At 37.6% G+C, this 288,358-nt stretch overlaps 3 long non-coding RNA genes across 3 annotated transcripts; all 3 read right to left on the bottom strand.

Annotated features, from left to right (window-relative positions):
- Positions 1-101,199: 101,199 nt before the first annotated feature.
- On the bottom strand, positions 101,200-269,484 carry LOC116584689. Its single transcript, XR_004283284.1, has 6 exons — positions 269,448-269,484; positions 266,535-266,673; positions 231,588-231,705; positions 112,005-112,097; positions 111,177-111,339; positions 101,200-102,458 (listed from the first exon to the last, which is right to left on the bottom strand). It is a non-coding gene; the product is annotated as an uncharacterized LOC116584689 (long non-coding RNA).
- On the bottom strand, positions 132,806-133,456 carry LOC116584691. Its single transcript, XR_004283286.1, has 3 exons — positions 133,446-133,456; positions 133,336-133,339; positions 132,806-132,933 (listed from the first exon to the last, which is right to left on the bottom strand). It is a non-coding gene; the product is annotated as an uncharacterized LOC116584691 (long non-coding RNA).
- LOC116584690 lies at positions 188,385-222,011 on the bottom strand. Its single transcript, XR_004283285.1, has 4 exons — positions 216,667-222,011; positions 213,641-214,351; positions 208,127-208,275; positions 188,385-188,421 (listed from the first exon to the last, which is right to left on the bottom strand). It is a non-coding gene; the product is annotated as an uncharacterized LOC116584690 (long non-coding RNA).
- Positions 269,485-288,358: the final 18,874 nt, after the last annotated feature.

Genomic DNA, 288,358 nt, shown 5'->3' with positions numbered 1-288,358 from the left:
TTCAAATTGAAAAGAGGTGTCTGGGTCCCTAACTTTTCTGTAGGCAAGGTTTAGACTCAGAAAACTACTCTGTGGGAAACAAGAGACTTTCTTGTGGGAAAAGAAAGCTCAGTTGGAGAAGTCAAGAACCCAGGAGACATATAGATCCAGGAAATATAACTAAGCTTTGATAAGACACATTCTTCATATCCAAAGTACAAAGCCTGGACAACATATTCTCAGCCAGACTTCAGAGGTGCTCTGGCATTGTGACTGGTAGATGCCTCCCATTTCTCCCTCTCTTGGACGAGAGTGTCTATTGTGATTGTCCTGTTCCTGTTTCACCCACCACTTCATATTGGGTGGACAAGGTAAGAGGATAGCTATCTTTAATTTACAGAACTCAAGATCAAGAGGAGCTACATCCAAGATTTGTCTGGCTCTGAACCTGATGCAATTCATAAAATCATGAACTTCAGGTCTGATGAGATTTGGGAGACTTGAAAGGGGGTAAGTGTATTTTGCACATGGGAGGTATGAGAACCACTGGTACCAGAAGGTAGATTGTGGTAGATCACTACAGGAATGGTCCCCAAAGAATCACACTTCCCAGCATCCACATTCTTATGTGTTTCCCTCCTATATTGACTCTGTGCTGAGCTACATGAGTTTTTTTGGTCAATCAGATGTCACTAAATACAACACACATAGAAGCTTCATAAGCAATTGCATATTAGGATTTTCACTCCAAAAAGCTGCTACCATCATGTGAGAAGGACTTCCCAGCCTCCTTAGGGATGAAAAATCACATCAAGGGGTTCGGCTGAACCCCAGTCATCCCTCAGCTAAGTACAATCAAATATGTAAGATTAGGGCACCTGGGTGGCTCAGTGGGTTAAAGCCTCTGCCTTCGGCTCAGGTCATGATCCCAGGGTCCTGGGATCGAGCCCCACATCGGGCTCTCTGTTCCATGGGGAGCCTGCTTCCTCCTCTCTCTCTGCCTGCCTCTCTGCCTACTTGTGATCTCTGTCTGTCAAATAAATAAATAAAATCTTTAAAAAATATATGTAAGATTAATCAATAGTCAGACAATTATAGAATTATGAGGGATCATACAGAGCATTTGTGACAATGTGGAGTTTGGATTCTATTCTTTTCATAATGGAAAACTATCAGAAAGATTTCCCATTAAACAGAGAACTGATGAGATCTAATTGAAGTTTTGAAAAGAGACAATACAGAAGGCCTGCCATATAAATAATAAGTTAGGGACACCTGAGTGTCTCAGTTTGTTAAACATCTGACTCATGATTTTAGATCAGGTCATTACTTCATGGATGGTGAGATCCAGCCCCACCCACATTAGGCTCCATGCTGAGTGGGGCATCTGCTTGGGATTCTCACCCTCTCCTCCTATCCCCACTCTCTTTCTCAAATAAACAAATAAAGCTTAAAAAAATTAATGAGTCATAAGAATAGTAGAAAAGGAGACTAAGTAGAAGGCAGTTTTATATAATTCAGGTATAAGATGATGGAGTCTTAGACTAGTGTGTTGATAGACAAGGAGATATAAAATGGTAACTATATTTTAGGAAAGTTAAAGACATAATTTCCTGCATTCTTTGTGTTTTTCCTCTATTACACAGTATTCTTTTTATCTGTGTCCACACAAGTCAACTCTTTAAGACCTCAATCACCGACAACCATGTCCTCACTTTTTCTCCTAAAAGAAAGCTCATGGCCAAATTTCTGATCAGCCTTGGAGGTTATAGCATATATAACCTCCATGTATAATCACTCTCAGTCATTTCTCATTTCTATTCTTGTTTTCTCTGGCCTAATTTCTTATTTTGCATTAAATTTCCCATATTGCTAAAGTGGTCTCAAAATCAGTATGGGATCAGGAGATGTATAAATCTATGTATTAAGTAACTCCACGTAAGTCTGGATACCAAGGTTGTTTTAATCTTTGGCTGTGAATTATGGGAGAGAGACTGGACTGAGATTGCCATGAACTAGGCTGGACCCAATTGTTTTCCACCTGTTTGCTTGAAATGGCTCCAAGCACAGGAAGTGAGCAGCCCCTCTCACATGGAGACAGTTTTGTAGCAAGACATGGATTGAGGACAGGCAGTGGCCAGAAGTTACTGTCTTCATGTAGCTTCTCTTCATTATTCTTTAACCTTCTATAAACTGCATTAAAAATTAGATCTGGTCTCAATGTGTGGGAAATTCAAGAAAAAGAGACTATCCCAAGGGAATTAGTGTGGGTTTTTTTGTTTTTGTTTTCATTTTTACTTCCAAGACCAAGGTGATGGTCACTCTGGTGACTAATGACGGAAGACAGTTTTCCAGAAAATACCAGACTCACAAGAGAAACTAGTTGATTACCTGGAAGAAAATAAGACAAGGTGACAGGAACACAGCAGGTTAGAAGTCTGTTTTTAAACACAGATAAACCCACAGCCTGAGGAATTCCAGCTGGAAGACATTTTGTGGATGTTAACCTCTGAAAATAAAACTGGTAGAAGTTCATATAATTGTAATTTAAGTTAGATGCAAAGAAGAAAGACTAGAGAAGGAAGAGGGAGCAAGAACAAAAAGGAGGAAGAGGAAGAAGAGGAGGAGAAAGAAAGAAGGGAAGGAGGAGAGACAGGAGTTGCTAATCCATTTAATCTATCTATTCCATGCCTCTGTATAAACACTGTTCTCATTTGTCAATGTTTCTATGTGGGTTTTTTTTTCCCCTTATGTTTTTTCGCAAATGAATGCCAGCCTAGATATTTCAGAATGAATTATGACTTTTTGTGCATTTAAGTCCACAACCCTGCCCTTTTGATTTATAAGTGAGAAACACAGACCTATTTAGAATAGAATGACATGATCAGTACACCCCAAGGTCATTGTTCTTTTTTGAAGAGGCAGCTTTTGATATAAACAAATTTGTAAAGCAAAGCAGAGATACTTTTATCTGCCAGATCCAATGTAGTAATTTAATAGCTATGAGATTATTTAAATAAATAAAGTCTGCAAAAATAGTATTATAAAGCCATTAGTTTCAGCATTTAGTTAGAAAGTAACATCGAATCTGACAGAAACAATGATCTGGGATTTGTTTGAAAATTATGTTCTCCTGCATGGGAAAAAGTTTAGCCTAGTGTCTGCTATAAGCAAAGAGAAAGACATGAGAATCAATGAGGATTTACCCATTACTATTACAAATATTCCACAAATATATACCACATTATTTCTGTGTATATATTCATGCCTATATTTTTCCTTCTTTGCCAGACAGTCCCTTTTCTTCAAAAGAAAACTCATCTTCCAGCACTACCATGACAAGATCTTTTTTTTTTTAGATATTTTTTATTTATTTGACAGAGAGGTCACAAGTAGGCAGAGAGGAAGGCAGAGAGAGAGGAGGAAGCAGGCTCCCCACTGAGCAGAGAGCCCGATGTGGGGCTTGATCCCAGGACCCTGGGATCATGACCTTAGCAGAAGGCAGAGGCTTAACCCACTGAGCCACCCAGGTGCCCCTATGACAAGATCTTATAAATTTTTTTTTAAGTTTTATTTATTTATTTTAGAAAGAAAGTGCAAGAGAGCAAGGGAGAGGGGGCAGAGGGAGGGAGAGAAACAGACCCTCTGCTGAGACGGAGCCCTAAATGGAGCTCTATCTCATGATCCTGAGATCATGACCTTGAGTCAAAACCAAGAGTCAGACACTCAACCGATTGAGTCACCCATCTTCATAAATTTTTCAGCTCCAATTGAATTGCTTTTACTCTCTTGAACACCACACAATCCTTATACCACACGTAATGATGTACATTTTTATGGTGTTCACTGTTCATATGAGCTTGTTATTTCCCCCCCAATGTTACTGAAAGATCCGTGATGATAATACCCAGGTCTTAATAGGTCTTATTGACCTATATTGAACATAAACCTATACTCTACTATAAGAATTAAATATTAATTTTTAGTGTTTTTTTAAGCCGGAATACCAATATATATATTTCATTTATTTAAAAAATAAATAAATAAAAGCTGTCACAGGTACCAATATACTCAGTCACTTGACCAATCCCTCTCCCCAGAACAACAATGATAATAGTGACAGGTACTATTTGGTGAGTGCTCACTACACTGAACGCTGTTTAGCGCTTCATATAGATTAGCTCATTCAGTCCTCAGAACAACCCATGAGTTGGTCACTATTATAATTTTTGTTATCAGTAACACTTGGAAATTTACCTAATAATCAAGTAATTTTAAAATTAACTTGTAAGGCTAAGTAACTTTGACATACCCTGATGTCAGTATGACATCTTCTTTCTCTAGGTGGAGAGCAAGATGACCTAACCCGACTCTTCCAAACAGAAAGCCAAAAACTAACCACTGACACATATAAAACAGAACAAAGATCTAAAACTAATGGCTAATGGCAACAGGAAAAGATTCCCTGATACCTCTAACACTAGAGAAAGGTTTACCAAAGAGAGTAGAATATTCAGTCTATTTCCACCTCCCTCTGTTGATTCCTATAGTGGAATGTCTTTGCCATTCAATACTTACTATCAGCTAATAATTTGTGCGAAGTGAGTGAGTAAGAGAAAAAGGATAAAGGAATCTGTTTAATATTTAAAATTGTTTAAATGGCAAAAAATATATATTTTTAAAGTAATTGGAGTCATATATTGGAAAAAAACAATATCAAGATACTGATGCCCGATGAAACATGTTTAGAAAAAATAAAATGAATTACTACTAAGCATTCCTGTCATGGCAGAGCAGAGGACAGAAGAGAAAAAAGACACAGGTGTGGCACAGTAGTGAAAAGCTGAAATCTAAAACGAGACTGCCAGGTTCAAATTACCACTTTACCACTCGCTGTCAACAGGATTTTGCACAAGTGATTTAACCTCTGTGGGCCTCTGTTTCCACATTTATAAAATGGGAATAATTATAACACCTACCTACTAGGGTTTCTGTGAAAAATAAATATATGTAAATTTCTAGAACAATATCTAGAAAAAGTAAGCACTATGAGTTATCTGTTATTTACATTGTTCTCCATCTTTAAAATTTAACCATGTTTTCATTTTTAAAAAGTTTTTTTTAAAGATTTTATTCATTTATTCGACAGAGAGAGATCACAAGTCGTTAGAGAGGCAGGCAGAGAGAGAGAGGAGGATAAAAATGTTTAAAGATATATCAAACCATCTTAGAACACTAAAAAATATGGGAATTTAAGTTGGTTTTTGTCTAAAATTTCCTAAAGCTTCCTTTTAGCCATGAAATTATACCTCTCTCCAAAATAATAAATTTAAATAAATAAAATAAAGCTTTATCACCATTTATGAAATTCCCTTTAAACAAATATTATCCTTTCCTTTCTTAATGAATGATTTTAAAAGGTGAAAATACATGTTTTAATCAGGTTTACTGACGAACTGCCCAACTTGGACTACATAAGTGTCTTTCCTGGTAGCACTGCCTGAAATAGACTGCTAACACTCCAGTTCTTCATCGCCACGGGTGTTTGAAGATGCCCTGATGCTTTCTTAAGACCTTTCCTTGATGTTTAATTTTTTTTTATTACCAGATTTAGGCTAGATTAAGATTAATGAACATTCAAACGCTAGAAGGAGGAACCAGATTTTAGCAGTTGTCTTAGCTCGGGCTTCATAACAAATACCACAGACAAGGTGGCTTCACACAGACTTATTTTCTCACAGTTTTGGGAAATGGTTGTTGGAGATCAAGGTGCCAGCATGGTCCCATTCTGTTGAGTGCTCTCTCCCGGCTTACATGGCTTACATGCGTCCTCAAAAGCAATCCCGTGTCTCTTTCTAAAGACACTAATCCCTTGACTTCGTCTAACCTCAATTGTCTTCCTAGAGCCCCATCTCCAAATATACTTCAAGATTTGGGGTGAAACATTTTGAATTTGTGTGATGAGCACAACCATTCAGTCCCCATAGGGGTAAACAGAGCAGAAATTAGGAGTATTTAAATCATGTATGATATTGGTCCTAAACTAGTAGACAGAGCTTAGTTCTTTTATGTCACTATTCTAAGAAAGAGAAAGACCAGCTAATTAGCTGACTCCATGTAGTAACATCTGATAGTAAAAGAGAACATAGAAACCCTATATTGAAAATCTAGGAACAGATAAGAAAAGCAAAATCTTAAAAATGGACTAGGCTCTATATACAGAGACTATTTTGGAAAACACTTCTTTTATGTATACAATCATGTATGCTTACACGTTCAGTTTCAAAGTTAAAAAATTCAAGTGCTGTCTACATATGCTCTTTGAAAAATCACAAAGGAATTTAAGGAGCTTAGCTAAATACTGTTATTCCAGGTTATTTGCAATTTCAAGTTATATAAAGTCAAACAAAACCTTTTAAAAAATGAAAATATTTAAACATTAAAAATGTTAACATTTAAAATACTTTACTAAAGAAAGAACATGAGAAATCATACTGACTGATTATTTATTTAACATGTCTTAGTGATTAAAAACAAATGCATATCAACCTCACATTATGAAAATCATAATGATTCTAGGATCTTTAAGTGTCATGTGTATTATGAGTTAGAGTCACATCACTTTTTATAGGAACACATTTCTCAATCATAATGGCATAATGGAAATAAATGAAAGAATATAGTCCAATATAGACAGAGTAATTTTACATACAACTTTTCCAATAATTCCTCTAATATAAAACATGGAGTTAACATACAACCAGAAGCAATCAAGTCACTGTGGTGTCATACAGTGCTTCCTAGATTTTAAATCATTAGGCCAGTGTCAATCCAGAAAAGAGTCCTCATCACTATGTGTATAAATAAGAAACGTGAACAATGAATTGAGTTTTCATCATAAGGCTAAATATATTCAGTTATAGAAACATATCAATACAAACTAAAAACTCAATATATTTTTTATTCTGAGGTTATAATTGATAATTTTAAAAAATATCCTTAGTTATATGAAGGACCCCAAATTACTATGACATTTTTAAGACCTGTGAAATACAAAATTATGGGAATCTTTGGTATAATAGAAAGTGTAAATGGTTTGGTGGTCATATAGATTGGATTCAAGCACCAACTCTACGATTTATGATTTGGATGATTTGGGATTAATAATTTAAGGGCTCTGATCCTTAATTTTACACCCCAAAATGGATTTGTGAGTTACTACCTCTGAAAGTCCTTTTAAGGATTATATGAAATTATATTTAGAATGCACTTAACATGGCTTGTCAGCAGTCCCTTAAACAACCAAGGCTATTATTGTTGAAGTGTTGGTTGGGTGGAAGTAATAGTAGCGAAGATGGTAGTATTAATAGTCATGGCTTTTTTATTATTGTTGTGGGGGGAAAAAAGCAAAACCTTTTTGTTGTTAGCCACATGGAGAATTCCAGAAACAAAAACTGAATATAACATTCTTTCTCAATCATGTAGTTCTCTTTGTCAGTTAATGTTATGGCCAGTCACTGTTGCACACATGAATGCATTGTGACTTCTGATTAACTCTTTCCAAATAAGTTCAACTCATATCAGGAGATTAAGCTAACTCATATGTGATTAAGCTAAAACATATGTGATGTTGGTTTCTGCTCTCAGTGCAGTTTCAACTGTTAAACCCACACCAGCTGCTTTCATAAACCAGCAATTCTAATCATCCAGTATCACTCCTCGAGGCACATTAGATTATAGAAAGAATGCGATAAACCAACACGAATTTTAGATTTTCAGCAGATTTATTTCAATGTCTAATCAAACTCATTCCCAGAGTTTCCCCTGACTGCTCTTGGGCAAAGAGACTTAAAGTAAAAAAAATTGCGTTCAGAGAATGAACAGATGAAGATTTTGTGCTGACAATCCCAAACCATTTCCTTTTGTTTCAGAACTCCTCAAAATGATTACCTCTTCATCTCCATAATTTAAATGATTTTTAAAAACCACCTGTCTCTCAGTCCAAAATATAAACATGACAAAAGATCAAGGAAATACCCTACAACTTGCAAAATTATTGAGATTGCTTATGAAGAGAAAAATAATTTGATTCTGAAGACAGTGACAATACTGTACACTATTATAAGATTTTATCCAAAAATAATAACAATAAGACTTAGATAATAATTACTATGTCGTAAGCACTATTTTCCAAGAGTTTAACATGTTTTGATTCATTTAAGGTACACAGAAAATCTGAGAAATGAATGTTTTTATACCCCATTTTTCAGATAAGAAAACTAAGGCATAGGAGGTTGGGTGTCTTGAGATGGTCAATGGTAAAGCCAAGGTTTAAATGCAACAGATTGTCTCCTTGACAGCTCACACTTGATGCTTATTTTTATAATACTCTAAAAACTATAAAAATAAGAATGACCTTCAGAGATTATCTTAATCTAAAAGATACTGCAGTTATTATAACTCTCATTTTCTTTTTTGTATATTGACAAGAGAGTTTTAAAAAAAAAATCAGTGTTCTCGGTCCCACTAACAGACATTAGGAACAAAACCACTCCTTAATAAAGTAACTTGAACTTACTTAAAATTTCAACTTTCTAATTTCATTCTCTCTCCTGTCTTCACTCTTGTCTTCCCTATCTGTTCAAAAGAGTCTATGAGTGTCTGTTTCCAATTTCTTCTATGTTCCTACTCTGAATTGTCTTCTTGTGTTTGCTGGTTTGCAATTGCTATTGATGTATTTTTTTTCTGAAATAATAGAAAATAGTAGTTTGTTCCAATTATCCGCCTCTCAGTGAGTGTGTTTGTTTATTTAGCTTAGATTTACTGGTGAATCTTAGAACGTCTAAATGAAAACCCAGATTATCCTGAAAAAGTATGAGATACTGAAAGAAGAAAATACCATCTCTTTGCTACTTTCCGTGTTCACTCCAACCTCTACTCTTAACCCAATCCCAACCCTATCTCAGGGAATACACAAGCTAGAGCTTCATATATCTTTTAAAACACAAATACAGAAAAAAAAAGAAATAATTTCTGTGTTGCATTGCCGTTTTATCCAGAATATTTGAAGATGTCTGGCTAATACATGCACTTGATTCAAGTAAAAACACTCTGGGTAAATATATATCCTATTCAAAGGAAAATTAATCAAGGGAAGCTATCAATTCAAAAGAAGGGCCATATCTCTAATATGTAGATCACATGAGGATGGACATGTTTAGGTGAGAAAATGCCTAGTCTTCCCTTATGATATAAAGTGACAGTGTGCAAAAGCATTTACTGATTTTCATCTGTTAAATTCATTATCTTACATAATAGTCTTTCCAGGTAAATCAGTAGAGGGACATAAAATTGCATAAATTTGTTCACCAGGTTGTAAATGTGCCAGAGTAGCTGTTTTTCAGGTATCTGAGTTGACCCAAAAGCTGAATGCTCACTTGTGTTAGTAAGTAATAAAATACTCGTGTCTGGACCTTACTCTGGTCAGGTGCCAAACTAATTATCTATTACCCGATATTATCCAGAAGTGCTCTTTACATTCTTCTGCTGCAAGCAGGTAAAATACTTAATCCTTCCTCCAAATACACTAATCCACAATCAGCCCAGATAAAAATAAAACCAATAACGGTCATAATTTTAAAGCCAATTGCCACATAAGGTCACTGACAAAAGTCTTCAGGCATTGCCAGTGACCAAGTGGAACATTGGTATTGTCATTTCTTATACTTGGAAGCAGTATATGAAAAGAGAGCAGGGAACAAAACAATAAGATTAATTGATCCAGCGATATGACAACTGACAAAAGAAGAAAAGGTCTCCTTATGTTGTGTTCTTTCTTTGTTATTAAAAAAATAGTTTAGAAAAATAGTTCAAACTTACATAATTAGGAGTGAGGGAACCAGGAAGAGATTTGAATCATGTGACTTATTATACTGCTTTTTTCAACCTTCATTCCACTAAACAGCTGTTTCTTTTTATGCTGCACTGAATACAGCTATGTTTAAGCCATTATAAAATTATAAATAGTAGTTATACAAAAAGAATAAATTCTGAAGAGACCCAAATAGGCCTGCTATTTATTTGCTTACTTATTAATAAAGAAATACATGTTATCTCTCTCTTTCTTAAGTTTAATAAACTTGGAGCAAATGTGAATACTGGAAATATACTGTAAGTTACACTTAGTAGATTTCAAGGCAGTATCTAGGAGAGTCTTTGTGGTGCTTGGATTATACTGAACAAGCCTTGAAAAAAGCATTGATCAAGTCCCTTATGGATGTGTCATTTAGTCATTGTTCCTTATGGACCATATGAGGTGCTTGTTAGTGCATGAATTTTATATCTTCCTAAATTAAACATCCTATTTTATTTTAAATACAAAGTATTTACTGTTGTTTCTCTTGTACAAGTACTACTTGATTTCTCAGTATTTATTTTTTAATCTCTTACACATGTATTGATTTAATCCTAAATACCAAGTAATATTACATAATACTGTAGAACTCTAGGCTTGCAAGTAATCCCTCTAACAATTCTGTTGAACTGGAGACTTGAATAATAAAAACAGACTTAAAGGCATTAAGGGATGGAATGAATGGTAACTTAAATTTATCAGCAATTTAACCAATTTACTTTGCTAGGCAATGTCTAGGGATGGAAAATAATATTTAAGATGGATTTTACTTTTCTTTTGTGAGTTTGTGTCATTTTTCAATCACTAATATTCATGCTCCAGACAAACCTCATTGGCTACCACACCACCACTGCACAAAACTATGTATCATTTTTAATGTAGTTTTTATCAATACAAATTTTCTTTTAGAGTGGCATTAAGAAAGGAGTACATACCATCCAAGTAAATAAGTAAATCCTAGTTAATCATTTTAAAAATAAACTTAAAATGTGGATCATATTTAAATTTAATTTTTTAAATATGGAGGCACTACTAAAGATGCATGGTAGGGACTGACTGCAGATGGCTTATGAAGAAAAAGACTCGATAGAGAACCCCAGAGATGGACCCTCATCTCTATGGTCAACTAATCTTTGACAAAGAAGGAAAGAATATCCAATGAGAAAAAGACAGTCTCTTAAACAATGGTGTGGGAAAATTGGATAGCCACAGGCAGAAGAATGAAACTAGATCGTTTCCTTACACCATACACAAAATTAGACTCAAAACGGAAGACCTAAATGTGAAAAAGGAATCCATCAAAATCCTAGAGGAGAATACAGGCAGCAACTTCTTACTAGACACATCTCTGAAGACAAGAGAAAGAAAGGCAAAAATGAATTAATTGGGACGTTATCAAGATGAAAAGCTTTTGCAAAGCAAAGGAAACAGTCAACAAAACCAAAAGACAGTTAACAGAATGGGAGAAGATATTTGTAAATGACATATCAGTTAAAGGGCTAGTATCCAAAATCTGTAAAGAGGTTATCAAACTCGACACCCAGAGAACAATAATCCAACCAGAAAATGGGCAGAAACATGAACAAGCATTTCTTGAAAGAAGACATCCAAATGGCCAACAGACCCATGAAAAAATGCTCAACATTTTTCAGCATCAGGGAGACAAATCAAAACCACAATGAGAGACCACCTCACACCAGTCAGAATAGCTAAAATTAACAAGTCAGGAATGACAGATGTTGTCAAGGATGCGGAGAAAGGGGAACCCTCTTACACTGTTGGTGGGAATGCAAGCTGGTGCAGCCACTCTGGAAAACAGCATGGAGGTTCCTCAAATAGTTGAAAATAGGGCGTTAGGGTGTCTGGGTGGCCCAGTGGGTTAAATCCTCTGCCTTCGGCTCAGGTCATGATCCCAGGGTCCTGGGATCGAGCCCCACATTGGGCTCTCTGCTCAGTGGGAAGCCTGCTTCCTCCTCTCTCTCTCTTTCTCTCTCTCTGCCTACTTGTGATCTCTGTCTGTCAAATAAATAAATAAAATCTTAAAAAATAAAATTGAAAATAGAGCTACTTTATGACCCAGCAGTTACACTACTGGGTATTTACACTAAAGACACAAATGTAGTGATCTGAAGGGGCACCTGCACCCCAACATTGTTTATAGCAGCAATGTCCGCAATAGCCAAACTATGAGAAAGAGCCCAGACGTCTATCGAGAGATGAATGGATAAAGATGTGGTATATTTTTACAATAGGATACTACTCAGGCATCAAGAAAAAGAAAAAGAAATCTTGCCATTTGAAATGATGAGGATGGAACTGGAAGGTACTATGCTTAGCAAAATAAGTAAGAGAAAGAGAATTATCATAAGATCTCACTCACATGTGGAATTTAAGAAACAAAACAGATGAGCACAGGGGAAGAGAGGAAAAAATAAAACAAGATGAAATCAGAGAGGGAAACAAACCAAAACAGACTCTTAATCATAGGAAACAAACTGAGATTGCTGGAGGGCAAGTGGGTAGGAAGATGGGGTAACTGGGTAATGGGCAATAAGGAGGGCACATGATGGAATGAGCAGTGGGTAATATATAAGACTGATGAATCACTGACCTTTACCACTGAAACTAATAAAACATTATATGTAAATTATTTGAATTTAATTTAAAAAGGAAATATGGGATAGGAAAAGAAAAGAAAAGAAAAAAGGAATCATAATAACCCACTCTTCTAAAGAAATAGGAAATCTTATACTTTTGTGATAATGTTTTAGGATGTAAATTTCAGTTGTAACTTAATTGGTTCATTCAGTATTTCCTGAATATCACTTCTCCTTCAGACACTGTATGGCTAGGCCTTGAGTCTGCAACAGTGAATCAAACCTAGAACAGTGCACTACAAAAGTAAATAAATGTATGTCAGAAGTCAATAGAAAAACAACATAAGAAATACAAATGGTGACTGTACTTACTGTATACTTACTGTGGTGAGCACTGACTAATGTGTAGAATTGTCAAATCACTATGCTGTACACATGAAACTAATATAACATTATATGTCAACTATACTTTGATGATAATTTTTTTAAAAAGTAAGTGCAAGAAAGTTGGAGTCAGGAAAGAGGAAATATTTGAGTAGGGACATCAGCCTTTCCTGAAGGAGGAAGCATTCAAATTGAAACTTGAAAGGTGGTTAAGATTTCAACAGATAATTAGAGAGAGGAGGGCTTTCTCTGGGAGTTATAATTAACAGTGTGTGCAGAGGCAGGAGGTAAGAATTCAGGAAGTCTGCAAGTAAACTGGGAATTCTCTTGTGGTATCGTGTATAGATTCATACAGTCCTTTGTGCCTCTCAGATGAGATTGTGGGTTCAGTGATGTCTATGCAGTGTGGAAATTTAGGAAGGCCCTCCATTTCTTCTTTATAAATTATTTCTCGATTAATTTTTCTTTTTATCCTCACAAACATATCAGCAGGGACCAATCCATTCTTGCGCTGCTCCAATATATTTTCCTCATAGCATCAGCCAGAGAAAAAGATGTGAGCACCTCCTCTGTTTAAAACTTACCAGTGTTTTTAGGACACCTGGGTGGCTTTCAGTTGGTTAATTGTCAGACTCCTGATTTTGGCCTCAGGTCATGATCTCAGGGTTGTGAGATCAAGCTCAGCACTGGGCTCCGCACTGGGTATGGAGCAGAGCCTGCTTAAGATTTTCTCTCTCGAGGCAGCCTGGGTGGCTCAGTCGTTGAGAGCCTGCCTTCGGCTCTTCAGGTCATGGTCCCAGAGTCCTGGGATCCAGCCCCACATCAGGTTCCTTGCTGAGCAGGAAACCTGCTTCTCCCTCTGCCACTCTCCCTGCTTATGTTCCCTCTCTCTGTCAAATAAATAAATGAAATCTTAAAAATAAATAAATAAATAAAAGATTCTCTCTCCCTCTCTATAAACAACAAAGATCAATGTTTTGTTTTTTCACAGTTCCTGAAATAAATAAAATCTAACAGAGTTTTATCTGACTCAGATCCTCTGAAAATGTTCTTCCTTCTTCCTAAAAACTTCTAAATTTGCCACACTAGTTAGCATCACTCAGGTACCAGCTGAATGTCAGTTTCTCAATGATTTCTTTCCTGCTCATCTAATCTAAATAGGCTTTCCTCTATATTCTCTCTTGTGGTGCCTGCTACTTTTTCTTCCTTTGTTTATCATGACCTGCAGTTAGGAGAGAGGAACCCTCTGAACTAACCAAGTCTGAGCAGTTCTGAACAGTGAACCAGCCCCTGGGAAGAAGGTCTGACAAAGGAGAGGTCTGGTATCCAGGTGTGCTTCCATTCCATAACACCAGTATGAGCAGTGTTACCATGCAGTTCTAGAGATGCTAAGCCAGGAGCAGAATCTCAGGTTTTATTATCTCTGTCTCTGTCTTAAATTTCATTTCTTTCTAAATAGCCTGGCTGGATTTTTATAAATTTTTGAAAAAACAGCTTTTGATTTATTTTATCTCTTTAGTTTTTTACCTTTTTTCCCTATTTACTTGATTTCTATTTCATATTTCTTTCTTTCTTCTAATTTACTCTGTTTAATGTTCTCTTTTTTTCCAGATTTTTTTAGAAGCTTAGATCACTGAGAAATACTTCTACTTCAATTAGAAATACTTGACTTGCTCCTTTCCCTTGTAATTTTTTTCAAAAAAAATTTGTTTTAAAGATTTTATTTATTTATTTGACAGAAAGACAAAGTGAGAGGGAGAGAATAAGCATGGGGAGTGGGAGAGGGAGAAACAGACTCCCCGCTGAGCAGGGAGCCCAATGCAGGGCTCTATCCCAGGACCCTGGGTTCATGACCCAAACCCTTCAAAGACAAATGCCTAACCGACTGAACCACCCAGGCTCCCCCAAAATGTTTAAGAAAGAAAAAAAAAATCTGTCAAATAAGATACTAAAAGGAAAACTAAATTCAATAACATTATATAATTATGAGCCCATCGATACTGTATTCATGAAAAGTTTTTGATCATCAGTTGGACTTCTTTAAATATATGATTCTATATATAAGTGAGATAAAACATGTTTTTCTAAGTTACAACTTCAAAACTAAGGCATTGGTTAATAGCAACAGGAAAGAAAAATAAATAAATAATCCTGACATATTCAACAAGAACGCTTGTACTTTTATTTTCAAAATGCACCACAACTGCAACCTGTGCCAAGTGGCACAAGTTCCTACAGCTTGGTGTCTGACTTCCAGCAAAATGTATTATTTTCTCAAAGCTGCCATCAGTTTGTAAGGTGTTGATATGCTGGGATAACTACTGAGGCAAAAAGAAAATCTGGGTTAGTGTTTTATTTATCCCTTTATTAAACATTGGTTATATACACGGCACTACACGAGGCATTGTATAAATTACAAAATTAAAAATGTATTTCCTTATGAGGTTAAAACAGTGACTACTATAATAGAAAGGGACGTTACAAGGGGCTGAGTATTATCCACAAAAGAAAATGGTTTTAAACAGAGCATTCATTCATTTGTTGATGATGACTGAAGAGACACTTGCTAAAACCCTGTGCTGAGGTAAGTTTGAAGTACACACTGTTTGGATTTGCTATCGAAGGAATAGAGGGCAAGCTGGTCCTGGGGAAGCGTGTTCCCTCTCTATGAGGTTTTTTGCTGCTTTGTTGTGTACCCAATGTAGAGAAAAAAATTTAAACTTATTGTTTTCAACCCTTCTACTTTTAACCCTCCTTGCTTATCACTCTACTTACTCCTGCCTGGAGAGATTTATCTTTTCCTCTGTTCTTAAAAAATAACTATATTCTAGTTTCCCAGAACTCTAGAGCTTCAAGATTCTTCTTTCTAAAGACTCTCCACAGGCATACCTTGTTTTATTTAGGCTTTGCTTTATTGTTCTTTGCAGGTTCTTTTTTTTTTTCCCTCCCCAGACTGAAGTTTGTGGCAACCCTATTTGGAGTAGGTCTATTGACTCCATTTTCCTAATAATGTGCTCAATTTCCTAATAATCTGCTCCATGTCACATTTTAGCAATTCTCACAATATTTCAAACTTTTTCATTGTTGCTATATTTGTTACTGTGATCTGTGATCCATGATTTTTGATGTTACAATTGTCATTTTTGGGGGGGACCACAATCCAGGCGAATATAAGACAGCAAACTTAATCGACAATGTTGCATATGTTCTGATTCCTCCACCAACCAGCTTTTTCCCCATTTGTCTCTCTCCTTGGGCCTCCCTATTCCCTGAGATACAACAATATTGAAATTAGGCCCATTAATAACCCTACAATGGCCTCTAGGTGCTCAAGCAAAAGGAAGACATATGTGTTTTCACTTTAAATCAAAAGCTAGAAATTATTAACCTGAATGAACAGCACATGTTGAAAGCTGAGATTGGTCTAAAGCTAGGCCTCTTGTGCCAGTTAGCCAAGTGGTGAATGCAAAAGCAAAGTTCAAGAAGGAAATTGAAAGTGTTATTCTAGGGAATGACAAGAAAGAAAAATGTAGCCTTATTGCTGAAATAAGTGGTCTGGGTAGAAGAGCAAGTCAGCCATATTGTTTCCTCAAACTAAAGCCTAACCCAGAGCTAGGCCCCAATTTCTTCAATTCTGTGAAAGCTGAGAGAGGTGAAGAAGCTGCAGAAGAAAAGCTTAAAGCTAGCTCAGATTGGGTCATGAGCTTGAATGAAAGAAACCTTCTCCATAACATAAAAGTGCAAGATAAAACAGCAAATGTTGATGTAGGAGCTGCCCCAGGTTTTTCAGAAGATCTGGTTAAGATTATTAATGCAACATGGGGGGTTAAGGGGGTAGGAGAAGAATGAATGAAACAAGATGGGATTGGGAGGGAGACAAACCATAAGTGACTCTTAATCTCACAAAACAAACTGAGTTAATGGGATCAAATTCCACTCTGTCATGGTAACATCAGACTCATTTTGGGTTTCTTCCTTGACTTGATTATCTAAACAGTTAGTCAAGTTCTGAATATTCCACCTCATCTGATTGTTCGACTGTTGCTGTCTTAGTTCAGACAGCTGCCATCTTGCTATTGCACTAACTTTTTCTTCATTTAATGCAAATCTATTATCGTTCATTTCAGTCCATCCCCCAGGGCAGTGGTCAGCAAACTTTTCCATAAATGGCTAGAATATGTTGGGCTTTGCAGACCATAGGTCTTTGTCTCAACTACATAATTCTGCTGATAGAGTACAAACACTGAGAAACAGAAGTTATAAATTAATGGGCATGACTATGTTCCACTAGGACTTTATTTACAAAGATAGATGGCATGCTAGATTTGGCCCATTTGGTGTAGTTTGCAGGTTCCTGGGGTAGGATTTTGTTCTAAAAACTGAGTCTGATCATAACTCTCAATTTTTTCTGTTAAATTACCTTATCCTATAGGAATATTTCCCAACAATAAGTTCCCTAGAGCTATACGGGATAATAAACATGCAAAACACAAAATTATCTGTACTATATTAAACATGCAGCCAGCATCATATTCAATTTACAGGCAACTATTTTGCATGAGTTCTATCTTTGTGCGTATTAACTTGCACTTCAGTAACAAAAATAAAGACATAAATAAGCAATGAATAATTTGTCATTGGTTGTTGTTTTATTTAATTTTTCAAGACTATTTCTTTTTTTGAGAGAGAGAACATGAGCAGGGGGAGGGGCAGAGGTAAAGGAGAGAGAGAATCCTCAAGCAGACTCCTGATTGAGTACAGAGCCCAACATGGGGCTCAGTCTTATCACCCTGAGATCATGACCCAAACCAAAATCAAGAGTCAGAAGCTTAACAGACTAAGCCACTCAGGTACCCCATAGCTGTTATTTTAATAATGGTTTAAAATTACTTTATTGTGGAATGATGTTTTTAAAATTATGCATTGTATTTTTTATTAATAATTACTCTGAAAGTTCTTCACCCACTCAGGTTGAAACATGGTTCACAGAAAGGGCAAAACTCAGCCAAGACAAGATCAAGTATTTGTTCAGTTTAAACTCCCAAAATAACCTTTTGAAGTTCATTTTAAGTACAAAAATTGTGAAATATATGCCTTTCATCTGTAAGAGTCAGATTGTGTTGAGAGGAAAAAATGAAATACAGATTTATAGTGCTTTGAAATGTGGGTCCTTGCTGATCCCAATGAGATTGCATCTCCCAGGGTTAGCTAATTCCTAGAGATAGCAAGTGACAACCCTGAGATGTGTCTTTTATGTCCAAACTGACCAACCCAGAGTTTTGATCCAGCTACACCTTCTTTATCAAACTCTCACAGGTTGAGTCACTTTCCCTCTGCCCTAACATCACCTCCGGGCCAGGTACCAGGGAACTGTGGCAATCTCTATACCTCAGAGCCTGTTTAATTTCTTGAAATTATTCAAGAAAGCCAATCCTAAACCTGTTTATCCTGCTTACCCTACCCTGCCAGTCACCTCCCATGAAAACCACAATTAGCCTGTGCTTTCCCCTTGCTCCTCTGTCTCCTAACTGACATTCCCCATGTGGCATGCCACATACCTCCGGTTTCTAAGGACCTATGGGTATAAAATTTTCCTTCATATCAATCATTTTCATGTCTCTGTGTCTCACCATTCCTGATTGAAATAAATCCTGGGTATATTTGAGAACAAGATTCCAGAGGTCAAACTTTGGGGACCTGAGCTTAGAGTTTTTATTCTGTCTCACAAGGTAACAGGTTCCTTCCTGTTCCTTCCTGCCTTTCCGGGTAGTTCTAACATCTCTCAAAACTACTTCCCAAGCAAAAGGGAAGGAATAATAAGTACAGTTAATTGGGGAACCCTGCCTGCTTGGATGCTGCTTTGAGTGATTTGGAGCAATCAACTTTAACAAAAACAACAACATCAACAACAACAACACTTGTTCTGTGGTTTTTCAAGGCAAAGTAGATTTTCTCTTTCCCATACATATACATGTGGATTGCAGTGCCTTATTTTTCTCGGGGGCTTGTTCTGGCTCAGGAATCCCTCTCATAATTCTCTTTTGCTCGTTTGATTAGTCTGCTTTCACACACACACACAGACACACACACATACTCACATGATTTATGGACATCAAGACAAAAACAAAACAAAATACCCTTGTGTTTGAGTTGTGGGTCCTCTGAAGCGTAGAACTTGGAGCTGAGTCCCTTTTATCTGGGACTCAGGCAGGTATTGAATCTATTGGATATTGAATCTTAAGACAAATCTATACCATTTAAGACAATACAGTATTGCTAAAATAATCGACTGAGAAATAATAAAAAATGGGTAAAAAAAAAAAAAGTTTCAATAAATGGTCCTGGGACAATTGCTTTTTCTCACAGAAGAAACCACACAGTCCTAGACCTAACTTTTACAACTTGGCCAATGTTGAATTTGAATTTCAGAAAGAATGATTTCTATTTAGTACAAGAAGGTCCCAAATATTGTATAAGATATACATACACACACACAAAAAAAATTCTTTGCTAATATGTTCTGAATTTAACTGAGTGTCCTGTATTGTATCTTGTATCACTAATTATTGTCATTATTAAAATGTTTACCACAAACATGAGTTTTAATTCATATAAAACAGCTATAGCTTAATTTAGGAAATCTCAGTCAGTAAATGTTGCTAAAAATATATGCACAAGGAAACATTTTAAAGTGTAGGAGTTTCAAGCTCTTTATAAATACTAACAGCTCACCAGTAAAGAAAGTGGCAAGGCCAGAAAGAGATTTCTATTAAGCTGTTTCATTATCTTTAGATGCATGATTCCTCCATTCATCAGTTGACTTCCTGTACAAGTCAGATTTTCCAACTTATTCACCTTCATTTTCCTTCTCACATCTGTTCCCTGTGCACTGAGAGAATGAGCTATCCATCCAGTCATAAAGGTGATAATCCAGTGTTGCAATGGTGAGTTGATAGTTCCCAGCACTCTCCCTGTTTATATCCAAAGACACCGTCCCTCAGCTCTCCCCAACCAGGACCTGTTCTGATCTCCTGGGCCCCTGGAAGACTGCAGCGGTCTGACCAGAAGAGAGCTCCTCCGTGATTCATGCAGGAGAGGTTCAGAGGAGCACAACAGCTGTCCAGGAATACATGATAGGTTTTATATTTTTTTAAAAACCTTCATCTGGCAAGAACAGTGCTACCTAATGTTTATTTTTATCTCTAATTTCTGTGCCTCTGACCTCTAGTCATGGTTTAATTGAATTCCTTCAGGGTGCATAACTACACTGGGCTTGGGATACATGAGACCCTCATTCTTAAGGAATAGTACTTAGTAGATGAGAAAGACATCATGAACAGGAATATAAATATATAAAAACAAAAGCTTAGAGGTCATTTTTCTAACAGCTGAAGAAAAGGGATGGCTAATACCCAAAAAGCTTTAGTGAAGTAGGAGTTTAATGGAGGGAGGGGATCTGTGACAGACTGAGCAGGAAGAAGAAAGCGGTGGCAGGTTGTTTGGCAGGATCCAGTGCCCCTTTTTTGCCCTTGGTTTGGAACCCTCAGAGTTGGACTGGGTTATGTGGGTGCCTGGAATAAAGACTACATTTCCCAGAGTCCAGTGCAGCCAGGTGTGGGCCTGTGATTAAGTTTTTAGGCAACAGAACGCAAATGAATACCTGTGTGTCATTTCCTGAAAACGTCCTGGGGGCGAGGGCCGGAGTGGGCCTGGGCGTGGGGTTGCTTTTCTACAACCTCTTCTTGCTGGTTGAAAAACTGACAAGGGCTGCCCCAAGACTAGCCCTCTGGAAACAATACCGAAGGTGGTGGAGCAGGAAGACCCGCTGAAGAAGCCTCAGCCTCCAACTCCACATGGTGCCGTACTACTCAAAGAGCTTACCTGCAGATTTCATTTCCGTAATTGAGAAATGAACATTTCTCCTGTTGAAGTAAGTCCCACGTTGGTGATCTTCTACGAAATAAAAGAGTAACTACTCATAACAGATACCTAACTTAATGGCAAAATCAACTGCTTCATAAGAAATCAAAACTATGGATTCCAGATCATATTTCTAAAGAGTGATCTTGTAACACTTTTAGATGCTTGCTATCCCCTAGGGCCATTCAGGCAAGTTTCCAATTGAAGACCAAGGCAATGGGGAAAATATTTGAGACCAACTCAAAATGGGCCTGTCATTGAATAGATTTATTTTCAAGAAGAGATCACAGGGTCAAAAAAGAAAAATAAGGATCATTTGCATTGAAATAGCTCTAGCCAATTCCTACCAAATCGGGCTGAAAATAAGTGCAAGTTGACTTCCAGTGAAATTGAATATAACTTCTGGCCAATCTCTCTTAACCCTTAAAGATGGCTGAAGTTGATTTGTAGAGGAGCCAGCAAAACATCTCACATCAGTACACTATTTTCTGGAAAATCAGTCTGTACAATGAAATGATAACTACTGAAGGTACTTCTAAAAAAAAAAAAAAAAAAAAAAAAAACCCAAATTTCCTAGAAATTTACTTGGCTTCCCACCCCAATTAACAAAGCACAAAATAAACACAGAAGATTGAGCATTACTTAACAATTTGAAAAAAAAATCGGTATTTATTTCAAGCACAATTAATTTAAAGAAATTTCTATTGCCATTATCAAGCCATTAATAGAATTGTCCAAGTAATTCAATAAGGCACAGACTAAATATTCTTTACTTAATCTTTGTATTCTTTTTGATTTCTTGCTTTTGAAGTTGCATAATTTTACTAGACGGGTATTTAAAATTTCTTAGATGGTATCATTTTTTTTTTTCAGTTCTACCTATATCTTTTCACAAAGAATTTTACAGGCAGTTAGAAACTTTATGTTATAATTTCTATATTCAGGAAAAGTAGGTATTTCTATGGCTCACCTGTTGGAGACCTTCGAGGGGAGAGGCCAGTGAGGGCTGTTGGCACCGCTGGAGTTGTGGGCAGACTGGGGTTGATACAGCCTTCCCATTTTCCATGCTCAGTGAGCAACGTGGGCCATACCGACTCCGTTTCGATCAGGACAGTGACCACTCACACTTAGTTCCACAGAAGCAATGAAAGAAGAAGTTGAAAACAGATCCACAAAATAAACTCTGTTGTAGGTATATGATTCAAATATCCCCATCTTCATATGAAGTCTTGTATTAAAATCTGTTGAGCCTAACATTTGTTTCAAAAGGCAATGAGACAGAGTAATAGACTAGATAGACAAACAGAGGACCCTGAAGAAGTTTAAATATTTATATATTGCTTATATATCCACTTATATAACAGCCAATACACATCCCTTCTGTTTTATATTTCAACTCACTCAGATCACTCTTGAATAAAGGTCATCAGTGATGGCTTAATCATGAAATCCACCAGAAGTTTATCGACCTTTGTTTAACGTGACCTTTCTGTAACCTCTGTCAATGATGAATACTTCCCACTTCCAGAAAAATCTCTGCTGTTTTGCCTTCTATAGTACTACGTGCTCTTGGTTTCCTCTAACCTCTCTGTTCAAAGTCTATTTTGCTGGCAATACCTGAAGTGTTAACATTCCCTAGGATCTTGATCCTGGGTTTCCTTGCAGAGCAGGTTCCCATGGTTCATGTACTAGTCATCTGTTCAAGGATCCTGATCCTATAAAATTATCAATGTCAGAACACTCCCAAGATTCATTGCTATAATATAGGTTATATTCTGGATTTGTTTTCACTTGAATACCCCCAAAGAAACCAAATATGTACCAAGGTAGACTTATTTTCTAAATATTTTTCCTCTCTCACCCCATCTTCATCCAGCCACAAAATCTTATTTATTCTACAGTCTAAATATCCTTCATATTCATAGTTTTCTCTTAATCTCCATTCCCACCAACTCTTACTCAGCAGTCAGCTGGACCACTGCAAAAGTCAAAAGAGAAACAAGCAGAAACTACCTAAATAGCTGTCTTGCTTTTAATATCATCCCATTTTAATTATATAATAATTCATGTGATTCTACTAAAATAGCCACTTTCCTATTCAAACTCCTACAGTGGCCTTTCTTCACTTATTAGGTCAACTCTCATATCTTTAGCAGAGTAGAGAAGTTATTCATACTGCGTACACCTTCACTTCTGGGTTCATGGATCATTCTCCACACATTCACCCATGCCTGTGTCTCTTTGAACACTTATGTTCACTACATGTGCTATGATTTTTCTTACCTCTGCGACTTTGCTCATGTTGATGTTGTTAACTGAAAAATTCTCCCCTTCTTTTCATACTTGGAAAATTATCTTTTAAGTTTCACACAAAAATCCTTTCTCCTGTGGCCTTCTCCTGTGCAGTCGCCTGTTCCTCTTTCTTGAGTTTCTCTGTATTTTGTACATGTTTTCATCACATAAGTTTACACAATGGCCTGTAAGCATTTCTTTACATGTACACTTTTCCTTCACAGGGGAAAGGAACCATATCTTATTTGTCCATGTCCAACACCAGGCACACTGCCTGGTGCTCAAAAAATGTTTGTTTTATTAATATTAAGCAGAAAAGGAAGTATATGGATAAAAGACATATGGTCTTTGATTTCAGGGAAATACATTAAAAATCTAAAGATCTATCATTAAAAACAAATATGGATTTGCTTTTATTCCACCAGAGAGTAGAACTAATAAAATTTACTAAGAAGAAAATTTTTGTTTAATAAAATAATGTACTCTCTAATTCTTGGAATTATTCAACAAACAAAAAGGAACTCCCAAAAGTTGATGAGCTTCCCATTACTAGATTCAGGCTGAAACAGTATGGCCTACTCAAACAGAATGTGGGCTATATTCAGTACTTATACTGGATGAGGGTTTAGACCTCCACAAGTTTGATGTTCCTCTGTGAGAAAAAGACAGGTTTTGAGTGATTTTAAAAAAATCTTTTGAGGAAATAAGATGATTTGCTATCTCTGCCTTAATTTTGTATTTAAAATGCTAATTTTAAAATACAGTCAGTGATGATAAAGGAGTTCACAGAAATATTATAATTCCACAATATTCTGGGAATGCATAACTAGAGACACTGTAGTGGAGTTATTTGGGAGAAAAGCGATAAATATTTAACTGACGTGGGTACTTAGGAAAGATGGACATATGAGTCAGATAAATGGAAGGTCAAATAGCGCCTTTGTTACCAATAAAGATAAACTCTGCCACGTTCTTCTACAGGCATAATAAATAACCCCTGCATTAAAAATACCCTCACCCGCCAACAAGGATGCAAGCTTCCCGCATGCCAGAGAGTAGACAGCAGAGCAGCAGAAATTTTGGGAGGACCCAGACAACAAGGAGCCGAATTTGCTTTATTTCTTCTCTATTTGCAATAATCAATGGAAGGCAGTGAGCAAGCAGGTAGAAAGAAGCTAGAAGTACTTCTTTTGCCAATTCTTCTGGAAAGCTAAGAGGAAGTTTCCTCTTCTTTATGAAAAGGAAATGAAGAATAGAACAGTTTTTTTTAAAATATTTTATTTATTTATTTTGACAGAGAAATCACAAGTAGGAAGTGGCAGGCTGGGGGGGTGGGGGAAGCAGGTTCCCTGCTGAGCAAAGAGCTCATGTGGGGCTCCATCCCAGGACCCTGAGATCATGACCTGAGCTGAAGGCAGAGGCTTAACCCACTGAGCCACCCAGGTGCCCCAGAACAGAACAGTTCTAATATACTTGCAAGAGCAACATCTTTCAGTTGCCTCTTAATCTACAACTGACTTTACCTATTAAAAAACACAATCTTGTTCAATCCTAAAGACTAACCTCTTTCTTTAGAATGACTTGTTTTCCTTTTTATTCATGTGCCCATGGATTCAACGAACGTTTATCAAATGCCTAAATGCCTACCATGCTCCTAGTTATTTTGTGCTAGTGATCAAAGACGGATAAGCTTCTAGGTCACTAAAGAGCTCTAGCTGGAGAAATGGCCTTTTAACTGATGATGATGATGATGATGATGATGTTGATGATAAGTGATACACCAGAAAATAGAGGCAGGAATATTACACCGTGAACTCAAAAGTGAAAGAGAAATTAATTACTGGAAGAAAGGAAAAGGGCCATGGTGATGAAAATGTCAAGAATGAAGTGGAGTCCTGATGCAGGCTTTGAAAGATGAAGAGATGCTCACTAACAGAAGGTAGGTAAGAACATAGGAACAAAGATATCCCTGGAGGAACAATGTCCATGGGCAAAGGTACAGATATTTGCATATGCAGAGCTCTGTAAAGCATTAAACTAAAAGGAAAGTACGGCACAACATTCGATATATAAAATAAATATATTTGATATATATAAAAATATATAAATAATATATAAATTAATAATATAATAATATAATGTATAGTAATATAATATAAATTATGATATATAATAATAAATATATAAATAAATATATATTATATATATAATACATAAAAATACATATTTCCTCAGTAAACTTAAGTTTATTGAAGCAAGGAACTTTTGTATAGTTTAATATGGTTACAAGGACCTAGAGGTGAGACATTCTGAACTAGTTAATAATAGCCAAATGATTTAGGAATTTATTCATTAACCATTATTAAATAAGCTCTGGAGCCCTCATCTTTGGTTGATTTCCAACAGTCATATCTCAGAGGTCTTGGCACTTGATGTCTGAATTTAAGAATTTATGTCTATAATATAAAGATTAAAAATATTTTGCTTCTGGGTCATTAAAAGTTTTAGAATAATAAGCCATTCCCTTGCAGTCCGTCTACTTGGTAGAATGCCATTCGGGAATGTGTTCCCTATCTGAATTCATAGGGGAAATAAAGCAGTGCTCTTATTAAGGAAATCCATTTCCTCCAAAAGGATAAAGTATGACAAGGACTGTTTTTCCAACTTAACGTAAATTTCATAACATCAGCAGTGTGCCACGCAAACTACTCGATGGTGGGGCTCTCACATGCCACAGAATATATGGGCTCAGAAGAGACAGAGATTCTATTCCCCTCAGCACAGGCATGTCCTCCACACAGCTCTTCAAGATCTACCATGATGACTCTACTTCTAACTATAAGTCTTATTTAGTTGATAGCTTCTTTCAGAACAGCTAAAATGATGAGTTTTCTTCTCTTTCCTTCTCTCTCTCTCTCTCTCTTTCTCTTTCTCCCTTTCTATTTCTCTTCTCTTCTCTTCTCTTTTCTGACTCTTTCTCTTCACAGATACAGCACCAGTGATTGAAAAGCCTGACCTGCAAATCTGACAATTCGACTTATCTAGGACTATCTCTAAGTACAAGGTCGACATTATCTCAGCCTGCATCCTGTGTAATTATAGTATTTGGCTGGCATTGCTGAACAGGGGCTGAAATCCATCAGGTTCTAGTTAATCTGCCTTGATTAACCGCAGCTGGTTGGCCGGAAGAAAATGATTATGAAATAAAGTTGTTGTGTCTTAATAATAAAGATAACTGATATGCAGGGCAGGATGGCTTTAAGGTTAACCTTTTCCTATATATGAAGACTGTATAATGTGAGGGAAGAGGAGTTATTTCTGTCTTTTTTATTTTGTAGTTTGTGTCTCCTTTCTTTTTACCTTATCTAATTTCCCACCAGTCCTGAATTTTCATTACTCTTCAGTGAACCACATATATTAACCCTTTGGATGTTTTCCAAACAGACCAAACTAGAAATTTAATGGGCATGAGATCAGCTTCCTTCTTTTTAATTAGTCTTCAAACTTAATCTTGTCTTGTTTTATTAAGAATCAGTTTATCTTGCTAATGCTAAGGTTATGAGTTATTCACACTGCAGACAGGATGACGATGAATTTACATGGTGATATTAGATTAGATTAGTATGTCTAATGATATGTGACATGGTACAAGCTGTATATTCAACACTTAAAACAGGCTTCTGGAGTTGGGGAAAACACACCATCACCATTTATACAACACAAACAATTCAACACACTTCCAATTCGAAATTCTGACTCCTTCCAACAAGAAAAGATTGTCATAAAATTATTTACCCAGTAATTGTGGCAAGGCACAGATGATGGGACAGTACTTAAGAGCACAGATTCCACAGTCATACCCAGCTCTGCCATCATTAGCTGTGTGACCCCGGGGCAAATTACTTAACCTCTCTGTGCCTAAGTTTTCTCAAATTTAAAATGGATATGATAATAAATAAGTAGCTGCCTCATGTGATTATCATGAAGATTAAATGTGTTAACGTATCTAAAGCACTTAGAACCGTGCCTGGCATTTAATAAGCATGGTAAGTGTTCATGGTCGATAATATTCAAACAGCTGAAGAAACAGGTCTGGCTGGATGGAGATCCTGTTGTATAGTCAGTAACTACAACTTGCAACTATAGCAACTACAGCTCTTCAGCTCTAAATTCTTGTGTTTGATACTTGACTTCAGGCTATTAACATTTAACCAGAGGCTCATAAATAAGATGAACTATGGTTAAACCCATCATGTTAATGCGTCTACTTATAAGAAAATAAAATTGCACATAAAAATGGTATGCCATGGATTTCTTTTGGCAGGGTAGGATGAGAACAAGAGAGGACAAGGGAAGATAATTTGCTAGAGGCCAGTGCGTCTGGACATGGTTCTCGTCTCTTCCTTATCCCACCGCTGTCATGCCCTTACAGCACAGGACCAACATGACTGTGGACATTCCCCCTGCAAAGGAACTCATTTCAGTTTCTGGGTTTCCAAGTTCACTTTGGCATTCCTGCCTTGGCTACCGCACTGACTCTTCTTTCTTCATAATTACATCTCTAATGTAAACGCATCCAGCAATGATCCTTAATTACATCCTCTTAATTATATGCCTACTACAGATGCATGCCAACTTCTCTTTGTCAGTGTTTAGTCAACTGGTTAATACTCAACTAAACAAATACACAGACACATAAGAAAATCGTCAGTGGGGGCTTTGGGATCAAAAGATAGGCTGAGGACTATGTATTTTAAATAACTTCTGATGATTTTTCTGTGGTCTTATAAATTTGGGGAATTGCTTTGAATCATGTTAAAACACCTCTTCCATTTTTACAAATCTTATCTGAATTTCTAAACAATAACAAAGGAAAAAGCTTGAGGACAGACTTGGGATATTCGTTATGTGTATGTTTGTAAGATTTCAAGACACCATACATACATTTATGTATTTTCGTCGATCTTGCAAATCCCCTTTTATTTTAGCTGAATAGAACATATAAAAGTCAAAACATGTCAAAACACATAGGTCCTCTTTAAATTTTTTTTATTTTTTTTAAGATTTTATTTAGTTATTTGACAGAGAAAGATCACAAGTAGACAGAGAGGCAGGCAGAGAGAGAGGAGGAAGCAGGCTCCCTGCTGAGCAGAGAGGCCAATGCGGGACTCGATCCCAGGACCCTGAGATCATGACCTGAGCCGAAGGCAGAGGCTTTAACCCACTGAGACACCCAGGCGCCCACATAGGTCCTCTTTAAATTAAAAAAAAATGTAAACTATGCATTCGAGAGTCATTTTGGTGTATTTTATGAACTAAACTAAATTTCTGCCCAGGTACTTACTTCTTACCATATTAAATCTGCACAACTCTTATTAACACCAAGGAAACTTATTCAAGTTTCTTAATGGAAAGATAATTTAAGAACAAATGTATTTCGAAAAAGAACTACCATGGTTAATTAGAAGAAAAGAAAAACTTTCTTTGTTAAAGTCTGATGTTGGACGGTGGGGAATGCCTGTATTTTGGGTTGTAAAGAAGAAACTGTTCCCCAGGCATCATCTTTTTAGATGCGGTTTATAATAGAGAATTTTAAGATCTTCTTTTGCTCCCAAATGTCTGCATATAGGGGAGACTATACAGAATTAAATCACTTCAGTAAAGTATTAAGAAGTCTATCTCTTTTAAACATATTATTATGAAAATAGAATTTTCCTAAGATCTCACTTTCTGGGGTTTTTATTTTTTTTAAGCAGTGGTCTTTTTTTTTTTTTTCTTTAATAATATTCAGTGCTGCTTGTGTTTCCATTCCTATAGTGAGCTTCCTAACATCTGTTTTCCATTTTTCTTTAATTTCCACTCATGACCTTTGGCCTATTCTCTGTGTTTAGAGAAAAACAGGAATTAAAGTTGACATTATCTCTATGCCTTCTCCAAACTGCATAAATTCACATTCTCAGCCTGCCTTCTATTTACATACAGGCTTTCTGACCACAAAAGCAATTTGTCTACCTATTGTTTCAGAGGACGTTTCATAATGTTCAAAATAGAAATCAGCAACCCCAGAATCATGTTCTGTGGTGCTGCCAAAGGCTTCAGAGCACAGAATATTTGTTCTAGATCTGTGGCCACTGGGGAAAATTGGTCTGGCCCAGTCCACTGTTCTAGAAAATCCCCAAAGCATGACACAATGTGAACTTTATTTATAATTCTAACACTTAGTCTCTTGCATGAAACTAAAGAATGTAATACTAATACAGCTTGAAAATTATGTTTACACATTGAAAAACATTACGCAGATGAGCAGGTACTGAATGGTAAGCTATTCACCAAACTATTCACCAAAAGCAATAATGAATTAAGCAAAGAATATTATACTAATGCAGACTATACATTGGAGCGTAAAAAGTATGAGTGATATAGAACCCACAGATAACAAATATTCTGAATAGGTGGCTGAGAGGGTACGAGATTACCCAGGGAATCCTACATGTTTTAATGATGCTGAATGTAGTGCAATACACATTTTTGTGCTTCTTTCTTTTAATTGCATTAAAATTTACATATAAGAAAGTATATAGATCTTTCATATGCAATTTGGTGGAGTTTTCCATATGTGTATATCTGTGTTCCATGCCCTCCTAAGCAGAATATGCCTAAAGAAGATCAAGTTTTCTTGCTGTCCCAGGCTCAGAAATGATTGTACTAAAATATTGTAGTGCCCTCAAGATCTAATGATGTGACTAGAACTCTTTGCCCTTACATTAAAAGATGGTTGTGCCATGGGCACCTGGGTGGCTCAGTAAGTTAAGCTTCTGACTCTTGATTTCAGCTCAGGTCATGATCTCAGGGTCATGAAATAGAGCCCTGCGTTGGGCTCCACATTTGGTGGGGAGTCTGCTTGAGATTCTCTCCCTCTACCTCTGCCCCTTCCTCTGCTTGCACTGTGTGTGTGTGTGTGTGTGTGTGTGTGTGTGTGTGTCTCAAATAAATAAACAAAACTTTAAAATTAAAAAAAAAAAAGATGTCTGTGCTTTATCTTATTTTGGTCCTTTTTGTTTCCTCTGTATTTTCTGTCTTCTTTTTTGTTTTAACTTAGTTATCTTTAAATGTCTGGGTCTAACACAAGGTCAAATAAAGAAGTTCAACAAATGTTTATAGTAATGAATTGGATATCTGATGTCCATGCTTGTGGACACTACATTTGTAGTGAAAGTGAATAATATTGTTTTTGTCCTGACAAACAAATATTAGTAATGCTAATGAGTTTTTTGAAATTGCAAAGTACCTTACTTGTCCAAATTAGGCCAAAGCTTGCCATGTTAATACTTTATGAGTTCTATTGACTGTAGAAATACTTGGGCTACTGACTGAGAACTTGAGCTACAACCGTGCTAGAGGAACCTCACAGAGGCAGCAAGATTATCAGTTGAGAATACCTACAGTCACATTACAAAATGAGGCAAATTCTATGAGAGACTATTCAACAAGGCATCTGCCTCCGCAGTCCAGCAGTTACACACAGACTTCACTTTAGGTGTTTGAAAGTTTCAAAGTTATTTAACTTTACTATGTTCAGAACTAGCAAAGATTATGCCACTCAATCTTGAAGAGTTTCTTCGATTTTTACAACCCATATGCTCCATTAGAAAGGGTTGGAAGGAATGTACCACAATTGTAAGGAAGGTTTGTTGCATAGGGCATGAAGTCCCAAGACTCTTAAGTTGCCCACATCACCCTCCCCTTCCTCCAGTGTGTGTGGCTCACATGATTGTTATGGAGACAGAAAAGTGGTGAAGAACCCCTGACTTCTGGTTTTCAGTTTGATAAAGGTAATCCTACAGAGGATTTATAAGAAGTCCAAGAAAAGCAACATTCCCTAAGAAGCAGAAAACACAAATAATTAGATCAATAATTGTTACCCAAATCTCACTACAGAAGCAGTCATGCCATAAACCAAGACAGAGGACTTCAGGCTGCCACACATGCTCCACACTCACCCCAACCCTTCCCCAACCTGCAAATCCATTTCACTAGAAACAGAACTAGCAAATATCTTAGCTTCTCTACTCCTTTTGGCATTAGCAACTAGTTTTACAAGTTTTCTTTACAAGTGAATTTTCTATTTATCAATATAAAATGCTTTTTATACAGATTGTACTGCCATATTTTATCATCAAGCAGCACACTGCCCTTAGAGAAGCACTGTCTCTTAGACAGTAAAATACAAAATTTCTGAGAAGAAAAAAGTGAGCTTAAAACAAAGACAAACCTTATGGTTTCTCTTACTTTTATTATTTAGGATCATTTCTTTATTAATTACCTACTTATACTGTTGCCTGCGTCTCTGGATCTTTTTCTCCAGATGCACTCTTATGCAATTCTTTGAACTCACAATTAAAAAAAGAAAAAATCTATTAATGCTTTTCTATCCTTTTAGAACAATAAGAAAGTAACCAAAATGTTTTCCATAGGGTAGAGAAGTATATAAATAAATCAGAAATCTTAACAAAGGCTGGCTATTTCTGTCCACCATCATGCTTGAAAACTAGGAATTTATTTTTGGTTGATTTTATATTTTTTTCTCTGGTGTGTCATAAGAGTGATCATCAAAGTAATAAAAGAGAATTTTTTTCTTGATACCAGAACCATGAAATATAAGACATAAATCTGGTTAATCATTCCTACAAGTTTTTATTTAAATGTGATTGAATCCATTTCAGTATTCTGAATATATGACACTTCGCTCTTCCAAGTTTCTTAGTTTTTTTTTTAATATTTCTTATTCTCCACTACAAAGTTTGTATATCCAGTGTTTATTCCCACTTTCTTTAAAAAAAAAAAAATGGTCTTGGCATAGTACAGGCATACTTTTGATATTTGCTTCCTCCTCTTTCTTAAAATAAAAGTCCAAAAACAATTCCAAAAAGAGCCAGTGATCTCTTGATTCTTCAGCGGATCATCCAATCATAACTACTGTTTGATTCTGGCCCAGTTTGTGCTCCTCCCCAGTTGGACCATTCTCATCAGCACTCCTCTTGCCTCCAACACTTGCTCTGCTTCCCCATAGTAGAAATCCCAGACCCATGTCTCACCATCACCCCGTCTTCCAGCAGCATGGTCTTCTGTGCATCTGGGCAGTTGAGGTCACACAATCTCCAGCATCTAAGTCTTACCCAGAGGGGCTCATGGAGACTCCAGCTGCTCTGGGAGCTACACAGACAGACACAAGAAGAGAACCTAGAAATGCAAGGAATTCAAGAGAAAGAATGGGATGGAGGGGAGGAGAGGAAAGAAGAAGAGCTGGCAAATAAATTCTTTCAGTTTTACCTTCCTTCACAACAATTCTAGTGCACAACGCCCCATATTGCTTCTCGAAGGTCACCCCGTCTATGCAGTCTTTTCTTGTGAAGTTCTGACCAGCACAGTAATGTAACATTTGTATTTACTTTCCTTCCTTCTCTGACTCACATCCGCTTTTCTCTCTTTCTTGCTTCCCTCAGAATTCTGTTCCTCCAAGAAAACATTAGCATGTTAGCTTCACCACAGGCCTTGTCTTATGGGAAACTAGGGTTTAGATACATTTTTACTCAATCTGATTATCCTTCATAGAAACTGGCATCATACAAAATACCCAACAGATGCTGAATAAATACTTACATTTCTTCTGGAAGATCAACTAGTTTAAAAAAAAATTAGACAGTAATATATCTAAATACCTAATGGATACACCAAAACAGAGGCTTGTCCTTTATCATTTATTTTTATGAAAGTCTAAATATTCACATTAAAGCATTATTTAACAGGAATCCCCATAAGAAAGATTATATTTAAAAGCTATATTTGGCCTATTTTCGAGTGAAAGAAATAATATTTGTAGTTTCAAAGCAAAAATATCTATTTTTATCTTCTCCATTCTTAACCCTTGGCTGTTTCTAAATTTTTCATAGCACTTCCCCCCAACTAGGAAAATGTTGAATTAAAATTAAATGATTACAAGACATTTGTGAATCTACATAAGTATCTTTTTATAGAGGTTTTTTTTTTTTTTTCCAGTGGAGGCTGAATTGTCAACATCTGTCCTCATAGATGCCAAAATACAAATTCCTTCACCACATGTTAACTTCTCATTCCACCCATGTGACTTATGCTAGTTCTCAAAAAAATAGATATTGACAAAGTTCTTTTTTTATCCAAATATTTTTCACTTAAACATCGCTTTAACTGTGGTTTTTATTTTACTCTTTCAAAGATGGAAACCAAGATTCAGAGATTGCTCAAGATCACACAGCATAGGGTGGCAATATTAAAACATAAAGATTTTAAATTCTGAAAGTTGCCTTTTTATCAGGCCAGATTAGAACCCACTTAGATAATTGGTAGCTCTTTCAGAAGTAACTGTTGCAGGTGTAGTTCTGCCCAACCACCTCCTCTCTCAGCAGATAGTAGATTCCAGCTGTCTCTACAGAGTCAAGACACTGTCAGACCCTTGGATATCAAAGATACCCTAGGACCACTCAACACATGAGAAAGAAGCAGGAGTCCAAGAGTTATCTGCTCTGCAATTAAACTGAATCTCCCAGGAGCTTTCGCATAATGCTAACCAATCACAGCGGACTGTTAAAATAGAGGATCCTGCACTGTATGTGTAATGCCAACACAACTGGTAAATGGAGATAGCACATGATAGAATCAATACTAATAATGCCATGCACGACTTCACTAAAACCTTGGATGGAAATTCATTTTCACATAACCCCAGTGGTAATTCCAATCACTACATTAGTTAAGAATTTATCAAAAAAAAAAAAGAATTTCTCTATCAACTCACTCTCTCCATATGCCTAAAACACTGGAGAGCACACAGCAAGGGCATGATAACTGGAGGTAGGGGGAAAATATCTTATTACAGAAGCCTTAGATGTCAGATGTCAATTTAATCATTTAAATTAATTCCGTAAAACATCAAGAGTCACTGAAGATCATTTTTGAACAGGAGAAAAATAATCTTGGAACTTCTCTCAGGAAGAGTTTGGTGTTGTGTATATTGGGAAGAGTAGGAGTCAGGAGATGATCCGAGATACTACTGAACTGGTTCGTACAACATAGACTAAATGCATGAGACAGAGGCAAGGGACAGCAGAGTAAAGAAGCTCTGGGATTTGGTTCTTCCCTTTTTCCTCTCTCTACCTAAAGCTCAAGAGCTCCAACTGGCTCCCACCTGGCCCCACATCGTTCTAAATTAAAGTGAGAGGAGGGAACCATATGCAAACTGCTAGCCATGGTCCTCAGTCTTCCCAAGGTAAGAACCACATCCGCAGCCCCTTACGTGGAGTTGTCCTCAATCCGGTTTAAGCAACAGTTGCTCTAGGCGAGATTAAACATTCTGATTTTTTTTTTTTAAATGAAAGAGCTAGCTGTAAATTCTAGATTTCAGAATTCTAAATTTGAGCCTTAATGCTAAGGTTTTCTGTAACATAATAGTCATGTAGAGATGCTTGCACTGAATTAGTTAGGGGTGTTATTTCCTTGGAATGGGGGTGTGCACATATGCACACTGCATCTGAATGTACATGGGCTAAAATTCAATCAGTTCCTTCTTCTTTCCCATACTATTTCTTAATCAAAAGTGCTTCAATGGCATTTTTAAATAATTTTCAGATTTATATTATTACCCTTATTAAATAAGCTTACTACGATTTTCATGATCTTTTGTAATTCTCAGTAGCAATGAAGTCTCCCATTACAATAATCTTTCCCCTCTGCTGCTTAAATCTTTATGTATTTAACAGATGCTGGCAACATCAAAGTGTAACTAATGGGCCATAAGACAATTTTAACACCTTCATGGGTTAATTACTAAAATGGCCTTTATTTAATTCTCTTAGAACTGATCTCTGAGAAAATAACAACCTGGTGACAGCATGAACTGAAAATTCAGTGTTAAGTCTCATTGTAACAGACTAGCAAGTAGTGGTCGCTTGGCCAATCCTAGCAAATCTGAATCAAATTAATACTTATCCAGTTCAATTATTATAACATTTGTTTAAAAACTCCTTTCTTTCTATTAAATTGAATAGTTTAACTGAATTTTTCCAAACCAAAGAAAAAAATTTTATTATATTGGCCACTGATCAATTCCTTAAGGAAACCAGTTGGTACAGACTGACTTTTAGGGGAAAAAAAGACAAACCAAAACTGATATGTTTAATAGTTCCTGTATCATTGAAGAGAGCATAATATGCCACTGACTTTTGTATCAAGATATAAAACGTCATCGAGATAACTAAGTAGGAATAATGCCTTCTCATCCTTCACATACAAATTGGGAAGAAAAAGAACTTCTAAGTGAAAATATGAACTTAAACTAAACTCAGCTAACACAATGTGATTACTACCTTTCAGAATTGAGTTGTATTTCTACTAATCAACTATTACTGAAACAAGAAACCTAGTTTCACCTATATTACCACAAATATATTGATTCAAAAGAACATTAATTTTCTTTTTTTAATTGAAGTCTAGCTGACATACAATGTTATATCAGTTTCAAGTGTACAACATAGTGATTCAACATGTTATATCAGTTTCAAGTGTACAACATAGTGATTCAACAAGTCTATATGTTATACTATGCCTACCACAAGTATAACTACCCTTTGTCCCCATAGGTGCTGTTGTAATACCATTGACTATATTTCCTATGCTGTACCTTTCATTCCCATGACTGATTCATTTAGCAACCGCAACCTTGTGTCTCCCACTCCCTTTTCACCCATTTTGCCCAGTCCACTCCCCCAACCCCTGTGGCAGTCACCACTTTGTTCTCTGCATTCAGGGATCTGTTTCTGCTTTTTTGTTTGTTCACTTGTTTTGTTTTCTTAGAGTCCACATATAAGTAAATCCTATGGTATTTGCTTTTCTTTGCCTGAGTTATTTCACTTAGCATAATATCCTTTGGATCCACCCATATTGTTGCAAATGGCAAGATCTCATTCTTGCTGAGTAATATTTATATATATATGTGTGTGTATGTATATATTTTTTTTTCTTTATCCACCATCCACTTATCAATGAACACTTAGGTTCCTTCCATAATTGATTTTCCATATCAGGAAAAACTTCATCTTTCAGATCATCTGCAACCACCATAAATAACTTTAAAATGAAGAAAAGTTGAGGCACTTGGGTGGCTCAGTTTGTTGGGCAACTGCCTTTGGCTGAGGTCGTGATCCTGGAGTACTGGGGTCAAGTCTTGCATAGGGTTCCCTGCTCGACAAAGAGTCTGCTTCTCCCTCTGACCCTCTGCCTTCTCATGCTGTCTCTCTCTCTCATTCTTTCTCTCAAGTAAATAAATATAAATCTTCAAAAATTTTTTAAAAATTCATAAAATAAAGAAAAGTTAAGACAAACCAAGTCACTTATTAGCGATGTTTGTGAAAACACAGTCAAAGTAGACTGGTCTCTAATTTTGTATCCAAAATGTTATCAAAAGCCACATTTTTCTAAACTAGTTAAGTAGACAATGACCTCCTTGCTCTGCAATTACTTTGAAAACATAACAATCTGTTGTTTATTTTTTAATATTTAAAACTTGAAACAAAACCAAATATAGTTTTTAAATTGCTTTGACTTCTCTTACAATTACCATAGTATGCAATCCCTCAAGTGTACTTTAGATATATAACAAATATTTTTAGATATAATTTTTCTTTGTACACAAAGCCCTCACCAGTGTATTGGCATAACTAAATAGTTTACTTCACTTTCAGACTATAAACCAAGAATTTACAGATTCTCAACTGGAAAAACCTGCACATTTATTTGTAGTCTGTTAGGTCCACTGGAAATATGAGGTCCACTGGAAACATGGGGCAAAGGTGAGGTTCATCAAGATAGCAAGTCATTCTTGACTATATTCAACAGCAGGGACACAAGTAAAGACATTTAACTCCTTCACACCTGTGGAGGACTGCATTTTGTGGGATTCTTAATATGGGTTTGCTGCATCATTTGGGAGTATTCAATTCAGCTATAGAAGTCAGGAAAAAATGGAATGGACGAAACTTAGAATAAATGACAAAGAATAAGTCAGTAAAACATATTAAAGGTAAATTGAATAAAAAGAATACATGGTGTTTGATATAGGTAAAAACAATGAGACAAGTAAGTTTTATGTTTAGATAGGAAGGGATGGACAAACTAAGAGACCCTTAAATGTTCATATGCTATGGCTCACCCCACCTTAAACAGACAACTGTGGTATCTTGGGTGCAGCTACTGATTCGTTCCCCAGTTGTGCTCTGTTTGCAGAGCACAAACAAAAGCTAGAGCTGCACCGTGAGGCCAGATGCTGGCCAGCATCCTTGGTCTTGCATGCCTCTGGGAGAAAAGTGTGCACTGGCTTAAGGCAACTTTCACCTGTCCGGCCCCTTTGTTTTACGTCCTGTATTAGTTTCCAGTGACATAACAAATTGCCACAAGCGTAGAGGCTCAAAACAACACACATTTATTATCTTACAGTACTGTAGGCTAGAAGTCTGGCGTGAATCTCACTGGGGAAAAATCAAGATGTCAGCTGGGCTGCATTCCTTCCCAAGACTCCAGAGGAAAATCCATCTCCATGCCTGTTCTGGCTTCTCAAGACCACTTGCTTTCCCTAGCTAGTGGTTCCTTTCTTCATCTCTTCAAAGTCAGCCACAAATATCACATCTTTCTGACCCTAAATTCATCCTCACATGTGTCTCTGACTGTTGCCAGGAAATGTCCTCCAGTATTTAAGTGTACTTAAGATTGGGTTCGTTTCATCTAGATAATCTAGAATGATCTCCCCACCTCAATCAAGGCCCTTAACACAATCACATCTGCAAAATCTCTTTGGCCAAGTAAGGCATACTGGCAGGTTCCAGGGATCAGAGCATGAATATCTTTGGTGGGGGAGGGGTTCTTCTGGCTGCCACAGCGGGTTCTTGTAACCCCACTATTAGCAGGGAAGACTAGAGTACATCAACATGGCATCACCCAGGACTTGGGTAGGATAGGTCTTCCATCTGCTTGCTCCCTATCATAAGCATGCCAATCTCTCCCGTCCCCTTTCCTTTACTATTGCTATATATTTGAAATTTATTTAATGAAATTTGTGATTCCAACATCTTCATTTAGTCTTTGTTTCATGAGCTCTGCAATGATCTGTCTGAGAGTCTACCTAGAGCCTACCCCTGAATCAAGGTAATTCCCCAAACAATAGGATGTTAGTCTCAGCTGGTCCCCAGAGGAAGCTTCCTAAACCCCACAACCTCATATATGTAGTATAACAAGGATTAATTGCAAATGAGAAAATGAATTATTGGTCATTTATCTCTCCTGGAATAAAACAAGTCTATTTCTGAAAGAATAAAAGACCAAATCAGTCAAAAATAAACTTAGAGAGCTGAGGAAGAAGCAGTTATAAAAAGGGAAATGCTTTAATTCAGTAGAAACTGGAAACCAGAAGCAGAATGCTTCTTGGATTGCCAGGAATGATAACTTTAATTTACGCCCGGAGAAGAAACTGAAGTTCAAAGAGGGAGGCAGTTTGTGGTAGACAAGAAAGGCCAGGCTCAAAGCAAGAATAGTTTAGAACTAGAAAAATAATTCTGACTTTTTAGTAGTGCAGGCCAAAAAAACCTGATTTAAGGCATATTCTGGGCCTGAATGATGAGATAAAGTTCTTTGTATTCCAGGTTTTTCGTCTTATTTTTTTTTTAGGTTGGACCCTGTCTCTGTTTTTGGCACCCATTCTTTGTCTATCTACGTTAGTTCAACAAACACTTCCTTGGCACCTGTTACATGTAAGACATTGTGTGCTAGGTTGCTTCAGCCAGGCTTTAAACCAACAATGGCAGCATTTAAAGTCTCACATGATATGGCCCTGCCAACCCTTCCACTTCTCACAGCAGCCTCCCCCTTCCTCAACCATGGTGTCTCCTTCCTTCTGTTCAAACACCCCAAGTTATTTCCACTCAAAAAGTCTTTACTGTTGCTTCTTCCAGAATGTTCTTTTCAGATTATTTTCTAGTTAGCTATTCCCCAGGTTAGGTATCTTCTCGTATATCACCTCAGAGACGTCCTTTCTGGTCACCTCATCTGGAGAACCATCCCCTCTCTCAGCGAAGCAATGCTCTGCGACACTACTTCTTCCTTAGTGCCTATCATTATTTGCAATTACCCTGATTGTTTACTTGGAATTTTTTAAACTGTTTCTTTGTTTCTATTTATTACAGTGCAAACTCCACAAGACAGGGATTGTGCCTGTGTAGCCCTCCGTATTTAGGACATCTTAGGACATTTTTGGATAGATGAATGAGCATAAAGGTGAATTATATATATATTCTGATACCATGGTAGAATTTATAATTTGACTTATTTATGATATATGTACAAAACAAAAACTTGTCATTTCTAATAGTCTACATTCGTGGTTCCCAAACGGTGTGCCAAAGCATACCAGGGAAGCTCACTTAACACATAGAAGTACTACTGGATATTTTAAATGTTTGAGGAAATTTTAGCACTACTCGACATGTAATAAACACCATGAGAACTGTTAGATCAAGGTGTTTTGCAGTTTCAATGTTAGATCACACTATATTTTAAGATGATAGCCTATCTTCTTGCAACTGAATTATCTACGGTTGCTATGATGAAAAGCAAGTAGCATGCAAAAATTAGCATGGAATAGGAAATGAAATTGGCAGTATCCAATCCAATTCCAAGATCTGAGAAGTGGTGCAGTGCTCCCTAGGAAAGTAATTTAGATTACTAAAATTTAATTCTCTAGTAGCTGCAGGTAAAAAGAAGCAGGTAAAATTCACTTTAATGATATATTTTATTTAACCCAGTATGTCTAAATTATTAACTATTTTCACATGCAATCAATATAAAAATATTAAGGTAATATCTTAAATTCTTTGTGACATCCCAAGTCTTTGATTTAGACCAGCCACAGTTCAGGAGCCCCCCGGCCATCTCTGGCCAGCACTAGTCCACAGCCATAAAATATTCAAGCATGAGACTGTTCCATCACAAAATTCATATCGGTTATTTTTTTAATCTAAGGAAGAAGAAATTTAACCAGCTCCTATGTCAAGTAACCAGTCACTGGACACAACTTATAAGGGAAGTTAAGAAGATAAAATATTGTTTGCATTTGTAACAAAATTACAGTCTGTCAGGGTTTTATATTTATTCATCTGATGTAATGGCATTCTTTTAATGAGATAATTTGTTTAGAACATTTGCACAGTACCTGGCATGAAGTAAATTCTAGAAAAGTATTCTGGATAAATAATGAGTAACATTATTAATATCGAAGAGGACATACGAGCTTATCAATATGCGTGACTGTGATGAAGAAGAAAGAAAGCAGAAGAATACCAAGTACCCATCAATTGCTTTTTAGACTCTTTCTGGTAGACACTGGCCAAACAATTACATCAGAATCAATTTGTAAATTCAATATAGAAGGTGAGTGGTAAATTAAGCATTTCTTAAGCATTTAAAAACCTTTCAAATTTCTTAGCCTTATTACATTATTCAGTTCTGAGCTTCTCAAATACAAGTCTAAAATATATCTTTACTGTTATGATCAAGGCTAATTAGCATTTCAACCAGGCGTTTTTAGGAGTTTGCAGTTATCCATACGTCTCTCATTTCTGTTCACTTTAGGAGGAAAAAAAAAAATATCTGTGCTAACCTTGTATTTCTACATTCTCTCTTAGGAAATCCTTCTGCTCCCCTGTTCGTGTTCCTTCCCACTTAAGGCAGGAATGTGGCAAATGTGACCATCCTTAGCCTGGTTTAAAGCAGAGTTAAGCATTCCCTTCAAGCATGAATTAATGCTAACCTTTGTAAGGATGTATTTAACCTCTTAAAAATCCTGCTAGTTTCTGAAATATTCATTGTACTGAAATCAATAAATCACTGAAATCCCCACTGGGAGGGAAACTTCCTGAGGTCTCAAAGGCCAAGCCAGAGTGGAACCAGTAAACATCAGTTTCTCACAGACATGCAATTAGAACATCTGTTTGTGTCTTCTATGCCTATTAAGATGTTTACTCTGTTAATTGTAGGCATAACATGGGTATCCATCCCTATTTTTGTTTTCACTCCCACTGTAGGAATTCAATAACAGAGTTTCAACCAGGGCCAGCTACCTTACTGGTCAATTAGCAACTTGTCTTTTTAAAGAGAATAAAGAAATGAGCACTGTCAGAAGCAAATAATGAGTGATGAAAGACAATCGTGAGAAAAAATTGTGAAAGTTGTAGTACAGACAAATGTATTTCACCAGTGAATATTTAAATGGTTCTGAAGTTTCACGTTCGGGTTGATTATATCAAAAAGAGCCACCTCTGAGACCCAGAGATAGACTTTGAACCTCTACAGGCATTTTTAAATGTTTAATTCGTTAGCCTTTCCAGCTGTGCTATTAACTTTCCAGCTCAGTTTTTCTGCATGAATGGTTAGAACCTTCTGCTTTTCTTCAATCTCAGAGTATTGGGAGAAATAGAAAAAATACATACCAAAAGAAGTTATTAAAATTATTAATTATTAGTAGATATCAAGATTTTTAAATTATACTAAATATAGCTATCGTGAACTTATAAAATAAAACAACTGAAAATTTTGAAGTATTGGTGAAATTTAGTTATATAGTTCACAGACTATGTTCTAATGATGTTGTAACCCTTAAGGTATATTTAGCACACCAAAATTTGGGTTTCAGTTGTCCATAATATTGCCTTAGACCCAGATGGATAAAATAGTTTAGCAGCATTTAATAGAATTTTTATTTTGTATTTACCCGGTAATCTTAACTTGTTCCTATTCACAAAAATGCTTATATGATAGTAAATAAACATCTTTATAAAATCTTAAAAACATATTTGACATTTAATTTACACAATGTCTCTCAGTCAAATAATCATTCTAATACTCTAACAAGGAATAAAAATGTAACATCAATTTCATCACCTCCATTAATTATCTGATGATTCTGTCATTCTTCATTCTGAAGAATGACAATTGCCACGGATAATAACAATAAAGTAGCAAGCAAGTTGGGGATATTTAGCAACTAATTTGCTCACCGTGTTCAACACTGTCCCTGACATGTATCAGGTGGTTAAGGAGTGTATTTCTATACCACTCACAAAAGAGGAAATTAAAAAGAACCTAATACTCACCTGAAATTGAATTCAAGATGGACTTCATACTTCAACTTAAATAGTTGAAATCTCTGAACTTCCTCAAAGGTAAGCACGGCCAAAGTAAAATCTCATTTGCTGAGTATTCTGCCTACAAAGATATTTTTCAAACATCTGGAAACACTCTATTGCCTCTCCTCTAAAGCCTTAAGAACTCCACATTGCTGAAGCTCGAGGAAGAAATTTTACTTCAGTGACTGTGGAACAGATATTCTCCACATTGGAACTATATCTAGGCAGGGCTTTTCCACTCATAGAACGCCCTAGGATGTTCATGGCTAGGAGGTATATTTTCAGCAAGGTTTGTGGAAACCCCCCTTAGCACACCTACCTTAGCTCTCACCATCCGTTGTCAGCAGCTTCCACACAGCTTCATAGTCCCTTTATCTACCCATTGTCACTGAACTCAGGGGGCCTCGGTACCTTCAAGACTCAACGTTAATCTTTTGTCCTTATTGATAGACATGTATTCTGGGTCTAAATTAAACCAGGACGGTAACTCCAGTGGGGATTGAACCTATACTAGAGTGATTTCTACACTCCCTTGTTGTCCTCATCTCAAACACAGATGGGGATGAAAGAAAACCATTTGTATATATGGGTTTTGTTCATGTTATGGCATTTAACAATTATGAAAACAGAAAAGGAGTACACACAGCCTACGATTCCAATACTCATAGTCTCAGCCACGATGCCAGCCAGCCTCTTCACCATAAAAAACTCAACACCTGATCTAAATACCCACGAAGGAGTGCTTTTTTGGAACTCTGAGTAGAAAAAAAGTGAGGTTTTTCTAAACAAAGGATTCATCCCAAGAATGTTGTGAAAAAACTTCCACAACAATTCCTGTGGTTTTTCAAAACCTGGCATGTGGACTTTAGGAAAAATATATGCAGTGTTTTAGTGAAGTCTATAATTTGGTTTTATGTTGAAAACGAATATGCACACATTTATATGCTTCTGAGATATGAATCAGACTTAGTGGAGCAGATTTTTCTTGATGCGAATCTACGAGTAAAGCGGCATGCCTCAGAGAACACAGCACACTATACAGCTGTGCGACTGAGTTGTACGTTATATAACCAAGTCAATTTATCATGAAAATTGACCAGATTTCCTGCAGGCTAATCCAGTATGGTCTTCATAACTTAAATAAAGATAAAACGTGTCATAATTCACATTACTGTAACCTAGATTTAACCAAAACTCAGCAACCTTGAAAGCATTCATTTCTGTAATGATCATTATATCAGAGTTGAGTACCAAGGTAATCATTTATTAAATGAGTCACAAAATCTCTCTAACTGTCTCTGACATGTGTGGGGCTAAGGTCTAAGAAATTCTAAGAAATTCACCAAAGTCAACAACAACAATAAAGAATGGGAGTGGGGAGAAAGACAGTGTTATTTTCTAAATTTTGTGCTTCTTATAAAACAAACAGCTAGACAGAATTTCTTTCATCACAGAATAACAAAATGTCAGGATTGAAAAAAAAATTGCATCTAGTCAGGGACATAACTTAAAACAACAACAATGTGGGCTTTGAAGGATTTTGTGTAAATCTGATGATCATCCACAAGAAGAAGCTCAAGTCAGAATGCAAAGTTGTAGGTTGGGATTTCTCTCAAGTATTCTCTGCACATTTTTACGCCCTCGAGAACATTGTGTACACCTGTAGTGCACAGTGGCCTGGACAGAGCTTTTCTGCAGAGAGTGATCAGGGGGGAAGGGGCAGAGGGAGAGGGAGAAGCAGGCTCTCTGCTGAGCAGGGAGCCCGCCATGGAGCTCAATTCTGGGACTCCAGGATCATGACCTGAGCCAAAGGCAGACCTAAACCAACCAAGTCACCCAGATGTCCCTAAACTGTTTTTGAATTATATGAAATCCAACAAGGTATCTTTAAGCACATGGGAAATCTGTTTCATTTTGTTTCTTGTATTATACATTTATATACACATGCATGTGTGTGTGTGTGTATGTGTGTAAATTATACCTATACATTTTGGTATACTGTATTCATTATATATAATAATATATAACTATATATATATATCATTATTTATATATATATATTGTATGTGTGTTTTATTAAACTACTCTGTCATTAAACTCTCAAGTTTTCATTCTTAAATAGTGTGGTTTGGAGTGAAGACACTGTTCCAAATTATTGACAAACATTTTAATATTGAATATGGTCAGACATAAAAGCTCATGATTTACATTCCAGAGCCAAAATCAAAAATTATTTCCCAGGACTCCTCTGCCTTCTCAGCTACCCTCCTGCCGTATATGGGGAGACCACCAAGGCACTCCAGAACTGCCTGGGAAGGAGCTCTCGCTATATTTTTGCAGTGATGGAAGGTCAAGGAACAATTAAAAAAAAAAAAAGTAAACAGAATAGAAAGGCAAGCATGTAAGTTCTTCTTAAAAATAAAAACTGAATTATAGGGCCAAATGAGCCATAGTTTGAATAGAATGTGAGATGGACAGTCAGCTCCTGTATTAACCCTCATTCAATTTTGAAGGACATGGAATAGTATCATTTAAGATTACAAACTGGCTAAAGGGAAATCACTGCCTCCTTGTCCTGACTGAGCTGTATTTGCTAGAATCCGGGAGAGCAATCTGTGTTCTCACAACTTGATGACGCGATGTAAAATGCAGTTTTATGTAACTGATAAGGAGTGTCTGCACTCAAAGTCTTCCAGAGTCACTTCCCTCTTGCAGTCTAAACAGAACTCAGTCATAAATATTTAACTAAAAATAATTAATTACATAGGTGATCTCATATTTTTTTCTCAGTGATGTCTTTATCTTTATCCTGTTTCATTTCTTGATACACTGTACTAGCACATACTAGTACTAGCACATGAGGCATACTACTTTACAACAAAAGGCCTTCCCCTCAGGGCTTCAAAGTACAGCACACCGTCCACTGCCCATAACAATTAGCTCTCCAAAGTCGTCGAACATAAAGGAAGGCCAGGGCCATTCCTTTAGTCAAAAGTACCAGTTCCCCTTCTATATGTAATAGTGTCCTGTGGGAAAATAGAAAACAAGAACAAACACTGGCCATTTCAATAAATATGTTAGAAAGAATGTAAGAGATAGGGTTTTTGTGCTATGGTAATTTATAGTAGGAATAAAATTTAGTTGAAAATTACTCTTTTCCCCTCTGAAATACATATCTTCTTTGGTAGCATATATAACCACTTACCACCGTCCCCAAACATTTTTAATGGATTCAAGTCTTCTGATGGAATACTTTATGACAAGGCCACACGCGAGCATGCGCGCACACACACACACACACACACGACATGATTTCATGCATACAAAAACTTGTTTTTTAACAATTTTAAACAATGATTTTTTTTAAAAAAAAACTTAAATTCAAGTTAGGTAACATAGTGTAGCATTGTTTTCAGGAGCAGAATTTAGCAATTCATCACTTAATTTTACTCAAATAAAAATAGCCACGAGAGGTTTGGTTTTACAGTTAAAGAGGTATGCTTATGTAAAAGATAAAACCAATAAAGAAAACCTCCAAGTCTTTAATTACAGCCTTTTCATAACGTTGCTGATCATTCTCAAGTTTAGTTTCTGCACTAGAAAGCCACTCTAGGTGGCTAACTTTCTGGCAGGATGAAGAAAGTAGCAGTTTTATTGCTCTTTCTCTGTCTAAATTCTCCCCTGACTACTGAGAGATTTCCTTGATTGATTCAAGTAGAAACATTTTTATTGATTCATTTTTATCTTATTTTGTTAGGAAAAGATTAAAACAAAGTATGACTAGAGGCATCAAAATATTAATTATTTAAGCTATTGCTGTATCAATCACTTGTTCCAATTTTCTGGAGCATTCTTGATTTTAAACAGTCTGTTCTGTAGTTCCCACAAAGATAGTCCTGATGTCTTACAATGCATATCCCAATTTTGGATTCAGAACAAATGGTCACACAATCGGTCGCCTCCTGATAGTGTTAAAAGTTTCTCTATCCCATTTCCAAAACGATAAAGGTAACTTTTTCAATGGCTAAGTACTTTGTGTACCTAGGTCCTAAAATCTCTAAAAAGAGATTTTAAATAGTTTTTAAAAGATCACTGTCAGGAGAAAAAAAATTCCCCACAGTAGTTTCGCAACCTATCAGAATTTCATTCTGAGAAGATTCGTGTTATCAAGTAGTATTTGAGTGGCATCCCATCCAAGGAAATGCAGTTGTTGCAGAAAGCAGTATGGGTAATTCACTTGGCCACCCTCAACTTCACAGGAAGGACTGAATCCTCTGAGCACCAAACACACAACAATACCTAAGCAAAAGGAAAAGCCAGTGGATGTCAGGAAAGTTCTGTCCCTGTTATCCCATAGTTATCCAACAGAGACTGGATGTCTGGTTAAGGTAGCCACGTGCTTCATTTCCTTAAGGGCCTCCAAGTTCCCTGTGTTAGAGGAACTAGTGTATCACTGAGGTAACCTCTGATTAGGAACAGTCAACGATGCAGACCCTGAGAACTGCAGGGAAAACAAATGCTTATGATGTAAATGCTTATGATGTAAGGATTACCACAAATACCATCTCAACACCTACTCTGGTAGTCCTTCTTGTGACTTCCAGCAGGCAGAGAGGACCCACCTGGAAAATCTCTAGGTAACTAACACCTCAATCCTCAGGTTTAATCCATGCTAAACTAATCACACTTTTTTCCTTTAAAAAAAAAAAAAAGTGTGTATATGTGTATGCACGTGTGCACATGAACTTACGTCTGTTTCACTCAATGTCTTTCCCCCAGGTTTTATTTCATCATAAAATGGCCAAGTCATTCTATGGGTACTATTTTAATACCTTATTCTATAACTGGACAATAATTCTGACTATTCAATAGAATCAGATACTATATATAACTAAATAATGATGCACAGGAAATCATGGGAAATGCCCCTATCTGGTTACACACTTTAAAATGGCTTATTTAATTTTATTTTGCTTATTTTATTTCTATTCATCTTCATGAACCAATGGAATTGTTGTCCACTACCCTTCAACACAAAAGCAGGAAGAGTGAAAAGAGAGTCTCTCGGCTCGCCGTCACATAGATTAGTACATGAAAACCGGATAGAATAAAACAAGGGTATGGGAAAAGCCAGTTAACTCAGAGGTTCATATCTGATCAAACCTTTAACCTCACTGTTTCCTTTCCTCCACTGAGTATTTATTTTAACTCTGAATTTTAGTCTTTGGCCTTCAGTGCCAGAAATATTCTTACATGTTCCGATAAGGCACTTTCATCCAGTTCCAAAAATGCTGAGGGTGAGGGTCAGATCAGAATTCCTGCTTATCCTGAGGCAAACATCTCCAACTGGACAAGCAGGGAATGGATGTCTTGACTGACATCCCTGCCGCTGACAGGGGGCTGTTAGCTGTCTTGTTTTTTATCTTCACCATCCCCCTTTTTGGAATTTACATAGCAACAGAGATAATAAATGGCTTCTTGATTCTTCCCATTCCCTCCAAAACTAAGCTGAGGACAGAAGGCTCCCAGTGAATTTTTTCAGCTTGACCCTACCTGTGTTTGGTTTTTGCCACCGGACCATGTCAGCATTCCAGGACCATGAGAGAATGCCATGTTTGCAACCCAACAGGAAGAGGAGGAAGCCAGGCGTTGACATCACCTGACAGATGTGTTTCTCAAGTGGGAAATTTTATTCAAGCTTTTTTCATGGAAATCATTGACACAGAAAAGGAATAAAGAAAAGAGAGGGAGAAAGAAAGCCGGTGCCATGATGGGCATGTTTTGCACCCCATAAAAAAGGAATTAAAATGACGCAAGCTCACCTCCCTCTCTCTACAACCTCCTCCCCTTCCTCACTCATCCTTTATGTCTGGAAGTAAATGTTTCTGAAATACTATAGCTACCGGCAGAGCAGCAACACATAATAACATGGTAGCAACACATAAAACTGTCAGTCTTCGGGGAAAATAGATGGTTAGGCTGAGGGGGTAAATGGACTAAATCAATTTGAACACGCATGTTAAGGACTGTGAAAGGGCAGAGTTTAGTGCTGCTAGGCTGGAAAACATTTGTCTCTGTCTTCTTGTATTTCCACAGCACTGGGCAGAATCCACCCACAGGCTTCTCACTTGGCTCCAGTCTGACTCTGTGGCTGATTAATGGCAGCTGGAGGTGTCCAGTAATTTCCTCACCTAATAATAAGCTACAAACCAAAATGGAGGTTCCCCTCGGGCCCACAGTTAACATACCTATCCTTACGACCAGGAGGTAGCCAATTACCCTGCCTCTGTGCCCACTACTTAGGAAATACATGCTTGAGCAAGGCGAGGGCCATTCTGTTTACCAGGGACCCAGCTTCTGCCGATAACCAGACGGACTGCTCTTGTTACATTATAAATACAAACTCCTTTCATTTAGAGAGGGATACGCTTAGGAAAATCTTCTAGCATTTCCGCAAGATACATTTTTAAATAATTTTTCCTTCAAAAAATGTGGCATAAAAAATTCAGATGGTGCACTTGGACTAGAGCCTTTTGGGACCTTAAATATCAAATGGCCGTTACCAAAATGCCGGGTTGCAATTGCAAAGCCTGAAGCCTAAGCAATCAGTCTAATTCCCTGCTTCCTGAGGCAACCAATAAAGCTGTTTGTGCTCAGATAGCTCTTCCCCTCAGAGGCAATCAGAATCAGTCCATGCCACATACTATACAGTGATTATGTGGATTAACTTTGTGATGTTAATTGAGTGGTTAGCCTCAACATTTATACTTATAGTAACACAATTAATTTAAGCTAAGGAATAATACATATTATATACCAAGATGAAAACATACAAGTGCGTGTGTGCATGTGTATGTATCTGTGTGTGTATCTACAGAAGCACGTTAGTTCCATGTTGCAGTGAGCAAAAGTATGGTATAATGGAGACATTACACGGACCTGGATTCAGATTTCATTTCTGCTGCTTAATTGCATAACCTTATGAAATTATTTTAACTCTTGTGAGCTTCTGTTTTCCCCACTTATAAAATGAGAATAATAATATTTATCAGGAATAACGTATGTGAAGTCCCTAGTTCAACATAAGGCACATAGTAGCAATCTATAATTACTTTCACATGTTAGAGGTGAAATCTAATTTTTTAAAATAGTGGTGAATACACATAAGGTAAAACTCACCACTTTAACCACATCTATGTGTGCAGTTAGGTGGCATTAAGCACATTTGCATCATTGAGCTTTCATCTGCACCATGGATCCCAGAACTCTTTTCATCTTCCAAAACTGAAATTCTGTACCCATTAAACAGTAACATCTCATTCCCCAGCTCTGCCCCTACTGGAAACCAGAATTCTACTTTGTACTGCAAGGTTTTCTGACTACGTTAAGTACCTCATGTAAGTGGACTCATAGTATTTTCCCTCTTGTGACTGGCTTATTTCAATCAGCGTAATGCCCTCAAGGTTCATCCTTATGTTAGCATGTGTCAGGCTTTTCTTCCTTTACAATGCTGAGTGATATTCCATTGACTGTATATACCAGATTTAGGTTATCTATCTATCTGTCAGGAAACTGACAGAGAAGATAGGTAGATTGTATGTGGACGGACAAAGAGACTGAAGGAGAAAAGTGTAAAGGAATCATAAAAAGACCAGACAAGCAGAAACAGTAGCAGAATGAACTAAAGATACCAGAACAAAAATTTAAAGTTTTAAAAGATATGTGTCAGACCTTCATCAGGAGGCCCTAGGATTGCATAGCCAGGTGCAGGAAGGGCAGATGAGGACATTTCCAAGTTGGCGACAGAATGTGTCAGAGAGTCTCATATTGTTCATTTCTGGGTTCAAACTTAGAACAAGAATTTCCATAATGAGGGATGCCTGGGTGGCTCAGTAGGTTAAGGCTCTGCCTTCAGCTCAGATCATGATACCAGGGTCCTGGGATCGAGCCCCACATGGGGTTCTCTGCTCCGCGGGGAGCCTACTTCCTCCTCTCTCCCTTTGCCTGCCTCTCTGCCTACTTGTGATCTCTGTCTGTCAAGTAAATAAATAAAATCTTTAAAAAAAAAAAAAAAAAGAATTTCCATAATGAACCAATGGTGTGTGATAGCAAACACTAGCTAATCTTACTGTTTCATATGACTTAATATGTGTCATCACCCACTGTGACAGTGGCAGGATTGTTTCTAAACCATATTCAGTTAACTAGATGTAATCCTTTGTAGATGTCATGGAAGAGGAGAACATATGTGTATTAGTTTTCATAGAAAACTCCTGGGGGGCTCAGTTGGTTAAACATCTGACTTTGGCCCAGGACCCCAGGGTCCTGGGATCCTTGATTGCATTGCGTTCCCTGATCAATAGGGAGTCTTCTCTTCCCTCTCCCTGTGCCCCTCCCCTGGCTTGTGTTCTCTCTCACTCACTCTCTTTCTCTCAAATCAATCAATAAATGAAATCTTTTTAAAAAGAAGAAGAATGAGAAGGAAGAGGAGGAGGGAGAGGTGAAGAAGAGGAAGAGGAAAAATCCTAAGTCTTCTCAAGCGGTCCCTAAGCTCCCAAGAGTAGAAGAGACATTGGGGTAATTGAGGACCTTCCTCTGAGCTGAGCCATGCACTGGGGACAGCTTGAATGTACTCTCGAGTGAAACACAAGAACTGGGTTGGGAGATTTAAACATGTATACTGGGATTCAAGAGCCTGCCAATGCAGCTTTGTAATGAGGTCTTAGCTTTCCCCTAGCTTTGTTTTCTAAAACAAAAATTTAAAGTTTTAGAATATATGTGTCAGACCTTCATCAGGAGGCCCTAGGATTGCACAGCCAAGCGCAATCTGGGAATCTCCCATTCCCTGACTAGCCTCATCTGATGATCTCGCCCATGGTCAGTTGCTCTCTACCCACGCCAATACTCATGCTTCCCTCACCCTTGTCAAACTGATTTCTTTTACCTAAACTGAGTCTTTGGGCAAACTATTGCTCCTTTTTTCTATTCACATCCCACCTCTCCCGTTTTATCATTATAAACCAACATATTATTCTTAAAGGTATAAGTCTGATACCACCCTATACGCACACCTATCTTTATCAGAAAACCTGAAAGAAGTTTTTGGATTTTTTTTCTTTTAATTTGGCTGTTTTTAGTGTTAAGTGGAAATTTTATATAGAAATAAGATTAGGAAGTAGCTCCAGTAAAAGAGAGTGAAAACCCTTACTAGACCTGTGTTAAAAATAAAAAGATATGGGGCTCCTGGGTGGCTCAGTGGGTTAAAGCCTCTGCCTTCGGCTCAGATCATGATCCCAGGGTCCTGAGATTGAGCCCGAATTAGGCTCTCTGCTCAGCAGGGAGCCTGATTCCCCCTCTCCCTCTGCCTGCTTCTCTGCCTACTTGTGATCTCTGACTGTCAAATAAATAAATAAAATCTTTAAAAAAAATAAAAAATAAAAAGACAGAAAAGGAAAATGTACATGAATATATGTGCATGACTAAGCTAGCTTGCCCTCCTGAGTAACAATGATACCAGAAGGGCGTGTGTGCTGTAAAATGAGGCCTGCTTTTATGCCATTCATGGATTGACAGGATATACTTTGTCCTCTGTTCTATTTTGCTTAAAAAAGTGCTGTTTATTCAAGCAAAGGAAAAATAGAATGAAACCTACAAAGAAAGATAGCCTCGGGATATAAAGGCCTACTAAAATGATAGGGTTTGTAAAACACATGCAAACCCCGAAGCTTCACTGACAGTCAAGTCTGGAAACACCTTTGTGAAAACTGGAAAGAAAGTCTGACGAATTGAGGCACTAAAGAGGAGTAAGTTAGGTCTTGGTATACACAACCTCAAGGCAGAGAACCTCGTGTAGACACATCCAGTGGGAATGTTTTCTGTTATCTCTCTGATTATTACCTGGTGATGTTACCATAGCCACAAATGGCCTGCTAGTTTCTTCCTCCCCAATTTTCCTCTCATCACTATCTTCAAGCCCATGCAACAGAGCCCTGCCTTTAAAAGGACTAAGACACTTCTATCCCATTTCTGTCAGCTCATTTACATCGGCTGCTGCCAGGTTCAGGTTTAGGGTTGTACCTGCATAGTCAGTGACTTAAGGACTGCTTGCTGATTCTGTAGTGCGTACCAGATAATGTGCTAAGTGCTGTGGTGAGTAACATAAATAAACACTTCTAAAATAATAATAAATGTAAAAGAATAGAACTTAGTGACGTTATACAAATTGAGCCACATTGATCACAACCGGAAGCAGAGGTAAATGTCCTTTCAGGGTGTGCAAGTCAAAGAAAGTCCGAGAGGTTTTCCTTGCCACTGATTACAGAACACAGACCTAAAGAAAGAATAGGAGTGATCCAGATTGTGAAGGGAAAGGAGATGAGTACATGCTGGGATTTTAGGGGGAGGAGGTGGCATTTTCCCAGAAAAGAATAACACGCACAGTACTGCACGGTTGAAGGAAGCACACCTTCTCTCTGGACGTGGAAATAAAACCAGTATGGCCGAAAGCCAGAGAGCAATCAACGAAGTGACTAAATAAGAATTTGAGGTGAGAAAGATGTGCAGCATGAAGGCCACTCCAAATTGTGTGGAAAATGTTAAGGATTTTGATCTTTCCCCTGAGCGGGGAGGGAAGCCTCTAAAACATCAGGTAAAGTATTAGTATATTAAAGTACCTGTGCAGATCGGGTCACCATGAACCAGAGTGATGGACTATTGGGATGGTGTGCAACCCTCAAGAAGTTTGCAAAGTAGGTTTGAGATTAAACTAAGGTCCAGAAAAATGACAGCTTTAAATAAGAATACTTGAGTTCATTCCCACCAACAGTGTAGGAGGTTTCCCCTTTCTCTGCATCCTCGCCAGCATCTGTCATTTCCTGACTTGTTTATTTTAGCCATTCTGACTGGTGTGAGGTGATATCTCATTGTGGTTTTGATTTGTATTTCCCTGATGCCGAGTGATATGGAGCACTTTTTCATGTGTCTGTTGGCCATCTGGATGTCTTCTTTGCAGAAATGTCTGTTCATGTCCTCTGCCCATTTCTTGATTGGATTATTTGTTCTTTGGGTGTTGAGTTTGCTAAGTTCTTTATAGATTCTGAAAATAGAACTGCCCTATGACCCAGCAATTGCACTATTGAGCATTTACCCTAAAGATACAAACGTAGTGATCCAAAAGGGCACGTGCACCCGAATGTTTATAGCAGCAATGTCCACAATAGCCAAACTATGGAAAGAACCTAGATGTCCATCAACAGATGAATGGATCAAGAAGATGTGGTATATATACACAATGGAATACTATGCAGCCATCAAAAGAAATTAAATCTTGCCATTTGCGACAACATGGATGGAACTAGAGCGTATCATGCTTAGCGAAATAAGTCAAGCAGAGAAAGACAACTATCATATGATCTCCCTGATATGAGGAAGTGGTGATGCAACATGGGGGCTTAAGTGGGTAGGAGAAGAATAAATGAAACAAGATGGGATTGGGAGGGAGACAAACCATAAGTGACTCTTAATCTCACAAAACAAACTGAGGGTTGCTGGGGGGAGGGGGTTTGGGAGAAGGGGGTGGGATTATGGACATTGGGGAGGGTATGTGCTTTGGTGAGTGCTGTGAAGTGTGTAAACCTGGTGATTCACAGACCTGTACCCCTGGGGATAAAAATATATGTTTATAAAAAATAAAAAATTTAAAAAAAAAAGAATACTTGAGTTCAAATCCTATCCTCCCACTTATTATTACTTTTTTTTTTAAATTGTTTTTATTTTAGAGACAGAGAGTGCAAGTGGGGGTGAGGAGGAGAGAGAGAGAAGGGGGAGGGACAGACTCTGTGCTGAATGTGGAGCCTGATTCAGGACTCAATCTTAGGACACTCAGATCACAACCGGAGCTGAAATCAAGAGTTGGTCAGTTAAACGACTGAGCCACTCAGGTGCCCCTTAGCACTTTGACCTTGGGAGAATTCATGCACATTTCTTAGTTTCAACTTACTTACTTACTCTTAATGAAGTTGTGAGTCACAAAGGAGGTTGTCTCTTTGATAGCAGTTTATAAACTCCACTGTTGTAAAAGTGTAGGTAACAATGACTGCTGTGAACGTTGGAAAAATAGTTATGGCAATAATATTAAAAACATGTATTAGACAGCTTTTGCTGTGATAACAACTACCCCCCCCCAAAATCACAGAGCTAACAATGACAAGCAGCAATTTCTTACTCACCTCGAAGGAGGAATATTGGCTGGCTGTGGCTCCCCAGCAGGCTGTGGATCAGTGGGGTCTCTGCTTCTTTTGTCTTCTCAATCTGGAAGCCAGACTGAGGGAGCAGAGCCCAACTTTCCATTTCTCAAAGAAAGGACTAAAGTGAAAGAATCTCTCAGAGTTGGCCTCTTAAGCAAGTCACATGGCCAAGCCTCAAATCAATGGCACAAAAATGCATTATCCTCTTAGGGGTAAGAAGTAAATGAATACGGGCATCTGGGTTGCTCAATCATTAGGTGTCAATCTTCAGCTCAGGTTGTGATCCCAGGGTCCTGGGATGGAGCCCCACATCGGGCTCCCTGCTTGGTGGAAAGCCTGCTTCTCCCTCACACTCTCTCCCTACTTGTGTTCCCTCTCTCCCTGTCAAATAAAGAAAATCTTTAAAAAAAAAAAATGTAGTAAATGTGTAATTGGGAGCAATAGAAAAATTTTCCATAAATATTTGTGTGTATGTGTGTCCAAAGCTGTCTAAATATAAGGGGAGAAAAAACAGTAGACATTGCATATTGCAGCCATCCTGGGAAGGGGAGATAGTGATGTGGCAAAGACAGATCATCTACACTGCCTTTTGTGGGACTTAGCACCAAAGCTTTTTTTAAAGTAAAATATATTTTAACTATTACATGCCTTCTTAAACTGTTTTGTAAACTAAATAATGGGGTGATTATTTAAATAAGTAATTTTAGCCCTATATAAAGCAGATAAACTTCAAAAATGAAAATAACTAATCCCTTATTTATTGTTTTAGTAAGTTGAATGCAAATCCAAAAGACACATACAATGTGCCTTGAAAAAAAAATGTGAGCAAAACCAGGTAGAATGTCACCAGACCTGCCAACTGCTAGGAAACTTGGTGCCATCAGGGCTTCTGGTGTGGTTGCACCAGCTGTTCACTGAGCAAGGGCACCAATCAAGGGGAAAGTAGGAAACAAGACTGGATCCATACTATGCTCACCAAGCCATCTTCCCTCATGCAAGGCCATGTCTAGTCAGAGAAAAGGGCAATATTTGTCCCCTGGCACAATGTGTCATTTAGTCCTAGAAGAGGCTTCAGAGGGTAATCATCACAATCCTGGGTCTAGCTCATCCTGTCACATCTAGTGATCATTCCACGGTCAAAGGTTATCTGACCAATGGATTAAACCCCAGAACAATATAATTCAAGAAACTGTATAATCTGTACTCCTTAGTGTCATAACATACAGTAAAAAAATAAACCTACAAAAAGACTATCTACTCATGTCTTCTGCAGTGTTTCTTTTTTAATTAACAAGTGCATGGATGTCAAATTACAATCTGAAGATGATTGGAGAACCCAAATAAGTAAAGTTAGTTATATGATTTTAATGTTAGTGGGAACAAGTATCTCTTTCCATAAGTATGGTATTCCCTGAGTGGATGAACCCCCTCATGCTCTGCCCTCTCTCTGGTAGAGACTGCCAACCTATAACTCCCTCTAGCCCACCAATCCCACATGAGGGGCATACCCTCTCTTCAGATAGATTAACATCTCAGAGCCTTTCCCTAAGTCATAAAGCAACTAAATCTTTAACTAGCAAATAAGAATCACTGCATTCTGAAGTTCTTGACACAATCCATCCCAGATGTAGAGTTTCTTCCCTGGGTCAACTGAGATGATTTCTAGTATCTGAATTCTCCTGTAGGCTTTTACTCTTCACATTTGTAAGATTTCTCTCATATATGAATTCTCTGGTGTCTGTGGATCCCTAATATCTAGGAATTTTATACATTGAATATTTACAGCAGTGGTAAGCATGGGATATTTCTAATGACATCCTGTGCTTTACAATTACAGAATCTCTACAACTGAGAGTTTTCTGTTTCTTAGTATCTCTCACATAGCTATTTCAAAGGCAATTCTCAGACACCAGAGCTTCTTTGTACCTGTGTTTCCCTTGGAAAATTCTGTGTACATATTCTTCCCTCAAGATTGAGATTCATTTGAGAATTTTTTTTGGTTTGGTTTTTTTTTTTTTTTTTAAAGGTTCTGATTACTTGCTAACACTATGATGGACTTTTTCCTTAGAGAACTGGCTGAATGCCTATCACTCCTAGTGACTTTACACTGGTAAATCTTGATGTTTTAAGTCTTACCCTTCAAAGTCATATGGGATCTCGAAGTATACATGAAGTTTTCCTGTCCTTGATAGTATTTCAAGTCCTGGTGGTCTAGAGCTCTGAGATAGTCTTCATATATGGTCCTAAACACCTGTGACACATGAGAGTTCTTCATCTTCTAGAGATGAAATCACCTTCTTACAGTGTCTCCCATAAATTTTTTAGTGCTTCTTATTAGAATTAGAAGTATTTCATTTTCTCTGCACTTCTCCATTCCCCAAAACTGTGGTGTGCTAAAATCTGAGAATTCAAATGCCATTAAGATAGAGAACATCCTAAAAACAGAGAAAATCTAAGAGACAAGATGATTAAAGCAAAAGAAATCTTCTTAGATTATTCTTCTAAAACTATGGGGTCCAATACAGCAGCCAGTTTTAGGATTCCTTCTATGTTTTTTGTAGGAGATTTGATTCTTTAACATAACCTGTCTTAATACATGGATATTCTATAGTCCTGATAATTAATATCTTCCTCTCTCTCTTCCTTGGGAAGATACCACTTAAGATATCGTGAATTACTGACACTTCTATATAATAGACTTCTTAGGAATAAATTTCCCTTCATGGATGAACAATTTAAAGAGGTAATAAGCTATCCCATTAAATAAAGTTAGTTATACATATATATGACTCCTACTAAGCTTTAAAATAAGCAGTACATACACACACACACACACACACACACACACATACACATACACATATATTTAAAATATTTTATTTATTTGCCAGAGAGAGAAAGAGAGCACACAGGCAGGGGGAGCTATAGGCAGAGGGAAAAGCAGTCTTCCCATTCAGCAGGGAGCCCCATGTGGGGCTTGATTCCAGGACCCTGGGATCATGACCTGGCCAAAAGACAGACACTTAACCAACTGAGCCACCCAGGCATCCCAGCAATAAATATATTTTTAAAGCAAGAGAGAACAAAGAAAGAAGAAAGCAAAACTGGTGAATAAGAAAGGAAATGGAGAAGAAGCAAATGAAATATACAACTGTATGCACAAAATATTTTTCCCCTCTCCTTAATTGCATGGTATCAAGCCACACCTTCCCCACCCCTCCTCCTGTTTTTCTTATACGCTTACTTGTTATTAAAAGTAGCTTCTTAGAACCAACAAAATTGTGCTCAATGGCCTACCTCTGGTACATGGCAAAAACCTAATTTAGTGCTATTGCATTTATTCCAAAAACTCAAAGCAGGTTCAAATTTACGTAAAAGCTATTTGCTAGACCTATAGATGAAAAACATATTTGAGTAACAAAGGTTAATTTTTTAAAATAAGTTGGCCCCTAGTGCTCATTTTTAATAATTTTCACTACAAAAGCCATAAAACTAGCAAATTCGGAATAATCCCACTCAATAAAAGAAAGTTGAATTTAGTACCCCATTGGTACCGTCTGAACAACAACAGTTTTTAAATTCATAAATAAATTCCCAAACCACATGTGACTGGGTAGAGTCACTCATTACAAGAGATCCAATTAACCTTTCAAAACTGAGGGGCCACACGACTTTACCAGGATGTATTATAAAGGGGTTTTGCAAAAATTTCACTGATTCTTCCTATAGTCCTTTAAAACTCAGGAGCAAGTTGATTTTCCAGACATTCATGCAAATGTATATTCCATCTTTGCAATGAAATCCTGATCCTTTTCCCTGGTATGAATCACAGCAAACCACTTGACAGAGACACAAAACACCCATCTTTAGGTACTGCAGGGGGGCAGTTGATGACACTGGAGGTCAAGGTCCTCAAAAGCAGCTGCAATCACTTTTAGCAAACCCAAAACATCTCTGAGTTGGACTTTTAGGAAGAAGGAGCTTTCGGGAGAAGACTATTCCAAAGATCGTTACATGTAAAACTGTTTGAAGGTACAATTTGGTCTAACTGCAGTACGGGGTCTGCTGAAGTGTAACCGACCACACTTGGTGACATTTAAATCAAATACAAGAACAACTTATTAAATCTCCCACTTCCCTTAGCAACTTAGGCAAATAGGAATTTTTTAAAATATGAATTCACACAGCAAAGGTTATTATACCAGGATCAAAAGAAAAAACATGACAAGAGCTCAATGTACATAGCCCATGGTCCGACCCCTGCCTAATTCTGTGGTTCCAGCCCACCCCCACCCCCAAACATACAATTCCCACCAGCCACGCAGAACCTGACTTGCTCACAGCCTCGGCAACACTCCAGAATTTTCTTTTGTCCTGCAATTCCTCTAAACTGACTTCTCCACCTTAAATCTCACTCCCCGCCCCCCACTCTCCAAACATATTCCCATATTTCTTTCTTTGGCTAATTTCTCTTTTTCCCTCTAAAATATACAATAGGTTCCTAAATGGCTAAGAATAGATGTGGCATTAAAACAACACCTTTTTAGTCCCTTTGATGGCACACTCATATCCTGCTTTATATCACAGGATTTGGCTTTGCACACTTTATTTGGGTAAATTAACCAATAAATGGATCTGCTTGCTGGCAAAAACACTAATTAAACTCCCAAGACCCCTTCTAGGACATTTCATTTCATACTAAATATTCCACTCCAAGTACGATATTAACATTCTAGTACTCAAAATTATTGCATTTTTACCATCTGGATTATGTTTCATATCCAAATAAGTCTCTAATTTCATGGCTTGTGGCATATTTGATTTGTTGCTTAAGCAAACAGTAATCAAAGCCCTCATCTCCCTATCTCATGAAATTGATAAAATGATATTAATCGAAATTCTTAGAGAAACTAAACAAAAAACCATGTGTAAAAAATCCTCATACATTTGTTTTCAATAAGTAGACAAATGTAAGAAAGTGTTGATAAACGACCAGTAATGTAAAAGATAAAATATGAGTCATTTTTTACTCCAGCTTTCCCCTAACAATGATCATTATCAAATTGCAATTTCAATGATAGCATTGCCCTTTTATGTTAGATTCCCTAACAGTAATCGTCATCATAATTTTTCCCCTATTAAAAAGATAGTCCCCTAGTTTAAAAGCCATACTTGGGAGCAGAACCTAGAAAACTGTGCGACAAGTGGTGTATCTTAAAGGTAAGAAAGGCGAGTATCGCTTGGGTCCTACCCAGAGAGAAAGACACGCTCGTTTCTTTTAAAACTTGTAACTTACTGAAACGGTAAGTCTGGTTTCATGATGTTGAACCCTTTAATGAACTTTCTTCACCTTTCAAGTTCTTACACCTCTGAGCGTGTTCTAACTCCTGAACACTATTCCTCTGTTCTGGGATCATGTGTTTCCCATCCTAAAACACAAGAGAACAAAGTTGGAAAAGAAAGAAAAGAGCCTTTCCTCCCCGTCAGAACTCAGGCTTATCTCAGCAGCCTCCTATTTTTAACCAGATTGCAAATGGTATCCGTGATCAAAGGCCTGGAGCCCTGAAGGAACTGAAGCAAACAGCACGCAGCAGAATGCTTCCGGATGATCTATAAGCAGGAAAGGACTTTTGACATGAAAGACAGCTACAACAGCCCAAGAATAGCAATAAACCAGCTGTAAAATGCGTAACGTTGCCCTTGAACGAATGCAAATTGTTCCAAATAATTTTTCCTTTTTTCTGCAGCCTCTGGATGCCCCGCTGGGGCATTTAAACAGCCACATGCTCAGTGTACAAAAGCTTCTCTAAGTGGGAAAATACAGTGTACTAATGGGTTTAGAATGAGGGAACCGAACACATCCACAGTTCGGGGTTGATGCCTCCTTTGCTTTTTGTTGGAGAATGAGTTCATTAATGGCAGACTTGTTGTGGATACTAACTAAGCTTCCAGTCAGTCATGTTGAAGGGTAATTTATTGGCTTAGCAAGACTCAATTAACCGTTGAAGTGATTGTTAATTTAAAAGGTAAACGGGTTGTTGAGCCTTCACATGGGATTGCTCATGCACCTGGGATGTATACTTACCTAAATATGAAGAAGTACAGCCCTTACTTTTTAAAAATTATTTTCTATTAGACAAATATATATTATAGAAATGCTATGAATATTATAATGTGTACATATATTTTCTACTCTAAGCCATGAGAATAATATTGTTATGTATTTCATATTTGCACAGTTAGAAACACCCTCTATATATAGTTTCATTTAATTCACAGAAAAAGCTCTCCAATATATTAATATTCTCCCACATACTCTTTTGAATAGATTTGAATAAAACAAAACGTTTTCTCTCAATAAGGATACCTGTTTTAATCAATTATCTTAATTTTATATTTAATCTAAAAATAGTAGAATAAAAATAAATCTCTTACTACTTCTTTATTTTCAAAATCTAAGTAGCAAATATATTGAGTAGTTTAGAAAACAATATGTTTACAATTCAAAGATACGTTTTATGTCACAAGTGAAAAATATAAAAATAATTTAGCAATTTACTAATAAAAATTAAGGCAGAAAGATTTATTTAAAAACCAAATAATCAAAAAAGTGTTTAGTTATTTAGATACATATATGCTTTATTTGATAAGTAAATATTTTGCTTTGATATTAATTTTAAATGAAATATTTATGACTCAAAAAATGCAAATTATATTCAGGTTATAACTAATCAGTAGGGTATGAAACCAAACTTATCTACAAAGAATATTTTCCAACAGTAAATTATTTCCTTATGTATTAAGTCTATATTTCCGCATTTGTGTAAAATAATACAATTAATACAGTTTTTCCTTGTTCTCCATAGAATAAACATTCCAGCAAAACAATCTATATATATTGAATAACCAAGGAGGCAAGATATCGCTCTGCCTACATATCAAAAATCACTTTTGAACTTAATGTTTTAAAGTTAACAAAGCACAGAAAAGAGAATTTTTCTGTGGTCGTACCCAGTATAAAAACATTTCTGTTTAGAAGCAACCTATTGGAGACTTCTCATAGGGTCAATTATTACATATTCGTTTCTAAGCGCTTTTCTGTAAAAATAGCTAAGTCATCAAAACTAATTCCTTTTCAAATCATAGAAAAATTGTACTTTTCAAAATCAGTATTTGTGTAATGTCCTACAAATCTATACCACTGATTATAAGAGTACAGTATGTATTAAAAATCTAATCCCTTGCCCCCAGAGACTTATTTCATATTATACTCTGTTTCTACTTTTATAATAATAAATATGGACACAATGAGTACACAAAGCCTTACTGTGTTTCATCAGGGAACCAGCTAGACGACTAACACAATTGCCCTGATTTTAAACCATGTTTTACTTAAAACTAATTTTTCATCAGTGTTAGAGGTTAATAACACTGTTATTTCCTCTATTACCTGGATTTAATAAAAGCAGTGGGGCATAACATTCTGTAAAGCCAGGCAATAAGAGGAAATAACACAAATGTTAACCTCTAACATAAACGTAATGGTAATTACTCCAGTCTAGTTTTAATATTAATGTCTTTGGTAGTCTCCCAAGTGGCCACAAAAAAAAAAAAAAAAAAAAGAAAAGAAAAAACCTCTCTCCTCAGTCTTCCAGAAACTACCAAGATCCAAGGTCAAGAGCAAATTATGCCTTCAGTTTATATGCTTAACACATTTTGTGCACCGTATCACCCTTTAATATAGAAGCACATTATATTAGAAATAAAACACTGCAATAAAGTAGTAAAACTGTAATTATAAATTAGCTAAACTGAAATTACATGTTGCAAATTTAACAACAACAACAAAAAATGTTGCAATACAGAAAAGCTAACCCACCTTCTTTTATGTCAAATGTAAAATCGAGTTACACCATAAGGTAAATAAACCTCCAAATTAAATACTTAAAAAAGAAAACATGCAAAACAGTTTTATCTATATCTTTTAAAGAGGCATTTGTGAATTTCCATTGCTTGGTTTGTTTCTAATATTTGTAAAAATCCATGGTGGCTGTTTTTTTATACATACTTTAGTAATTGTTTCTATTTGATAAGCATCCTTTTCTAATGTTGGCAGGTCAAATTAACTTCAGTTTTATTACTTGTCAACTTTGTCTTCCACGGCACCAAGAAATGTCAGCAGCCTCCTTGGAAACTCCTTGTCAGCAAGTTTAAGATTAATTTCTATTAATTATCGCAGATCCTGGAGCCCCTGCAATGTGTTTCACTGAGAATCAAATTGCAGTTTTGATTTTTGCAATTCCGCTAGGCCCCTCAGCATTTTGTAGGTTCACCAAAGTAAAAACGTTCCAAGCTTTCATCTTTCAAACACCACCACTCATTACAAATTTCAACTACTATTTCCTGTCATCTTTTCACATTCAGTTTACAAAAGCAAAAATGTGCCTCTTGACTGTTGGTGACCAGAGTTTGTCAGAATCCTTTCTTCATAATAAATTCCTGTGTACATGGATCTTGTCATTCATTTCTTGTATTCTTCAAAGCACGGGTTCCCCAAAATACTTACTGATTGATATTCATGCATAGTAGAATTAGAAAGAAAATTCTTTGTTCAATCTGACATAGCCCAGCCCTACCTTATAGTTCTCATCACGTACCAGAAATCTAATTCCTGATGGCCCCTTGTTAAATAGATGGTGAATATCAAAGCCTAAACACTGAATTTATCTGGTCCTCTGACAATTGGCAGGTAAGATAGGAACAACAGGGATAAGTAGTTCTTTAAAAGAAAATTCCAGTTAGCACAACAAAAATAATTATGATGACAGCGTCACCTAAAAAGTACGTATCAGGGGCGCCTGGGTGGCTCAGTGGGTTAAAGCCTCTGCCTTCAGCTCAGGTCATGGTCCCAGGGTCCTGGGATCGAGCCCCGCATCGGGCTCTCTGCTCAGCAGGGAGCCTGCTTCCTCCTCTCTCTCTGCCTGCCTCTCTGCCTACTTGGGATTTCTCTCTGTCAAATAAATAAATAAAAGCTTAAAAAAAAAAAGTACGAATCAGCTTTGCTTTGAAGAGTTTGCAGTTTTTGTCACTCCATAAAACACTGGGAAGGGAGTACTTCAAATGGGCCCAAAAGAAGTTTCAGAAAGGGAAATTTAGAATTTGACTGATGAGAAGAATCATTGGTGGCCCAGAGCCTTGAACTAGGTCACTTCAACAGACAGAAAACCTTCTTCAGGTGTGTTCCCATTGTTGTGTACACTGGCTTCGGTGTTAAGTGGAGCCCTCCATGATCCTGAAAACTGCCCAAAACTCCTAGTTACCCATAAGGATAAGCCCTGGTGCACTCTGTCCACACCAAGATCTTCTAAGACCTTTGCTCCATGCTGCAACAGGTAGAATAACATTTGAGGTCAATACTTTGGCGAAGCTGATTGTTTAAAAAGAATGGGCTGCATTGCCATCCACCACTTACCAGCTGCATTACCACCTAACTATTTAATCTCTCAAAGTTTCCCCACCCATAAAATTAGGATTAAAACAGTATCTAGCTCATAAAGTCACTAAAATAATCTCTGCAAAGCAATGATCGGGACCCAGTAATCACACTTGTGCCTTATTCCTGCTCATGCTCACTAAAAACTGCCAAGGAAAAAGATCACAATATAAAATGCACATACAAAGCTGCACATTAATCTTTTACTATCCAAACCAAGAAATCAAGATAAGTTACTTGATTTGGGAAAATTCTGAAGAGCATGTGCTGACATCAGAAAAGTATGAAAGAGAGTCTTCAGAGACCAAAGCCATTCCTCCCCTCACAAAGCAAATGCTAATTTTCCTAATGAACTATCAATAACTAGATGTGTGAAGAAAAAGTAACAACTTATAGGTTCTTCATAATTTTTTCTAGATGGGAAAAAAGTCAAGCTTTTTATATCTATTATAAAATAGTCCACCCTGTATGTATACTTGACATTATAACGAAACCATCAAAATAAAACAATGACAATCAATACATGGTCTGTACAGCTGAAGAGTACAGCGTCTCATGGAAGAAAAAGCACCTGCATAAAGAATTGAAATGCTAACTGATGAACACTATAACAAAGATGTTTTGAAACTTCTAGAGTACAGAGTCCAAGGTATGAAGAGAGATTCATAGTTGAGTGGAATATTCCCTGGATCCAGAAAGATGATTTGAGCCAGAAGAAAAAAAATACTTTTTTTTTTTAAATTCCCTGAATGAGAATTTGTAAGTAGACTTTTGTATGCGAGTTCAAAAATTTTACCAAATATATGGCTGACAGCGCCGTGACAATAATTACCTATATGGTAGGGAAAAACTGGCCTATACATTCCCCCACTGCCATGATTATTTAGGAATCTGGAAAGAATTTGCAAGGGAAAGATTAACGTTTTGCTACATCCATACAGTTTAAAAACAGATTAGAGAAGGGATAGTTTTTATTCAGCTTTGTATCTTTGGGACCTAAAACAAAAACTTAGACCACTTAAAGAGCTGCTCTCTTGGTGAGAAACTAGAATTCCCCAGTCTTATGGCATGTCCTCTAAAATCCAGGAGTTAACCCTCGCCAGTCAGAACTACCTCTGGCCTTTGGAGAACAAACATTGTTTTAGGACGACTTTCCTTCTCTGAGATCAAGGTATCCCAAACACAATTCATGCTTTGTTTGTTTGTTTGTTTGTGTTTAAGATTTTATTTATTCATTTGAGACAGAGAGAGAGAGCAAGCAGGGGGAGTGGCAGAGGGACTTGGAGGAGCAGACTCCCCACTGACCAAGGAGCCCGATGTGGGGCTCAATCCCAGGACCTGGAGATCATGACCTGAGGCAAGGCAGACATTTAACCTTATCTGAGCCACCCAGGTGCCTCATTTTATGGCTTTTTTATGAATAAAATAGTCCCTACCCCTATTGGTCCCTCATTTTTTGGCAAAACCTAGTAATTTTGAGAAATGGGATTTTTTTCCCAAAATTGACATCCATTTTCTTAATGTCTTACGAGGATATGGTGATGGTTTATGCCACTAAATTACTTAAATTCAGTTCAGTGCTGAATCCAATGTTACAGAAACATTTTAATTTTTATTACTCAAGCTACAAAAATCAAGAGACATTGATATTAAGCTTTTAGGATATGAAGATGTTACAGAGAAGAAGATAGGCAAGAGACAATACCAGCCGAGGGGGCCTGTAATCGGGATGCACTTGACTCTGGAAAGTTGTCTAATTAAAACAGTACAGGAAGTAATCATGGAGAAATCAGTGGTGTGCAATGCATTTCAGGATAAGAGCCTGTCTCACCCAGGGAAACTTCAAGTTCAGAAAGATCAAAGTCATTCTAGGATTCACTCATTGTTTTAAGTATTTGGTTGCATGCTTAGAAATCTGCTTTAGGACCTCAATCCTACAGCCAGATCATATGTCTAGAGTAAGCCAGACTTTTGCAGCCTAAAACAGTCCTGCAATCAGAGGCTAGTCTTTTTTCAAACCTCTATCTCCCAGGCTGGCTAGCAATCAACTGGAATCCAAAGGAAATAGACTAAAGGCTAATTAAGGCCACTAATAACAGAAAGTGTTTATATGCTTTGCTTAAAAAGAGGAAGGGGCGATTGGAGACTAAAAATCAAGTGGAACATTTCCATAAGAGTAATGTATAACCCAAAGTTGTATTAACTCTAGACAGAAGCTTGGGCAAATATTAACATCTAACTTAAAAAAAAAAAAATTAACAGGGTACCTGGGTGGCTCAGTCAGTTAAGCATCCGACTCTTGGTTTTGGCTCAGGTCATGATCTCTGGGGCCTGCAATGAGCCCCACATCAAGGTCCCAGCTCAAAGAGAGTCTCCTTGAGATTCTCTCCCTCTGGCCTTCCCCTGATTTGTGCACTCTCTCTGGCTCTCTCTCTCTCTAAAATAAATAAATCTTTTTTTAAAATTTAGCTACTTGAATTTAAAATCAATTTATCTTCCTAAAATGCATGCAAATTTTTGTTCTATCGAAATATTATCAATAAGAAACCTTTGTGAATCAATAATTTACGAGGAAGAATTAGAGAGGATATTGGCCCAATGGACTTAGAATTTCAAGTTAAAAGCAAAATGGGTACTTTTAGGAATCCAGAGAAATTGAACTGTTTTTATTACTATAGGTAGGGAAAAGAGATGATATTTTCATTTCCTACTTTTGATTCATTTGAAAAGTCTAATGTTTAGTAGTAATGCAACTGCCATTCTAAATATATCCATTAAATAGAGCTATCAAAAGTCCTTGCCACCACTGGTATAGGGTCCTTTAAAATGAAATTTAAAGAATGTAGAATTTTCTGATAAATATTGCTCATGGAATAATAGTAGCTCCTCTTGATGTCACTGCCCTGGGTTTTCACCATGTCACCCAACCAAAGCAGGTAAGTGCTCCCAGGGCTGAACTCACAGCAAAAAAATATCATTCTGAGACCTCAAATTCGTATTATTCTTTAACTTTAAAAAACAAAAATAAACAAAATGAAAAAGGAGATTTCCTTATTCACAATTTCTCAGGATGCCCTCAGTACCCCTATGAGGCAACGAGGATATCAGTTATTTTACAGAGGAGGGATAAAGAGCGTCACAAACTTACGCAACTTGTCTGAAGGTCCAAAACCTAACACGTAGAAATCTTAGGACTAAAATTGACGTCCTTCAACCTGAAGTCAAGTAATTTTTCTGCTATCGCCAACCACATGCCATCTTGTTCATATTCTTAATTTCATGAGTAACTGAATTGATTGACCTTCTTGTTTCACAGAATCGCTCTGCTATTTCAAACAAATGTCTTGCAAACGTGGGTAAAGCAAGATAGAGGAAATCTGAAATTATTCTGCATCTGTCTTTGTTACATGTGATAACCAAGGAGAAGAAAACACCGCAGGCCCTACTACTGCTACCAGTTGTTGAGTATTGGTATGTTATGTCCTTGATGGCCATATTTGATTTTTTTTAAGAGACAGAAAATAAACAAAAACTCTATGTACTGTTTCCTCTGTTTGCAAGAACTGTGACCTTTGACTCTTATAAATCTACTCAAAGCCGAAGTCTGGAGATTGGGTGTTTCAGGAATGTTCAAAATATATCTTGAGATTTAGAGAGTCGCAAACTTTTCTTGGCTTTTCTCGGTCCATTTTATTTGATAAAACTTAACCCATAAACAATGTGACTGCACATTCTGTACAAAACATCCATTAGGTTATCTTGCTTTGTACCAAACCAGAGTTTGTTTGCACAAGGAACTAATGAGAGGGGTTACTGAAGGACTCCAGTCTTTACTTTTCTTCCCCTTGGACAAATTGTTTGCAATACTAGCACCAAATGATGCAAATAAAATTGACATTCTAACATATAATTCGCTTTCAGGGAATCTGACTCCACCGTTAAAACAGAAAAAGATGTTTTCTTTAAAGTGTTTTCTGAGGCTTGATGTTAGAGCAGTGGACATTTCTATTAGTGATCTCTGAAGCTTGAATAAGGCAATTTCCTCAAATAACCTTGCTCTTTAAAATGTGATCTTTTAATTAATGCAGTGTGTCATAGCTCTCATAACAAATGTATGGTTGGTATTTAAGTTTGTTGGAATTAACATAATGCATTTTTTGGTTTAGAAACATTTCAAGCCTCAAAATCTAAGACTCAAAATATATTTTAAGTATTTCTCACTGAATGAGAACACGGAAGTAGTGTTGCCTACCAACCCACACAGTATGGATAATAGGCCGACCTTTCTTGTTGCAATTGTGACTCCTCAAAACAGAGAGAGGGTATCTTACTCCCACTTTTGGAGAGTCATCCTAAAACCTCACTTGAGAGGCAGCCACTGAGATGTAACCAATGTGGAAAGATCTCTATGTCCTATTTCATCAGAACAACAGTTTCCAACGTAGAGTTTTGCATTTCAGAGGCTAAGGAAGATGGTTCTTTTATATTAATTTTTAATTTATAAAGAGAGCAACTGAATCTACTAATATTTAATATCCAGATCTAAACTGATTACAAAATTCTGATTATAAGTCAGAAAAGTTTAGGGATTATATTATAGTTAATTCCAGGATTGCATTACATGTAGAAAGTAGAAAAATATTTACAATAATTTGTACTGAAATGAGGAGCTGACATGAAAATCCTAAGTACCATAAAGAGAGGCTGGCTTTCTCAAAGAAAAGTCCTCAAAAAAGTTGGAGAATCTGAAGATGAGTTACATGTTTTTCTCTTAGGGGAAAAAAAAAAAAAAACTGTTCCAAATTTCTGAACTTTTCTATGATTAAAAATGCCTGCTTAGCAGTATTTGAACACACACACCCCTTAATATGTCCCAATGTAAAAGAGGCATTTTTAATAAGAAGTGAGAAAATGATTGGTTTAGAAAATAATTCTTGCTATCAAGACAGAATTTTGAAAACAGATGTTTGGCAATATTTTCATCATTATGCAACTTTGTTACTGAAAACAATTTGACTGTGTCAATTATAAAACACCCATCTGTGTATTTTGAAAATTAAATCTTATGTACTTTAGAGAAATATATGATATTTGTTAATTTTTTTAAGGCCTTATTTAGAACTTTTACATCTACGCTTATAAAAGAGATTGGCCTATATGGCACTCCTCTCTCTCTCTCTCCCTCTCTCTCTCTCAGCCTTTGGTGAGTTGGGACTCTTCCTTATTCCTCAATTTTTGAAATAAGTGTTCGAAGGTTTAGGAAAACCTGTACTTAAAAATTGTATGGTTTTGTCCCAGTTTTGTTGGTAAGTTCTTGACTATTGATTAAGTGACTATAAAGGCTTTAGATTAATTAGGTTTGTAAAATTTCCTCAAAATTAATTTTGATAATATACAGTTTTCTAAAAAAATCAGCCAGTTCACCCAGGTATTGGTATAAAAGTTCCTTATACAACTTACCACTTATCTGTAATATTATTTTTCTACATGTAGTCATGTTCTTTTTTTTTTCATATTTTTTATTGCCCTTTTTAAAATCAGTTTTGTCAAGGAAACTTCTTCTAAAGAAACAGATTTTAGGTCTGTGTTTCTTAGTTTTAGGCTTAATTTTTATTCTATCTTCTTTATTTTCTGAGTTTACTTTGCTGAGTTTACCTGGCTAGAAAGTTTCTCTTTATCTGAGTTTTTGATGAACTCATTGAACATGAATTTTTACTGTATCTTCTACACTATTATTTGAATTGCAGAAAGAACTCCCTACAAACCACTTCAACTGCCTCCCACCAGTTTTGATATGTAGCGTCTCATCACTGCTAGAGTCTGACTTTGATTTTTCAGTCTTGCACTGTCATGGTTGAAATCACAAGGTTGGAGGTCAAATTGTCTGGCCTTTCAATCTTCGCTCCATCCTTCATCAGATCTGTGCTTGAGTTTCCTCATCACCAAAATAATTGCAGTGAAACCTGCCTCTGGGGTTTTATAAAGTATATATACCACACATGGCACACCACACCAACCATGCTAAGCATTCTACTGAAATTGGCTGATCATCTAAGCATCGTCTAAACATCATCATTACTAAATCCATGAAATTGCATTGAAGAGTATTGTTTTAAAATTCAAAATATATGGATTATATTCATATATTCAAAATATATTGTTATAAAACTTTATTGCCCATGACCAGACAATATCAGCTTCATTCACTGATCTTTGTGGTGATGGCCAATTTTTGTAGAATTTAACGAGTGTTTAAAAAATAATCTTTTTATTCTGTAATTGTTGGGTGAAGGATTTTGTATACACACATTAGACAAAACACGTTAATTGTATTATTTAATTTATCTGTATATGTAATACAATTTATATGCTTGATACCAATACTTCACAAAATTGTATTAAAATATTCTATGTGGATTTGTTAATTTCTTCTTGAAATTATTTCCATTTTTCCTCATGTGTTTGAGGTTATGTTACTGATTGCACATAGGTTCACACTGCCACATATTCTTGGGAAATAGATTTAATATTATAAAATGCTCTTCTTTCCCATTAGTAAAGGATTGTTGGCTTCATACTTGGTATGATAGTTATATAGTATTTTTCTAATATATTTTTCTATCTGTTTACATTGAACCTTTCTGTGTCATTGTTTTGCTCTATTTCTCACAAATAAGTACACAAATTTTTAAAAATAAACAATAAAAATCTCTTTGCTTTAACTAGTCCTATGGTTAATTAATTTGCATCTATTGAGATATCTTTTATATTTGGATTCCTTTCTACCACTTTGTGTTGTACCATTTTCTTGACATTAAATGAATAGGTTGAATTATCTTTATTCTCTCTTTCCAGGATTAGAAGTTCTTTCAGTGGAGACCTTTATGTTTTATTTAGTTTTTAAATTCTGGACATACAGATTTAATTACTTGCTTGACCATTCACATGGAAATATGTGGTAAGTGAATGGAGACAAGGGTCATAAACTTAAGAGAGAGGTAAACATTTTAAGCCAGCATTTTCTATTTAAACAAGTTTAGGTTTGGACAGTCACCAGATTGGACCATTTTTTTAGCATTTAAAATAAAAAACTGTGCCAAAATGAAAAAAAAAATGATTTATTAAAACTGGTTTCCAGAAATTGTCCATTAATTTTTTAAAACATAATTCAAGTTTTTCTTTCACATTTTTTTAAATCTCAAATTTTCTTTGGCAAATTTATCTAAAATATTACATCTTTCATTTTAGAGCTTGTTCTTTATATTTATGTAACAAAGTACCTTGGATTGATGTTCAGAAAAATACCTTTCTCTAAATCCTGGTGGTTTATACCTCTTTTTTTTAACATGTATAAATATCTTCTAATTAAGTTGTCATTCTAAAATATGTTTTTGAGAAAGATTCGTGAATTACACATTTATAAATTCTTATCCTTTCCTCTCTCTCTCCCCTTTGAACCATCTGGATGCAAAATTTAAGAAGTACAAAGGACGACAAGACCATCCAGTACAAAGACTTGGGGTCCTGACATAGTCTGGAAGACCTTGGTGCCTGGAACTACCTATGACGACCTCATGAACTTTTACGTGAGCAAGTAAACTTTGTATTGTGTTAAGCCATTTAAATTGTGAAGCCTATTTGCTACAGCAGCTACTATGATCTTACTGATACAATTCCATATTTATCTTTTAATCCACTGATAATTTGTCTTTTAATTTGATGTATATAAACAGTGATTATTAAACACAATTGAATTAATAAGGACCATGTTTAACTGTCCTAAATATTATATTTGTTCTCTGTTTCATCTCATTTCTCTCATTTTCTGCCTTCTCCGCTTTCAAGTGAGCATTTTATATGATTCCATTTATTTTCTCTTACAATAGCAATTATTTTTTTTAAATATTTTTAGTGTTGACTTGGAATTTCAAATATGCATTTTTAACAAATCTAAGTCCACCTTCAATAACTACACTTCATATGTACATAATGCGGGTATCTTACTATAGAGGATTTCCTATTCCTCTTTCCTGTCCTTTTTTCACTCATTCATTTATTTTAATTTATCAATGCACTATAATAACCCAATATATTGTAATTAGTATTGCTTTCAACAGTTTTTTAAAAATGAAAAAAAAAACTTCATTTTACCTTGATTTATTACTTCTCCGACACACTTCCTTTCTTCATGTAAGTCTGACTTTCTGACCTATAACATATTTATTCTCCCTGAAATACTTCTTTTAACATTTCTTTGAGGACATGTTTGCTGGTGATAATAAAGTCTCTCAAACTTCTGTTTGTCTGAGAAAGTGTTCATTTTTTCTTTACTTTTGAAGTATAATCTTACTGGCTATAGAACTATATGTTGGTGTTTTTTTCTTTCAAAACTTTAAATATTTCCCTCCACTTTCTTCCTTCCTTTTTTTTTTTTTTAAGATTTTTTTTATTTACCAGTCAGAGAGAGAGAGAGAGAAAGAGAGAGCAAGAGCAAGCAAGATGAGCAGCAGGCAGAGGGAAACGCAGGTTCTCTACTGAGCAAGGAGCCTGATGTCAGACTCAATCCCAGGACCCGGGGATCATGACCTGAGCCAAAGGCAGAGGCTTAACCTACTGAGCACCCCAGGCATCCCCCCACCCACTCTCTTCTTATTTGCATGGTTTCTGATCAGAAGACCAATATAATTCTTATCCTGTTCATCTATAAGTAAGGTGTATTTTTTTTCTCTGCCTTTTTTCATGATTTTCTCTTTGTCTTTGATTTTCTGAAGCTTGACTATGATATAGCTAAGTGTAGTTCTTAGCTGTTATTGTTGTTGTTTAGAGGTTATAATTTAACTTTCTTGATGTTTTCTGAGTGTCCTATATCTATGGTTTTGTGTCTGTGATTACTTTTGGGAAGTTCTCAACAGTTTTCTCTTCATATATTCCTTCTGCACTGTTTTTGCTTTCCTCTCTTTCTAATGTTCCAATCATGCATATGTTATTTTCTTTTCTTTTCAGTTGTCTCAGTTCTCAGATATTTCAGATATTCTGGGGAGTTTTTAATCTTTTTTTTTCTCCAGTAGCTTTCAATTCAGTAAGTTTCTTTTGACCCATGTTTAACCTCACTAGCTCTAACCTTAGGCATGCCTAATCTACTGATGAGCCCCTGAAAGTCACTTTTAATTTTTGTCTTCAATTTCTAGCATTTCCTTTTGATTCTTTCTTATAGCTTCCATCTTTCAGTTTACAGTACTCATCTGTTTTTACATGTTATCTACTTTTTTTTTTTCCTTCAGGGTCTTTAACTTACTAATCATATTTATTTTTAATTATGTTACTTCCAATATCTGTGCTATATCCAAGTTTGATTCTGAGTCTCGCCTTAACTCTTCAGACTATTTTCTTGCTTTTTGGCATGCTTGCAATTTTACCCATAACCTATTTAGCTTTGTAATTTTTCTAAAAGCCAAGTATGTTGTTCTAGTATTTGCTATAAATGTAGGGGCCACCGTATACAGTTTTCTCTAGTCCTTTTGTTTTTATCTTACCTGGTGACTTTGAGCTTTCCTAGTGCCTGGGCTGTGACCTTCACAGGTGCTTCTCCAAGGTATAACTTTTCCCCCCATAGGTGATACCAGAGGGCTAGCTGGAGTGACAATGCCCTTCGTTCAGTTGGGGTGAGGCTCTGGTATTCTTTTGTCTTCAAGCATGTGTCTTTGTTATGGAGAACTCTCTGGGACTATTTTGCAAAGATTACTCTTTGCCTGTCTATGCCAAAACCACAAGAGGATCTTTCTTAGATCTTCACTATGAGAATCCAGTAGGATTCCTGGAGTTTGAAGTTCATGGGGCCCCATAAAACTGAAACCTCTGCAACTTTCCCACTCTCCTGCTAGTTTATAGTCAACCTGCAGCATTTCCTCAAAACTGGCATTTAAACATCCATACCATATTTTGGTACCAGCAGCTTCGGGCAAGTGGATCTCCATTGTGACTCCAAATTTGCCCATCTCACCAAAATTTGTGACGGGAATTTGACCTGCAAATTTTGTTCTCTGCCAGGTCCGAGAAAGTCATCAATCTTAAGTGTGTTTAGATTCCTTGTTGTAAGGACAGGAGTGACAACTTCCAAGATCTTTATATGTTGGAATGAAAGTCAGAGGTCCTATTTTTAATTCCAATTCAAATGATAATTCTTTCCATCCCAGGAACTAATTACTTTTATCCATTACCTATGTGCCAGCCTCACGTGTTTTTAATGTGCCAAAGAGTAAGAAGACATGCAAGTCCTTTTCTCTTAATGTGGAACAAAATTACCCACAGAAGTCAAGACTTCGGAGATTTTCTAAAAATCAAACAAAAAGCTGTGTCTAGAAAGCAGGGATGACCATGAACAATGCACTTGGCCGTGCAAGCCAAAGAAAGAGGAGTATTGTTTTTTTGGTTTTTTTTTTAAGATTTTTTTTTTTTCCCTAACTGAGCTTGAGATATTCACCTAGACAGATTTATGAGCGTATAAGTGGAAGCAAGAGCAGGGATTGGATTTCCTCAAGCATATTCCTTGTGCCCTTATGTGTTGCCCTTGCCACATTGATTCAGAGCTAAGGGTGTGTCTTACAAATGCTTAAGGCATGTTCCCATAATACTTCATTATGTGCCAAGGCAGTCATCATCCCTGCAAAGTAGCGGTGTCTGGGAACAAGTTATCATTCTGAAATAATAAAAGCTATTCATTTTATTGACAGTTAAAATGCATGAGAACATTTATGACCGAACTCATATACATTTCTCACCATGAATGTGTGGCATTAATTATCAGTCCTGCTCCAGGGAAGGATATGTTTGTATTATGAAGCAGATCTTTGTTTTAAGCTAGAGATGGTTACATTTGGTAGGAAGTTATTATGTTGGTTAATTTGGACTGAGCTCTGATGACATCTTTCTGCAACATCAACATTTTTCTCGGGTTATATTTCAGAATTGTTTGATATTGTACTCGATACCAGGATGGTATAAAGTTATGTTTAATATTGTAAAATATTATAGTTTAGGCATTACTTGACTAGAATGGGATGAGTCAGATTTCATTTGAAAACAAACGTGGCACATAGTAAAAGAAAAAATATATAACTTATAATAATAATCACTACTACCTCATACAAGATAAAATGGCCAGGTAATTGTATCAGCAGCATGCCTATAAAGACAATATAATATTAGTAGTAAATAACAAGGTGCTATTTCCAGCCCTATGCTGGGGTGAAAGACCTTTGATTCCTCTTGTTTTCACAATAGTTTTTAATTGGATTTTTTGTGAGAAGCATTATAATGGGCTTACAGAGTAAACTGATCCTTTCATACTGACTCCTTCCTGGACTAAAAAGGCAACAATCCTGTATTTATAGATCAGGTGAGGAACGAACCTACTTTGGAAAGATGCACTCTCAAATTCTCAATCCATACATTAGGATCAATTAAGAAAAAATTTCAACCTTCAGTGCTAGAGCTTGGAAAGTTTAAAATAAAAAAGAAGTTTCAAAGCATTACTTTACTTCATTAGAATCAATGAAGTACAAAATAGATATGAAGCTATTAGAATTGGCTGAGGGCACTAATGTTTCCTATCATACATTTTGGGCTTCTTATCCTAGGTCATCCACTTACTAATTACATGTCCTAGACCAAGTGTCTCAACAATCTGGGCCTCCTCAGAGAAGACGCCTCCATGTTCTCCTCTCTGAAATGAGTTCTAACAGTATCTCTCACATGGGGAGTGGCAAGAATTATATGCGGTAATGTGCAAATATAGTTCAGAATAATGTCCAGCATGAAACAAATCTTCAATAGCTATCTCAATAATCAAACTTACTTTTTTTTTTTCCTTTCCTTCCTTTTAGTCCAACTAATAAAACTATTTCCAATGAACTAGTTAAGAAATTAGTATCAAGTTCCCATTCGGGCTGCATTTATTTTAAAATGCCCAGATTTAAATGCCCAGGGGTGGTTGGGTGGCAGAGGTAGGTGGCAGATTCTTGGTTTTGGCTCAGGTCGTGATTTTAGGGTCATGAGATCTAGCCCCATATAGGGCTCTGCACTCAGCTGAAGCCTGCTTGGGACTCTGTCTCCCTCTCCTTCTACCCATCCCACACCCGTGTGTGTGTGTGCGTGGGTATGGGCTTTGTTCCCTCTCTCCCTCAGATAAGTCTTTTTTTAAAAAAAACTCAGATACATACTTTTTTTTTTTTTTTTTAGTGTTTCAGGGAACACAGTCAGGACAAGACATGGTCTCAGCTGCACGTACTCAAGACTCTATTTCTACCTGACAATTATTTAGAACGCCTAATAGTCAACATGTGAATCTGCCTGGAGCTTGAAGTTATCAATGCTACAGCCTTTTTCATTTACTTTACTTCTTTCCATTCCATCAAGTTGTGCCTATCCTATATTCAAATACAGCAATATTCTCTTCTGTTTTTAAAGTAGACTTTTAAACTTAGTCTACTTTACTGATATGAGGTGAGTGTACTTACGAAGTACAAAATCCACATTGTCCAAAAAAAAGTAGCACTCAAAATTTCAGTAAGTTTTCCTAGAGCTATTCCATTCCAAATAATGAATTAACACACACTTGAAATATATGATGATTACAAAATAATTGTACATATATTTATTTAAAACATTATTGAGGCACATGTCTGGCTCTGTTGGTAGAGCATGAGACTCCTGATCTCAGGGATGTAGACAAGCCTACACTGGATGTAGAGATACTTAAAAATAAAAGCTTAAATAAATAAAACATAATTAACTGAGTTGTAGTAAAATCCAAAATTATACAAACATTCTCTTAGATGACAAAATGCTTAATTGTAAAAAAATCTTTGGAGATGGTTTATAATAATTATGACATAAGCAATTCAAGTCACAGATGGTATTAAATAATCAAATGCAGTAGTAGTTTCCTTTGAAATTTTAGATTGTTTTGGAAATGGAGGTATTAATTAATTAATATAATTAATTTACATTTCTCAGTGTCTATGCTCACATATCATGTTTGAAACTGTCTACACCTATTATCATAAAGTACCATGTTTGAAACTAGCTGCAACTATTTTGTATTCTAAAATACCAAAGAATATGTACTCTATGAGGCACCAGAACAGGAAAAGTTATAGTTGCAAAAAATAAAGATATGTGCATTTTTCTCTTTAAAAATATTTTTATATTAGAATGTATAGTCTTACTTTTAAAAGATACCTGCAAACCTCACTGAATTTAGTATATTCATTATCACATCTAGCAGCTTCTAATGAGACAAGTTTAAAAATAGTAACTATTACTTCTTCTCATATTAATAAATAATTATACACAGAAAGAAAACTTAAAAGAAGTAGAAACATCACAATGTCCTCTAGTAGGTGACAATATCTGTTCTCTAACATCTGAAGACTTTCAAGTTCTTAGAGAACCATATACCCAATTTATGTCCATCCCAGATTTGACAAGTGGGAGTCAGATATCTCTGGGAAGGAGACATGAAGATGTGAAAATATCCATCTCTTGATGCCAGTGCTAAATTTAGACTCATCATGCTTTTGCCCTGCAGAGATAGAAATGAAGAAACATCTATTTCAAACACTTAATACAACACTTTTCAGGAAATAGAAGGCCTTCTGTGTGGATGCTAAGCCATGGTGACTCTATTTCTTGCATGAGAGTCTTCTCTTTATGGGTTTGTTTGTTAACAGATGTATTCACCCTTGGCAATTTGAAAGTCCGCAGGACTGAACATAACCTACGAATTTGAAAAAAATTATAAAAATTAAAAAACAAAATAAACAAACAACAAAATCTGAAACCTTGGACAAAAAGTAAGTGTTGGTAGTAGGTGCACTATGTATCAAAAGTCTTAAGTATATGTATGTTCTTTGATCCAGGAACTCCACATCTGAAAACGTAAGAAAATAATGAAAGATAAGTATCCAATTATGTGGATCTTTATTGTAGAATATTTACAATGAAGAAAACTTGTGTCCAAAAATTAATGATAAATAAAATGTCCAAAAATATAAGAAATAAAAGACTATTTTGCAGTCTCAATAAAAATGATATTCTAAACATATTTAGCACATGGAAAATGCCCATTTAATAGTGAAAAAAAATGAAGTATAAATAGTAGTTTAAATGTGACTTCATTTTTAATGGCAATGAAGATATGCATAATGTAAATATATTTTATATATGCAATATGTTTTATATTTTATAATTTCATTATATATTATATAGTATAAAATTAAATTTTAATTTAATATTTTAAATTAATAAATATAATATATAAAAATATAATAACAAAAATAAACATTATGTATATAAAATATAGGCTTTCTTTTTGAGGGTTGGATTATAGTTGAATTTAGTTTTCACTTTTTTCTTATCTATATTTTCTAGTTTTATTCAATTAACATCTACTATTTCTATAATAAAAAGTTCTAAGTTAGCACTAATAGAAAGTGAAAAAAATTAAAGGGCAAAATAGAGAAAACTTCCTCTTGCCCTCTCTCCTGTAACTTAAATAAATAACTTAAATAAGTAACTGAAAATATACAATGCAGGGGCACCTATGTGGCTCAGTCGGTTAAATGTCAGTTCAGGTCATGTTCTCAGGTCCTGCTCAGTGGGGAGCCTGCTTCTCCTTCTCTCTCTGCCCTTCCTCTCTGCTTATTCTCACTCTCTCTCTTTCAAATAAATAAATAAAATCTTTTAAAAAAAAAAAATATATATATATATATATATATATAATGCCGAGAAAACCAAATTAAGCACATTTAGAATTAAAACAATCAGCACTAAGCTAATAAAAGTAAAATCAAATTGCATTTGACCTACTTAAATCAGAATATATATATTGATATATACTGATATATTCTATATATACCCTATCATTTTTTTTAAATCATGAGGTTTAAAGGAAAGATAGCTTTGTTAATATCTGACTTTCTGCTAAATTTCTAGGTGATCTTGCGCAAGTCACAATTACAATTGTACTCATAGAATAAGATAGGAGGAGTAGATGATTTCTGAAAGCCCTTCTAGGTATACTATTCAACCAAATTCTGGAAAATCTTCTTAATTTGGATTATGATCGCAACTTCTTTCCACTATAGCTGAAGGCCCCATGCCAGTTTCAGCAATTGTGCACAAGGTCTTCTGGGCAAAGACTACATCTTGCCTACCTATCCTTTAGTCTCCCTCACATAATAACAGCTCAATAAATATTTGGGAATAAATCATTCTTCTTTCTATACTTATATTTTCATGACTTTAGCATACTAGTCCTAAGATAGTTCCAAAAATTCAATTGACTCGTCTGCATAAACTGATCTAAGATCCAGTACTGTGATAAAAACTAATGATAGCAAGACACAGGACACAGACTTTGAGTAAAGTGCTCCCACTAAATTCTCGACTTGAGAGAAGGTGGCCCTCAAAAAGCTACAGGACACCATCGTTCTTGTGCTCTGTTATACCTCTAACATGTCTTCCACAGTGGCTCTGTTTGAGCCATCTTTCTGGTGTTGCCTTCCTTCTGTTCTTCGGAAGAGCATAGGATTGTTTTGGTCATTCCATCAGCTTCAGAAGAAACCTACGGAAGTGCGCTGGTTAAAATGTTCAGCGTGCACATCTGTCAGCACGCTCCACATGAGAGACTCAGAACACTGTAGCTGAAATCATAGCCTTAGGAGCCAGCAAGCAAAATGAGTAGGTGGAACATCCCAAGGTCACAAAACCAAGTGAGCGGCATAAACCCTAAACAGAGAAAACCCCACAGCAGACAATTCCTCAGCTGATGAGGGACAGAGCAAAGCCAAAATGCAGGGGAAAGACTGGACAATGAAGACACACCACTGCTCTCAACTGATAGAAATCACATTCCTTGTGGTTCCCACAATAAATATACAAAAATAAAAAAAACCTTGAATTTATTTCTTTAATTTTGGTTTGGTAAATGGAAAATACAACATGGTTTAGTAAAATTAATCAAAACTTTTAAGACAGTGTGGTGACCTTTTTGCAATACATGCAAATATCAAATCATTATGTTGTACACCTGAAACTAATATAATGTTATATGTCAACTGTACCTCAATAAAAAAGAGAACTTCCAATTTTCTAGTTACTGCTTAGTACATAATGCATTGTTAAATGTTTAGTAAAACTAAAGATACTTATTTAACCAGCATTATATCTATGCTTGAAAATAAGGTTAAGGAAAGAGATCAGCTGTTAAAATAGGTGCAGCAAATTATTTTAAGTTGAAAGATACCCTTCCATGGGGGGAAACTTCTGTGAAAGCAGTTGGTATACTAATCATGGGTTCAGCTCATGGGTCCCTTTAAATCTCCACACTACCTCATAATGGACTTTTATTTGGAAATGTTTTATGTTTTAACCATAATCAGTTATGTGAGTTGAATTAACAGTGTCCAAAAATCCTCTGCTATTTAATGCTTAGCTGTTTGTAGAGACTCCAAATACTGTACATGGGCACATGCAAGATACAAACTTTTGTCTTTCAGGAATATGTTGTCATTTATAAACTCAAGTAAGTATTTGTAATTATGACTATGCAAAAAAAAATTAATGCCTCTAATAAGAACCTATTTTGAGAAATAAACTGTTGCCTCAAGTTGCACACATATGTGTCTGTGATATGGCATGCATGAGAAGATAAAATGCCATGAAGTAAAACAGACCCTAAGTAATCAACTCTAAAATCTATTTCATCCGAGATGCATGAAATGTGAAGACAAGTGATCCATGAAAGTCTAGTTAAGATCTTGCCTCTTCCATGAACATCCTAACTCCCCCTTTGTAAGTGATTTTTTTTTCCCTCCTCTAAGTTCCCTCAAAATTTTTTCATCTCCACTCTTCATTTCTAGCTATTGTGTTTTGCATTACAGGATTTATTTTGGATAATTTGTTTTTCAGCAATACTGTAACGTCCTTAAAGGAAAAGAATGGAACTTAAAAATACTTGTTAACTCCATACACACACAGTCACATTGCTTGTCATGTTACAATAAATGGTTGGTTGTCAGATGAACTGATACCTTCTTTTTCCCTGAACAACTCTGGAGTCAGAGAAGCAATAACCCATACAGCTTGTATTTGTAATTTTTGTATTTGTTCTGATTTTCTCCCCAAGTGAAAGTTTCTGGAGATCTCAAAATTCAGAGAAAGACTGCAAATAGCAAAGAAAAAATGTGCATTTCCTAAAAAATGTGCATATCCTAGTGGCCAAGGGACCTGGATAAGAACAGCCCTCCCTGGCCTCTTGCAATTCTTAGTCATCCCTGTGTGGGGATTGAGGGAGAGCTCATTTTCATCCAAAAAGAAATTCCATCACAGTAAAAAACCTGAAGGATGGCAATGACCAATCATCCACAGGTGATGGGAAGTTTGGAGTAAAACACAACAGTGAAATAAATGTGGGATTCCACCTGGACTGAGGGCTGACTGGTCCACTGAGGGGTGGAGAACTATGTTGGTACCCAAATTAGAAGTCATTGGGGCACAGAAGAAAGAGCACTGGATTTGGGGTCCAGAGGCTTCAAGGGCAGTTCTTATTTGGTACTAGGTCATTCTTGACTAAGAGAACATCGTGGGATATCGCTGGGACTCAGGGTGTTTTACGTTCTCTTAATGTTATAAGTTGAAGAGGTTAAACTCCATATGCTCCGATGTACTGATAAGCTGTTAAATTTTATGATTAAGAATCAAATATATTAAACCTTGGTAACCATTCAAATTTAAACCATATCTTGAGGATTTTTTTTTCAGTATAGTATCTGAGTATGAAGCAGATAATAATAGTAATGGTAGTAATAGCTAACATTCATTTATTTAACAGATATTTGTAGGGACCTACCTACCACGTGTCAGGCGCTGTTCTAAGTAATGAAAACACAGCAGAAAGAAGAAAAAAAAATAGGGGAAAAAAAGGTATCTGGTTTCAGGGAGCTTACATTCTAAGCTTAGGGAGACTACATTTTACAAATACAATCTAGTCAGTCTGACTTCGAGGAGAACCTTGGAGCAATATAATACAAATATTAGTGATGGAAAGTTCCAAGACATTTAGGTACATACTGTTGAATACTTATTAGGGGGCACACATTTACAGGTATTCTCTCATTTCCTTCTAGGAACAGTACTATAATTATTATTATTTCTTTATGCCTGTTGTACAGATGGGGGGAAAATAAGTACAGAGACATCAATTAAATTTCCCAGGGTCACAGAGATAATAAGTCATGAAAATCCCAAGCCTGTGCCCCAACTGCGATGTGGTTCTGTCTTCTGCTAGATGCTATAGTAGTACAAGTCTTTGATTTCATCAACAGAAATAAGCACACATAATCTGTGCATTCACAACTTTTTTCTTTTTCCCACTGTGTTTATCAAATAAAAACTATTGAAAGAGTGTCAAAAAAATTTTAGGCACATGATTTTGGCTTAAATCCATGTATCTTAGCCATTAAGTTTCAAAAACAATAGGTAACAACCAAAGTCAGAAGATCAAACTTGAGTAACAGAAGTTGTTACCAAGGTTTCACGTCATGGTCTTCAACCTTCAACCTTGCCAAACCCTAGAACACCAGACTGGTCTTTGTACATCAAGCCTGTTCAAGAAGATATACTGGATCATCTTTCTATGGAACATAACATCTGAGGCGGAAATAGAAACACCATTTCTCAGAAAGCAGAGACACACGAGCGTAATACTATGAAGGAACAGTTAAGTGCATGGGTTTTGTACTCATATAGATGTGGTTTCACACTTGCTCCCTCACTAGCTCCATCTTCTTAAGCAAGCCTACTTCCTTCTGCAAACCCTAGTAAGTTTCTCTTTAAAAGAGGAACAATAATAATATCAACATTATATGTTTTTGTGAGAATTAGAAGAGTTCATGTATGTTAAAGACAGCACAGTACTGGCATATAGGAAATCTTTAATAAACGATATCTATTGTTATTATCATGAATAAATGTACCAACTTGAGCAAAAGGGTTTGCACAGTCAGAGGAGTAAGAGGTCTGACACCTAACAGGATACTTAATGTTATTTTTCAGAGAACCCACTCTACACAGGAATGTTGAAGGAACTGCCTCTCTCCTCTTTTCCCTCAATTGTGGCTTCAGGAATATGTTTAGCACTCATAGTGATCAGAAGCAGTATTTCCAAACAAACAACCCCAAAAAAGGCAATGACATAACTTTGACTCGTTTCTGTACATTTATGTAAATAGCTCAGCCAGTGAGTGTCTTACAAGAAGAAAGAATGACGATGACTCCACCGGCATGCAAAAATATCCTCACAGACTCAGCCCTCTGTGTCAGCTCACAATAGCCACTGATGATCGGATCATTTCCTCTCATCTGTGCTTGGATGCCTTGACGGCACTTCCCAGCAAGTAAACTCATAACATTAAAGCAATGTTCATTCCCAATTTATGCCAGATTTCATCCCATCATTATCAACAGCCCATATAGCCAAAGAAAGGGCTTCCTTACACTGTTTCCATGGTGTTTATGTTTTTCTACCCTAAACAGACAGATGCAGATTAAGCAATGCATGTCAATCCCATTATGAGGCTGTGAAATGGGCAGAAGTTTTGTTACACACTCATGCAATCACACACATGGGGAACATCCTGTTTATTTGGCTCGTCTTCTGATGATTGGCTGTGGTGTATCAGCACATTACTGACAGCTGGGAATTTCTCCAGTGGAACATGCCTTTCCTATGACAAACATCCAAAGAGCAAGGGGAACACGTGTCTCCCCACCAGGTCTGTACACAGCACCACAGTTTGTCCAAACGTAGAGCATGTTGGCTGCCTGGGTCTTGCTGGAATGCCACCAAGGGGCCCCCCGTGACCTTTAGAGGCCGCATGAGATAATACGTTCTTGGACCCCATTTCCGGACTGCTTTGGGCAAGGTCAGGATGGCAAATATCCCACTTCCACAATATCAGATGTTACGGTAATTCCTTTTAGCTAATGTGTAAGAGCAAAGGAATGCCTTCAAACCTCATCTAGGCCCTGTGGAATCTGTTGAAAATGCATGACAGCTGTGGGCTTTGGCGAGGCTGTCTGTGAATGTATGAGATTTGGAAACAATTCAAAGCTAGAAATAACTATACAAATCATACCCCTGCACCACTGCTCGCTTGCCCTCTCTCCTCCCATCACTCATTTCACACACACTGTAGCTGGGTCACAATCTCGTCCTGGGGACCTTCCTGCATTCTTCATGGCCAGGAACTGTGGGTAACGTCCTCCACACACAAACACAGATGTGAAGAGAAGAAAGAGGCAGAGGCGGGGGTCAGAGCAACAGAATGATTTTAATAAGGCACAAGAACAGGAAATTGAGAAAGAGCCTTTTTTTTAGTATCCAACTGGGAGTTGAGAAGCAGCAGCAAACGCACACACTTGTTTAAAAGCCCATCTGCAGTTGGAATCATCATCGAGTTTTCTAGTGATTTATAGAGGCCCTCCTTTTCTTAAACCTGCATTACTTTTAAAGGCTGTGGCTATTGACAACTTAGCTCTTGCAACTTTGACACGTATCCTGGGCCCCTCACCATTTAGGCTCTCCCAGTCTGGGTTGTGTGTGATGCTTTGGAGAAGAGCAGGCTGTTTGAGAAAAGGAGCTGAGACAAACGGGGTCCCCTCAAAGACACTGTTTTCTTAAACCAAACTACTTAGATCCAAATACCTTCTTGATGCTGACCTCAGAATTCCGACTCCTAATATTTTAACTTTAATGTCATCCCAGGATTTCAAAGACGTTCTGCAACCTGAGTCAGAAACAATATGATATCCTGGAAAACACTGGCTCTCCTCCTGTGACTTCAGCTACCCCTCTGTATATTTAAATATTACCTCTGGGCACAATCAGGTTGTTCTAGCAGAGTTTTCCCAGCTTTGACACACACGACGGCTGTGCGTCGGTCAACATACACTCGCCTAAAATAAGCCTCACATTATCATTATCCAGAGTTTGGGCAGGGTAATTCCTCAGGATGGAGGCTTTAAAAGTGAAGCTAATAGTACTCCATTGATACGGCAAAATGAAACAAAAACACAGATATAATATTTAAAAATAACTTGGGGCGTGGAACACAATGTAAATGGGGGGAAAACAATTCCTACTGAGAATTCGCTGGATGCTGTCAAGCACCTCATCAGCCAGCTGGCTCGAACAGAGTGTTCAGAAGCAAAGAAAAAATTATTCTGGCCATCCATGCACCAAAACTTGTAACACCTAACCCAAAGAATAAATTTCCAAGGAAACTCACTGGGGGGATGCAGATGCTCGCTTGGGGACATTTACTCGTAGAGGAAGATCAATCCTAACAAGCTGTGTTATTTGGATTCCCAGACCACAATGGATTAGAAACAGTGCATTAAAGAAAGACAGGGTTCTGGTAGAGGAGAGCGTGCTGGCAACAACTGAAAGCGCAGCTGGCCAGCTCAGAGCAAGAGGAAAGAGCAATGGTTCAGCAACAGGACTGGCCCAGACACTTTGGAAAGAGGTCCCAGCACATCACTGTATCATCGCAAAGGACGGGAATGGGTGTGTATAATGTTGATCCTGAGTCGTGAGGAAAATATAATCTATGCACGAATTCGTGGAAGTATAGAATACATTGAAGATAAAGTCACATCAAAACGATATAGAACTAGGGGCACCTGGGTGGCTCAGTCATTAAGCATCTGACTTCTGCTCAGGTCATGATCCCAGTATCCTGGGATTGAGCCGTGGGTCGGGCTCCCTGTTCCGTGGGAAGCCTGCTTCTCCCTCTCCCACTCCCCCTGCTTGTGTTCCCTCTCTCACTGTGTCTCTCTGTCATATAAATAAATAAAATCTTAAAAAAAAAATACAAAACTAGAAATTCTCGTACTTCAGAAGAGAACGGCTTCTTTTAGATCTAAACTAAATAAATGTGCAATGCTTCGGTGTCCCCAAATGACATTTAACATTGTAAAAAATGACTGTATTTAAATATAGGAGACTTATAATGAGAATTTAAGATCACAGTGTCTCTTATTTTTTCTCATGCTCTACTCCACAAGATACATATTACAAGCCACCGACATCATTTGAGTACTCCCTAAATTACTTTAGGAATATTGTACCACGAAAAGAAAATTAAAGAGACAGAGATTAGAATGCTCTCACTTAATATCTAAAAATAGAAAATTATGAATGTATCATCCTATATACACATGAGCACGTGCACACACACAGAGAACACCAGTGACCTGAAGGGCTGAAAGGAGTGTGTCTTCCACATCCGTGTCATGGAGGGGAGGGCAGAGAACTAGGCAAGCATGAGGGGATGGGGAATTTCAGACATACAGCATATAGTGCAAAGTCAGGCCAGGGGTAGAAATGCTCAGGAATTCGTCGGTCCTCCTATGTCACTATGTCTACTGTCTTGTCTGGATTCCGCACTGGTAACTCTGCCTTGCACTGCAATTCCCATGCCTAGTCACGGCCATCAAGACAATACATTGACCTGGCTCTCATCCTGTATCTGCGACTCTATCTGCTTCTAAACTCCTTTTATAAACCCTGCAATGGACACCCCCTGCTTCTCATAACTACTCTTTATCCCATTGTATTAACTCTCCCAGTGCTGCCCCTATAAATAACCACAAACTGGGTGGCTTCATACAACGGAAGTGTATTCTCTTCAAGTTCTAGAACTAGAGGTCAGCAAGCAAGGTGCCCGCAGGCCAGTCTCTCTCAGAAGCACTGGAGGACAGAATCCTCCTGTGCCTCTTTCAGGTCATAGTGACCCCAGGGCCCAAAACGGACTCTCTGACTCTCGCTTGGTGGTAGTCTCTGCCTCCACCTTTGCCTGGCTTCCTCTGTCCCTCTGTGTGGCTCTCCTCTTTTTATTAAGACATCAGTCATTGAATTTAGGGCCCACCCTAACTCCAGTATGATTCATCCCAAGATCCTTAACTGATGACATCTGTGAAGACCCTGTTTCCTAATAAAGCCACATTCTGAGATTCTAAGTGGACAAAATTTGGAAGGCACACACTTCATCCCATCGAATCCATCCACCTAGTTCCTGTCAAATCAGCCACACTTTGCAGTATGATTCTGGAACCTATGGCTGTGTGTAAGCATTCCAATGACGGAAACTGTGGGAACCGATGGGTCCTCATTCAACGGCCAGTCTTCTCCTCTTTTTTCTCTAGTCTTAGACACATATCTCCAAAGTTAGCTGCCAGCAGATCCAGATACTTGCATTTCCAAGCACCTTGCAGGCAGGAGTGACCATCTGATTCAGTTCAGCCACTGAGACAGAGGAGGAAAACACAATACAGACTGGATGTACAAGGAAGCTCATAAAGCCTATTAAGCTTAGGGCCCCATACTAATAATGACCCAAGCCAAGGCCCTGAGCCTAATGTTGTATTTTTAATATTCTTCTCCTCCTCCCCCTCCCCCTCCTCCTCCTCCTCCTCCTCCTCCTCCTCCTCCTCCTCCTCCTTCTTCTTTTTTTTCTTCTTAAAAAGAATCCCTGGAACTGCTCAAGCTCCACTCAACCCAAAAGGCAGTAGTTTCCCTCTTGACTGAACGAAAATGTCATACAGAGAATCTTCTTTTCTGCCCCATTTGTTTTCTGCCTCAGATGTTGCCATAAGGATATGATTATTATAATAACAGCAACCGTCTTTCTATCATGAGTGAAGGGTTGAAAAAATCCTGGATACTCTTCTCTTTGGCATCATTTAGCACTGAACCAGCCCTGGAGCCCTCTTTCTCCACATTTCTTGTTATGTGAGAAAATACCCAGTAAGGGGATATTTATGTTTTCTCTATCATATAGCAAAAAGTATCTTGGTATAACATTTGACTAGCCTGGACCAATTAGAGTCTCGCTTCGAATTTTTGGACTTAGGACTCAGAAAGTCTTGTCAGTGTCTCTCTGTTGGTTGAGTCATGAGCTATAAAACTCTGGAACATTTTGGCTACCTGCATTCTTGTCACATGGATGAAACCCCTCTATAGAAAGAGAGAGCTTGACTTGTGGAGAGAAGCATGACCATGAATCGGAGGAGAAATCCTGATCCTCTGGGGCCTGATTCTTGATGTTATGAGAGATCATGGCCTTTCTGTAATTATGACTGTCCAGTTATGTCATAATTTATCCTTCTGTTAAAATCCCCTTTTGGGGGGTGCCTGGGTGGCTCAACGGGTTGAAGCCTCTGCCTTTGGCTCAGGTCGTGATCTCAGAGTCCTGAGATAAAGCTTCACATCAGGCTTTCTGCTCAGCAGGGAGCCTGACTGCTTGTGATCTCTGTCTGTCAAATAAATAAATAAAATCTTTTTTTAAAATCCCCTTTTTGCTTAAATCAATTTGAGTAGGATTTCTCTTGCTAATAATTTAAATAGACTAATTAGTACAGCTTCCTTCCCTTCTCCCAGATGTCACCATGCCCTGTATCACCTTCTCTTATTTTTCTTTACCTTCTGCCAAGGAGCTGGAATTCAATCTATGGCTTCAAATGCCCTTGGTGATTAAGAGAAAGCTGTGCAGTTAGACATACTTGATTTACTTTCTGGTCTGTTACATACCAGCAATAAAATATTGGCAAGTAACCATCACAAAATCTCATGTAAATTATTTCAAAGAGAAGGACCATGGTAATATCAAGCTCATGTGATTCAAAGGAATAAACTGGTGTGTATAGAGTATTTGATAGAATGCCTGACATGCAGTAAATACTTATGAAATATATAGATTATCATCACACAAGCAAATATTATCACATAATTTCTGAACCACAGAAGTCTTTCATTAACTGCACCCTCTCTCTTGCATTCTAACCCTATATCTCTTATTTCCTTCTGAGCCTTCCCATTAGTGTTTACCAAGTACACCTTAAACTAAACTGATTCCTGCTCTTCTTTCCATCACTCCTTTCCCACCATCCTCCCATTAACATACATAATTTAGTTTTTGACACTATTACTATTCTCTTAGTCACCCAGCCTCAGACCATGGCCTACTATTGATTTTGTTAATTGCCCTGTCACACATATGTATAATTTATTCCTAGCTAAAGCTAAACAAACAAACAAAAAACCAAGGATTATAAATTAGAGTTATTTCTGTCTTTCCTTTTATTAATTAGCTAGCTATTCGATATTTTTCAAAGTAAATTTGAGACTCTATAATTTGAATCTATTGTGCAAGGCATAAGTGATAGTTTAAAAAACAAACAATATATCTTTCATTAGTTGTAAAGAAGTTGTTTTCTCTGTGAGGGCAAATTGTTGTTGTTTTTATCACATTTTTCCAGGTATACCTGGGGAAAGTGCAAAGTGTTTAGGGATTTAAGAATTATAGATCATTCCTATCCTAAGTCCACTTTCTTTTAGAGAATGCTACATTTGGGTAAGAAGGATACCTTCATTTGGGTCCCATATTTTAGAAAGCCCTACACATTATAAACATACCAACCACATTTATGAAACAATACATGAATGCCCTGTCACCTGGAATCCAGTAGACAGAACTGATCCAGTCCAACCTGTAATTTTAAACACTGGCCTCCAGGTCAAACCTCTCAGTTCCCGAATAGTCATGTCTTCAATTCTTTTGCTGTTTGTCCCCAGAACGAAAGGTGACTACATCTGCGTACCAAGGACTGGCATGCAGTCAGTCACTGATACTCCTTTATTATGTGGGAAAGACACAGACAGCAGAATTAGTTAGCTAGGAGAAAATAAAAATTAATTACCTTGTCATCCATGTCCTTCTCAGCAGGGATGTGAAATATTCCTGCATAATAAAGTATCTTTCTTCAACTGTTCTGAGCATCATCTTTTCTTCCTTACCTTCCAGGTATGGCACCTGGACATATTTCTACTTGAGCAAATTAGCATGTTTGCAATAGATGGGCATAGAAGTTGAGGAAGAGCTGTCAATATTAAACATCTTGATTTTTAAAATTTAAATATGTTTAACTCTAGAAGTAATACACATGGCCTGTGACACTAATTATTTATATTGCCATATGGATTTAGATATTGCATCAAAAGATAAAAAAACCAATATTCTATTCATAGTACTTTATTCAAGGAAGTTAAAAGACTTAAAATAATTTCTGTGATGATGATATTTTGTCATAAATCTCCCTATTACAATAACTGAACATGATGTATAAAATCTATGATAATTTAGATTCAAATACTGCTTTAAGAATTTTATTAATAGTTCCAGTTATGATAGCCTCAATAGGATCCTTAAAATTAGAAATTTAAAAAAACAAAAGTGTAGGGGCACTGGGTGGCACAGTCAGTTAAGTGACTGATTCTCAGTTTCAACTCAGGTCATGATCTCTGGTTGCGGGATCTCCCACATTGGGCTCTGTGCTCAGCGTGGAGTCTGCTGGAGATTCTCTCTCCTCTCCTTCTGCCCCTCCTGCTTTCTCTCCCTCTCTTTCTCTCTCTCGCTCTCTCAAAATAAAAAAATCTTAAAAAAAAAAGCTAAGTACTATGGTGTCCAAGAAAGGCTATCAACTGCTCATGTAACACAATTATAAAATTATTGATTTTATAGTTTATAATTTTTGATTATATAATTGTTATATATTATGATGGTTATTGACTATAACATTACTGATTTTGCTGAAATGAAGACCAGAAAAAATAAGAAATTAATAAATAATAATTTATTAGTTGTTTTAATTTTATTAATCCTCTAAGAAATGCCAGCTGATCAACACAGAATACCCAAATATGAACAATAATAGTAAATTTAGCAACATTGGATATTATGCCAGCTTTCAGATCTATCAACACCATGATCTTACACATTTTTCAAAGTTGATATTATGTAGTTCTCTAGGCTTTAGCTAGACTTATATCTTCTAGTATTTAGACAAATGGTTTGGGGATTTCATTCATACTTCAGCCCTAGGCCTTGCAAGTGTTAGCAGCAAATATGCTTTTGAAGGCACTTTATGGGTTAAGGACAATCTGAATTTAGCTTTGAAATATAGATACCAGTTGATGAAATGTCAGACAAAATTGAGATTGGGCAAATATATAAGGGGGTACCACCAAAGATGAACAAACATGCAAAGCCAGGGGTGCCCAGGATATGCTAGAATACAAGGCTTGTGAGAGGACAAAATGTGTCTGTTTTGTTTATTGATGTATCTTGGGAGACTTGAACAGTGCCCAGCACATAGAAGACATTTATAAATATTTGATGAATGAAGTAATGAAGGAATGAATAAAAGCAAAGAGTCTAATTTGATTAAAGCATGAAGTATATAATATAGAGAGGCACCTGCATGGCTCAGTTGGGAGTTAATTGGCCAACTCTTGGTTTCAGCTTAGGTCATGTTCTCATGAGTCCTAAGATTGTCCTAAGATTGTTCAATCCTAAGATCGAACCCCATGGTAGGCTGTTTATGCAGTGCAAAGGCTGCTTGGGATTCTCTCTCCCTTTCCCTCTGCCCCTCCCAGTTGTGCTCTCTCTCAAATAAATAAACAAAGAATAAATCTCTGCAAGATGAGGAAAATGTTCTAAGGCATGGAAGTTTTCACTGAATGAAGTAAAGAGATTATTGGGAAAAAGAAAAGAGGAAAAGAAAGAAGGAAACAGCACATATGGGATGTTTGGGATAAGTCTAGACAAATCCCTGAAGGTTTTATTTGTGTAAGAGCTCAACACACCCCTCTGCTGAACTGTAAGAAACAGTGAGAAAATGCTCTGGAAATGACAATGAGCTCCAAGATTGGGACGTCTAAATAAGGGAGAGATAAATAGGCCACCTCTTCATCTCCTGGGATGAGTTTCCATAGAACACAAAAAGTTTATCCTTCACTGGGGGCATGTCACCAAGCTGTGTCCTTGCACAGGTGGTAGTCAAAACAGTGTTTACAGGAAGAGTACCTTGGAGTACAAAATTGCTGGATCCATTCACTAGCCCTCTGATTCAGTCCTCAGGGGAATTCTTGGGAAGTTCCCAAGGAAAGAAGAGCTTTGGTGGGGAAAAAAAAAAAAAGAGAGAGAGAGAGTGGTTCAAATAAGTTACGACATTGAAGGCAAAGGAAAAAATTTTAAAAAGTTCCTCTATAGAATCCATCAAAAAATTGTAAGACAGCATAGAAGAAGAACCTGTGTGGAATTTAATAGCTAGACTATGGAAAGAAGAGAAAATGTAAGAGCAAATTTCATGAAATGTTCACTTCTCCCAAATATTCTAAGTTTTGTTGTTTAGGTTTTAAAGTTTTCTGTTCACCATCAAGTTTCTGTAGAATTATCATAAATATTTTTCTTTTGGTTCATAAATATTTTTCTTCCTAAAATTGAGGCTTCAATATCTGCCTCTTGACCTGGGTTCACATTTTATAGCTGAAAAAATATATAAAGCTTCAAAGGAAGTCATAGCCAAATTGTTGAGTTTTAATTGGTTTTAGGTCAGAGGGCAAGAATCCATCGAATTTTATATACTTTTCACCTAAAAGGAATACCCACATTTGCCTAAAGCTTGGCCCTAATTCTCCACTATATCTGAAGCCAATTTTTTAGTTAATCTGGCACAAATATAGAGTTTTTAATGACACCTAAGACTAGGTGAATTTTTTAATGGTTTTGATGCTAAAATTTCATAAGGCTAGATAAATAAAAATTTCCCATTGCCCAGGTATTGACTTGATGGTACTTAAGGACAGAAAATCGAGTTTCTTAGAGTAAGCTATCATACAACACAATTCCGTTGTTCTTGAAACTGGTGGTTTCCCCAAAGTAGGCTTATAATAATTACATGCTTCCATGTGGCTGAGGTCTCCATTAAGGCTTTGAAACATAGAATCAAAGTTCAAATATTCCTTTCCTAGTTAGTGATTTCTTCCATCCAAATTCTGTAAGCCAAGGTCAATAAGAATAAAATGTATGAGTGAATGGAGGTTTTGAAGCAACAGATTATTTATATTGTGGTTGTGATTAAGACATAAGGTGGGGAAGTCAAATGAAATTCTATAAACTGACTTCATGCAGGTTAACAGTATTTTTTTAGACCAGAAACTAGATATTCCAATAGGAACATAATTTATCTAAGTTCTAAAGCATTATTAAATTGCGGAGAAGTAGAGTTTGATTCCCTATCAGGGTGAAAATAGTAAAAAATGAATTTAAACCACACTATCCTCCTCCTAAAATATACTTATATTCTAGATATTTCCGGTGGGGATTAAGTTAACAAATCGTTAGCAAGCTATTTCCATGTTCCCAACATATACAGCACAAGAGACATGAATTTCTGTCCTTCAAGGTTTATAGTTTAAGCTAACTAATACAGCCCAAGATAGATAAGAAACTACTAGAACATAAAATAATCTATAATCCAAATGCTAGATGTAACAGAATAGAGTAAGGTTTTAGATGATGTGGGAAAAAAAAAGAAGTTAGCTAAATTTTAGTAACAAATGGTCAGAGACTCATTGACTCATTTTCTAGTCTTAATGAATGACTACTATTTACAGGCCCTGTGTGAGTTTGTAGAAAATCAAAGATGACATAATCCAAACCCTGTACCTAAGATATGAGTGGGGGCACAGGCATATACCGAGGGAGAAAAGATAAGAGAACTCAGTAAGCAGCAGTAGATTGTTCAGGCGGCAATGAAGGCACAGAACAAAACCACCAGGATGGGAGTGGGTGGTGGGTCTGCTTGAAGGAAGCTTGGACACCAGCCACATAAAAAAAGAAAGGGAGAGTACTCTAGGAAGAGAAAGCATTTGAACAACAGAAACAATAAATTGCAATGAGCAGATTTAGTGGGCTGGGGGTAAGGTAGGGATTAAGAAATAAACAGAAACATTGTTGAGAAGCAGTAGAGGGTAAGGATGGATAACTGAGCTGGAGAGGGATACAGACAGTGTAGCGGATTAAGTAGTAGCCCCCTAAAGATATGTGCATACCTTCATCCCCAGGACTGGTGAAGGCAATCTCTTGGAAAATGGTTTTTGCAAATAGAATTAACAGGATTATCTGGGTGGATCCCAAATGCAATGACAAGTGTCCTTATAAGAATGAGGCAGAAGGATATTTGACACAGAGGAGAAAGCCCAGAGAAGAGAAGTTTATGAACATAGTTACAGAAATTGGAATTTTGCAGCCTAGAGTTAAGAAATGCCAATAGCTACCAGAAGCTGGGAGAGACAAAGAGGAGATTCTCCACTAAAACCTTCAGAAAAAGCAAGGCCTTACTAACACCTCGTTTTGGGAATTCTGTGTTCCAAAATTGTGAGAGAATAGAATTCTGTCATTTTAAGCCACCAATTTGTGGTAGTTACTTATGACACCCTAGGAAATGAATACAAAGGGTGTTGTGCTCCACAATGAATCTAGTCTTGCTCTGATGGGTAAGTCTTTTGTTTTGCTGAAGTGGTGGTTTAAAAGTAGAATATAAAGTTGATAGGGAACTAGTGCAGAGATTGTAGGGAAGGAAACTTGTTGGTAAGTTATTGTCATAATTGTAGAAAGCGGTCACAGGATTGTTGTCAGATAATTTTCAAAACATTAAAACAGCGGAATTCTCATACAGATACATACTAAAGTTTTCCTGAACTATTAACGAGGAAATAAGCAGGAAGCAAAGCCAGTGTATCTTGCTAATCCCCTATACTGAAATAGACTGCCCAATATAGAGAGAGTTAGTGTAAAAAAAAAAAAAAAAGAAAGAAAAAGAAATCTGAAATAAGATTGCCAAATTAGAGCAAAACAAGAAGAACAGATTATTTTCCTTAACCGCCAGAAACCATAAATTTGGATTATCCTCTTTACTGGGCTGAAATCATTTGCATTACAACCAGAAAAATAAATACGTGCACATTCTCAGTTTTCTGTAAGTTAATATCTATGGTTGCCAAGTTGTAAAATGTTCTCATGGATACCAGTAAACATCAAATCAAGAAAAGTTAATATTCTTAAAGCAGATGATCTTTAGGTGAACTTATTAGAAAATCCCATAGCTTAACAAAGAAAGTCAAGCAATTCTCTTTTTGCCTTACTTTCAAGTTCTAAATAATTTTACCTTAATATTTGAGAAGCAAGTTAAGAAGAGAGGAAAGTTTAGATACCCATAGTTTAGAAACCATTCAAAGAATTTATAAGATTAATCCTTTCCTGGTTGTTAAGGAGAATTGCATAAGTTAATACGTTCAGAGCCCTCGGAGAACAACCTCCTCCAATATTCTCCCATTATCTCACATCACGCAGATACAATCTGTATGGAAAATCTTCTAGGAGGACATATTTTAAGAAAATACATTAGTATTCTTGCATTCAATAATATCTGAGTAGCTATTGTGTGTATGACCTTAAATGAAACTTTCCTTCATTTTATGAAGGTCTTCATAAAGACCTTCTTTTAAGGTCTTTATCATATTGCTAAGGTTTGAAAGCGTTAAAGGTTTAACACGTGAAATAATGAAAGAAGAAAATATCACATAATAAATGTGAATTTCACATTAGCAAGCATAAAAATATATGATTCCCTTCTTATCTAGGTATTAAATGTTTCTTGGAGAATTTTCCTGTACTGAGGGAAGTTAATGAGACAAGATTACAAAGCTGACGAGATAGTAGATTTCATAGATGACCAGGAATTTAGAACATAGAACAAATAAAATTAGGGCTTGATGAATTCCGTTGACATAATTTGTCCTCAAAATAAACTTAGTTACAACATGAAATTCCTTGGAAATATGATATAAGCAGAGGCCTTTGTTGGCAGCTGATAAAAAAATATGATCATAGTTTTTTGTTGTTGTTGTTACTTAAAATAATTCAACAATTTTAAAAGGAGCTGAATATGTACCAGCGATCTCTATTTTAGTGGCTACACGAAAAAGAGCTTTATGTCAACTCATATAATTAAATTTTGATTTTTAACATTGGAATCTGTCCAGAGCTGTACATATAATGGCTTAACAAGTAGAAGCTTGTTTCCAGGATGTCCATGAATTCAACGAAAGTGCTTAAATTTAGTTCCTGCAGTGCTTGGTTCACAACTATTAAAACATTTACTGTATCTTATGATACTTTTTTGTACACTCTCCCACAATGGAATGTTAGCTCCTCAGAAACTATGTTATTTTCAACACAAAATTCATAGCACAGTGCCTGACACAGCCTAGATTTTCAATTAATGTATGTTAAATTGTACTCATAAATAAATTAAGGATTTAGGAACATTTTGCCACATAATGAAGTTAAGGTAATTTGCCAACATTATATACATAATTATTTATACCCCTGAAGGTGATTACCTCACTTGGTCTGATGACTATATAAAATTTCCTCAGAAGGAAATACCATTGAGAATTTATGATCCAAAGCATCAGAGCATTAACATTTGTGTTGGGGGCTGGGAGGATAGAGGAGAAGTGAGAGTAAAGGGGAAGAAAGGGAGAGATTGAAGGAAACAACAATATGGTACCCCAAAACATGCCACTTTGTCATGTTAATTATTTTGAAATAAAAAACAGCAGTTTCGAGGACACTCTACCTCTCATTTCCATTGTATCTTTCGCACACCCCTCCTATTGAAAAGTTTACATGACATCAACATGGTTCCAAGGCACATGACGTTGCAATATGCCCTCTGTACTTAAAGAATAGGTGTGCAAGGATAGTGAATTAGGGCTCAAGACTAAGATATTTAAGCAAAAGTCCATAGTCCATAGGGTGATTAAGTCAAATCTTAGGGACCACAGAGTTTAAGGAAAGATAAGGAATTTGGGGAATCTTGATTAATCAAGTAGATGTTAGAGATCAAAGCAGGACTAGAAATCCACAGGGATATGCAGGAGGGCCAGAACTGGGAAATCCGGCTAAAGAACCATATATAATTATCGCCATTTTCTAAGGAGGCTGTTCTATGCAATGAAATTTTCTTAGAATTTAGGGAATTTGGGGAACCTTAGCATCTGTCGGCCACAAGCAGGAAAAAGAGCAGTGTGTACCTGTTGCAGTGTATGTCTACACGGATATAGAAGGTTCGGTAAGAGAAATATTAAATGAAGTCTAGGATTGAAGGTGAAATTGAAGTGCTATTTTTGATTCAAGAATACCAAGGCAGAGCTCTATGGAGTTAGAATGAATTTTAAAAAGTAATTCTTTTGATTAGCTACATATGTCAAAGTCCAGGGAATATCTACTAAAGGACACCCACATACACATGAATACTCTGGAGCTGGGTTAAACCACACGTACGCTCACCTGAGGTAGCCAGATTGCCTGTCACATAAGCTCATCTTGAATTCTGCATTTCCTTTTACAAACCAATTCACTCAGCTCTGAAATTGAAGACAACATAACACAATACAAAATTTTGTTATTTAATCAGGAAAGAATCAAATCCCTTAATGGGATCAGCATATTACAGGAACTCTTAACTGGGGGACTCCAAATAAGGTGAAAGGAAATGGGAAGCTCAAACTTAAAGAGTTTAAGTTGACAGTACAAATTTAAGGAAATTCAATTCTGCTGACCATGTGGTAAATATACAACACTTTGAACATGGTATTTCCTCTACACAGAATGTAGTTCTTGACATACTTGCCCCTTTGTGTAATTAATTCATCTCACTTGCCCTTCAAATTTCAACTCAAGTGCCTTTCCTTCCCCCAGGGAGGCCTTATCTCATTCCAAGTAAGTGTCCTTTTTCTGTATTCTCATACAACCTTGTCTCTTTCCTCAAAATCCCATGTTTCCATTTTTTAACTATATAATCCTTTATACAACTATTTATTAACGTCTTTCTCCCCCCCCACACAAGACTCTAGATACTATGTCTATTTTTGTTCAGTATTTTAACTCTACCTGGAGTCTGTACAGTATTTTTCCTCCACCTAGAATGCAGCCTTTCACATACTAGGAATTGAGAAATATTTCCTGAGTGCATGAATGAGTCAATGCCGTCACCAGCAAAAGACACTATACACTTTTAACTCCAATGAAAACAAGTAGAAAACAATCCATTTGTCTAAAAAAACTGGGCAATAGAAAAAATAGCACAGGAAAAAATCAGAGGAAAATGAAAAAGAGTCAAATACAGACAAACTACTACTGAAATTTCCACTTTCAAGAGAAAAAAATATAAACCCATTAAGACTGGTAACTTCCCTTTCTTCAGATCACATAGTAAACAGAGTCAGACAATACAGTAACTAGCTGTGCCAACAGAAGATGCTTTTAAAGGTGGTTTTAGTCGTGCTCCCATTGCATACAGCAGTGGTGTACCCCTCTGGATCTCCCAGTTATTACTGTGATGAGGAGAGTTGGAGAAAAATCAGTGGAAAGGAATCAAGAGCCAGGAAACAGACACCATGATGAAAACCTGAAGGAATCAGGATTATTTCATTCCCAGAAAAAAGTTGGCAGATTAAATCATGCAGTGGTATGGATGGTGAGCAGCTGTTCTTCATTCCAAAGGAGCATAGGTAAGGGAGGAAGGATTCCAGCTCCTCATAAGGAAGGACTCATTCTCCCTCCCATTCCATTCCAACCCACCATCCAGCCCACTGCCACATCTCAGGTGACCTCCCACTTCTCAGCGCTAAGCCTCTTCTATCTCTTTACTCATGGCTTTCCTTAAAAGTCCTTCTCGTAAAAAAAGTCTTCTGACTACAAGAGCTGGTGAAGACTCCCATGCCGCTACTCTCATTCTCTACACAATTATTTGAACCTATTGTCTCTGAAACCTTCTCCAAATATTTACTTAAGACAAAAAGCCTCGAAGTTCTCAGGTTTCTTCAAGGTCTTAGGTCAAACCCAAAAAATGGATTGGCATAGATGATGGCATTATTTTCCCATAATGCTGGGTACATACTCAGGAAGACAAGATTTTTAAGGGGACAGATGCCAGGCAGTGGTGTTGCCTATTGTCTCAAATCTAAATCCCCTTTCCTATCTTTTTAAGCCCTCCATCAGTCGCAATCCTGATTAAATACAGGTGAGTGAAGTTGGGGAGGATGAGGTTACAACATCCCTTATAGACTTAGAATAGTACATTCTTGAAATAACAGAGGGTCATCAGTGTTTATTGAGCGGCATATGATAACCAACTTACTGCACAAATTTCTCCCCAACAATGGGCTTCTTTTCCCCTTGCTGGTACTGGCAAGTACCGAAATAACTACAGAGGAGCTCAAAGCAAATGAGGATGAATAATAGGCAGAACATCTTATCTGGATTCAGTATTTGTAGCCACTGAAAGACCTGAGGGATATTTTCATGCAGAATGATTCTTTTTCTTTGCTGATTCAATATCCCAAAGTATCACTAAGAATCAGTAATTTGGGCCTCTATTCACAGAGGATACTACAGGGTGATGAATAAACTGCATTAAATTCATGGTCTTGCATGAGTTATTTTTCCTATTAAATAATACTACCAATCTAATCCTCAGTTAGATACAGAATTACCATTAATTTAATCAATTACTATTAATTTAAAGTGATTAAAAATCTTAAAGCCTATGGCGAAGATGCGGAGAAAGGGGAACCCTTCTACACTGTTGGTGGGAATGCAGGCTGGTGCAACCATTCTGGAAAACAGCATAGAGGTTCCTCAAAAAGTTGAAAACAGAGCTACCTTATGACCCAGGAATTGCTCTACTGGGTATTTACCCTAAAGATACAAACATAGTGATCTGAAGGGGCACATGCACCTGTATGTTTATAGCAGCAATGTCCACGATAGCCAAACTATAAAAAGAACCTAGATGTCCATCAACAGATGAATGGATAAAGAAGATGTGGTATATATATACAATGGAATACTATGCAGCCATCAAAAGAAATGAAATCTTGCCATTTGCAACGATGTGGATAAAACTAGAGGGTATTATGCTTAGCGAAATAAGTCAATTGGAGAAAGACAACTATCATATGATCTGCCTGATATGAGGAAGTGGAGATGCAACGTGAGGGAGTTTGGGGGATAGGAAAAGAATAAATGAAACAAGATGGTATCGGGGTGGGAGACAAACCATAAGAGACTCTTAATGTCACAAAACAAACTGAAGGGGACCGGGGGGAGAGGGGTAGGGAGAGGGTGGTGAGGTTATGGACATTGGGGAGAGTATGTGCTATGGTGAGTGCTGTGAAGTGTGTAAACCTGGCGATTCACAGACCTGTACCCCTGGGGCTAATAATACATTATATGTTTATAAAAAAAATTTTAAAAATTATAAAAAAAATCTTAAAACCTAGTGCAACAATTTATGCAAAGTCCAGCAACATGACAAGAACTCAAGTAAATTTATTTTCACATCAATAAAAAAATAACACATGAATCTAGCAGAGAATCAAACTCTGGCTACTTTTATCTAAGAAACGTAAAAATGAAACCCTTAGCAGAGGCACAATTTTTTATGAGGACAAGCTAGAGGCATCCTATGTTGTAAAATTTTAAGAAGATTTAGGTCTTGAACTTTAATTGCATGGGTACTTATGTATGTATATACAGGTGTGTTTTATGTGTTTCCAAATGAGTCAAATTAAGTTTTGAACATACATAAGATCTATCTTTGCACTCAAAAATTAGAATCCAAAGGAGAAAATATGAAAAAAATTCCGTAAAAGGGGGTTATAGTAAGACCCAATTTACAACCTTAAGTGAACTGTTCAAATATTCTAATTAGCCACATGCTTGCTTTGTGTGATTTTAATTTCTTTTTTTTAATATTTTATTTATTTATTTGACAGAGAGATCACAAGTAGAAAGAGAGGCAGGCGGGGGGGACAGGGATGCAGGCTCTGCGCCGAGCAGAGAGCCCAATGTGGGGCTCCATCCCAGAACCTTGAGATCATGACCTGAGCCAAAGACAGTGGTTTAACCCACAGAGCCACCCAGGCACCCCAGTGTGTGATTTTAATTTCGTCACACAAAACCAAGTAGAACAAAAGTTTTGAATAAAAAAACACCTTACCACTGCTCAAGTGAAAATAGACACCAAAAAATAAATACATACATACATACATACATAAACAAACAATTGAAGCAACTTTGAGACTCTGTGCTAACAATTTTATTTCATGGGACCAATTTTATAGCATTTCTTTCTAGAACCAGTGAATTTAGGGCTGCCACAATATTTCATCTTTGGTCTACGTTTATAGAGCAGATTGCGAGGAAAGTGTCTATGTAAGGGTCCAACTAGAAAGAATTTGTGCAATGTTTCCAAGTTTCTAATTGTATAAATATTCATGTTTCCATACTGCATGTAATAATTAAAGTGGTGTGTTCTACTGCAAGAAAGCCCATTTTTCATATTGGACGTTACCCATGGTAACATGGACCAGAAGTGCAGTTCTGTGCTCTGTTACACATGCTTTTCATTTGGTGTCTAAAAATGATGTAGCCATGTGATAGGCAACCAAGAAAAGCAAGTTGATGGAAAAGATCCTTGGAAGTAGAGTATCTTTTTTAATAAATGTTTTTGATTTATCAAAGTAGATTCACTTTAACCAGGTCAAGGCTCCTTCCTCAAAGCAGCATAGGAAAGCTTCACCCAAGCTTGTGATAATCATGGTGACCCCTTATCCATGTGATCAGAATAATAAATGTATGAGGAACACAAGTGTTTGCTGGGTTAAATTAAACATACTTCCCTATGTGAGAAGCCTTCGAAAAGTCTGTCTTAACGAATATACCGCTAAGAGTCTGCTACTATCCCATTGTCCTTCACAGTTTTTCTCACCCTTTTCCATTGTCCATTCATTCTCCCACAGCCACAGTCAAATGAGGGAAATGAGAGATAATCAAGCCACTTATGACTTCTGAATGAATGGAGCTAAAACTGCAAGATCAGGGAGGTGAAATGGGAGAAATGAGACTATTTTTCATAATAGCTACCTCCTATTGGGCTTCTACCTCATGCTAAAAAAAAAAGTTGCCGGACACATCACACATCATCACTAATTCTACTCATCACTAACACTCTTGTGATGTACCTAGCAGAGACAACATCAAAAACCAGGTCTTCCCATCTTCAAAACCCACGTTTTTCTCCACCCTGCCAAATTTCCTTCCTTTGAGATCTCTGCCAGAGCTCCAAAAAGGTAGAGTTCCAATGTTCCAACAGAATTCAATGAGTGAGCAAAACAGGTGTGCACAGCCAACAGAGCCAAAACCAGAAGACAGTTTCTTGTCTCTTCGGAAACATTTCTCCTGAAGGTCAGTTGTACTCAACATAAATAGGATCCAATGATTTTACAGAGCAGACTTCCTTCCACACGGATGACAGTAGCTAATTGGTGCCAAGGGTCATCTGGAAAGAGATCACCCCCATAGCAATTAGACACACAATAGAAAAGCAGAACTCTAAGTCTCAGGATGCTTAAATGCAGAGAACAGAGGATGGACCAGCAGCCCCACATGAAGCCATTGCCTGAATCTTGTCTCTCAAGTGGCCAGCCTAGGATAGAGGAAGGGCACAATGTCAACTTTACCTATTCTAGGGGCTAAAGAGTGTCAGCTGGATGTGAAAGGTGCTGGTGTTATGCAATCCCACCTTTACAATCAGGTGTCTTCCTGATCAGACCCACCTGTCTATTAACATCAACCACAGGCCCAACTGTCTATGGCTCTGTCCCTCCAGTGCACCAAGATTTCTCCCTGTGCCCTACATATACCATCTGCCCTACATACCCAGCTTAATAGATCAAATAAATGATTCTTGCTTTTCAAAAACTTCTGCTTATATGCAAAAAGAGAGTTTTCTCATCTCTTATTGAGCAGAACACGGGCACTGTTATTAATTTTCCGAACACTAGAATAGTATCACAATTTTTGCTAAAACAAATATTTGCAAAAGATATTAAGGCAAGAGGCAACCTTTTGGTTTTATTTATAAGACAATCTAGGAAAACAAGTATGCTTTAGTAACACTCTAACCATGTGGATTTTTAAATTACAGCAAATTGGCCCAATACAATTTTTGAGGTTTATTAATGAAATTCTCCAGGAACTGGGCCTTAGTATTATATAATACATACAATAATCCTAAAAATGATGCTTTTCTTGATTTATCTCATTGTATTTTTTTAAATCATCCACTATGTTTCACTGTGTTTAATAGCAACATTAAGATGTTCTGAGGACTAGCTGTGTAAATATACTTATTATTATCGTATACACACACACATTGAGAGATATTTAGAGTTAACAGTGCAATCCTCTCACATGGAGCAAGAATCTGTCATCAATTTTTTTATAAGTGACAATAAAGAAAATAATTCATTTTGCCATTGAATTCATTCTAGCTACATGTAATATTGATATCATGGGTAGAAAATATCTGCACAAAAATAAACCAGACACAAAGAAATGGGAAATATTTAAAACTCCGTAATATAAAATGCTATGGAAATACTTTTCTTGGACACTGACTTTTATATGAGTATTTTCAAACATTTGTGTCAAGTATATTTCTATTAATCATATTGTTTGAAAGAAGTCTTATCTTAAACTCTGAGAAATTTTGAAAAAGATTAAAAAGTTCTCAAGTGACTTAGGAAAACTAATATCACTTCTGCTGTCTCCAGTTTTAACAGCCAGATTCACAGGCTTCATCTAACCTTCAACAACTACTTTCTTAGGTTTAAAATATATATATAGTCCTTATAATAGCAAAGGTTTCCAATAAGCTGTTTTTTAGAGTTCTGGTTTGAGAATTACTCCAAGTTCTGTAAGAAATACTATATTCCCAACATATATCAAACAGCGCACCTGTGTCCTCTGCACAGCCTGGCCTTCTCTAATCTCCATGCCAGTGCTTCCAGCTCCGTTATGTCTTTTGGGTCTCCTCCATTCATAGAGAGACACAAATGGAAACGTTTTGATGTATGTTAATTGATGTTTGTCCAAGCTTTATGAAGTAATAATCCACGGGAGCCACGGAAGCTTTTACAAGGCAAAGTCAAGGGAACAATCAAAGTTTGGAGTGGATTATTTCAAGTCCACACCCAGGCAAAGCTGACTTACAGCTTTTCATCCTTCCACAATGATACTATAAATAAAGCAAAGAAATTTTTGTTCTCATCTAATCCCCTCTATTATGTGGTCTTTGCATGCTGTCTCACGCAACTGGTGCAGTCTACACTGCAAGCTCGCCATGAGGCAGGGGTAGATGACAGGGCTGTCTACCAACCTCACAAGATAACTCAATGGGACCTTGAAGGCCTGGCATGTCTCTGTTAGACAAATCTCTTCAGGAAAAGAAAAGAACTCATAAATCCAAAGGAAAACCAGAGTTTGGTAAGTTGTGATGAAAAAATATACCAAATGCATTCTCAGGGAAAAAACAGAAACAACTAAATTTAAGTTGGGGTTCAGTGGAACACTTGAGTTTGTGCTTCCATTTAGCAAAAATAAAAATAAAGAACACTCCTATGTATTACATGCCACCCAACGCTTCTCCTTCAAACTATACAAAACACAAGCTCTAGCTGTCCATAGATGAGGAATGAGCAGGCTCTGATCATCAGCACAACTGGTGTAAATTGCTGGGTAATCAATCATCCCAGCTGCAATGATCAGTATATCTGAATGTCAAGAAAAGGCATAAATTGACTCCCTACTAGGTGGTTCCTTGTTTATACGAAAGGCCTCAAGGCCTTTGTGTGTTCACTTCATTTCTTGGAATTACGTAAATATACATATGATTTAAGAAAAATAAATTAAGCAACACCTCGAGGCTATGCTCATTTCAACTGGTTTCAATCATTTCTATTTTGTCCTTTAAAAAGATCAGAGTGTGAATATACAGTGAGTGCATGTGTGTGTGAGTGTGTGTTGCACACATCCCTTCTACCTGGCAGAAAGCCCACTTCACCATTTATTTGGTCATGATACAAAGCTAACAAATCATGCCTGGTTTAAAACAGACAATAGGGAATCAACATATTAATAACAGGGTAAATAAAAGTTGATATGGGAATTATTTAACCTGTTCTCGTGCCACTACCCTGAAAAAATGGGTACACAGGTCTTGTAAAAGTTGTTTAGAAATAACTCACACCGGGGCACCTGGGTGGCTCAGTGGGCTAAGGCCTCTGCCTTTGGCTCAGGTCATGATCCCAGGGTCCTCGGATCAAGCCCCTCATTGGGCTGTCTGCTCAGCGGGAGGGCCTGCTTCCTCCTCTCTCTCTGCCTGCCTCTCTGCCTACTTGTGATCTCTCTGTCAAATAAATAAATAAAATCTTTAAAAAAAAAAAAAAAAAAGAAAAGTAAAGAAAAGAAATTACTGACACCATGCCACAAAGGATTAAGGCTTATGACAATAAATTCAACATAATGCACACTGGAAATGTAAAGTCAGTATCTGTTAATTCAATACATGGACATCAGAGAGACACATCGGGGTGTGTGTGTGTGTGTGTGTGTGTGTGTGTGTGTGTGTGTTCTCACTCAGTTGAGTCTAAAAGAGCTAGGATGGAGGATATTTTAAAAAGATTATTTCAGTGTAAGAATGGACAGGAAGAATCATAGTCTAAATTACTGTCTCTAGACTCCGGCTCTTCTAATTTTAAAAACAATCTGAAAAAAGAGATTTTGCCTTATTGCTTATCAGCGATAAGGATTGGTTGTCCTTGGGTCAGATGTTCATCCAATGACTGGGAAGCTGGGAGAGGTCATGGGGTCATGTTGCTTTCCCAGGGCTGCGGTATGACAAGTTTTCCTAAAAAAGGATTTGAGTACAGCAGGCAATGAGAAGGATTTATAAAGACATTATCAAGACCAAGTTTGAGAAAGTGGCAGAAATGTTTACACATAAATTTGGAAAGAAAATGATTAACCTTTCCAAGAAATGTACAAAGCTAGGAGCAGTTTAATACCCAGGCAGACATTTGATGACTTAGATTATTCCAGCAACTCAGACACTCATGAAGTGGACTGTATCCAACTGTCACCTAGAGAGACCTTCACTTAGAAAAAGCCTTTAATTGGGGTGCCCAGGTGGATCCATTGGTTAAGCATCCAGTTTGATTTCGGCTTGAGTTGTGATCTCAGGGTCATGGGATTGCTCCTGAGATCACCCCACATCAAGCTTTGCACTCAGTGGACAGTCTGCTTCTCTCCCTGTGTCTCCCATTCCCCCTTTGCCCCTCCACCCACTCACATGTGCGCGTGTGCTCTCTCTCTCTAAAATGAATAAATAAAAAATGAAAAGAAAAAATCTTTAATTAATAAGCCCTTATCTTCACCAAATCAGTATTCCATGAATGAAAGTCATACTGATTCTGAAAACTATGGAGCAAAATGGGTACTCAGAAATACTCATCCTGCCTGACAAACGTTACCACAACCACTACTGGTTTGTCTGGTAAGGGCTGAGGAATTTTCTAGCATTGAAAGGGAGCCAAATTTTTTTTCTTAAAATCAGAAATTGCTTTGGCTGCTGAGCCTGTCCAGTTTCAACTCCCAGTTTCATCCCTGAGCAGGCGTTAAGGGAGGATCTGCAAGAGATGAAGGTATTGGTACAAAGAGTAAACCTGGAACAGCAGACAGGGGCCCCACCATCTGCAGACTTCAACCCGAACTCTTTAGCACGGCATTTAATGTTTGTCAATAGTCTCTTCCTTCCATTCTCCTACATACATTCTGTGCTTTCTGCCTATCAGACATCAGTTGTTTCCTCTAATGCACCATGTACACCTCCACACATTTATGTATACAGTTCACTCTGCCTGGTGTGTCCATTGCTTTTTTTTTAATTATTTTTTTATTAACATATAACATATTATTTGTTTCAGGGGTACAGGTCTGTGATTCATCAGTCTTATACAATTCACAGCTCACCATAGCACATACCCTCCCCAATGCCCATCACCCAGCCACCTCATCTCATTCACCCCTTCCTTTTCCAACCAGTGAATTCCTGATCATCAAATACCATAGATCAAATACCATGTCCTTTCTCTAGCCCTTCCTTCTTCCCTAGGTACCTTTAACATTCTTTTAGCATTACCCTTCTCATATTGATTAGTTATTCATTCTTTCTTTGGAGACACTGAACACCTAATGACCAGGACATTTTCTTATTTATTTATGTAACTAGCATGGTGCCTAGCTTATAGTAGGAGTTCAATAGACCTTGGTATTATGTGGAAAAGATAAGATGAAATTTAGAGAATTGGGAAACTATTCATAATAAAGTTATTAACAAACCTTTTTAAGATTTTATGTATTTGAGAGAGAGAGAGATGGAGCAAGCATGAGTGAAGGGAGGAGCAGAGGGAGAGGGAGAAGCAGACTCCCCGCTGACCAGGGAGTCCAACATGAGGCTCTGAGGTCATGACCTGAGCCAAAAGCAGGCACTTAACCAACTAAGCCACCCAGGAGCCCCGAGAGGGGATTTTACAGGATTTTAAATGTCTACAAAATCCTCCACCTCCTAATAGAACACATTTAAGTTTCTCAACAGAGGAAAGAGAATATCATTTTTTAAATGTAATAGCATGGCACTGTTGAAATTTTTTAAAGGGGGTAAAAAGCAAAAGCGTCATAACACTATAAGGGAGGACATTCGCTCATACCTACAATGGTGCTGACCCAAGAAAGGAGTCCTGAAGACAAGCCGTCATTGAATGAAGGACATTAAAGTTAAATACCATCAAAATAGAAGGAAAAAAAAGAGTCCAGATGAAGACGGGAGTGACAGCAGAAATAGCCTCATGAAATTTCTTTTCTTCTCCTCCTCCTCCTCCTCCTTCTTCTTCTTTTAATCAGAGAGAGAGAGAGTTTCAGCACAAGCAGGAGGACCCCTGGCAGAGGGAAAAGCAGGCTCCCTGCGGAGCAAGAAGCCCCATGAGGGACTCCGTCCCATGACCTTAAGATCATGACCTGATCCAAATGACGACCACTCCAAGGGCTGAGCCACCCAGGTGTCCCACCTCATAGGATTTCTAAGACGCAGAGAAAGTAACAGCTGCAGCAATGCGCTGAGGCAAGGAGACAGAGTCAGAACAGACCGCAGTGTTGCTGTGTGATTTTCATGGCCGTCACCTTGATGAGTAAGAGTTAAAAATATGGAATCTAAAGTCTGAGCTCCAGGTTTGAGCTCTGCCATTTATTAATTACATGAACTTAGGAAAATTATCCTCTTGTTAGTTAGTTTAAAAAAAAATGAGGATACTTACAGTATTATCCTATTATCCCTCATCCCATTGCTGGGAGGAGAAATGAGGACCTGTACGTCAGGATGTGTGTGGCATGATCTGGAACACCTTTCTTTCCGAGGGCCTGCCCCAGCAAAGTATAGGTCATACATGTTACAACACCATAGCCTTTGGGACATAATACAAAGACGCACAACCAGAGTAACCTCTGCTTTAAGCAAACCAACCAGGGATTTGATACACAGTAAATCCCTTAAAACGTGAACTGATTTTCTTTGGTATGGAGGGTTTCTAAAAGTAAGCTGAGCCACAGGGGCACTTTGACGCCCAAGCTATGAAGCAGAGGAAGTCAAGGTCTTCAGTAGCCCTGGATAGGGAACAGCAGCAGGCAGTGGGGTTCTGATGGCTTCACCATTCTTTTATCAGCACACAAAATCAACAGGTAGAGAGGGAAAATTGGGGCTTTGAAACAAGTTAGACCTAGATTTAAATCTTAGCCCCACCAGTTATTGTGTTTAAGAATGGACTTCAGTAAGCCTAAAGCCTACTTTAAAAGATGCTATTCTTGGAAAATTAACCTTTGATTCACCTGGTTCCACAATAAGCACTCAAGAATCTGCTGGAGTTACTTTGTAACAGTGACTTGCAGATGGTCACATAGATTTGGAAACAAAAAAAAAAGGAAACTCATCTGGCAGAATCATCACATTATGAAGCATATATTGCCCACACCTGTCCCTCCATCTGGGAGTGTACCACATTGCCTCCCGCTCTGTGTAATTGGTACCATAAGCTTCTACGTCCTTTGTGATTAAAGGAACTTCCTATCCTTTCACTTATGTCTTTGGTGTCTCTCCATCAATCATTTCACTATACTGTGATTGCACTATTGTGACAACCACATATTATCTATATGACCCTAGACAAATTACTTAAACTTCCGAGTCCCAGTCTTTCATCTGCACTACCTGCCATGTAATAGCAGCTTGACAAATAATAGCGATGATTATAAAATGATTTTTTACAATCTCTCAACTTTAACATCTTTTATCTTTGTTTGCACTCTTTCTTACTTCACATATTTAATCAGTCACTGAGTTGCATTGATTTAACCCTAAAGATATGTATTCTATGAGCCTTCCTTTTTACTTCCATGGGTTTATAAAAATTATATACTATATTCCTCACTTTCTTGGAAATCTACAATGCATATTAATATATTAAAGCTGTTACGTTCTAAAGGAAAAAATTCATTTAGCTCAATATTTGCCAAATGAAATTGCCTCTGGAATTTATTTTTTTAATTTTCAGTGGCACATCTCTTCAAAACTTTCAAAATTTATGTTCAATGGAACACAATTTGAAGAGGAAAAAAAAAGAAGGTGTACCCATTAAAGCCAAAACTACTTAAACTGCAACCCAGTATTGTTTGCCTCAACCCTCTAATCTGACCAAAACAGCCATTAGTGCATCATCTTATCTACTTTCCTCCACCTCTAGCATATTTTATTATGTTCTGAATAGATTCTACATTTCCTACAGCATTTCCAGTTTTTCTGCAAAGCCCTTGGCCCCCTCCCCAGCCAGTCCTGAAAAGCCAAGACCCCTCTCCCCACCCATTCAAATACTCACCAGCCCCTGAGAGTCAGCTAAATCTGACCACCCTTAACCAACAGAGTCTGAAGGACCTTCTCCCATGCTTGTAGAACATTTACTTTGACTTTTAAGTAAGTATTCCTTTCTATGACTTAAGCAATTTGATATATTCTATCTCTTCACCCAGATTATTAACTCCTTGATCATCCTTTCATCTCTTCACGCACATTACGGGATCTGACATATTTTGTAATATGTAATAGTAACTCGAAAAATTATCTACCAATCTGCTTTCATGAAATTTTCTTCTAATAGTGCAGATATGTGTGTACAAGTTTTTGCTACTGCATGAACTCACATATTTTTAAAACTCTGTGGTAGCTGTAGTAAGACAACACAAAGATTCGAAAACTGGGTTGGAAAGCTTTGAAAAGAAATTGAATTACTCTGTTTTAGCTGAAAGAAAAGTATCGGGATGAATGAAGACTGTTTTTTACTTAACTTTACAATGACAAATAATAATACCAAATATTGATGTTAGTGAGAATAGTAACAATATACACCTAAATGAATTTATTTTTTATAATGGATTCATTTTTATCTTGATTTAGACTAGAAACAACATATTATAGTCAAAATTTACACTCTTATTTTTTAAAAAGGCTTTTATTTATTCATGCATGAGAAACAGAGAGGCAGAGGCAGAGGCTCCCTGATGAGCAGAGAGGCAGATGCAGGACTCAATCCCAGGACCCCGGGATCAAGACCTGAGCTGAAGTCTGATGCTTAACCAGCTGAGTCACCCAGGTGACCTACTCTCTTATTTATACTGTAAATTTTAAAACTCTGCCTCTGTAGAATAGAAATATTACCTACTGTTGGCGTCATTCTTGCTTTCCCCCCCAAACATGGCAAAGTTCCAAAGGTGAAAAAGTAAAACCCTTCAGCAATACACTAACAAAGAAAGATATGATCTTTTTTCCAGAAGAAGAAAGGTTGAATATTGTCCCCAACGCAGCAAACTAGAAATTGTGCAGAAGTCTACATTTCACATCATCTACATGATACATTAAAATACCTTTCATCTCATACATTTTGGGGTGATTCATTCATATAATGAACTTCCACTGAATATATTTTTTATGAGAGATACTATTTTGCAGATACGTGGTCTGAGTAAGTATGGTGGAGAACCTCAGTTTAACAGCAACTGTGGCCAACAGAACAAGTTGATTAAAGCAGGGAATCATAAAAAAATAAGGCATACATACCTTGAATATTTTGTTCTAACTCAAAACATATAAATGTATATTCATTTTCCAATCTTCTGATGTTGGGCCAATTTTTTTTCTTTTTTTTAGTTTGAATCCATCCTTTTTCTTTCCAGCATGAACCATACTCAAAAGTACATCATCAAAGATTTCCATTTGTGATCTTTAAAGTGAAAATGTAAAAATATTTGAGAAGCAGCATAAATATATATTTTCCCTAGATGTTTACAACAACTTCCAGTATTTCACAGTTGTCTTGGTTACGAGTTTGGCAGAAATTTTTTGGTATCTGTATTGCGTCATTCAAAGCAAAAAGTTTTTGTTTGTTTTACATTCATAGCCCATTAATTTCTTTAATCACTGATTAAATTCCAAAAGAAAATATAGCTGATAAAGGTTAATCTTCAAAGACACTATCAAAGTTAGACTTAGACATGTAAAGTGTCATCATAGAGCAGAAACAAGATCCTTTCCTGTGTCCACAAAGCCTTTATGTAGATAGCAGATCTATCTCCCATTTCATGTTTCTTCCTTCCATAACTGTAAAATTTCTGGAACACTGGGATTTAGTAAATAACTGTTGACTGAATGAGTGCACATAAGTAAGTATCCATTCTTTACTGCACACGTGTGAAGGTATGTGTCTCTTGCTGATCCTTTAGGGAGGCAACAAAATATACTGAAAAAGAGCACAGATACTGTAAATGTGGATGCCAATGTGTGTGACTTCCGGCCAGTCATTTAGCCTAAGTCTGAATCTCTCACCTATATAAAATAATGCCCAAAATACCAACCTTAGGGAGTTATTATGAAAATTACATAACATACCGAGAAGGTGTCGTAGGTGGCTTTTCAAGAAGCGCAATCTGAGATGGACTTACGAGTGTAGAACATTTGTTAGAATGCTCTTAGGATCGGCACCTGTGGGAGGTAGGAAAAAAGCAAGATTGGCCACAGGAAAACTGACCTTTGATGTAGGCCTCATAACTACTTCAGCTGATTCTGCAGGGAGCTTTTGACCTAAAACAGGCCATCAGAATTCCTCTAGGTAAGGTCAAAGTGTCTGGACTTTTATACCTGCCCCTTGATCCGTCACTGGAGGTGGGCCACCATGGGAAGGGTGTGACCTTAAGCAAGGTGGATCTGTGCAGCTGAGGAAATCCCTGAAGGGGGCGACATTAGTGGAAGGCTGCCTGTAGACTCCTCTCCACCAGCTGGCCAACGAACTTGGACCTGCAGAGGATCTAATCACCCAACTCCATAGTCATCACAATGGGCTTGACCAACAACAGAATAACCAAAAGTAATTCCCTTTCTTCCACTTCCCTCTCGTCGTCAGTACCCCCTCAATCTAGACAGACTACCCACTTTTTAGAGCCTTGTCCCAAGTCACAGTTCATGCCACTGTGCCCTCCGTTCTCAGACAAGTTTATCTACTTCTTGGCTTTTTAGCACAGGAAGCACGTCCTCCCTGAACATTTACTACTTTCCCTACTTCAGCTAAACATGCACTTTGTCCCTCTGCACTCTCCAACTCACTGAAAGCACTTACATCTTTTCTTGGATGTAAGATCAATCATTTTCCAAATGTTTATATTTTTGCTCATCCAAATGACCTTAATGTCTCTATTTGTATTACCCCTGAGGATCTTAAAAGAGTGAATATGCCTCTAACGCTTGATAACATCTTAAAATATCAGCATATGCACCAAGAGGCCCGCACCAGCACTGTGGCCCCTGTCAAACAGTTGGTACCCATGCCTTGAAGACCTAAGAGAAATCTACACATGGACCAACAACTTCCAACTAGAGTTCACATTGTCATCAGTTTCAGAAAATGGAGAATAAATTGAGCTCTTCTGAGCTACAGGGTTTTCTAAGAACTAAATATCAGAGTTTTGTGAACTCAGAATATATCAGGGATTTTAAAAGCCCTGCAGAAGTTAAGGTGCTTAGTCCCATGGGTGCTTGGGATCTGTTGCCATTTCAGATGTGGGTTCACTGGACACCCATGAGTGAGAACCCAGTACGTGAGCTTGCTCCCCTTCTTTATGTGGGGCTTTCTCCTTTAATGGCCACACACTAACCCTGTAATCTCCCTCATGGTTTAGTTTTGGGGTTTGAAAAGGAGGGTGTTTGTTTTGTAATAAAACATTAAATAAAGGAATGAGATTAAGATCATGGAATTCTTCAGAATAATCAGAGGATAAGAATATTTCAGAAAACTTGCCTCATTCCCCAAAAAGTGAGACTATGACATGTGGAAAAATAAATTTGGAAGCTATGTAGAAAAATAATATAAAAACCTGATCAAAGTATTCAACTACCATGCTGTTTCTGAAAATAGTTCAGTATGCAGCCATACAAGAGGTGAATGGCTCTTCATTCAAGCCATTCAAGAGGCTTTGGGTCCTCCCTCAGATAGCAATGACACGACATTATCCTCCACTGAATAAGGTTGGAAAGGAGGAAGAGTTCTGTTTGCTCCTTTGTTACTTCTAGTAGGTGGTCTGGTTTAGGACTATGTTTGCTTCTAACGCAGCATTAGACAGATTTTATGGTGAAGAAAGATCGGAGTTTTCAAACAATGCAGTTAAGCATTGAATTGTAATCCTAGTTGTGTGTGTGTGTGAGAAAGAGAGAGAGAGAGAGAACATTGCCCACCCTATCCTAGGAAGAGGTATAGCAGGAAGAAGGGAGGAAGAGAGAAGGAAGAAGGAAAGCGTCAGGGAAGAGAAAGAGGGGAGAGGAAGAGAAAGGGAGAAGGAGGAGAAAAGGAAGCTACTGTCAAGGGAGGAGAAAGGAAGGAAGAGGAAAAGAAGAGGGAAAGGTTTCAGAGAAAAATCAGAAATGGAATGGAAACTCCATGCATGGCCAAAGCCTGGGAAGTTGGCAACAGGTGCACATACATGTGTTGGGATACACATGAAGCTATTGGGGTTCCTCATATGATAGAGAGCTAGAATTGGGTACAGAAATGAACAGATAAGGGGCTCTCATCTGCTCTCATTATGTGCCATGTGCTGGCCTCAGCACTTTATTCTCAGGCCACGAAACAATCCTATGAAATTATCTCCAATTTACAAGCAAAGAAACTGGGGTTCAGATGAGTAAGTAACTTGCCCAAGGTCACAGAGATAGCAAATGGTAGCAATAAGATAAAACTCCAGTTGTTTTTGACCCAAAAGTCTTTTCTCACAGTAGAAGAGTGACTAAGCCTAATTAAAGACTTCATCATTTCTTTTGTCAGTTCATTACAGTTTATATTCTTGGTAATGAAATAAAATATGTGGCAGTAAAGATTAAACACGGGCAGCTATCTTGAGTCAAATTCCTAAGAGAGTGACAGCTGCACCCAGGACAGTCTTGCTATAGAGTAAGTACCCCTTTTCTTAGATGGTTACTGTGTTACGGTTGCTTGTGTCTGAGTTTTAGGAGTTTTCCTAGCTTTTTGCGCCTAACCATAACTCTTCACATTGTGGGAAGAGATTTCTCTCTGGTACACAAAAATGAGCTCTTTCTCTCTCTCTGTGCCTGTCACTCAGTGTTTCCATCAGAGTCTATAGTGAGACCAGCAGAGAGAACACTACCCCGGGGCTATGCTTTAAGGCCCTCAAAATTTCCTGCACCAAAATATATATCTGACTCACCTGGTAGTTAAAATCTTAAGTACCATAATTAGCATCTTGATCCAAGGAGGAAACAAATTTTTGGTAAGAGAGCACAATAAAGTTATGAATTCCAATTTATATGGTCCCAAATTTCCTTGCCTCCCACTGTGTACAGTGATGTAGATGCTAGAAAGACATTCCTAAAACCAGCAATACTGTCAATCATGAGGACCTCATTTACTAGTTTGTCCTCTAGAAAGAATATTTTCTAATATTGTCTAAAGTTTCCTCATATAACTCATATCTTAAACTTTTTATCTTTTATCTGTATTCAGTTCTTTTAGTTTTTTAAGGAGTTTGGAATGTCACATAAAAGAAAACTAGAGTAAAGAAACCTAAAATGTCGCAAATGTTTAGCTGACATAATTCAGGTTTGAAGTAAAAACATTTACAGGTATTTCTACAAGACTTTGTCATTACACCCATGGAAGCTATTGCTGTGTTTAGTTAGTGTGGTTGGTAAATATTCTCTATTAATGGATGACAGAAAAACTGAAAGAAAATTCCAAGGACATTAAACTGTTACATTGTGTTCAGTATATGTGCTGCCGAAGCGAGCACTGTTACATTGTGTTCAAAACATGTAATACATTTCTTATTTTGAAGATAAGGACAAAGCATACAATGTGGGGGCTAGGAGGTTTGTTTTGTTTTGTTTTGTTTAGTATTTTATTTTAGTTTGGGATAATTCTAGACATCCAGAAAAGTTGCAAAAAGAGTACAGAGAATTCTTTCATAGACTTCACCCAATTTCCCCTAATGTTACCATTGACAGAACCATGGTGCGTTTATCAAAACCAAGAAACAGACAGACATTCGGATACCTCTATTAACTAAACTACGGACTATTTGAATCACCAGTTTTTCCACTAATGCCCATTTAATATTCCAAGATCTCCAGGATTTCACATACCATTTAGTACAATTTTTATTAAAACAGAATCTGAGTCCATAGTCTCTCATGGCTCTGAAAAACAATCTGAGGGTTTTGAAGGGACGGGGGGTGGGAGGTTGGGGTACCAGGTGGTGGGTATTATAGAGGGCACGGATTGCATGGAGCACGGGGTGTGGTGCAAAAATAATGAATACTGTTATGCTGGAAATAAAAAAATAAATAAATTAAAAAATAAAAATAAAATAAAAAAAAAAAAAAAACAGAATCTGGATCTTCTCAACCCACGAAGTCCATGGTGGACAGATAATTGGTGTAAGTGGCATCAGACTATTAGTCTGCCAGGATGCTTGTGATTCTTGGTCTCGTCCTCTTGAGGAAAAAGCTATGGGAAAAAATTGAAAGAAGAGTTTCGGACATCTCACAGAGACACAGAGAGAGCACATAAGCGGTGCTACCCCACTTTTATGGGTGGAGGTACAGCGCATTGCACTTAGCCCCTACCTATACTCTCCAGTAGGACCCAGGCTTCAGACACCAACACTGTCACCAAGTTCATGCAGAACTATCATCTAGCTGCCTGCCTGTTGGATCCATTCTGAGTTTTCATGCCGGCTTGTGAGTTGTCTAAAAATTCATGATCTTCTATGGATATTTGAGTTGTTTCCAGGTCAGTTCTATTATAAATAATGCTGCTATGAACTCATACATGTCTTTTAGTGAGGACATAATTCCATTGAATATATACTCACGAGTAGAATTGCTGGTTCATGAGTAATGCACATAATTCAACTTCAAGGGGTCCTACCAAGTATTTTTTCAAAGCAATTATACCAATTCACATTCTCATTAATAGTATTTGAAACTTCCAGCTGCTCCATCTTTATCAATATTTGACGTTGTCTTTTAATTTTAGTCATTCTAGTGGAGGCGTAATAGCACTGCATTGTGGTTTTAATTTAAATTCCCTGATGAACAATGATGTTGAGTACACTTTTACATGATTTGTTAGCTATTTGGATACTTGCTTTTGTTAATTAGCTGTTCAAGTCTTTTGCATATTGGACCAAATCTATTGGACTGTCCTTTAAAATTTTTAACAGTTCTCTACACATTCTGGAAAAATGTCCTCAGTCAGAAAGATGCATTTTCTCCTAGTCTGTAGCTTGTCTTCATCATAATGTATTTGAAAGAATGGGTCTTAATTTTAATGAACTAATTAATTTTTTTCCTTTAATTCTGACTTAACAGATATTTACCTAGCCTAAGGTCAAGAAGATATCATCCTGTTTTATTCTAAAGCTTTATTGTCTCATCTTTCATATTTAGATCTGCAATATGAGACTACACTTATGTATATTGTGAAATAAAGCTTAAATTTTCCTCCCTTTTTAAAAACACAGCATCCAATTGATCAACCTCCAACCTCCTCAGGATATGGAAAAAGGGAAAAGAACATTTCCCCCCCACTGAACTGCAGTATTATCGTTGTAATAAACCAAGTGATCACATACATGGGAGTCTATTCCAAGTGCGTATTCTTCACCTGCTCTATGTGTCAATCCTTGAGCCAATACTACCTTCTCTTAATCATTCTAGCTTTATAATAAACCTTGACACTAATAAGTCCTTTGTTTTGCTCTTCTTTTTTAATATGACTTTGGCTATTCTTGGATTTTTGTATATCTATTTAAATTGTAGGATTAGTTAGCATCCTTCCCCACCACCAACATTCTGGAATTTTAGTTAGCATTAAACTTCATCAAGATATCACTGCAGGAAAAAATTGACATTTTATAATACTGGATTTTCCAACCCACGAATATGGCATCTCACTTCTTACTATTTTGTTTTGTTTCTGCTTTTTTTTAAGATATAATTTACATGAAATAAATTTCATACTTCTTAATTGATGGTTCTGAGTTTTAACAAGTGCATATAGTCATGGTAGCACCAGCTCAAATAAGATATGGAATATTTTCATCATCCAAAACTCCCTTTGTTGCACCTTTGTAGTAAATCCTTTTCCCTCCCATGAACCCTGAAAACTACTGATTGTTGTTCTGTCCCTGTGGTTTTGTCTACTCAAAAATGTCATATAAATGATATCATAGAATATTCAACCTTTTCAGTCTGGCTTCTTTTACTTAGCATAATACATTTGAGATTCACCCATACTGACATATGTTCTTCTTTTTACTTTTGAGTAGTACTCCACTGCATCGATATATTATAGTTTATCCTTTAGGTAATTGAAAGATATTTGGGCTATTTCCATGTTTCAGCTATTATAAATATTCCTACTATAAACATTCCGGTATAAATTTCTATTTGAATATAGTTTTCATTCCACTTTCAATACCTAAGAATATATTTACAGAATTTTATAGTAAGTGTACATTTAACTTCAAAAAGAACTAGTAAAATTATTTTCCAAAGTGGTTGTAGCATTTTTGCATTCTTATCGGCAGGTATGAGAGTATGCTGGTGGCTCTATATCCTCACCAAAACTTGATGCTGATGTTTTCATTTTTCTAATGACTAATGTTATTGAGTATCTTTTCATGGGCTTATTTGCCATCCATGTCTTCTATGGTGTTTAAATATCTTCTTGCTGTTTAAATTTTTTTACCCATTTTAGAAGACATGAACAGATATTTCTCCAAAGAAGACATCCAGATGGCCAACAGACATATGAAAAGGTGCTCAACATCACTCATCATCAGGGAAATGTAAATCAGAACTACAATGAGATATCACATCATGCCTGTCAGAATGGCTAAAATTAAAAACACACACAAAAAAACAACTAAATGTTGGTGAGGATATGGAGAAAGGGGAACCTTTTCACACTGTTAGTAGGAATGCAAACTTATGCAGTCACTGTGGAAAACAGTATGGAGGTTCTTCAAAAAGTTAAAAACAGAACTACCCTATGATCTGATAATCACACTACTGGGTATTTTCCTAAAGAATATAAGAATGCTAATTTGAAAATATATATGCAAAATATATATGCACCCTTAGTTTATGGCATCATTATTTACAATAACCAAGTTATGGAAGCAGTCCAAGTGTTCATCCACAAATGAATAGATATATCTCACATATTTTATCTATATATATATGATATATATATGTGAGATATATATATTTATATAATTACTGAGCCATAAAAAAGAATGAAATCTTGCCATTTGCAGCAGCATGGATTGATCTAGAGAGTATAATGCTAAGCTAAATGGGTAGGTCAGAGAAAGACAAGTACCATATGATTTCACTTACATGTAAAATTTAAAAAACAAAACAAACAAAGGGGGAAAAAAATACAAACCAGAAAATAGACTCAACTACAGAGAACAGATGGTTATCAGAGGGCAGTTGCGGGGGGGTGAAATAGGTGAAGGAATTAAGAGGACACTATCATGATGAGCACTGAGTAACAGTTAAATCACTGTACTGTACACCTGAAACTAATAGAACGCTCTATGTTAATAACACTGAAGGGTGCCTGAGTGGCTCAGTCAGTTAAGTGTCTGACTCTTGTTTTCACTTCAGGTAATGATCTCATGGGTTGTGGGATCAGGCCCTGCATCTGGCTCCACACTCAGCTTGAAGACTCTCTCCCTCTGCCCCTCTCCCCCAAATAAATAAATAAATCTTAAAAAAAAAAAAAAAGAACTACAATGAAATTAAAATATAAATACATAAATAAATTGCTCATTTTATGTAATTGGATTGTTTCTTCCTTATTAGTGAGTTTGAGAATACTTTATGCATTCTGGATACAAGTTCTTCATAAGATATGTGTTTGCAATATTTTTCCCAAATTTTTTTTATTCTTTATTCTTTGCATTGTTTTTGAGGAACAGAATTATTTAACTTTGATGAAGGCAATTACCAATTTTTTTTTAGGGATCATGCTTTTGGTGTTATAGCAAAGAAATCTTTGTGTAACCCAAGGTCACAAAGATTTTCTTATATGTTCTTTAAAATTTGTATAGTTTTCAATTTCACTTTAAGTTTTATAATTCATTTTTATTTATTTTTTTATATATGGTACAAAATGTGAATAGCAAGCTGGCCATGGGCCAAGAGATGTTCAACCATTTTTCTGTACATCCAGTGGTCTTCAGCCACTGCCGAATACAGAAACACACCTACATGCACACATTTATTTATTGGCTGATCACGAATTCTTCTCCCCACTTTCATTCTGGTATTCTTCACTCAAATTTCTTTTCTACAAAATCCTTCTCATCACCAGGGGAACCTGGGTGGCTCAGTCAGTTAAGTATCTGCCTTCAGCTCAGGTCATGATCTTGGCATCCTGGGTTTGACCCTCTCGTTGAGCCCCTCATGGGCTCCCTACTCAGTGGGGAGTCTGCTTCTCCCTCTCCCTGTGCTCCTCCTGCGCTTGTGCTCTCTTGCTGTCTCTCTCTTTCAAATAAATAAACTCTTTAAAAATAAACAAACAAATAAATAAATAAAATCCTTCTCTTCTTATATATTCTCTGTCCTATCATTATTCCCTAGCTCATCGCTTCTCGGCCTTTTGGCTAAGATCAAGTGCATTATTGCCTAGCTCAATTCTTAGTTCACCTATCTTTTCTATTAGTATATATAAAAGGGAAAAAAAGACACTGAAGTTAAATACATAAATTTAATTGTTATGTTAATTGTTAGGTTAATTGTTGTTAATTTTTCAGATTTATTGTTAAGTGACACTGATGGAGAATAAAGTATAATAAAAGGGATACCATAACACTTCAGAACAAGAAAATAAAAATAAAAAATGTTCTAGGAAAGATGGGTCTCTGTCAAACACCAGAATCAAAGGTACAAGTACAGCGAACAGTACACAGTTGAACTGAACACAAGTGTCATCAGAAGTGTAATGGAAAGGGACCATCTGGAATCCCATTTTTAATTACATGATAATGAAAAGACCCTGCAATGTGATCGCCCTGAGGTTCCTGGATAGGCTGTTCCCTAAGATAGCCTCAACAAAGGTAATGGGCAGGGATTTGGGTGGAATCTTGAATAGGATCAAAGGAAGAAATGTATGTACATGTATTATATATAAATGTATATATATGTATTATGTACAAATATTGTATAAATATTTAAATTGAGCCTTCAAAATCCATCCATGTCTGAGAGCTTCTGGGATACCTCAGCACTCTTACTTTCCCTGTGGCCCTGATCAGGTCCACATAGCAATAAATCATGTAGCTGCCTATCCAAATTGCCTCATCTATTCTAATAAGTGGTTGACTTTAGAGAAACCAAGGACCAGAATGATGGCACACACTTATCCAGTGTCCTGTTCAAATTGGCCCGTTAAAGAAGAAATCAGGACACACTGCATCTTGAATTGGCTTCCTTGCCAACAAAGTGCCTCTCCAGAGACCTCCTGAACTGCCCAGAGTGGGGAATACACATGCTGTTGTTTTCCTCTTCATATCACCATAACAGTATCCATCTTGTTTTGTTTTAGAGAAAATAAAATACCATGAATGATAACCACTGTGAACACAGGAGCATTTCTTTTCCTTAATTCCTGCCCACACCTAAACATCATCTATGCAGGCAGATTTAAAGTGGTTACTCATTTAAAATTTTAATAAAAACAGTGATATTTTCCTGTAACAAATAGAAAAGTAAGCAGAGTGATTTAGTAAAGGAGATACCTTTACTCTGGGGAATCCTATCCTAAGATAATAGGATCAGGTGGTATACAGGTAATATAAAATATACCTTAGAGTTGAAAAAAATGGGCCAATATAGCTCAGATCCTATTTGAAAGCCATCTGGTTCAATATAGCTCTAAAAACCATTTTAATAAATAAGCAGATGGCCCTAAGAAACTGTTTTGCCAATATGATTATAGATAATGTTATTAAATTCTCAATGACAGATATCTACCAGGCCTACTTATGTCAATCAAGCTACCATTAATCATCTAAGTTGTAACTGCATTTGTCTTTGGTATTAGAAGAGTTTTTTAATGCTGGCCAAAGTCAGTGTTAAGAATAAGTCAACTACTGGAAGATCTAAACCAACATGACTTGAACAAATTTAAAAGAGTGAAATAACAAAATATAATATGGAGGGGAAAAACTTAAGTCTATAGGCAAAATAGAAATGGGAAAAATGTTGAAGGAAACCCAGGCACCTGGTTTGTATGGCCAGTGCTGCTGATGAGAATCTTTAGCCCCGCACAGACACCTCTGTCTCACTCTTCACAGCTGTAATTTCAGAGAAAGGAAAGACAATGCTATCTTCACTTTCCTCTCCACCCCACAAATAAAGAAGTTTTGATTCACAGTCAAGATACTCCATATTCGGGCACCTGGGTGGCTCAGTTGGTTAAGTGACTGCCTTCGGCTCAGGTCATGATCCCGGAGTCCTGGGATTGAGTCCCACATCAGGCTTCCAGCTCCATGGGGAGTCTGCTGCTCCCTCTGACCTCCCCTCTCATACTCTCTCACTCTGTCTCTCTTTCTCTCAAACAAATAAATAAATAATCTCAAAAAAAAAAAAAAAAAAAAAAGATACTCCATACTCCCAGGGACATCTGGGTGGCTCAGCTGGTTAAGTGTCTGCCTTTGGCTAGGGTCATGATCTCAGAGATCTGGGATCAAGCCCCACATTGTCATCAGGCTCCCTGCTCAGTGGGGAGTCTGCTTCTCCCTCTCCCCTCTTTCCCTGCCCTCCCCCACCCCTCAACCCCACTTGTGCTCACACTCTCTCTCTCTCCAATAAAAAAATAAAATCTTAAAAAAAAAAAAAAACCACTCCATGGTATCTCAACAAAAATCCATATCAGGAAATTAAAATTACTTAAAGAACTAACTAGGCTAACAATAAAATATATAGAAGATACCTTATAAATATGAAGCACTATATACACATAGGCTATAACAAGTGACTGTTATTATAATCATTTTACAGGGAAAGGTTATTTAGAACATCATAAATGAGTTAAAATTGCAATTAGGTATATAATTTATCTTCAATATAGGGATCATGGACTGTGTTCACCAAATATTAGGTAGTTTGTGATATATCTGATGTAATTAAATGGTAGAAATTCAAATAGTAATTAGGGTCTTGATTTCCTAGTTCTTTTTTTTTTTAATTTTTTACCTAGCTCTTATTTTGTTAGATCATCTAGCCTTTAATCCTAAGAAAGTTGGGCACTAACATAATTATAATGATTAAACATAATAAATTGTAATAAGTAAGCACATAGCACCTACCATTTTGTCACTGTCCCTTCCAAGTTTCTCATTCTCACAATCTACTATTGAAAAACTCAACTTGGTTGAAGTGGAAGATTATGGTGTAGTTGGAAAAATTCAATGCCCATTATGTGCCCCAGATCCACTGAGGCAGAAGATTCCAGCCACTCAATGGTAAAAAATATTTTTTTTTAAAGATTTTATTTATTTATTTGACAGAGAGAAATCACAAGTAGATGGAGAGGCAGGCAGAGAGAGAGGAAGGGAAGCAGGCTCCCTGCTGAGCAGAGAGCCCGATGCGGGACTCGATCCCAGGACGCTGAGATCATGACCTGAGCCGAAGGCAGCGGCTTAACCCACTGAGCCACCCAGGCGCCCGGTAAAAAATATTTTTTTAATTATTTCTTCTAAAAGTTTCTAGGAAACTGCATCCTCTTTTAGAATCCAAAACACCTGTATACCAATAAAATAAAATGAGCATAAATGTACAAAGTCTGAGAATTGATCTCTGTTTTTCAAAAGAGGGTGCTGCTTCACAGATTTGTAAAGAAAACTGATCTGGACACTGAGATTTCTGGAATTCCCAATTTTCCAGCAGGTATAAACACTGAAATAAATATTTTCTTGGTTGCCAAACCAAGAGGAATCCACCTAAAAAATAAAGGAGGAGAATGTTTTCATCAGAGTTGTTTTTTTTTTTTTAATTATGCTGTTTCTCATTAAGAAAGATGATACAGCTGGCTCATGATCAATGGAATGTGCATTTTGAGCTGATCATTAGTGATGTCATCCGCTTGTGCTAGGACTAACCATCCCAGCTGGGCCTCCTGGATTCTCCAATCCCCAACAGGTCAATCAGCACATACTCTAATCTCTCCTGAATTGTTCATTGCCCCTTGCAGACCAACTGTTCTCTGAAATGCCACATATCCCCCAATTACCTTTCCTAATTCTCTCTAGTTCTGTGAAGTGTAGTAGTTGTGGGAGAGTAAAGGAAACAAGCACGATTGTTTCCCTATAGAAGTTCCCGAATGCTTATTCTTACCCAAGTCTTTCCTCAATATTTCACGTCACCCATCAGCAGTTTCTAGTTAGGAGTAGACCAGCTAGTGAAACTGGTTGAAACTAAGATCTAACATTTTAAAGGGACTATTTGTTGATACAAATGGCTCTCTAACCAGTAGGGTTTACAAAATTATGGGAGTATGAAGGTTCATCCCAGTATGAGATGATTCCATATACCATCTAGTCCTTGTCCTATCATTCCTCAATCAATACCTCCTCTATCAAGATCCCTCTCTTGACCAACAACAAATATTAAAAAGGAGGTAAAGTTAAGATTCCAAATGCAGGTGATTCCATGGATCGGAGATAAACTTCATGATACTGTTATTAGACCTGACATCTAGGCCAATTGAACATCATACTGTAGTTTCATGTTATCCAAGTGTGGTCCCCAGACCAGCAACATCAACATCTCCTGGGAGTTTGTTAAATGTGCAGAATCTCTGGACTCCATCTTAGGCCACTAAATCTCCAAGGATTTGCAGATACAATAACATTTGAGAAGCTAATATAATTTAGAGAGCTGAACATCACCAGCAAGTTTTTAAACAGAGGATACATGGTTGCACTCAGTGGGTCAACTGATCTCCTGCTCTTTCTGTGAGCAGGAATCATGGAGGTATCTGCAGAGCACCTTTGTTCCTATCTAGTCCATATGAAGTAATGGGAGAAGAATGTCCTGGCAGTAGAAATAGCCAAGGCTGGAAGCAAGCTTTGCTCTGTTACCCTCATCTGTTCTCAGCTGCTTTCAGACTTCAAAAAATGAACTTTCTGTTTTCAACATTCTCACCATGTTATAGTCATTATGGCAGACTGATATCTGGACTCCACATACGTACTGCATTGACACCACCGCTATGCATTCTGTTGCAAAGCAAAAACCAAAGCTAAAGGACAGTCAACATAATCGCTCCAAATGACAAAAATACCTAGACACAATTCTTTGATGACCTTCCTTTTGCAAAGATAGAAAGAATCTTGTTATGCATAGCAACTGCCAGATAATTTTGTCATGTTCATTTTATATTATGGGCGTTAGAAAAGTGAAGATGAGAAGTGCAAAGTGAACATGTTGGTAATGCATATAAGCCAGCCACATCACCTAGAATGAAAAATTCATCAAGTGTTCCCCAAATAAGGAATAAGACCAAGTGTCATGTTTGATTCATGTGCCTTTGGAAAAGCATTTCTTTCATTTCTAGGGATGATGTAAGCCATGAAGAGTGGGGACATGACAATAGTCAGGGTTCTAGCCTCCAGACCCACATTTAGGGACAAGGAAAAACACTTTCTGTGACTTCAACAGCTAGGTCTAGTGGAAGAACTGCATGTTCCCCCTGAAAGTCTCCAAGCTAGCCTAACATGAATATAGAATAGCGTGTAGTACATATTTCTGCATAAGTTTTCAATGAGTAGGAAAGGGCCCATAATGGAGAATGTGTAAAGGAGATCAAAAAATGATTTAAAAAGTAAAACAAAACACATTCTATCCCAGCAGAAATAGTAATCTGATCAAAACCACATCCTAGTAAAATATTTTGCCAGCATCCTCTGTGTATTGAGTACCTTTATTCCGTTTGGGTTTTCTCATTAGAAATGAAAATATTACATGTGGGTTTTCTCCCTAAGAATTTCCTTATTGGCCTTTCCCCACTAGTTTTGGTGTGCTCATGAAATTAAGAGAAAACAACAGTGGTAAAGAAAGAAGTGTGTATAGCCACCCCAAGAGCATACACCAACATAAGGCTGGCAATAATATCAGAAAAGATGTATTTAAAAAAATCAGGCACCAGAGTCCATGAAAACTTGGTCTGTATAATACTTGGTTTTCATGAAAACTGATCTTCCTAATTTCTCTAACTCTAGCTCTACTTCAATTACTTCTTGCACAGCTCTTAAACTACTACACATACCTTGATGTTACTGTGTATATCAGGACATCCACAGGAAGGATAATGTCTTTTAAATTCTTCCCACTGCACAATTCAGAGTTTGGGACAGAGCAAACAAAAGCACTCAATGAGTACTCATTTTCCAAAAACAAATGAAACTCGTAACTTTTTGAAGCAGAAAGGAAAGTTAAATGGTTCTTTGGGTGAAGACAGAGGGTTAAGTATGGTGAAGCAATTAAAATGTTGTTTCCCAATGAACATGCTTGGTGCATATAAATTAACTATATGCAGGGCCATGAGGTGTGCTGAGAGGAAATTCTTGGCCCAGGCTACCTCAGGCCCTGGATCCCACTGGCAGTCATGGAGAGGGGAGAAATGGCCTTAGTCCTGACCCTTTTCGGCTTTCAGTTGGCTAGAGGAGATGCTGAAAGTCAGGCCTGGATTGCTAATCCTTTCCTCGGGTCCTCCAGAACCACAGGGCAAGCGTCCTCCCATATTCACTATATTCATTTGTCAATAACCCTGAAAAATTTGGATAAAGGCGGGTGGCAATAGGGAAAAGATGAAAAACATAGAGATTAAGAGAGAGAGAGAGAAGGGATTGGACCTACTGCATCCATCAACACACATACAATGTAGCCCAGATCTACCAATTTGGTTTAAGAGATTTAGCTGAAGCTGCACTGTCCCCATTAATGTCATCAAGAAATTTCAGTCTTATGCAGCCTAATCTTCATGGCTTTTTCCTTAACTACAATATCCTGTTACTATTTTATTTTACATGCCAATTCTACATAATTTACTGAACTGTCTCAGGAAAATGCTATGTTACAATACCACAGAAGACATTAAACTTAATAGAAAGTGGTCCAACATTTTGGACCTTACTTTCACTAAGAAGCTTTCTTATTCAATCCCAAAAGAAGCAGTAGGTAAGATAACAATGTTTCCTTTAACCATTTCTTGAATTTTTAAAATGATTTAAAATTATCCTCTGTCTATATAAGGGGAAATGTTTAAGTACAGTTCTAAAATAACCTCGTTTGGCAGTGAATTTTCAAAATAAGCAATGATCGTACAGTCACGACCAACTTCAGATAGATGTGTGTAAGTTCTTCCCAGAAGGTTGACTACCTCCGACCTTGCTAAATCAGGAGGGGACGGCCCACAAGTCTCCCTTTGGCAATGAGCAGCCACATGTAGTCAGAAGTACATAAAAGGAAAAAGTGAAAACATTCTGTTTCTTGCCAGAAGCTTGTCTCAGTGCCTACCCGGTTTTGGTACCACCATGTTTTCTAGAGCCTGGACCCCACTTATTTTGCTGTCTCTGTAATGAAAATGTCTTGCTTTTCATACCTACTCTCTACACTTCACCGTTTTGCAGTCTAACCAACCTATGACATCCAGCACTACCTTACTCTATGAATGCAAACTCCTTCCCTTAGTGTGTCTGAAATCAAAGCAAACGAGGCCCCCCCTCCCGATTCACACTCTTTGCCCTGCTTGCCTTCACTATTCTTGACCACTGTTGTCCCAGAGTGACAATCTGGCCTTAGTTGGCATGCTGTAAAAACTGGTGCTCTCCAAACGAAACACATGGCATGCTTTATGAGTCCATATATATATATATATATATATACATATATATATATATGTATATATATATATATACCCTCCAATATTAATGAAAATATGGCGTCACTGCTAGAATTTCTTCAAAGAGAAATTTGTGGTGAAATGCCTTAGAGAGCAAGAAAGACAAAGACATGGCCTTTCTCTACACTAGGCACAGCTACTTGCCCGAAGAGAGGATGCAACTCAGCCATGCAGCAGGCTTAGAGGTAGTGAATTCTCCACTCTGTTCAGCTCATCTTCATGACCACCAACGAACAGCAGAATTCCTTGAGAGGCTAACCCCCCAGCCTCACCAGCTGAGCTTGGCACAGAGCCCGTTTTGGGCTCCACTTGCAAATACCTTCTTAAACCACCTTATATGAACAGTTCGTTTCTCAGGCTACTCCAGCACAGCTGTGGCCAGCTGCACGCAGCCTCCAGCCCAGTCATGGATTATGCACCAGATGATTCTTGTCCACTGAAAATACTAGAAACAACAAGGAATACATCATACTGCTGAGAAACTGGATCCACCAAAAGAGACCAAAGGAAAGCTATGACATTTGAGGAACAGGCAAACACTTCCCCTGCAACTATGTGCCAAAACAGGTATACTATGAGGAAATTAATCCCTGGAATCCCAGACATGCATTTATTTTCTGGTTCCTTTGTTCCTAATTTTGTTTCTTTCTGGTGGGAGGAAGTTTCAGAGAAGGAGGAACTCTCTCATACTTTACCCAATACATTTTCTTTTCTTCTCTGTCAGACTGCAAAAACAACTTTGGACACTCTGCTGGAATGCTGTCACAGTTCTGAATTTGGAAACCAGTGTAGCTACGGACAGAAAGGACAAAGAACAGAGGCTCCAAATGGTATAATGAGTAACACCTTTCAAACCTCAGAAAACCGACCAACATTTGAGAACGAGCTGGGTCCAACCGAATATTTCCGTGTATAAGGGTAGGCAATTATAATTGGGATCGTTATTATTAGATAGATCATTTAAACGCCACAGAGAGTAGGCAATTATAATTGGAATCGTTATTATTAGATAGATCATTTAAACGCCACAGGGTGGCTGGACGTTTTCAACGTAAAGACAACTTAGGAGCATTACCATGTGAGCATTATTAACCTCTTCCAAACGCTTCTTGGCAGAGCTTTCTGAGGCCTTCACTGAGCTCCTGCCCTTCTTTCCCTCCTGCTGCTCTGTGTCTTCCCACACTCAGCGAGTGGAACATTTGGATCATTTTTAAAGTAGGTGAGGGAAGAGACTGAGAAAAAGAAATAACCAAAGAACAGGATCACTCTCCAGTAGTAATAAATATTTGACTTGAGAAGCACCTAACAATAAGTCTCAGCTATCCAGACAGACACGAAACTGTAGAGCTGCTATTTCGTTCACATATAAGATCTTTGAAAAATACATGCTGACCTCAACTATGAAAAGTTGAATGTGCCTCAGTTCGATTCAATCTTTCCCAGTGTTCCCACGTCTAATAAAGTTTTCCTTTTCAGAGAGCTAAGTGCTCTCTGAAATTCCTGCATTTTGCCTCTCTACTTGCTAATTATTTAAAGAGATGATTCAATGCCATGGTTAAAAATGGAAGAAGTTTTTATTACCAAGGGTCAATATTCAGACCATGGCAAAACAGTTTACTTCATGATACTTCTTAAAATTCTTTTCCCACTGACAAATTTGGCCCTTTCACAGAGGCGGGATCAGTGAGCTTCTGGAAGGAGAAAGCTTCAGATTTGCCAAGAGTCTCCCCTACTAGGCTGATGACACCTATTAAAACTCCAGAAAGGAAAATCCTCCGGAGGTCAGGCAGCAGGAGCTGCCGTCCCGGGTCCCAACTGTTTCTCAATTTAAAGTGAGTCAGGCAATGGCGCAATAGCATTCCAGGTGCCTGAAGGAGCCTGAATTGTTTTGCAACTTTAAAGGCATCTTTATGAAGGCATCAGGTCATGCAGAGATGATGCTACTGTTTCCGTAAGATTTTAGCGGGACCCAGAGCAAACTGCAAATCCATTCAGCATTCCTCTTTTTCTAATACCAGCCTTTGCCCACCATGTGTCTCTGGGCATTAAGGGACGTGCATCTCAGAAACAAGTTGGATGGGCACCTGGTTGGCTCAGTGGGTTAAAGCCTCTGCCTTTGGCTCAAGTCATGGTCCCAGGATCCTGGGATCGAGCCCCACATCAGGCTCTCTGCTCAGCAGGGAGCCTGCTTCCCTTCCTCTCCCTCTGCCTGTCTCTCTGCCTACTTGTGATCTCTGTCTGTCGAATAAATAAATAAAATTTTAAGAAAAAAAAAGAAAAGAAAGAAAAAGATAAAGAAACAAGTAGGAAAGAACAGGTTTTGCTGAAGCCACACTCATTCTGGATTTAAAATTAGCGACACGAAGCCCTTGAGGCTGAGAAGAGAGTGAGAGTCCTCTGTAGCAGAAATGGCTATAGTCATCCCTCAGTATTTTTGGCTTCCTATGGTCATAGAATTCTTGAGTTAGTTAAGTATTTGACCACCTGGAATAAATAAAGACTCTTTTTCCCTTCCAGCCTCTTTTCATTTAGGTGTACCATTTGCCTAAATTCTGTCCTGAGGTATACAAATAGAAGTGATATGTGTATGGGCAACTTATGGTAAATAGTCTTAAAGGGAAAGAGTAGAATTATCTTCCTCCTTCTCCTTCTTCCTGCCACCTGAAAAGTAACATGATGGCTGGAGCTAAAGCAACCTTCTTGGACCAAGGGGGAACCTTGAGAAAAGAGGTCACCAAGCTAGGGGGCACTAGATCCCTGAGGGCTTTGTGGAACACAGCCTGCCTAATGGCCATGGACTTTTTCCTCCAGACATACAATGGAGACATAAACTATCTCATTTTGAGTTTTCGTGTTACTTTAAACCCACTCTTTTCCCAATATATCATCCAACACAATTTTACAGTGCCTTAGCTCAAAATGTTTCCAGATGCAGTTTGATTTTGGGTTTTGTTGGTTTTTTTTAAATACCTCCATAGATTTAAAAAGGAAAAAGGAAAGGAAGGACAGAACGCTAAGGCTACCATTGTAAGAGTTTCCTGCATATTTATTTCCAAGCATAAGAAAACTCAGGAGTTATTTTCCTCTCCCTTTTTAGGCCATTTATTCTCATACTACATCCTATTTCACTTTTCTCACCCATTGTATACCCTGGAGATTTTAAGCCACCTACAGGACGAATTCTTCAGCAGACAGTTACAACATGTACAAAAATGAGGTGTTTATAGAGCTTTCAAGATCTTTGAAAACACTTTTCTGAGAACAGCCATTTTAGTACTACAAGGTCTTTGATCAATTTCTGGGATCAAACTCTCAGCTCCTGAACTTAGTGGAACTTATTGAATTTAAAAAAAACTAAATTGTCTTTCTCTTTCATATGATCTCCCTGATATGAGGAAGTGGTGATGCAACATGGGGGCTTAAGTGAGTAGAAGAAGAATCAATGAAACAAGATGGGATTGGGAGGGAGACAAACCATAAGTGACTCTTAATCTCACAAAACAAACTGAAGGTTGCTGGGGGGAGGGGGGTTGGGAGAAGGAGGTGGGGTTATGGACATAGGGGAGGGTATGTGCTTTGGTGAGTGCTGTGAAGTGTGTAAACCTGGTGATTCACAGACCTGTACCCCTGGGGATAAAAATATATGTTTATAAAAAATTAAAAATTAAAAAAAAAAAAACCTAAATTGTAATCAGTATTCTTCAAATGTGTTCATTCATGTGCAAAGCTATTGCTGTGGAAAGTTATTTATAGTCAAATAAAGTTCTTGTCTATTTGCATCCTACACACACACACACACACACAAATGAATATGAGCTTCATGAGGTCAGGAATAGAGTGTTTTACTCAATAACTAACTGCAAATCAGTGCAAAACATTTTTTTAAAAAATCCGTGCAAAGTTTCCTGGACTTCTATTTTTATTCATTTCCATGTCTCATCCATCTTCCTTCTAAATCTGGATTGATGGCAGGAAGGAAAAGGAGAAAGACTCCGAAGACAAAAAGTCTTGGGATAATTAGAATAGAGAGGTCCACTTAACAAAGCATGAGATCTCCATCTTCCATTCAAGGGAACTCCACCAGATATGAGACCATCTCTTCCCTGCTAGAATCACAGACCTAACTTTATTATTCCACCAATAATTCTGCATTGATCTTGTCAAAAACTTTCTGTAAACTTTCCCTATTTGGCAACTGGTTCACCATGGAACCAGTTTTTAATGATGAATAGTTGAAAACAGACTGGGTTTTATAGTCAGGGAGGTATGAGGTCAATGTTCTTTCAACACTTAGCTGAAGAGTGAATTCCCCTATAATTCTCTCCCTCTTTTTTCTTCTTGATCAATAGAGATGATAATGTTAGGTAACCCACAGATTATTGCAAGGATTAAATAAAATACTAGGACAGTGTGTGGCACATGGCCACACCCAGCATAGCGATGATGATGGTGGTTGTGGTTATGAATTCTTGTGTTGACTATCACAGGGCTTTTCTGGGATATGCCTGGCTGACACCCCTGGGTGGATGAATAGGCACATAGCAGGTCAACTCTCAGGGTCTTCCTCCTTCACCTGAAAACTAAAGCTTGGACTAGATAATTTCTAGGAACTAACTCTAAGATGTGATTAGCCTGCTATTACAAGTCTTTGTTAAAATAATGGGGAAAATATTAAACACATATTTCTTTTTTCTTAATACAAATTCAGGGGAATAGCATATTTGTATTGGATATTTCTCACTGTGACTCACATGTTGGATAACTTTTGTCAGGTCTAAATATATTAAACTTTATACTCCACATTTATCAAATAATTGGGAATCCTATGATTCACATAACCAACAGGGGTATTGAGAAAACCACTGAACAAATGCAGAAGGAATTCATGCAAAAAAACATTGAGCTTATTGTCAAAATTATATTATTCTCTGAAGTCATTTTATAAATTTAACATGTAAAACAATTCTCTGTGGAAATTATTTTTGACTTAAGGTTGCTCACGATGTATGTCAACGATTTTAATCCATGGGGCTGTATGAAGTAGGTGTGAGATCAAATAAAATATATATGTTAATCTCTGTCCCCCATTTATGGCACAAAGCTATTAAAAACCTTGTAACTTCCTAAGTGACAAGTTGTTCTATTTGGTCTTTAACCCTGGTTCCTGACACAGGGTTCCTGAAACCCAAGTAATTTCCTAGGTAGTAAGAGTATTTTTTGTTCTAATGAGTCATCTCTGGGTGGGCTCCTGGATGCCTCCCGGATGAGGGCTGCTCTCCAGAAAGACCAAGCCGTGATTAGAAGCTTGGAAATTTCAGCCCCAACCCCCATTCTCTTAGGATGGGAGAAAAACTGAAAATGGAGTTAATTACACATAAAGCCTCTATAAAATCCCAAAAGTACAGGGCTCAGAGCTTCCAAGTTGGTGGACACATGCACACCAAGAAGGTACCACATCCCAACTCCACAGGGACAGAAGCTCCTACACTTGAGACCCTTCCACACCCTGCCTTATACATCTCTTCAGCTGACTATTCATCTGTACCTGTTGTCGTATCCTTTAATAAAGAGGTAAATGTAAGTCTTCCCCCAAATTTTGTATGCTACTCTAGCAGATTAATCAAACTTAAGGAGGGGTCATTGGAATCTCTGATTTATAGCTGGCTGGTCTGAAGCAAAGGTGATAACACTGTCTCCAGGAAGATCATGTTAGAGTTGTGTTAAATTGTAAGATACCCAGCTAGTGTCACAGAAAATTTCTCACTGGTGTGGGGGAAAGCTTCTATACATTCAGTGACCAGAAAGGTCAGAAGTGAAGTTTTCTGTGTGAGTAATAAAGGAGACACATAGGGAAGAGAATCACAGTGGGAAAAACTGGGTTGTTTTTCCATTCAATAAGTATATAACCTGAGATAATAAAAGTATTGTGTTCTTAAATGAAGCATGAGATTATTGGAAGCACAGACAATAAACAGAAAACATTTTGCTCAAAGTAAGGCACATAGAAACTTCAGTGACTTTTCTATCATCTGCGTCAGAAAACAAATTACATTGCACATGGTTCCATAAGAGCAGGATACTTTATCCTTTGAAACATCTGGCATCCAACTTGCCACCACTAAAACCGCCTAAAATAGCATGGCTTGATTCTTAACTATAAAAGTTGTGAGTCAAACCCAAATCCCTAGGGTGCCAGTTGTCCCTGAAATACATGAAGCCTGAGTGCTCAGAGTAAGTGAAAAAAAAAAAAAAAAAAGATTAGTTCTGAAACTTTTGGACAAATAAGGAAAATCACTCTGAAAAGAGACTAAATTGGATTGGAACATATGTTTGGTCTATGCAGCCAAAGTACATAATCAAGTATAACAAAACAAAAGCTTGATACCAAACTTGCCAGGGAAACTTGTTTTGTCATTCTGAAATCTGCTCTACTTTAAGCAAATCTTCCTAAATCAAAAACAAAGATCTAATCACATACAATGTTACTGGTCTTGGTTCGCTGCACTGATTGTCTAGGTAAAGAATCTGTCCACCATTTAGAGAAAATCCTCATTAATTTAATTTTGTTTCTAGTTGATAATCAATTAAATGTATCTGGGCTAAGTACATATTTACTATATCCTATAAGACATATTTGTCAAATTATAGAAATCAATCAATAAGATGATCTTTTTACATACCCAACACTGAGGCAGCCATACTGAAAGACAAAAACAATGCAAGGTTTTTGTCCTCATATCTGCTACCTAATTAATTGAGCAGTTATTAATATTTCCAAAACCCAAGTCAAAAGCTTAGTAAGAATGCAACAATTTAAAATCATTGACCGTCAATTTCAGTTTCAAGTTCAATTGATTCAAATAACATAATTCTGAAATTAATTTATATACTTAGAAATACCCTCAAGGCTTATTATCACCACTCAAAATTTCTACCACATGTAGAACCGCTTTTTCTGTTCCTAGAACTACCTCTTCCTGGAAGTGGCTTCCATTTCCAGTTTAAAGCTGAATCTTTATCTTCAGCCCATTTTTTCTAGTCCCCATCTTGGTCTAGCTCTTGTCCTTCCCATTTTACCAAACATCTAGTCCAGTCTTTGAGCCTTCCTCCAATTTCCTTCAAAGGTCAGGCACTAGTATCAAAGCTCCATTTCTAACATCTTTAACAATAGATACAACATTACAAAGTTTATATACAAATATATTTTATAAAATCTACAGAAATTCACATATATTTCTTTTAAACACACATGTATAAACCTTTCAAAACTTTTAAGAAAGTTATATCTTCTACATTTAGAGAAGAAAAACAATGAGGTGTACAGTTTTCTTAGCTTGAAAACATTCTAAAAGAACTTTTAGGGGCTTCTTTTTTAGGGGCACCTGGGCGGCTCATGGTCTTTGCCTTGGGCTCAGGTCATGCTCAAGGTCCTGGGATCCCAGGTCCTGGGATCAAGTCCCACATCGGGCTCTCTGCTCAGCAGGGAGCGTGCTTCCCCCCCTCTCTCTCTGCCTGCTGCTCTGCCTACTTGTGCCTACTTGTGCCTACTGTGCCTACTTGTGATCTCTCTCTCTGTCAAATAAGAAAAGAAAATCTTTTAAAAAAACTTTTTAATATTTGCCTACAGGGCAACACATGAAATACAAGATCATCACTCTTTCAGCCCAGCCTGCCTCTCCAGACTTCCTTTTTCACCCTTTTCCCACTCTCCTAAGCCAACACCATAATCTACTTGAAGAATAACTATTTATATTATAAAGCCAAGCTTAAATTTCACCTTTTCCCTGTAAGAGTCAATTGATTCCCCCAGGTGGAGAAAGCCCTATTTTAAGCCCTCACTGGTATCTATTCAGACTTCTATCATGGCACCTATTACAGCAGTGTATATATATAGTATGGCAATCTGGAACTCTTCCAAAATTGTTCTTCCGATCTCTAGTGATGTAGCTATTTTAAGAGGAGCCAAATTCTTATATGACCCTCTCTCAATGGCCACACTTGACTGATTTAGAATTGGACCTCTGGTCTAAGCCAAGATGATCAGAGAACATCTCAAGAATTTTTTAAACTGAACCTTTAAGGGGCACCTGGGTGGCTCAGTTGGTTGAGCGACCGACTCTTGATCTCAGCTCAGGTCTTGATCTTAGGGTTGTGAGTTCAAGCCTCACATTGGTAACTGAAGGTCTGAAAGTTAATGAATCCTTCTCCTTTGTGGAAATCATAGACTTGATAGCTAAGAGTTGCAAAAGTGAGTTCACCACCACAGAGAATAAATCTGACCTAGAATGAGGGACAAGGAAGGCATCACTCTAAAGAAACCACAGAGGTGAAGGAGAGAAATTCAGTCCTAGGATAAATTACTGCTGCCAGCTGTCCCCAAGGCTCAGCTGTAACCCTGTCTTTTCATGCTTTTGTTGTTAACTTCACTGGATTCTGTAGGCTAGCAAATTTCTCATTTTTCTTAAAAGAGTTTGAGTCTCTGTCACATGCAACCCAAAGAGTTTTAGCTATATGTTTACCCCTCCCTTTTTTTTTTTTTTTTTCATACACCTGTTTCCCTTCAAGAGATTGCAAGCTTCTGGAATGCATGGGACATGTGTTATTCATCCCCAGTGATGACCCTAAGCATGACTCAGGGTACAGAGTAGCCACCAGAGGAATAAATAAATGAGAGAATGAATGAGCTGAATGAGTATACCAGGAATTAATGAATCTAGACTAATAGCTAATTATTCAAAAGCAACCTACAGTTTTACTCCGGCCATAACAGGTGCATTTCACTGTTTTAGGTCCTAAGGTAACAAATTTAAGCACATAATCAATCTAAAAAGGAAGATGGAATAGAAGACATATACAAAGATAAACACATAAACATAACTAGCCATGGAAATAGCTACTTCTCTTGTTTATTACTGTTTCAATAACAATTTATATCAGGTAAAAGAAAAAGTCAACATCCTTTCTAAGCTTACCACAATTTTAAACTTAGGGGCCATCATCATATGAAACATATATAAAGTAAAAAATTCTCTCTCTTTTTTCCTGTTTGGAATTTAATATTTATGTCAATACATTTTCACAGAGATCTTTATAGTCACAGTAATCACAATACCAACAAAAGCTTTAAAATATGATACAAATGTCCTTGTAAAGACATTTCATAAAATCATTCCTTTCAAAAGTAACAAAATGTTTCCTACACAAACATAAATTTTTTAAGAGAACAAAAAGGATATTGAATGAAGATAGTCTTGTTGGCTTCTGTTTTTTTCCCACCAAACAACAACAACAACAACAAAAACCCACATATAATTAGTAGTAGGAGTGGCCTGGGTCTCACAATGTTGCAAAATGACTAATAATATATAAACCACATAAACCACCCACCATGAGCTGTTCATCCATTCACTTTAATGTGAGCGAAAAACAAAGATGGTTTTAGGCCTCCTAACTTCACAAGGACATATAGTACTCTGAGATTTTCACTTTGCTTCTGCTTTTGTCTTACATTCCTGAATTTTAGCCTCCGCCAACACCAGATGGATTTTTCAAGTTTCCTGAGGTCTACACTTGAAGCCCACAGGAAATACTGTGAGCAGCTTCGGGGTTTGAGATGCTGAAAGAGCTCTCAGGGGCTTACAAACAGCCACTTTGTGTCAAATCAGCTTGATTTAGTTGGCAAGAGGCTCACCACGCAGCTGTAGGGAGGTACATGGACAGTCCCTTAGCTACTTACCATAGCCATCAGCAAACTGTTCTCTCTCAGAAAGGATTAATCAAATTCACCAATGTTTACTCCTCAAGGTCTTATTTCAAAACTATTAATGTTACGTTTCTGAGACCTCTAAGAAGAGATTTTATAGAGACTTCTGCAACTTGCTTAAACATTCAATCACAGTGTCAGGAAATCTTGATTTCTAGATTAAATCCCTCATGTTGCAACCAAAGTCTTTTTCCACATTCTCTTTTGAGGGGGAAAAAAGTACAAATAGTCACCCTCTTCTGAGTAATAACACTCCTCATACTTGAAGATACTTCTCCCACTTAATATCTTCAAAAGCTTATATTATGATCCAATAGCCATCTGTGTGATTCTCCTCAAAACCATGTGTGATTCTCCTCAAAACCATTTCCAAATTCTTCATAAATTGTGAGGTCCTAATCTAGATATAATAATCAACAAAAGTACTTTATAATTTCCTTAATCAAGGTTATGTGAGTCACGATTTAGCTGTGAAACCTTTGAAGAGTGCTTTGTCTTCAGCATCTATAACCTCACACTACACATTCAGTTCCGATTAGCACACAAGTAAGCGTCCAGAAAAAGTCATCCATGCTCACTCTTTCCTCTCCCGTCCTTACATCTCAACCCAGGATAATCTGACCTTGCTTACAAAAACGAAAATTGTTCCTGCCAGGATCTGAGCTGAGAAATATAATGAAGGTTTTTTTCGTTCATACTTTAGACTTCTTGGCAGTGATTGACAACATGCTTCCTTCTGCCTTGGTAATATCACTTCTCAAGAAGCACCTAAGTTTCCTTCAAAGTTCCTTCTTGTCTATCTTTTAAATGTTGATTATCCCCATGGTTCTAGTCTAGGCACCCCAGCCTTTTTTCACCACACCTGCTGTCCCTGGGCCAGTCCTCTTTATTCCCACAACTTCAGTAACACCTACATACCGGTGGGCATTAGAACAATGTCTGTTTGTATTTTAGTTACTAGCATCATTTCCCATCTCTCTCTATCAATCCTAAGACCCTATATGTAAATCTTGTCTATTTTGAGGAAGTTAAGTGGCTTGCCTTAAATAATATACTAATATTATTCACATATACACCATATGTATATATATATATATATACACACATATACACACACCATATACATATATCTCCATACACACACACACACACACATATGTACATATGCCCATATAAATGTATGTATAAAATCTTGGATTTCCTTATGATTACATTAGTAGTATATGCTCATTGTAAAAACTCCAAAAGTTTGAATCACTTAAAAATTAAATATTTCTCCAAAATTCTTTCATTTAAAAATTTAAAAAAAAAGAACTCTAAGTCCTTTTATTCTTTAAAATCTACTCTCCAGAGGCGCCTGGTGGTCAGTCGTTAAATGTCTGCTTTGGCATGATCCCAGGGTCCTGGATCCAGCCCCACATCTGGTTCCCTGCTCAGTGGGAAGCCTGCTTCTCCCTCTCCCACTCCCCCTACTTGTGTACCCTCTCTCCCTGTATCTTTCTCTGTCAAATACATAAATAAATAATAACCTTTAAAAAATAAAAAGTTAAATTAAATCTACTCTCCAGACAAAACTAATATTAATAATGTAATACTAATAGTGCAATGTTTCCCCAGTTTTTACCTATTTTGATATCTTCATAATCATATATATACTTCCCATATAGATTTCTTTTTTTTTTTTTTGACAAAAATAGGATTATTCTATACCCATAGGACTTCAACATGTTTTTTGGGTTTTTTTTTAAGATTTTTATTTATTTATTTGTCAGACAGAGATCATAAGTAGGCAGAGAGGCAGGCAGAGAGAGAGAGAGAGGAGGAAGCAGGCTCCCCGCTGAGCAGAGAGCCTGATGCGGGGCTGGATCCCAGGACCCTAGAATCATGAACTGAGCCGAAGGCAGAGGCTTTAACCCACTGAGCCACCCAGGCACCCCAACATGTTTTTTTTTATTTAAAATATAATGCATGTATTTCCAGGGCAGTATTTACAAACTTGGTTCATCTTTTTTTTTTTTTTTAAAGGTTTATTTATTTATTTTGGAGAAAGGAAGGGGGCAAGGAACAGAGAGAGAGAATCCTTAAGCAGACTCCCTGCTGTGCACAGATCCCCAAGCAGGGCTCCATCTTACCACCCTGAGATCATGACCTGAACCTGAAATCAAAAGTTGGACTGAGCCACCCAGACTTTTTAAGGCAAACATAATAAATTTCTATATTATGAATGTATTATATATTTAAACATTCTTTATTTATGACCTTTAGTTTATAGACACTTTTTCATAGAGTTGTAGATGGTAAAAGAAGGAGAGCTCATAGACCAGGGAACAGGAGCCCTGATGCTGTCATGTTCTTGCATGAAATTTTAAGGATTCTAAGAATTTTAAATTCAAATGTACTTTTCTAGCCATTATGAAAGTACATTTGTCAGAGTAGGAGAACAGAACATATTTTACTTAACATTTTGTTAGTTTATAAAAGATAATTTTTAAATATTTACACATATGATATGTGGGCCTCCATTCATATTTTTACAATGAGACCCACAAATATTAGGGGAGCCCTGAAATGTACAAATCATCTGATAATACTAAACAAAGTAAAAGAGAGAGAAAGAAAGCAAAAAAGAAAAAAAAAGAAAGAAAGACAATCACAAATAAACAACATTATGAATGAAAACTGGACAATATTATTAAATAGAACAGAAATTAAAGAATACTAAGAAAAAGCCTGTTATTTAGACAAAATAGCTTAACATCACAGAAAATCATACTTTATCAAAACTGTCTTATATTTAAGGAGAAACCCCAAATAGTCCTATATCATTAAATAAATTGAGCAAAAATTCAAAAAGTAAGTAAAAATTAACCATGAAGTAAAAATAAATCAATAGGGATCAAATAGTTTTACAAGTTCTACTAAAACATTCAAGAAACAGATGATGCCAGTATTATACAAACTTTTTCAGAAAAAAGAAAAAACAGAAATTTTCAATTCATTTTATGACATTGTTACACTCTTGTTTCCAAAACTACAGAAGGACATATAAAGAAGAAACATTATAGACTAATCTAATGTCTAAATATGGATGCAAAATGCTGAACCAAATATTGGCAAGCCATACTCAGTAATTAATAAAAATGATGTGTTACACCAAGTGTAGTTTACCTCAGAAGTGCTAGAATGATTTACCATTAAAAATTCTATCAGTGGGTGCCTGGGTGGCTCAGTGGGTTAAGCCGCTGCCTTTGGCTCAGGTCATGATCTCAGGGTCCTGGGATCGAGTCCCACATCGGGCTCTCTGCTCAGCAGGGGGCCTGCTTCCCTCTATCTCTCTCTCTCTCTCTGCCTGCCTCTCTGTCTATTTATGATCTCTCTCTGTCAAATAAAAAAATATAATCTTTAAAAAAAAATTCTATCAGTGAAACTCATTACTTTAATAGATTTACTTTAATGGGGGAAAGGATATGACCGTCACAACAGATACAAGAAAAGCATTCAATAAAATGCAAATTTGATTCATAATAGAAACTGAGAATGGAAGGATATCTCCTTAAAGAGATGATGATGGAAAGAAGAGAAAAGAAAAAATTTCAGCAAAAGTTACATTTAATGGCGAAACATTAGGCATATTCTCACTCAAATCAGGAACAAGTAAAGTAAAAAAATAAAGAGTTAATTCCTAGAAGAGGAATAACTGAGCCATAGGGAATGAGTATTTTTGAATAGATATGACTAAATAACCTCCCAAGTTTTTTGGTTGGTTGGTTGGTTGGTTTTTTCTCCCAAAAGTTTTTGCTATCACAACCCCCACTATCAACATAGGCATGCCCACTTTCCCACACTTCTATAAGCATTGAGTGCTACTGTCAACTCATAAAAAAGAAAAATTTCATTTTAGCTTTGTAAAGTGCCTATCCATGTCCTTTGTAGACATGGATAGGCACTTAATTCACTTATAGGCACTTAAATTACTTATAATTTAAGTTGGGTTTTTAGGGGTGGAGGGTTGTAGTTTTTTACTTTAGGTTGTTTTAGCATACTGTTATTACCAAACTTGTGTGTGCTTGGGGGTGGGGTGGTAACTGAGAGAGGTTGTTAGTAGTCTTAACTGAATCTCATGGTTTCAGTCAAAAAACTAAAGTGTCTTGATAAAAATTTGACCAAAAGGAAAAAAACAAACTTGTGTAGTACAATACAGTTGTCTGCCCCAGACACTGAGCCAGGAAATGCTTATCTCTGACTAAAGCCCTCTTCCAGCCACCAAGCCCTTTGAGAGATTTCACAGTAGAAGACACAGTGAGATAGCTCTGGTGTTCCCAACCATGGAACTCTCACAACCACAGAGGAAGTCTTCTAAGATCCTGAACTGAGATGCTGCCCTCCAGCAATGGCCCTCAGGTAAATGTGTATAGTACAACTTCTAATATCTCAAGTCTAGAGGTTTACTCACCAACATACACACTCTCCATGCTGCCGAATCTATGAAAACCCAGTGATAAGAAAATCAGAGTCAAATTCTCTTGGCATGCTGTTCTAAAACTTTCTCCCAGCAAAGACCCCTTCTCTGGATGGATGAGATTGCACAGAAACCCGTTCTGTGACCACAGACTCAGCATGAAAGTTTGTAACCCGTACCTTTTCTCAAATTACCAGGAAGAGTAGAGCTCAAATACATTGCAGAGTTGTAAGACTTGTGAAACCCTTCTCAGCCCCCAGGCTGCTGTTACTTGTTGCTCTCTCCTCTCTCTCTGAATATAGGTGTAAGGTTTAAGAATGCAAGTGAACAGATGTTTAGGTTCAGATAGTGCTGAACTAAACACCAGCTCCTCCATGTAGAGTCTGTATGAGCTTGGGCAGGTTCCTTTGAGTCTCCATGTCGTCCGTGTCCTCATTTGTCATTTGAAGACAATAATAAAGCCCTTCATGAAGTGACTTTATATAAGAATTGAGGAGACAAGTGCACTTGAATCATACCCACCTCTTAGTAAGTGCTCAATAAATGGTAGCTTTGATCACTCTTATTTCTCTTAAAGAATTTTCCATTCTCAGTTCCCCAGTCATCCTGTTTTTCAGGCGTGCTCCCACTTCAGAAAGTTTCCAAATCCAGCTTTCCATAACCTGAGTCAGTCACAAAGCCTGAGTGCAATTCATAGTTCTGTCCATACTGCGCCCTCTAGTGGCCTCTCAGGGACGACCTAATTCTGCAGAGGGACTCACTCAGCACCTCTAGGGTTGACACTAGGGCTGTGGGTCTATCTTACAATGTCAGATGCATGCTCTCCACTCCCAACTTGTCCTACACCACGGCTTGGTTGTGGTGGTGCTCACAGAGCACATATACCCCCCTCAGGTGTGAATGAGGCTCAAACTTCTTAAGGCAGGACAGAGCAAATCACCTATTACCTCTGCCAGGCATCTTTCAAGTTCCCCAAACCAGGAGACTCAGCTACATCAACACATTCATCTTCATATGCCCACCCAGGACTGCTGGGTACATCGATGGAAATATTATCTTGAGATAACCCTCAGTATCTCATAATTCTACAACACAGACAACAGATGATTAACAAAGGTCTACTGATTAATAGCTTAGGAGTATATCTGCTCTTGGACCTGGTTGCTCCAAGGCAGTAAAACCAAAACATCAGTGAAATTATAGAAGAGCCATGACAAATTTGTTGACCCAAAGTTCCAGCAGGGCTTTTCAGTTCAGTCTGAGGAGAAATGAGGGCTAATACCTATACAACACTTGTTATGTGTTAGGCGCTAAAGACGCTGCATATATTTGCTCATATGATCCTCAAAACAACATAGCAGGACATCTACGTCCCTGCTGTTCCAGAGGAGAAAACTGAGGCGCAAAGAGGTTAGTTAATAAACTGCCAAGGTTAACAGTTACAAAATGACAGAACTAGGTGACTGATAAGTGACATAAGGAAGGCTATGCTACAATTTTGCAAAGCTCCTTGCTGAAAGAAAGATACCTGATGTGTTTCAACACAAAGCGCGCCCCCTCCCCGCCCCCCGCCCCTCGATGTAATGTGGCGGAGGCGGCAGGAGGGTAAAAGGCGCAGCCTGGAGAAGGGCCTTGGACACGGCCCAAACAGTCAAGTCAGATTCTCCCTGAACAAACGAGGCTTCCATCGGAGCTGAACAACCTTCTGAACTCCTCTTGCTCTGGGCCATGCTTGCTTAAGCCAAGCCAACTCTCCGGACCTAAAACTCGAACCGAAACCTTCCACGAGGAAACAGAAGGCATGCAGCAGCCCTCCCTAAGGGACGGCTTATCGGTGCACGTGGATGAAAACACCGACAGATAACGGATGTGGATCACGCTTCGAGAAGTTCCTAGGGGGCGACCCTTGCTGAGAAGTGACTGAAACAGGCTAAGGCACTAACCCTGAGATGTGCGGGTGAGCAGAGCTGATTCTACAGTGCAGTTAGTGACAGGGACACCCCGATGCCTCTCCGGAGCCTCCGTTATGGGACTGCTTACTCCCGGCTGGCTTTCGGGCTTGGCGCGGGCAGTAGCGGCAGGGGTTTCCTGGCCCGGGACTCCAAGTGTGGTTTCCAACTCCGGCCCCCAACTGAATCTGCATCAGTGAAACTTTCCTTGGCTCTTACAACTTCTAGGAAGTGGGACATGCCTCCTTTTTGAAGTCAATTTCCTAATAATCCTATTCTCAGAGGGGAGGAGCCTCGGGCAAATTCAAAGACTCTAATAGAGCCCTGCAGCATCCACGGCCAAGAGGCCTTGCCAGCCCTCTCACACCAACTCAAATCATCTATCCCCCCCACAGGAGGTTTCATGGCATAGACACTCTTGACCTACTTAAAGAACTCTAAGCTCCCACAGCAAAAATACATGCATAAATATGTACCAGATGCACAGATCAAGTTTAAGAAGAATAGATTATGGATACGGAACTGTCAACATGACCCTCACAATCACATTTTTTTCAGCCTCCCATGTGGCGTCCACCTGCAGTGCAGTCAGTGGGTTTGGTTGAAACTCAGTAGGTTCCCACTTTCAAAACTGGCTTTATGCCTATGGGATTGTTGTTCAGCTTTGCTTTCAGCAATGTGCCTGACCTTAAAACTAAAAGCCACCTTTTAAAATATATACTTCTCCTTTAAAAATATGTCTAAAAAGGAGAATTATTTTAGTGGGAAGATTTGGGATAGCCTCTTTTTTTTTTAACCATTTATAACATAATTAAAAAATTACATTAGAACAACTACAGGAGCCCAGTATTTTATTTTAAAAACTACTCTCCTAAATGAAAATGCTTCTTGTAAAACATGTACTAAACTTTTCTGAATAGAGTCTCAAAACACTTTTTAATATAGATAAAAGAGAACAAAGAAGTAGAGCTACTGAGCTAAGCATTAAGAGCATGGGTCGATTCCTCATTCATCTTGGAAAAATGAATAAATTCTCCTTGTACAAATCAAGCTTCCTGCCTCTTCCCCATCCAGTAAGGCTGGGACCCAATTCTAACAACCTGCTCAGCTATTTATGAAAGGAACATAGATAAGAGAGATTCCGACAGCTCTTCCAGGTTCGGTGCTTCTCAAAAACAAATTCTGATCTTGCTTTTACTCACATAAAAAGCTTTACAAAATAGAATCTGAGTTCTCTGAAGTTCTGAAAACCAGACCATCTCTTGCTGCAATTGAATGGAAATGGGATTATTCCCAAAGAAAGTCTAGTATGTGATAGGGATGTTGGACTCTTCTACCTCTTCAGCTGCAGAGCTAACATTTACAAAAAGGGTACGTCAAGATAATGTGCTAAGCTCTTTTAACTACATTGCCGTTAGAGACTTAGAACCTGAATCTTCTGTTATTTAACCATGAAGGAAAGAACAGAAACAAAATGGCCACTCTGAATGCATCAAACAAATGGAAAGTTTCCTTTGTTAGTAATAATCAGTCACTAGAATCCCTCTATTCTGCCTATATAATCTAATATCCTTCCTCTTCCCTCTATTCCCAACTGGTGCAGCCTTAGTTCAGGCCCTCAATACCTCTTGTCTGGATAATTATAACAGCCTCATACTTGTTCTTCCTGCCATCACACTTGACCCCACCAATCCATCCTTCCTACAATGATCTTTATGTAGCATAAATGTAAAAATGTTTCTCCTGGAATGAAAATACTTTAGTGGCTCCCAGAACCTTGTGAATAAACTTCAAATACTTTGTGAGGGTATCTAAGGGACTTAATGAACCACATGGTGACTGTTTCTCTAGCCTTGCCCCCCTGGAACTTCCTAGGCAGGCCACTCTTTGAGTCAGGACCCCTGTGCTGAGATGGTTAACAAGTACATGGAGCCAAAGGGCAAGCAGTAAAACACAGCCAAGGACAAAAGGTGTTAAGGGTCAGAGACATCCCCCCCCACCCCCACAACCAGCACTTCGAAACAAAGGATGGATGAAGTGGTCATGAGTACCTATGCATGGAACCTTGGAGATATTGGGGAATGAAAAATTGAGGTTAAAAATAGAAAGCAGACTCAATTATGTGTGTTGAACAAGCTCTGAAAACCTATCACACAGTATTGTCCCTGTAACTAACAAAACTGTATCATACACTTAAAATTTTGTGGAGAGGATAGACTTCACATGACATGTTCCTACCACAACAAAATATATTTAAAGAATAATAATAAAGAGCAGAAGGGTAGTAAGTCTGAGAGACAGTGGTCTTCTGCTCACCCAGGACCATACTGGTTCCTTTAACTAAAGCACTGTTCTTCCTCTCTTCCCTTTATGTGGTTAACTTCAATACTCATCATATCTATTAAGGCCTCTGATAAAAATGTCTCAGACTCTTAGCTGAGTTGGACCACCTGCATGTTCTCCCTTAATATTCTGCTTCTCTTTATTTCAATAATGCTATATGCACCATTTTGGAGATATATATACATATATATGGATATATATACATACATACATGCATATACATATATACATATGTGTATGTATACATGTGTGTATACATATATACATATATACATATGTGTATGTGTGTATATATATACATATATATGTGTGTGTTTATGTATGTATGTATGTATGTATATATACATATATATATATATCTCTCTCTCTCCCCAAAATGGTGCATATAGCATTATTGAAATAAAGAGAAGCAGAATATTAAGGGAGATACATATGTGTATGTATGTATGTATATATACATATACATGTATATACTTTAAGAAGTATCTGTTAAAGTCTTTGGCCATTTTTAATGGAATTGTCTGATTATTATTTATTATATTATATATGTGATGATTTCATAAATACTGATTATAAATCCTTTGTAAAATAGATAGAGGGTCAGTCTGTCACTTGACTTTTCATATAATTAGGATTTTTCTTAAGCAACAGTTTTTTTAAGATTACCTATTTGAGAAAGAGAGAGAGAGAATGAGAGTGGGCAGGCCAGAGAGAGAGGGTAAAGTGTTTTTAAGCAGACTCCATGCTGAATGCAGTGCCTACTGTAGGGCTTGATCTAAAGATCCTGTGATCATGACCTGAGCCAAAACCAAGAATCAGTTGCCTAACTGACTGCACCACCCAGGTGCCCTTTAACATAAGTTTTTAATTTTGGCAACTTGTGTTGTTTAGTGTATTGTGAGATTCTACAGTTTGCGCATGTATAGTTCCTGAAGATAACTCTATAGTATTTTCTTCTCTATAGATTTTATGGTTTCAATATTTAATCTAAGTCTATGATCTATATTGAATAAATATTAATGTTTGACTTAAGTTTAGGATCAAGGTTTTTTAAAAATATGTTTTTAATGTTGTGATTTTCTTAAATCATTCTCCAATTGTTTGCTACCAAGAAATGTCATTGATTTTTTAAAAAATATATGGCAACCTTGACAAATTCACTTCTTACTTCATAGTGATTTTGCAGATTTCTTTGAATTTCCTGTGTAAATGACTTGTTACCTGCAAATAAACACAGTGGTACTTCTTCCCTTCCCATCAGTTTGCCATTTTCTTTTTTTTTTGCATTTTTGCATTTTTGCAAGTTAGGCTTCTAGAGCAATATTAAATTGAAGTGCTAACAATGATTTCTTTGCCCTATTCTCACTCTTGGGAGAGAGGCATTCCAAATATACATATGATGTTAAATGAGATACTATTTATAGACTTTTTATAGATGTTCATTATCAAATTGAGGAAGTCCCCTTCTATTGGCTAGTTCTTAAAGATTTTATCATAAATGGAGGTTGAATTTTGACAAATGCTTTTGCTGTATTTATTGATATGGTCATATTTTCTTCCTCCTTTATTTTGTCAAGTTAGTGAGTTGCATTGATTTTTTCTGAATGTTAAACCAACCTTCCATGACAGGGATAAACCTCAAGTGATCATGATGCTGAACTTTTTTATTTATTGCTGGATTTAATTTGCTAATATTTTATTGAGAATATTTTTATTTACGTTCAAGAGAGATCTTTACCTGTAACTTTGCTGTAATTTTTTTCTGTTTGCTTTATCAGGCTAATATTGGGCCTGATATTGGGAAGAATCTTTCTTCTTTTTTTCTGAAAATTTTCATAAAATTGGTACTATTTTTTTCTTACCTGTCCGATGGAATTTATCAGTGAAGCCATCTTGGCCTTATTTTTATTGGCTAGAAAGTCTTAAATGAATATTTCAATTTCTACAATAAATATAGGGCTACTTGGCTTTTCCATTTCTCTTTCTAAAATCAAATTTACTTGTAATTTTCAAGGAATTTGTTATTTCATTTTACTTTAAATTATTTCCAATATTCCTTTATTCTTCTTTCGATATCTATGAATACCACAGTTATATACCCTCTTTTAATGCCACTACTAGTAATTTATGTGTTCTTCCTTTCTTAATCAGTCTTACTAGGGGGCTGTGTTAGTTCCCATCGCTGCTATAACAAATTGCCACAAATGCAATGGCTTAAAACAACAGACATATATTCTCTAATTTCTGGAAGCCATAAATCTGAAATGAGTCCTATAAGCCTAAAATCAGTATGTTGGTGGGGATGGTTGTTTCTGGAAGCTCCAGAGGGGAATCCATTCCTTGCCTCTTCCAGTTCTTGCTGGGTGCTGTCATTCTTCTGTTTATGGTTACATCACTACAATTTCCCCCATCACTTTTTCTCTTCATTCCCTGAAGTTAAACACTCTCTGCCTCCCTCTTACAAGGACACTTGTGATTACATTTAGGATTCATCCTGATAATCCAGGAGAGTCTCCTCATCTCAAAATCCTTAATTTAAGCACATCTGCCAAGTTTCTTTGTTATTTTGTTCTATATTTTACTGGTCTCTAGTCTTATCTTCCTTGTTTCCTTTCTTCTAAGTACTTTGGCTTTAATTTGATCTTATTTTTAGCTTAAAGTGGAAACATAGATAATTGATTTTAACCTTTTTTTCCTTTCTAATGTAAGCATAAGAACTATCAATTTCCCTCTATACAATGTTTAGACTCGCTCCCCAAACATTTTGACATATATTCATTAGCTAAGCACATTCTCTAATTTACCTTGTGACTTCTTCAATCCATGAGTTATTTAGCACTGCTTTGTTTTGTTTTTAAGTTCCAAGTATTCAGAAATTCTTCTGGCTATATTATTGTTATTGAATCTAGTTTAATTCTATTGTGGTCAGAGAACTGTCAAGGACTATAGAGAGTCCGAGAAGTTACCCCATTTGAAAGCTAACAAGTTAACCTGCCACAAATTTATGGATGCTGGGAAAACACACAAGACTCCTAGGTCAGAGGAAAAGAACTTCATTAGTCACAACAATAACAGTAGCCAGAATTCAGCATTTACAGCAGTTCCCTAAAGTCCTTACTCTGCCAGAGTGATATTAAGTGGGCCAGGTGAGGCCTGCACATTTGGAAGGTTGTGATAAAACCCTAAATTTAGGGAATTGGAATCTTTTCTAATCAGCAGGAAGCCTACCTAACCTTTGTCCCATATGTCATTAAGATTCCATTCATTTAGTTTTCAGTACTTTTTTCTGTGTTCTTTAAAATTAATTGTTTCCATTGATCAATATCAAAGCCATTGGCCCAACCCTTTTCTCTGCTATCTTCAATCTGCTGTTAAGCCCAATCATTGAAAACTTCTTTTCAGTTATTGTATTTCTCCATTTTAGAATTTACATTTGGTTCTCTTTAATAGCTTCCATTTTCCCTGTGTTCCCTCATTATGAACATAATCTTTTTTTTTATTATTTAAATTCTAGTTAATTAGCATACAGTGCCCTATTTGTTTCAGGAGTAGAATTCAGTGGTTCATCACTTTTATACAACACCCAGTGCTCATCATAACAAGTGCCCTTCTTAATACTCATCACCCATCCAGCCCGTCCCCTACCAACCTCCCCCCATCCACCCTCAGTTTGTTCTCTATTGTTAAGAGTCTCCTTTTTTTTTTCGGTGTTCAATGATTCATTAGTTAAGTATAACACCTAGTGCTCATCACAGCACATGTCCTCCTCAATACTCATCACCCTGTCACCCCCTCCCCCACCCTACTCCGCTCTGAAACCCCCAGATTGTTTCTTGGGCTCCATAATTTCCTTTAGATCCTTGAACATATATGGCTGCATCAAAGTCTTTGTCTATTAATTCCAACATTCATGTCAACTCAATCCATTTGTATTAGCTGCCTTTTCCCATGACTAAAGGTCATATTTTCCTGTTTGTTCACATGTATAAAAAACATTTATTGCATATGATACATTGTGAATGATACAGTCAAGAGACACTGGATTCTATTATATTCTTCTAAAGAGTATTGATTTTTGTTCTAGCTTGTAGTTAAATTACTGGTTGACCAACTTAAATTTGAGGAGGCTTCTTTTATGGAACTTCCATAAATGTGGCAACTTTGTTGGGACATGTCTTTTTCAAGTTAGCCCTTTGTACTAAGGCAAATTTGTTAAAGAACTTAGTCTTTGCTGCTAAAGTGTGGCCCTTTATGGGTTTTAATCAAAAGCTGAAGGTACTTACCAATCCTTTCTAAGCAGGGTTCAAACCCAAACTCTCCCCTCTGGTGGGCATCGGTTAAAAAATATGTTCATACCTTGCAGGCTTTCAGCTGTTGCTTTCTATTAGCCTCCTTGAAGTCCATGCATATTAAGATCAAGGATCAGACAAGGATTTGATGAAACACTTTATACATAGAATTTAGTGCTCCTTCCTTTATAAGATTTCCCCCTAGATTTCTAGTTTCTTTTTTAGTCCCAAACTCTATCCTCCTTACACTTCAGACCAATAAGGCTACAACTTTCTGCTAAAGTACTAGTTGCTGAGACAATACTCTAATATGGGTGGTATACTTAGAAACAACAATAAAAAGACATAAAAATGTAGATCTCACCCAGAGAATTGTCCCTTCTTCCAGTGGATAAATTCCCTTCATTCTCTGCTTGCTCTCCAGTGTTTGCAAATTATTAAGGGTTTTTTCTTCTATATTTTTTGCAGAGTTTATGATTATCTGTAGGACAGGAAATCTGATACAAGCTTCTCTGCCATCACTGGGGTGACACTCTTTTCCACTATTATTTAAAACAACAAAAAATAAAGCTTCTGCATCATAAATAAATCTAAATAAAAGATGATCCAAGGAAGTGAAAGTTTTCCCATCTGCCCTCTATAAAACAGGGGAAGAAACCAACCCAATATAATCAACATTGCAGGAGATGAGATTGCTACTATAACTAAAGCTGTAATATTTATTTTATTAGAAATCTTCCCGAGAATGAGAAAAAAAGGAAGATAAAATCATTAACACTGGGGCTAGCTAAATCTCATTTGGAAATCCACAACATTATTTAATCCTGTTTATGCTGGTGCTGTGACTCTTTTCCTCGAGGTATAACAAAGCCTGAATTCTATTCCGTGTGTGTGCCTGTGTGGGCATATTTTCATATGTGAGCGCAAGTGCAATACATAGTCAATTCTAGTAATGGGAGGAAGTCTTACCATCTTCCTTTTGGCTGACAATTGCAGGTGAAAAAATCTTTTTACATACCATTGTCAACTATTTGGGAGCAGGATTTGAAAACTTAACACTGCAGGTAATGAAGCCAGGAGAAAGAAAAGGGAAAACAAAAACAAAAACAAAAACAAAACCCCACCTTTTTGGAAATGGAAACATTTCCAAAGCCAGAAGTATATCCTGCTAAGGAGTAACCTACCAACTGACGTTTTTGTTTCCTTGAAGATCATATATGATTCCATAGTAAAATATGCTAACCTTTTAAACTCTTTGGACCTTCCTTCCATCACAATTGCTGCTTTCCCAGAAGGGTCAGTGATATCCATACACACAATGTGTATTTCTGAAGGCAGCAATATCTATCACAATGACAATTGTCTAGAGCAGTACTTTTCAAAATATCACATGTGTAAGAATGACCAAAGATCTTCCTAAGATGCAGATATCTGTTTGGTTAAATTTCAAATGGGGCTCCAGATTTTGTATTTCTAACAAGCTCCCAGATAGTAATGCTGGCCCACAGTTACGTAAAAAATATATACAATATAAAATTGTATTTGTAATATGATTACAACTTTTTTTAATTTAGCATAGAAATAATAACTAAAATAACATTTAAGTTTCAACCAATGGTTTTCTTTGAATAACAGAACTATGGTTGATACATTTTTCTTCCTTCATGTCCCTCTTTTAAGAAGGCCTTGTGACTTTTTTAACTGAAAACTTTGTGTATTATCAAGATTAATCATCCATAGTCACAAGATTTGATCAGCAGAGAATCTAACAACTCATTTGTCAATTAGCAAGAATTTTACAAATCTGTTCTTATGTTAAATTTATAGAGTTAAACATCAACTAGAACAATAGTTATTCTAGACAAAACTCTAATTAACAGTGGAAAATTTTAGGCAAAGTTAAAGTGGAAACTTGTCACCTTTAGAGTTCATGAAAGTCAAGAAAAAACAAACCTAAGACATATTCAAGGAATGGCCTAGACTTCAAAAAAAAGCAGATGTTTAAAAGTTCTTTAAAGATTAAAACTTAAAAATATATGTGATTCTACATTACATTTTGAAATGTGAAGGCAGATCCAGAGGGCTAGGAATGGTCAGAATAAATCTGGTAACTGGAAGCAGAGTCCAGGCTATGATGAGATTAAACACTGAGCAGGTTGCAATATCTAACTCAATCTTAGAGACAATCAAAGTAAAGTTTTCAAAAAGCTGAAAACAGGATTCTCATATAGTGATAGAATAAATAGGTATCAAGGGGGACCAGTAAGTGAGGGGACCAGTAAGAAGAAAAGCTGGATCAAAGAGCATTTAAAGAATTAAGTGTTCACAAACATTTTGTAAAAGAAATTTAGACCTGTCAGATGGCTAAAACCAGAATCACAAGAAACAGTGACTATTGGAAAGGATGTGGAATTAAAGAAACACTTGTGCACTGTTGGTGGGAATGCAAACTGGTACAGCCGCTATAAAAGATAGTGTGGAGACTCCTCAAAAAATAAAAAATGGAATTACCGTACAACCCAGAGTTTCCACTACTGGATATTTACCCAAAGAATAACTAATTCAAACACTAATTTGAAAAGAAATATGTACCCCTATGTTTATTGCAACATTATTTACAGTAGCCAAATTATAAAAGTAGTTTAAATGTGCTCTGATAAATGAATGGATTAAGAAGGCTTGGTGTGTGTGTGTGTGTGTATACATATATATAATGGACTACTACCCAGCCATAAAAAAGAATGAAATCTTGCCACTTGCAACATGGATGGACCTAAAAAGTATAATGATAAGTGAAATAAGGCAGCTAGAGAGAGACAAATACCAGACAATTTCATTCATTTGTGGAACTTAAGAAACAAAATCAATGAACAAAGGAAAAAAAAAAAAAAAAAAAAAGACAAACCAGAAAACAGACTCTTAACTATAGAGAACAAAATGATGGTTACAGACAGGAGGTGGGTGAGAGGGATGGGTGAAAATAGGTGAAGGGAATTAAGAGGACACTTATCATGGTGAGCACTGAGTAATGTACAGAATCGTTGGATCACTATATTATACACCTGAAAATAACATGACACTGTATGGGAACTGTACTGAAAAAGAAGGAAGAAAGGAAGGAAGGAGGGAGGCAGGGAGGGAGAAAGAAAGGAAGGTAGTAAGGTAGCAAGCCACGGAGGAAGGATGGATGGAGGGAAGGAAGAAAAAAGGAAAGAAAGAAAAAGAAAAGAAGAAAAGAAAACAAAAAAAGAAAAGAAGAGAAGTGGGAAAAGGAAAGAAAAAGAAAAATGTAGAAGAAGATTGTTAGTTGGGTACAAAACTGGTTAATGTCCTAGAGGGCAAGAAAACCATAATCTTTGGGTTATCATTGCTATTACAAACACCTCCAACTTTGACGGTTCAACTTTATGATTTTTTAACTTTACAATGGTATGAAAATGATATACATTCAGTAGAAATCATACTTCAAATTTTGGATTTTGATCCTTTCCCAGGCTGGCAACAGAAACTCTGTGGTGATATTGGGCAGCGGCAGGGAGCCACAACTCCCAGTCAGCCACGCCATCATTTGAGAGTGAACAAGTGATGCACTTACAACCTTTCTGTACCCCTACAACAGTTCTGGTTTTATAAATTGTAGTAGAGTATTCAATAAATTACGTGAGACTTTCAACACCTTATTATAGGCTTTCGTTAGATGATTCTAGCCAACTATAGGCTAATGTCAGTGGTCTGAGCACATTTAAAGCAGGATAGGCTAAGCTAGGATGTTTGGTAGGTTAGCTATATTAAATGCATTTTTTATTTACTCTATTGTCAACTTACAATGGCTTTATCTGGATGTGATCCTGTCACAAATTGAGAAGGAGCTATACACAGAAATATATAAGTTAATATGTAAATTTCACAGTGCCCAAGCTTTAGTCAAACAATAACAAAATTGACACAAGTGTATTGTCTTTGAAAATCAAATCATTGTTTGGTGAAAAACTAAACAATGCCATTGGTGGATGTCACCCCTCTTTGTCTTATTTCTATGTTTTGTGTGATTTTCTTGGAGGGGGTAAGAAAAGTTTCCCAAAGAAGGGAATGTTTAAATTGTGATTAGAAGACAAATGGTAGTTTTCTATATAAAAGGGCACACTGGAAGCATTCCAAGCTGACGGAAATAAGTGTTCAAAATCACAAAAGGAAAAGAAAATGGACTCATAAGTAAGGACAAATATAAGGATGCAAAGACTTGCAAAATGGTGTTAGGAAGACTAATTAAAATCTGATGTTCTTGCCAGCTGTCTTGTCCCTCCAGTTCATTCTCCAGACTGCAACCAGTGTGATCTTTCCAAAGAGCTCTTTGCAAATCTGATAATTTCAGTCATCAGTTTACAAAACTCCAGTGTGTCCCCCATGTTTATGGAAGAATACCCAGCTTCCATAGACTAATTTCTAAGTCCTTTATTTGGGCCCTTTCAACCATCTCTTCTTACCTCCCTACGTGAACAGTGATACAGTCTTGCTGAGTCATTTAATTTCCTGCCACTGTGTCTCATTCCTCACTTTTCTTCAGGAATATCTTTCTCACATGGTCTGCCTATATCAGAAATTCTCTGCCTTGGTTGCACATTAAAATCACTTGAAAACTGAAATATTGATGTCCAGATTGCAACTCCAGACCAATTAAAATCAGAATTCCTGGGGATGGATTTCTATCACGGATTTTTGTAAAGTTGCCCAGATGATCTTAATGTGCAGCCTCTGCTATTCATTCATGAATCAAAGGACAAAGCAGAAAAGGTACTGGGTTATAAGAAATTCTCATCTCTGAAAGCTCTTCTTAAACATTGTATCCTTCATGAAGTGCTCCCTCCAGGCTCCCACCCCTGCACAGTTACTCCATTTTCAATACTCCTAAAGCCCTTGTAACACACCTCCTGGCAGTTTGTAATGATTTCTATGTAAGTATACTTCAGTGACAAGGAATTAAAAACTCCATTATGTCAGGGACCACATGTATTTATTTGGTTGATTTCTATCAACTAGTACCATGTCTTACATGTGGAAAGAATTATGTTAATGAAGAATGAATGAATACATTAGTGATAAACAAAAGAAGGAGCCATAAGCCTGTTTTTTAACTTTTCATTGAAGAAAAAACATATAGGAGGAAAAGTTCATATATCATATGTGAACAACTTGCAGCATTTTCACAAATTAAAAACAACCATACAAGTGCCTCCATCACAAAATCTCCCCTATGCTCCCTTTCCAGTGCCTATGCATCCCCAAAGTACCACTATCCTGACTTCTAACACCACAGACTGGTTTTTACCTACATTTCTACTTTATAAAAGTCACCATCATGCTAGGTATGTTAAGTTTGAATTCATACTTAAATTAAATTTAATTAATTAAATTAAATTAATTCATGTTTTCATGTGAAACATTCAGTGTGAGACTCATCTTTACTGCTGCATATCATGTAAACCATCCGTTATTACTGTTATGTAGCAACCCATTAGTTGAATAACAGTAAAAGTTATTTATCCATTCCTTTATTGATAGACATTGGTTATCTTCTAAACTTTGCCTTTATGAATAGAGCACAATGTTATTCTAGCATGTATCCTTGGTGATGGTAGGAATGCATATTTTCTGGATATACTCCGAGGGGGAGAATTACCACATCAGGAGACATGCATATGCTCACCTTTAATAGATACTGTGAGCAGTGTGTACCAAATTCATTCTTCAATTTACAGAATATGAGAGATCCAATCCTGTCATCAACACTTGGTATTTTCCATCATTTTCGTTTAGCCACCTTGGTGATACCACTTATGGTTTTAGCATTTCTCAGCATTTCTCTATACTTACACACCTTTTCGTTCGTTTAATGCATGTTTACATATTCTCTTTTGTAAAGCTTTTGTCCACTCTCTTACTGGGTTGTTGTCTTTTTCTTGCTAATTTATGACATTTCCTTCTGTTTTATGAATATAAGTCGTTTGTTATATCCACATACTACAAGCCCTTTTTCAGTCTCTAATCATGTCTTTGAATAAGCAGTTCTTACTTTTATTAAGCTCTAGTGCGGCACCATTTTCTTCTGGGTTATGGTATTTGACGCCTGTTCCAACTGTTTTATGTACTCCACAGTCAGAAAGATATTCACCTATGTTTTCCTCTAAATGTGTTATTACTTTATCTCTTACATTTATATCTACAATCTATCTGGAATTGATTTTCATATATATGTATGTAGTATGCAATGTATTTTTGGTCACATAGATAGCCAATCACTGCAGTACCTTTTATGGAAAAGATCATCTTTTCTCCACTATTTTCCAGTGTTGCATTTGTCATAGACCTATTTGGCCATATATGTATGTAGGTCTGTTTCCACTCCAATGATCAGTTTGTCTATTCTCATACCAATATCATACTCTCTCAATTACTTTTTATATCCTTATAATAAATCTTCACATCAGATGATATAAATATTATAGCTTTATTCCATTTCAAGTTTACCCTAGCTATTCTGAGGATTCTGTCTTTTCACGTGAATTTTAGAATTAACTTAGAAATTTAACTTCATAAAAAAAACTTACTGGTATTTTTTTTGATAGTACATTGGTTTTATAGATTAATTTGAGAAGAATTAAAGTATTAATAGTATTGAATCTTCTAACCTATGGACATGTCATTTATTTCGGTCTTCTTTGATTGTTTTCAATAATATTTTTAAGTTTTCAATGTAGAGATATTACATATCTTTTATTATATTTTTTCCTAGCAATAAGTTTGACAATAATGCAAAATGTTGTTTCCTAGGAATGCTCATTAGATACTCAGTGTTCAATGTATTAAAATTCTAGACTCTCAGAAGGAAAGCAGATGTTTGGAATAAACCACACCGTTTGCACAGTTTAGGCACAGTGAACATTTCTTATCAGTTAGGTCACTGGAACACTCCTGAAATCCAAATTCCCAGATAACAGCTAAAGGCCAACATTGCAAGTAGGCCATTTTAGAGAAAAGCATCTTAGGTCTTCTATGTTAACTCTTTTCTACACATACCTTTTAGAATTTTATTTACTGTTTGGTTTTTGGCTGGTATATAGGAATATAGTTGATTTTTACATATTGATATTATATCCAACGACCTTGTTAAATTCACTTGTAATAGTGTTAAATGCAAATTCTCCCAGATTTTCTAAGGACAGATTCATGTAGCTACTGACTCTCTTCTTAATAGAAATATTGAATTCCTTCCCTTAGAATGGAAAATTAATATAGTGATCTCATCAAGCTTTAATTTTCTATTACTACATAAATACAGTGTGAAATAGAACACAAAAAAGAGAAAATCTTTCCTCTTCTAAACTTGCAAAAATGGAGAAGAAAGAGAGGTATAGACATTCACAAGTTTCAGAAAAACAAGGAGGTCTATTATAAATAGGGTATTAGTAAAAGAATATAGTATAATATAACAGCATAGTATAGTACAGTATAGTATATAGTATAATATATGTTATAACACAAATACACGTATCCATTCAACATTCCCAGTCAGAGACATTTAGGGGGATATATGGTCTTTCTAATTTGGTTTGTAATTAGTAATAACAATATCTCATCCCAAAACAGGTTTAGAAGCTCTGCTCTAGGCAAGAATGGAATGATGAACGATTTTTTCTACATTCTCTTATTAGTAACACTTTCTACAATCACTTTTTCTTTCTTTGTAGCTTTGTCTTTACAAAAACAGTTGACTTAATGCATATTAATTCAGTCTCCTTTGTGCAAGTGTCATAAATCTATGTAACTTAAGGAAATGTTATTATAAGGAAAGTGATGTCTCATATGTGGTGTCTCATAAAACCTATAAATAAAATTGGGGTTTCAAGAAGCTCTCATAACTCTCTGGCCATCTTCTCAATCTGTCTCTCTAATTTACTTTCTTCACTCACACTCTACAGAATGGTCTCCCTAGCTCTGTGATCACATAGCTAAAAATCTGGCCCCCAAAAACTTAGTTGGATTATTTTACAGCTTCAATTATTGAAGGGATATTCACTTCCTTGTCAGCTAAATCAGAAAAGATTACAAACAATATATATCTTTATCTAGCACAGACTTTATCTTATAGGTGGCTACCGTGATAATGATGATGATGGTGGTGGCACTGGTTAGAATAGGAACCTATAGCTTGTAATTATTCATGAATCTCAAAGGCCAAATTTAATTGCTTGCACCCAGATTACCAAGATAGGCCCAGATCCTGCCTCCTCATCATCCCCGCCCTTGATGGGAATGGAAGACTTTTCACATGATGAAGGTGGGCCCCACTGGTTTAAGAGCTGAGCATGACTGATTCTAGACATGGTAGATGTTCAGATCTACCTTGATAGGGGTATCCCTAGGTATCCTCTCACCGAAACCACTTGTTGCCCTAACTTCCAGTGTGACTATATTTGAAATAGGACCTATAGGAGGTAGTTAAGGTTAAGGTCATAAGGGTGTGACCCAGATTTGATAGGATTAGTGGCTTTATAAGAAGAGAAAGAGAGAAATCTCTCTCTTCCTTGCTCTCCATGCACACGTGCCAAGGGAAGTCTATATGAGGACATAGTGAGAAAGCAACTATTCTGACCCAAGAGGAGAGCGCTCACCAAAACCAAAGTGAATGGAAATTTGATCTTAAACTTCTGGCCTCTAGAACTATAAAGAAAATGAATTTTTACTGTTCAAGCCGCTTGGTTTCTGGTAGTATGTCATGGCTGCCCAAAGTGACTAACACAGTACCTGTGTGTTTCAGGATTTCTTTTCCTTTAGTGCCCAAAGCTCTTCCTTCATTGCTTCAAAGAATGAAGAGGTAGACCAGACGAAGAGTGGTGGGCAGCAAAGCAAGGTTTATTGGGTGATAATACAGAACTCCTGAAAAGGGAGGGGACCCGAGAGGGTGGCCATGGAAGTTTCTAAGTCTAGGGGTTTCTATGAGAATGATGGCAAGCTGTTTTAATCTGCCTAACCGTCCCTGCAGCTCTCACCCGTCCCTGCAGCTCTCACCCAGTCAGGTTTTTGTCCACACACTCATCTACCTATCATGTGGGCAAGGGTCAGGGCTCCTCGTAGGGTGGTGTGAAATAGAGGATGGGTTCTTTCTCCCTCTGAGGGTCATTTCCTCCTAGGATGGGGCCCCCTGCCCCTGTCTGCCTTTCTTCCGACTAACCTCCATCACATAGACAAAGATCAACAAACCTTCCTTGCAAATCTGTCCAACCCTATGGCCTAACACTGTTCCACTTCCTAGTCTGAGTCTCTTGATTTCATTAGTGACCCTGTAAGAGGGGTTTGCTGTGACTTAGCCTCCCTCAAGTTAGCCCACCCCATAAGCCCAAAGACATATAACCAACCACTCTGAGAAATCCATTCTTTTCACAGACTTGTGTTAGTCATCACCAGATTATTTTGTCCCCAGTCCTCCCATTTAGGGAATCATTAAATCCCTGAGGCCTCTGCTTTTCTCCCCGTTACCATTCTAAGTCTCCAGGCCTACAACCGATCTGTCCACATCTGCTAGCCTGCAAGCTCCTGCTTCTGCAAGACCAACATAGTCGCACGTAAATAGAACTCTTCACAATAACCAGTCACGAAGAATGGATGGAGCACCAGCTCTTCCGCTGAGGGCAAAGGGATTGGGAGAGGAAGCAGGAGGTCAGTCTCCAGATAAGTCAACCATTGCAGAGCCTGGAAAATAGAAGAGGTCTGGTCTGCACTAGCTTATCTTTTCCACTCATTCGGCCTACCTAAGACCCTTCAACTCCTCACTTTTCACATATCTGGAGGCTAATCCCATGTGAGAAACACTTAGAAAAACAAGTGTGACAGCTCTGCTTGAGGCCCAGAAAGAAGGCTCTTTCTAAAAGGGGCCCTTTGGTTGTTTTCCCAGGTAAGATGTTTAAGATTTGATCCCTGTTGCTTGAATTCCTTTCTCACCACACCCAAGGTCATTTTAATGAAAATTCCAAAGTCCAAGCCAAGAGGATAGAATTGCTCTTAATCCTTCAGCAGTGCCGTCATTTGATCCCCAGACCCGCTGGGGTGATTATTGTGTGTCTGCCGAGTACAGCTAAGCAGACATAAGAAGGAAGTGGCCGCCACTGCAGGAGGCCAGTGTCCAACCCCTATTTCTGTGTTGCTGTGCTGTTGTGACTTCCCTAGTCCCCACGGTCTCTGGCTCTCCCGCCAGCCTTTCTATCATCTCAAGATAATGCTGAGGGTCAGCACTGTTCTTCGCCTTTCAGAGAAGTTCACAAATTCATTGACATTTAAAAAATAGCATTCATTTTATTGAGAAAGGTGAATCAGAACGCCATTTATTTCCCAGTTTTCTCATACTCAGAGGAGGCTAAGTTTTGTGTGGAATGTGCCATTACACTTCTTGATGTTCGTATATCTGTGACTTAGCATTTCATTAGAATGTTGAAAAACCATGTTGTAAAAGGAAATGGAAAATGAAAGAAACAACGTGAGTGCTTTTTTTTTTTTTTTAAGTTTTTTAATTTGTTTTCATTTTCCCTCTGACTTCCTGAGTGATGGGGGAATGAAAGGGCTGACGACCGAATGTCTGGGATGTTGTGGGACCTCTCTGTCCCCTGAGCCAGATATGCGTACATTCTCCAGTGCTGTAAGGACTAATCATCAGTCTCAGTAGTTCCTAACTAATGACCAGACTGAGTGGCAGCCCCCAGCTTCCTGTCACGCTGAACTCTGGAAGCCACTGATTGTTAGCCTGGCCAACCTGCCGCCAGCCTCTAGCAAACCTGCCAAAGTCATCTGCTTTGGTATTTTCTTGCCTCTGTGATTAAAGGGGTAGATCCTTCCCTACAACAGGCTGAACAGAAGGGAGGCAGAGGAGCTCTGCTTCAGAGTGTAAAAAAGACTCCTTTCTTTCCAGGCCCTAGAGGCAAACATGTCTGAGGAGTCTCTTTCTCACAGAAGACCCTTTCCTTCTATGAAAATACTCGAGTTTGAAAAGATCAGAAGTTTTAGGACAGTATTGCCTTCCGATTATCTAAGTGGAGATAAATTCGAAGATTGATCATTCTAAATGTCTTTAACATTCTAATTTTTTTCCCACCAAATACAGAAGTGCTTCAGGAAGATGAAAGTGAAGCTGAATATTGTTTTTCTTCTAAGAATGATACCATATCAACTCATATTCCCTAATCTCTTTCTCCTTCCCTGCCACCCCTAGGACTTTCTCCTACAGGTACCGTTCAGCCATGACGCGAGGCGAGGGGAATTTAGGCAGTAAGTGTCCATAACGGCCCTTCCGGCCTAGGAGCATGCAGTGCCCCTACTATTCCTCACGACTCACTCTACCAATAGTTCCTCTCGATCCTGACCTTCAAAAGGCATAATTAAACATAATAGGAGTTTACCTCAAGCTGCTATGGATACTGTGTTTAAACTTCTTTATTTACAAAGAAATATCCTTAACTTCCTTCAGGAAAAATGAGGATTTTTCTATTTCATTCTAATTCTTTCAGGGGCAAAAAAAAAAAAAAAAAAAAAAAAAATGAGGCAAGAAAGAGTAAAATACTATCATCTAGAAGGCCTACCAAGAACACAAAAGATCACAATCCCAGAAGACACTCTATAAACTACACTGCCTGTTGCCTAGCCTCAGTCAGCACCTGCACACACTTGAGGAACAGTGACGTCTCTTCAATTATACCATTGCTACTGTTTTCAGACTTTAGAAAAGCCAAAATAATCCCTTCCATATAATTGTTGACACCATAAATAACCTCCTAAATAAACCAAGAAAATGTTTTAACATTCCTTGACAGTTCTCAAATCCTACATTAAGTTATCTGGTCCCCCAAATACCCCGTGAGATATGATTTTGCTTTCCCCATTTTACCAGAGAGGGAACTGCGGCTCAAGAAGGTAAGGAAACTATGGAAATGGAGTAGGGGCCAGAACCTGGGTGGCCCATTCTGAATTCACAGTCACTTTTAGTCCTACATCTGTGCCTACTCACAGGCCAGCTGGCCTTGGGTATATTGGACAATGATCTGGACTTAGATTCCTTTACTGCTAAAAGGGAGGGAAGGTGAAAGAAATAAAGGATGGTTGACCCAATAGATGTTTAGTTTCTTAGTTTCCACAGCTAAATAAATCTAATAACCTTCTGGGGATGCTTCACCGGTCATGGCCTCTTCTCAGGTTTCTCAAGAGTAATTGTAATGACTTTTCACTTTTTTGTGTAAGCAAGAAGTTGACTGAAGTCAGCATAACCTTTGAGATTTCCATCAAGTTGGCAGATTCACATCAAATGGGCAGGCTGTTGCCCTTCCCAGGGTCCCTACAGATCTGTGTGGCTTATGCCCTATGCTCAACATCAGTGTTCTTGTTCCCATTGAAATCTAGAATTCCCTCTAACCTTTCATAGCTGTTCTTTCCCTTTTTCCAATGCAGATTCAGATGGGAGCTGCTGACCCCCTCCCCTTCAATTCTTTTCCCTGCAGACACCACTTGCTGAAAGATAATCATGGGAGGATCCATCCAGCAGGGCTCTGGAGCTGAAATTCAACAAAATTCAACAAAAGGGCCTCACAGCCCTTTACATCATAGCCATCATGGCACACCCTCCTGTTAGAAATACTCTGTCACCTTAGCCCACATGACATTCCGACTGGCAGGTCTGGCTCCAGCAACCCGTTGCCAGCTCTCTCGCTGCTCGGACCTTCCCCTACCACCACCATCAGGGGAGGGGAACAGAGGGCTGGCCTCTTCATGCAAAGGGCACAAGGACTTTTCTAAATAAAAAGCCATCACTACTCGTTGCCCCCTCGTTTGTGGGTAGATGTAGCTGCATCAGTTGTGGTTTTGTTTTATTTTATTTGTTTGTATGTTTGTTTGTTTGTTTGTTTGTTTTTAATTATTGGAAAAATAGGCAGAGGTAGCCAGCAGGGAGAGGGAGAAACATCAACACGGGGTTCGATCCTGGGAGTGTGGGATCATGACCTGAGCAGAAGGCAGACACTTAACTAACGGACTGAGCCACCCAGACACCATCCGTGTTAGTGATGTCAACTAATGTGGTGGGGCAGAAAGAACGCAAGGCCTGAAGCCCAGTTCTGCTTTTGCACCTGGATCTCAGCTTCCCTGTCAGAAGAAGGAGCTGCTCAGGAAAGAATGGACTCTTGGTTTATGAAGGGAAGTTCCCATTACCTCCCACTGAACTTGAGACCAGTGGAGAAGGATGCCGTGCTGGCCTGGGGCTGCAGGTGACAGCAGAGGGAGCTGGACAAAGGGAAGCCAGGAGTGGCAGCGTGCTGGACTCGAATCGGATCTCCTGGTCCTCCTCTCAGGTCGACATCACTCTTAGAAGGGTTGAGCTGGGTCAAACGGTCTCACCTGCTTAGATCTCATTTTACTCATCTGTGTTCCAATGTGTCGTTTCGGCCCCCTCTATCACACGCATGTCACTGAAATGAGGTAGTGCATGTGAAGTCACAGAAAATGTTATATAAGATGTACCACATTGGACTGCCAGCGGGTGGCCACTCCCACTTCATTGGCGGCAACGTGAAGGAGCCATCCACTGGAAACAGTTCATCTAAGTGGGCGTTTTGTGAAATGGATCACAAATCCTCCTTCCCAGGATTGTTTTCTATCAATTTTATGTCAGTTTTCTTTTTTTTTTTTAAAGATTTTATTTACTTATTTGACAGACAGAGATCACAAGTAGGCAGAGAGGCAGGCAGAGAGAGGAGGAAGCAGGCTCCCTGCTGAGCAGAGAACCCGATGCGGGGCTCCATCCCAGGACCCTGGGATCATGACCTGAGCCGAAGGCAGCGGCTTAACCCACTGAGCCACCCAGGCGCCCCATTATGTCAGTTTTCTAAAACATAAACACCTAAAGGAAGGCAGGTGATCCCGAATAACGCCTGTGTGGAAAATTTGGTCGTGATTGTCATTTGTGTTGAAATATTGGCACAAGCAGGCTGTGTCAACATCACATTTCATACATAATGTTTTTGTGACACTCCCATGAGGGCACAGAGAAAGAAACATAGTATTCCCCCCTATAATTTCTTTTCAAAGAATATAAAATTTATAGAATTATTATTATTACAGTATTATTGCCATTTTTATTAACATGTTTATCATTTTATTGTGATATATAGGTTATTTTCCTTGCTAGCCATCAGCCAGATACTCTAAAGCTTCATCCTTTAAGATCAGAAGATTTATGATATTCAAAAATTATTGTAATTAATTATATTAATTTGGGCTACCAATTGCACCATTCCATTCGGAAGTTATATAAATTAAATCCACAAATATCATAGCTTCGGAAAATAAAGAAATAGAAACTAGGTCTTCAACACAGGGATTTGAAGAAAAAGAATAATGGAATTAAACTTCAAACCTGCCGTCACGTTAGGAAAATAAACATTCTCTACACAATGATTTATTTTCTTGAAGTCCAGAGAAGCATAAATATTTCAAATTACATATACCAGTCGCATTTTAGCATTTTTTGCAATTTCTTTTAAATATAGGCTACGTGGACCTTTTACTAGAATTACAAAATTTCTACATGCTTTTTTCTTTTTTTAAAAAGATTTTATTATTTATTTATTTATTTATTTGTCAGAGAAAGAGCACAAGCACAAGCAATGGGAGAGGCAGGCAAAGACAGAAGCAGGCTCCCTGCTGAGCAAATAGCCCAACTCGGAACTCGGTCCCAAGATCCTGGGGTCATGACCTTAGCAGAAGGTCATGACCTTAGCAGAAGGCAGATGCTTAACCGACTGAGCCACCCAGGTGTCCCTCTACATGCTTATTTCTACAAAAGATAAAGAGAATAAAATCTACCCCCTGAGAGGTAAACATGGACTGAAGAAACTTCGGTGTAACTTCATGGACTGAAGAAAAGGCCCTTGATCACAGAGCTAGCACCATTCAAAACTACCTTTGAGGAAAATAGCTGCAACTGGTTTCATTTCTCCCCTGTTCTCCTTCGGTTACTCTGGATTTGAGGGCTTGCTCTAAGGAAGGGGTGTCGAGTCTGACACTGTGCTAACCCAGAGGATGGAAGCAGGACCCACTGCACTGACTGAAAGCACAGATAGAGCACATGTGGCTCTTCCTTGGATCTCTGCTCTGAAAAGTGCCCTCTCAGGCTCAATGGCTCTGAATGCACTCAGCAGAAGCTCATTTTCTGAAACCTAAAGGCAGAGTGAACACAAATGTTGCGAATCGCTCAGCTTGCATAACTGCTGCCCCAGCAACTCTGAGCACTGTGCATGAAGCCTGATAAGATAACCAGGTAATTAATAAGGCAATTTCCCCTTCCTGCTACATGCAATATTTATTTTTTAATATAAATTTCTCATCATCTTAAGCAATAGCACATTCTCTTCCTGTAATCCTTAATAACTTGGACAAATGAAGCAGTATAAACATGTTATTTACATTTTTGTGTCTATTTTTTGTTTTTCAGTTTTTAGATTACACAAAAGAATCTTATAAATATATTCAGCCTTTTGGGTTTTTTGGTTTTCCTTTGTGCTGCTTTGTTTTCCCCCTCCCCCCCCCCTTTTTTTTTAAACAGAACTGCTTTCATCTTCTAATTTTATAATCAGCTCTTTGTTTCCAGGTTATATAAAGTGGACATTTTTCATGGTATCAAATATTAATGGACTATAGTGAATTTTTAAACCATTTTAGCTGCAGGATTTTTTTTCAATAAAGCTGCATATGTGGACCTGAATATATAAAAAATAGGTAAAAGCTTAGCTATATTTATTTAACATAACCATGGTGGCTTGTAACCCTGCCCATGGGCCCCACCCATTCCCCTTGACTCAAACTGCCTAGGGAAGACAACAGAACATAGGTCAAAAAAACCCCACTTCTGCTTCATCATTTCTTACGAACATATGGTATTACATATTGCTTATTATTCAATTAAAATACATTCCTATGCATTTTTTAGACTCTTAAGGTTATTATTTAGATGGCCAGAAAGGAAATCATTAGACTCAGAATTTCATACTGGGCAAACTCATTAATGACTAACTAACAAGGGTCAGACATGATGTAAAAACACTTTTACAATTTGAGATTCTGAACATTGTCAGAGACTTCATGGATGCCAAACTGTTATGTAATCATTGAAATAACAAGGTTTGGAAGCATCAAGAAGAATAACAGAACAATTTGAGATTATTTTGGTTTTGTCTGATCCAGGCAATCCATCTTTAAATTACCTGTATAGTCACTCAAAGCATAATTTCCCAGTAAAATTGTTCCTTGGCATATTCTCTCCCCAGTGGCAGCCTGGCCTTTATCCTGATCATCGCCAGTACTCCAGATTTTAAAGATGGTGAGTGTCATATTTAAAGAGAATTTTCTAGAAGACTATCTATACATTTTAGCAGGCTAAGAATTCAGACTTCTGCCATGGTAGATGTCAGGGATTGATGCAAGCAGATGGAAAGAATATGAAGCCCCTGTGTTCTAGTAGACAGTTAACTAGAGGTAGGAGGAATTTGTTGGGCTTTACAGTGTGACCAAACATGGTGTGCATGTTTTATGGGCAGAATCTCTATCATTTATTTCCCAGGAAAAACAATTGTGTGTGCACACGTATGTACAGACAGATGTGTTAAGTGATAAATCTCTTATTCTTTCATATCCTTTCTGCCCCTTTTATGAGTAAGAATTATGTCAGTGCTCAGTTGATATGTACTTTGACTTCTAATCATATCTATATCACACTATAAAAGTAAAAAAAAAATGCAATCTATCATCCATGCATTTGATTTCGAGTACAACAGAAGTCAAGAGAAAAAATTAGACAAAAGGAATGAAAAAGAAAAAAAGAAATGAATGCAGATAAAACTTTGGAAACAAGAAAGAGGTCAAAATGTTCTTTAGAAGCAAAGACTCGAGTAAAAATTTAAAGCATGGACACCGAGGTCAATTACAGAAAAACTATTTCACCTTTGTCCCAATTTCTTCTTCCCTAAGATCTATCCCACCTATTTACTCCTATTTAAATGCACATACAGCATTTAGCAAGGTGGTCAGGGAAGTAAATATTCAGTACATGTTAGCTATTAGCATGAGTTAGTGTAATTAACCATAAGGTACTATAATTACTTATATTACTTATAGAACTTACCTTACAATTTTAACATAATTTCATCTTTCTAAAAATCAATTACTCAAGTGTCAAATCTTTCTGTTCTCCCTTTAAAAAAAAATTTTAACACTGGCCATAAGGTTTATGTTTAATACTGGTCACTAGAAATAAGAAATATTAGAAAAATAAGAAATATTAGAAAAAATTAGTTACAGTCAAACCAGTTCATAAAGTAGTTAGTGATCTTTAGCCAAACTCTTTAAAACAAAGTTTTCTTGCATAAGTAAAGCTGAGATCAATTCCTTATTTTTTTAATCCCCTGCCCAAATATGGTTTGGATGTCCCAGAATTCTAAGAAAATTCTAAGTCCTTCCACAAAGTTTGTTCTCTTCCCCAGCTCCCTTCTTCTCTTTCCTACTTTTTAATATCCCCAAAATTATTCACAAAATTCAAAATCTCATTGTGCACAACATTCATCTTAAAAGGGAGCAAGCTAATTATTACTTCAGAGTGGCCACCATCTTTAAATTTAAATGGACATCTGTATTCTCCTAAGTTTTTAAGGAACTGTGAACTTTGAGTACAGAAGCTATATTTCCTTCTTTTATATCTATCACAGTAACCATTTCAAACCTGTCCATGGAGCAGAAAATCAATTAATATGAATTAATGAATAATGTGTTTACTAAAGAGAAGAGGAGGAGAACCAGAGGTTAATTTCAAAGGTCATCCAATTTCAGATTCCTAATGAGAATTCGGAGTCATTCAGGCTTCACCTTTCTCACCATGATTGAAATGCCATGTACAAGCTGAACAGTCTGTTAACAATCTGAAAAGAAAATATATTACCATGATTGTACAGGGAAACTGGAAACGATTTTCTCTTGGGTTGGAGGTTTAAGCAAACAGGAAGCCCTGTTTAGGATTTGTCTTCATCATCTTTCATCACAAGTCAGCCTGACTTCCTGATAAAGAAATGTGGAACTGCTTTCGGATACTCAGCCACATTGGACAGAAATGCCAATTCAACAATCTCCAACTTTAAGTTCAAAGTTGCAATTTCTGAACACCCCATCGCCATTGGACCACAGCTCTCCAAGTAAAATTTTGCCTCTTAATCTCTAGGAGCAGTGGGCTGAAGATGAGTCTTTGCTGGTATCTAACCTCCTAGTTAAAGGATCTCACTTTATTTCCACCACTGAACATCAAGAAAGTATGAGAAAAAAAAAAAACCATGTAATAGAGAATAATAATTAATAATCAATAATAATAAACCTGAAAGTGTTCTCTTCTTAGCATTAATATGATAGTTTTCTAATAGCTACTTGATAAACTATTATTTATGAAATGAAACTTTAAAGAGGTCCTATCAAAATCTTATAGTAATTTCCAGGTAGAAAGTGCATAATACCTCACAATTTGTCTCTACTCCGTATACTAAAATATACTTTTCAAAGCTAAAAATTTCTTCTTAAACTTCAAATTTCATGTACCTATTTAGGTTAAACTTGCTAAAATAACAAATACAACAGTTTTTAGTGAAAACTAGGACTTGAGGATTTTAGATTCAAATAAATGATTTTCTCCAAAAAGTTCAAGATGAATTGATAATCTTACTCAAAGAAGCTAATGCCAAAGATCTAAGTATGAAGTTCCAGGGAATACAAACTATAAAATGACTAGTATTTCACCTAATATTAAGTTAAAAAGAAAAAAAAAAAGCAGAATCAGAACTCTCCTCACTCTAAAAATTGTAGTGAGTTATCATTTCACACAGTAGATTTTTACCTACTGAAGCTAAATATACCTATTATTTCACCTGATGAATTTATAAAATCTATTCTCAGTAATTTCCAAATATGATTTAGTCCAAAGTTCCATTCTCATAGTATTTTTGAAAACTTTAGATTCATATAAGGAAGGAAGAAGTCATTGTAATCCAGAGAGAAAAACCAAGAGCAGATTCATCAAATGTGATTTGTACCAGACTTATAACAACAAACATCTGTGATTTAAATATATCCTCAATTAATATCTAGAAGTCCACTGATAAATGTTGAAATCCAGAAGAAGAAAATGTAGGCAACTACAACATCACAAACATTCCAGATGTTTCCTGAACCCAGTTTGCTCCCCACTTACCAGCCAATGACAACCACCATTCAGTCTTTCCTACTGCCTTCCAGAATTGCATATTCGATATTCATTTTTAAAAAACAAAAGAGGCAAAGTAGAAAAGGAAAGTAGACTTGAACAAAGACATATAGTTTATTTTCTGTCCAAGAAAATAAAATGTGCATTTGTTGAGAAAAGTATGAATGAATTTCCTTAGAATGATGCAACCCTCCAAAAAACTCACAGGAGTCATCACCATGGGTGGTAGGATGTTGAGTTTCCCACAGGAAGCGACTCAGGTAATTGCTTGTTTGTTTTGTACTGAGAAGCATCCTATTAAGTGCCTACGGGTTTCTCCTATGAGAAAATCTGCCACATGGCCCATTTTGTTTCAGGCATTTCATAGGCATTTCTCATGTGTTTAGAAAGTCCATCATCTTAATACATGATCTGTAGAAAAATGACTAAATGGGAAATACATGCTGTTGGCAAACAAGCTATATTGCAACACAAGAGAAAAGTCTACAAATAATGTAAAGATAGGAATTCCAAGTTAGAAAACTTAGTCACTTCTGGAATAAGACCACAAATCAGAGAAGGGTTAGATTATCCGGCTGGTTAAGTTGTCTGGAAGGAATTCCAATGCTGAGGCCATTATTAGCCAAGCCCCATGAAAGGAAGTAAAAATTACTTCATCACTGTCTCCATCCCCACGGATCCCAGTGAGGTCAATTTAAGAGTTCTACAAATAACTCCAGCTTGCACACACTGCACCACACACCATGCTCCATGGTGTGGATACAGAACTGAATACTATCTGGCTCTTGCTGTCCTGGAATTTAATTCAGCATAGAAAATAGACCCATAAACAGATCATTCCAAAATAAGAAAGGACATAATGACAGAGCAATTCACAATGTGCAATGGCATCCAAGGGAAAGAGGGCATTGGGTCCAGTAAGAAGAAGGGAAAGGCTGTCCTGGAAGTCTTTCCAGCAGAGACAGCCCCTGGCCTGAGCTTTGAAAGATGGGTTGGAGTCTTGCAATCAGCAAGGTAAAGATGGGCAGAGGAACATTCCAAATTACAAAAGGGTGTGAGCAGAGGCACATATATCCACAGCAGCAACTGTGAGCCATTTAGCATCACCAGGGCAGAAATTCAAAATTATGCCAGCATATAAAGTTTAAAAGCTAAGGCTGACGAGGCTATAAGGGCCCCAGCCTCAGAAAACACATGCACCATGTTGAGGAACTTGGATGTTATCCAAAGAGCACTGAGAAGTATCCAGAAAATAATATTTCCCCAGTCCCTTCACTGTCCCTCTCCTGTCACCAGCGCATAAGACAGTCTTGAGTCCATCACTTCGGGAAGCTGTGGGGAAGCAGAAGGGTGAGAAGTATCAGCCTATTCTTTCTCTTCCTGCTGCCATCCTTGAATAAATGTTGGCTGCTCCCCTGCCAACCCATTGGGTTGAACATAGCATATCTGGGATATGGAAGAGAAGGCAATATTAGGAGAAACTGCATTATAAAACAGGGAAAGAGGGAACGTATGGAGAGCTAGTAACGAGAGAAGGAAGACTCTGCAGGAGCAAAGGAGCAGGCATGTGTAAGGGTATACATGAAATTTGCAAAAGTGAGGTAATGAATACCCAGTAACACAGAGAAGAGCACAGGAATCACTGTAAGAGGAATCACTGTAACAGTATATAAGTATAATGCTTTCAGCTTAAATAGGTGATTTCTGTACATACTGTAGGAAGTATAATAATACTGAGTTCTATTCCAAAAATTTCTCCTGGGAACCAGTCCCATTATTTTATAAGGTATACTATATGTCCAGCTATATAAAATAAATTAATCAAGAGAGGAAAAACAAATATATTGGAAAAAGTTAAGTGAAAGAGCTAATCTGAGAAGTAGAAAAATATAAGAAGGACGGCTAAACAAAAGAGATGAAATACAAAGTCCAGCTGTAATAATCACCAACCGTCAGTGAGCACTTACCATGTTCTTACCCTAGGTACCACCTTAAGGGCCTTCAGTCTATCTCTTTCAATCTCTCACAGCCCTACTACTACTTTGCCCATTTTACAAGTAAGGAAACTGAGGCCTAGCAAGGTTGAATAGCAGAGCTGCTAAACTGAAGCCAGGTAAAAAATGGCACAATGGGAATTGGAAGCCAGGGGGTCAGACCTCTGGCCCCCTGAGTGGGAAGATGTTGTTCCACTGAAGGGAACAACTCTGAGTTGAAACCAGGCATTAAGTAAAGCAACCCAACACCCCTCTTCCCAAAAACAAAAAACAAAAAGTCTTCCCTGAATACATACGTTATGAAAAAAAGAAAAAAAATCAATTTTAACTCTCTTGGAATGTCTATGTTAAAAAACATTGAAATCTGTGTTGTTTTCCATCATGTTCCAAGGATAGAACCATTGGTTCTGAGGCATAAATAACTTGTTACTAATAATAAGCATCTTGGTTTGTAAATGAAAATTCTATTATAGGGAAAAAATAATTTGCACATCTAGAAGGAAGCTGTAATCAACATATGTTACTTTATGTGCATACACATATCCTCCCATCTAAAGAAAAATAATAACAATGATGTACATGTAAGGCTTGGCTACAAAAGAAAAGAATCTGCCTAAAGGTATGATGAAGCAAGTGGCAAAATCATTTTGGAAAATTTCTTTTGTCAGAAAAATAAATTTCTACTTAGCTGTATCTTTTAATTAGTTATATAAAGAGAGCAACCAATTACTCTGACCAAAAGTTTATTTATTCAAAACTTCTTATTCAGAGTTAATAACCTCTTCAGCTTCACAGTTCTAAATGTTTATTCATATTTGTGCAGTTAATCAGGCTATCAATCTGATTTCTCTATGAAAGGACACTGTTCAGGTCATCTGGATGGCTCAGTCTGCCTTCAGCTGGGTCATGATCCCAGGGTCCGGGGATCAAGTCCCACGTCAGTCTGTCAGGCTCCCCGTTCATTGGAGAGCCTGCTTCTCCCTCTCCCACTCCCCCTGCTTGTGCTCTTTCTCTCTCTTTCTCTGTCAAATAAATAAGTAAAATCTTAAAAAAAAAAAAAAAGAAAGAAAGAAAGAAAGAAAAGAAAGGACACTGTTCTGAACATTGTTATATTACACAAACTACAGTTTAATTAAACCATGGACTAATGCTGGTTTTAGAAAGATCAGTCTGTAAGTTATTATTTTTATACTTCTAATGTCTATATTAATCCAATTATGAATTAGCAACCTTATTATCATTATTAGTGCTTACTGGTGGCTGATACCATCATTAAGTAATTAATGCAGATTACACTCTAAATATCTTAAAATTCATTCATTCAGCACATCTTTATCAAATGTTTATTAGGTACAATGAACTGTAAAGGATGTTTTAGTGATAAATAAAGGCATTGAACTGGAAATCAAGAACCTTAGTAGTAGTCAACACCTCTTTTTATCTACTAACTCCCATAATTAAAACATAAATATTTAAATAAACCGGCAGGCCAATTTTTCAGAATACCTCCAATGGAAGTTTGTCTCCAAAGGGACAAACTTTGTTCTGTTTTTAGTATATCTAAACCATATTAAGAAACCCAGCCCACATAATAAGATTTCTATTTCTAACACAGTAGTGAATGCTTGATATTTTTACTTTTTATTTCTAAATGCAGCTAAGTTCTAAGTGTTTCTGTGGAGGAAAGAAAACCAACAACAGAATCATTTGCTTTTTTTAATTTAAAAGGTTACATCTTCAAGTCATAGTTTCCACAATGAAAACATGTCCACTTGTTGACATGCTCTACTCTAGCTGAAATGACACGATCATTTCAACCCCTGAATTTAAAATTGAAATGTCTTTTCCTTCTTTCAGAAAAGAAAAAACCACCCTATGATTAAAACTCCCCACAGTTTCTTTTAAAGTGCTTGAACTTAAAAAAAAAAGAAAGAAAGAAAGAAAAAAGAAAGAAGAAAAGAAAAGAAAAAGAAGGAAAATTCCCTATTTTTATCAGAAATTACTCTTCCCACACAGACACTGTGGCTAGCTCAATGAGTATTGGCAAGTTGAGTTATTTACAAAAGTAGGCTTCCCTTCCCTCCATTCCCCCACTCTTTCCAGGAGTACAAGTGGACAGCTGCCTTTGAGGATTTCCTATCAGTTCCCCTGGCCCCTCCAAGCACTCATTTCTTTCCCCTTTCCAGTTGTGGCTTCCCTCAAATTGCTGAACTGCACAGAATGTCCTCTTAACCCCACATTAGTTGCCATAGGAAATTCAGTCTTTAGATGATATAATGTCTAAACAGTATCACCTACTCAAATCTTTCCAAACGAGAATATCTCTGAATAGCTTTTGAGGTCATTATTTGTCCACCAACACAGTCTTTATTAGGCCATCACCAATATTAAATTATATAGTCACCCAATACTTACTGAGCATCTTTATAATGCCATTTCACTTTGCTTGGTCCTGCAGGAAAAAATTTACTCTAATGACACTGTGACTGTCCTCTGGGAACTCATGCTCACAGGTTGATGTAAGACTACACAGATCTACTACAGAAACACTACTGAAGTACTACAACAGAGGGAAAACAAAAAGCAGAGGGAACAGGAGGTTCAGGAAGAAAGTAGGAGTTGTTGGCATTGCCAAGGAAAGACTCCATTGATACTTTGAGATCCAGTTAACTGAAAGATCAAAGAGCACAAAAAAATACTAAAATAAAGAGGGGCCACAATTCCAAACAACTAAAATAAAAATTGGCATTCTTTTTTTGGAATAAGGATCATCTAACAATATCTAAGTATTTATAACTCTGGGGAGATCCCTAAAAAATACAATAAAAATTCATATGAATCAAGTTTTAAACCATATTCATTGAAAGGCATCAAATATGTTCCCCCAGGGACCCTAGATAAGACTGGAGCTTCTCTCTAGCTTATTTCCATTCTACTTGCAACAGTCTACACTAATTGGTGCCACTCTCCCTCAAAAAAGCTCCTTTGGTGGTCTGAATAGCTCAGGTTTAATGAAGCCACAATGAGCCCTTCACCATATTCTTACAAAGCTTGGCCACATACAACTTCATTCAACAAACATTTGCTGAGCACCCACTACAGGCAAGGTTCTGGGCTGAAAATAAATAAGTAACAATGAACAAAATACAGTCCTTATATTAATACACTCACAACGCGAGGGCCTACCTACCTGTAAACAGTTGTCTGAAACAAAATGGGAGAGGCATTGAAAGAGTAAGGAAAGGAACTGTGGACAAACAAAAGAAGAGTGTTGAAATGGAGGAGGGAGTAAGAAATACTCCAGAGGGATCTCACAAGAAGGTGACCTCTGAGGAGCAGCTATAAGTATGTTTTCCCTTTTCTTACAGGACAGTAACCAAATTTCTCAGAATGAAGGCAAGAACCCAAGTATAAAGGGCCAAGAGTCAAATTAGAAGAGTTAAATAGGCTCTATGCAGGGATCTATACTTTAACCTTTAGGCATTAGGAAGAATTTTAAGCTACAGAAAAATTTTAAATAAAAATAATTTTAAACAAATCAAAACACAATGAATGCATATTTGTTATCTATATCTAATATTATACTAATGTTAGAATGTTATAATTAATGCTGTATTAATTACATGTATATGTAATTACTTTGGCAAAGTGGTGCAAAACAGATGGGAGAAATAGAGCTAAAGGAAGGAAGATGAATTAAGAAACTGTTCCAGTAGCTCAAGTAAGAGATGAAGAGAATTTGGACTTAGTGAAAATTGGAATTGAGAGAAAGGGACAGAAAAGTGCTTCAAATGTATAACTGATAAATCTTGATTTCCAGGTACATGTGTGAGGCTGGGAAACTAAAAATCTGGGAAGATATCCAGGCTTCTGACTTGTAGAGGAGGTAGGTACAGAATTATCAGTAAGGTATATTGAGCATAATAGAAGTAAAAATCTTTGCAATAGAAGAAACTAAGTTGATTGAAGCTTGTTAACTATGAGGTGCTCATGGATCACTTAAGATAATGAAGAAGACATTGGAAAAATTTATGACAACACCCTGTTCCCCATTCAAAGTTACATTGGGGGGGAAATGGAGAAAAGAATTCAGACTGATTATATCTTGGACTAAAAACAAACATTCAATATAAAGGTAGCTGGAAAGTTCAAAAAAACTTAGAGATTAAACAAAACACTTCTAAACAACATGAGTCAAAGAAAAAATCTCAAGAAAAATGGAAAAATGTTTTAAACTAAATAAAAATGAAAATACAACTTAGCAAAATTTATGGGATTCAGTGAAAACAGTGCTTAGAGGGAAACTAAAGAAAAGGAGACAGAACTAAAGTCAATAAACTAAACTTCCACTTTACAAAATTAGAAAAAGAAAATAAAATTAAATCCAAAGTAGATGAAATAAAAATTAGAACAGAAATCAATGAAATTGAAAACAGAAATAGAGAAAATCAATGAGACCAAAAGTTGGTTCTTTGAAAAGATCAATAAAATTAATAAGCCTCTAGTCGGTGTAAATAAGAAAAGAGAGAAACAATCAAAAGTATTCATAACAGAAATGATAAAGGGGACATCACTACAGATCTCATGGATATTAAAGGAATAATAATGGAATATTATCAACAACCGTATGCCCACAAATTTGAAAGCCTAGGTAAAATGGGTCATCCTTGAAAGATACAGTCTGCCAAAACTCACATTAAGAAGTAGACAATCAAACGATGTCCATATCTATTAAGGAAATTGAATCAATAATTAATAGCTTTCAAAAGAGAAAGAACAAGGCCCAGATGGGGTCACTGGTGAATTCTACCAAATAGGGAAGAAATTATGCCCATTCTCTACAACCCCTTCTAGAAAACAGAAGCAAAGGGAATACTTCCAAACTCATTCTATGAAGACAGCACTGCCCTAATACCAAAAAAAGGACATTACAAGAAAACTACACATCAATAACTCTTATTAACATGGATGTAAAATTCTCAGCAAAATCTTAGCAAGTAAAATCCAAGAATGTATAAAAAGAATTATGTATTGTGATTAAGTAGGTTTCATCCCACTTATGCAACACCGAGTCAACATTCAAAAATCAATTAATGCAATCCATGACATCAACAGGATAAAAATGAAAAATCACATAAACATATCAATAGAAGCAGGAAAAACATGGGACAAAACACAATACCCACTCATAAAGCTCTCAGTAAACTAGGAACAGAAGGTCACATCCTCAAGTTGATATAAAGAACATCTACCAAAAAATCTACAGCTAACATGGCATTTAATGGTGAGAAACTAGAAGTTTCACACTATGATCAGGAACAAGGCAAAGATACCCCTCTTGCCACTCATTTTCATTATCATCCTGGAAGTCTAGCTAATAAGACATCTAGCTAATATTTAGCTTATCTAGCTAATAAGACAAGAAAGGAATTAAAGGTATACTAATTAAGACAGAAGAAGTAAATTATCTTTATTCTCAGATGACATGACTATTTATGTAGGAAGTCTAAAAGTATTGATAGAAATATCCTAGAACTAATAAACCACCATATCAAGGTTGTAGAACACAGTTAAATGAAATCATTAAAGCCAATCATTTTCTCATACACTAGCATAAAATTTGAAATTTAAAACAAAATAGGATTTGTCCAATAAAAGTAAAATATTTAGGTATAAACCTAACAAAAGGGGCTCCTCGGTGGCTCAGTGGCTTAAGCATCTGCCTTTGGCTGAGGTCATGATCCCAGGGTCCTAGGATCGAGCCCCATGTCTGGCTCCCTGCTCAGCGGGGAATCTGCTTCTCCCTCTCCCCCTGCCTATCTCTCTCTCTCACTCTCAAATAAATAAATATAATTTTTTAAAAACTAACAAAATATGGACACTAGAAGATTAGAAAACACTAGAAGATTAGAAAGTATTGTATTTTCCTATATATTTGGCTTTCTGTTACACTGAGAACTTTTTAGTTTTAAGAATCATATAGTAAAGCGTCTTCTCCAGGGTATTAGTCCATGTAATGAAGCAAATCATTCAAGTGTATTAATTAAAGGAATTCAGTACTCAAGGTTACAAATGTGCTAGGAACTGAGGATAAAAAGACCAATAAGAGACAGCTCTGACCCTATTTAATTTGGGGTATTGAAGAGGGAAAAAAAGACAGTGAGGGGGAAGTCAAAGAGGAGAAAAGTTTAGAGTGGGATTTGGGCTTATATTCCCCTGGTTTGACCTACTTTATATTTTGTATTTCTTCTGGGAGTGGAGGTATAAGAAAAGTCACCTAAGATGGTTTACAATTATTTAAAGGTTTCCTACATGAGGCTCTGTTAACCAGATGGAACATGAGACAGCCAAACCTTGGAGTCACCCCCCTCATGTAGTTTCTTCCCTGAGTAGCACCTGAAAAGAGCAAAGGTATTGACCCCAAATAGGGTGTAAGACGTCAAACCAGAGATCACTAAGACAGGAAAAGTGCTTATCTTCCTAGTAGAAGCACACTTCAAAGGATTAGGCACATACTTCAAAGAGTGTTTACCCTCCTGTCTCTCGGATGCCTTGGTCTAGTAGCCAGTACTAACACCCCATTAGCACCTCATTAGCCTGGGCTCAAGAATGCTGGAAAAGAGTCCTGGACCTAGGAAGCATCTCTAGACTGAAACTAAGAGATTCCTCCATTTTTCTTAGCACTTTTATAAATGCTCCAATAGTCATCCATCCCCCAAAAGAATACATATTTCAGTTCTAAAGTTGGTATCAGCTAGACATATGAAACAAAGTAGGGCAAATTTTAATACCCAGTATCATATATCCAAATTTTCCTTTAAAAATACCCCAAAATTAGGCATCCAGGAACACTCTGGAAATGGGGGTCTCCAAACTCTTTACCTAATAATGAAATATGCCCTCAACATCAGATTTTTACAAAATAACTTGGTCTTTTCTGCTTTCTGTATACTCCCAATTCTGGCTGCCTGTAGACCATTTAACCCAACAATTCATAGTACAACATCTGGGATGTTGCAGACACCAAAATTCTCAAACAGCAGTTCAAAACATTCTTTCCTCACAAAAAAAGCAAAATCATCTCCCTGAAGATTCTATTATTAGCACATGGAATCTGCTTCCACAGCATCCTGTAAGAGAACTGGAGCCCCCTCTACAAATTTTCCCAGATTCATTCCACATAGTGCCCATCAGACTGAACAGCCACACACACCAACCTAACAAAAACTGTAGAGTTGCCAGATAACTGAGATTTTCAGACTTTGTAAGTGTTATTTGAATGTGACAGAAAGATCAAGAATTCTAACTTACCAAGGGGGAAAAAGAGTGCAACCTCTTGATGTTTTTTTGTTCAAAAGTACAGTATAGCACTTACTCTCTATACATAGCTAGAAAGAAAACTGGAAATATATGATGAAAATGAAATTACTATTATCTCGTTAATTAGTGGACATGTCTGATAAAACTGGTCAGTGCACTTCTCATCTCATGATCTGCTTGAAAGGTTGTTTTCCATAGAATATCGAGTCATGATTCCACTTGGGAATTCCAACTATTAAAGATTGAGAGAAAAAAAAAATCTTACTTGACATGTTATCTTGTGAAAACACATTGATAAAACAAACATCTCATCTGGAGGTCATTTTGTATGACATAAAAATAGCAAATCACGATGAGGCACACTTGAAAACTAATAAGATACTGTATCTTATACAAGTATCAATTATACTTTAATAAAAAGTGCTCCATTCACAGTTCTATACATGTTTTTACACATTGTTCTGAACCTTCCTTTTTTACTTGAATATTATATTTTAAGATAGTTCCATATTCATATAAGGATGGCTATACATTTTTCTTTTTAATGGCTATGTATTAGTTCTCTAGCATTTAACTTTACTTGGGATTATTTCCAGTTTAGTAAGCTAGGTGTGATTTTTTTTTTTTTTTCCCAGAATCTGGTTTTGGTGTAGTTTTGCAAAAATTTTAAAATGGAAGGCTTCCTCTACTCAGTTTCAGAGAAGATTCACGTTTAAAGTACCATGAGCCTTGACCTTTTTCAAAAGGACAACACTTCATTTTTTAAGCACATTTTTATTTATTTATTTGACAGAAAGAACACACACAAGTAGGAGGAGCAGCAGGCAGAGGGAGAGAGAGAAGCAGGCTCCCCACAAACAGGGATCCTGACATGGCGTTCAATCCCAGGACCTTGTGATCATGAGCTGAGCCAAAGGCAGACACTTAACCCGCTGGGCCACCCAGGCGTCCCAAGGGACAACACTTTAATAATTTGTTAAAATAATTTTCTTCCTTGTAATTGTTTAGTTTGAGTTTTCCCTGTCATCTGATACTAATTTTCGTTATATGTTCTTTCCTAGAAAATCATTCACGTATCCAGATTTCTAAATATTTGTGGAAAAAAAAAACTTAAACATTTCTTATAATTTCCTCTGGCTATTCCCCCCCCCCCCCGGCTATTTTTCCTTTGGTTTCTAATTTGTGTGTTTGCATCATCTTCTTTTTCTTTTTAATGAGGTTAACTAGTGTTTTATCTATATTGTTGGGAGACTGATTTATGTATTAGCTCTACTATCTTTCTGTATTCTTTTTTTTTTTAAGATTTTATTTATTTATTTATTTATTTGAGAGAGAGAGACAGTGAATGAGAGCATGAGAGAGAAGGTCAGAGAGAGAAGCAGACTCCCCATGGAGCTGGGAGCCTTATGCAGGACTCAATCCCGGTACTCTGGGATCATGAACTGAGTCCAAGGCAGTTGCTTAACCAACTAAGCTGCTCAGGTATCCTACCTTTCTGTATTCTAATTTCTTAATATTTGCTGTAATTTTTATTAAACTTCTACTTCCTCTTTCTTAAAAAATAGTTTTGCTGGGTTTTGTTCCCCCTAACTTACTCTGTTAAAAGGTCATATCATTTGTGCTTAAGGCCATAAATCCCCTAAGCATGGTTTCAGCTTTAGAACCTACGTTCTTGGTGTACCTGGGTGGCTCAGTCATTAAGCAGCTGCCTTCGGCTCAGGTCATGATCCCAGTGTCCGGGGATCCAGCCCCATTGGGCTCCCTACTCAGGGGGAAGCCTGCTTCTCCCTCTCCTGCTCCCCCTGCTTGTGTTCCTTCTCTCGCTGTGTCTCTCTCTGTCAAATAAATAAATAAAATCTTTAAAAAAAGAAACCTACATTATTGTATATAGTGTTTTATTGCTGTTTTTTTCTACATGCTCTGTAACTCCAATTCTGAACTTTCTCTTAAGCCTAAAACTTATTTGAGAATTGTCTTTCTTGTTGTTGTGTTTTTAATTCTAGATGGTTGGGTTTTCTTATTTTCTTACTTTATTTCTGTAATAAATTTCAAGTTTCAGTGTATTGTGATCCATGGCTACATTATGCCCTCTTTTTCTAGTTTACAAATTTATTGAGGTTTTCTTTGTGCCTCAACATAAGTTTGCCTGTTTGTTTTTAATATTCCGAAAGCATTAGAAATGAGACCATGTTCTCTGATTTCAAGTCAAGGAGAATGTGCATACATATATATATACACACACACATACTATATGCATGTGTGTATACACACATACTATATGTGTATATATATTTAGCTTACATACATACATACACATACTATATCTATCTAGATCTATCTATCTATATGGTTTAGATTTCATCATGTACCTTTTAAAAAATACATGGGTATTCTTGTCCCTGTATTCCTTTATGTTCGAGATGATGTGTCTGTGTCCTATGTACTCAAACAGCTCAGCCGGGTCCAAACTTCTCAGACTGTCTGGCTACACTTTCCTCCCTCCACAACTTTCCTTTCTTGGATTCATCGTTTCCCTTCTGTGACCTTTCATTTCACAAAATTAATACTGTCTTTAATCTACTTGATAACGTGGAGAATTATATGTTTGAAATGTTTTTTTCTACTTATGGGCGTAAGTTCTACTCTGATGCGAATTAGTCATCTGGTCCACATCATGAAAGTAATAATAATAATTTGAGGACTCTCTCCATGCCATTTCACATGGATTAGCTCCTGTTCCTCCTCCTTTTGCATTCAATATCTGTGTATAAATCCCGTGCTCATGCTTTCCAGTAAATGATATCCTTGAATGAAGAGAGTTCTTTCAGGACCGGTCAAGACTGGTGTAGGAGGAGCCAGGGAGAAAAACTGGGACAGCAAATATCTTGAATTCAAACATATTTTCTCAAAGTACTTTCTCACTAATTTTCAGGCCTGGGTGTGTCCCCAGTTACAATGCTCCCTGCTTTCAAGTTGCTAAACCTCCATTTTTCTGTCCCCATGCCCAACACAGGGTGAGGAGGCTATCTTGCTGGGGCATTGTGGAGCACCTCTGGGTGTCCATAACTTCCTAACAGACTATCCTAAAAATAATGTAGGTATTTTTACATCCACGTGCATTTTTACATATCTGCATAGTACACATAGTAAGTGTACTATGAATTTTGCTGATATAAAGGACGTGTAGTACAGAGTTTACAAAATAGTCACAAAAAGATCATTGTAAAGTCCTTAGAGCCAATTGATTCTCTCAGAATGCTTTTATTGAGTTTTGCCAAATTTGTTCTCAGCCTTTAGATGTAACTGACAAGGCAGTGTGGTTCTGACACAAAGGTTGGATGATATGGGCAGTTATTAATAAGATGAAAGAGAAACAGCAAAGATGCCCATCTGGGAAACTCATACTCTCATCGGTGACTTGAGAGCTTACTAACCAAACCAAATAATAGATTCAAACACTAAAAGGATACTTCTCAACTTTTTGTGCTGCAGACATGACACTGTTCATTTGAATCAGCATTATTGTTTTCTCTATCATTTTAAGTCCAAATAATAAACAAATAATAAGCGAAGTGCTGAGCTCAAGCATTTGCACATTTTCATGGTATAATATTCCCACAACGGCTGATTTCAAGCTACCATTGTGACATCACTGATCACAGGGTTGGGAGGAAATGCACGGAAGGGCACTTTCATATAACATTTTTACCAATCGGATACAATTGATGTAAATACCTCAGGAACATATGCAATAATAAAATATGGTAATTAAGGAGTGATGAGATTTGAGTACTTATTACCTTTGTTTTTAACATTATTGTAAGTTTATAATTAAATTTTTCATGACTGTTTTTTAAAGATCAACTGGCAAAATTTCAAAAAAATTTACAAATTGGCTCTAGAAAGCGGACCATGAGCCAACGCCAACATACGATGGTGGTCTTCAGCTGCTGTGATTCCCCAACAAATCCGTTTGCCTTCTAACATCTTCCCTCTTCCTAGTGGTCAGACTACTCATAACAAAAAGGGATATCTTCATCATTCTGTGCGCACAGCCTGACCCTGCTCCTCCCCGGCCATGTAAGCCTGAATTCAACAAGCTTCCTGCAGTGAATCCAAACCCCCAGACCCTTTCATCCCTGAGAGAGATCTTTGGTTGGGCTTTTCAGGACTGAGCACCCAACTTGTAAAGCACTCCAGTCATTACTGGGGATCAGAGATATATGTGGCAGCAGACCGAGGTCATCTCAGTTTGGTCCTAAAGTCACTGTTTCCCGCACCTATACTTGGCTGGCATGGCTTGCGTGTGCCCAGTTTCCTTGAAGATGGCCCTTCTTATTTCTTTTACACCATTGTTATTTTGTATTATTTCAAGGAATAAACGGGGATGCAAACACATATCCTCTGCCATCTTTAGCCAAAAGTCAGCATTTGGTTTTTAAATGTAAACATTTTCACTTGAGAGTCAGGTTCCTCTTTGTAAATGCCCTTGAGATATATAATCTAAAAGAGGTACCATGAGAAAATTAAGTATGTCAGTACCAAAATAAATGTTCCTCACAAAAGAAAGTGCTGAGTATATAGGGAATGATCACAACAGTGGGAGAAACAGTCCATCTATATGTTAGGACATATGCCAATGCTATACAAATGTTTAAAAAACTAGATCTTTTAATCCCCAGCTGAAAAGCATTACACACATTGTTTAACGATAAGAAAGGAGGAACTATCTACATGTGTTTCCCATATAAACGGAAGAGACAATTTTTGAGGAGGGAAAACAAGGACATTGACTCACAATCAAGTCATTCCAAAGTGGTGGAGTCTGTGGTATTTATTCTCCGTGTGTGGAACATTTACAATTAAAAAAAAAAGATAGCCCACATCATTCCCACAAAGTCTATTTGCTGAAAGGAAACATGTCATTGCACTGAAGAGCTCCAGAAGAAAAACAGAGGTATGTGATTAACATTCTGTGTTTCTTTCTTTTTTAAATACAAATTTGTTTCAGAACATTTTGAGATATATCCTAATATTTAACATAGGAATACTTGAGCAAATGCTCATTTGGGTGTGTGTATTTGTTCTTCAAAATTTTCCTCCAAATGAGAGACGGAAAAAAAAAAAAAGACAATACGACCTAGAGCAACATAGAAAAATTTGTTTCTGGGAAGGACGTGAAAGGATCCATGAGGCAGCAACAAGGCATTCGATGTGACGTTACTTATCAGGCCAAAGTTGGCTATCTTCCCACAGGAAGGTGTAGGAGGGTAGCCCCAGCAAATCTTATCTTCAAAGCGAGATAGATAGTCCCTAGAGGAACGATGACTCCATCGAGTGTTCACGGAAGAGTTTCCAGATAAATAATGTCTTTCCACAAATAATTTGCTCTCGAAAGGCAGCCCCCAGACATGGGAAGCCGAAGGAGTGGCTAAGGGCTGTGGAATGTTCTGAACATGAACAGTAAAGAATGTCAGTCTTTGTAATTGAGAAATGAGATCACTTTGAAAAAAAAGAAATGTCTAGAACCAGGGCTATTGCACAAGGAAGGCACGTTTTTTAGAGCCTCAGAAAAAAATGCATTCTCAAGATTAATCTTTACATCTGTTTCCAGAGGCTTCATTCAAAAGTTGACACTTTTGTACAAAGAACAGCCTAGTGCTGACTGTGACAAGCAAGCCACATCGCCAGCGATATACTAGGGATGCATAAATCTGCGGGAGAGAGGGCAGCACGCTCGCTGCATCCCTGCAACCTCTCCTTGCCCCCGAAATTTGGAGGCTTGGAGTAAAAAGAGAAAATAAAAGCAATATAGAGTGTGAGAAGAAAGTAGCCTAATATATAAAATGAAAGACAAAGGCAGACTGGATTATGCCAGCAAGCCATCTGCACAGCTGAAGGCTTCTTCCAGCAAAAAAGGCCCCACTGTTCCTGAATCAATTGCTTCCTATTCACAGGCTCATTGTATAGGGCGAAATTCAAAATGGCCCTCGGGAAATTCTTGCCAATCCTGTGGGCTGAATTTAGGTTCTATTTTTCTCTTTCTTTTTACGACCCGAGGATGTAAGTATGTATCAGTGCTGTAACCTTGCCAGCGTTCACTGGAATGAGTCAAAGGGACCTGGCATTAAATCACAGGGATTTGAGCTGCTAATAAATACAGCAGGCCCCATCCATTGTTGATTAATTCTGACTGAAATCTAAACACCAAACAACAAACACTCTTCTGAACTGCGTTGGTACCCATTAGTTTGATGTGTTTATTAGACAGGGCTGTGTTCTTTCAAGTTTATTAACAACAGATTAAAAAAAAAACTGCAAACAAATCTAGGTTTCTTTTTATGATTTAAAAGTACGAGTACCATTTGCTAATGTTTTTAGGGTTTGACAGCAAATCCAAACAAAGCTAAAACATACCATCATGTCAAATTAAGATCCTGGTACAAAGTATGAATAGTTATTGTCAATGCACAGCTCCCGTTATTCTTCAAATAATCAAAATTTCTACCTAAGTTTGTAACTTTCAAAGTTGTCATGTTTTTTTAAATCCATCTCTGAATAGAGATTTAAGGAGTATCATAGGATGAGATGTAAAACCTCTACAAGTGATATAATCTATTGCATACTTTAAAAGATTATAGAAGATATTTCATGGTATTTGCTTATAGTTATCATATAGCAGCCTTCCTAGAGGTTCATTCTAAATTGGACCAACTAACACATGGACATGAATATGCAGTATATTATGTATTAACAGAGCTTAAAAGTGAAAAAATTTATAAGAAAATATTCAGTGTGCAAAGATAGTCAATGATGCCTCAGTATTAAGAATTCAAGAGATCAAAGACTACAAGTATAGATTTTCAAACTTTAAATATTAACTCTGGCTCTTAATGCTTGGGTAAATCCTTGAACATGTCCAAGGTATATACTTTTAACAACCTGGTAGAAAACACTAAAGTCCCCCAAAGTCTCAAAAAAACCAGTTTCTGCTATTTCAAGTTCATCAATGGAAACAAAGATATAGAGACACATAAGCCATATTTACAGCCCAGGGAAAATTCCATAAAGTATATTTACCTTAACTTAAGCTGTCTAAAAACTATAAGTAGATTTTACTGGCTTAAAGATCATGTATATACAAGGAGATATACATATACATATGTATATGTATGTGTATATATATATCCTGTTAATAGTTTCTGCAAACCATGTAATTTTAATGACTCTTTAAGTAATGTGTGAAGAGGTGAATAATTTTCAAGTTTTGACTAAACAGAAAACTTCTCTTCAAATCTAAAGTCTTAGGAGAGCCACCATATCCTAAGGTCATGTGAGGCAACATCTTGATTTGAAAAGCCTTCCATAAGTGCATCTGCTATTGCATTCATTAAATATTCCAACCCAAATCTGTCACTGCAATATCTGGATTCTCCCCAGAGCTTCCCAGACCACCAGAGCTCAGCAACTCCAAAATTAAATCATTACCTCTTTAATCCTAAATCATGTCCTCTTAATTTGTACAGCATGTAAACTTCTAAGCTCTTATACTCTACTTTTTTCATGAATGCATAAAAACAACGAAAGTGAAGATCGGAAGACAACTTTAACAGATTATAAAATTGATTGGTCTATTCAACCCAAAGGTTACCGTTATTATGGTGGTACTGGTGGTGATTATGATTATGTGAGTCAAGAGTAATGTTGGATTTTATGACATGTGTAAACAAATCCTTTTTACCAAAAGAAAGCATTATAATCATTTCAAAGACCATATGGTATGAAAAATACTGCATTGTGTCTAAAGTGGTAAAGATCCAAGCACCTCATTAAAAAAAAAATGTTATGTATGTTTCATCTAGTGTGTGCCTCCATGACTAATTGGTTGATAACTGAGTAGAGAGAAGAAAAGACGAGGGAAGAGGTGTAAAGAAAAGGGAAAGGGAGGGGCAAAGCAGAAAGAGGAAGAAAGGAAAAGCATTTATTGAAGCACAACATAAATAATATTTTCAATCAATGACAGGCAATCATGAAAACTGAAAAATAAAAGGATAAATGATACTAATTACCAACAATTAATGATAAATATTCTGCCTCTATCAATTAAAAATTTAGCATTTTATAAAACTAAACTTTGCATTGTCAATTTTTTGACAAATACGTCGATACAATTAGTGTCTTGTTATCTTTCAAGGTAAATGCAGAAAATGGGTAATTTTATGAAAAATTCATTTAGTTTTTTTTTTTTTAATCCAATTTGAAGCAAAATTCCTCTATCCAAAAAGTAAATGGTATTTTAGGTTGGCATCCTAGGCCCTTAATAATGTAGTCCTACAGGAATTCCAGATTTATTTCCTATGGTGCCCTAACTTCACATTCATGTGGTTTTCTTCCTGCCCTTTGTTTTATGTACAATGCTCTTCCTTCTATATCCATCCATCAGTTCTCCAAAGACTACCTCAAAGACAGCAGATTTAATGAAAAAAAATATAAGCTCTGAAACAGATAACCTGATCCAGAGGAAATCTAGATAAAGGGAATATGAATGATAATTACATAAACTACAGTATCTTAAAATTGTAAGCTTATATATAGCTTCCTCCTAAAATTGCACCCTGAGCAGGATTATTATTTTTCTTAAAGATTTTATTTATTTATTTGACCTAGAGAGATAACAAGTAGGCAGAGAGGCAGGCAGAGAGAGGGAGAAGCAGGCTCCCCACCGAGCAGAGAGCCCAATGCGGGGTTCGATCCCAGGACCCCGATACCACGACCCAGGCCGAAGGCAGAGGCTTTACCCATGGAGCCACCTGGGTGCCCCTATGAGCGGGATTATTATCAATCTCTATATTCATTTGAAAATCAGCCTTCTTTTGGACCTGTTAATTACTTCTTGAGTTCCTACCATATTCTGAGTACTATTCTACCAACATCAAGGTGTTATATCTTCTGTCCTTTCTTGATCCCCAGGTTTTGTCCTAAACCACCCTTAAAACCACTTTGACACTTAACACATTGTGTCTTTTTTGGTGTTTGGGTTTTTTTGTTTGCTTGTTTGTTATTGATTTTCATGTCCTACAATATTAAAAAGCCCTCAAGAGCAAGGTATTTGTCCTTAGAGCTCCCAAATGTCCAGCATGTGGCACATAGAGAATGCGTGGTGATCACTTGTTGAATTAAGACACAAAGTTAAGGGGCACCTGGGTGGCTCAGTCGGTGAAGTATTCAACTCTTGGTTTCAGCTCAGGTCACGATCTCATGGCAGTCATAGGATCAAGCCCCAGGTCCGGTTCTCAGCTTGGCGTGGAGTCTGCTTCAGATTCTCTCCCCTTCTCCTTCCCGCTCTCCAAGACTCTCCTCTCTCAAATAAATTTTTAAAATCTTTAAAAAGACAAAGAAGAAGAAGAAGAAGAAATAAAGCTGACTTTTAGAGAATGAGATTCAGAATACAAATCCACTTTAGCACCATGAGCAGATAGCTAAAGCCCAAATCACAAAACATGAGAAAGGATTTCTGAAAGCAGTGTGGGTACAAATGAAGAGAACCAGTGAAAAGGACCCTAGAGGTACAAAAAGAGCTAGCAGAGTAGTTTTCTCAGAGGCAGTGCAAAACCTAAATCCCATTTTTGTAAGAATTGGAAGCATGTGTTCTGCCTGGTCTCAGGAATTTCCCTGTGCTGGGTTCCAAAAAGCAAAGAAGAAGGGGACCACTGGGAAGCCATACAACTAAGCTGTAATTACAGAGAGCAATGGAGGAAGAAGAAAAACTGACTGGAAAGAAACAAACAGACACATACCCAAGGGTCCCCCCCCCCCCAAATAGCTGCCTATCTCCATAAGAAAAGTAAAAGCTAATCAGTAAAAAAAGTTTATTTATTTGGCTGGCATGGCTTGCGTGTGCCCAGTTTCTTTGAAGATGGCCCTTCTTATTTCTTTTACACCAATGTTATTTTGTATTATTTCAAGGAATAAACGGGGATGCAAACACATATCCTCTGCCATCTTTAGCCAAAAGTCAGCATTTGGTCTTTAAATGTAAACATTTTCACTTGAGAGTCTAAACGTTTTATGCAAAAGCCTGAGCAGGAAATACAAATTACAAATGCAGACTGGTTTCCAGGAAAAATTGTTTTCACTGAGGGGATAAATAGCATGACTAGACATTTTTACCATTAATCTGAAAACCTGAAGGAAGTAATAGTTTCTATTATGCTAGAGTGCAAATCCGTAGATACAAAATGCAAGAACCCAAGGAACGATAAGGCTACTGGAGAAAATGCAACATGAACTTACAGCTCAAGGAAGGAATGGAGGAAAAAATGAAATTATCACATAAATGAAGAGATCAACAGGATTAGAAAATAATACATAGGGAAAGTAATGAAAAAAAAATTTCAGATCCCAAGGAAGAAAATTAAAATAATAGAACCACACTTACTCTTAAATATAATTCAAGAAATATTTCTGAAATGAAAGAGAATTTGAATCTATATGCTAAGGAGTACAATGTGTCCGAAGAAAAACTGACCCATAATTATCAACAAGAATAGAAACTAATAACATTTAAAGAAAAGGTCTCCTTGGTGTCTCAGTTGGTTAAGTGACTGCCTTCAGCTCAAGTCATGATCCTGGAATCCCAGGATGGAGTTTGCATTGGGCTCTCTGCTCAGCAGGGAGTCTGCTTCGCCTTCTGACCCTCCCCCATCTTGAGCACACTCTCTCTCTCTCTCTCTCTTTCATTCTTTCTCTCTCAAATAAATAAATAAACCTGTACAGACAAAAGTAAGCATTGGGAATTCAGGCAAAAATACCAAGTGACTTACAAAAAAGAGAAAGTCAATCTCGCATACTTTGCAAAAAGCAAAATAGGGTTAAACAACAGAGAAGCCCATGTATAGTAGAAGATAGTGGAAATGTAACTATACCAGATCTAGAAGACAGAGTAGCTACAAACAGAAAATCTTTCAAGGAAAGTGAGCATATGATTTTTCACTCAAACTGTCAATCAAGTATAAAAACAACAGACAACCCTGCACATGCAAAGAATCAAGAAATATTCCTCAAGATTATCTATTTCACTAAAGGAGACTCTGGACAAAGAGGCTCAGGGCAGATTGCTTCAGGTATGGAAGTAAATAAGGAGCCAAGAGTTTGAATTTGAATTGTGGTGGAGTATGGTGAACCAGTTCCTGTCCACCAGAGCTAAGATACATGCAGTTATATGAACCAAATTGGACTTCAGTAGGCTGTTCATCTATTCTAATACTCTAGGGTCCAGGATCAAACAACAGCTGCCAAAGGTTCCTGTGTATCAAACCGCTCCATGAACTCTTCCAACCTTGCTGCCAAATTTAGTAACTATACTGCCTGATGGCCTCTGATTCCTTCATGCCTTCCTCCTTGAAATCAGGTGATAAATTTCAATAGCACTATCTCACACCTTACTTCCTAGAAAGTTGTTGTCACTGCTCCAGTGATGGGCCCACATCACCCTATTTCTCAATGCCTGGTAGAGAGAGTATGTTCTGAGCCCTTTAGGATACACAGTGAAGAAGTGAGTGAGTGGATATATATGATAAATCCACTCCTAAATCTTTGGATCCCTTCATCAATTTTTACAAAGGATTTTCTGACATCTTGATTTCATTTGGTTTAGAAGGACACTCAGGTCTCAAGCCAGCTAACGAAGACAGTGAGGACCAGTCCTATATTCTCAAGCTTGTAGTCCACTCAGAGTATCTAGTAAGCGAACCCAGATCAGTGCAATAAGCCTGAAAATTTTGTGCTTCCCTTCCTGCTCTAGCATCATTATATTCTGTCACATGCCTTTTCCCCAGATTTCCTCTGACATGTTACCTAAATTTTGGAATGATTTTGTTACATCAATATCTCATTCCTGGCCATATCTGCAGTTGTATCCCTAAGGCATATTGGGATTTGCAGGTAAAAAGTGACCAAAGGGTGATAGAGGTAGAGACTGTGGGGACCAGACAACCCTTATAAACTGCCTCAAATGAGGCACCACTAGCCTTACCAGAGAGGTAAGGAGGAATGCCTCTGCTAGTTAAGGCAGCACACAATAATTTTATGATTCAAGGCACTAAGATTCATCCAAATCTACACCAAAGGCCATATTTTAAGTATCTGGCTTCACTTTTACTAATTAATATCTTGTGTTCTTATAAGAGATTTGGCAAGAATGTGAAGTCTTCTCCTATTGGAACACACAGGCTCAAGTTCCTTTTCTCAGCTATATTAGCCTTTCAACTACAAGATAACATATTTATTTAGAGCAGTCAAGGAAGATCCCTGTACCCAGTTTCTTAGCCAAGAATTTAGAACCTACAGCCTGCCACCATTTTCTTCAACATTTTCCCACACAGCCAGAGACAACTATCCTACCTCATCTTGAATTTTTCATTAATATCCCAATGGTCTAATATAATAATAGATACTTGGTTGGACAAAACACACATTTAATATAATACCCAGTTTGAGGCTATCACAATGATATTTTAGGTAGCTTTTTTGGGGGCCACTACGTGCCATGAACTACTACTATTTCGTTTTCCAATAGTAACCAGATAGTAACTGCATTCAAATCCAACCAAGTCAGATAACAAATAACAATTTTCTGTCTTTAAAGGCCTAATGCCATAACCCCACTTCTACTATTAAATATTGTATCCATGGAGGTTCACCCAAGAAACAAAATATGTTCTAGCTATTGTGACAATAAAATATTTAATTCAGGGAAAAAGCTGCTTCTGAAACCATTGGAATGTCTAGGACATCAGGAGTTAGGAGTCTGCCTCTGGAAATACTGAATTCAAAAACATATCACAGTGGCTATACTCTAGAAATTAGAAAGCTTCAGCAACTGTCTCTCAATAACTCATGAAATGGGTTATCAAACACTAGCACACTGAATGCAGCTCTTCAACTACTGCAACTTCATTTCTTTTTTTTTAAGATTTTATTTATTTGTCAGACAGAAATCACAAGTAGGCAGTGAAGCAGACAGAGAGGGAATGGGAAGCGGGCTCTGCTGAGCAGAGCGCCTGACATGGGGCTCGATCCCAGGACCCTGAGATCACAACCCAAGCTGAAGGCAGAGGCTTTAACCCACTGAGCCATCCAGGTGTCCCAGCAGCCTCAAACTTTAAGTTACACAGGTCAAGGAGAGTCTCAGGAGGCTGCCCAGCTACTACAATCTCAGGAACCAGTATTGCAGGAAACTGATTTCAATCACTTAAAATTCTTCCCGGCATTCATGTTTCCATGACCTTGATTGCCATTAGAGGTAAGAAAGTGACTTCTGCCTCACTTTCTCTCTTCCAAATATCACAAAAGTACATCTAATTGGCAAAATCTGGTTGGTATCCAGAATCCTACTGGGCAAAATTCCAGAGGCAGAGCAGACTCCCTGGAGACCACATGTCAAAGGTATGCTGAAAGATAGACCCTGGGTCATGGGAAGTCATAAGACATTCTGACAGTTTTTTACCCTTTATGACAGACAAGCCAAATGGGAACCCCATTGCTTTCTGTAGTCTCTGCAACCTTAACACCACTACCACCCACCACCATTTACCTAATTCACACCCACCTCTGACCACCACTTGGTCTTAATTTCTTACTTCAGCCTCTTATAGGGAGAGGCATATTCTGAGCATATATCTCTCTATTTAATCACTCACTCCATTAGTTTGGCCCAGATTATACCAATAAAATAGTGATCAGAAATGTAACCAAAGCCAACCAGCAGAGACAAATTTTGGCATAAACCTAACTAAGGTCCCGTTTAGGTTTCTGAAAATATGAAGCCATTACTGAATAGTGGAAGATGTAAGAGGAGCCTATGTCTATGAGCAAATGATGTATTTATCTCAGACATAAAAATAGGGGGTCATTTATACATTACATACATTTATAAAATACACATATATTAATATTTTAATGTTAATATAACAGGTTCTCATACTTGACTAAGTTCCAAGCTCTAAGGTATATATCTAAAGATCTTTACACCTCCATAGGACTTAAGAAAAAGGAAGGATTTTAGCAATCATCTTTTCCATGGTTTATCCCAATAACCTAGGGTGCTATATAATGTCTCTATATAATATCATCTTGGTGAAAACACCTCTGCAACCAAAATTTTAAAATGTTTTATTTATTTATTCAGGCTCTTAAAGAAATATCAGAAGGACAATTGTATTCTTTTATACAAAAACTGTCCAAAGAGAAATTATCTGTCCCCTTACTGCTTTCATTAATACTCTATACATACTTTGTCATTATTTCCCTAATTTCTTACCATCAATAACCATCAAAAATAAACACCCAAACCTTCTCTTGCCCCTCTCTTATTTATTAAAAGATCTACTTTGCCTGTTTTCATTAGTGTTTCTCCTTATTTTTCCCAAAGTTCAGAGATCCTAGGAGCTGATTCACCCAATAAAACTAACTCCTCACAGGGAAAAGTTTTGAATGATTATATATGAAAAATTGGGGGACCTTGCTGCGTATGTATATATTCATAAAATGGGCCTATTTACCCCTTATGACCAAATAGAAAACCAAAACTTGAATAATTGGTTTGAGCATTTTACAGACTAACCCAATGGATGTGAGTTCCTGCTTCTTAGAAAAACTGAATTGCCAAAAAAGGAAAACTGACTGGAAGCAATTTTTGGATTTGAACTAAATCAGCAGGTAAGCTGCTGTATTTCTGCCAATAGCCAAATCACGATAGCACAGAAAAAAGCATTTCTCCTAGACTGGATCCAAGAAACATTAGAAAAAATCCAATGACATAATTTCTAGTCAGTTCAAGAGGTTTCATCTATGAGTGATGTGCAAATCTCCAGTTAGGTAATTTCTTCACTAATAGAGAGGGAGAGAGAGCAAACATTTGTTAGTGATGGCCCTTAGCAAAATGTTTTCTTTAAAGGCAATTCTATTTCCATGTCTATTTCAGAAGAGCCTATAGACTGGCCTATCAATCTCAATGAATTCATGAGAAGCCAGTTATTTAGTCAAACAAGAAATGGCAAATATGATATGATCCATTCCAGAAACCACAGAAAAGGCAAAAAAATGAATGAATTCTGGTTTATGCAAGAAAGGAATTTATTAATGTCAAAGAGAGAAACTTGAATCTAATCCTCAAGAGAAAATATACGCAGCAAAATGTACACCTCTAATACATGTTACTAATAAAAGTACAAATTAAAAAGAAAAGTTTAAGACATTTCCTAATATTTTAGTTTGTGAATAAATAAGAACTAATTTCTTAGTGGAAAGAACAATGGTTGAGATATAATAGGAGCTCTGATTGGCTTCTAGACTCACAATTTACTAGTTGTATATTAAAGGTTCCATCTTTTAACTTGGTCAGCTAGTCAGTAATGCAATTATCCATTTATTGGATGTCTAATACATTCAAAGTAACAAAAATTATGTACAGAACAAAAACAAAAGCCACCATTACCTGATGGAGCCTAGACCCAGTGCAGGGGAAAGAGGTATACATTAAACAAACAGAATCTCAGATAAATATATGTTCATTAAGAAAGAGCCAGGAGAGGGGCTCCTGGGTGGCTCAGTCAGTTAAGAGTCTAACTTCAGCCCAGGTCATGATCCCAGAGTCCTGGAATCAAGTCCCAGGTAGGGTTCCCTGCTCACTGGAACCTGCTTCTCCCTCTTCCTCAGCCGGCCCCTCCCCACTGCTCATGCTCTCTCTCTCTCTTTTTCAAATAAATAAATAAAAACTTCAAAAAAAAAAAAAAAGAGAAGAGGAGAGGAGAGGCAAGGCAGGGTAGGGCAGGGCAGGGCAGGGAAGGAGAAAGAAAGAGAAAGAAAGAAAGAAAGAAAGAAAGAAAGAAAGAAAGAAAGAAGAGAGGGACAGAGAGAGGGAGGGAGAAAGGAAGGAAGGAAGAAAGGGAGGAAGGGAGAAAGAAAAAAAAGAAGGGCCAAGAGTGAGAAAAAGGAAGTAGGAGAGGAAGTGATGTTTAATCTGAGACTGAGAATGAGGAGATCGCTGGGCAAAGAGTAAGTTAAGAGGACACCTCAGGTGGCAGAAAATGCATGTGCAAAGGCCATGAGCCTAAAAAGAAGTTTATTTTAAGGACCAAATGAAGGCCTATACTATTGAGTCATGTAAGCAAAGAAGAGAGTGACTTCAGATGGGATTGGACAGGGTAGGCTGGGGTCAGACCATGCAGATTTGTACCACGTAGCTTAAAGAATATTCATGTAACATGGATAAAAATTGAAGGTTTTTAATGATGGAAAAGCTGGGTATAACTAATAGTATAACCAATAATTTCTGTAGATCTCCTCAAACGTGAAATCTAAACTCCTTACTGTGCCCTAGGTAGTATAGCATAATTAGAAAATAACAAAAAAACTGTCCTAGGAACAACTGTAGTGGAAGTAAAAACAGTCACTTGTTTTCCCTATAGCTGGTATGCTACCTTAATCAAATATGTCTATCCAGTAGGGGAGGAAGAGTATGCTGTTTAAAAAGCATGTGGTAGGGGCGCCTGGGTGGCTCAGTAGGTTAAAGCCTCTGCCTTCAGCTCAGGTCATGATCCCAGGATCCTGGGATCGAGCCCCGCATCAGGCTCTCTGCCCAGCAGGGAGCCTGCTTCCTCCTCTCTCTCTCTGCCTGCCTCTCCACCTACTTGTGATCTCTGTCAAATAAATAAATAAAATCTTAAAAAAAAAAAAATGTGGTAACCATATTCCCCATTAGAAAATCAGAACATGAAAAACACAAACATCATAATAGAAACAAAACAAAAGCAAAGGAAATAAAGAGGAGTTTCACATAAGAGAAAACTCAAATTGTTAATAATCTTATGAAAAAGTATTCAATCTCCTTAATAATCAAAGAAAAACAAATTATGGAAAAGAAGAGGCTTTGGGAGTCTCTTATATTGGCCATTTAGATTGGCCAAAACTGTTTAAATGTTGGTATGTGTATAGTGGGACTGACACCTCCACGCTCTGCTGGCCGGGCCTGCAAATGAGTAAAACCTTCCTGCAAAGCAAATTGACACTGTGTGTCATGATGGCTATAATATTCGGTAATTATACTTCTAAGACTTTATCAAGAAAAAGAGTGAAGAGATATATGATTTTTTTAACTTTAAATTTTAATGTTATGTTATTCGTTTTAGTAAAAAAATGAAGAACCTAAAACTACAAGTATTTGACTATCAGGGAATAGTTAATGAGACAATAAATGATATAATATGCAGCTAAAAAATTAACACAATAATATGTCTAAGTGTCATAATTGAGAAAGAAATGTTTTAAAGACTAATGTGTGATGTTAACTGACTAGAATTTAAATAAAAACTTGGGGAAAAAAAGACTAATGTGTGAGGTGTACAACAAAAAGCAACAAAGCTTGGCTAAGATACACTCAAAATATGTGATCAGAATATTGAGTTAGGACTATTTCTGACAGTATAGAAGGGCTAAGAAGACAGTCAAACTCTTGGGGATCAAAGGGGTATGGATTCTAGTGATTCTCCTTCTTGATTACTGGATTGCTGAAGGAGTGTATCTTAAGAAGTAAGGTGGTCAGGGGCGCCTGGGTGGCTCAGTGGGTTAAGCCTCTGCCTTTGGCTCAGGTCATGATCTCAGGGTCCTGGGATCAAGCCCCACATCGGGCTCTCAGATCAGCAGGAAGTCTGTTTCCCCCTCTCTCTTTGCCTGCCTCTCTGCCTACTTGTGATCTCTCGCTGTTAAATCAAGAAATAAAAAATCTTAAAAAAAAGAAGAAGAAGAAGTAAGGTGGCCAAAAATAAACAGGGCACCATAGGAACAAAAGTTAACCTATACAAAATTTCAATTTCCAAAACTGAATTAAGGTGATAGAACAATGCTAGTGGTCACAGAAAAGAAACTAGAGGAAGAAACTACAAATAATTTTAGGAGAAAGACAACATTATCCTAGGCCTAGAAAGACCTAGCAAACAAAGGCGGGGAAAAGTATCTTGAAATAGCAATTAGAATGAGAACTAAATTGTCAACAGAAACAATGAAACATATTCAAAATTACAAAAGAAAAGACCACCAACCCAGAATTCTATACTCATTGATGGGATTTCTTTTTTTTTTTTTTTTAAGATTTTATTTATTTATTTGAGAGAGAGAGAGAGAAGAGTGAAAGACCAAGAGGAAGAGACAGAGGGAGAGGAAGAAGAGGGATTGAATCTTAAGCACACTACCCACTCAGTGCAGAACCCAACACAGGGCTCAATCCCATTACCCCAAGATCATGAACTGAGCTGAAGTCAAGAGTCAGACACTTAAACTGACTGAGCCACCCAAGCACTCCCACATTAATTAATTTTCTTTTTTTTTTTTTTTTAAGATTTTATTTATTTTTCAGAGACAGAGGGAGAGAGCGCAAGTGAGCACAGGCAGACAGAGAGGCAGGCAGAGGCAGAGGGAGAAGCAGGCTCCCCGCCGAGCAAGGAGCCCGATGCAGGACTCGATCCCAGGACCCCGGGATCATGACCTGAGCCGAAGGCAGCCGCCCAACCAACTGAGCCACCCAGGTGTCCCATTAATTTTCTAATGAAAAACAAAATTTACACTCATAGACTATTCCCAACTTGGTCATGAAGGTTTTTTCCTAATACATTGTTCGATTTGGCTTACCTGATATTTTGCTTAAGAATCTAGTATGTATATTTATGAATGAGTCTGACCATTCATTTTTATTCTTTATTCTCTCTTTGTTAAGTTTTCATTGTCAGGGTTATGTTAGACTCATAAAATAAGTAACTGATTTTTATATGCCTTGGAATAATTTGCACAATATTGGAATTACTAATGCTCTAACTGTTTGCAAGAACTCTTCAATTTAAAAAGTCTGGTCCTTGTGATTTCTTTGTAGGAAGAAAACTTCTTTGTAGGAAGGTTTTTTTTTTAGGTATAGGTTTGGCATATTTAATGGTTATAATATTATTCCAGTTTTCTATTTCTTCTTGAGTCAGCTTTTCAGTGCATTTGGCCACTTTATCTAAGTTTTCAACATTTTTGGCATAAAGTTCTTGAGAACAGCTTTTTATTATTTGTTGTTAGTATCAGAAACCCATTGCCCTTTCAATACTTATAATTGAATATTTGTGTGTTTTCTCCTTTTTACCTTGATTAACCTAACTGGATATTTGTCAATTTAGTCTCTGAAAAGAAGAGGACATTTACTTTATTAACATTCCCTATTGAATTTTATTTACTCTTCCATGTATATTTCTGTGGTATTATTTCCTTTCTCCTGTTTTCTTGGGGGCTATTCTGTTGTTCCTTCTCTAATTTCTTGAGATGGAATTTATTCATTATTTTTTATCCCTTCTTTTATAGTGAAAGCATTTAAGACTATAAATATCTTACTATGTAGTAGTAGAGCTGAACATTACAGTATTTTATATGTTGTATTTTTTACAAAGTTTAGTTCTTAAAAATTTCTAAAATCCATCATGATTTTTGACTCACGAAATATTTAGAAGTATTTTTTTCCTTTATTTTAAAAATACAAGAGTTTTTCTAGTTATGTTTTCGCTACCAGTTTCTAACAATTGCTTGGATGCTGGAGAATGTGATCTGTGTAACAACCAGCTTTAAAATTTTTGGACCTTGTTTTATAGCCTACTGTGTAGCTAGTTTTATTAATGTTTATGTTTTTATTTAACTGTATACTGCTTGTAAAGAGATCCTTACCAGTTTTCTTTTAAAATTGGGTATTAAGGAGGGCATGTATTACATGGAACACTGGGTATGGTGTATAAACAATGGATTTTGGATCACTGAAAAAAATTAAATAAAAATTTTTTTGAAGTTTTTATTTTATCTCCACTTTTGAATAATAGTTTTCACTGGATAAAGAATTCTAGATTGACAGTTATTTTCTCAGAAAATATTATTTCATCTAGCTAGTCTATATTCACGTTGCATATCTACATTAGGGTTGACTGCAGTTAAACATTCTTAGAGATTTTTTTCCCCCTTTACCAGCATCAATGTTTAAGACATATTTTCTTGAAGTTCTCACTTAGAAGCATAGAAAAAAGAAAGGTTGTAGTCATCCTTATTCAGATGGTATAGTCCTTAGAATCTCCACTTTATGGATATCCCTCCTCATAGGCAACTTGGGTAGGCCCGGGCTTTGACCTCCATCCTCTGAGCTCAGGTTCAGTAAATATCCTCAAGGTGAAAGCCAGCTTCACTGCTGTGCTTACCTGAGTTCCTCCTTTTGCTCAGTACCTATGCTGAATACCCTCTTGTGGTGTTAACAAATGATTGCATATCAAAATTTTTCATCCAGCATTTTAAATTGTTTTCAGGGGAAGAGTGTTTTCTGGTCCCTAGAATATCATGTTAGAGAAAATAAAATTGTTTCCAATCAGTTTTTAGTATCCCACTTTTAATATGAACAAACAACCAAAGATCATCAGATATTTTTTTCTAAAGAGAGAGAGAGAGAGAGGAATATATATACCCTGGGTATAGAGGGCAGAGCCCAACACAGGACTCGATCTCACAATCCTGAGATCATGACCTGAGCCAAAAACAGAAGTCGGATGCTTAACTGACTAAGCTACTCAACATCCTAAGATGATCAGACTTTTGAGGAAAATCTCTATCATGAAAGATCCAGACAGATACAGTTGGGGTAGGGAAAGGGAGAAGCTTGGAAAAACGGTAACCATTGAAGCAAAAAAAGAAAACAGCAAAAACATTCATATCCTCAGAAGCATAAGAAAAGACATTGTATCTCTGAAACAAAAACAGTTTAAATCAATACATCAATAGAACCTAAAAGAATGCTGAAAATTTTTAAAAAAATCTTTTAGTAGTAATGAAAATCAATAGATGTATAAAGTTAAGAAAAGCCCCAGAAAAATAAATTTAAAAATAAAGATAAGAGATAGGAAGACTCTGAGAGAATAAGAAAAAAAATAAAGAAAATCAAAGAAGCAGTCCAAGAGAAACATCATCCAACTAACAGTAGTTTTACAAATGAAGGACAAGAAAATTTATCAAAAATAAAGGATATGATTTTTCAGATTTAAATATTCTTCTGCATGCTCAGCAAACATACAAACAGGTATACGTTAATGCATATTATCATAAAATTTTAACATATTAAGGATAAAGGTTCAGGGCAGTGAGGAGAAAGGAAAGTGTCAAAAACAAAGAATTAAAAATTATAATAACATCAGAATTCTCTATTATAAATATTAGAAGCAAAACAGAAAATGGAACAATGGCCTAAATTTCTGAAAGAAAATTATTTTCACTTGAGAGTTCTGTCAAACTCTCAGGAAACTATAAGGATAAGATAAAAATATTTTAAGACGTACAGATGGACAAGAGTGCATAATAGATGCTCCATATCACTGATCATCAAGGACAGGCAGATTAAAACCCCAGTGAGCTATCTCCTCACACTTACTAGAGTGGCTATTATCAGGACGACAAAAAATAACAAGTGGCAACAAGTTGGCAAGGCTGCGGAGAAAAAGGAACCTTTATGCAGCATTGGTATGAATGTATATTCATTCAGCCACGATGATAGACAATATGGAGATTCTTCAAAAAATTAGAAATAGAACTACCATATGACCCAGCAATTCCATTTGTGGATATTTATACAAAGAAAATAAAAACACTAACTTGAAAAGATAATTCATTACAGCATTATTTACCATAATAATGGACATAATGGACAACTTAAGTGTCCATTGATGGATGAATGGATAAAGAAAATATTGTATACACAATGCACTATTATTCAGCCATAAAAAAGGAATGAAATCTTGCCATTAGCAACAAAATGGATGGACCTTAAAGGCATTATACTAAGTCAAGTAAGTCAGACAGAGAAAGACAAATATCTTAAGATCTCACTTTTATGTGGAATCTAAATTGCTCATAGAGACAGAGAACAGATTGGTGGTTACCAGAAGCAGGGGTTTCAGAGTAGGTGAAACGAGTGAGGGGGGAGTCAAAAAGCACAAACTTCCAATTATAAAATAAATAAGTCACAGGGATATCATGTACATCATGGCAATTACAGTTAATAATACTATGTTGCATATTTGAAAGTTGCTAAGAAAGTAAATCTTGAAAGTTTTCATCAGAAGAAAAAAATTCCTCTAACTACATATAGTGACAGATGTTAACTAGACTTATTGACTCCTCAACATATACAAATACAGAGTCATTATGGTATACATCTGAGATTAATGTAATGTGTGTCAACTATACCTCAATACAAACAAATATCTTGTTCAAACATACAAGGTCTAAAAATATGTACATTCAATGCACTTTTTTTCAACCAAGTACTGAAAAATGCGTCAATCAAAACAAGAAAACAAACCAAGAAAGAAGAAGATATGGTTCCAGGAAACAAGAGGGATAACATCCAAAAGAATCAAAGGAACTCACATGATAATTGTGAGTGATCAAAAGAAAAGTGCAGTGTCACAGGTCCAGGGAGATTCTCCAAGAAACAAATACCACAGAATATTTTATATGTTACAAATGTACTGAAAAGAGAATTAGAAAAATGACCTAGTTCGTAGCTGGTAAGAATACAGAACACCAGGGCCCCTGGGTGGCTCAGTTGGTTAAGCATCTGCCTTTGGCTCAGGTTATGATCCCAAGGGCCTGGGATTAAGCCCTGCGCTGAGCTCAATGAGAGCCTGCTTCTCCCTCTCCCCGCTGATGGTGCTCTCTCTATCTTTCTCTCTCAAATAAATAAAATCTTAAAAAAAAAAATACAGAACACCCGTCAAATATACAATCCATCTGAATGGGTAAAGAAGATGTCATATATATATATATGTATATATATGACATATATGTATATATATGACATATATGTATATATATGTATATATATATATGACATATATATGATATATATATATACATATATATGACATAAATAGACCTAGAGATAACATATAGAGATATATATAGATAGATATAGATATAGATATATATATAGATATAGATATATATTATTCAAACATCGAAAAGAATGAAATCTTGCCATTTGCAATGCCGTGGATGGAGCTAGAGTGTATTATGTTAAGTGAAATAAGTCAATAAGAGAAAGACAATACTGTATGATCTCACTCATCTGTGGAATTTAAGAAAGAAAACATGAACATATAGGAAGGAGGAAAAGAAGAAAGGAAAGACGGAAACAAGTCATAAGTAGCTCTTAATGACAGACAACAAACTGAGGGATGTTGGAGCAGAGGTGGGTAGGGGATGGGCTAGATGGGTGATGGGCATTAGGGAGGGCAGCTGTGATGAGTACTGGGTATTGTAAGTAGGTGATAAATCACTGATTTCTACTCCAGAAGTCAATATTGCACTACATGTTAACTAACAAAATTAAAATTTAAAAATTTTAAATTAAAAAAAATACACAATCAGAAAACCAAGACAATTATTAACTCCAAGGAAAATGACAAGTTGTGTAAGAAAGAAAAAATAATCATTTAAAAAAAAAAAAACCTGCATGGCTCAGTTGGAAATAGTATTTACCTAATCATAAAAACATAAATTCTCAATACTTATCTCAGCAAAAATTTTATATCCTAAAAATGTAGGATCACAAGGTATGTGTGCATGTGATAGGAGTTTGTGATAGCTAAAGTCTCCTTCCTCCCAGAGGGAAGTAATCATCAATGCCAAAACCTGAAGTATTAAGAAGCAGAAATAGGAACCTGCCATTTGAAGATACTGACATGAGTACAGAGGATTAGCTCACTTTGTCGAAAACAATGGCCTCTGAGAAGGGGAGTGGGGAATCAGAGGAGAATATAGGGAGCTGATGGTCTTGTGTAACAGCATTCACTTAAAAAAATGGATTCACTAAACATAAATATTTTGATTAAAAAATTTTGATTTTGACTTAAAAAAAAAAAAAAGCCCTAAGAAGATTTGGCCACTACTTTATGGGTCTACAATATGGGGCACCTGAACACCATATGATTTTAAATATTTTTCTTTTTCTCCCATTATACAGACAAAAACTAATCTCAGGCAATGCCTATGCCAAGACACCTATATCACAAGGAGCTCAGGTTACACTGGAAAAAGGGAGGAAAGTGAGAAGAGTTGCCATGTTTCTCTTGGCTTGAGTAGACACCCCATGATAAGCTGCCATATGGCGTATGATGATGCATTATTAGGTCCTTATGCCTGATACCACAGTGACTATGAGAAATATATATGGTTTTCTTTTCATAGTGATATATTAGAATCTTGCCAATGGAAGGCACTTTGCACCCACTTTGAGCATCATTATCTCTTTCTCACAGTTTCTACTTTTATAAGAAACTTCCCTTCCACCATATGAGAGATTTTTTCCTATGCTCCTTCATTATTCTTTATTATTCTGAAAATATTCTTCTCACCCAGACCTTCATGTGCTGGTCTGACTACCACACAGCATTAAGGAAGCTTTATGCATAGGTTGGGGTGGGGAGGGTGACAATGCTCTCTGGTTTTTACTTTACACAAATCATTTCATATGTTTCACATTTAAGGAGGTTGGACTCGATCGCTCATTCAATCTTTCTAAAGCTCTGCTATGTTCTGCTGCCAGAGCCCATAATTACCATAAAACAGGTTGATTTCAGGCCGAATTGCACTGGAAAATGACATTTTGCATTTTTATTGGCACTTTGAAGAGAATGTATTCTTCTCCAGTTATTGTACTTTTAACACTAAAATACTGAGAAATAGCCTTTCCATATGTATTATAAGAAAAAATATTTAAAATTTAAGATGTATTCCTTTCTTTTATAATTTTTATTAGCATTTTAAGCAAGTTCAGTGCCCATCAGACCTAGGTCTAGTTATTTTTATTGATGCCATATAGACAATCCATAATCAAAACCACCAGCGAAACTGCTATGTCTCTTCTGCTTCTGCTAGAAAATTGGCAGAAAATTCTCATTTAAAACTTGCAAGAAAAACCCAGAGGAAGCTTGCAGAAATCCTTTATGCTATATTTCCCAGCAACAGAATATTTTCCTGCCTTTGAAAACTCAATTAAATTTTACTTCACCAAAAGTGTGAAAACCAGGAGCATGTAAGGTTCTCGTCCCCACTCTGCCTTTATTCTTATAAAAATAACGCTGTGATATTTTGCAACAAATAATATAAATCCCTTTTGACCACCCTAGCAAAACGTTCTATCAGAGACCATGAATATGAAATGTTGGTTTTCCCTCCAAGCATGAAAGGAAGAAAGTTGACCAGAACATAGATCTCTCTGTTCTGTGTACTTCACCAAGAAAATAGATCATTCTGCCGCCAGGTGTGGTGCTACCATTGCCTTTGTGTTCCAAACTTTCTTGGGTATTCTATTCCCATAAGGGATGCTTAAGTAAGCCCAAGCTATATTTTAAAAGAAAATCCCTCAAGTGACCACTTAAGCCTTTTGCTGCCCCTAAACTTCACCCGGCCTCTGAGCACATTGGAGACTAAGCTTATCCTTCTTCAAAGAAACCCTGTTACTGTTGCTTTTGTGGGCTTAAAAGGGACCGCAGGTGGGTTTCATTCTTCCTTCACTTATGTTCAATTAATATTGCTTGACCTAGGCCAATCTCTGAAGAGGCCTGAGTTCCAGAGAAGCACATCATGAAGGCTTCCAACAGCACCACCAGCTTCCTTAAATCTTGAGAATTATCTCAGTTTTGCTTGGTTCTGCCAGGGCCAAAGTTTCGTCCACGCTTTGTTTCGTTACCATGCTGGACTGGTAGAGATAGAACCACAAAGCAAGTGAAAATACTAAGCAGAGCTCAGAATTCTTTCAGCAAGTTAGAGAAACTATGTTTTAGGAGTCTTTAGGGTTTCTTAGCAAAGCCTAGCGAACTCAAGTGACCATTCGCATTCACTAGGGGGCTAATGGCAGTGCCAAGTGTAGAACCCAGTTCTCACACCTCCCTGCACCATGTCAGCTTTAAACTACAATCCCTAGGTGCTGAAGTTCCTAAGTCAAATAGACATCCTGCTCTAATCACATACGGGACTGGATTCACATGAAAGAACTGAGTTAGAGATACACAAATGAGGGTTGCAGCTGTTGACTTTCCCAAAAAAAAAAATATGAGTAGGTTATATTTAATATGAAAAAGAATAGACTTAAAATTTGTGGTTTTGACCATTTGTGAATAAACTTGAAGGCCAAAGACACATAGTGATTTGAAATTTTGCTAAAATTGGAAGAGTAATCCATCTGTGAGCCTGGCCTCAAACCTCACAGGCCTCAAACCTCACTTCAGCAGTTTTTGTTCTAGGTTTCTCCTCTGCGCAAAGAAATGCTCATAGAGTTATATGTTTTTAATTTCTTATTTTTAAAAAAAAAGTGGCCTCGAAATAGAAAGTCAAATAGATGTGTGAATGAGGAACTAACACAAAAGTAAGCGTATCTAAGAAAATGATCTCTCGTAGATGATGTATTAGGTAAAATACATACTGTTGAATACAATCATTCAATCAATCAACCAACAAAAAATTCTCTTTGAGTTCCTAATGCATGCCTGGGCTAAGTCTTAGAGGTATATCTGTGAATACCTGTGGTAAATTTCTTGTCCTCAGTGGGCAACAAAGAAATGGATTCAAACAAGAAGTCTTCTAGAGGAGTATGAGGTACCTCAGGAACATAGCACCATGGAGTCTGACATCCTCTACCAGAGAATACCTCTCTGAATGGGTGATGCTGAAACTAACATCTGTACTTAAAGTAGAAATAGGAGCGACTTAGCAAATCCCTCCATCAGCCCAAAAATTATATTTTGTGAAGAAAATGATGTCTTTTAGAAGTTACTGCAAATTTGGGGATCCCAAAGATTCTAGAACTGTTTGTCCCTTGAGAGTGTTAATGACAGAAGAATCACTGAGGGCTGATGCCTGAGACTCCTGTCAGGAAGTAAAATGAGGAATATGATCCAGAGATATAAAGAGAGAAATGTGGCTGGAGAGAAGAGAGCTGGTGAAAAATTGGTTCAAAATGTTTTAAGAGGTTTAGGAAGAATGAGGAAAGGGGAAAGACAGTTTTATTAGAAATCTTCAGGAGGGCTTGGAGTGGAATGGAGGACGGTCTGACTCTAAAGTGGAGCAGGGCTCATGTGGACTAGAAGTGGAGGGAGCAAAGAAATACCTTGGCTCTTTCAAAACTGTCACAAGTGGCCACCCCTCCTCACTACAAGGAAATCCTATTCCTTTCAAGAAATTGTTTTAAATAGGAAGAAGAGAAGAATACTCTTGTTTGCTTTTCCTCAAACATCACCACAAACTGTCACTAAATGTTAGCATATTCTAAATGCTTAATGTCTTATTTATTCCACAGTTATTTCACACAGCCAGATGCTTTTAGACGGACAGCAAACCAGAGAAAATATTTGTGATCCTAAATTATTGATCATTAAAGCAATGAAATCACTACTCACCAGGACTATTCTAGGAAATTTTACCTATAGAGAGCCTTGAAAGAGTCCCACCTTCAAAGCTGAACCTGCTGGGCCTCTCACAGTGTTGTAAAGTGGCCCCAGCATTTCCCACACTCAGTCTGCTCTGCCATTCACAGTTCTCAGATTGGTCACTGTCTGCTCAAAATCGTTTCAGGTTTCTTTACCTACATTAAAAAGTGAGCATGCCTTAGCTTGCCCTAAAGTGTCCTCCACAATACAGTCCCAGCTTAGCCAATGTTCCAAAATCACCTTCTGAAAATCCCCCACTCCTGTCCAACTGACCTATTCCCTATTTCTTGTGCCATTTCTTCCTGAATGAAAGCCACTCTCCTCCTTCATCTGTACATATTTCTATTGGATGCCTCTGCTTAATGCCCTTCATTTGACTATAATTGAGGAAATATAGTTAAAATATTTATTACAGTAACTAGTGATGAATACATTTTCTTTCCTTTTTTCCCTTCAGGAGACTTTGATTAATGAACTCCACATGAATAATGATCTAGTTTCTATTATATTCTGTATATACCTTGCATAATTATTTTTCATCTACGTACTCTCTGTCAGATGCCTGTTTTTTGTTTTTTGTTTTTTTTCCATTTTAGTTCTAAGTTCCTAGAAATAGAAAGTCTGCTGACTGGCATTATAAAGCCAGCACCTTAGTCACCCCATAAAGATCTCTGGTTGATGATGATAGCTCATTTTCCTTCAGTGTGTTAGTATGTACAATGCATGCAATTAATTGAACTATGAACTTATTATCTATCATAGGGTTAGCAGACAAGTAAGCCAAAGGATTACCTTTATGCTCTCCACATAATTACGATTCCACAAGAAAACACACTTGTTACTTATTTTTAAAAGTCAATGCCATCTCTTAGTAATTTTCCTGTTTCACCCTATTTCATCTCACTGTGGCTTCAAAAGATATTCTAAGTTTTTTAAAGTTAGTGTTTTTTAAATATAATATCAAATACAATTGAGTGGTACACAATATAGTTACCTCTCCTCCACTTCAGGGAAGAACTATTTTCCACACAATAAAACATGCCTCTGTCCTTTAAGGAATACATAGAAAACCTCCACTTTTCGCTCTCCAATAAGATCATTTTCTACAAACCTACATAACACCATGGTCTTATTTCTCTGTTTCAGTGGCTATATAATAATGACATAAACATTCCTAACCCACATTTATTGTAGAGTGGCACCATCTTTCATATGAGAAATAAGTGCTAGTAAAGTTGTGCAAAATTCAGGAATTGCTTCCAAAACCTTTTGTCAACATTTTTCAACCGCTCTGTTTGAAGACCATAAAGTTTTGAACGAAAGACATTTGGAAAGAAACTGAAACCATGTGAATCAAAGAAGATGAGAACAAGAATAATGAAAGTTGACTGATGTGAAACCCACAAATCTCTCCCAGTTTTAGCCAAAAAACCATATAAGATGCCTGTGCTTTCCTCTCCTCCAGTCCCGCCTTCCCCTGCCTCCTGCCGCTTCTGGCAGTACCTTTTGCTATTTTATGTAGTTGTTACCAGACTGAAAATTCTTACCTTCTCCTACCTTTTGAGAAGATGAGGAAACATTAGCCACCTGGTCAACTAATGACCAAATCCAAAGTATAGATATCCTTAGCAGATAGCATTTGTTTTTACTGATGGCTTCTACAAACTCCTACTGGGCAGATTACTTTTTCTTGAATCTGTATAATAACACAAACCAATAAATAAATAAATACATAAACAAGCAAATAAATAAATAAATATTCAAAGGCTTAATCAACTATTTTGCCCACATTGCCATGTATTTTGCACACCACTGGCTTTTGGCTTCAGAGTTTCGTTTTCTTTTCCTTTCATTTTGATTCTTTTTTTTTTATTGGCCCAAAATTGGGTGACATGGAGATGGATCAAGATAATAAAAAGTATCTTGCTTAAGGCCACACAGATAACTAATGAAATTCAGATCGCAGGACAATAGCAAGTACAAATGTCAAGGAGCCTACTCTACACATAGCACCACATCGCAAAAAATAATATGAGTCAAGATCTTATTTTCACAAAGGTAACAGAAGACATAGAGGACACAAAACCATTATAAATCTCAACCCTATTATTTCTTTTTTTTTTTTTAAGCTTTAATTCATTTATTTGATAGAGAGAGACACAATGAAAGAGGGAACATAAGCAGGGGGGAGTGGGATAGGGAGATGCAGGCTTCCCATGGAGCCAGAAGCCCATAAGCAGGGCTCGATCCCAGGATCCTGGGACCATAACCTGACCAGAAGGCAGACACTTAATGACTGAGCCATCCAGGTGCCCTTCAACCATATTATTTCTTTTATGTTCAACCATGGGCTTTCACATAAGCCTTACCTATTGATGTGATGTGGTGGGATTAAATCAAATTTAAGTAGAGCTCCAAAACAGGGCCAAGAATAAGATGCAGAACATAATGGGGTGCCAAAAAAATACAGTAATTGATATAAGTAATAGTTTAATTTAATATTTTTAGAAATGAACAAACTATGTCCCACAGGCTAGCTGCCTGATTTTTAAATAAAGTTTTATTGGAGGGCCAGGGTTAGGGTGAGACAAGTGAGGCAGAATAGTTCAAGGGTGGGATCAGATCTGCTTTTTTAAAAATTTTCATACAGTGTTTATCATGTAGGGGTTTTTTGCATTAATCTTGATTTTTTTTTTAAATATTGCATTAAGATAGCATTTATCTTCATTACCGAAGTTTTTGAAACCCCCTTAAATTTTGTTCCTGAGGTAAGTGCCTCACTCACCTCACCTTAAACCCAACCCTTCAAGACTCTTAAAAAAACTAAAAATAAAACACTAGGAAAATGTGTAAAGCATACATAATAAGTTACTGAAATTATTAGCCAGTGAGCAGCTTTAATATCCAATAGATATTACATTTTATTTTAAACAGACAAAGTTCAAAAGCAGCCTAATATAAAAACCCAAAGCAAGAAAACCACTAGGGCGCCTGGGTGGCTCAGTCATTAAGCGGCTGCCTTAGGTTCAGGCCATGATCCCCGCGTGCTGGGATCCAGCCCTGCATTGGCTCCCTGCTCAGCGGGAAGCCTGTTTCTCCCTCTCCTACTCTCTGTTGTTCCCTCTCTCACTGTGTCTCTCTCTGTCAAATAAATAAAATCTTTAAAAACAAAAATAAAAACAAAAACCCACACCCTTTTATTAATAAAAGACTGACAAATCAGCAACTCATTCTCAGTTTCCTTGCCCTCTTGGAATGACTGGGCTGTGTTTAGTCTGGCCATTCCTTTTCATAGCCAAATCTTTGAGTGTTAGACAGTGCAGCCTGGGACACCTCAGTTTCCACCTCCTGCTTAGTACCGTAGGAATAGCCTGCTTGGAAAGGTGAAAACAGTTTCAAGTACATGTGAAGTTGAATTTCTAAACTTTCTTAAAAGGCGAGTCTTTTCCTGACTCCGTAGAAATGGCTGATGACCTGGTTTTACTTCGGTCCAGAGGCAGGTTTCCTTGCCCGGCCCAGGCCCTGCCTCACAGGCCATTCCTGTGATACTGGTCCCCACAGATGGCAGTTAAGCATGAGCTCTGAGGCCTCACAGAGAGAGCTTCGAACTGGAAATGGGAGAAGTCGGGGGGGTGGGGGGTTGAAGAAGTTTAAGATTCAGAACTTTTGAGAACACTCTCTTCAGTACTCCTGTCTATAAGCAAGGCCCCAATTGACAGCTCTACCATAGGTATAACTTTCCTAAAACCAGCTCAAGGTTATAGAGAGCAGTTCCAATTACTGTTTATTCATTACAACTCATTATTTTCACAACTGAGAAATAAAAGAGAAGAATTAAGCAATTTTTCAACTTTTCCTGTAGAATCTGAACCTCATGATAGCAACATAAGAAGAAATTTCTCTTAACAAAAATATTACAACAAATAAATATTGGAAAATAATAGAATAATGGCATTATCATTTGGCAGCCTTTAATGAATTAATGAGTCTACAGCTACACTACCCAATAGGGTAGCTACTAGTCACATGTGGCTATTTACATTTAAATTTGAATGAATTTAAAATTTTAAAAATTAAAACTGTAGTTTCTCAATCACCCTAGCCACAATTAAAGAGCCACATGGGTCTAGTGACTACCATATGCAGATATAGATTCGATATAGAACATTGTACTAATACAGAATATGTCCATCACCACAGAAATTTCTATTGGAAAGTGCAGCTCTAGAAAACTCTACTCCAGACAATGAACTTTGATCACTGCCAGACACTGTGTGATAGAAGTACACAACAGCACCTCGCCAACAAAATAAACCAAACCTGAATAAAATTAAGCCTCTGGATCTAACCACCAATTTACAGGAAATACGGGGGACAGAGGAATGTGTTACACAACAGCATGGGGACCCAGTCAGCAAATTCCAAATTGTGGAACGCTATTCAGAACAAATGACACAGTTTTGTTGACAAAAATGTTACCAAAAAAAAAAAAAAAAAAAAAAAGTGATGGAGGAAGAAACTTGAATCTCATAAATTCCATGAGACTTAAGGAACATATCAAATAATTATAATCTATAGACTTAATTAAAAGCCTACTTTAAACAAACTATGAAAGGAATTATCACAGTTTTAAAACAATTGTGGTAATGTGTATACTGACTTGATATTTGCTGATTTAACTGTCACTAATAGATAAAAATGGTATCATAGGGATATTTTAAGCATCTTTACCTTTTAGGTACATACCAAAATATTTACAGATGAAGTGATTGCTTGGATTGTACCTCAGAATGATCTGGATGTGGGAACTCAGAGAAGTAAATGATGAAACAAGTTTGGCTATGATTTTGTTGGAAATAGATAATGGGTACAGGAAAGCTCATTATATATTTTCTCTCTTTTGTGCATGCTTGAATTTTCCCATAATAAAAAGCTTTTTAAATGTGATTGTGTCAGCCACTTATAATCCGCTATCATATAAATCTGGTAACTGCAGATGAACTAGCAACAATGTTTAAATATTCCTCATCTGTGGTAAGTTTCTACCCTAGTTCTTGGTAAAGCTCATTGCAACACAAATCTTCACTGTAGGATGCTTAAACTTTATATTAAGTATAAGAATTTTTCCAAATAACAAATGAAAATATTCATCTTAATTAAAACATTTCTCAGTTAAAAGAAAAGAAAAAAAAACTCAAACATCATTCTAAACATGACACCAGTAGGGGGAGATAGATGCTGGCTTTCCTCTGGGAAAATTTTTTGAAGAAATAATCCATGTTTAATCTGAAAGTCTGGACAATGTGGGGGTTGGGAGGTGGGGAAGACACTCTCCTACTGTGTTTTTGGTAAAAAGCATATCTCCACCATCAATTCTTTTAATTCCATTTCCAGGAGAGGAATTGTTCACTCTGCATCATAACATTCTATTTTCCAGTCTAAACATATGCTCAAATTATAGTAATAACACTTCAAATTGTGCTTCTGCTCCTGTCTTAGTATCTCTATAATGGACTTCCTAGATATTATCCAAGTATTTCTTTAAAAGTACTTATTTTACTTCATCATGTAAAATGCTAAGTTAACATTTGTGTGAAACTAGTAGTCTTTCAAGTAATGTCATTCATTTATACAACCAGTTCTTGAATGTCTACTATGTTCAAGCTTCTGAGGTCAGTGCTGGAGTTATCATGAAGAATAAGAATTAGTTCCTACCCTTACGTACCTGTACCTTATGGTTTAGTAGAAGAGCATAGCATATCATAGGATGAGATAGAGGATATACATGATAATATGGGATCCCCTGGAATGCAACTAATCATCTTAGAGAAAGACTTCCCAAATGGAATATATAACCATGTATTTCATTTATTCACCAATTTGTTTAGAAACTTAGCATATTTTTATTTTATCCCTTCAACAAATACATATTGAGCACATTTTATGAACAAGAAACAGGGTCCTCTTGATTCAAATCACCATAAATTCTTCTTGATCAGCATATATAATCTCTTTTCAGAGTGTGCCTCCTTGTAACAATGAATAGTTCTAAACAATTTTTCTTCACTTTGTGAAGTTGACATTTTCAATATAAATTCTTCCTTCCACTGGAAAACCCCAGTAATTCAAATATTACTTCTGCATATTTCATACTAATTTTTTTTTAAAAATTATGTTATATCCCTATATGAAATTAAATAGATTGCCTTTCTTCAATGATTATGCAATTTCTTGTGCTCTTTAACCAATTCATTTAAAATATTCCTATTTCCAAGACCATAACTCCACAGAAAAGACTTCATTATGGTTCTCTCTTTGCACTAAACTTAAGTTAATTAACATGATCATCTCTTAGTCAGTAAGGAGAAGTTTTCTCTTCCAAGAACTACATCCTTTGGGTTATAGCCTTTTACTTTCTGGTATTCGTAAGTATTATCCCCTCCTCTACCATAGTCCAACACAGGCAGATAGCTAACTGAGCACATAACCCTTCTACTTTGTGTTAAAATTTGAGTTGTAGAATAGTCCCTACTTGGCAACAGTTTTGAGTATTCAGAAAGTTCCACAAGGGGCTCTCTTGCACTACTTTTATTTTATGTTCCCAAAAGGCTCCTTTTTGTAGATTCCATCAGGTCTGGCCTCCTTCCTTCCCTAGATCCAAGCTGATACTTCGCTCTGAGATTCCAGAAGGAGTCGTAGGGGATTTTTACCCATTTGGTCACCCTGGGCTTTCTATATCACTGCAGATCTGAGCAGCTCAGGATCACCACCTCAGCCAACAAGTCCCTGAATTACTCTTTCAAGGAGTCTCTGATTAGCCCTTTGGGTGTTCCTGGGCATTAAGCCCCACACTCAGCTTTCCCTTCTCCCACGTGTTTTCCTCTATGTTCCTTTCCTGACTTCCATTGATAATCTGCCCTTGCTCTTGAGTTACTTCAGCCTTCTATTATGAATTATCTCCATCAAGTTCTCTCAAGCTTCTTCCTCAAAATGTCACTAACATATTTTCTTATTTCTGTCCTCTAAGCTCTTTAATTTGTTGTTCTAGTCTGCAACATTACCTGCTCTGATCCATGGTTTTCTTGGTCAGGTTCCCAGATACTCCAGCAGCCACCAGATGATTTTTTTAAGGGGGGTAGCTTTCTTCTCCAAAGACGTGTCTCTGAACTTTGCTCTTTCCTTCAACTCTGGCCATTCACCACACCCAGCATGTCTAGGGGATCTAGCCCACACAGTCCTTTCAAGTGTCCAATTACTTTTACTACAATAAAAGAGATTGTTAGGATATAAATTATATCTTCAAGAGTGAAGTGACAAGCATATTGTCCTATGTATGGTCTTTGGTTTGACAGAATCTTGTCTAAGCCCTCTCAGTGCTTATGCCATTTTTTGTCACAGGCAACCCTCCTAGCCCTGATGCTGGTGGTCAGTATCTTCACTGGTTTCTTCTATTTTCACTTCCCACCACAGGTCTCTCGGAATTGTTGAGTTCTTTCCTACGTTGAGCTTAAGGTCACTTCTCAGCATTAGGTCGTAATTGTCCTTCTCCAGTCATATGCCCTCAGCAGTTTCAGAGCATCCCACATTTATGGTTCATTTATAGTTCCCTCAGACCTTCTTTCCTCTACTTTTCAATAGAGGTATATTCACTTTGCATTAGTTCATACTGGAGCTCCCCCTTCTCTTCTCTGTCCCTTCTTCTCTCTCGAATTTTCATCTTCTCCAAAACCTTCACGTTTCTTCATAACTCGGATGCCAACATCTCTAGCCTCCTGTATAGAATATCATCAGGGTCAAACCAGTGACATTGCATAGTGAATTCTGATCAGGGATCTGATCAGTGAATTCTGATCAGGGATCTCACTATATTAGGATTTTTTTATCTTAATTAGATCTGATTTTTTAAAGATTCTATTTCTACTTTATCACATCCAGTTTATAAATCATACATAGTATGTTGAAGGAAAGTATACTTTCATACTTTTTTTTGAGAATCTCTTTGCTGCACTTTCCTGTTTGTGAACTGGGTACCTGATCTAAACACAGCATAGTCATGCATTTTCCCTCAGAATAAATAACAAACAAACCAACCCTGGAACTCTGGAGTGCTACCTAACGGGTCTAAGTTGCTGTCTCATCTGGGTTATACACCAGAACCATCTGTGGATCATTTAAAATGAAAAAGGTCTGCCTCTACCTCCCCTTCTCTCTAAGGGCTCAGATTCAGAAACCCTGGGGGAACTCAGAACCACTAATCTAAAGGATTCTTGGGATAGTGATAGCAATAGCCACAGTGAAGGTAAGGAGCCTAGAATCTCATCTCTGTGAACAAATGTAAGTGATAAGATTGGCCTTCTGTGATGTTGCTTTGCCTTCATGTTGCCTCTCTTCAAAGAACTGCACTTCATGTGTTTTTTCCCACTTCTGTGGACTCCCGTCCTGAGGTTCAAAAGTAAATTCATTTTTTGATGGGCACAGGAATAAACAACATAGTATACCCTTTGCCAAAGGAAAACAAAGGGTCATCACACTCCATTTTTATGTTGTAGTTTATCATGCTAATTTATCTCCCAGAATATATGAGGATTTCTTTCTATATCCAGGATGGCCCTTGGATTTATTCAGCATCTAACAGTCTTTTTAAGATGGAGATGGCTGAACCAGGATTGAAAAAAAAAAAAAAAAATACTTGGAGGAAACAGTCTCCAGAAAGAATTAAAGCAAAGAAAATTACCAAGGACCTCACTTGCTCACAAACATTTACTAAATAACCACTGTTGTTTATAGAATGTCAGACACTGTTAGTCTTTGACATTTTTTACAGTCTAACTTACTAGTTCGTCATTCATTTTGGGAGACCGAGTTTATGAGAGAAAAAAAAGGGGAGGAAGGGCTAATTTCTTTATGTGTTTGTCAGCCCCATTTTTCATTATTCTATTCCTTATCCCCCTCATTTTTTTCTTCAATCGCTTTCTTTGTTGTTAACATAGTAAGTAAAAGAGAGAGAATTTCCTTCTAAGAAATAGCAAGGGAGGGCGCCTGGGTGGCTCAGTGGGTTAAGCCGCTGCCTTCGGCTCAGGTCATGGTCTCAGGGTCCTGGAATCGAGTCCCGCATCGGGCTCTCTGCTCATCAGGGAGCCTGCTTCCTCCCCTCTCTTTCTCTCCTGCCTCTCTGCCTGCTTGTGATCTCTCTCTGTCAAATAAATAAATAAAATCTTAAAAAAAAAAAAAAAGAAAGAAATAGCAAGGGATCCTAAGTAATGCTATAATATGTGTCAAGTGAGCTTGTCCTATTTCTGGCTTTGTTGATAGATTGCTAGGGGTTCTGACTGAAGGAGCAGGAGGCTGGCTGAGGACAAAGCAAAAGCTGGCGCCTTGCACCCCCCCCTTCACCCGCTCCCCTCCATATGTGTAGCATTCCTCAGGCACCCCTGACTGCCATAAAACGATAAATAGTTAACTGCACTCTATTGGCATTTCACTGACATTGCCGATAATTTCTAGGTGACTTAGATTTCCCCAAAGTGGGGCAAGTTATTTCCTAAAATACTTGAGGAAGTATAGAGTAGACAGCCTAAAGCAACAAACCTGGTTTAATCATATTCTGATCTAACCATCTATGTGATCAGAGGAAGCCCTTTATGCCTGAGACTCAATGTATCCCTTTGTAAAATGGAGAGAGAGATCGACATAATGGGAGATGAGGATTATAAACAATGTCCCTGAAGCATCTAACATAATTCCCCTCTCATGGTAGATGTCAATATTATTATTATTACTACTCACAACCCTTAAATGTCAGTGAGAGTCTTTGAGACTCCTGTATGACCAGGACCACATGCCATTAAGTTTTAGGAATAAGAGAGTTTTGTCAGTAAATATATCAAGGGCTCATAGACAAACACTTCAAATAATCCATCACACAAGGACACCACTCCCTATCATCCTGCCAAAGAGTCCTTATCAAGCAAGAGGATATGTCATGTGAAAGGCACCAGATACATTGAACCATATTACATGACTACTCTGTTTTGTTTTTACCACTGAACTATGTAAGACTGAATGTTTTGTTTTGTTTTGTTATTACTTGCAGCTATTCCAAGAAAGGGAAGGAAGGAGGCTTCTTCCTTTGAATGTTGAAGCTTTAACTTGCACCTAATTTTGAAGAGAAAGCAAGGAGAATATATCAGTTATATTCTCAAACACAAATTTATGCACCCCAATTGGTTGTGTAGCCCCTTGCCACCATCATGCAGAGATCATGGACTGAAAGCTAAGGGAGAAGAAATCTCCCTAACAGCAGACCTACCCAGATACAAAATAAGGGAATAGTCTAGTAACATTCATCAATTCGTTGCCAAGTAAATAATCCCACAGAAATTAAGAGGAAAAAAATTAACCTACATTCTTTCACTTTACAACATTGTTCTGGATACGGTCTTTGGTTTTATTTTTATAACAAGTCATGTTCTTTACATGTCATCCTGCATTTCAGGGAAAGAATTCATTTGCCATGGTTTCAGATATTAATATGTACAATAAAACTGGTGATTCCATTCATCTTTAGCTGTTGAAGTTTCTGTCTCCTCAAGGCCTTTTCTGTTTCTAAAATTCTCAGATTCCTTAAGGACTTCGAGGTGATTCTCGGGATACAATTTATTTGTATTGCATACCATATTAGACCTTCAGAGAAAACCTTCTCCCTATTCTGAGAGAAACCCATTTGGATGGAGGCCTTGTGTCTTCCAAAGTGGATCACCTGCTGGTAGTGATCACATGACCCATGTGAAGAGCACCTATGGGCCAGGCAAAGCATGTTTTATATGGAGAGCAATATATTTAATCCTCCAAAGGCCCTGTAAACTAGGTTTTCATTTCCACATGTTGTAAGAGAGGCTTCAAGAGATTAAGGTGGTACAGGTTACAATTTGTTAAAAATCTGGAACTAGTAAAAGTACGTCTTCCTGACTCTGAAACTTGAGTTCTCTTCTTTATGCTGCACTACCTAGAATAAAAAGTGAAATGTGTAAATAAATTATATCACCTGACAGTTTTAGAACCTACAAAGCTGAAATATGCAAAGTCTACCTGCAGTGAATCAGGAGCAAAGCCTGGGGGATACCGGCAGGCCCAAACACTTAAGAGCCATGTTTTGATTGACCTTCACAAAGTTTGGCTTGCCTTCAAATTAATTGCCAACATTTAAGATTATACAGAATTCACATAAAATCGGGATCAGGAACTCCTACTGAAAAACCAGCATATCTGGCCACCCCAGGTTTCCACACCACCACATGATAACTGTGAGGGAAGCTGAGCAGCAGATGCCCCTTGAGACAAGACACTCCCTTTCCCATACACCACAGTCTACTCTCCACTAACAAAGCTGGTGTGCCTGAGCCCTTAGGCTTTTGAATTTGTGACCTCTTCCATTACTCTAAGGCATCCTATCCAGAAAAATTAGAAGGTAAAATGTTCTCAACTTCATAAACATACAGTGTGTCAAAACTATAAGAAAGGGTGTAATGTGTACCTTTTCCTCAATGGTTTCCTCTTGGGAACGACCCAAAGTTTGTGAGGGTTTGGAGAACAGCCTAGGGCCTTCAATTAAAATAGTTTTGTCTTTGGTTACTACCGGAATAAACCTGTAAGCAGACAGCTGTTTCATGCCAGCTGAAATTCTAGTCTTGGGTGGGATGGCAGAGGTTTACGACTTCAGATGAGAAACAGGCAGGAACGGATTATATTCTTATGCCAAGTTTCTTTCTTTATTGCCATGGAAGCAAGAAGAGAAATGCAGAAGGGGGAAAGCTTTGCTAGACCCAATGTTTCACTCGGACTTTCTGCTAGGCATCAGGAGCTACTCAAGATTTTGCAAACAATTTTACAAGAAAATCATGGCTATAGAAAACTCCTAAAATTAAAACAGAACTGGAAAAGAATAAAGACCATGCATTTGTCTTTAAACTCAGAAGTGGAACCCCCCGGGATTTGGTATTCTATAACAAGACTGGAAACATTATTAATGTTAATAAATAAACATCTGGATTGACTTGCAGTCTAAATTTAAGTGTCCTAAATATTTTGGCTCCATTATAACTATATGCATTTTCCAAAATTCTCCAATGTTTCTTCTGTCTTTAGCCTACATTTCATTTTCTTCTGAGTCTTTTAACGCAGGTTTTGTTTTTCCATGAAAATGGACCCTGTTATATAAATGTTTAAGCACCCAATGTCCATAAAAGATACAGAATTGGTCTTGATTTCATCCTTCATATTGCACAGTCTGGGTTCTTTACAGACTCATATCCTCCTAATTGAAACCATATAATCACACCATTTGCTTCTCTTCCGTTCGTGTAATGCTTTGTACTATAGATCATCACAAGAGTGCCAAAATTTACCAACTAAAATTTCGTTGAGCTAAAATTAAAACTTAAGGCCATGACATTAATTCCACATCTTACTGTAAAATTTAGCCAGTGTTAGTCTAGTTTTGGATCGTGTTGGGGAGAAAACATACAATATGGTGGCCTAAACCAGATTAAGCCCTAATCAGGGCCAAGTTTCACTTGTATCCTCAAGTGTACTCCAAATGCAAGAGTAAATGTGAAGTAAAGGTCAGCAAAACACACCTCCACCAAGAAAAGTGCAATAAAACCAATGCAAAATTAAATAAGCCAGCTACAGAGAATTCTACTCCTACACACAATGCTTCGACTCAATCTGTTCCTCACCACCTCCTTTTGAGCATGTTCGTCTCCAGTCCCTGGGCTGCTCTTGCTGCCTTGAGTCTTTCTCTAGTTGTAAGCCAAGGGGTTGCTATGCGAAGTCCCAATGCATGGAACCAGAGTTAATCATTCACAGGCCCTTTTGCCTGAAATAAGATGCTTTTCATTTCCCTTGGCTTATGTGAATAATGAAAAAAGAAAACAAACAAAGGAGATAACTGCACTATGTTAAAAGATAATCCCTTAGCATAACTGTTGTCTAGAAGGCTGAGCACCATAGGCAGGCAAAAATCCAGTCTGCATTCAGCCACCACGTTGACATTTATTTATAAGAGATTATGCCATGACAGAGCTTCAAGTCGTTTAGAAATGCTCCCATTTCCCAAGGCCTCCACTATATTTATATGCAGGATCCCATATTATTTTTCCTGGTGTTATGGCAACAAAGATTTCCATGTTTACAGAGCTATCAAGTTTTGACAGGCCAGGCTGGGGACTTTGCCTCACTGGCTCACATTAAAATGAAACGAGGGACTTGGGGAGCAGGGCAGACGCGCAGCTGTCTGAACAACTAATACCTGAGCAGAAGAGACCAAGGAAGCAGCCAAATGGTGCTAATCAACTCACAGAGCCACTCTCCCCCAGGGGAATTCACCTTCCTGATCCTGCGGTTTAAGGACAAAGGACCCTGAACCTAGAAAGTCCCATTAAACCCGAAAGAAAGCAAACCCCAATTCCTACTAGTTTTGGACTCCGTGTGGATTTTTAAAGCTCTGTTGAATACGGGATGTTGGAGTCCATTATTAGGCCTCTGGGGTAGTGGAAGGGGAAATGAAAATTCAGTGGGTGAAGAAAGGGAGAGAACAAGTACTCTCTCTGTGCCCCCTTTTTGTTTTTAACTACACAGTAGAGAGCAAGGTAAGCCCAGCTTACCTTCACACCTAACTCAATCTTTGCCCATAGCTTAGAGGTTTCCAGTATACTCCGACTCTGGGACTAATTATGGTATGAAGCTGGCTATGAAAATATCCTAAAAATACCTGTATCTCACAAACTAGATTATCTTGAGAATTTGCCTCCTACTCCATGAAAATAACTTCATGCACGTGTAACCTCACCATCAAAGTTTCTCTGCACTGAGCTGTTTTCTAGTGCACTGTACAATGCACTAGGGATTGCCCAGACTCCTCCATAACCCCAGAGTACTGAAACATTGGGCTAAAAACAAGACATTAAAAAACAAGTCCTCCCAAACATACCCTTTGTATATCTTGCTTATGGTTGAAGCAGGAAATAAAAGCTATAAACTTAACCTCAGCTATAAGAAGCCACTACTTTCCAGTCCTAGTTGTGGGCCAGGGAAAGAATCAAGTCAGGGCAAAATGAAACAAGAAATGCTAAGCCAAGTGTCTTTCTTTCTCTTATTCTTTTCTTTGTGTATGCATGTTCATAAGATTATTGGTACTCACTTGGTTACAAAAGTGTAGGGTGGGTTTTACAAGCATGTGTTAATTTTTTTTTAATTTTTTTCTAAATTTTTTTTAATTTAGGTTTTGTTCTGTTTAAAATTGCAAACAGCAAGAAATATGCATGTGTCCTAATGCTCAAGATGAACATTCCAACAAATAATAAACTGTGACTTACCATGTAACATAAGACATGTGAAAAAAGTTTTATTGACATGGTATGGATTTTCTACTTATATAAAATAAATGTTAAAGTATTGGGGGAAAGGTATTAATAATAATTGCAATAAATGTCTCTCTATGTATTTTTGGATAAACTACAGCTGTGTAAAAAATAGATAGAAATGAGTAAGTCTGACGTCATGATCTCTCCCTTTGGAAGTTAATGGTGTTGACAGGGCTGTCTCCCAAGACTAGTCGGAAAGACTAGTTGGAAACCTTAGTTGGAAACCTGTGAGAGGAGAACAGAACTTTGTACTCTATATCCACATCAGGCCCATCCTCTCAATAGCAATTGTGACAATGGTTTGCAATATCTGTTATTATCCATGACTTTCTTTCTTCAAAAGCTGACTTTGCTCAGAGTTTGCCAGTTCCCTTGGTATCCTGGCACACAGACTAGTTTATCCATGGCTGGTCTTCCCAATAGTCAGAGATTAAAGGATATTGTTTGAAACGATGCTTTAGCATGTCCTTTTATTTCTTCTGGTCAACCCACTTCAGCTTACCACCCAGCAGCTGCAAAGGCAGCTGACATTAACATCTTCATCATCATGAAGAAAAGAATTTATTACAAACACAATTAATGACCCAGAGAGTTTCCTAAGTACTCATTCGAGAAAATTACATAAGCTTGAGTCTTCCCATGAACTCTGCAAATGTGTTATTCATTCATTTAACACATATTTTTTAGCTCCTAACTTATGTATGGCACTATACAATGCACTAAGGATGCAGTGATATGTAAAGTAAACGGTCTTTTCCTCAAGTGAGTTTAAACTCTATGGTGAGACAGTCAACAAACACAGGTAAATCAACCAGTAATACCGTTGCTAGTGTCAAATATGGTAAAAAGGAAATTAAGAGACTATTATGATAGCCAATATGGAATATCTTCAGATATTGGATGCTTAAGCACTTCTTCCCTGAATGACATTTAAGAAGGGACATGTTGGATAAGAAAACAGTTCTGAGAGGCACCTGAGTGGCTCAATTGGTTAAGCAACCGATTCTTGATTTTGGTTCAGGCCATAATCTTAGGGTCATGGAATCAAGCCCTTCATTAGGTTCTGTGCTGGGCTTGGAGCCTGGTTAAGATTCTCTCTCCCTCTGCCCTTCCCTGCATATGCTCTCTTTCTCCCTCTTTCCCTAAAAAAAAAAAAAAAGGGAAAAAAAAAAAGGGAAAAAAAACAGCTCTGAAACTAAGCAGACTCGAAGCATTCCATTGATGGTAAACTTAATGCTGTTTAGGCCTCTTAGTGACTACTTATAAAGTCAAATAAAATATTTCTGGCACATTTTAAATTTCTGTCTTGTGGAAGATTAAATAGGATGATCTGGGGGGGAGACTTACGTCTTTATCCAAACCTTGATACTACAGTGTTAACTGATTCCATCTGTTGACTTCTTGTGGATATCTTGGCTTTCATAACAAAACCAGGGCCTTCCTTTGCTGAAGATACAGACAAGAGGTTTTTTTTTTTTTTTTTTTTAAAGATTTTATTTATTTATTTGACAGAGAGAGAGATCACAAGTAGGCAGTAGGCAGAGAGGCAGGCAGAGAGAGAGAGGAGGAAGCATGCTTCCTGCTGAGCAGAGAGCCTGATGCGGGGCTCGATCCCAGAACCCTGGGATCATGACCTGAGCCGAAGGCAGTGGCTTAACCCACTGAGCCACCCAGGCACCCCCAGACAAGAGGTTTTTAACCTGGCAGATTAATAAAGGATTTCTCTGAGTATCCATCCTGAATTTATACACAAAATAAACTGTGTATGATTCACATATACAATTTACTAGTGAGAACATCTAGCACTTTTATCAGATTTTTAAAGGGTTCTGTGACCTGAAAAAGGATAAAGCTACTCAGAAAGAATAGTCAACATGGTTTATTGCTCTGGAATCTTTCAAAGAGCTGACTTGTTCTACTTGGCCCTCCACTGACTGGATGAGGCTCACCTACATTATGCAAGGCAATCTGTTTTCACTCAAAATTTACCAATTCAAATTTCAATCTCATCTAATAACATCCTCACGGAGACATTCCAAAATAATATTTGACCAAATATCTGGAATCCATGGCCTAGACAAATTGACACAGAATATTAACCATCACATATATAGTCCATCCTGAAGGACAGTGTCCCGGACTCACAGGGTATAATTTCCAAGCTGATGCCTTACCTATGCCTGCAAAAGACTATCACAAAGCTTTATCAGTTTCTGTAGGATGGAACTTGTAATATGACAGGATCCTATCCTCATTTATCCACTGCTATACCTCCTTTGCAGTAAGGTAGATCCTTTGTTTCAAAGAAATGTTATGTTAGATCTCATGTAGATAAGTCAGATACTCTGTGAGCCCTTGGATAGCAGGGAAGCCAAGAACTACAAGCAGGAAAGAAAATCCATAACTATGAATACATGTAGATCCTAGTCGTGAAAAATCACTGCTCTCTCCATGACAGGAAGTGTCCAATGTAAATAATTTGCCACTAAGTGGTTTGTTGGTCTCTTGGAGGAATAGTATTACACTGGGGGTTCAGCATCATATTATATTAGGGATCTCTGCTGCTGATAAGTTGCACATTCAGCCAGAATAGCTATAAGAACATATCCCTTTTGTTTCTGCCACCATGTTACACCCCACTCATTTTGGTAGCCAAAGACAACACTCCAGGGTAGCCAAAAACAAAAGATGGATGGCATCTACTGGATAAGTCACCCTGTTCACTTGATCTACCATGGCTGGTGTCTCATGGGCATTAACATGCAATAGAAAAGTAACAATACTTTGTGCCCACTCCTATAAGTCCATCCAAGCTGCCTCTAATCAATCCATCCTCTTGTCCTTAATCTTCCAATCTTGCTGCTTTCAGATACCTGACTAAATAGCTAAACCAGTCTCCACTACCCCGGAGTTTGAATATGTCCTTACATTGGTCCACTTTTCCTTCCAGACAAAGTGGATAACCAGCTACCTTGCCCAAGGCCCTGCCTACTGGAAGAATTTCTTTCTACCACTGGTCTTCTGGGCCACTCATGAATGATATTTACAGAAACATCCTACTGAGTAGACCTGTCTGTAAACAAAGCTCCGTATTTTTTCCTCCTCCAGCAGCTAGTCACAAGGCTCTAGGCATAAACTGAGGAAGAAGCATTTGTGCCATAGAGACATGAGGGTTTGAGCCACCTATTTGTCAGAATTATTTGTGCCCTCAGGACTTGCTGATACCTGCTTCTGGTTATACCATTTCCATTGTAGGACTGATTGCTGTTGGGCCCACCCAAATTTATCACCTAGTGGGTCTGAATACACCCACCACATGTTGGGCCGTTCTGGTCATGTAATCAGTTGGTGTTCCATGTTCATATGACCAATAGCTATGAGGAACAGTAGCAGATCAGGAGCTGCTTTGTAAATGATGTAGTACTCAGCTGTAAATGGCTGCTCTGGAAACTTGCGTTCTACACTGTGATTCTTCTATTAGATCTTGCCAGAGATTCCATGTAGTATCTTACCACCTATTCCTCTAGAACTATGGGATCTACTTGGTCAGAAGACCCAAGAAGCAGGACTTCTGGTACTATAGCCTGGACAGACTCTAGAGCCTTTATTTTTTCCGTACCCCACTCAAAATTGGAAGTCTTCCACATTATCCAACAAGTGGATCAGAGTAATATTTCCAAGTGTGGTATATGCTGCTACTGAAATACAAAGAGGCTTAATAAAGGTTATGGAAGGGGAGGTGAACCATGAGAGACTATGGACTCTGAAAAACAATCTGAGGGTTTTGAAGGGACGGGGGGTGGGAGGTTGGGGTACCAGGTGGTGGGTATTATAGAGGGCACGGATTGCATGGAGCACGGGGTGTGGTGCAAAAATAATGAATACTGTTATGCTGGAAATAAAAATAAAATAAAATAAAATAAAATAAAATAAAATAAAGGTTATGCCTATTTTTTCTAAGTGGTAGGAACTTGAAGTTACCAAAACATGTTCTTTAACTTAGAAGGTGTATTAGTCAAGATTCTCCAGAGAAATAGAGCCAGTAGGATATATATATACTTAGTAAAATACACTTATTTAAAAGTATACTTATTACAGAAAGGATACTTGTAATGAAGAATTGGCTCATACGATTATGGAGGCAGAGAAGTCCCATGCTCTACTGCCTACAAGCTGGAGATTCAAGAAAGCTGATGATGTAATTTACTCCCAGTCTGAAAGCCTGAGAGAAACTAAAACCAGAAGAGCTGATGGTGTGAATCCCAGTCCAAGAGCCAGAAAGGAGGTGAGATGGCCCAGCTCAACTAAATGAAGCAGGGAAGAAAAGGAACAAATTTCTTAAATCTATTGTTCTATTCAGGCCCCCAAGGGGTTAGATGATGCCCACCAACAGTGGGGAAGGCAATCTACTTTAGTGAGTCCACTGATTCTAGTGCTAATCTCATCTGGAAACACTCTCACAAAGACAGAAATAATGTTTCATCTGGGCACCTCGTAGCCAGTCAAGTTAACACATAAAATTAACCATCACAAGTCCATCCCTTGTCAGCTTGGCACCTATCTACATCTCCTTAAACCATACTTAATCTCCAAATAAAGATAATAACAAGATCATAAACTGTCCTACATGCAAAGAAAAACACACATTTTTCCCTAAAAGAGGAGGTAATTCTTCGAGTGATGTTTACTCTTCCCTTGATGTCTTATAACTTAATACCATGATATAAAATTAACAATACTTAAATATTATGATATAAAATCAGTAATTTTATATTACATAATAAGGAAATAAGAAAAGAAAAGAAAACAGGTAGTAGCTGGTATTTATAACTACCTTCTGCCACCAATCCATCTGTACCCCCTTTGCCTTCCATAAGCACCTCAGCTGATCATGGTTCTTCAGTTGGTGGGGTAAACCTGAAGGGTCTAGACTATTAGTTGCCCTGCATAGATTGGGTTGTTGTAGTTTTCCATTGACCTTAATCATAAGGCATAGTATTACTAAGAGATGCCCTTAGGGATTCCCTGTTTCCCAGGTATACTTTTCCTTGCTTCCATTATGGAGTAGCAGTCCAATTTTCCCTTCATGGTCAGGATCCTTCATCCTAGCCACCATAATAGCTCCCTTCCTTGCCTGTTGATTCAAAGGAATCAAAAGCCCAAAGTGTCTGGACAGCAGTCTTAACTTATAGTTCAGTGGCACCATTGTTGTGTCTCCTGGTGGAAGCATTCATCCCCCTGGAACCAAAAACTCTAGGCCAGCAAAGCATAAAGTTGTAGAAATAGGAAGCAAAATCTTTTCTAGTGGGTCACTAGGTGTAATAGTAAGTGGTGCAACCCCCATTTCCATCCCTTGATTACTGGACCCATGAATCCTGGCTATTCAAGAAACAACATCATATATTGGGCACTGATTCAGAGTATATGCAGGCTTCTGGAGAAACTTGCCCCAGCCCTAAAAGGTACTGCCACCAGTAACCTCTTCAACATTGGCCACAGCAACTTCTTTCAAGATATGTCTCCAAAGGCAAAGGAGACAAAAGTGAAAATAAATTTTGGGGACTTCATCAAGATCAGAAGCTTTTGCACAGCAAAGGAAACAGTCAACAAAACAAAGAGGCAACCCATGGAATGGGAGAAGATATTCACAAATGACCATACAAAGGGCTGATATCCAGGATCTGTAAAGAACTCCTCAAACTCAACACACACAAAACAGATAATCATATCAAAAAATGGGCAGAAGACATGAACAGACACTTCTCCAATGAAGACATACAAATAGCTAATAGACACATGAAAAAATGTTCACTACCACTATCCATCAGGGAGATGCAATTCAAAACCACAATGAGATACTACTTTACACCAGTTAGAATGGCCAAAATTAACAAAACAGTAACCAATGTGTGTCGGAGAGGATGTAGAGAAAGGGGAACCCTCTTACACCATTGGTGGGAATGCAAGTTGGTGCAGTCACTTTGGCAAATTCCTTAAGAAATTCCTTAAGATTTCTTAAGAAAATTAGATTCCTTAAGAAAAAGATTCCTTAAGAAATTAAAAATAGAGTTTCCCTATGATCCTGCAATTGCACTACTAGGTGTTTACCCCAAAGATACAGATGTAGTGAAAAGAAGAGCCATCTGTACCCCAACGTTCATAGCAGCAATGGCCACAGTTGTCAAACTGTGGAAAGAACCAAGATGCCCTTCAATGGACAAATGGATAAGGAAGACATGGTCCATATATACTATGGAGTATTATGCCTCCATCAGAAAGGATGAATACCCAACTTTCATATCAACATGGATGGGACTGGAAGAGATTATGCTGAGTAAAATAAGTCAAGCACAGAGAGTCAATTATCATATGGTTTTGCTTCTTTGTGGAGCATAAGGAATAACACGGAGGACATGGGGAGATGGAGAGAAGGGAATTGGGGGAAACTGGAGGGGGAGATGAACCATGAGAGACTATGGACTCTGAAAAACAATCTGAGGGTTTTGGAGAGGTGGGGGGTGGGAGGTTGGGTGAGTCTGGTGGTGGGTATTATGGAGGGCACATATTGCATGGAGCACTGGATGTGGTACATAAACAATGAATTCTGAAACACTAAAAAAAATTTTTTTAAATAAATAAAAATTTTTAAAAAATAAAAATGGTACTGCCACATAGCTGGTGTTGTAACAAAGACTTCAAAAAGCCACTCGATCAAACCAGCTGCTACAGGATGACGGGCAACATGGCAAGACAGTGAATTCTATTAACATGGGTCCATTGCTGTACTTCTTTTGGTCTAAAGTCCTAGCATGGTCCCAGACTAGTAGAGCCCTAAGAGCTTTACTGATATGGTAAGCTCCTAACTTTTTACAGAGTTTCTCTCAATCTCTGGAGTACATGTATCCTACCAGGCCATCCAAAGTACTTGCCATTTCCTCCTCATGTGCGGTTAACATGCTATCACCAAAACAGGGAACCAAAGTGATATTTTGTGGAATGTCCAGAAAAAATTCCCCTTGAACTATATTGTGACGAGTGTGAAAGTTAACGTAGGCTTAGGAAAAATCTGTGAATGCATACTGTTGTTCATCCTGGTAACCTGCTTCTGATCTTCATTCATAATAGATATTGAAAAGAACGCATTTGCCAGCTCAATAGCCATATACCACAAATGAGAAGTAGTGTTAATCTGTTCTCATAAAGATACTACATGTATGGCACCTGGGTGGCTCAGTGGATTAAGCCTCTGCCTTCAGCTCAGGTCATGATCTCAGGGTCCTGGGATCGAGTCCCGCGTCGGGCTCTCTGCTCAGCAGGGAGCCTGCTTCCTCCTCTCTCTCTCTGCCTGCCTCTCTGCCTACTTGTGATCTCTCTCTGTCAAATAAATAAATAAATAAATAAATAAATAAATAAATAAATAAAATACGGTAGCTGTAGAATTCAATATACAAGGGACAGAAATCCTGATTTTCGTGAGCTAAGTGACCTTGGGCAAGTTACTTTAAAAAAAAGATACTATATGTAGCACAGAAGTTGCATTAGGGTTACCACCTGCTTAAGTTTCTGGTAGTCCACTGAAGTTTCTAGTAGTCACTGTCACTGCCATGATTCATCTCATTTCTGCAGGAAATAGAGTAATGTATTAAATGGAGATTAAATATCAGGTCAATCATCTACTTTGGCTTTGAGTCTTTAAGGATGGTGCTAATCTCTACCATCCACACGGGGTTGGAAGACAGCATTATTTTGTTATTTACCTTCTTGGCCTGGGTGACTTCCACTTCATCTTTCCTCTACAATAGCTCTTACTCCACAGGTTAGGGAATGAATAGGAGTATTCTGCCAGATGCTAAATATGTTCACCTGATTATTCAGTCAGGAAATTGGAAAATGACTACCAGATGGATCCAGGGGCAAACTGGACCCAATTTGAGATGGTCCTGGGCCGGAACTTCATTTATCATCCAATCTCCATTCTCCCTCATTCTAAAAGAGGAGACGTGAGAGTGCTTTGGGTTCCCAAGTAACAGAATCATCTCGAGTCTTCAATCAGTCCTCTAAAATCGGAGCATTTCCCAGAATCTAAGACAAAAATTCATGAGCAAATGATCTGTTTTTTAAAAAAGTGCCCTCCACAGAATTGCAAAAGAACTGGAAAAAGCTGAACAAAGAAGAGGAAGAAGTGGAGGAAGCGTGTAATGTCAGGCAAAATCCCAGCCTTGGAGTAATCTAGCAAGTGAGTTTTCAAGTGGAAAACTAAAAGAGTGAGTTGTTCACATGGGAGGCAGGGAACTGGGCTTTCACACTTCTACTAAGTCAGTCATTGGTTAAATGCCACTGGGGTGTGGGAGCAGGAGTAAGAAGGTCAATGTCAACTTCAGGTGCTTCTGTCTCTCAAGTGAGGGTCCAGTGGAAGTCTCTGAAGAAGAGTAACAGGTATGACTTGTTAGCAGCAAAAGCACATGGAGGTCAGGCAGAGAGACACACATATGAAGATAAAAGGGACTCAAGGGTTTCTGGTGAAGCATCTACTATATCCACTACGGTAGTTAAAGGGCAGATAATGGACAAAAGGTGACAAAAGTAGAAAGCATAAAAGGACAACAAAACTGGTAAAGAAGAAAATTTAAACAGGGAGAGCTAAGGTCAGTGTAATTGGATGGTCTTAAGATCAAAGAAGAAGTAAGATAGGATCCCAATAGTCTAAGCATTCACCTCTCCCCTCTTATTTCTCCAGTGTCTATTGACATGACCCTCCCCACCCTTCCCCTGTGCACACACCCCCTCAGAAGAATTATCAATAAAACAAGCACCTACATTATATCATCCCATTAAACTTGTTTTTATTGGTTTAGTTGCATTTCAAGAGGAAATACTCCCTCAATACGGTAGCTATAGAATTCAATATACAAGGGACAGAAATCCTGATTTTCGTGAGCTAAGTGACCTTGGGCAAGTTACTTAACCTCCTCTAGCTTTAGTTTCATATTTTTAAATGTGGATAATAATACCCACAATGCAAGGATTTTTGAAGATTATGTTTTAAAATCTATGAAGAAAAAATAAAAAATAAAATAAAATCTATCAAAAAATGACTAGCGTATATTAGGCAGGTAGTAAGTACTTAATAGTATTTTTGTTGTTCCTTTAAACATGTCTCTAAACTAGACTGTACTTTTTTGTTTCCTGAAATTCTTGAGACCCAACTGGATTCTTATTGTTACATAGTCCTCGGGGCAGCCTATTAAAAAATCTGATGAAGCCTGAGGAGTGCAAGCTGATATAATGCTGGCATATCTCTCAAAAAGAAGAAATGATAGGGGTTTTTTTTAGTTTTATTTTCTATAGGGAGAAAAAGCTTATTTTCACAGTGTATTTGAAGAAACAGAATTAACTTCTGTTTTAAAATATATGAAGTTGATTTCATGTAGGATTGTGTATTGTAACTTCTGGCTTTGGGCTGTCACCACTGTTTACCACTTGGACATCACAACACTTAATTTCAGCAGCTAGGTGTCCAGGAGAGAGGTCTCATGTAGCATGGAGACGTAAGGCCTGTTCTGACAATCTTCTATGGGAATTATTACATGTTCTCCTAGGTGGAGCTGCTAAGCAATAATTAGCGTTGGTACAATGGTCTCATCTATAAAATTAGTCCTAAGAGAAAAAAAAGAGAGAGAGAGAGAGCATGTGATGAGGAAAAGTAAAGTAAAAATGTGCAAGACATAAAGGGCAGGGTGGGTAGGAAGAGAGAAATTATACAATTGGATAAGAAATTAGCGAACAATAATTATTGGCAAAGTAGTTAATATAAGATATACAGTTCTAGCTTACTAACTTACATTTGCTAATCTCACAATCACCCTGCCGGGGTAGATGAATGAATGGGTGGTAGATGAATGGAGAGATAATCATAGATATTGAAGGTATAACCATTGATTGATAGCTGTTGAAATGAATTATTAAGGGAGAACAGATTCCAAATTTCTAAACAATTATGCACTACAGTTCCCAGATGGAGGCTTTATTTTTCCATGTCTCTTTGTCATTTTCCTTCTATGTATTACCACCTGGCGCCCTTTTGTTCCCCAGCCTGGCCCCATAAGAATGCAAGTTGCTTGGCAACTGATCCATCCACTCAAGTGTCTCAAGGAAATAACCCTAGCTCCTAGGATGGTGCATGATCCATGTTATTATAGTAAGCTCCAGTGTTTACACCTAAGCCTGGAGAGATAATCCTTGTTCACAGTATTTCCATTGCAGTCTATGAAAATCCGTGTATAAGCCAAAAAAGGTAAACGGGAGCTATATGATCTGTTCTCTCTTTCAAGAACTATTAATTTGACAATATATGAACAGGTGCTGGTGCAACTTAGTTTAATGCTGAAATATTCTGTGGTCAAAGATAACCAGGAAAATGTATGAATGTAGGCAACTAAGATGATAATTATTAGACATTTCCAGTATTATAAATAACAGAAAACTTTAATCCATATAATGCAAATGAAATGCTGTACTTTTTTGCTTGAAATCTTCAGCCTTTCCAGCTTAAAAGTTACAAACACATGCATATATACTCACATACCTTCTAGCTGAAGTTGCTACTTTTCCCACTTTTAGAGAGAGCAGTCAAGCATGCAAAGGAAAGTGGTGTATTATCATTTGCTTCAAAGGGCTTGGGGAGCTGGAGACAGAGGTCATCTCTGCAGGAGTAACAAGACACAGATAGTGGAAAGGGTATGTTGGTCTATATGGACATATTAGTTAACCAAAAATGAATAAATCTGTCGAGCAAGACATAAGAGGGTAACTTGTAATGCTTCTGTCCCATTACAAAAGAAATGATTCTTAGTATCCTGGGAGCAAAGCTCACACACAGAGCACAAAAGTCAGGTTCAACCCATTACAACTACCAGTGACAACTACAGTATTGTTTATAAACTTTTTTCCCTAAGAGGTATACTATGTTTGGGAATGCTATACAAGACCATTATTCCCTTTCCCCAAAATGTAACCACTTAGACTCTCATATATGAAACTTCCTTACAACTTATATTCAAGTAGGGGAAATAGCAATTAAAAACTATATAATGTATAAAGAGAGCAGGAGTGGTTGGTGCAAATGATTTGAAATGTAGGAGAGGATTCAAGGGTGAACCAAATAATTTTGGCCTGAGCCACTGAGTGAGTAGCACCAGTGAGTCTCTAAGTCAGAAAATATCATTTCATTGCACCCTGTGCTGTGTCCCCAAGAGATGAGGGCAATGGAAAACTCAGACAAGTGTGAGGGGGTCTAAAGAAAGAGGAAATATGTGCCTAACTCCCCAGGGAAACCAGAAGGAAAAAAGTTCATAAGGGAGCCTGCCAGCATCAGAAAAAGCCAGCAGGGCCTGTCTCGTGGGGGAAGGGGAGTAGAAGGATCTACTCCAACAGCATGCTCACGTCCAAGGGCCACCAGAGATAAGTGCCCAAGGAAGCATGGGGGACCCAAAGGAATCTGGTGGTGCATAAAAGAGGGATACAGAGTAACTTAGGAGGGCCTGATGATTGGGCACCGTGGCAGTTAAGTCATGAACAAAATAGAAAGGACCACAATAGAGGTCAGCAGGTGCCAACAAGTAAGGCAGTAGACCAGAAATCTGCTCCTCACCAGCGTCACAGCCTAGCCATAAGCCCTCCCGGGCCCCCAGCATTCAACACAAGAGTAAAGATAGACCAGAGGAAACCTGAACTGTGTTTATCCCTGGAATGCTTGAGTATCCCTGAACTGACAGTTTACCAGAAATAAACCAGATCCACCATTCAGAATAAAAGCCCAAAAGAGTCCAGGTTGAGTTATACAGAAAATTAATATTACTCCTTTTCCTTCTTTCCTTCTTTCTTTCTTTCCTTTTTTTTCCCCCCTTTTTCCTTTTTGTATGCCTGAGTTTGAGGCTGATAAATCCATAGCCAAGATATAGAATCCAAATATCCTCTAGGTGCTCTAGCCTGTGGATCCCAAAAGGGACCTGTTTAACAATTAGCCCCTAAGATAATGGTAGAGTAGGCAGTTAGTAAGATATGAACAGATAACACGTATTTCTTCACTGGCGCAAAGGGTGGAAACTGAGTTCTACACCACTGGGAAAGCCCCTGAGGGATATGCATGTGTTCTCCCCTATACCTGCTGCCCTACAGTAAGCTATAGCTTCATTATAACACATTTACATTGTGATTTTGAACCCTCCCCCGCCCGTTGTGGGGCAAAGTTGTCATGACAGTTCCAACAAGGACCATCTAGGGCCAAAAACTCCTCCTACTTGGACGATTGGAAGCAAGCTCAGTCAGAGTCTGCCTCAGCTGTGACCCGTAACCTACACAAACATGCAAAGACAACCCTGACCCCCGTACAGTCGCCACCTCTGCACCTGCCTGCTCTCCCACCCTGAGGGTGTGTTTTCACTTGGACCACTATGAAATGCTTGCTTGCTTAAGAGTTTGGCTCTAACTGCTTTCTTAGCCAAACTCAAGAACTGAGGCTGGAGAACAAGACTCAGCACTAACTGCAAGAGGTAACAAATATTGGTGAGGATGTGGAGAAAGGAGAACCCTTGTGCACTGTTGGTGGGAATGCAAACTAATACAACCTCTATGGAAAATAGTATGAAGGCTTCTCAAGAAATTAAAAATAGAGCTACTACATGATACAGCAATACCACTTCTGAGTATTTCCAAAGGAAATGAAACCATTATCTCAAACAAGTTTTTGCACTCCTGTATTTATTGCAGTATTATTCACAATAGCCAAGGGATGGAAAGAATCTAAAAGTCCATCAAGAGATGAATTGGACCAAGAGAATGTAATGGATATTTATACACACACGCATACACACACAATGGAGTATTATTCAGTCTTTAAAAAGAAGGAAAATCAGGGTGCTTGGGTAACTCAGTCAGTTAAGCATCTTACTCTTGGTTTCAGCTCAGGTCAGGATCTCAAGGTCATGAAATCGAGCCCCATGTCCATACTCCGCACTCAGTGCAGAATCTGCCTGTCCCTCTCTCTCTCTTCCTCCCCAGCTCACTCTATCCTTCCCCGCTCTCTTCCTTTCTCTCTCTGTACCTCTCTCTCTAAAATAAATAAATAAAACCTTAAAAAAAAAAAAAGGAAGGAAATGCAACATAGTTGAAACTGGAGACTTTATAAGTGAAATTAGGCAGACAGAGAAGGAAAATACTGCATGGTATCATTTATATGTGGAATCTTAAAAATAAACAACCACCACTACCACCACCTCATAGACACAGAGAGTAGAAAAGTGGTTGCCAGGGGCTGCAGGGTGAGGGAAATAGGAAAAGATTAGTAAAAGGGCACAAATTTTCAGTTTTGAGATAAGACCTGAGGATCTGAAATAGAATATGGTGACTACAGTTGATAACACCGCATTGAATATCTAAAATTTGCTAAGAACTTAAATGCTTTCACAAAAAAACAAAAAAAGTGAAGGGAGGTAAATGTGTGAGGTGGCGAATGTGTTCATCAATTCAGTGGGGGGGGGGGGCTCTGTTCACAATATGTACATACACCAAAGCCTCACAATTGTACACTTTAAATATCTTACAATTTTATTCATCATCTACACCCCAATAAAGCTGGTGGGTGGAGGTAAAACAATAGATAAATAACCACCTAACTCTTCTGGATCGGTAGTTGTACTTGCAAGTGGTAAGATTGGAGCCCATATCCTGCTGAGTCTTTGCAACTTCCCAGAAGGGGGCTTTATGGCAGTGGTGGCCCTATAGCCCAAGCCTTAGCTGCTGCCCTCACTGCACTGCCCCATGGCCCCTTGCCGTTGACCATCCAATCAACTCTCAATAGGGCAGTGTCAGTACTCAACTGGACATGTGCTACTTGCTCTTGGTGAGGCAGTATTTTAATAGGAGGAAATTCTCCCAATTCAACATTTGGAAAAAATAGATTGATTCACATTAAGAAAGTGTCAACATCCTCAACACTAACTAAAAGGTACTTCTCCTTCTAGAGGATTTTTCTTGCTTCTTTATATAGAATGTCCATGGTGAAAAGGATACTCTTTAGGCTATTATGGGTTAACAGAAATTTCCCCTAAAGAGATTCAAATGCTTTGGCTCTGGCTCAATCCTACCCCAAGACCTTACCCCAAGGTCAGATATGTCTCCACTTATACATTAGAAAAGTGGGATTCTGATTTTCCAGTAAATCCCTAATAAAGTTAGTGACTATGAACAAATCCCCCAGAGCCAGAAACATCTGCAAAGAAACATCTGCAAAGATGAATACTAGAATGACCCACATCTGTCTCTGCAGTCAGGCTTTCTGGTGCTTCGCAACAGATCTTTTCTCTTTAGAAGTTTTTGGAAAGGGAAGGTAAATGGAGCCTGCTAGAACACCATCTTGAAAATAGCTTTCTAGCAGTAATAGCCCTGGAAGTCATGCCAATAACAGGCCTTAAGACTAAACATAATTACAAGTTCGAAAGCCATATTGTACCCTAACCCCTCCCCCAACAATCAAAAACTTGGCTCTCAGAATCCTCTGAAAGAAAAGAGGAAAAGTTCTCAGAATTTTAGTGTTTCGTCTGAATAATAAGAGTTAATCATGATCTCATCATCAAAAATAGAAAAGGACAAATGCAAGGATAGTATACAAGAGTTGTACATCTTCTGATAACCCTGATTGCATTTTCACTCACTGCATATTTATAATTAATACATCTGTGTGAGATAATTCCTTTAAGGAACTAGTTTATATACAATCACTAACCTCTTTTTCTAACCTAGCATGAGATGTTCAATGCCTTTCAGCTTACATGGGGAGTGGTGGACTGGGGATATTTTCTTAGACTCGATATTTTCTTCAGAGAGTTCTGTGTATAGAGTACCAATTTGGCTGAACATTATATATATAAAACTTGCCATATGCTTCTTCCCGAGCTCCTGAAAAAAATAGAAAATAAGATTTGGAGCTATGATGCAGCACCAGCCCTTAAGTATTCAGTCATATAGTCCGATCCATGTTTAAGATTCTGTAAACACTCAGTACAACCATCTGAGAGTTATGTGCTGTTGTGTGGTCTTACTTCATCACAGCTGTAATAAGTTGCCCTTTTAAGTTACATTTTTGTTTGTTTGTTGATTTGTTCTTTTCCACCTCAGCTCTAACTTTTCATTTAAAGCCAAATAAGGACATCAAATTAAAATAGTAACCAAAGAGATCAGACAGGAAATTCCAAAGTTAAGTTTCGCATTGTAATTTTAACTTTCCCATGATATGTGTTTCTGTACCAGTTAGCATCTAGCCTGTGTAGCCTTGTATGAAGAACTTCTGACCTCAGTCACACTCATTTTATTTTTACTGAAAATATGAGAGGGAGCAATGAAGAATCAAAGCAGGCCAGAGATCAGTAGGCTGAAAAGCAAATGCTGAAGGGCAGGGTAACGGGATGCACACAAATATGGAGGCTGGAAAAGGAAACAAGGCGCAGACGGACTTCTGTTAGTGACTGGGCAACTGTATTTTGGGATTTCTTAAATGCAAGTTTTCATGTACTTCTTTTCAAATATCTGCTAAACAACAATTTGAACCACATTATTTTTTTTTTATTATTTACATAGAACTAGAGCATTTGGTTCTTTGATTTCACCCCTTGCTTATAAATCTTCTGACCAGTCATTAACTGCTTGTAAAGCTCTGGCACCTCATATATTGTCACTTAATCATGTTATGCTACAGTGGGCTTCCGAGGAGGCAGAAATCCTACACAAAAACACTTATAAAGAAAGCCAAGGCAGACAGCCTGACTAAGCCAGTAAGAATAAAAATTGTTGCTGACAAGGGAATAGAATTGACAACTAAAGCTTTCTGAACCAAAGGGGAAAATGAATAGCCAAGACATTTGAATTGTTGAAGGAAAGGATGTTTCAGATCTAGGCAAGGGGAGGAACAGAGCATAAAACTGGAAATAGAAGATTAACCACTAAGCCTGCTCAGAATGAATCATAAAGAGAGAAAAGGGATTATTAGCCCAAAGAATCCAGGCAGGAAGGGCCCAGGGCAAAGCCTCTGGTGCATCCTGCCTTCATGTCTAAGATGTTGAAAACTGTACCCTGATGGAAGATGGGCCTCACTGGTGTCCAAGACATGAGGGAATAAGAAAGGACTAGAGAAAAATGTATTTAAATGCCAGGGTACTACTAAATTAAAAAAAAAAATTGTGATCATCTTCATGATGATACTCAATGCCACTGAAGATGTGGTAAAACCAGAAACCTCATATTAGGAGGGGCAGCATTAGTTGATATAATCCCTTTGAAAAATAACTAAATAATATGTATTGAGAGCCATAAAACTGCTGTTATCTTATTTTTTTAAAAAAAGATTTTATTTATTTATTTGAGAGAGAGACAGTGAGTGAGAGAGAACACAAGCAAGGGAAGTGGCAGAGGGAGAGGGAGAAGCAGGCTTCCAGATGAGCAGGGATCCCAATGTGGGGCTTGATCCCAGGTCAGACACTTAACTGACAGAGCCACCCAGGCTCCCTGCTGTTAGCTTTAATACAGAATTTTCTTTTTAGGTCATTTATTCTAAAGAAATACCTTAGGATACAGAAATATGGAAATTAAATATAGAAACTATAAAAAATCTCTACCCAATGAAATATTCAAGATAATACTATATATAAAGTTCAAAAAAAAAGAAGAAACAATATCCAAGAATAAAAGTCAATTTAAATATAATATTGTCTACACACTCATTGAAGTAAAAATCATAGAGATCATGATTATTGAAATGATTCTTAAAGCACATAGCAACCTCTATGAAGTATTCCTGTCAAATATGTACACATATAGTTGAACTGGAATCGAATCAAGCTTTTAGATAAAACTTCCAATTTATAGGAAATACCAGGTTGAGAAGAACAATTTAAACTGTTCATAAGTAAGCAATACAGAACCACTTTCAACTGACCTAGTTTCTTTACTAGTTCAGCAACTTGGGAGCAAGCAGGGAAGATGTTAACACTCTAGAGGCTGCTGTCTAATAGATGTTTCCAGCTATGATGGAAACATTCTGTATCTGCCCTCTCCAAAATGGTCATCATTAGACATGTGGAACTGTTGAGTACTTGAAACATGCCTAGCATGACTTATGATCTGAATTTCTTCATCTCACTTAACTTTAATTAACTTAAATTAAAAATTCTCTTGTGCCTAGCAGCTACCATGTTGGATGACACAGTTTTAGATTAAAAAGATTTAAGAGACACATAGTCCTATCAATGTGTGGACCTTGTTGGATCCTGAAGCAAACAAACCAATTTGAGATGACCTGGGTCTTTGGGGGAAATTTGAGTATGTCCCAAGCTGGATGTTAATGTCGTCAATTGTGATAAAGGTATAGTGGTCATGTGAAAAATTATTTATTTTAGAAACCCATGCTGAAATGTTTAGGGGTGAAATGGCAGAATGTCACAATGTGGGATTTGCTTTAAAATGCTTCCAGCAAAGAAAGAAAGAAGAGAGAGATGAAGCAAGGGTGACAACATGTGGATAATTGCTTAATCTGGGTGAGGGGTATGTAGGGTTTATTACATTTTCCTCTTTTCTGTGCGTATACGTGTATGTGTGTTCTGCTTGAAATATTTTCATAATAATAATTTCTAAATTCATAATTACAGGGGAAAGGCTTATAAATAATGGAAAAGCAAACTATAAACTTGCCCCATCGGCATTAATTTTTTTGAACTTTTGAAAAGATTTTATTTTTTTAAATCAGTTAAGCTCACAGCAAAATTGAGCAGAAGTTACAAGGAGTTCTAATGTACCCTCTGTCCCTACACTCACATGATTTCCCATTATCAGTATCTGTACCTGAACAATACCCTTGTTACAGTCAATGAATCTACACTGACATATTATCAGCCAAAGTCCGTAACTCACATTAGGCTCACACTTGGACACTCTGTGGGTTTGGATAAATCTAGGATAACATGTATCATACATAGTGTCATACAGAGGAGTTTCTCTGCCTTAAAAATCCTCTGTTCTCCACCCATTTATTCCTCCCTGCCCCCAACCCCTGGCAGCTACTGATCTTTTAACTCTAAAAGTAAATCTTCTAACCAATCTTTTAACTGTTAAAGTTTTGCCTTTCCAAGAATGTCCTATAACATTAGCCTTTCAGATTGGCTTCTGTCACTTAGTAATATGCATTTAAGTTTCCTCCATGTCTTTTTTATTGCTTGATAGTAAAGAGGAGGAAGAAATTTTTCTTTTTCCTTTTTTTTTTTTGTATTGGAGATTTATTTTTATTTATTTTCTTTTTTAATTTTAATTCAATTACGTAACATATACTGTATTATTAGTTTCGGAGGTAGAGTTCAGAACTATACCCATTGAACTAGTAATGAGCTAAAGTTGTTCATTTTTTTTAAGATGTTACTTCTTAGAGAGAGCACACGAGGAAGAGAAAGTGAGAGAGAGAGAGAGAGAGAGAGAGAGAGAAAGCACACAGGAGCAGGGGTGAAGGAGAAGCAGACTCCCCCCTGAGTAGGGAGCCTTGCACAAGGTTCCCCTCTATCCCAGGACCACCCCCATCATGACCTGAGCTGAAGGCAGCCACTTAATCGACTGAGCCACCCATGCCACCCATGAGCTAAAGTATTGATACTGAGTTACAAGCAATGTATTAAGATATTCACATTTGCAAATTATTTTATTTACATTTCAGTGGAGACTGAATACATTCAACAAGCTAGGAAGTGCTTATAGGAGTATTTTCAGCATGCTTCAGTAAACATCCATGAAGTATGGCAACAAAACAGATAGTTTGAGAATCACTATTATTAACACATACACATACCCATCCACGTCCATATACAAAGAGACCGGATGGGAACATGCCCTAGAGTTTATTCCGTAACAGTGGTTTTGTTCATGTGGTTGAAGTAACTAAGGAATAGAAAATTTTCTATAATCTGGTTATGTTACTTTTAAATTGCAATTAAAAATGACATTTAAGGGATGCCTGGGTGGCTCAGTTGGTTAAGCAGCTGCCTTCGGCTCAGGTCATGATCCCAGCGTCCTGGGATCGAGTCCCACATCGGGCTTCTTGCTCAGCAGGGAGCCTGCTTCTCCCTCTGCCTCTGCTGCCACTCTGTCTGCCTGTGCTCGCTCTCTACCCCCGCCTCTGATAAATAAATAAAATCTTTTTTAAAAAATGACATTTAAAATAAGCTTTTAAAAATGTTAAATGAGGTTCGGTATATAGAATTATTCTTAATTGACCCCAGCAACTTTTATTGCCAAGACACAAATCTATTTCTGCACAGACCACTGCCTTTTATTTTTTTTTAAAGATTTTATTTATTTATTTGGCAGAGAGAGATCACAAGTAGGCAGAGAGGCAGGCAGAGAGAGAGGGGGAAGCAGACTCCCAGCTGAGCAGAGAGCCCGATGCGGGACTTGATCCCAAGACCCTGGGAACATGATCTGAGCCGAAAGACAGAACCCACTGAGCCACCCAGGGGGCCCAGACCACTGCCTTTTACAGTTTTCAGAGGCAAGTGAATAGAATAGAATAAGCCCATTTACAAATTTGCAAATGTACTGTAATGTGAACAGAATTTTTTAAAAAAGATTTAATTTATTTGACAGAGAGAGAGAGAGAGAGAGAGAACGAGCAGGGGGAGTAGCAAGCAGAGGGAGAGGGAGAAGCAGGCTTCCTGCTGAACAGGGGGCCCAATGTGGGGCTCCATCCCTGGACCCAAGGACCATGACCTGACTGAAGGCAGACACTTAATGACCGAGCCACCCAGGCACTTCTATGAAGAAAAGTTTCAATGTAACATAGAAAAGGGGTAATTTATATTATCTTAGAAGTTAAATAAATTTCTCTTTTCTTCTTATTTCATTGGTAATTGTTGATATTATTTAATAATTAATGCTAATATTTAATATTGACTATTTCCTCTTTATACAATATATATTTAATATAGTCAGGCATTGTTTTAAGCACTTTACATATAGAAATTCTCACAACAACGCTTTGTGATATGGGATATTATTGTTCTCATTCTGAAGCTGGTGAAATTCAGACACGGAGAAGTTAAGTGACTTGTCTAAGACCCCTCAGCCAGTAAATCGTGGAGTCAAGATTTAAACCCAGGAATTCTACTCCCAAGTCCCGCCTTTAAGCACTACGCTATGCTAGTTTAGGTAATAATCTCGATTCCCTTTGTCCATTGGCATGACAGAATCAACTGTCTTTGTCTCTCACTGCAAAACGCCTCCCTCTTCAGGCAGCCCAGGGAGCTAAGGACCTTCCAGCACCTTTTGAAAAGAAAAGGTAGTTGAGTCAAAGAAAGGGACATTAGATTGCCATTCTCTAACTTACATCTGAACCGAATTCCTACTCAGCCCTTGGGAACTAAACCTCCCCTTCATGGACAATGAGTCTTCCTCATATTCTCACTCTCAATGAGCCTAAGTCGTGGAGGATGGCAGGTCAATTCACATGAGCCAGCAGAGCAGACCATCTTCTTGAACATGCTTACACTGTGGTTAGTTCAGAATCAAAGTACCAATTTTACACCCCATCATGCAATAGATGTTTTTACATGTGGTGCCTTCATTCAGTCTCACCAAATAGTAGGGTTTGTTTTCCCATCTAATTTTCTCAATAACAAAGGTTAGTCTTTTAAAAAGACATTATTTTTTTTTTAAGATATTTATTTATCTATTTGAGAGAGAGTGAGCACTAGAGTGGGCAGGGTCGGAGCAAGAAGCCAACTTCCCACAAAGTGGGGCAGCTGAGGTGGGACTCCATTCCGCTGTACTCTGGGATCATGACCTGAGCAGAAGGCAGTTACTCAACCAAATGAGCCACCTAGGTGCCCAAAAAGATGTTACTTTTTAAGTACATCTTTCTAACCAATAATCAGCAGAGACTGCCTTGTCAGACAAAGTATGTGGAAGAGAATATAATCTTATCTCACTGTAAAGGTCATTGTATAACACCATGTGTGGAACAACAGCCCTTTATCACTCCTCAGGCTATGGAGAGCAGAGGATTCTTGGGTCCTCTGTTGCATGCTCTTGGGCAGCTGTGCTTTTGAATTTCCACAGCTGTCTCTGATGATAGTTTTCTGGCATCCTGGAGGGAGTTTATCAGTTGTCCTATCAGTTGCTAACCTTACTGTCCTTTCTCTAGCCATCATTCACCTCCTTGTAATTTCCAGCCTCAAATTTGCCGTGGTTTTGGAAACCCTGTAACCATTCACACCACAGTGAATCTGTGATACATGAGGCTGTCTATGAATGTATAAATGTATGCATACATACCTCTTTCCACGAAGGATTTGTGACAGCTTTTCTCAATTATGCAGTTTAAAAGGTAATGATCTTTCAGAGAATTGGAATAAAAGGAAAAAAAGAATTAAGTAAATAACAAAGCCAAAACTAGTAATACACACAGACTGCATCCCCTGTAATTGCTGGCCCTAGGAAACAAAGTGGGCTCTAGGCTTCTGGGAAGTCACAGGAAAGATGAAAATGTGATCAATCAGTTCACAATGCTCAGAAAGTTAAAACAAGCCAGCTCTTCAGGAAAGTTACTGACACTCCCGACACGAAGACCTACATGAATTTTTTTGTGATGTTCATAAAAAGGACAGTATAAGATAGAACACTTGGCATTCTTCAAAGGCATTCTGACAATAGCTAGTGTTAGACATTCCCAAATAGTTTCTTTAAAAATCCCTTAATATAAGCCAAAAGCAAATATCCAAGAAAAATAAATATGCAAAGTAAGAGTGAAAACAATTGGACTGAGGAACTATGAGAGTCTCAGTAAGCCAAATGCACAAACTTTAATACATGAAGTTTGTGATAACTATTTTCCTTGACCGAAGGCGGCTGGCACATGCTTCCTAATTGATGGCCATGTTCCAGATATGTAGGTTTATAAGCGTTTATATATATCTTATGGGGAAATCTATTTCTTTTAGGGACTATCTCTTTAGAAACCATTAGAGACTGCTGGCCATTAGCTTTAGCTAGTTCTCAATTCCAGCCTTATTGCTGTCATTATTTTATGAGAAGGCACAAAGAAATCTTATCATGTACGTACTCTTTATAATCTTCAGCTTCGAAACCTTCAATAAAAAGATACGACTGCCTCATTTTTAATGGAAATTCCTAAATCTGTAAATTAGTAAAGTGAATTGAATAAAGACATACTCTAATTCACACACTAACTTGGAGATATTCTTTCATTATGAGCCCTTCTCTGAAGTGAATTTAATCAAAGTTTATTCAGTGACTTTCAAAGCAAATCCACCGGCTCACTTTACCTTCCATTTAGGTCCCTAACAACAGGATTTGAGGACTGTTCCTCACTTTAATTCTTTAGCTGTGTGATGCCTACTGTATGTAGAGAATGTTTGCAAGTTTGGAGTCTCTGAACAACACAATGAATTCCCTCTACCAGACCACAACACAATTGCTCGGCTATCAAGGAAAGCTTTTTTATCCTGCTGAGTTCAAAGTTCAAAATTTATTTCTTAGCTTAATGCAATGCTAGTGCAAGTGTGTTTAATATATTCATTCTAAATGCCATCAGAGGACGGTGGTGTCAACATTTTGGCTTTGTTTGGACAGCTTTTGTGCAAGCGCAAACACTGAGTGTATGAAATCTAATGAGATTAGGCGCTTACTGCAAAATTAAAGGCAGGCGACTAGACTTCAAAGACATTACCGCAGTGCAAATCCCTTACTATATTTCTTGGGCCATTTCAGCAAACTGAAGTTTGAGAATCACCTTTACCAAAAGATTTTCTTCATAGCAACCCTTTATTAGAAGACTCGATATTAAATACCTCTTAAAGAGTACATGTTTTTTAGTTGTTGTTGTTTTTTGATCATCATTAAAGAACACTATAATTAAGGAGGATGAAATTGAATCAAGACAAATAAGAATTAACCAACAGCTCTTTCAGGTCCAGAATTAAACATGAATCCTTTAAAGGTTGTGGATTTTGAGTGTGGTACTGTGTTGTTTTTGCAAAAATATAGAAAACAACAAAAGAAATTAGACCTCATCACAACATGATAATGAATCTTCTGATTTTTTTTTCACATAATTAACATAATAAGGGCTTACTATGTCCTAGGCACTGTTCTAAGCGATTTGTACATATTAAATTAATGCCAGCCACAACCTTATGAGACTGCTAATATTATTAGTCTCAATTTACAGATTAGAAAACTGAAGCTTACTGAAATTAAACTGTGGTTTATTAAACTAGAATAATAGACCCAGGGGAGAGTATAGATACATGCTAAAAAATTGAGCTAAGAACCTTGTTTCTAATCACAAGCATTTTTCACTTCAAACAAGAGATACAAAGGACCCGCTGAAGAAAGGACAATAAACAAACCCATATCACCTAAGAATCCTGGACATAAACCAGATTCTAAAAAGAGACATGCAAGCTTCATTATGGCACTCCAGCGATAACACGGTTAGGAAGAAGAAAAAAATCAGAGAGCAACTATAAGCCTTCCCACTTGCAGGGAAAACAGAGGAAAGACAGAGCGATGGATGGAAGAGGGTGCTACTGCAGAGGTCCCCAGTCTAACAAACCCAGCAACCAAGTGTCTAGAACTGTCAATGGTAGTAAGAGGCTAGTTGGAAAAAATGTCTGGAGAAAATAATAACTTCAGTATGGGAATATAACTTTTAGGTTGAATCATACAAAATAGTTTTTGAGGAGCGCCTGGGTGGCTCAGTCACTCAAGTGTCCAACTCCTGTTTTTGGCTGAGGTCATGATCTCAGTGAGGTCATAAGATCGAGCCCCATGTTGGGCTTCACACCCAGAGCTTAAGATTCTCTCTCTCTCTCTCCCCCTCTGCCCTTCCCCCTTTTGTTCTGTCTCTCAGAGAAATAAATAAATAAGTCATTAAGAAAGAAAAATTGAAAATACATCTTTAAAAAATAAGAATTAAAAATTAAATATAAATTTTTGACCATTTTTTTACCTACTAAATTGATAATTGATGCCACCTAAGGTTTTGAGCTATTCAGGTAGGGAGGCTTCTGATAACAGTATGCTCCACTGGACATATGCCTGATACAATAGGAACTGCATATATGGATTTATGTCTCATCTAGACACAGCTGATAATCTGAAGTCAAGTCAGAGGTTGCATTTCTGAAAGTAGAGGATGTCAAGCCATACTCACAAAGAGAGAAGGAACTCAGCAACGTGTGAGAATAAATAAGAAACTGTACCATGACTAACATTAGGCTAGAAATAACTGAATTTTGGGAGTTAAAATCAGAAGCAAAAACTTTGGGTACAGACAAAAGATGACCATAGCATAAATGATTTCTGTCAAATGGCAGATTGCAGGGGCTGGGGATACAGAGAATACATGGTAAGGAAATATGGCTATAAAATGTGTATACACATTCCATTAGCTTACTCATGTAAGAAAAAAGTTGCTTTTTTTTCTTTTTTAATAGAATGACAACATAAATAAAAAGGAGTGAAGACCCTTTGGTACTTTCCTGAAGAAAAAAGAGACCCAGGTATTTCACCAGCAAGAAAAAGAAATGGATAGCGACACAGCAGAGAATACCCAAGAGCAAAGGGTAAAAGCACAGGATCTATTCACATGAGACAGGAGATCCCTCTCCTACAAAGTAATCCAAGCCCTACAAAGGATGGAAAACCTGGTAGATGACTAAGGTTCCACAGGAGGAGGACAATTTCTGCTCATTGTAACTTCATGGCTCAGAAATTTTAAGAAACGATTCTAATAGTTTTCAGTAAGAAAATTCTGCCCTGATCCTCAGGCAATCATGTTCACAGAAACATTATGATTGCTAATGTCCACCAGGAAGTCTTGTTCCTGTATGCATGTAAACATCTGCAGACTGTTCAGACAGACGGTGGGGGGAATAAAGTCTTAACAGTCTTCCTGCACGTAGTGGCATTAGCTTCTGTTAGAAGATCAAGAGTTTAAGAGGCCATTGAAAGTTGTAAAAATTCAGGGAAGTTGCTTCAAGAGAAACTCATAAAGGACAAACAGTAAATGATATATCAGTAACCAGAAAGACAGATGCTGTGCTAGATAATATATCATATCATCAAACTTTATTTCTAACATTTCTTATCCCCACCTCACATTACTTACATTCTGTCACATGTACGTACCCACACACAGATCCTTACAGGGCAGAGATTTCATATTCATACATCTGCTTCTCAAAAGACTTGGCAGTGTCTTGCACATGGTAGACAGTTAATAAAACTATTAGATGAATGGGGTGAACTTCTAAAAGGTTACAAGCTTTGACAGAATTTATAACGTAAGTTTAAAAATATATTAAATGACTTATGAAATGAGAATAATAACTAACATTTGAGTATTTACTATAGGCTCTATTTTTACACAGATAATCTTTTTTTATTAAGGATTTTATTTCTTTCTTCATCAGAGAGAGAGAGAAAGAGAGAGAGCACAGCTAGGTAGAGGGGCAGAGAGAGAGGGAGAAGCAGTCTCTCCATTGAGCAAGGAGCCCGATACAGTACTCTATCAGAGGACCCCAGGATCACGAACTGAGCCAAAGGCAGACACTTAACCGACCAAGCCACCCAGATACCCCTTACAAAGATTATCTAATTTAATTGTCATATAATCTTAAAAGGTAGAGACTACCATTATTGCCATTTTACAGATGAGAGAAATGAGGCTTCAAGAGGTTTGTGGTAGTACAAGGGTTCAAACTTGACGTTTTTCTCAAAACCATTAGGTATATAAAATGCCTGGACAAATGCCAGGCTTCTGTGAGATTGTACACAAGGCAGACACCATAGTACAACATGGGTCACAGTACAACACCCAGCCTGCAACCTGGCATGCATAACAACCACGTAACAACATAACAACCTCTGAAGCACTCTACCTATTTCCTTACCTGCATGGTAAGAAATCGGACGAGATCTTTAAAGGACCTTCCAGGTCTGAACTTCTATAGCTTTAGACCTATTCTCAACAATGGAATTAAAGGTGGTTAAAATTCCTGCATCATTTTAGTTGGCTAATGCCCAAAAGGACTGATAATCATAGTATTTGTAAAATGGAAAGGGATTTATAAAAGTGTAAAAGGCTTTGGGAAGTTAGTCACTGGTCTTAGAATTTGTCTTCAGTCTCAGGCAACTATTCATGCCACCAAGAGACAATAAAAAAGCAAACGTAAAGCAAAAACTCTACAACGTTTTCTTTCTTTCTTTTTTTTTATGTGTCTTAACTAACAACATGCAATAGAAGTAGCTGGATAAGTTAGTATATAATGTTATTCTTGCCACACTCTCAGGAGTGAGACACTAACAAATGAAATAAAACTGAGTGTTCTGATAGCAAGTATGAGTACCATGTCCCCAAACCACTGTATGGATTCAGTGATACAACTTTACAGTTTCTCTAACAAGAAAGCATACCTTTTTAAAGAATGAGTATAAATGACAATGAAATTTTATTTTATTTCATTTTCAAATATGTAATTTATTTTAGAGAGAGAGAGAGAGAGTGTGTGTGTGTGTATGTGTGTGTGTGAGAGAGAGAGAGAGAGAGAGCAGGGGGAGGGGCAGAAGGAGAGAGAATCCCAAACAGATTCCCTGCTCAGCATGGAGCCTGATGCAGGGCTTGATCCCAGGACCCTGAGATGGTGACCTGAGCCAAGACCAAACATCGGAAACCTAACTGATCAAGTCACCCAAGTGCCCGAATAATGGATTTTTAAAACATAACACAAAACACCTATGAAGCTACATCTTCCTGGCCACAAGAAGGCAGAGGTACAATATGCTATCCCCTAAGTATAAAATGATCTTGTTTATACCTGGATAGGAAAACATGTTTATCACTCTTGGGCTAGTCAGAGACCACTGCATTTTCATGTGAAAAGAAATGGATGGGTGGATTCTGTTTAGTGTGTGCAAGGGAAAAAATTCTTCTTCAGATACAGAATTGCCTGCCCCCAAAGACAAAGTTCTTTGCTCCTAATAAGCAAAAAAGAATTTTAACTGTACCATAGTTTTGGTGTTTCCTTATAGCAACTCCCTATATACTGATTACACCTAAAGTATATTAAAGTACATTGTCATCAACTAGGAAACTGTTATCCTTGTTTCTTTCCTTTTGGCCCCCCAAATAACTTAGTCTGGCCCAAACCTCCAGTATTACAACAATTACTCTTTCAGGAATTCCAAAGTCTACTTAAAACTATAGATTACTTTTACTGCTCATTAATAGAAGAGGAAATCCTGTCCTTCAGTCAAAGCCACAGAAAAGTATTTGGTGAATCACCATAAAACACAAGAAAATAGGTAATGACTTCTCATCTTCAGAAATTACGTAGCACTTCTCTTGCAGTTCAACTCATAGGAGACTATTTGCAGAGGAGAATAAGAACAAGAGGTAGATTTTCTCAAGTTAGCAGATGGGAAGTAGGGAGGGTGCACACCATTCCTCTGTGCGTGTGTATGTGTGTGTGTTAATTTAAAGGAAGTCTCACTTTCACAGGAAAACCACCCGCGGTAGTAAAGATGATGACTCTGACCCATCAGGTTGGCAGTTGGGTGAAGATTCTTGGGAAACCAGTCTCTGTGGTTCACCTCACAGCCTGATAATGACAGGCCCCTGCCTTACCCTCAACCCTGAGAAAGAAAAAAATCAACACTAAAAATAAGAAAAGGGGAGTAATGTCCTTGCCAATGCTAGTAGCCAAGAGGCCTAGAAAGAGGCCACTGGATACCCTACTATTTATTGCCCATTTCCACCCATAGGAAGCTGGGCTGAGCGCTTGCCAAAGGAAAGAAAAAATAAAAATGTTCTCCATCCTTCCTGTTTACATTAATAGAACAGAGTCACGTATATCATTTCAACTCTATTATTTTCCCCTTCTACACAGAGCAGTTTTTTAGGTCAAAGCTTTTAAGAAAAAGAATTTTAAATTATATCTTCAAGTTTTATACCCCTACCTTTCATCTATCTTTTACCTTCTTCTGTTACTCAACTGAAATTTATGGAAATAAAAGACTGTTTAATCATCTTATCTAAGGGGCAATGTTTTCTGATTTTAATGGACATAAGTTAAACAATGAGAAGTTCCCTTAGCCTGATATTCCAGAGTGAACCAGCTATTTATTGAGATTGAGTTTACACATATGAACACAAAACAAAACAAAACTTCTTCCCACAGGGAAAATAAGGTCAAATTCCTAGGATAAGAAACCATAATAAATTTAACTTTACTGCAGAAGCCAGTGGTTTGAGGAAAGCTCAAACCCAATCCCCAGTCCACTAACTCATTACATCTTTAAAACAAAGAAAAGAAACACTATTTTTGACATACAATTATTTGTGTACTTCTCAGAGAGGGAATTTTACCAGATGAAAGGGTTCCCCTAAAATCAAAAGAACCTGACTTATAGCTTGTAAAGCCTGCAAAGAGATGGGGTGCTGTCATAGGGAATTTTTTTTTTTTTTAACTTTTTGTATACACACTTGAACTTGCTCCCCATGCCCTTCCCCCAGTCTCGGGACTAAGCATCACAGCCTTCTCTCGGTTGCTGCCAAACTTCCAGACCCCTGCTTCCTGGAGGCTTTCATCACTCTGTTCCCTCAGCCCAGATAGGACTTTCCTCCACCCTTACCCACTCCCTTTGCCTCTCCAACCCTATCTTGTTTTTCTTGTTTTGGTGTAAATGTCACTTCCTCAGGAAATTCTTCTCTGAATTCCCAGTCTGTATTAAATCCCACCCTCCTGCTGCCCTCACCCCCACTCCCCATTATTTGCTCTCATGCCCTTATGTTTCATAGCCCTTAAGACATTTGTGATAAATTAGTTCTCTGTGTAATCATATATTTAATGGCTATGTAATTTTTATGTAATGCCTGCCTTCTGCACTTAATAAACTCCAACACAGCAGGGGTCGTATCTTTCTCGTTGCTGCTTGAGAATGTAAATACTCAATGAACCGCTCTGAATGAGTGACTGAAGGTTGGCACGAAATATTCCTTACTATTCTACCCATATTATTTTTTATTTTCTGGGAACCCTTGAGAATAGAACTGTGGATATTTCATCAGAAATCATCCTATCTGAAGCAAAAGCATTAAAAAAAGGAAAACAGTCCGTGAATCTCTGAGTTACCAAGAAAGAATGGAAAGTAAAGTAAACCTTGCCAAACAGAGGGCTGATGATTGGGATGGATGATAAAGCTAGAGAGGCCAGCTGGGGGTGGGAGGGCCAGATTATTCAGACCAGTATATTAGAAATAATCAAAATCATTTGCATTTAATAAAATGATGTGATTAAGTTGTGAGATTATTTCAGAGGCAAAATGCAGTATTGACTCAAAGGGTAGAGGTTGAAGGCAACAACCAATCCAGAAACTAAAACAGTCCAGTTTTGATGCAAATATGACCTTAATTATTATGGCGGGAGTGGAAAGAGGACAGACTAGATTATGAGATCAAGAAAGACGGTTTGATAAGACTGGGTGAGAGAGGAGAGCTCAAAATTCTTACAGACGTCAAATCCGGTGGAATGGAGTCTTAAAGAGAATGGAGTCATAAAGAGGTCTTCCTTCTGTTCTCAGTTCTCTGGATGATCTTGAACAGATCACTTAACCTGTTCAGCCTCATCTTCTTCATCTCCAAAATGGAAAGATTCAGCCAGATGATCAGCAACGTTTAGCATTATCTGAATTTGGCTATTCACGGAAACCAAAGAGTCGGCAAGGGTCAAGGGTTGGGCAAACAAAAGAATGTGTTTGCTGTTGGACATGTCGAGCTGGAGATAAAGTCAGACAACCAGAGAAAGATCTCCAGCAGGCAGTGGGAACACAGGACAGGTGAGGTGAGCCTCAGAGAAAAGCAGGTCAGGGATGCAGATTTGAGAGTGGAGGGGCCTCAAGGCTTAGTTGAAGTAATGTGCATGAAATAAAATAGCAGAGGGAGATTGTGAAGAAACAGGAGAGAGTCCCTGGCTCAGATCCTCTCCAGTGCAGGGAAGCCCAACCTCATGTCCCTTGTGGCTGTACATCTCCCCTGAGGGTAAAGGGATTCATTTCCATTCTGACCCCATTGTACACTTGCACCTTCTTTCATTCGGACTGGCGGCGGAGTCACTGGTAAGCAAGGTGGGAATCAAAGGTGCTAAGAACTTGCATTTCCTATTGGTTCCTGTGGCAAGTAGAAGACCCCTGAAGTCTTGTGGCAAAGGCAAAAAGACTCTGTGGCCTCTAGTGGTCCCCACTAAAGAGCTGTTCAGTTCAGATGCCCTCCCTCTCGGGGTGCTCCCCTTCCTGGACCGCTGCGGAATCCCCCAGAGGCCACCCAAACCCCGGTGGGACAGCAGAGAGCCCGGCATCGGTGTAATGCTTCAGCGGCAGTCCTGGGAAGAGAACCGTGGTCCTCTGCCTTTCCATCCAATTCTCTTTCCCAGTGATCAGTTCATCTATGAAAAGCATACATGCTATACCTTTAAAATTCCCTTTGCCCTTAACTGTGAATAGTGTTTCATTGTCCACTGTCATCCTACCAGAGAGGGAGCTTTGTGCAGTTGGACAAAACTCGCACCCTTGAGCAGCTGAGAGCTCAGTTTCCTCCAGTGATCCGCAGGCAGGCGAACACTGCCAAGGGCATGATTGTATATCGGTTCTCCTTGAATCGCATATAGGAATATTGTTGCTATGTGGCCTGAGCCAAACAATCCAAGTCACCTGACATCCTCCATCCAACATTTAGGAGTCATCAAACTTAATTTCCCCTTTGTGCAATAAAACACCAAGAGGAAGCTTTAATAGATTGTATTATGTAACGGTTCTATAAAAATAGCAGGCCAGCGCTGGAGCACTTCCTTCCTGGGGCCCAGTAACCTATGCTGAAAGGATACACACTGGTTGCCCCGGCAACCATGAGAGATGACACTAGGGAAAAAAACAGCAACAAAAGGGCCATTTTTTGGCTCCGTCAAATGAGGTCTGGCTTCAAGCTTGTGATACAGTGAATACAGACAGCCCAGCAAAGAGAGAGGAACCAGTTAGCGATTCTACTCAGGCACCAGTAGCCCTGCAAACTGCCCCTGCTTTCAGTTTTTCCCCCACTTTGGTTTTTTTTTTTTTTTTTTTTTTTTTTTTTAAGATGGGGGATAAAAAAGGCCTTTCCCTAGTAATTTCATTTTTTATTTGAAAAAGCAAAATCGTCGATAGGAGTTGAACTGGGGCAATCGGCAAATAACGTTTGTTCTATTTTTTTCTTTCTCTCCTGAGGAGCTCAAAAAATAATTTTGGTTACATGCAATTGTCTTTTGTTTTCTCCTGGTATGTTTGCAATCTGATTACGCAGGAAGCCACTGGTTTAATGGCAATAACCTTTATAAACAACCTCTAAATAAAAAAATAAATCAGGGACACTCAAGCAATAACTCATTTTAAAAGTGAATAATAACCATTTCTGGGATCCTTCCTCACAGCAGACATCAAAGGACTTTGTTTTAATAGACTATAATCTCCTCTCTCCTGCTGTCCTGAATTAGAACCCTACATTTTATTATCATCATTACCATCATTATTACTGCCTCACAAAACAGACTACCATTTTAATTTCAGAAAACTGGTTTTCCCGATACGCTGAGAAGAGTGGCAGAAGGTTCCTAAGTTCCTGACTTGCCCCTAAATGTTTTCCTTCTTCTAAGAGGAAATGGGCCCTCAAGCATATACAAACATGATTTGGAACCTCTGGAAAAAATAAAACCAAGAATGAATCAAATGGGATTTAGTTCAGATCTCTAACACAGAGCCACATCAATAGTTCTTTCAAAGTGATTCTTGAAATCAGTGCTCATAAATATGTAATGCACTTTTTATCCAAAAGACCTGTTTAAATCCTCATACAGTAAATGATTTATTTCAAGATTAAGCACTCTGCACAAAGCAGGCACCCTCTGATGGAGTGGGAATAAAATCCGGGGAAGCAAGTGCTAAAGCATTATGTAAATGTAAACTGCTGGGATTATGATTATCCTGTGCACTGGTATGTTTGCAGAGAGAAAGCCAAAAAAAATTAACTCTGTATTCTTCAGAAAAATGTCTTCTATCTGTCCTGTCTCTTTGGGCTCTGTTCCTATCTCTCACTGCCCTGCACCCCTTCATTCAAAGCCTCACAGCTTCTTGTAATCATGTGCCTGCTTGGCAATTCTCTAATATTAAGACTGTCTTCACAGACTGAAGGAAAGTGGAGATTTAGAAATTATTCACTTATTTTTATCAGTGTATGTTGCCAAGCTCAAGACTCTTGTCTCTGAAGAGTTCCATTTAAGGCAAAAGTCCAGCCTCTGCCATAAAGTCAGTCAAGCCATCTCTCTATACCACATCTGGGTCTCCCGCAGATGGATTTAGAGATAGATTAATCCTTAAACAGCAGATGCTGTTGAAACACAAAACATCCTTTATTATCAAAGTTACAAACTTCAGGCTTAAGTCCTTTAAGACCTAGAACCCTGTATCTTCAGAGAAAACATACCCAGAATGCATGTGTCTTAAAGTTACTTAGTCCTATTTTCCTTTTGTGCTAAGGGTTTTGAAATCAACAGGATTAAGTTGCAGATAGTTGGGTGTTATCCAGATCTTTATTTTGACTCTAAAAAAGGATTGAAGAAGGCTTTGATGAAATGGACATAGTGTTAGCATTCAATAGGAGCTCAACACTAGGGGAGAAGCCTATCTTCGAGGAATACAACAGTGTATCTTGCTTGGTTTTTTGGTCTGTGATTTCAATTTACTGACACTTAAAAGTACATGGCACAAAATAAAGTGTACAGGGGTTATGAAGCTTGGCATGAGTCATTAAATCCATAAATCCTTTGCAGTTATTGAAGAAATACTAAATAAAATTAAACGAGGATAAGTATTTCCCAAGCTTCAAGTTCTCAATTTAGCATCTCATCTAATTGGTTCCTGAGTGGACTATGTCAATATAAATAATGATGTTAATCAACTGTATGACCATTCCATTGAGAGGTTACAAAAGAGACAGTATGGTACATATATTTCTATAGGAGAAATGGTACATAATAACGTATGAGATAAAGTCCCAGAACTGACCAAAGCTTGCTGTTCCTCCTTGAAGAAACTCACAGTCTAGATTAGGGTTTAACACATAAACTTATACAAGATAACTACCACTACTAGGGACTTGGTAAAGACTAAAGAAGTACCACAGGGTAACATGCCAAGGGAGCTTTTTGGATAACAGAGATCTCTGCAGGCTGGACACCCCAGAGAAGGCTCCACGGAGGAGCCAGAACGGAGACTATCTTGAGAAAACAGATAGAATTTAAGCAAATAAAGAGAAGGGAGATTGAGAAGGGAGAAGGCAAAACCAAAGGCAGTCCGGATGCTACCAGCCACAGCACATTCAGAGTGCTATAGGTAAACCAAGTGTTTGGAGGTGAAAACAGCAGGCATGGAGGAGAGAGGCTGGAAGAGGGAAAGGCAGGGAATAGTATTGTTTGGATTTATAAGAAAGAAAATGTAGATCATTCAACATGTAACATGGAGTTATAAGGAAACCTAGCCATCACTTTCATGTGATTTGGGGCAAGATTCAATCTCTGCTTGCCTCAATTTTCTTACCTATAGAGTGAAGATCATAATATAGTAATGACATCAACATACAGTACATTAAATGGATATAAGATGTCACATTATCCAGGGCCCCCAGTTTACATTTGAATTTCATTTAATATCCTATTACTATGTTGACTTTTTCACTGTCAAGTTGTGACATCCATTTGGTAAGACTAGATTCCCCCAACCCAGCCATGGCTATGTCCTTGTTAAAAGAAGGGCACATAGGTGGCTCAGATAGTTAAGCATCTGCCTTTGGTTCAAGTCATGATCTCCAGGTCCTGGGATCCAGCCCCATGTCAGGCTCCCAGCTCAGCGGGGAGTCTGCTTCTCCTTCTCCCTCTGCCTCTCCCACTGCTTATACTCTCTCTCAAATTAATAAAAAAAATATTAAAAAAAAAATAAAGAAAAGAAAAGAAAAAAAGATCAACTGAGAGGAAGGGGAAAAAAATCAGTTGAAGAGTTGAAGCCAGTACACTCTCCCCACGGGTCAGTAGGAGAGAAGAGGCCCGGCCAGAGTAGGCCTATATCCAAATTAAGTCAGTCCCCTGAAGAGATCATACAATTTACCCACTGACATGCTCATCTAAGGGCAGCCATGAGGAGAAAAGTGTCATGGGGTCGGATCAGAGGGTACCCTCACTGGCCCCTTCTCCCCATACCAGACAGCCTTCTGACTTACTGTTTGAGGATCTGATCAAATGCAGCAAAGGTAGTAGGTGCCTGGAAAGTGGACTCCAGTTTTGCAGGCTCCTGGAATGGCTCTGACAGCAGCAGGAGTGACTCACTTTCCAACTTTGGCCCTCTGTCAAGAACCCCACAACACAAAAGTGCCTTTGCCCATTTCTTCCAGAGCCTCTTGGTTTTTAGTAATGCCTCTCTCATCCCTGTTGCACATCAAGCCATAGACTCATGGAACCGCTTACTTGTGACCCACTTCGTTTTGTTTACTTAAAGACTGTTTTCATGACTTTTAGAAAGCCATGCTTGCATCTGGGATTTGTAATTCTAAGTCAGAGAAAGACAGTTGTTATGTATTGTTTAAAATTTGTTTAATAAAAAGGAATTTCTTTGAAAACATCAGGCCAAGCTTATGATGTAAATTTACTGTCTGTAAATTTACAGTGTAGTGACAGAAACTATAACACAGTATGTTAATTGATCAGCGTTGTAAGAAACATTCACTACAGCAATGAAAGAGTATATGGTGTTTTGTTTAAAAGACCTTAATTCAAGATGAGAAATAAGATGTTTTTCATTTGGGTAATTTTCCCTTTAATGTTTTTTTTTTCTTTTTTATCCATCTATATTTACTAACTTTACTATAACAAATATAAATGTCTTATATAATTAGAAATGAAAAATCAAATCATATGACTTCCGATGAGCCAGCAGGTGATTTTCAACTGAAAATTTCATCTCTCAACACCAAAGATCTTTTCTGCAGTTCTTCCTACAGATCTAGAAAGGTAACCTCAGGTGTGTTCCTGAGGTTGAGCAAGCACAGGCCTGATCTGATAGACTCTTAACATCTTGTTGCTTAAGACTAATCAGAAATTGATCCCAGCTTCAGACTCCAGTCCTTTAGAAAAGGAGAGGTGAAGGCGAAGCTTTAGCGAACACTTTTCTTAATGCCACCAAGTTCATAGTTCACATTCCCATGTGGGCTCAGGGAAACAGACAGCAGGTCCTTTCAGAGACCCTGCCTTGGTTTTGTGTTACATAAATTCTACCTGAGACTTTCCTTAGTACAAAGCAAATCTGGGGACTTGAAAGCTACTTTGCTCCCTAGCATCAGGAGAAAAGCCACTTGGAGCAGTATTCTAATCACCTATTCAGTAAAACATTACTAAGGATCTATGCTGATCACTGTAGGGAAAGAAGGCCAGAGAATACATCCCCACTCTGCCTCCAAGGATCCTAGGCCATAGAAGGACAGATAAAACTTGAAACTGTACCCTACTGTAAGAAAATTGTCCAATGACACAAGCACGGTTTGGCCATCATTACTGCCTTTACCTGATGTTTCTGGGCTACAGTCTTCTTAGCTCGGTAGGATTATTCCTCCCTAGTCCTCTGAAGTTAGCTATGACCATGTGATTTGCTTTGGCTAATGAAATGTGAGACAAAGTGATGGGCATCACTATCAAATCGAAGCTTTAACAACTAACACACAGTTGGGGCACCTGGACGGCTCTGCTGGCTAAACATCCAACTCTTGATTTAGGCTTAGGTGATGATCTCAGGGTCATGGGATCAAGCCCTGTCTTGGGCTCTCCACTGAGCCAAGAAGGCTGGCTAAGATTCTCTCTCTCTCTCTTTCTCTCTACCCTTCCCGTGCCCACACCGTGATCTCTTTCTCTCTCTCTCTCTCAAAAAAAAAAAAAAAGAACTAATACAAGATTCACTACATCCCCTTCCTCCTGCCACAGTGACCTGTGTTATTTCAATTAGTGAAGGCTCTGGCAACCTTGAATATGTACAATGTTAAAAGAGAGTTGTGCCAGATTGAGATGGACACGCAGTGTGGGAAAGACATAAAATTTTCTAGTTTTAAGGCAGTAACAATTTGGGGTTGACTTTTCCTGCAACATAACCTAATATCCTAATTAATACACAGGAAATCCACACATGTTATGTTCTACACTCTTATTATCTCTATTTTACAACTAAAAGCACTAAGTCATAAGAAAAATAGCTCATCCATGTTAGGTCAAATGAGGATCGCTACACCTATACTCATTTTATATTTAAGGAAACTGAGTCTTATTTAAAATGAACTCCTAAGGTCACACAGACAGTAAGTAAAAGGCTCAGAACTCAAACCTGTTCTCATTTCATAATGCCTTGCAGTAAAGAGTTGTGGCCAAACCCTTGGTTTAGCAAGGGATGGCCTAAGTGGAAAAGATTGCTCCCCGTCAGAGCTAATAGGGGCAGCTTTCAGACAAGAAGTGGGATCTTCTGTGGGCTCAGAATGGTCAAGAATGTTAAGAATGAAAGGGCTAGGGGCGCCTGGATGGTTCAGTGGGTTAAAGCCTCTGCCTTCGGCTCAGGTCATGATCCTGGGGTCCTGGGATGGAGCCCCATGTTGTAGGGCTCTCTGCTCAGCAGGGAGCCTGCTTCCACCTCTCTCTCTCTGCCTGCCTCTCTGCCTACCTGTGCTGTCTGTCAAATAAATAAAATCTTTTTTAAAAAAATAATAAATTATAAATAAAAAGAATGAAAGGGCTAGAAAAACAGCATTACACACAGGTGGAAGTATAGGAAAACCACTTGGCAACACTGGGTCTAGATGCAGATAGAGTGGTCGTGGTAGGGGATTCAGAAAAGGCAAACTAGGGACAGTTTATATAAATCTGTGAATGTCATCCTTAGGAGTTTTAGCTGTAGGCAACTGGGAGACATCAGATGTCTTAATGAAAATGGTGGTTCAGCATATTAATTTAGCCACATCTCTCAGCATAGACCAGAGTCAACAGAGACCAATTAACTATTTCAGTTAGTGAAATTAACTATTTTAGTTAGTGATAAAGTTTAAGGGCTTGAATAGCATTTTAGCCTTTGCAATAGATGGGAGAAGATCAATGTAATACAGCACACGAAAGAAGAATCGTAGAACTAAGTTCACTGATTGACAGAGGAGAGGCAGACAGTAATGGGTATGCAAATATCTGTGTTAGGTAGAATGCTGCTTTATAATTGTGCCCATGGGGAATCTGCAAAATCTGATACTACAGATTTGACAAATATTATCTAATTTACTCATAGCCAAGACTCAGGAATTCTAGAAAAATTAACTAATGGTATAGTCAGGAAGGCATGGGTTTTCATAAAAGATTAGCTTGCCCTTACTACTTAACTGACCTTGGGAAATTTGGTTTAACCTTTAAAAATCTCAGTAATACCAGGGTGCCTGGGTGGCTCAGTGGTTAAGTGTCTGCCTTGGGCTCAAATCATGATTCCAGGGTCCTGGGATTGAGCCCTGCATCAGGCTCTTTGTTCTGTGGGAAGCCTGCTTCTCCCTCTCCCACGCCCCCTGCTTGTGATACTTTTCTCGCTGTGTGTGTGTGTGTTCTCTGTGTCAAATAAATAAATAAAATCTTTTAAAAAATAAAAAGTAAGTAAAAAATAAAAATCCAGTAATACAACTTCAAGGATCAAATACTCTAGTATATACAAGGACCTTGCAAGGTACCTGGTTCATAGCAGGTACCCAGTAAATATCAGTTTCTTCCACTAACATTCCAAACTAGATGGGGGTACATACTATTATGCAATGTTGTTCAACACTCCCTGAGAACCTGCAATGTGGATTTATAAATCTTAAATTGGCAAAGATACTCTGCAAATTTTTCCCAACGTATTTTTTTCTAAAATCACTTGCTACTAACATAGTATTATTAGTAGTACTTTAAGAATTAAAATTTTTATAAATCACAGTAAAGTGCTCCTTGGCCACTTGGTGACACAGAAAAGAGCTGAATTGAGAATGATGAAAGGTCATTAAGCCTTTCCCCAGTTTAGAAGACATCTCATAACAAGTATCAACCATCTTGAACAGAAAGACAGTCAAAGAGAAGAGGCTAGAAGCACTACAACATCCTTCTGCTCTTCATCCAGGATAACAATAGTCCACTGTGGAAAATAGATAATGTCTGTTGTAACTCATGATAACCTGTTACTGCTACCTCCTTCCTCAACACGGATACACATAAACTTGGGCAGAGAAGCACTTAAAAGAATGGTAGTCACAGTATATCAAACATGGCTCACATTCTGATCCAACAGCCATATGATCACCAACAAAGTCTCTTTCTAAGGAAGCAATACTTGGGGAAAACAGTCTTTTACTAGGAGAAACGTACCCATCCTGGCACTACTGAAGCTCACGTGCTTAAGTCTGAGTCCGGGTTCACATGTAACAAATACTAAACAATTACACATTGTAAATATTTTGTGTTCTTGTGAATGTCATTAATTCCCGTAACAACATCATCAATAGTGGCTACACATGCTTTAGTCTCTACAAAATAAACTTACTTTGAAACTCTGTCGTTACAGGAAAGAATTTCAGAAAGTATGATGATGCTGGTGCTCTGTGTTGCTTGGTTGTATCAAATATAATTTTCTTAGAGGTTTGAGAAGTTCTCAGTTTCCAGGGCAATGGCCTAAAGTAGCTCCAAGAAATATTATAAGCTTAATTCTGTTTTGAGCCATCAATTGACCTTGAGGTAAATGACTGGGTAAATAAATATTATTTTATTAACCTAAATTCCCATGCCAGATAAATTAAATAAATGCCTCAAGTAAATTCTCATGCCAGAAGGGAAAAAGGCAATCAGTAATTCTGGTGCATTTACTTAGAAGATTCACCGTGTGCATCTTACAAAGTAGAACTGATCTACAATCTCTTCTTTCCTAAGCAGAACAACCTTGTCCTCACCAGAACTTGACATGTTCCGGAAGGAAGAATTGGATCACCATATCTTCTGAATATGAAAGTTTCACAGCCTAACCACTCTAGATCACTGTGGCCCAATACATGGTTAGAAATAGGCAGTATATTTGACCAGTGTTTCATTCAGACATTAGTCTCTTTACTACCTAAAAGAATCAAACAGTCCTAACCTGGAATTCAAATGACAAGAAAAACAAAATAGTTCTGAATAGCCAAGCAAGTTATCTAATTTCGTTGATTTGAAAAATCTAGTAACTAAGGAAGAAATGTTCTTTAAATTGTAAGATTCTTTTAAATAAATCAATTGGGGGCACTTGGGTGGCTCAGTGGGTTAAATCTTCTGCCTTTGGCTATGGTCATGATCTCAGAGTCCTGGGATAGAGCCCTGCATCCATCAGACTCTCTGCTCAGCAGGGAGCCTGCTTCCCTTCCTCTCGCTCTCTGCCGGCCTCTCTGCCTACTTGTGATCTCTGTCTGTCAAATAAATAAATAAAATCTAAAATAAATAAAAAAATAAGTGAATTGTAGTTTATGAGGCTTCCCTGTAGTTCATCTTCATTGAGCTTATTATAAAAGAACATCGGCAAAACTCTGACCTTCAAGAATCCAACTGTTCTCATGTCTGTTGTTCTTTATCACAAGTATAACATGTTTTCCACAAAAGCTAACTATAATAAAATTGAGTATTCTGTAACAACTAAGAAAAGGAATAGGGAAAAATAAAATCTTAGCAGGAAAAAAGATTCTATCCATCTACTAGCATTAATATTAATAAAGCATGCAAGAAGAAAACCAGAAAATAACTTGTTAATTAGAATTGTTTCCAAGTAAGTATTTTCCAAAGGATATCATAGGCTTCAGTCATAACTGGTTCTTAAATTATATATGTTTACAAGCACTGTGGTATTTTTTTAAAGTTTACCAATAACCTAAAAAGCTCTGGGCACATATACAAAAAAATAATTTTTTAAAATGCCACAACTAAATTAGATTCTGTGGTAAAAAAATAAAAAATAAAAAATCTAAACCTTGAACTACCCCATAAAAGAGGAGGAAGGAAAATAACCCAGCTGGATAGCCACAGAATGCCAAACCAAAACTATATACTTTTGTCCCATGCCCTGAATGCCAAGGAACTTGGGATGAAAACAACCACAAGTAACCACCATGCCACCTTCTACCTTACATAGCCACACTGTTGGCAGACAAAACCCTACACGCAGTGTTCCAGCAATAATCATATGTGAAAGTCTGGTCGACCACTTCTTCAAACAGAGGAATGACATATAGGCTTTAACCCATCTTTTCTGATGAGAGAGTTAAGGTCCAGATCTGAAACCACACCCTAGCCACTTCCTATCCTCAAACACACTGGCCAGCGAAACCTTTGGGAAATGGGCCAAATGGCGATGGAAACCCTACAACTTCAATTTCCTTCACTTCTGGTCCAGTCATTTACCAGAACTGTAACCAAGTAGCAAAATGCACTGCTTTGAGTTCCAGCTTTTTTTTTTTTTTCTTTCCCTATCCCTATCCTTTGGTAGAGATGCTCACAGTCAAATCTCCAAGAGGCAGGAAGCCAGATAGTAACCGTAAGCCGTGCTAGCTAATCTCCCCAAATAATGAAGAAATAGCTGTGGCTCCTGGAGGAAGCCAAGAACCGGAAGCACATAGGATCGTATAAGAACAGCTGAGCTGCAGCTCCCGCAGGAGGCAAAACCCTTTGTGGAGGAGATCAGGTTGTAGGAACGGATAGCCAAAAGGACATATGCATTCTAAATGCCTCTAGTCCTTGCATTCATTTTTTTTAATGCCTAGAGTCCTTTTAAATATCAGATCATAAAGCATGGTGTGACACATTTCATCAAAGTCGCCTGGGGCAGAGATTACAGAAAAGCAGAGGACTGGAGAAGCACAATGAAGAAACTTCAGGAGTGGACAACCTTTTACATCTACTTTTCCAAAGTATACGAGAAAAATTGCTACTTGATTAGTACTTGATTTATATCATAATAAATAATAATAATGTCAATAAAGCTCTAACAGAGCCCTTAGCTTGGATAGATAGTCAGTAAATGAAATCAACTGGATTTATTCATTCTACAACACTGACTGAGAACCTACCATCTGCTGGGCAGTCTGTTGGACCCCGGGATTAAAGAGATTAAAAAACCTATTCTTGCCTTCAGGGATCTGTTTAGCCCCACGATGATAAAGGTCATGCAGAGCAAAACCATACCAGAAACATACCAAGAGTATTAAAATGAGCAGACTCCAAGACTGTGTGAAGTTCAATGTCGAAATGCTTCTGAACAGGACAAAGGAAACACCATCATAACACTGTCTTACAGTTGTACATCTTAGCATACAAAAACCTGGTTTTGTTGATTAACATTTCTGATGGTCGACTACAACCATCTGCTTTCATATTTCATGATACTACACTACTTCAGAACCTGGAGGAACCTAGAAACACTGACTCCTCCTTTTAGAAATGAGGCTCTGAGAAGTAGAGTGACACACCCAATCTCGAGTGCATATTAACACATGGAGTGCAAAATAAGGAAGAGAATGAGGGAGGGAGAAAGGAGGGGAATTAAGTATTATTTGCCGAGCGCTAACTGTTTTGCCAGACATTATTATTAAGCTATCAACATCTAATGCTTATAACAAAATACAGCAAAGTAGATATTATTACCTCTACTTTACCAATGAGGAAACTGAGGCTCAGACAGGTTAAGTGACTTGCCCAAAGCCACATGGCTAATAAAGAGGAAAGCCTGTTCATTCAACACCTCACAACGATATCACAGCTCCCCTTCATCAGCGCTGCTCTTTTTATAACTGCCTCTTTGGAACAGAAGTCGGCTCCCCCTCCTTGGTGGGCTCTTAATTGGGGCTGACTTTGAATCTTCAGGACCAGTGTGATGTTAAGAAAGAAAGAAAGAAAGAAAGAAAGAGAGAAAGAAAAGAAGAGAAAAGGAAAGGAGGGAGCAGGAAGGGAGGAAGGAAAAGGAAAATACATTCACTAACGTTCAGGATCCTTCCTAATCTAGGAAAGCTGATATTGCTCAGATAACTTCTCCCCCTAACAATATGCTTCACAGGGCTTTTCACAGAGGTCTAATTTTCATTTTCACCCTAAACCTCAATATTCACCATGTGCTAGTATTTAGCTTCCAAACCTCAAAATAATCAATCTCTATCATATTATTGTTCCTTGGCTGCCAGAAATCTCTTCAGAGGCCTTATTGGAAATGTTACTAACCCTTCAAAATGCCGACTGGCATCATTCTCGAACTGTTCTGTCACATCATCTCTAGCACCATCCTCCACCAAGGCATCCAGGAGGAAGTCTTTGCTACACATGTAGGATTAGCTACAGATGAGTGGCTGTAATCTATTTAAGAGGTCTGTGTAAATGCAGAAAGGAAATCACTGTAAACTCCATTCCCTCAAGACAAAGTCTGTTTACAAGAACTATTGATTAAAAATATTAAAACAACTCCCTCCCATGCTGGTGAGTGCCTATTTTTCAGTGATTACAGTCACCAATAAAAGTAGTGGTTAAAATATACTTAAAATAGGTACCACATTTACATTTGAAAATACTTTCAGCAGAGCAGGAAATGTTGAATTGTTTTGAGGGCAGTTAAGAAAAATGAGTTTAAAAAAAAAATAGCACAGAGAGTTTTCTTACCTTAACTGACATAAATGAGACTGCATCACAACAATGCTTTTTAATTTACCAAACTGTAGAAAGAATGGAGAAATTAGAAGTCAATTATCCAGATTCCTAAACATGTCCTGCAGTCACCAGCTAATTGTTTAAGCTTCCACTTCCTTTTGTCTGTGTGTTGGGTTTGAAGGGAGGAGGAAAAGAGAAAGGGAACACATAGAAAACAGATGTGGAAATAAATATTTATCAACACAAAATCTTGGCAAGCGTTGATCTTTATATTGCCCTCACACCACGTTTTCCAAGTTTTCGCATTTCCCCAAGCCCCAAAGAATTCAAAGCTAGAAAAGAAGATAAAAACCTTTTCTAGGTTTTCCACAGAGTTAGGGAAGCTTCTTTGGAAAATTCTAATGCCTCCCCCTTAATCTAATATTAATAAATGTTTTTGACCCAAGGAATTTCTGCCAGAGAATGGGAGAAATAAAAGGTTCATTTAGCTGGTTTGTCCTGTCCTTGGACTTCCAGGCAGAATAAACAGCACCTTGTGACAAAGGCGGACCACAGGCTGGCGGAGCTCCAGGCAGACACTGGGGGATGCAGTCTGTTTATCAGACAGCACATTGTCTTAACCAGGATGTGGTTGGCCTTTGTAACAAGAAGTATGCAAATGAGTTTCCCAGAGACCCAACACCCTGCCCCCCCACTACCCCTCCCTCTGGCCCCCACTGGTTCCTTCAGTAGACACAAGCTAATGGTGGCTGTCCTGAGAACAGAGCAGAGAGCTGCAGAGAGACAAGGGGAAAAGGAAGCATCCAGAATTAACCAGATTAGCCCTACAAAACTTTTCAAGAAACACACCACAAAGAAGACAACTCCAAACCACCCTGCTTCAAGAGGGGGGAAAAAATTGTTTTAAATAGGATCGCAAATTTTTTAATGCTCAAAAACTAAAAGAATTTTTAATCTGGCTCATTTATTCTCAGCACAGGCAAATGCAACAAGGCTTTAAAATGCTCCGTTTTCTCGAAGGAATACTGCATATCCAGAGGATCAGCAAAAATGCTGCCAAGAGTATCTCTATTAACTTCAAATATAAAATGGTGCTAATAGTGGTACCTACGATATTTGATGGCTGGAAGGATTAAATGTAATGAATAGCAAACAATTTAGCACCATGCCCAGCATATTATCTGTCTCAGAAAATGTTAGGGGGGTTTATATTATGCACATTATTGAACGATGCATCACAAAAGCACAAAGAATGAGAAAAGTACCAGAGGAGAAGAATAAGAGTGGGAGAGGCAATTAAGGAGAAGAAAGAACAGTACACCACTTGCCAGTTTAAAGAGTTTAATGAATTACTAGTTTGTATAGACTTTGGAGTCAGGCAGGCCTGACCTTACATAACACTGGGAAAATTCCATAATCCCCAGTCTCTGGGTTATTTACCTGTCATATGAGTACAACATTTACTTCACAGGGCTATGAGAAGTGAATGAGACAACACATTAAAGTGACTAGCCCAGTGCCAGGCACATAGAAGCCACTCAATAGTGGCAATGATTTGTTTTATTTACACAACCCTATAGTTGGGCTCAAATCTACTCTTTGTAGCGGTGAGATATTAGGCAAATTACTTAACCTTTCTGGGCCTTAATTTTCTTAACAGCCAACCAGGGATAACACCTCCCTCACCAGGTTTGATGTGAAGATTAAATAAACTGCAATGCCTTTAGATTAGCTTCTGGCACTAAAAGCAGATTAGCCATTACTGGTGCTAATTTATTATTATTAACATTTATTACTTGATGTGTATAGTTAATCTCACTTTACTGCTAAATTCAGTGAGGCATGGAATGGTTAGCTGGCTTAACTGTGATCAAATGGCCATTTCTGGCCATCAGAACTGTACCGGGTATGTTGGAAAACTTTCATATAATCCTAAGAACTGATATTAATTATGCCTCATTATTTCAAGGGATGTCTTCAAAGTAGGCAAATAATGGTTTTCTCAAGATGGTTGGTTCACCTTCTTCTAGCTCCCTCACAGCACCTGTCACCTGTGAAACAATTTTTCCCTTAGCCAGAATAGAAAGGAATAGGAGTAGAAAGAATAGAAAACCAATATCAGAATCATTTCAGAAAAAAAAAAAAAATCTGACAAATTTCAGTTACTAGGTATGTTCTATACTGAAAATGTTTCATCTGGCTACCTCCACATTTCTACAAGCATGGTGCCAGATACTTATATGAGCAAAGGATGGCCCAGCAAATACAGTTGTTCCCCTTTATCCACAGGCAGATACATTCTAAGACCCTCAGCGGATGCCTGAAACCACAGGTAATACCAAATCCTATATGTACTCTGGTTTTTCCTATACACACATACATATGATAAAGTTTAATTTATAAATTAGGCATAGTAAGAGATTAACACTAACTCATAGCAAAAGAAATTATAACAATAGACTGCAATAAAAGTTCTGTGAATGTGGTCTCTCTCTGTCTCTAAATATCTTATTTTACTATACTCCCCCTTCTTAAGATGATGTGACATGACAAAACGCTTATGTGATAAGATGAAGTGAGGTGAAAGGAGGCGTTCTGATGTAGCTTGAGGTTACTACTGACCTTTTTTTTTTCTAGATTTTATTTATAAGTGACCTCTATACCTGATGTGGTGCTCGACCTCACAACCCCGAGATCCAGAGTTGCACGCTCCATGGACTGAGCCAGCCAGGCACCCCCTGACTTTCTGATGATAGGTCAGAAGGAGGGTCATCTGCTTCTGACCCAGTCATCAGTGGGGAACTGAAACCACAGAAAGAAAACCAGAGATAAGGGGACTATTATATACTAATGAAGACATTTCAGGTTTTTCTGATATATATTAATACAAAAAGATTTGTATACTATAAATAAGATGCCTTATTTATATGCTTTTCTAGCAGCTCCCCCATACCTGTAATATAAAACATGTCGTGCTTCATCGTGATTTCTTTCATTTTCCCAAACTTTTTAACTATTGAGAATATGAGAGAAGTGTCTCTGTCTTATTTCGATCTGTACCTCCTGTTACTAGCATGTAGCAGTATGGGGCCAGAAGCCACTCTGCCTGGATTTAAATCCCACCTTTAAAATTCAATAGCCATTGGGGCGTCTGCGTGGCTCAGTCAGTTAAGTGTCTGCCTTCAGCTCAGGTCATGATCCCAGGGTCCTGGGATCAAGCCCTGGATCGGGCTCCCTGCTCAGTGAGGAGCCTGCTTCTCCCTTTTCTGCCACCACTCCCGCCTGCTTGTGCATGCTCTCGCTCTCTCTCTCTCTCTCTCTCTATCTCGCATGTGTGCCCTATCTCAAATAAGTAAGATCTTTAAAAAATAAAATAAAATTTAATAGCCATGTGACCCTGCAGTGATGTATACATCACTGAAATTCTCTGTGCCTCAGTCCTTACAACTATAAAATTAGGGTAAAAAGAGTATCAGCCTCATGAGACTGCAATGAAGATTAAAGACAATACATGGCAAGGGCTTAGAATGGGACCATTTTGGAGATTCAATAGTAAATGCTGTATTCTTTCACTACTACTATTATCATTATTAGTGATAACTGACAGACATGTTCCTACTCGTGTACAGCTCACATATTATTGCTTGAGACAGATAAACAAATATATCAGTAAGAGTAATCAGGTAGCAATGTGCACTGTGATGAACACAATAAAGGGCACTGTGATGAAATGCAGTTGGAAAACTATTTAGATTGGAGGGTCAGAGAAGGCCTCTGATAAGGATGTGATAATTCAAAGTAATACCAGAAAGAAACCAGATTTAAGGAGCCATGGAGAAAGAACATTCCACAGACAGGGGAGACTAGCCCCAGAGCCGTAAGCAGGAAGGAGCTTGTCTGGTTCCAGAGCAGAAAGAATGCTGGTGTGGTTTGGCCAGAGTATAGTCAGTGAGGAAGAAAGGAGTAGGAGATAATGCTGCAGAGGTGGGTATGAGCTAGAGAATACAGTCTGTGTAAAATCAGGGGAAGAGTTTGAATTTCATTTCAGGTGTGGCGAGATGCCTTGGTCAAGTCTCACGAACTTACGATCTCATTCATATTTTGAAATAATCACTCCGGCTGCTATGCAGTTTGGAATCAGGGAGTTAAATTTGAAAGCTCTTGCATTATTACTGCAGACCAAAACAAAACAAACAGAAAGAAGGTACCTTATATTAGGATGGTAGTGGTGGACACAAAAAGTAGACGAATTTGAAGATAAAAATAACCAGATGTGTTGATAGATCAACAATATAGGTCACTGAGGTAAATATACTAATTAAAGGAATGAGATGTCCAGATTACATTGTACTTTCCTAAATTAGTGCTTTAGGTTTATCTCTAATTTAAACTCAGGTAAGTCAGAAGGTCTAAAATGGACATAAAAAGAGATAAAGCTATATTTTAAAAAAAAATTCCAGTAAGTATGGAGGAAAGCTGAAAACTTCAGGGCTGTTGATCCTCTTCCCTCAGCAAGACCTGCAGGAGGCTACAAGTCCCTAGGGAAAACCCTTCTTACTGCGAAGTCCCTTACCAATTTGACATGGAGAAAATAGGCAATATGGATTAATAGAGGAAGGGGGCTGGGTTTCTGCACCTGGGGTAGTGGGTGACTCCTCAAAGTCTCTGAGGGGAATGAGGGAGACCCAGAAGTTCCCACAAGCCTTAGTGACGAGCCCAGAAGAACTAGACAGGCTGTTGCAGCAACAGAGACCCAGTGTGAGAGAAAGAAGAAACCACAGAATATGAATATTACTCAATCCAATGCCCATACACCCCAAAACCCAGAGAGGATTAGTCGTACCTCAACACAGTCTCGCAAAAGAGACTAATAGGGACACAGAGAACGGTGACAAATCCATGTCACTGTTATCCATGTTATATAATCTCACCTCATATTCCAAGAAGTCTCCTAGAGGAGATCCAAAAAAACCTGAGCATTTACCCCAAAGAGCATAAGTAACCCTAAGGAACTAGGATACAATTAACTGGAAGGTTCTAAATTTCTTCCTTTCTAGCAGAGTAAAGGCTTATGAAGAAAATTAGCTCAAATATAAAAAATAAAGAAGCGGGAGGAGTCAAGATGGCTGAGAAGTAGCAGGCTGCGACTACTTCAGCTAGCAGGAGATCAGCTAGATAGCTTATCTAAAGATTGCAAACACCTACAAATCCATCGGCAGATAGAAGAGAAGAACAGCAATTCTAGAAACAGAAAAACAACCACTTTCTCAAAGGTAGGACTGGCGGAGAAGTGAATCCAAAGCGATGGGAAGATAGACCCCGGGGGGAGGGGCCGACTCCCGGCAAACGGCGGAGCAACGGAGCACAAAATCAGGACTTTTAAAAGTCTGTTCCGCTGAGGGACATCGCTCCAGAGGCTAAACCGGGGTGAAGCCCACGAGGGGTCAGCGTGGCCTCAGGTCCCGCAGGGTCACAGAAAGACAGGGGTGTCTGAGTGTCGCAGAGCTTACAGGTATTAGAATGGGGAAGCCGGCTACAGAGACAGAGCCGACAGTGAGCTCACAGCTCGGGGTTACCTTGAACTGGTCGCAGGCTCCCTGAGCTCGGAGCGCGGCCGGAGGTCAGGCAGACGGGAGTTACTGGGCACTGTTCTCTGAGGGCGCACTGAGGAGTGGGGCCCCGGGCTCTCGGCTCCTCCAGGCCAGAGACAAAGAGGCCGCCATTTGTATTCCCATTCTCCAGAACTCTACGGAAAGTGCTCAGGGAACAAAAGCTCCTGAAAGCAAACCCGAGCGGATTACTCACCCCCTGGTAAGGGCGGTGCAATTCCACCTGGGGCAAAGACACTTGAGAATCACTACACCATGCCCCTCCCCCAGAAGATCAACAAGAAACCCAGCCAAAACCAAGTTCACCTACCAAGGAGTGCAGTTTCAATACCAAGGAGATCAGCAGAATTCGAGAGGAGGAGAAAGCAAAGCACAGAACTCATGGCATTCTCCCTATGATTCTTTAGTCTTGCAGTTAATTTAATTTTTTTTTCTTTTTCATTTTTTTTCTCTTCTTCTGCTAAAATTTTTGTAACTTTTACCCTTTTCTTTTTTAACTAGTCTATCTAATATATATATATATATATATATATATATATATATATATTCTTTTTTATACATTTTTTTATTCGTTTTCATTTTTTAATTTTTTTCTTTCTTTCTTTCTTTTTTTTCTTCTTTCTTTCTTTCTGAACCTCTTTTTATCCCCTATCTCCCCCCTCACGATTTAGGATCTCTTCTGATTTGGTTAAAGCATATTTTCCTGGGGTTGTTGCCAGCCTTTGAGTATTTTACTTGCTCCTTCATATACTCTTATCTGGACAAAATGACAAGGCCGAAAAATTCACCACAAAAAAAAGAACAAGAGGCAGTACCAAAGGCTAGGGACCTAATCAATACAGATATTGGTAATATGTCAGATCTAGAGTTCAGAATGACGATTCTCAAGGTTCTAGCCAGGCTTGAAAAAGGCATGGAAGATATTAGAGAAACCCTCTCGGGAGATATAAAAGCCCTTTCTGGAGAAATAAAAGAACTAAAATCTAACCAAGTTGAAATCAAAAAAGCTATTAATGAGGTGCAATCAAAAATGAATGCTCTCACTGCTAGGATAAATGAGGCAGAAGAAAGAATTAGTGATATAGAAGACCAAATGACAGAGAATAAAGAAGCTGAGCAAAAGAGGGACAAACAGCTACTGGACCACGAGGGGAGAATTAGAGAGATAAGTGACACCATAAAATGAAACAACATTAGAATAATTGGGATTCCAGAAGAAGAAGAAGAAAGAGAGAGGGGAGCAGAAGGTATACTGGAGAGAATTATTGGGGAGAATTTTCCCAATATGGCAAAGGGGACAAGCATCAAAATTCAGGAGGTGCAGAGAATCCCCCACAAAATCAATAAGAATAGGCCCACACCCCGTGACCTAATAGTAAAATTTACAAGTCTTAGTGACAAAGAGAAAATCCTGAAAGCAGCCCGGGAAAAGAAGTCTGTAACATTCAAGGGTAAAAATATTAGATTGGCAGCAGACTTATCCACAGAGACCTGGCAGGCCAGGAAGAGCTGGCATGATATTTTCAGAGCACTAAACGAGAAAAACATGCAGCCAAGAATACTATATCCAGCTAGGCTATCATTGAAAATAGAAGGAGAAATTAAAAGCTTCCAGGACAAACAAAAACTGAAAGAATTTGCAAACACCAAACTAGCTCTACAGGAAATATTGAAAGGGGTCCTCTAAGCAAAGAGAGAGTCTGTAAGTGGTAGATCAGAAAGGTACAGAGACAATATACAGTAATAGTCACCTTACAGCAACAAAATGGCACTAAATTCATATCTCTTAATAGTCACCCTGAATGTTAGTGGGCTAAAGCCCCAATCAAAAGACACAGGGTATCAGAATGGATAAAAAAACAAAACCCATCTATATGTTGCCGACAAGAAACTTATTTTAAGCCCGAAGACACCTCCAGATTTAAAGTGAGGGGGTGGAAAAGAATTTACCGTGCTAATGGACATCAGAAGAAATCAGGAATGGCAATCCTTATATCAGATCAATTACATTTTAAGCCAAAGACTATAATAAAAGATGAGGAAGGACACTATATCATACTCAAAAGGTCTGTCCAACAAGAAGATCTAACAGTTTTAAATGTCTATGCCCCCAACGTGGGAGCAGCCAACCCCATAAACCAATTAATAACAAAATCAAAGAAACACATCAACAATAATACAATAATAGTAGGGGACATTAACACTCCCCTCACTGAAATGGACAGATCAACCAAGCAAAAGATCAACAAGGAAATAAAGGCCTTAAATGACACACTGGACCAGATGGACATCACAGATATATTCAGAACATTTCATCTCAAAGCAACAGAATACACATTCTTCTCTAGTGCACATGGAACATTCTCCAGAATAGATCACATCCTTGGTCCTAAATCAGGACTCAACCGGTATCAAAAGATTGGGATCATTATCTGCATATTTTCCAACCACAACGCTTTGAAGCTAGAACTCAATCATAAGAGGAAATTTGGAAAGAACCCAAATACATGGAGACTAAACAGCCTCCTTCTAAAGCATGAATGGGTCAAACAGAAAATTAAAGAAAAATCGAAAAATTTCATGGAAACAAATGATAATGAAAACACAACGGTTCAAAATCTGTGGGACACAGCAAAGGCAGTCCTGAGAGGAAAATATATAGTGAAACAAGCCTTTCTCAAGAAACAAGAAAGGTCTCAAGCACGCAACGTAACCCTACACTTAAAGGAGCTGGAGAAAGAACAACAAAGAAAGCCTAAACCCAGCAGCAGGAGAAGAGAAATCATAAACATCAGAGCAGAAATCAATGAAATAGAAACTAAAAAAAAAAAAAACCCCAATAGAAGAAATCAACAAAACTAGGAGATCTAGGAGATGGTGCCTTGAAAAAATTAGTAAGATTGATAAACCTCTGGCCAGACTTATCAAAAAGAAAAGAGAAAGAACCCAAATAAATAAAATCATGAATGAAAGAGGAGAGATCACAACTAACACCAAAGAAATACAAACAATTATAAAACATACCATGAGCAACTCTAACCCAACAAATTTGACAATCTGGAAGAAATGGATGCATTCCTAGAAACATATAAACTACCACAACTGAACCAGGAAGAACTGAACCAGGAAGAAATAGAAAGCCTGAACAGACCCATAACCGGTAAGGAGATTGAAGCAGTCATCAAAAATCTCCAAACAAAAGCCCAGGGCCAGATGGCTTCCCGGGGGATTTTTACCAAACATTTAAAGAGGAACTAATTCCTATTCTCCTGAAACTGTTCCAAAAAATAGAAATGGAAGGAAAACTTCCAAACTCATTTTATGAGGCCAGCATCACCTTGCTCCCAAAACCAGACAAGGATCCCATCAAAAAAGAGAGCTATAGACCAAGATCCTTGATGAACACAGATGCGAAAATGCTCACCAAAATACTAGCCAATAGGATTCAACAGTACATTAAAAGGTTCATTCACCACGATCAAGTGGGATTTATTCCAGGGCTGCAAGTTGGTTCAACAACCGCAAATCAATGTGATACAACACATCAATAAAAGAAAGAACAAGAACCATATGATACTCTCAATAGATGCTGAAAAAGCATTTGACAAAGTACAGCATCCCTTCCTGATCAAAACTCTTCAAAGTTTAGGGATAGAGGGCACATACCTCAATATCATCAAAGCCATCTATGAAAAACCCACCGCAAATATCATTCTCAATGGAGAAAAACTGAAACCTTTTCCACTAAGGTCAGGAACACGGCAGGGATGTCCATTATCACCACTGCTATTCAATGTAGTACTAGAAGTCCTAGCCTCAGCAATCAAACAACAAAAGGAAATTAAAGGCATCCAAATCAACAAAGAAGAAGTCAAACTATCACTCTTCGCAGATAATATTATACTATATGTGGAAAACCTAAAAGACTCCACTCCAAGACTGCTAGAACTTGTACAGGAATTCAGTAAAGTGTCAGGATATAAAATCAATGCACAGAAATCAGTTGCACTCCCATACACCAACAACAAGACAGAAGAAAGAGATATTAAGGAGTCAATCCCATTTACAATTGCACGCCAAACCATAAGATACCTAGGAATAAACCTAACCAAAGAAGCAGACAATCTATACTCAGAAAACTATAAAGTACTCATGAAAGAAATTGAGGAAGACACAAAGAAATGGAATAATATTCCATGCTCCTGGATTGGAAGAATAAATATTGTGAAAATGTCTATGCTACCTAAAACAATCTACACATTTAATACAATTCCTATCAAAGTACCACCCATCTTTTTCAAAGAAATGGAACAAATAATTCTAAAATTTATATGGAACCAGAAAAGACCTAGAATAGCCAAAGGGATATTGAAAAAGAAAGCCAAAGTTGGTGGCATCACAATTCTGGACTTCAAGCTCTATTACAAAGCTGTCATCATCAAGACAGCATGGTACGGGCACAAAAACAGACACATAGATCAATGGAACAGAATAGAAAGCCCAGAAATAGTCCCTCAATTCTATGGTCAACTAATCTTCGACAAAGCAGGAAAGAACGTCCAATGGAAAAACGACAGCCTCTTCAATAAATGGTGTTGGGAAAATTGGACAGCCACATGCAGAAAAATGAAATTGGACCATTTCCTTACACCACACACGAAAATAGACTCAACATGGATTAAGGACCTCAATGTGAGAAAGGAATCCATCAAAATCCTTGAGGAGAACACAGGCAGCAACCTCTTCGACCTCAACCGCAGCAACATCTTCTTAGGAACATCGCCAAAGGCAAGGGAAGCAAGGGCAAAAATGAACTATTGGGATTTTATCAAGATCAAAAGCTTTTGCACAGCAAAGAAAACAGTGAACAAAACCAAAAGACAACTGACAGAATGGGAGAAGATATTTGCCAACGACATATCAGATAAAGGACTAGTGTCCAAAATCTATAAAGAACTTAGCAAACTCAACACCCAAAGAACAAATAATCCATTCAAGAAATAGGCAGAGGACATGAACAGACATTTCTGCAAAGAAGACATCCAGATGGCCAACAGACACATGAAAAAGTGCTCCATATCACTCGGCATCAGGGAAATACATATCAAAGCCACAATGAGATATCACTTCACACCAGTCAGAATGGCTAAAATCAACAAGTCAGGAAATGACAGATGCTGGTGAGGATGTGGAGAAAGGGGAACCCTCCTACACTGTTGGTGGGAATGCAAGCTGGTGCAACCACTCTGGAAAATAGCATGGAGGTTCCTCAAAATGTTGAAAATAGAATTGCCCTATGACCCAGCAACTGCACTACTGGGTATTTACCCTAAAGATACAAACGTAGTGATCTGAAGGGGCACGTACACCCGAATGTTTATAGCAGCAATGTCCACAATAGCCAAACTATGGAAAGAACCTAGATGTCCATCAACAAATGACTGGATAAAGAAGATGTTGTATATATACACAATAGAATACTCTGCAGCCATCAAAAAAAATGAAATCTTGCCATTCGCGACAACATGGATGGAACTAGAGCATATCATGCTTAGCGAAATAAGTCAAGCGGAGAAAGACAACTATCATATGATCTCCCTGATATGAGGAAGTGGTGATGCAGCAAGGGGGGGTTAAGGCGGTAGGAGAAGAATAAATGAAACAAGATGGGATTGGGAGGGGACAAACCATAAGTGACTCTCAATCTCACAAAACAAACTAAGGGTTGCTGGGGGGAGGGGAGTTGGGAGAAGGTGGGTGAGATTATGGACATTGGGGAGGGTATGTGCTTTGGTGAATGCCGTGAAGTGTAAACCTGGTGATTCACAGACCTGTAGCCCTGGGGATAAAAATATATTATATGTTTATAAAATATAAAAAATTTATAAAAAAGAAATTTAAAAAAAATAAATAATAAATAAATAAATAAATAAGCTACAACCTGAATAGACATCTTCTCAAAGAAGACATATAGATGACCAAAAGATACATGAAAAGATGCTCAGCATCGCTTATTATCAGTGACATGCAAATCAAAACCACCATGAGATGTCACCTCACACATGTCAGAATGGCCAGTATCAGAAAGACAAGAAATAACAGGTATTGGTGAGGATATGGCAAAATGGGAGCACTTGTACATTATTGGCAAGAATGCAAACTGATACAGCCACTGTGGAAAACAGCATATGGAAGTTCCTCAAAAAATTAAAAATTGAATACCATATGATTCAGTAATTCCAGTACTAGGTATTTACTCAAAAAAAATGAAAATGCTAATTCAAAAAGATATTGTCATCCCTATGTTTGCTGCAGCATAATTCATAAGAGCCAAGATATAGAAGCAACCCAAGCTTTCATTGATAGAGGAATAGATAAAGAAAATGTGTCGTGTGTGTATATACATATATATACACACACACCCCATGGACTATTATTCAGACATAAAAATGAATGAGATTTTGCCATTTGTGACAACATGGATGGAACTAGAGGGTACTGGACTAAGTGAAACTAGTCAGACAACAAAAGATAAATACCTTATGATTTCACTTACATGTGGAAGCTAAAAAAAAATGAAACAAATAAACAAACAAACAGACTCATAAATACATGAAACAAACTGGTTGTCCCCAGAGAGGAGGGAGGAGGGAAACAAATAAAGGGAACTGAGGGTACAAACTTCCAACAAATAAGTCACTGAGATGAAAAGTATAGCATAGGAAACATAGTCAATAACATTGTAATAAGATGATATGGTAACAGATGGTGACTACATAGATCGTAGTGAGCACTGAGTAATCTGTAGAATCATTGGATCAATATGTAGTACACCTAAAGTTAATAAAACATTGTATGTCAATTATACTTCAACAATAAAATAAAAAGTAATAAAATAATAAAAAATAATAAAATTAAAAGCTATGATTTTCTATATTCATGTAATTTATAATTTCTACATTTATAATACTACCATGAATGTTGATCACAGTAGTAATATTAAAATTGATTTGCAAAATTAAATTCAATTCCTTGATAAAACAGAGGAAACAATGATAAAGAATACAATCCATGGGGGCGCCTGGGTGGCTCGGTGGGTTAAAGCCTCTGCCTTCAGCTCAAGTCATAATCCCAGGGTCCTGGGATCAAGCCCCGTATCCAGCTCTCTGCTCAGCAGCGAGCCTGCTTCCCCCTTTCTCTCTCTCTGCCTGCCTCTCTGCTTACCTGTGATCTCTCTCTGTCAAAAAAATAAATAAAATCTTTTAAAAAACACAAAAAACTGTATGTATTTAAAAAAAAAAGAATACAATCCATGATGAGATTAAAATGATCTTTATGCAGAGAATGGTTATATTAAAATTCATAATACACAGACTATAGGAAATGCAAAGAATAGTAGACTAAAACATAGTAAGAGACTTAATATCACAATATTAGTCCATGGAAAATCAATTTAGACAAAAAAACAATTCAGAATGTTACATTTTAATTACATAATTGATGAGTATGAACATAAAAGATATGTAGGACTTACTATCCTAATAAAAATGATGAACCTGCTTTCCAAGAATTCATGAGATATTAATGAAATTCTGAACATAAATCAAACAAAAAGAAACTAGAAATAGCACCACACATATTATCTGACTGACCTTCAGTGATATTAAACTACAAACAAAGAGGAAGCAAAGGAGAGAAGGACAAGAAGAGGAAGAAAATCAATCTTTGGTTCAACATCTGCAAATCAATCAATGTGATATAATACATTAATTTAAAAAAGAACAAGAACCATATCATACTCTCAATAGATGCTGAAAAAGCACTTGATAAAGTACAGGATCCTTTCTTGATCAAAACTCTTCAAAGTGTAGGGGTAGAGGGTACATTCCTCAATATCATTAAAGCCATCTATGAAAAGCCCACAGCGAATATCATTCTCAATGGGGAAAAACTAAGAGCTTTTCCCCTAAGGTCAGGAACACGGCAGGGATGTCCACTATCACCACTGCTATTCAACATAGTACTAGAATCCCTAGCCTCAGCAATCAGAAAATACAAAGAAATTAAAGGCATCCAAATCAGCAAAGAAGAAATCAAACTCTCACTCTTTGCAGATGATATGATACTTTATGTGGAAAACCCAAAGACTCCACTCCAAAACTGCTAGAACATGTTCAGGAATTCAGTAAACTGTAAGGATATAAAATCAACACACAGAAATCAGTTGCATTTCTATACATCAACAACAAGACAGAAGAAAGAGAAATTACGGAATTGATCCCATTTACAGTTGCACCTAAAACCACAAGATACCTAGGAATAAACCTAACCAAAGAGGCAAAGAATCTATACTCAGAAAACTATAAAGTACTCATGAAAGAAAGTGAGGAAGATGCAAAGAAATGGAAAAACGTTCCATGCTCATGGATTGGAAGAACAAATGTTGTGAAAATGTCTATGCTACATAAAGAAATCCACACATTTAATGCAATCCTTATCAAAATACCATCCATTTTTTCCAAAGAAATGGAACACATAATCCCAAAATTTATATGGAACCAGAAAAGACCCTGAATAGTCAGAGGAATGTTGAAAAAGAAAACCACGGTTGATGGCATCACAATTCCAGATATCAAGCTCTATTGCAAAGTGGTCCTCATCAAGACAGTATGTTACTGGCAAAAAACAGACACATAGATCAATGGAACAGAATAGAGAGCCCAGAAATAGACCCTCAACTCTATGGTCAACTAATCTTCGACAAAGCAGGAAAGAATGTCCAATGGAAAAAAGACAATCTCTTCAACAAATGGTATTGGGAAAATTAGACAGCCACACACCGAAGAATCAAACTGACCATTTCCTTACACCACACCAAAATAGACTCAAAATGAAGGAAAGACCTCAATGTGAGATAGGAATCCATCAAAATCCTTGAGGAGAACATAGGCAGCAACCTCTTCAACCTCAGCTGCAGCAACTTCTTCCTAGAAACATGGCCAAAGGCAAGGGAAGCAAGGGCAAAAATGAACTATTGGGACCTCATCAAGTTCAAAAGCTTTTGCACAGCAAAGGAAATAGTCAACAAAACAAAAAGACAACTAAAAGAGGGGGAGTAAATATTTGCAAATGATATATCAGATAAAGGACTAGCATCTAAAATCTATAAAGAATTTATCAAACTCAACACCCAAAGAACAAATAATCCAATCAAGAAATGGCAGAAGACATGAACAAACATTTCTGTAAAGAAGACAACCAGATGGCCAACAGACACATGAAAAAATGCTCAATGTCACTTGGCATCAGGGAAATACAAATCAAAACCACAATGAGATATCACCTCACACCAGTCAGAATAGCTAAAATTAACAAATCAGGAAACGACAGATGTTGGTGAGGATGTGGAGAAAGGGGAACCCTCCTATACTGTTGGTAGGAATGCAAGCTGGTGCAGCCACTCTGGAAAACAGAACGGAGGTTCCTCAAAATGTTGAAAATAGAGCTACCCTATGACCCAGCAATCAGACTACTGGGTATTTACCCTAAAGATACAAATGTAGTGATCCGAAGGTGCATGTGCACCCAAATGTTTATAGCAGCAATTTTTACAATAGACAAACTATGGATAGAACCTAGATGTTCATCCACAGATAAATGGATAAAAGAGATGTGGTATATATATACAATGGAATACTATGCACCATCAAAAGAAATGAAATCTTGCCATTTGCAATGATGTGGAGGGAACTGGAGGATATTATGTTGAGTGGAATAAGTCGATCAGAGAAAGACAATTATCATATGATCTCCCAGGTATGAGGAATTTGAGAGGCAGAGTTGGGGGGTTTGGGGGGTAGGGAAGGAAAAAATGAAACAAGATGGGCTCAGGAGGGAGACAAACCATAAGAGACTCTTAATCTCACAAAACAAACTGAGGATTGCTGGGGGGCAGGAGAAGTATAGAGAGGGTAGTGGTTGGGTTATGAACATGGGGGAGAGTATGTGATATGGTAAGTGCTGTGAAATGTATAAGCATAACGATTCACAGATCTGTACCCCTAGGACAAATAATACATTATATGTTAATAAAAATAAATAAATTTTTAAAAAGAAAAAAAGGAAAGTCAATCTCATGAAAATTAAGAAATTTACTTTTAATCAACACTTGCATCAAATAGAAAATCAAAACCAAAATTTCAAAATATCTGCAAAATGATAATGAAATATATTATATATTTAAAAAATATGGGCCAAACTAAATAGCTAAATCTAAAATCATAAACACATTATTAAATAAGAAATAATGAAAATAAATCAAGCATTCAAGTCAATATTTAGAAAAAGAACAACAAAATAAAATTAAGGAAGTGTAAAAAGGAAGAAAAATATTATGCACTAGAAAAATTAAATTAAGGGACCCTGAGTGGTTCAGTCAGTTAAGTGTCTGCCTTCAGCTCAGGTCATAATCCCAGGGTCCTGGGGTCAAGCCCCACAACGGGCTTGATCACTGGGGAGCCCAGCTTCTCCCTTTCCCTGTCCCTCTGCCCCTCTTCATGTGTTTTCTCTCTCTCTCTCTCACCTTCTCTTTCTCTCTCTCTTCCTCACTCTGTCTCTCAAATAAATAAATAAAATCTTTTAAAATATCTTTTAAAAAAGAAAATTATTTAATGACACTAGAATACCAAAATAAAATAAATAAGAGTATTAGTGATAAATAAATTCAAGAAGTGATTCTTTGAAATAATTAATGAAATAAACCATTAGCTGGCCCAACTTAGGGGAAAAAAGTTAACAAAATTACAAATAAGGAAAATCAGCCACAAATACAGAAGAATTTAAAGTGATCATAAACAACTCAGATGAATATATTCAACTCAGATGAATAAGTTGATCTATCCTTTTTGGAATTGGTCTAAAACACTTCTTACATATTGCATTTCTTTATGGTGTCCACATTATCAATATCAAAAAAAAAGTTATAGCAAAGCAAAAGAGTTTTAACATCCATCAAGAAAACCTTCAAGATCATTTAAATAAAACTTGTGTTTTTTTTTTGATTACTGCTGTTGTCAGTGACAACTTTTTTTTTTCTCAAGCTTCTCTCACTGTTTACCTCATGGTCGTAACAACCACTGGGCTACATTTCTTAAGTGATTTTATTCTAAATATAGAATTCTCTAGTAGGGACTGAATCTTAGCATCGGCAGAAAATGATATGCTAAGTATATTCTCATGCCTCAACCATCCCCAAAACTACTAGTACAAGAAATTCCACCAATTTAGGCTAATTAAAGCTAAAAAGTGTCGTGTGTGCTTTAAATGTCCGTCAATTTCCAGGTAATTACATGTGAAGGCAGGAATCCATGAGGGTCCCTTTTTTTAGAATTAAATTCAGATGGGAAGTGAAGGAGTCAGGGGATGTTTGCAGATAATTAGTTCCATTCCTATCTTTCTTGGCTGTTTATTGACAGTAAAAGATACATTTTTTTAAAGATACAGAAAGATGTTTTTCTGTTACTCATCTCCATTCCATTTTGCCAGCTGGGTCAATTTTATCATAAGTTTATAAGGAACTGAGATTTCAAACAGAAGAAAGCAAATGCAACCTAAAATATCAGAATGAACTCAGACATTTGTAGAATGCTTTATAGCTCCCATAGTGCTTTCACAGATATCATCTCATTTCATTCTCATACTAGTTCCTGAGGTAAGATCTTCATCACAAAATAAGAAATTGAAGATTAGAGACTGAACGGAATCAGAATACGCCACCTCACTCAGTCATCAGGATTATTTTGAGCTGAAGACCATTAAGAAACAGCAGACACAGGAGAAACCCTCCGCCCTCCCCCTTTCTTTGTAAAAGCAAAGCATAAATTTGCATTCCTGAAAGTATCTTCCTTCCCTTCTCCCATACCTCGAAGAGAATGGCTCTTAATCACCAGAGATGGCTTTTATCACTGGAGAAAGCACCCTGAGTCTGCATAACAAATCTTACTAAAATAACCTTTGTCTTCCATTAGTTTCCCTCATATATTTACCTTCCCATAATTGACCACCTCTAGAAGCCCAAATCCCTTCTCCTTTGTCTTATCACTTTGTCACAATTTATAGCCCTTTGTTTAATGGCCTATAAGCTCTCAAACTTAACTACTTCTTCCAGCTTCCATTCCTTTTCTGTGAAGTTCCAGTGAGCATGCAAAATAAATCTTTTCTTCTATTAACCTGTCAGTTTAATTCACAAGCCCTTGTCACTAAACTTAACAGGATAGAGAAAAAAATTTTTCCTCCTCTGCAAGACTAAAACACCTGCTATAAAACTGTACCTTGATCAGACTCAAGCAAATATACTGTACACAAAATTACTTTCTCCTCACATACCTATAGCAGACATCACTAATTCATCAAGGTGTTCTTTCTTGCTGAGAACAAACATTCCAGCATCCTTCTCAACACAATCTTTCATGAAACAACTTTGCTATACCTGTGCTACAACTTCCTAACAATATGCACAGTATATTGGTAGTTTTCACCCTTTGCTCCAGGAAGAACCCTGCCCAACAACAGAAAAGTATCTCTGAATCTCTTATTCTGAGACTCTATCCATATCACTTTATTCTGAAGAATTTGGGGGATTCTTTTTAGGTACTTCTTCAAAATCTGGTGATACCTTCCACAGTCTTTTACCCAGAATCTGTAATAAAACCTTTTCCATAGGACTGGCATGAGGCAAACATCTGAGCTGCTTCTCTTTGAAAAATCACCCTTTTTCTTGGCCGACCATTCTCAGTGTTAGCCAGAGTACATTCTCTTGCTTTCTGGAGAAGCTAATGTGGTCCAATAAAGAACCCTCTTAGACAGAATTCTCTCTTGAGGACGTATCAATTTGCACACATAATATGCATGTTAAGGTATACTAGTTAACCAGTCTCAGTGTCTACCTCTTTGTTGTCATACCAATTTCCTCAGAGCAGAAAAATATAAGAACTGAGGGGAAAAAAAAAAAGTGAATCAGAACTAGAAACTACTAAATAGTCTCTTACTATAAAAATCGTTTTATCTTTACATGCACTACATCAAAAGGTCAAATTAAGTTCACATAACTTTTCCAATAATTTTTTCTATGTTCTGATTACAGCTTTTATCCAATACAGCTTTTATCCAATGAGTCCAAATAAAGTCGGCCATTCACATTGCCTAATTTTCTTCAGCATCAATATTACATGGGGTGAACACAAAATTTGAAAAAATGAGGCAATTGATTATCATTCTTAATGACCAGCATCTTCCAGAGAACACATACTGAGTTTGCTGCAAGTTCCAGAAAAGGCTTGCATTTTCAATGTTATTGAAATAGAGGGGGAAAAATGATACAGTAAAAGAGAGCAAATCACCACTCTTTTCTCCCCTTCAAAAGTATCTATCTAGGGAATGACTGGATGGCTCAGTCAGTTAAGCCTCTGACTCGATTTCAGCTCAGCTCATGATCTCAGGCTCAGGATTGCAAGGTTGTGGATCAAGAGCGTGCATCAGGCTCCACTCAGGCTGAGTGAGGAGTCTGCTTTTCTCCCTCAACCACTGCCCTTCCCCCACCACGTTCTCATGTTTGTTTAAATATGCATATGCTTACTCACACACACTCTCTTTCTCTCAAGTAAATAAATAAACTTTTTTTTTTTTTTTTTTTTTTTTTTTAGTATTTAGGGCTTCCTTCACATAGGACCCTATCTCTGATAGTCAGTGATACAGAAAATTTGTGATAAGTTAATGGCTTATAATACCTCTTTGCCATGTAAAATACATGTATTTAAGGGGCACCTGGGTGGCTCAGTTGGTTAAACAATGGACTCTAGATTTCAGCTCAGGTAATGATCTCAGGGTCTTGAAATCAAACCCCATGTCAGGCTAGGGACTCAGCGTTCAGTCTACTGGAGATTCTCTCTCTCCCTCTCCTTCTGTCCCTCCCTACACTCACTCTCTCTAAAATAAATAAAAATAAACCTTTTTTTAAAATAAAAAAATAGAGGTACCTGGGTGGCTCAGTGGGTTAAAGCCTCCGCCTTCAGCTCAGGTCATGATCCTAGGGTCCTGGGATCAAGCCCCACATTGGGCTCTCCGCTTGGCAGGGAACCTGCTTCCCCTTCCTCTCTCTGCCTGTCTCTCTGCCTACTTGTGATCTCTGTCTGTCAAATAAATAAATGAAATCTTTAATAAATAAATAAATAAATTTTTTTTAAAAACCTAAAATGCATGTATTTTAATAGGTCTTCCACCAAAGAAGCAAGTTTTTCAAACACTTAAAGAAAAAATAGGGGCGCCTGGGTGGCTCAGTGGGTTAAGCCGCTGCCTTCGGCTCAGGTTATGATCTCAGGGTCCTGGGATCGAGTCCCGCATCGGGCTCTCTGCTCAGCAGGGAGCCTGCTTCCTCCTCTCTCTCTCTCTCTCTCTACCTGCCTCTCTGCCTACTTGTGATCTCTGTCAAATAAAATTAAAAAAAAAAAATGATTTAAGAAAAAATATAATACTGCAAAACAGTTTCAGCACCCCTAAAATCTTGCCCTATGTGTGAGTCTATCCATTCTAAAATTAGAACCTTGCTAGAGGCTAAAATGTAGAGCAACAATCAAATTCATGAACAATACTTCTGTTTAGCTTTCTGTGATGAAGGATTATTGAAGTCAAAAACAAAGATAAAAATAAGCAGTTAAAGTAGGACTGCAAGTCCACCCATCTCTTCAATTTTCAAAACAATGAGATTTTTATTTCATCTGTGATCACTAAGGGAAACTGGATATTCAGACTTGAAAGTAGAAACACCAAAAATAGGTCTGATAAAATTAGTCTTACTTCACCTTAGGTTGGGTCAATCCTGTGATGCTAGAAAAAATAATAATAATAATACAAAATAGAATACATAAAATAAAATAAAAACATTTAAAGATATCCTTCTTTTCACAAGCTTTTAATCATTTAACATACATAAAGCATTAAAAAAGAGTCATGGTTTAGCTTAGAATGCGTTTGTCACCTGACATCATAGGATTTCTAAAACATTCTATAGGACCAAATAAATGTCCCCAAAAGGTGGTTGGATATTCAGAAGTGCTCAGGAGTTTGATATTAATTTCAAGATTTTTTTTTCTTTTTGTCATAGATGAACACAAAAAGAAGAAGCACATAGTAAATAAAAAGAAGTTGGGCGCCTGGGTGGCTCAGTGGGTTAAAAGCCTCTGCCTTCCGCTCAGGTCATGATCCCAGAATCCTGGGATCGAGTCCCACATCAGTCTCTCTGCTCTGCGGGGAGCCTTCTTCCTCCTCTCTCTCTCTCTGCCTGCCTCTCTGCCTACTTGTGATCTCTGTCTGTCAAATAAATAAATAAAATCTTAAAAAAAAAAAAGTTAATCCCTGTAGATGCTTTAAAATTTTAGGTACAACTAAAGAGTACACTTACAGAATCCAAAGAAAATCTATGTTGACCTTCATCTCTATATATTATTAGTTGCCTCTTTTAAAAACTGGGCTTCTTCACATAGGGGAATTGACCATGAGTTGTGAGCCTCATGGGCTGAAGCTTCCTTGTCCTCTTAACCTAAGGGTTAACTTAACTTTAACCCTAACTATATTATAAATTGCTGAATAGAGGTGAAATAAATGCTCATTGTTCATGTTGATAATGATGTAGATGATCACAATAATCTAGACCAGGGTTCAAAAATCTATGGACCCAAATCCAGCCCACTGCCCACTTTTGCAAACAGCAACAAAAGGATATTGGAACACAGAATGCTCCTCCATTGCCATATTGTTTATAGTTGCTTTCATGCTATAAGAGCAGAGCTGAATAGTTGGGACAAAAATCATTAAGGCCCACAAGACATAGCATATTTGTTCAAAGTTCAACAACTCTTAATCTAAGAGATCCCTTAGGAGTCTTTATATAGGTGGTCATGTCACGAACAGTTTTCATGTATAAGATGTCACGATATAAAAATGTTCTTCACAACGTGGTGTTTTCTAGTGAATCCGTCTCAGCTTCATCCTTCCCCTTGTGTCTGAGGCCTTGATGATCTCTTTCTTAAATGACTCTTCTCTGTATCTGTGATTATTCACAAGAGAACAGAGACCTATGCCAATCCAGGTTTTTCTTCCTTAGTAACCACAATATAATGAATATCCATGGAAAGACAATGGTCAAAAGATTCTAATAGTGCATTAGAAGTAAACATTGGGTACCACAATTAAGCTTTCATTCTCATTTTAGATGAGGTATTTGACGTAGCCTGTTAAGCAACCCTCTGTGACATACCTAAAGGCCGTTACTTTAAAAACTGAACTAATAAAATAAAAGAAGAAATATGATATACAGTACTGCTAAGATCAAAAAAGCTTGCATCTCTGCCTTAATTAACATGTCTTTGCCAAATGAATGATAGTGGAACTAGAATAACACAAAACAGCCAAAAAAGGATTGCTCAAAATTTCACAGTCAAATGCCAGACCAAGTAAAGGATAACATACATTGTCCCACAAGAAATCTTATCCCTAATGCATAGCAATTTTCCACATGGTATTTTGGAGTTGAAAAAATATACATATATTGACTTTATGGGATTAATGAATAGGTTTTCTTCTTTCGTCTGAAGTTGTTGTTCTGACATATAATGAGAATGATAGAAATTATCTTTCTTCCCTCAGAAAAGTTGGGAAGTATCAGAATTCTGAATCTGAAGAATCTTCATTCAACCTTCTGAACTGATCAGATGAAACTGAGACCCAAACCACTCAACGAGAAGCTAGAGACAGAAACTAAAATTCAGATCTTTTTGACTCTAATCAAAAATGCTTCACCCAACATCACAATGGGTGAATTTACCTTCACCTCTTCGGGAGGTCAGTAGGTAAGTTACTTGGTGAAAAAACTCGAAGAGGAAGTTTTGTTACATATATTTCCTTTGTGGTGATGTAAGTTAAATTCTGGGCCCCCGAGCAAAACTTGTAGAAAAGGTCCCATCAGTCTTGATTAACTGCAGAAGAAGTGAAGAGTAAACAGCTGTGCAATGAAAAGTCCTTCCCCGCCACACCCCCCACCCCCCCTTACATGGTTTGACCTCACTAAGAGGCAGGCACTGCTCCTGCGGCCTTAGTTCCGACCATCTGCCTTCGGAAAAACTTTTAGTGACTTTTTTGGTTAATGCCACTGCCCCTCCTGTTCCCTAGAGTGCACAGTAAAGACTAGATGCCTTCTGTATAATGACTGTGGTCAGCTATAAATACAAGGAAAATGAACAGGCACCATCTTGATGTCAAGCTAATTTTAGCTTAAGAGTTTCATTTTAAGTATGCCCAACCTAGACTGGGCACATCATGGTTCAGTCTAAGAAGTTTTAAAAATGGAAATTACAAAACCACAGCGCAGAACCCAAATTGTTCAGATGGTAGTAACCGTGATTGAGATGCTCTTGGTGATGTTGCCAAGAGGAGGCCTTTCAATGCACAGTGGCGAGCTCTTAAACCACATGGATAAATAGATTCGCTCATTGCTATGAGGTGAACAATGGACCCTATGTTGTGGCTTTGGCTTTGTTGTAATGAATGTAAATAGTTTCCCACCATTCAGATGCGGACAATGCTCTGTGTGTTACAGAACACATGCTGTGGGCAGGTGTGAATAAAGGTTTCCTACCAACTTTTAGGCACCATCCTCTCGATATTTTACCTTCGCTTTTAGCAGCAGCAGAGTGTCTCTGACTACTGTTTTCAATCCACAGAACAGCTACAGAATATGTCTGAAGATTCCAGCCTGTTATTTTTCTTCAAATCTGGGTTTCAATCTTGGTTAATGTTTGCCCAGAAATATGTAATTGCGGACTTCCTTCTCATAAACTCTTCCAGAGTGCAGGCTGCCAGGCTCGCAGACTATTATTATCTCTTTGCCTTGGGGCTCACATAGGGTGTGCCCTCAGAGGCAGGAGAGATAACCTGCCCTCTGCCAGGAAGCCTGCATGGTTAGCAACTGTGGCAAAGAGAAAACCCAGTTTGCATGTTTCCAATAATGTTTGTTTTTCTTCTCCTTTAATTAAAATTAAAATTAAACAATTTTTCACTGCTTCTTTATTAAAAATTCACAGTTGCCTTTTGGATATTGCCTCACTTGCTCTGCTTGCGTTAGTCGCTGATTTGGATGTACCCGCTCCCTCTGCCTCACCCAAGGCCCCTCCCTAGGGAACTTTTCTTTGTCCATCAAATGTCACTTCTGTGAGGCCCTCCCTGCTTACACGCCTACCGCATCCTCCCGCGCAACATAACACACACACACGTGCACGCGCAATTAGAGTTTACTGAAGACTTCTGGATGCTACTCTCACACTTTGTCACATTTCTATTACAAAATATCATAGTATACCTGGGGCAAATAATATATTATGTGTTAATTTAAAACAACAAAAAAAACCTTTTTAAATATATCAAGATCTAGCTTCTCTTTTATTTAGCCATGTCGCTTCAGTTTCCTTCTTCCCTTCCTCGGCCAGACTGGTCCTCTTAATGGTTTCTGTATTCAGTTATCTCACTCCTAGGATGAACTTAGTTTTTAAAAATGTCTGTATTAAGGTCTAATTTACACACATAAACTTCTCCCTTTTTAATTCCCTGAGTTTTAACAAATGCACAGGCACAAAACACCAGCACCACCCATGTACAGAGCAGCCCCCTTGCCCCATATACTCCCCCACTCCCCACATGGTCAGCCTGACCCCTCACCCCCGAGTCCCTGAAAACCACTGTTTTCTGTTCCTGTATATAGCTTTTGCATATCATATAAATGAAACCACACCGTCCGTAGCCTTTTAATGGCTTATTTCACTTAGCATTTTACA

The sequence above is a fragment of the Mustela erminea genome, chromosome 2 (assembly GCF_009829155.1).
Source record: "Mustela erminea isolate mMusErm1 chromosome 2, mMusErm1.Pri, whole genome shotgun sequence".
NCBI lineage: Eukaryota > Metazoa > Chordata > Mammalia > Carnivora > Mustelidae > Mustela > Mustela erminea.
This window is presented reverse-complemented; position numbering and strand designations above follow the sequence as displayed.